This window comes from Eschrichtius robustus, chromosome 1 (genome assembly GCF_028021215.1).
Source record: "Eschrichtius robustus isolate mEscRob2 chromosome 1, mEscRob2.pri, whole genome shotgun sequence".
In the NCBI taxonomy this organism is placed as follows: Eukaryota; Metazoa; Chordata; class Mammalia; order Artiodactyla; family Eschrichtiidae; genus Eschrichtius; species Eschrichtius robustus.
In genome coordinates, this window is record NC_090824.1 from 88711094 (window position 1) to 88970544 (window position 259451).

Genomic DNA, 259451 nt, shown 5'->3' on the forward strand with positions numbered 1-259451 from the left:
TATTTATTTTTGGCTGCATTGGGTCTCTGTTGTTGTGCACGGGCTTTCTCCAGTTGCGGCGAGCGGGGGCTACTCTTCGTTGCGGCACGCAGGCTTATTGCAGTGGCTTCTCTTGTTGCAGAGCATGGGCTCTAGGCTTGCGGGCTTCAGTAGTTGTGGCACGCGGGCTCAGTAGTTGTGGCTCGTGGGCTCTAGAGCACAGGCTCAGTAGTTGTGGTGCACGGGCTTAGTTGCTCTGCGGCATGTGGGATCTTCCCGGATCAGGCATCGAACCCGTGTCCCCTGCATTGGCAGGCAGATTCTTAACTGCTGCACCACCAGGGAAGTCCCTTTGTATTTGTTTTTGTTTTTAGGAATACACATAAGAATATCTGCAAAGGACTTAAATATCTACAAAGGACTTATTAAATTTTTCCTAAGAATTTTATCGTTTTTGATGCTATCATGAATGCAGGGTTTTTTTCTTGTTTTCTTTTTTAATATTTATTTATTTGGTTGCGCTGGGTCTTAGTTGCGGCAGGCGGGCTCCTTAGTTGCGGTATTCAAACTCTTAGTTGCGGCGTGCATGTGGGATCTAGTTCCCTGTCCAGGGATCAAACCCAGGCCCCCTGCATTGGGAGCGTGGAGTCCCATCCACTGCACCACCAGGGAAGTCCCCCAACACAGTTGTTTTCTTAATTTCATTTTTGTTATTAGTATAGAGTATAAAGTTGATTTTTTGTATACTGATCTTGTATCTTACAACCCTGCTAAACATGTAAGTTCTAGTAGTTTGTTTTGTTTTTGTTTTTGCTGTGTCTGTGTGCGTCTGTGTTTTCCTTATGACTTTCTACAAAGGATCATGTCATCTGCCAAGGAAAGCAGTTTTATTTCTTCCAATCTGGATGCCTTTTGTTTATTTGCCTTTTCACACTGGCTACATCCTCCAGTACAATGTAGAGGTGGTGGGAGACTGCGTCCTTACCTTGTTTCTGATCTTAAAGGCAAAGTATTGTCTCACTATTAAATGTGATATTAGCTGTAGGTTTAGATGTCCTTTATCATAAGCTTCTGTAAAAATAAGATTCCTTGGCCTCATCTTTAGACTTAGGGAAGTGGCTCTCGGAGCGCTGCAGCCATAGGGAATCTGTACTTCTAGGAAGCAGCTCAGATGACAGCCTTGATGGTGTTTGAGGACCTATACTGCCCATCGCTTGTCGCGCGCCGTTAGTGGAGCTCCCAATTACACTCCCTGCCTTTCCTGGAAGAATCATTGAAGAAAGAATCTCAATACTCCTACAGTTGGGTGTGGTAAGCAACAAGATTGTCAGTTATAACAGTTTGACATTCTGCAGAATGGCCCTCAATGAAAAGTGACGAATCTGCTCTCGCGCATTGACCAGAACTATAAACAGCAGTCTGGCGTTTGGGCTCTTTAGTAGGAGTGGAAATGGGTCAAAGTCAAGAGGCAAACTTGAGCTATTAAATTTGTTGCCTAGGTGTCGTGTTATGCCCAGTATTAAAAGCTCCTAGGCCTTGAGAATGAAATTATTAGTTTAATCTATAGCTTAATCTAACGATGGCTTAAAACTGCCATGCGGCCTAGCCAGACTACCTAACCACGAAGTGACACTGCTTCTACGCGGAAATAATTTTACACCCCTAAGAAATGAATTACGAGAACATTTTTCCCTATTACCTCAACCGTGAGATCCAATCAGACGCAAAAACGGACCGAAAAAGTGATGCTGGCGCTATTGATTGACGTACATTCCAACCAACCTACAACGGAAGAAGAGCGCGCCTGCGCAAGACGTTATCCAATCCGTACTAGTGTTAGCGGAAGAGGCGGGGGTTGTGGAAACGGCCGCCGCAGGGTTGGCAGACTTGAGAAGGAGCAAAGATGGCGGAGTGAGGTGCGTCGAGGCCACCTGGCCTTTGGGCCAGGGGGAGGGCCGGCCCCCGGGCGCTCGAGTGCTTCTGCTGGCCCGTGCGAGGTAAGCCGAGAAGGCTAAGACAGGGGAACTAGCAGGAGGTGGCGCGGCCCAAGCCGTCCGAAGAACGGAGTGCGCGGAGCCCGCCAGCAGCTGGCACGGGTCTTGGCCAGGCGCGGGTTTCCTTCCGAGCGGCCCCAGGGCGGCAGCCCCGACTTTTGGGCGTGTGTTGCACCACTACTCAGACCCGACCTGCCACTGACCTTCTCAGTGCCTTGCCTTTGGCTGCCTTTGTGCTTTCGGCTTGTTGCCCGATGATTGCATCCACGCTTCTGTATATGTGGCATTCTCTGCGTCGGCCATCGGTTTATCTTTGAAGAATATCTTTGTTTTATTGATTTATTTATGCTCCTCGCCTCACGAACTTCGTGTCCACTGTTTTGCCTGAGGCTCGGGTCTCAATCGAGGCCTGTTGCGGCTCTGAGTATTTTGTGTCCCTGTCCTGTTGACCTTGAGATTTGGTGTAACAGGTTTCCCCCACTTCCTGGGATTTAATTTGAGTCTGTGTATCGTGTACATTCTCTTGCTTACCTTTATTATATGCATTCGTTCCTACTCCCACCTCTCAAACTTTTTTAAAATCTGCGAAAGCAGCTTTGTCCTTGTATGACCTGATAGTTGCCTAATGGCGCATTAATCTCTGCTGACTCTAGGTAGAAGTAACCGTAGTTTTCCAGAACTAAAGGAATCAGTGTACAATTTTTATTTATATATCTATTTATAGAGAGAATGAGAAAGAGTTTGGGGAATTATTATTATAAAGTAATTTGTGTAATGGGGTGGGGTTACAAAGTATACTACTGTCAGGCATTTGTATTCGGTTCTTGTGTAATTTTATGGGGTATCTTTTTTTGTAATTTGGGTTGTTATGACCCCTCATTCGGTCTTTCACTTAAATTGTGGGAAAGGTTTCTGAGTTGGTGAAGCCTGTTTAAAACTGGCACATTAGTTAGGCCCAGTTCGAGTGACATGTCCTAATACAAATGAATGTGTCTGGTATGCTTTTTGCTGGCCCTGGATTTAGCAGAGCTGAAAATACCAGGTAAAGAAATACTTCTAAATAAGACCTTTCTGTTGCTTTTGTCCAGAGTAGTTTTTTCATTTCATCTAGGAGAAGAAAGATACTGGGCAGAGGAAAGGAACAGAACATTCTTCCTTCCTGCCTCACAAGCAGGGGAGTGATCATTTATACTAAAGCAAAGGTCTTTTGCGGGAGAAGAGTGTCCATAGCATCATCAGATTCTCAAAGGGGACAGTGTTTAAAAACTCGAGAACCACTGCTCCAGGAGTTTTGACATCTTTGTAAAATTAATGCCAGTGCAGGTGGAGAGTGAATTCTTTTTGACTGTTCCTTCTGAATAGTTTTTGATAGTGATGTTTTTAAGACCAGTTTGGTTCATTTGAATAATTTTGCACATAAATGCATACAGCAAAAGTGAGGGCTGTATCCTTACTGTAATGTTCTTTTTATTTTTCCTTATCACAGGAAGAACATTTTCCTTGACTTGTAGGTGCTTTTATATTCATCTCGAAAAGAAAACAAAATTCTGAACTCAGGATTTGGCAAGTGAGTAATAGTGGCTAATGCTTTCAAATACTGTTTAAGCAGATTGGAAATAGCTAGATAGAAGTAGAACAAGAAATCATTAGCTTCAACAGAGGATGAACGTCAAAAGTGACTATAAGTTATTGGTGTAATCTCTCCCTGAAGGCACTAGGGAAGGATTTGTTCCACGCTTTTCTTCTAGCTTTGGGTAGTCCTTTGGCTTGTGGCAGCATAACTCCAGTCTTCACAAGGCATTCTCCCTGTGTGTGTCTATGTCCTAAATTCTCCCTTTTATAAGGACACCAGTCAGATTAGGGGCCCACTTGGCTCCAGTATGACCTCATCTTAATTAATTACATCTGCAGTGACTCTGTTTCTAAATAAGATCATATTTTGAGGTATTCATATGACAACATAGGAATTTGGGGAGGACACAGTTCAAATCATACTATCTACTTAGTCATATACCTTGATTGTATTATATGAAAAACATTCAATGTTGAACTGCTTTAAGGATTAAAATCTTGTATACCACTTGTATAAGGGACTTAGAGTAGTCAAAATCATAGAGACAGACAGTAGAATGGTGGTTGCCAGGGGCTGCAGGGAGGGGAAATGGAGGTTTATTATTTAATTGGTACAGAGTTTCAGATTTGTAATATGAAAAGAGTTCTGGAGATGGATGGTGGTGATGGTTGCACGATAATGTGAATGTACTTCTTACCACTGAACTGAACACTTAAAAGGGGTTAAGATGATAAATTGTATGTTGTGTGTATTTTACAATAAAAAAAATTGAAGAAAGATGAGTGAAAAACTCCAACTATATGTATTTCAATATTAAGAAAAGGAATAAGAAGAGGGAAAAAGGAATAAATACCCTTCAGCTGGTAGAGTCTTTATCATATGCTTTTAGAGCCAAGGCTTTGTTGCTTGGATTGTAACCTTAATTAAGTCCAGGCAGACTGTTAAATAACACAAATTCAACTGAGTAAATTTATTTATTTATTTATTTATTTAAATTGAAGTATAGTTGATTTACAATGTTGTGTTAATTTCTGCTGTACAGTAAAGTGACTCAGTTATACATATATCTATATTCTTTTTATATTCTTTTCCATTTTGGTTTATCCCAGGACATTGAATCCCAGGATATTGTATAGCGTGCTTTCATTTATGGGGAGGAAATAAATCCACTTAAGCACATCTATATTAGTATAGTCTATCCCACATCTGGGGGCAGAAACTATCCAGCAAACCCAGAATTTGCTTTTCTTTTTCTTTTTTTGGCCATGCGGCATGGGGGATCTTAGTTTCCTGACCAAGGATCGAGCCCATGCCCCCTGCATTGGGAGCACAGAGTCCCTGTGCTATACTGTAAGACCTTGTTGTCCATCCATTCTGTATGTAATAGTTTGCATCTACTAACCCAAACACCCAGTCCATCCATCCCTCCCCCACCCCCCGCCCCCTTGGCAACCACAAGTCTGTTCTCTATGTCTGTGAGTCTGTTTCTGCTTCTCAGGTTCATTTATGTCATATTTTAGATTCCACATACATATAAGTGATATTATATGGTGTTTGTCTTTCTCTTTCTGACTTAGTATGATAATCTCTAGTTGCATCCATGTTGCTGCAAATGGCATTATTTTGTTCTTTTTTATGGCTGAGTAGTATTCCATCGTATATATATGTACCACATCTTCTTTATCCACTCATCTGTTGATGGACATTTAGGTTGTTTCCATGTCTTGCTATTGTGAATAGTGCTGCTATGAACATAAGGGTGCAGGTGTCTTTTTGAATTATATCCACTGAGTAAATTTAAAGATCTGATTGCCTTCATTAAATGATTCATCAATCAGGTAGCCTCCCATCTAACAAATAGAAAGGAGCTCTGCTGAGCTGTAGAAAAGGAAAGAAAGGTGAAAAGGGGGCAGAAAAAGGAAATTATTAGCAAAGAATGTGTTATTTCAGGAAAGGTCATCCTCCTAAGAGGAATGGAAGGATTCTGCTGACCAGGTAATTCCAGACTGAGTGGTTAAAGGTTACATTTCTGGAGGAGATTGAACTGCAGTTAGGTTAGGTATTAAGTCTTGGTTAGGTGATGTGGGTTTAACACAAGGGACTCCATTTTGGGCCTGAGTAATAGAAACTTGACATTGGTATAGCACAATATTCCTAGCAATCTATCCATCTATGGGGAACTGATGTAAATAAATGTAGCTGCTTCTGTACTTACAAGGTAGCTTTAAATTCTGATACAGAATCATCTCTAATATACATGAAAGGGAAGAAAGCAAGGTGCAGAACAAGGTGTATAGTGTGCTTTCATTTATGGGGAGGAAATAAATCCACTTAAGCACATCTATATTTGTATAGTCTATCCCACATCTGGGGGCAGAAACTGTCCAACAAACCCAGCATTTGTTTTTCTTTTTCTTTTTTTGGCCATGCGGCATGGGGGATCTTAGTTTCCTGACCAAGGATCGAACCCATGCCCCCTGCATTGGGAGCACAGAGTCTTAACCACAGGACCGCCAGGGAAGTGCCAGCATTTGTTTGTTTGTTGTTGTTTTTTTTATAATTTTTTAAAAAATTAATTTATTTTTTATTTTTGGCTGAGTTGGGTCTTTGTTGCTGTGCGTGGGCTTTCTCTAGTTGCGGCGAGCGGGGGCTATTCTTCGTTGTGGTGCGCGGGCTTCTCATTGTGGTGGCTTCTCTTGTGGAGCCTGGGCTCTAGGCGTGTGGGCTTCAGTAGCTGTGGCTCACGGGCTCTAGAGTGCAGGGTCAGTAGTCATGGCGCACGGGCTTAGTTGCTCCGCGGCATATGGGATCTTCCCAGACCAGGGCTTGAACCCGTGTCCCCTGCATTGGCAGGCGGATTCTCAACCACTGCGCCACCAGGGAAACCCCCAGCATTTGTTTGTTTTGTGTTGTTTTTTTAAAATTTTATTTATTTATTTATTTTTGGCTGTGTTGGGTCTTCGTTTCTGTGCGAGGGCCTTCTCTAGTTGCGGCAAGTGGGGGCCACTCTTCTTCACAGTGCGCGGTCCTCTCACTATCGCGGCCTGTCTTGTTGCGGAGCACAGGCTCCAGATGCGCAGGCTCAGCAATTGTGGCTCATGGGCCTAGTCGCTCCGCGGCATGTGGGATCTTCCCAGACCAGGGCTCGAACCCGTGTCCCCTGCATTGGCAGGCAGATTCCCAACCACTGCGCCACCAGGGAAGCCCTGTTTTTAATAAGACACTTTAAAATTTAATTTGAATGACAGTGCTGTCCATTGTGTTTTATGAAATGTGTTCTGAATTTACATAGCAAAGTAAGAAAGTATTTAACTCCCATGGTATATCATTCTTCCTGTCCTTAAAGGAAGTGAAATGTTTGAGCTATTTATTGATGTGTAACAAATTACCTAAAATTTAGTGGATTAAAACAACAGTAAACATTTATTATCTTGCACAGTTTGTGTGGGTCAGGAGTTAGGGTTTCTGGTTTGGAGTCTCTTACAGGGTTACAGTCAAGATACTAGCTGGGGTGGCAGTCATCTGATTCCATGGTGACTCATTCACATGGCTAGCAAATTCATGCTGGTTGTGGAAAGCTTCATTCCTACCACTGTCAGCCTCTTCCAGGGCTGCTGGAGTGTCATGATACAGCAGCTGGCTTTTACCAGAACAGGCAATTCAGGAGAGCAAGGCAGAAGCCACAATCCCATCTATGACCTTGCCTCAAAAGTCACTCACTGTCACTTCCTCCTCATTCTGTTGGTCGTTGTTTAGACACCAACTAGCATACTGCAATACAATTCTGACACTAACCATCTGGAATTAACGCAGACCCCACAAGTCAAAAGGGCATGATCCCCCAAGAAGACTGCCCTCACTTTAGATGCCAGCAGCACTTTGGAGGATCCCCAGGCCACCTGCACTTCTGACCAACTGACTGCAGGTTCAAGGGTTCCCATGACTCTGTCTGAACCAATCTTAGGTTTCATATTTATTTATTTTTTCCTTCCTTCTGGCTGCTTTGGGTTTAGTTTATTCTTTTTCTAGTTCCTTAAGGTATAAAGTTAGGTTGTTGATTTGATATTCTTCTTCATTTTTAATTTAAGCATTTACAGCTGTATATTACTCTTAGCACTGCTTTTGCTGCATCCTGTGAGTTTTGGTATGCTGTGTTTTTGTTTTCATTTGTCTCAAGATATTTTCAAATTTCCCTTGTGATTTCTTCTTTGACCCATTGGTTGTTTAGGAGTGTGTTGTTTAATTTCCACTGGTTCATCTACTGTAAATTCCAACGATTTGTAGTCTCCCTCTAGGGACAAAGGCCAGTCAAATTTTTTATTATACAGTAGTCACATAGATGAACCCTGATTCATTTTTAGAAGGGATTATTAAAGGGTGTGAATACCAGGAGGCAGCAGTAAGGGGGGACCACCATAGAAGCTGACTACTACATAAAGTCATTTGACTCATATCTGGCTAGCCCAAGAGCTTCATTGAAAATTCCTATTTTCCCTTTTCATCCTCTCAATAAGTCAGATTTTCTAATATAAAGTTACATTTTTTGTATAATCAACGGCACTAAACAAGTGAGTTCAGAGACCCAGAAATGCATAGTAAGGCACCAGCTTTACAGGAATGTATTTGTAAGTTTTGTAGATCAGAGTGTATAGTTGTACTTTCTTCACCTAACTCTAGAACCTGTCTATTTAAATTTTAGCTCATGTTGGCTAAGTATATTTAAGAGCCCTGCTATTCAGTTATTCAACAAATTTTTATTAAGTGCTTATTATGGGTCACATGCTATGCTAGGTGCCTGGGATTCACCAGGGCACAAAACAGGTTCCTTCCTGGTGGAGGTTACATTTTAGACAGGACACATGAGAAATATAATAAGTATTGTACTTTATATAAGTACCTTATGTAGTGTTTCATGCATGGATTAAAAGGAAAAGTAGAAAAAGGTAAAGGGGAATGGTGGGGATACATCTGTGGATAGGATGGGGGGAACAATGTGATCTTAAATCAGGGCTCAGAGTAGGCCTCTTTGAGAAAATGACAGTTGAATAAAAACTTCAAGGTGAGGGGATTAGCTCTGTGGGTACCTGGTGAAAGAGTCTTCTCACAAAGAGAACAGCCAGTACACAGGCTATAAGGTAGCGTGTCTGACATTCCAGGAAGAGCAGAGTCCAGTATGGTTGGAGCCCATGATGAAGGGGGAGATAGAATTGGCATCAAAAGAGATACAGTGGGGATCTTATGTGGAATTTTGGGTAATGGTCAAAACTTTGGCTTTTATACTAAGCTACTATTCATTCAGTTTTCAAATGGGACCTACAGTTTGTGATTCAAACACGTGAGTTTAGAGTTGAATAGTCATGTTTGAGATGTGAAACTGGGTATTATGAAGAGAATACAAGCTTATGATGTTCTATCATTATTGCCTAATATTAAGATGTAGATTGGGGGATAAGGTTTATATATGATGAATGTATGCATTTTTATTAGTTGATATTGCTAAAGGAATTTGTCTTTAAAAGAGTCCAGACAGTTTCCCTATTAAGAAAAGGTGTGTTTTTGGGACTTCCCTGGTGGCGCAGTGGTTGAGAATCTGCCTGCCAATGCAGGGGACACGGTCGAGCCCTGGTCCAGGAAGATCCCACATGCCACAAAGCAACTAAGCCTGTGCACCACAACTACTGAGCCTGCGCTCTAGAGCCCATGAGCCACAACTACTGAAGCCCACGCGCCTAGAGCCCGTGCTCCACAACAAGAGGCCACTGCAATGAGAAGCCCGCGCACCACAACGAAGAGTAGCCCCCGCTCGCCGCAGCTAGAGAAAGCCTGTGCACAGCAGTGAATACCCAACGCAGCCATAAATGAGGGAATGAATGAATAAATAAATAAATTTAAAATATGGAACGCTTCACGAATTTATGTGTCATCCTTGCGCAGGGGCCATGCTAATCTTCTCTGTATCATTCCCAATTTTAGTATATGTGCTGCTGAAGCAAGCACAAGAAAAGGTGCATTTTTAAAATTGAAGTATAGTTAATTTACAATGTTGTGCTTCAGGTGTACAGCAGAGTGATTCAGTTTTATATATATATGTGTGTATATATATACATACACACATACATATGTATTCTTTTTCAGATTCTTTTCCATTATAGGTTATTCCAAGATATTGAGTATAGTTCCCTGTGCTATATGGTAGGTCTTTGTTTGCCTATTTTATACATAGTAGTGTGTATATGTTAATCCCAGACTCCTAATTTAGCCGCCATCCCCTTTGGTAACCATAAGTTTTTTATGTCTGTGAGTCTGTTTCTGTTTTGTAAATAAGTTCATTTGTATCATTTTTTCTTTAGGTTCCACATATAAATGATATCATATGGTATTTGTCCTTCTGTCCCTGACTTAACTTCACTTAATATGATAATTTCTACATCCATTCATGTTGCAGCAAATGACATTAAGGAAAAGGTGCTTTTTTTCTTTTTCTTTCTTTTTTTTGGGCCAAGCCGCATGGCATGCGGGATCTTAGCTCCCTGATCAGGGATCGAACCTGTGCCTCCTGCGCTGGGAGCACGGGGTCTTAACCACTGGACCTCCAGGGAAGTCCCAAAAAGGTGCATTTTTAAAAGACTTCTTTGGTACTTACTTGGTTTATATAGAATTCTTTCAGCATATTTATTTGTGGAAAGAACTAGCTTGTATCTTCTTTCCCCCTCAACATTACTGCCAGTTATCTGGCCATTAGAATTGAGCTACAGAACAGTCTAGTGGCTGGTGCAAGCTTTGAACTAGCCTGAGTAAGCTTATATAATGAAACAGCTCTGTTCTCCATAGGGTTCTAAAGGCCTGTATGTGGATATTCTCAGTTTTTTCTCTCACTTCCTCTGCTGCTTTTATAACAAATGCAAATTCTGTAGTTCTTTACCTTCTGAATTAATTTACATTTTCCTTTTGTAGGCTTTGAATCAGAACTGTCTCGTCTTCAACCAGAAGAGGTTATTCAAGCTCAGTTTGGAGTTGAGAGGTATTTTTGAATCTCTGTGACGTACTAAAAATGGAGGGCTAGGAAGACTAGTTAGCCAGTCACCATTGGCCATTTTTGTAAGCTTAAATAATTTATTTAAGCTTTTGGTATGTACCTGTGATTTATTTATTTATTATCATACATAAAATTTATCATTTTAACTATATTTAAATGTATAGTTTAGTGGCATTAAGTATATTCACATTGTTCTGCAACCATTACCACGATTTCCAGAACTTATTCATCATCCCAAACAAACTCAATACCCATTAAGCAGTAACTCTGCACTTCCCTGCCCCGCACCCCCCCCACCCCCTGCCCCAGTTCCTAGTTACCTCTATTCCACTTTCTTTCTCTGTGAATTTGCCTAGTCTAGTTACCTCATGTAAGAGGACTTACACAATATTTGTCCTTTTTTTGTCTGATTTACTTTTGCAGATATTTGCAATTTGACAAGTGTGATGTTTAACAGCAGTGAACTGCTAATGTTTTTACATGCTTGCATTTGGCGATCATGCTACAGTACATATTGTTTTACCTGTGTTTATAGTTCACAAAATTTTTATTGTTCACTCTTGGTATTAGGTAGTTGAAGATAATTCCGAGTCAGATGACACATATGGTTTTGAGTATTAAGTATTTAAGCATCAACTTTGGAGTACAGTACTGGTTTTATTTATTTATTTACTCTATAAATTTATTTATTTATTTATAAATTTATTTATTTATTTATTTATGGCTGTGTTGGGTCTTCGTTGCTGCACGCTGGCTTTCTCTAGGTGTGGCGAGCGGGGGCTACTCACTGCAGTGGCTTCTCTTGTTGTGGAGCATGGGCTCTAAGCATGCGGGCTTCAGTAGCTGTGGCACATGGGCTCAGTAGTTGTGGCTCATGGGCTCTAGAGCACAGGCTCTGTAGTTGTGGTGCACGGGCTTAGTTGCTCAATGGCACGTGGGATCTTCCCGGATGAGGGCTCGAACCCGTGTCCCCTGCATTGGCAGGTGGATTCTTAACCACTGCACCACCAGGGAAGTCCTGCAATACTGCTTTTAAACACAAATGTTTTATTTTTTTTAATTTTTAAATTTTTAAATATTTATTTATTTTTGACTGTGTTGGGTCTTTGTTGTTGCATGTGGGCTTTCTCTAGTTGTGGTGAGCAGGGGCTACTCTTTGTTGCAGTGCATGGGCTTCTCATTGCGGTGGCTTCTTTTGTTGCGGAGCACAGGCTCTAGGGGCATGGGCTTCAGTAGTTGTGGCACGTGGGCTCAGTAGTTGTGGCTCGCGGGCTTAGTTGCTCCGCGGCATGTGGGATCTTCCTGTACCAGGGCTCGAACCCATATCCTCTGCATTGGCAGGCAGATTCTTAACCACTGTGCCACCAGGGAAGTCCCAACATAAATGTTTTATATAGAATCATTTCATGGACTGTATGACTCCATTTGCATAAGAGGAAATTAACATGTGTATCTCATTTTATATAATGCAAGTTTTTATATAATTCTAGCTTTTTGTATCATACTTACATAAGTTTCCTGGCTACTGCTTCTGCTTTTCTTTCTTTCTTTTTATTTATTTATTTGTTAGTTTGTTCTTATTTATTATTTATTTATTTTTTTGGCTGCACCCTTATGCGTGTGGGATCTTAGTTCCCCGACTAGGGATCGAACCCGTGCCCCCTGCATTGAAAGGTGGAATCTTAACCACTAGACCACTGGGGAAGTCCCTGCTTCTGCTTTTCGTTCTTTCTTTCTTTCTTTTTTTTTTTAATAAATCTATTTTTTTTTAATTTTTGGCTGTGTTGGGTCTTCGTTGCTGCGCACGGGCTTTCTCTAGTTGCAGTGAGCAGGGGCTACTCTTCGTTGTAGTGCACGGGCTTCTCATTGCGGTGGCTTCTCTTGTGGAGCATGGGCTCTGGGTGCACAGGTTCAGTAGTTGTAGCTTGCGGGCTCTAGAGCTCAGGCTCAGTAGTTGTGGCGCACAGGCTTAGTTGCTCCACGGCATGTGGGGTCTTCCCGGACCAGGTCTTGAACCTGTGTCCCTTGCATTGGCAGGCGGATTCTGAACCACTGCGCCACCCGGGAAGCTCCCCTGCTTCTGCTTTTCCAGTGATAATACTGAATTTGGTGGTGTGGTTGGACATTTTCTTTTAAACAATATGTAATCCAAAAAAATTTTCTCTGTGTGTTTTAAATACTATTTTTAAAAAGTAAGCTCATATAGAAGTACCTATCTTAATCTTCCTGTTTTCAATTTATTTTGTATTTCCAGGTGTTTCTACGTTGTCTCCTGGAGTGGGGTTGTCCTGCTGCTTTTATCGGGCCACCTTCCCTATTCTTGAAATGTGGATATCTCTTCTCTACACTTTACCTCCATGATTTGGACTGGAAAAGGCTGCTTTTCTTTTTGTTCCACCTCTCAGATTCAAAGAAGAGAAGCCCCTGGGATGCAGTCATCCTGCTAACTTCTCTAGGAAGAAAGAAGCAACTGACATGCCTCTTCTGCTGCAATTTGCTTAATCACAAATAATTTTACAAGCTGAAAGCTGATATCATTTGAAACAGGTGCTTAGATGGCGATATTTGTGAATTCTTTACCTTTTGTTCCAGACAAGAAGACGAAATAGCAAGCATGCGTGACATCAGGGTGTTTTTTTTTTAACGTCTTCCAGTTTTAGCCACTGTTGTGATAAGCACAGTTGAGACCTGCAGCAGTAAATTCCAAATATGTGTTCTAATTTGAAGTGAAAGAGATGCTTAAAAAATTACATATATATCTAATACCTGACTCATCCTTTGGCATAGATTTACTGGATAAGAACAAAGGTCCAGTTTTGCAATAAAACCTTTGATGTGATAAAGAAGCATAAAGACAGGATATCACAAGGTTAGTTGCATATGTGAGTACATCATCACAACTCTATAAATACACATTTTTACATGTGTAAGTACACATTTTTGGATGATAAGAGGGATATTTCTCCTGGAGAAGGAAGCTGTGGTGGACTTCTTTCTCAGAAGTCTTTGGATATATGGTATTTTTTAATGTTTTTTCATTCTTCTAAGGAATAACCACATTGTGCAGATGCTAACCCTATGAATGCATGCTTGGGTTTAGTGAACGGTTGGTAAAAGGAAACTAAACAGTTTTGAGTCCAGGGATGGAACCCTCTTCACCACCCTAGGATGAGAAGCTACTGTATTACAAATTAGTTCATTCTTTTTCGTGCAGTCTTATTTATATAGCACTTGAGACTTGGTTTTACATGCTGCTAAGGCTGGAAGAAAAGTGGCAGAAGTGGTTTTTCTGTTCAGAATATCTAGGGATGGACCCTACAGTATGACCTGCCTTCACCTTTGGACATACAGGAGTGGAGAAAAAAATGTGGAAAGTTTCCATATTACTCCTTTCTCCTAAGAAAAAGAAGGAAAATGCTTTATGCAGCTCCATCTGACTTTATGGCGTTTCACATTCTATAGCTCTGTTTTTTGTAAAAGGTTAAGTAACTTTTTTCCTTTGATCCAAGATGGGTTCTTGGGTATTTGATTTATTTTTCTAGGCAATAGGTGTATGTTCGGCTGAAAAGGCTGGGACTGAGGTAACTTTCCCCAGTTGGAACCGAACTTTCTCATCAGAGAATGGGCCTCAGAAGAAATGTTCCCAGACTGTGGTTGGGTCAATGTAGATTTAGAAGAAATCCAGGGTCTGAAAAAACTCAAACAAGAAAAATAGTTCCAGTAAGAAATAATGAATTTCCTTTCTTTCTGTTAAAACTTAACAACTATCTGATGAACAGACTACAGGGTAAAGCCGTCCTTGCTTCCAAATCAACAGAGGACCATTGTATGAATTGCCAGGTGTTTACATAAGAAGAATGAAACCTTTATAAGTTTTTGTGAGTAGAGAAAGAATTTAAAGCTGGTTAGATGAAATTAAGAACGAATCATCTTAGATCATCTCTGTGATACAGGGAATGTTTGCCCAGGGCCATACATGTTGTGCTGTTGAAATCTTGGGGCAGATTTACCAGAATTTGAGAGTGATAGAAATAGCCAAAAATTGGAAATATTGAGCACTCTTAATGATTAGTTAAATTGGTTAACCAGTTTGAATTGGCATACGGAAGCGTTTTAGTAAAATAATTACATGATATAGATAAAATATAATTTCCTTTAATTGGGGGCAATTACTGAGTGGTAAAGCATAGTGTAAGTAACTTGGATAAAGGTAAGTTAAATTTTTCTCTTAAGTAACTTCTCAGCCACTTCCTGATGTTTTCTATCAGTATTTTGGAATTGATAAAGACAGAATGGAACCTACATACATGAGTCCCATTGGTATATTGGGAATATCATATCATGGAGAATTTGTATCTTCATTTGTCTGTTACCCATCCTCCCCATGTTTTTTTGGGCAACTTTTTGGGTAGGATTGTTTGGCAGGGGATAGAGACCCTCTACTGTCAGCACCAGTGAAACCATCTCTGGCCCACTTGTTTGAATAATTGTGTGTGTATCAGACTCATCTTCTCCAATTGCTTTACATATTTTCATTTCAAAGCTAAGAGAACCACTGTTTAATGCTTTCAAGTTGTTTCTGCATCTTCCATGATTTTCACCAGATGGCATTTAACAAAATGGGTATATTCCAGTTGTATTTGCCCAGTGTTTACTTAATACATCTACGTTGTTTTTCCTGGTCTATTTTGGTCCACTTCATGATGGCAAAAGCTATAATTTTAGTCAGGACTATGCCTCAGTCTGTAGCTGTGCCTGCTTCCTTTGCTCATCCATGTTAGCTGGCAGTTTTTCTTTTAAAAAGTTGAACAAAAATGGGATATGTGCAATAGAAATATATATATGTATATTTTAATACTTGTGGACAAATGTTACAAGTTGTTTAAGAACAACAAAATCACCAATGTCTTCCATTTTGAGACGTGTATAGTTTTGTAAGCATTAGTGCTTGGTAGCATATTGTAGTGCCATGTTAGGGGTTAGTGCATGAGCCTAGTAATAATTTAAACTTCAGGATGAATTATTGATAATAACTAATAGTGTAAAAAGAGTGGAAAATCTATACCTTTTCTTTTCTCATAAATATCTGAATCCGTGATATTCTCCCTGGGGAAAAGAGATTAAGGCCAAAAAGAAATGAATAGAAATATGGGGTCACAAGGTGAGATACTGTCTTTGAGGATTTTTAAGTTTTCCATGAGGTAGGAAACCAGTTGCCTTTGTGTGTTATGAAGCCTTATATCAAAATGAGGCCACATTTCATGATTCTGCTTTGCTCTCTTTGAGGTGAGACTGTTCTTACACTGCTTTCACATTGTATGTCTTGTAGGTTTATTGTTTTCCCACTCTTTTTGCATCAGATTATTTTACAGTTTGCATGTCTTACTGAGATGCTTTGTTAATTGCTCAAGTGAGTGCTTTTCTAATCTGAAGACCATTTATGTTTCCTATCTGCAGTATGCTACATGTTAACAGAAGAACACTGGTCAGTAGTTCAGAGTGTCCTAGATTAATTTCTCATGGGCTTTTCCTGTTTCCAAATTTGCTGAATTGTGTATTGATGAGATTCCAGACCTTTTCATGAGAATTGGCAATGTAGCTAAATGGAGGCTACCTAGGTTGCCATGTATTAATATTAACCCCTGCTTGGTTATAGTAAATTGCCTCAGACAGCTTTCACTCTTTTCTCTTTTCCTTGTAGAAATAAAAGTTGTTTTGTTCTGAAAGCATAGCTTTCTGTAGAAAAGAAATTCCTACCTCTAAAAGCTTTCTTGAGAACTTGGAAATGGCAGTTTTCTGGGGTGATTTTTAAATCTGAGTATTAGGAGAGTCCAGGATTTATTGCCACAGATTTCTATAGTTAGTATGATAGGAAATGCAAAACTTTTTTAATGTGGTGTGTCTTGTGTGCAGAAGCAGGCTTAAAGAAATTGACTCATGGGCAGCAAATCTCGAGGGACCCAGGTTTAGATTCTTATAGTATACTTAAAGTAGTTGTACTCTTGGTTCAAGTAGTTTAGCGCCTGGGAGAATCCACTTCTGAAAAACATTTAAACATTTAAAAAAATACCTCTGAAAAGGTAATGAATGCAAAATAGCACAGTATATAGGAAAGAGTATTTCCTATTGCAAAAAAAAAAAAAAAGCCATAAAACAAACATAATTTTCAAGAGGTAGAATTTCAGTAGCAATAACAGTTTTGCATGTATACTAAGTTGCGTTAGCAGGGTTGTACAGTAGAATACTACTTGAGTTTGAGGCTCTGTGATAACAGAATTCCATGAAAGGAAAAAGATGTAGGTAAAGAGTACATAAAAGGTACTTTTTAAAAAAAAAACTATGAATGTATATGAATATATCATTATGTGAGAAATAGCAACTTTTGTGCAAGTTAAAGGTTAAAGACCCTACTTGTTTGCTAGAGCAGAGGGTTAGAGCCATTTAATTTAAGCTTTTCTAATGCTTAACCTGGAAACAAACGTACTCCTACTGAGTGACCCCACTGAAGCTCATCGTGTGGGGATTTTGCTTATGATGTTTCTTTTAACAACAGGCATTTACAAAATGGCATCCTTTTTGCTTTGTCACCTCATCTTTCTCCATTAGTTTCCTGGGTACATTTTTTAAAGAGAGAGAAAAGTTTGTTGTGTGTGTATATTTAGAGTTTAAAAAAACAGACCAAGAACTTGGATAGCTGGCTTTTCCTCATGCCTGGTAGTGTAGGGGCGTTAGGATTTAAAGGTATGAAGCAAAAGGATTGAAGGGAATGGCCAAAGACAGTACACTGTCTAATGTAGATGTGCCAAGGCCTGTGACTGCTTATTTTAACAAGAACCCAGCAAACTAGTTTCTTGATCTGAAGAATCACACAGCTCTCACATCAGGATGTAATAGTGGAACAAGGGTGACTTCTTACTCCCTTTTACCTCATGTTCATCTTGGCCATTTAGCACCTTGAAGATCCCTGAAAAGATTGTGTCTGTGTTCCCTTGTTTTCCCAGGGGAAAAAACTGAAAGATGAGTGGATCTAAGAAAATAGTGCCTCTTGAATATTAAATTCTTAAATGGCAACTCCAAAGGATAGAGAGAAGGCTATATTAAATTGATTATAGCTCCTCTTTAAATGTCCTATGTCTTCAGTTTTGTGTTAGAGACATTGGAATAACCAAGCAATATTCAAACATCTGCACGATCATGAGGACACCACTGCATATTACAGTGATGTCAGTAACAGTTTAATTACTTAGAACAATTAAAGATTACCCTTAATAGCCACATTCATAGTTTTAAATGCTCAAATGTGCTACAAGTTTCTGTAGTCTCAAAGTATGGTTGAAACTTTTCAATGTTGTTTTGGTCTCATGTTTACTCTTTGTGTACCTGTGATATGCAAAATATGAAGAGACCCTTGGCCTCCAGGAGTTTACATTCTCATGGTGCTGCTGGTGCAAGCAAATTGCTTCTGGTTTATTCAGAACATTGCTTGGCTGTTAATTATACCATGTTTGGAAGGATTCCTTGGCCAACAGTTTTCAAAAGCAGAGGGCTATGCTAAACTTCAGGGCATTGATTTTTGAGTTTACATTGTATTAGCTCTGCTGTTCATGAACTCCTTTTCCCCAGGGAGCTGTGCAGGTAATGCTCATTAATGTGAATCAAACTATTCTGCCTAAGAGCATCTTCATCATCTCTATACCACCTATGCTCTTCTATGCCGTCACTGTCAGTAAATGGCCAAGAAAACTCACTGCTCCAGAGGACATCTCTCAGTACTCTGTTTCCCCAAATTTTTACATCATTCTCTACCCAAAAGGACCAGAATTTGCAATTAATCCATTTATAACTGAATAGTGGTCCTAATTTTAACCTTTTTGTGTGTGACTTTTGTACCTCTGTTCTGAAGCAGCATTGTGATAGATGCGGAGCACCTGCCTGCATTTCTAAGCAATCACTTTATTATTAACCCACATTTTCAGTTGAAACTTTGCATGTATCCTTGTAATTTCCCCTACTTCCTCTGAGTCAAGGGGTTTACTCTGCATGTTTATTAAAAGTGGGTCTGGATGGAAGTGCAAGCAATAGTGGCAGGCCCATAACTCTTATTTTAGAGTATAATATTCTAATGCATGGTTGAAAATGTCCAGTGTTATGTGGCTACTAGTAATTAGATATATGCATTTATTAACAATGAAGCAATATAGACTTAAACCACTAGCTTGAATTTATTGTTTGGATTATTAGTTTTCATTTTCTAAGATTATCTTACTTCCATTGAAAATGGAAGCTAGAAGATAAACAGGGGCAACCATAAGACATTCAAACTGTCAGGAATAGAGCATAACAGTGCTCACCCTCTGACCTCTTGCCTGGTTCCATTAGTCCCCAAGCATGTTTAAAAACAAAAGGCACAAACTAAGCATGTTCAAATAAATAAAGAAGCTGCTATGGCTATAATAATCAGAAAGGTGCAGAGTTTCAGAAGGAGTATGGAATACCAGTGTGGAAGATGTAGAGTAACTAGGGATGGGGTTTGTCTGATACAGTTTTATGTGGCTTAAGTTTGGATCTCTTAAGACTAGAATCTTGGAAGTGAATAGAGGCAACATGGACATATTTCAGATGTTCCAGGATTTTCAGGTAACTAGGTGACTTTTTGGATGGTACTGGTATTACGCAGCCATAAAAGATCCTTCCAGCAAAGGAGCCCATTCCATTTTATGGAAATAGTCCTTAAAATATAGACACATCTGTGGTTTGGTTTTTCTGTTGTTACTGTATTTAAGTTTTAAAAAAAATTTTTTTATAGCCGGAGTTTTATCCTTGATGTTTTGGTTAGACTTGATAATTTGTTGGCCTAAAGCTTTTGATGCCAGGTAGACGGGAGCAAGTTTTCCCGTTTTGAAAAAAAGAAGAACCTTGCTGTTTATTTTCTTACTTGATGCAGAAAATAGATCAATTCATTGTAATAGCTTAAAATTTTTTGAGATGATTCCTGACTTTGAAATAACCCATGTACATATGTACATGTGATCATGACAAATAATGTACAAATGTGATTCATTATATCTGAAAGAGACCTAAGTAGAAGAGAATTCAAGATTAGACTGGATGATTTTCACTAGGCCCCTTCCAGGTTTCATGTTCTATGACTGAAAAATAATTTTTCCAAAATTATTTCAACCTCATTTTAATCTTCGCTGTGGGATTTCACTCTGAATACCTTTAGGAATGTTTAAGTGGAATGGTAACTTTCCAGTAGTTCCTAATTGAATAACTTATAATCCTTTTACCCAATTCAGGAAGTGAAATGTCATATCCCATATGTAAAGTTTCTGTTTGGTACTTATCAATAACATGTCTGCCAAACAATGAAACCAGTAAAGATTTAAGGACAGTGTTTCTCTAATCTCTGTTCCTGTTATTTCCACTAGACCATATTAAAATGTTAATATTAGAATCCCAGGCATCACAGATTTCTCCAGGAACCCGTACTCCTAACAAGAACCTTAGATATCTTAAGGTTAGAATTTTCAAAAGATTTTGTCTCCCTTGGTGATGGTATGCCATGCCATAGATTAAAATATAATTTTCTCCCAGGGATAAATATTCTGGCAATACATTATCATCAGTCCGTAAGCAACAGTAATAGTCTTGGCGCTTACCTTAAAACCACCTGTCAGTCACTGGTAATTTAGAAGATTCATGTTAGAATAACCTTTGCATAGAGTTTTATTTCAGTAGCTTTTGTTTTTACTTGCTGTTCAGATCTTCATTGCCTCATTGGTATATAAGATAATGTTAAAAGAATTTCATTGAATGTTTGAAGTTTTACAAAAGGCAGCTTGCTTTCTAATCTATGCATCTTTGGGATTTTAGAAGAAATATTCTTTGCTGTAAAAAGGAACTGCTGTAAAAGTTGGAAACTCTGTGCCTGTGTACATACATATTTTGGCAATAAAGCAGCATGGGCTGAGAATGCACTGAAATTTCACTGTGTTGTTACTTGGAATGGGTAATTCTAATAATGCAGTAAATTATGGAGATGGAAGAAGGAGCCTATCCACAGACCTGTGCTTTAGGTAGGTGCCAGATGTCAAATAAAGAAGACAAAGGACCTGGGTTTCTTGATGCCAAGTTGTGGCAGTTTCTGTTGTCGTTCAAGGGAAAAACAGGCAACCATATGAATAAAGAGGCACCTTATTTAAACTATGCCCTTATGCCATCCTGTTTTACCTTTAGGGTCAACCTTATGCTAGGTCTAGGAGCAAATGTTTAGTTTCTGGTAAGGAAATAATGATACAATTATTGCCGATAATTAAGAAGCTTTTATATTTAATTTTAAAAAGTTAACTAAAGACATTTTAATGCTAATTAAGAAGAGATCCTCCTAGATTCAGGGGAAAGGAAAGGAGTTTTTTGTTTTAAGAAAGCTGTTACAAACTTCCTTGGGATTGGCTATTGTCAAATGAAGAACAAAAGCTATGTGGTTTTTGTGATGTGACAACTAATGTAATAGCTCCTTCCTTTGATTTATGAGACTTCATTTAACACGCACTGATGTACTCCACTCCCAGGTACTGTGCTAGATGCTGGAGTTATAAAAATTGAGATGGTTTCTGCCATTAATTAAGGAGCTCAAAAGTGTACAACTTGGGGACTTTCAATATGCAATTTTTTTGTTCTCATAAATACATGGAATTTTGAAAACACTTTTATTCAACATATATACAATGATAAATGATACCTAGCCTTAGAATCTGTTAATACCAGCCAGTCATTATTGATGTTATAGACTTCCAGAGGAGCTTTTATACCACTAAGGCCTTGTTTAAAAAAGTCAACCATTAGTATTAGTACAATTGGTACAAAGTTTATGGAAGGCATAATATCAAAATTGTAAATGCACATGCCCTTTGACTCTGTTCCACTTTAGGAATCACTCCTACAGAAATACCAGGACAGATACGCAAAGACATGACAAGGATCCAATAAAACAATGGTTAAATTCTGATGTGTTCATGATTGAATCATGTGCAGGTGTTAAGTAATTTGTGAGGCCTGGTATAGAAAGCTGTCTGTGACATGTATTATTTGAGAAGCAGGTTGCAGAATAATGTGAAAAATATAATTGCCTTTTATGTCTATGTGTCCACACGCATGAAGGTTATAATAGCTGGCATTTATTAAGCACTTAATATTAAGCATTACTCTTAATTACATTATATGTATTCATTAACTCATTTAATCCTCACTAGAGCCCTAGTTAATTTTTAATCCCTGTTTTACAAGAAGAGTTTAATTCTTCAAGTTCATGGCTAATAAGTAACCAAGCCACAATCTGAATCTAAATCATTTGGCTCCCAGCATGCTACATTGTGCCTCTCAGAAATGTAAGAAGTGTACTTTTACCCTTTTCCTTCGTCACACATCTATATCTGAATTTTTTTCTAGAGTAAACATGTAATTTGTATTTGAGAGAAAAAAAAAATATTTAAAACCAGCCAGCTTAATTTGACGTCAAGTTCAAGCATTTAATTTTCTATTGAAAGTCTACCAAAACAGCAAATCCAGAAAATAGCTACGTAAGAACAGCTTTTTAAAGAAAGGAAATACGTTGAGGCAGACATACCAATACACAATAAAAATCCCAGGATGATTCAATATAGTATTATGATTAGGTCTTATTCTTTAGGAGTAGAAAGAGCTTTTCTAGTACTGGTTGTTGCCAGAGGCTTCACCCTTACCTAACCAAATTTTGTAACTCAAAAGCATAAAGTGAGCCAGAATTTTCTCTCAAATAGTTTTAAAGGAAAATATCCTATATGCAGTCTAAAATGGAAAGGATCTGCTGCTATTAAATCTGCTAGCCACTGGGGACTCCCCCGGTGGTCCAGTGGTTAAGACTGCGCTTACAATATGGGGGGTGCGGGTTCGATCCCTGGTCAGGGAACTAAGATCCCACATGCTGCACAGCGCAGCAAAAAAAAAAAATCTGCTAGCCACATCGGAACCACATTAACTTCTCTGTGCACCACCACTTGGCTATCATCTCTTGACTGTGCTAGTGCCAGCCCCTCCTTAGTGGTCTGCTTGCCGCCCTCCCACCCATTCTCCATAGGACAACCCTAATGAGGTTCTGAAAACGAAAATTTGATCCTGTCATAGGCCTCCTTTAAAATTCTTCAAGGTTGTTGGGATAAAAACAAACATCCTTCGGAAGGCCGATAAGGCCTTGCATCCTCTGGTTTCTGGACACTGTGGTAACTCCTACAGGCCTTTTTAAGGGCCTCACAGGGCCTTTGTATAGACTGCTCTGTCCGTCAGCTTACTAAACGCCTACTCATCTTTCAGACCACTGCTGAAACATTACTTCCACAGAGAGGCCTTACCTGACCCCCAAACCAGGTCAGTTACTTGCTATATGTGCTTATATCTCTATGTCCCTTTTCTTCAGAACCCTTACTACAGTTGTAATTTTAAATGTCTTCATGTGGTTATTTGAGTGTCCATCTCTTGACTAGATTATAAACTGAGGATACAGAGTAGCTGTTTTCGCTTATCTTTCATCCCCAGCAGCTAGCATAATACTTCATAAATATTTATTAAATGAATAATATGATGAGCTACTGAGCCACAGTGCTACCTAAAGCAAAATATAAGAAAGCAGCATTTCGGTAAATGTTTGATGTTTTTACCATTCCTTTCATTATTATCCTGTTAAGCTCAGTTTACAACTGAAAAGGGAAAGATAAGTATATACTATGCAGTTAACTTACTGAACATAACCTACAGAAAATGTATGTACCCGTATTTCACATAAGAAAAAAATGATTTCTCAGTATTCATATGACAGTTGCTCCATGTAGGAATAATAGTCAACATAAGTACAACGCTATTTTCAGGCCAAACATGCATCTTTAGATCAGAGCACTCATGGGACATTGCCTCTTAATCCCTAAATTTGCAGTCAAAATGTTTTCCGAAATAAATACTATGAAATTGATAAGAAGCTAAAATAAATTCTTAAGACAAATAGCTATGAAACCTGGATAGAAGTCTCCTTAGTTTCTCATCTTCCAGAAACAGCTTCACAAATCACTTGGAAAATCAGTCTAGAGGTAAACAGAATAAACCACATTTCCCATCCATCCTTGAAACTGATCTTTCTTGAGAAGTGATCAAACAGCACCTGTTGTTGAAGACAGCAATAAGGCCTGAACATGATTCTCAAGCTTTGATTCTGGATCAGTTTGTTGGCTTGGACTGGTCAGGAGTCACTTCCTTCAGAATCTTCATGAGTGAATTTAAGCGAGTATGCGTTAACATTATCTTCTCTTTCAGCTGGGAAGAGAAATACATAGATTATCAGGGAATCTTAAACTTAACTCTCAATCTGCTGGTTCTAGAAGCCACTTCAGACTTAAGCTAGTGATTGGGAGCTGGCAAAACTGCAACGCATTTCAAAAGGACATCTGTTCTATTTCTGAAAGAACTTTATACAACAAACCTAGAGCACAATAAGGTGACAGATACAAAGTTTCATGTGGAAAAAGACCAGCCACTGCTGAGCATCACTGCTGCTAGTCTCCATCCTTCCTAGCCCTTATCACCAGTTTGGTGATAACTCCAAAACCTGGGGAGGAAGACAAGAATAAAGGGGGATAAGAAGGCTTGTGGAAACAGAAGCATTAATCAGTCTTTCCCTTTTTTTCCAGTGGCAAGAATTTTTTTTCTAATTCTTTGTTCACAGTAACAAATGTCTGTCTTTAATATTCTGCTAATCACCTTCAAAAGTAGCTCTGGTTGTCAGATTTAGAACAGATGTTTGTGGTAGCTAATTTTCAATAGTTTTTTCAGCTTAGAATAGCTATACCTAGAACCAAACTTAGTGGTGTTACTCAGCATACAACCTGTACTCAGACTCACAAAGTTATCATGGATAAGTCTTCTGTTGAAGTAAAAAAAAAGATATTTCTAACATAATTTGCATAGCACAAAATCTACTTTTTATGATCCAAGATACAAGAATACACAAAATTCATCAGGAAATTTTGCTTAAACAGGTCACTCTAGAGCCCATTAATCTTATTTGGGTGCTCTTGGACACAATGAATCATTTTTGTTACTTTCAAGATTTTTCTTCAGTCTTTAGCGCTCAACATTTTTACTGTGTATTGGGGCATAGTTCTGTCTGCATTTATCCTACCTGTGTTTGTTGAGGTTATAGACATGTAGATTGTCTTTTATCAGATTTGTCAAGTTTTCAACCATTATTTCCTTGAACATTTTTTCTACTTTCTCTTTCCTCTCCCTTTTGTAGTCCCATTACCAAAGCATATTTAGGTGTGCTTGATGGTGTCCAACAGGTCTCTTAGGCTCAGTTAATTTTTCTTCATTTTTTATTTTTTTCTTCTTCAGATTGCAAATCTCATCAATCTATCTCCAAGTTCGCAGATTCTTTGCCCAATTCAAATCTGCTGTTGAGCCTCTCTGGTGAATTTTTCAGTTCAGTTGTTGATGGTACTTTTTTTTTTAATTTTATTTTTTTATACAGCAGGTCCTTATTAGTCATTAATTTTATACACATCAGTGTATACATGTCAATCCCAATCTCCCAATTCATCACACCACCACCACCCCCCCCGCCACTTTCCCCCCTTGGTGTCCATACGTTTGTTCTCTTGTTGATTGTATTTCAACTCCAGGATTTCGATTTAGGTGTTGTTTGTTTTTTAAGCCCTTTTTTTAAAAATTTATTATTTTTTTTAAATCTTTGGCCACGTTGGGTTTTCGTTGCTGTGCACAGGCTTTTTCTAGTTGCGGCGAGTGGGGGCTACTCTTCGTTGCGGTGCGTGGGCTTCTCATTGCGGTGGCTTCTCTTGTTGTGGAGCACGGGCTCTAGGCGTGTGGGCTTCAGTAGTCGTGGCTCGCGGGCTCTAGAGCGCAGGCTCAATAGTTGTGGCACACGGGCTTAGTTGCTCCGCAGCATGTGGGATCTTCCCGGACTAGGGCTCGAACCCGTGTCCCCTGCATTGGCAGGCAGATTCTTAACCACTGCACCAATAGGGAAGCCCCTTTTGCACATACTTTTAATTGCTGCTTTGAAGGCTGTGTCTGCTAAGTCCCAACATCTGGGCCTTCTCAAACACAGTTTCTGATACCTGTATTTTATCCTGTGTATGGGTCATACTTTTCTTTGCATGTCTCCTAATTTTTATTGAAAACCAGACATTTTAGATAACATATTAAAGCAACTTGGGATATTAAACACCCCCATACCTCCACCCCACGTCCTGGCTTGTAGTGGTTATTTTTTATCTGTTGAGTAGTTGGCTTGACTATTTCATTGATGTCTATTTCCCTCACAGTGTGCAGCCTCTGATGTCACTCCTCGGAGGACACGGCCTTGGGCATGTGCAGTCACCCTGGGATGACAGTGGATTTAGCAGGGCCTTCTTTGACTCTCTTTCCCTGAGCTCTGTGTAAACTGGATGCCTTTGTTGATCACACCCAGCTATTAGCCTTCACTAATTTCTGGTTGACTGCTCTATTTTGACAGTGCCCTGGGACATAAATTGCTCCACAGTCTAATCCAATTAAAATCAGACCCAGGGCTTCCCTGGTGGCACAGTGGTTGAGAATCTGCCTGCCAATGCAGGGGACACGGGTTTGAGCCCTGGTCTGGGAAGATCCCACATGCCGCGGAGCAACTAGGCCCGTGAGCCACAACTACTGAGCCTGCGCGTCTGGAGCCTGTGCTCCGCAACAAGAGGCCGTGATAGTGAGAGGCCCGCGCACCGCGATGAAGAGTGGCCCCCACTTGCCGCAACTAGAGAAAGCCCTCGCACAGAAACGAAGACCCAACACAGCCAAAAAAAAAAAAAAAAATCAGACCCATTTATACAGGGGTAGTCTTTAAGGCCAGTCTTCTTTTGTTCCAACCCCAGGAGGGCTCTTATTTTAGCTGTCTGTTTCCCTGATTTTCTCTTATAAATTTCTAACTTGTCCATGGTTTAGCTTATTGTTCACATGGACTATCAGCTTCCTCTTAACTGCTCACCACCAAAATCTCCGTTGTTTTGGGTAGAATCCTTAGACTTGAATATCCCCACACCCTGTTCCAAATAAAGTTAGTTCCCTCGGGAAAGCTTCAGAGCTCTTTTTTTACAATCTACCTCTTAATATGGGCTCCCAAGCTGGGGTGGTTTAGTGTCTCTCAGAGTAACACCCCTGCTTTACCAGCAGGGTGCTGGGCAGAGGCAGTAGCTTCTGGTCTTCTCTGCTTGCATCTGTCAGCATGAAGCCTCTGCCCTACAAGCAAGCTGGGACAAAAGTGACTGGGTTCCTAGTACTCTTAGCCTATTGTGCCGGTGGTAGAACTTGCACGCTACAGATGGCTGTTCTTGCCTAGAATAGAGCTTCTGATGAGACATGCTGGTAGCCTGCCCCTCCTGGGAAGATACCACAGCCCTAAACTGAGAGCTGGGGGAAAAGGATCCCTGTGCTCTTGGCTGCATTTGCCCAGATGGAGCCTCCCTCCCTCTGAGCTGGAAGGGCAAGGGAGGGAGGGAGTAGGGCCACAGGTTTTCACTGCTCTTACCAAGGTTTAGTAGATTTTCTTCAATAAATATCATTTGCTTTAAGCCTTGAGGAAAATTTCCACAGACTTAAGATGGCTGTTTTCTTTATAATTTTCTTCGGTTATGGCTGTTTTGTTGGGGAGGGGTCCATGTAGCTCCTCGGGCCACCATTCTAGAAGTTATCTCCCATACGAGTTATTTCTAACCACAGTATTTACTGACCCTGCTCATCAACTTAGTTGCTCAGAGCAAGGGTAGGCAAACTATGGACTGCAGGATAGCCTGCTGCCCATTTGTTTTAATAATGTTTTATTGCTACAAAGCTATATCCATGTGTTTATATACCGTCTGTGGCTGCTTTTGCACTACAGTAGCAGAGGTGAACAGTAGAGACTGAATGGTCTAGCTTAAGACGTTTGTCGTCTGGTCCTTTACAGAAAAAGTTTGCCAATTCCTGGCTTAGAACATGGTTTCATGAGCTTAGTTAATTATGCAAAAAAAGAAAAAAAAAAATCACTGTTCCCCTGTCCTAAAAGTTACTTAAACTTTGAAAAGTAAATGCCCTGGTTACTAAATGTGTAATTACCAGGGAATAAACTATTAACAGTGCTAAAAACAAAACCAACAGTAAATTCTAAGGTTGTTCTTCCAACGCAGTAAAGTTATAGCCAAATTTCCACTCAGAATGAGCCAGCAAGCTACCGAAACAAAGTTGCTTTCTTCAACTCGAAACCATGAAACACTAGTAAAGCCCATTTAAGTAAGAATTCTTAATGATGGTTTCAGCGCTCTTTTTCCTCCAAGCTATCTAAGCACGAGGTGCTTGCAAAGAGGAAAGACCTATGAAGGATGACGGTGTCCATACCCAGCAGAGAGGAGGAATAGGAATGTGGAGCTCAGCAGCTCTCCACCTCCTCCTGAACCAGACTTGACAATATGGCTTTACTATTTTGCTTTGTGTCACAAATTCAATAAGGAATGCCAAACCAGGTATAAAGAATTACTGGCGTATTCACCATTTCACTGCCCCTAAATTCATGGGTACAGATTATTAGGAATTGTCTATATTAAAGAAAACACACAACCATCATGAAATTTTACCTCTGCAACCTTTTCTGGTAGAGGTACGTTGTGAATATCCATCTCAGATGCGTTTACTATGGCTTTTGTTTTTAAAAGGTAGCTAAATAGAAAATATAGAGAGAAAATATTAGTACCATACCACAGTTATAATTATCAAGGAACCAAACTTGCAATATCTCTCAAGCAAAGATTGCCTTCTTGCTGATTTCCATTTCAAGATTCATAATGTATTTTGTAGGAAAAACATTCTCAAGTCATCAGAGGGACTTCCCTGGTGGCACAGTGGTTAAGAATCCGCCTGCCAATGCAGGGGACACGGGTTCGATCCCTGGTCTGGGAAGATCCCACGTGCCACGGAGCAACTAAGCCTGTGCACCACAACTACTGAGCCTGCACTCTAGAGCCTGCGAGCCACAACTACTGAGCCCACGTGCCACAACTACTGAAGCCCGTGCACCTAGAGCCCGTGCTCCACAGCAAAGAGAAGCCATTGCAATGAGAAGCCCCCGCTGGCCGCAACTAGAGAAAGCCCGCACGCAGCAACGAAGACCCAACGCAGCCAAAGATAACGCAAAAAAATATATAATTTTTTACATATAAAAAAAGAAATAAGTCATCAGAGAGACCCTGTGCCTCATCTCACCCCTTGCCAGCCCAGAATACATGATTTAAAATTATCCTAGGACAAACTAAAGACAAAAAACCAGGGTCATATGAATAACTGTGATAAGTATAAGCCTTATACTCTACCAGTAGATGGTGTAGCACAGTTAGAAGAAAAGTAACCACAATTGTGACAAATACTGTTGGTTGCCTACCCCACAGCCATTCCTCAAGTTTTTGTTGCTAACAGAACCCAGATTTTGTTTAGGGCAGCAGTGTGTCCAGTCCTAAAAGATGAATCATAACTGTTCTGGGCCAACTGTGGCAATCTTATTCCCTACTGTCACATATTTGCTTTCCCAGCTTAAGGCAACCATGTGACATAGTTCTGCCAATGATAAGGAAAGTTTTGCTGATAAAAGGAGACCATTCCCTGTGTTCCCACACTTACCGTATCCTTTTCCTTTCAGTTTTGGATGCTACTATTTATGGATGTAATGCTTATACTTGCAGCATCCAAGAGGAAAAGGCCAAGAGAACCAGAGCTGACCCAGAGCCCTGTCATGGCTGAGCGACTAGAACAATCCTGGAGTGGCCAACTGCCCCACCCTGTACTTGTTAAAGCCACTCTTTGGTTTTCTGTAACTAGCAACCAAATTCATTCTGATACACACAGACATAGATTTATCATATTCCCAGACTCATGCTACCTATACTTTCCCTTTTTTTTTTAAATTTAATTTTATTTATTGACTGAGTTGGGTCTTCGTTGCTGCGTGCGGGGCTTTCTCTAGTTGTGGCGAGCGGGGACTACTCTTCATTGTGGCGCACGGGCTTCTCATTACAGTGGCTTCTCTTGTTGCTGAGCACAGGCTCTAGGTGCGTGGGCTTAGTTGCTCTGCGGCATGTGGGATCATCTCGGACCAGGGCTCAAACCTATGTCGCCCGCATTGGCAGGTGGATTCTTAACCACTGCACCACCAGGGAAGTTCCCTAATTTCTACTTAATCAGAAAGAACATACTGACCTTTGAGTCCAGCTCCTCATTTTGATTAAGAAATTACTTAAAAATCTCATAATGCTTTTCAAATTTATATTAAAAATCTTTGTTACTAAAAGCTTATTTCCCTAAGCAAAAACTCAATTACAGGTTGGCTGGAATAATTACTTAAAACTGTTTCTAAAAAAGATTCGAGGTTACGAATAGCACACATTTAGAGATACTTTTCCCTGTGTCTTTAAACTTAATTCTAAATAGAAATTATTTAAGAATAAACTAGAAATTGAAAGTAAAATATCAATCCATCTCAAGTACATATATCCTGTTGAAAATCAGCATTGAGGGACCTCCCTGGTGGTCCCCGGTTAAGACTCCACACTCCCAGTGCAGGGGGACCGGGGTTCGATCCCTGGTCAGGGAACTAGATCCCGCACGCCACAACCATCCACGCGTGTGCCGCAACTAAGACCAAGTTAAGCCAAATAAATAAATAAATAAATGTTAAAAAAAAAAGAAAATTGGCATTGAAGAACAAATAGTGTACCTAATGCGCACTGAACAACCTCATGGTAAAGGATGGGCTTTATTTTTAAGGTTGGTTGTTTGTTTTTGTGGAGTCTTAACCACTGGACCACCAGGGAAGTCCCCTATTTATAAGGTTTTTTTAAAAAAATATTTATTTATGTGGCTGTGTCGGGTCTTAGTTGCAACACGCGAGCTCTTTGTTGCAGCACGCAGGCTTCTCTCTAGTTGTGGCGCTTGGACTGCAGAGCGCATGGTCTCAGTAGTTGCGGCACACAGGCTTAGTTGCCCCATGGCATGTGGGATCTTAGTTCCCTGACCAGGGATCAAACCTGCGCCCCCTGCACTGGAAGGTGGATTCTTAACCACTGGACCACCAGGGAAGTCCCCCCTATTTATAAGTTTTATTGCTCTTGTCATCCATAGCTCAGCTAGAAACACCCATCTAAGCGCATTAAATGAGGAAAAGGAAACTTTCTGTTTTATGAATGGAAATTAAGCTTTGGAGTTAAGACATGGACTCAATTCTCAGCTCCTCCACATCTGCAAGCTCCAGTTTTCTTACATTAAGAACTCAGTAAGGGAAAAAAAAAAAAAAAAAAGAACTCAGTGAGGTAAGCATAGTACAATACCTGACACAAACTAGGTCATCAATGGCTGTTTTTGTTTCTAATAACCAAGAAAAGACATTGATGAATGTTTCAGTTTGTTGCAATAACAGAAAAGCTTAAGTAAAAAGTAAAATTTATATTTAGAAAGATAAGAAATATCCAAAGTAATTCATGAGAAGGAACAACCAATAGGGAACTTTTTCTGACTTTCTGAGGCCACATGGTCATTATTTTTTACTTTTCTTTGTGTATCTGCTTCATTCTTCTTTTCCTGTAGACAAAATTTCTCTGCATTTGCATGCACGACATAGAAAATATCTACCCTAAACCTAGAGCTTTCACTTCCCAACTTCAGCACCAGTTCCATCTACAGATGACCAGTGTCTCTGGGTCTTTATTTCAAATTCTTAGGGTAGAAAGCCTGATTGGCTTAGCTTAGGTCAGGTCTATTCCTGGTCCCATCACCTGGGAGTGGTATCACGAAGGATAACAAACATGGCCACAAAGTCCCACACTATGGGAGGGAGACAGGGGCTAGGCACAAACCCCAAAGGTGTCTACTACAGCATTATTTTGCAAAAACTTACCTTCCAAAAGTTCTTGGAATGAAAGAATATCCTCTCAGTTATTCCGTGGTATGATTATTAACACATGGTATGATTATGAGACATCTAAAATGATCATAATATTATAAGACTATGTTTTGGTCCCATTACCATCTTTTTTGTAAGAAACAGTACCTGGCTTTAGCATCTTCTCTGGTACAAACATTCTGCCTTTTCTGGAAGATGTTTTAAAATTTATTTGATAAAGAATATCTAAGTCTACTTACCACACCATTTTGTCAGTGGAAAGGCAGAAGTGACCTCTCAAGGCAGCCAGGGCAGCGTGAGTAGAATACAGATGGAAACCAATGGGAATCTCACAGGAACTACAGAATAAAAGGTTGTAAGTGCTGGGAGGAAAAAACAGGATATGGGTTAAGAAAGAAAATCAGAGAACAAATACAAAATAACTCATGTTATGGACTCATTCCTAAAAAATAGGCTATAATAGGAATGAGACTGAGGAAATGTCACATTCAAGAAAGGTTAACTCAGAGATTATAGATATCTATAATGTGGATTCTGGCCACAATAGCAATCATATGATATATAACTGTCATTTCACTGAAGTAATTTATATCTGAAAGCAGAAAAAGAGCTAACAAATCAGATTAACATTTAAACAGGGACTGCCCTGGTGGCGCAGTGGTTAAGAATCCACCTGCCAATGCAGGGGACACAGGTTCGAACCCTGGTCCGGGAAGATCCCACATGCCGCGGAGCAACTAAGCCCGTGCACAACTACTGAGCCTGCGCTCTAGAGCCCGTAAGCCACAACTACTGAGCTCGCGTGCCACAACTACTGAAGCCCGCGTGCCTACAGCCTGTGCTCCACAACAAAGAGAAGCCATCTCACTGAGAAGCCTGTGCATAGCAATGAAGGGTAGCCCCCGCTAGCCGCAACTAGAGAAAGCCCGCGGGCAGCAACGAAGACCCAACGCAGCCATAAATAAATAAATTTATTTTTTAAAAAAAACAAAAACACATTTAAACATATAAAACTACACATGACCATATAAATTAGCTACCAGTAAGCCAATTTCCAGTTAAAGTAAAATAATCAAATCGATTAGGGCTTACTAAGCAATTTATTAATAGAACTCAAATCAGGTTTTGTTTTGTTTTTTTTTTTTTTGCAGATATAACAAAAAATAAAAAATTACCCAGATAAAATGCAAAAGAAAGAAAATAAATCGTATTGTCCTAGCAAGCTATTTTATTTTCCTTTATCCTTTGAAAGATTACTGGATGAGGAATCAGGAAACATGGATTTTAGTTCTAGTTATACCATGTGGGTAAGTCGCTTACCTTATTTGCTGGTATATAAGACAAATCCAAATATTACAAAAAATATTTAAGAAAAAATTAACTGTTTCATCATTCATGTACTGAAAGCAATTTAGAGTGGTTTGGTAAGGGAAAAAAATTATCTGTATAAACATAATATACTATATGCAGTAAATGAGTACTAATAAAGTATAATAATTGCATGGCTAAAAATAAATAGATTCATGTCAATGGACACTAAAGACAAAGCAACAAAATATAAATTTACTGGTAAATGAAGTCCCACACCACACATGCAGTACTGTATTTTTGTGACTACGTTACCAAAAAGCAAGCCATGAAATAAAGTTGCATTTTTATTAATTCCTAAGTAGGAATTAATTATATCAAACAAACCACAGTACCTATAGACAAATGTCTGTAGAAACTAATAAATGGCACAGAGCTGGGACTTCCCTGGTGGCACAGTGGTTAAGAACCTGACTGCCAATGCAGGGGCACAGGTTCGTTCCCTGGTCCGGGAAGATCCCACATGCCGCGGAGCAACTAAGCCCATGCGCCACAACTACTGAGCCTGCACTCTAGAGCCCGCAAGCTACAACTACTGAACCCGCATGCCACAACTACTGAAGCCCGCACGCCTAGAGCCCATGCTCCACAACAAAAGAAGCCACCACAATGAGAAGCCCGTGCGCCGCAACAAAGAGTAGCCCCACTCGTTGCAACTAGAGAAAGCCCGCACGCAGCAACCAAGACCCAACGCAGACGATAAATAAATAATTAATTTTAAAAGTGTCTTTAAAAAAATAAATGGCACAGAGCAAAGTGTAAAGAGATCCCCAAATTATGCTTAGCATGTAACATATTACAAATATTTCATTGAATATTAGTCTGCTAATGGCCCAGGAATGAAGGTTTGCATCACACCAGGTAAAGAACTATGATCATCTGAGTGCCTGCTGAAGGCAAAAGGAATACAGAATGGGTAGTGGAAGAGGGTAGTTATAAATACCAGCTATGACCATGTGACCAGTTACAGGAATGTAATTGTCATGAATATCTCATTTTGTTATGAATAGGTTTACATGTATATGCGTGTTTATGTTTTCTTCCCTTTCTTTTCCCTTGTCATGTAACGTAAGATGTACTGACTTTTTATTATAGTATTTAAGTATTAATTTTACATCATAGTATTTAAGCTATGAGATATCAAGGAGAAAAGTAAGTATCACTTAAGGACTTTATCTCCTTTTCTGGAGGAGGGTTTAGTGCATTTTTAGTTGTATGCAAGATAGCTGTAACAGGTTAGGAAGAATTACGACCTTGTTATTGTCTTTATTTGGAGATTAAGTATGGGTTTAGGAGATGCATGTGGATGCCAGGTTAACACGTAATGATTAAATTTATGTGTCAGCTTGACTGAGCCAAACAGTGCCCAGTTATTTGGTCAAATGTTATTCTGAATGTGTTTATGAGTATGTTTTTGAATGAGAGTAATATCGGAATCAGTAGACTGAATAAAGCAGTTTGCCCTCCCTATCGTGGGTGACCCTCATCTAATCAGTTGAAGACCTGAATAGAACAAAAAGGCTGACCCTCTCATGTGAGTTGCAACACTGATCTTTTTTTCCTGCCTTTGAACTTGAACTGAAACGTTCAGCTCTTCCTGGGTCTGGAGCCTGTTGGCTTTTGTACTGGAACTTACACCTTTGGCTCATGGATCTCAGGCCTGTGGACTTGGACTAGAACTAAACCTCCGGCTCTCCTGTGTCTCCAGCTTATCAACCTTGTCTCTTGGGACTTCTCATCCTGCATAATCGAGTGAGCCAATTCCTGACAATAAATCTCTTCCTGCTGAGTCCCACGGCTCTCCTTATTCCAAACACATGGAACCTTCTGTCCAGTGTTTTATAAACCATCTAGATCTGTACTGTCTATTAAGAATGCAAGCCACATAAGTAATTTTACATCTTCTATTAGTTTAGCTTTAAAAAAAAAAAGTAAAAGAAACAGGTAAAATTAGTTTTAATATATTTTATGCTACCCAATATTCAAAAACATCATAATCAAGGGAATTCCCCGAGGGTCCAGTGGTTAAGACTGGGCACTTTCACTGCCCTGGACCTGGGTTCGATCCCTGGTCGGGGAACTAAGATTCCCACAAGCCGTGCATCGTGGCCAAAAACCAAAAAATCAAGAAAAAAACCCATGTAATCAGTACTTTTAAATTATTCAATGTTTTGGGCCAAGCTTTCAAAATCTGGTGTGTATTTTGCACTCACAGCATACTTCAATTCAGAATGGCCACCTTTTAAGTGCTCAATAGCCACCATGTGGCTAGTGGCTACAGTACTGGACAGCACAGGTCTAGCTAGATGTGCTTCCCTCTAAGAAGATATTCAGAGAGCTTCTGCCTCTGGCCCCAAATGAACCAGTTCCAAGCAGGTCATCACTCCTTCCCTCTCTGTTTCCTTTGGGTGGGAAGAGGACACTCCTGCAAGGATAGGGAGTGTCTTTCAGTTAGGAAAGAGGAGCTGCAGAACTCTTCCTGATTACTGAGTACAGCAACTAAGAATTCCTATTACATACTCTATTTAACCCTAAAATTGAACCAAACTGTGGTCAGAATGAATTGTCTTGCAGTTAAAACCAACACTGAAAATTGAGTAGCTTTGTACTACTGAATTCACTGAGTACTTTGTTGTCACTTGTAAATCACACTACAGTCAAGATGCAAAGTTTACCAGGCAATATTCAAGTAACTTTCCACCTGTGTTTTTCCCCGGTTTACAGCAGAATTAGTCCTGCCATAACTTATTACAAATTCCAGGTTAAATGAAAACTTGTAATTCCTAGTTATTGTCAAAGGATTGTAGTTTATGGTAAGTGATTCTCACTATACACTTAAAGGTAATTTTCTTCTTTTTCCCCTACTAGACATAACTTTCTTAAACTCACTTCACTTGCACAACCCACTAGGGAGATGTGGCCCTCAGAAAGGCCTTAAAACCTAAACGCAAATATCTTTTCCATTTCATTAATACATCAAGTTCGTACAAGACTCAATCAAGTAAAGGGAGCATCCTTCCAATACACTGTATGGATGGAACAGACTTTTATTCTAGTGCAAGATAGGAATAAACTGTTTTCTCCTCGTACAAGTCGGTTCCACGCTCCTCGGTCTCATTAAGTCAGGGAATGACTAGAGATCTGGAATTCTCAGTACGTACCTGCCTTTGAGCGAACCTTCAATGCCAACTAGGAAGGGAGCCTCCAAAACTACATTATTTGTGACTCCTAGGAAGACAAACACGGGTCAGAATGACTACCTGTGAGGCATTGAAAGGGAAAAACTCTCCCCTCCAGAAAGACTCATCATGGCCACAAAAATCATGAAAAGTGATTCGCCCCCGACCCCTGGCAAAGGAGTTAATTTCCTTCCAAATTTTCATCCCGCTTTCCTCCCAGCCGGCTCCCAGCCACCCAGTAAGAAAGCGGCAACGCTTCCCAGACGCCGTGCCCACTCACTGGAGAAGACCACGGCTCCAAGGGACCGCGACAGGTCCCAGGCGAGGTGCACAGAGTCAGCGAGCACGGCGTGGCACTGCGCACACTGGAACACAGCGCACCTCTCGGGCTGCAGCCACCATGGCAGCCGCGGGCCGGGTGACGGCTCCTCCGGCCCCAGCCCGGCGGGGCCGAGTGGCGAAGACCCTTTCACCACCTGCGTGTCCCACTCCATGGAAGTCGTAAGAGAAGGTTCATCAATCGCCTTCTTAGCGCCATCACAAAAGTCACCCCGCGGCTGCTTTGCAATTCGCGAGCGATGCCTCCGCGGCCGAGCCGCCATCTTCCTGCAGCTGGCGCCGCGGTTTCAAAGACGCACCAGGCCCCGCCCCAAGCTTGGTTCCTGGGTCCTCATTGGACAACGTGAGCCGGGTGGGGCTCTGCCGCGCACTCGTTGCCTGGACACGCCGTTTGGCGCCTTCGTGTTGGTGGGGGATGGTGAAGAACGTGCGTCTGGTGGAGGGGAACTCGGCCTTTCTATTGGTCAACACCAGGAGACCCCGCCTTTGAGGTATTTTTAACCAATGGAAGTGCAGCTTTCTCAATTTAAACTCTATAACATTCGGTTTGGTCAACGCTTAGAGTGGCGCCAGAGTTTTGAACGGCGCTTTTGGGAGTGGAGGGTCGATCCTCTGCGTGGTCGCCTGGATTGCAGTTCGCCATGACCGTCCCCTCCCTTGAGGAGCTGGACTCCTTCAAGTACAGTGACCTGCAGAACTTGGCCAAGAGTCTGGGCCTCCGGGCTAACCTGAGGGTACGGGGCAAGTGGCGGGTGGGGTAGGACGAGCGGCCTCTACGGGATGCGGTGGGAGGGGACCGAGCGGGAATTCCGAAGGCTGAGGCTGCTGTCCCGGCCCTGGGGCGGTAGATTTGGTTCACAGAAGGGTCCCACTAACTCTGCAAAACCGAGAGGGAGCCATAGTTTTCACCTTATGTTGAGGCTGACTTTCCTGGGGACTCACAAAGACCCCGACTCCAAAAGGGTTTGTTTGGTTTCGTCTTATTGGAAGTACTCTGTTATACTTACCAGGGCATCAGTTAGGAAACGCAGGCCCAGAGAGCTAAAGGAATGCTGCATCTAAATGCCGATTAATTGTTAGGCAGTCGCGGAAATAATTGCCTTGGCTTTTGGAAAACTCCAAACAGCTAACATTTCTGTAAATTGTAACAGCGCCCAAAATCTGCTTAAATGGGGGACCTGGAAGAAAGGATGACTTTTAGGGGACCTCCCCCGTGGATAAGTTTTTACAGCTCAGCCCTAATTTAGTCGGATCGTTCCTCTATTGATCACTATTGTGGTAGTGTTCTATTCAAAACCGGTGAGGTCTTTGAGACTTCAAAACGTTTGGGGGAAAATGCGGGGGTTCAATTCGGGATTGGGGTTCTATATATTTTATTTTCCCACATCATATTAACGTATACCCTGGAGATTTGTTCTGCAAGCTGTGGTATTTACAGGGAGTGAATACATAAATCAGTCCTCACAAATGTTTTTAAGTGGTTTAAACAAAGTAATCAGGGCCCATGCACCTGTTGGGGCTGAATGATAAAGGGCTATCTTTGGAGATATTTCTGGGCTATAGTATTTAATGGCTCCTCAATACTTCATAAACAAAATCTTAATTCCTTGATTTAAATCCGTTAAATTTTTTTTTGCAATCTGGCTGGAATCTTTTATCCAAGGCAACATCCAAACTGTACTGGTGCCTGAACACTTGGCACCTTTGTCCATCTTTCTGCCTTTGCTAATTTTAATCCTTTGGCCTCAAATCCCCTTCTCTCTCCCTCTTCTTTATCTGCATGAATAATTTGCAATTACTCGTCACAGTCCAACTGGAATGTCATCACTGACCTGGCACCTCGTCCCCTCCTCTTCATTCCCTTGGCCACAGGTCCACCACCCCAGTAATCCTAGGAACCCTCTGCGCCTTTAAGGCACTATAATTTCAAGTACTTTTTCTGAGCGCTTGCAGGCTTCCACCTGGCACTGTGGTTATTTGTGTAGATACGTTCTCTACTAAACGTTAAATTCCTTGAACAGGGATCTCATCCATCCACCTTGGAAGTCTTTACAGCACTAAGTGCAGTACATTCTATTTGGGAGGCGTTGGATACTTATTCAGAACTACTATTTACAACTGCTTCTTGGCAGCGCTGGAACAATGCACTAGAGGGTAGCTCCTTTGTGAAGAGTTACTATGGAGTTTTCCTACGTGAGTTCGGCACTCTGTCTAACATTAAGGCCCCACAACCTTTTGGATCTCTGAAGAGCTCTTGCAAGTTCGACCTTCTTCTGAAAGTCCCACCTATCATTGTGTCTTGAGGAACCTGATCTGGGGTAGCCATTTAATCACCTGCTTTCATATAAGTGGTGTAGTACAGTATTTTGTGTCACTACAGACCTCATTGCTTGCCTAGCATACAGCATCTGGTGCATAGTAGGTGTCAACAAATATCTGTTAGAGGTGCTGTTTCCCAGACAAATTTGACTATACGAGGCATTCTAATAACCAACCACAAAAAGACACCTTTGAGATGATGGGAGAAAATTAAACTTGGACTAGGTATTAAATTATATTAAGGTATTGTTAATTTTGTTGCATATGATGGTGGTATTGTGGTTATGCTTCTTTTTTTTTTTTTAAAGTCCTTACCTCTTAGCCAAATATTTACAGGTAAAATGTTATGATGCCTGGGATCTGCTATAACATACTCCAGGAAAAAGAGGGGGGACTAGATGAAGTAAGAATAGCACAATGTTGATAACTGTTGAAACTGGGTGATAGATACATGGGAGTTCATTGTACACATTTGAAATCTTCCATAATTAAAATGTTTTAAGTTACTTACAGTTGGTACAGCTTAAGAGCTCGTTAAATCAATTGCCTTTTTAAAATTCCAAGTGCATAGCAAAAAAAATTGAATAAATTGCTCTAAGAAATTATCAAGATTTGACTATTTAAAAAACTTAACAGAATAAGATTTAAATAAATTTCACCAGTATGATAACATTCAAAATAAATTTAGAAGAGAAAATATTAACTTTCTTTTGAGACACTACTCTTTTTTTAAAAAAAAATTTATTGAAGTATAGTTGATTTACAATGTTGTGTTAATTTCTGCTGTATAGCAAAGTGACTCAGTTATACATATATTCTTTTTCATATTCTTTTCCATTATAGTTTATCACAGGATACTGAGCATAATTCCCTGTGCTATACAGTAGGACCTTGTTGTTTATCCATTCTATATATAATAGTGAGACACTATTAATGGTAAGGCAGAATGAAGGAGTCAGTTACTAAGATTTATTGTACGGCCACGGTCCTTTTCTCACTCTTGCAAGCTTCAATTATAAAACTACCACTATTTCCACTTTCTTGCAGCTCCCTTCCCTCACCTGGCAAAACTCCACACCTGATTAAACAAGCTATGTGCTTAATCCTTGCCTGTACTAACTAGCTGACCGTGGCTGGAGAAAATCCCCTAACTTTTTTGACTGAACTTAATTTAAATGTGACCATAAACTTAATTTATGATTTATTTGATTCTCCTATACTTCCTTGGTAGTCATTAATTTTCCCATTATTGAGGACAGTTATTTCATATCTTCTCACCTCAGATTGGCACCCTTCCATCACTTGATGACTTTGCCTCATAGGCCATGGAAACATAGATGCAATTAAGCTGAGAATTACCTCATCTTTCTATCACCAGACCCACCTGTCCCCGTATCCTCTGCCTTCCACCTGTTATATGTTATGGTAAAAGGCTGTGCCTAAGGGCAGCCTTGCTGTTTGTGCTGGAGATCCCATTCCCCCCTCTGGGGCTACACTCCTGCAGTTATTCCTCTCCGCTGCATCAGTTTCTCTCACTCTGCTGGCTCATTTCCATAATGCGCCCGATCAAATCTTAATGTCATCCATCTTTTAAAAAAGAAACAAAACCCCGCTCCTGACCCACATCTTTTATCAACTGCCCAATTTCTCTGTTCTTTTCTACTGAAATTGATGTTTTTGAGGCCACCATGCCCTGCACCTTGCAAAGCTTGTGGTCCGTCTCTATCTATCTTCACCTGCCCATCAGCAGCATTTGGCGTGATTGAACCCTCCCTTCTGCTCAGACCACTTCCTTTTCTAGACTTCTTTGATATTTGGTTTTCTCCTGCCTTGCTAGCACTTCTTTCCAGTCTCCTTTGCTAGTTCTTCCTCTGCTAAATCTCTAAATGTGGCGTGTCCCAGGGTTCTCTCTTGGGCCTTCTTTTCTCTAAATGTGCTTCTCCCTTGGTGATCTGATTCATTCTCAGAACTTTAGATTCACCTGGAACTAATGACGCCCAAATCCATACCTTCAGTACGACCTCTCATCTGCTGACTTGTGCATTTAAGTGCATCGTAAACAGCATGATCATGTCAAAACAATGAAGATCTATTCCCCATGTCCGTAAATGATTGATTCCTCCCTTCACTGCCCACACCCATCCATCCTGGTGAGCTCTTCCTCCCAAGTATCAATACACCTGAAATCTGGCCTGTGTGCCGTCTCCAGTGCTGTAAACCTGGGCCATGACACCCTCCTTTCTTGACCACTGCTTCAGGCTGTCTGCTGGTCTCCCTGCCTCTACTCTTGCCTTAAAATAGTATTCTCTTGGTAGTTGGGTGATAGTTGAAACTTAGAATATGCCATTTTTCTGCTCAGTTCTCGTCAAATGATTTTCCTCACACCTAAAATAAAATCCAAACTTCTCCAAATGTAATGTGAGAATCTTGGGTTGATCCTGATTTGGAGGAAAAAAAAATTTTTTTAAGCTAAAACTGGAGGCAATTGAGGAAATTGGATTTTAGGCTATGTATCAGAGGATATTAGAAAATTATTACTTTTCCTAGGTAATGCATTAGAGATTATGTAGGAAAATATCCCCTTATTTTTAGGAGATGTGGCTGATGTATTTAGTGGTAGAGTATCATGATGTCTGGAACTTATTTGCAACCAGCTTGGCAAGAAATACATATGAATGAGAGAGAAAGCAAATATGAGACAATATTAAGGATTGCTGAATCTACGTGAGGAGTATCAGAGTGTTTACTAGACTATTTTGACTTTTCTATAGACTCGACATTTTTATAATAAAATTTTAGTTAGGAGGAAGAAATCTACACTGCGTGCTGTGGCCTGTAACCCTCTTCTTGACCCAGGTCACCTCTTTGGTCTCCCTGCCCTCCACTCGCCCCAGTGTTCACTGTGCTCCCCACACTGGCTTCTCTCTGTCCTTCAAATTCACCAACCCGTCTCTGGGCTTCGTGTTCCCTCTGCTGGGAATGCTCTTCCCCTGCACCTTCACCTACTGCCCCTCCCTCATTCACATCTCAGCTCAAAAGTCACCAACTCTGAGAGGCCTTTCCTGACCATCCTAACTCAGGTTGTCCTCCCCCGCCTCTGCCCTGAGCCTCCAGTTTTGTTTTTGCTTCATAGCACCTAATGTCATACCATTTATTTTTGCTTACTTGGTTAATAGGCTGTTTCCCCACTAGCCTACCTCTAGAGGTTCCTGGAGGGCAGAGACCTTGTCTGTTTTGCTCACCACTGTCTCCCCAGTGCCTGGAACAGCGTCCAGCACGATAAATGCTTGTGGAGGTGGTGCGTGAAAATGTGCTGATGCTCACATCGGCCCCTCCAGCTCAGCTCTCCCGAGCATCAGCCCCCATCATTCCTCCTGCTATACGCCCCCACCTGGCTCTGCCACAGGCCCCTCATTTCACCACTGTTGCATGTTTGAGGTTTTCATGGCATTTTAAGATGTTCTAGCAATCTGTACAACATAGAGCCTATGATTAACAATACTTTAAAATTTGCTAAGAGGTTAGATCTTATGTTAAAGGCTCTTACCACCAAAAGAAATCCCAAGGGGGCAGTAGGAAACTTGGAGGTGATACATTTATGGGAGTGATGATGGGTTCACAAGTGTATATTGAACTCCCAACATATCAATTTATATGTATTAAATATCGACAGCTGTTTGTATGTCAATCATACCTTTGTAAAGTGATTGAGGGAGAAGAAAAGTCAGAAGAACCAAGAATGCCTAAATTCTGCCCTGCCAATCACTCACTTCCCAGAGAAGACCCGAAGAGAGGTTCAAGGAACAACAGCAAGTAGAAAATAGGTCTCTCCTTTATTACTACTAGCCGGTGTGGTGCCTGATATCTTGATGCACAGTGTTCTGGTAAAACTCACAGCCTGAGCACAGCATCTCCTGTGCCCTGAAGCCCAAACCAAATCGGGATCTCTGCCATCTCACCTGAACACATGGCCGATGGTAAATGGTAGGAGCAGAGAAGAGACGAGCCTGGTGCCTGGGCCCCCCTTGAGAAGAAAATCTCTGGCTCTCAACTGCATGGCTGGTGGAAGAGGAGGGAATGAGAACCCAGCCATGAGCCTGAGCTTTTAAAGCACAGGAAAACATAACCCATCAGATTAGTATTCCTCTTTCAGGAAAGAACGGGAAGGGAAGTTCTCCTGTGGTGGAAGGAGGAGCTAGGAGTTCCCTTGCCCAGGGACCTGTAGCCATCCTCCTAAGGCGCGCCTTTGGCCTTCCCCATCTTAGGACCCCCCACGCCTCCACACATGCTTCACCAGCTGCCCAAGCCAGAAACCTAGGCATAATAAATTTCCCTGTTCCTCAACCCTCACGTTCACACTGATTCTACTTCCTAGGAAAGTTTTTAATTCATCCGTGTGTCCTCAGTCCTGTTCTAGCTCAGGCCAAAGTCATCTCTGGTTTCCTATAACAGCCTCCTGGCCCTTGCCCTGTCTTCCATCTTGCCCTCACCAAATGCATTCTGCACATTATACAGCCAGAGTAATCATCCTGAGTAATGCAAAACTGGTCACCCACTGCCCTGCTGCAAACTCTGCAGACTGCCTTTGCCCCGAGGGTAAAGTTCATACTCTTTAGAGGCTTAGTAGGCCTGGCAGGATCAGGCCCACTTTCCCAACATTCTCTCTCACCATCCCCTCCCAACAGCTCCCTGCTTCAGCCCACACTGAACTTTAGTTCTTCAAACTCCACACATTCTTACCTTCCTATGCTATTTCTTTACCCTTTTCCCTATGTCCCACTCTCTCCTATTTGTCCTTCAGCCTCAGCAGCTAGTGACTTCACATCTTTGTCTTAGGACTGGCGTGTCCACTTACCTACTGAAGTCTACCCTAGCGGTCCAGGCTTTGGTGGCCCAGCCCACCTGTGTTCTCACACGACACCTGAGATTCCTCATGTGGGCATTTACCCCACTGCGCTGTAATTGCCACTTTCCTCTCTGGCTTCTGCTGTGAAATCTGTGCGGACAGGGACCCCTTCTATCTTGGTTACCCTACTCCCAGCCAGCCCGGATGACATTTGATGAGTACAAGAACAGGAGAAAATGTTCAATGAATCTTTCGTGCTTATTTGATTTTTGGCTCTACTGATAAGGTCTTTAACTTTTCTGCAGGCAGACAAGTTGTTAAGAGCCTTAAAAACCCACCTTAAAAATGAAGCAAGAAAAGAAAATGAGAATCAGGTAAGTGACATTTTCATCACCTGTTAAATAGCAAAACAATCAGTTAATGAATGATAAACACAGTTGGTGATGACTTAAGACATGCTATTTGTTACCAAAGAGATTGTCATTGGTAATTGTAAATCCTTTCATAATTCTTATAAATGACAAAGCTGCCTCTGTAATCTATTGAATAAGATGTTCTCATACAAAGGCAAAGATTAATTACTAGTTGCCAGATGTATGCCAAATGGTGTGAGTAGGGAGGGAACTGGATTTGAGGTCAGAAAAACCCAGTTAAGTAGCAGCTCTGTCTTTTTTGTATGTGTGTGACCTTGGGAAACTCAAATCATTGATTCTTAGTTTCCTGGTCTTTGAAATGGAAATAACATCTTTTCTGCTGAATTGAGGGTTGTGAGAATCACATGAAGTAGGGACTGTGGAAGTGACTTGTGGGAAACTAAACCACTGCTGATGGGAGGGAGCGGTTGTCATGGCTGCTTCAGACCCACCCCAAAGAGTTCTGACAAGGCTCAACACCTAAATGATCAATGAATGCTTCATTCTTAACTTGAAATACAGGGAAATGTTGAAAGGCCTTAAGGAACTGGGCTTTGGAGGGCATCCGTTATATATCTTGAACTGAAGGTAAATATAAACATGAACTGAGCATCTGAATTCCTTCTCTCTGTCTTTATATATAGACTCCGTAATTCTCTGTATTCCAGGTTATAAACATTTAAAAACTTCCAATATTCAAAATTCTATTTGATTCCAGGTTTAATTAATATAAAATAGACAACAAAATTGATTTTGGATTCCTTTAAGTTTCTATATCAACTAAATCAATATAGATATTTTAATTAATTAAAAATTTTTTTCATGGTTAAGGGTACATGATCGTAGTGCCATCTGAAATCAGGATTTTACTTTGGGTAGTAATTGATGGGCTAAATTTAAAATGATCTATCATGTTTCAAATTTAGCATCTCAAGAGCCGTTCCATTTTGAAAAACTTTCACAAGAGCAGGATGATAATCAAAATTTGGTCAGCTATAGAATTCCTTAGTGGTGAATCTGTCAATAGTGAGCTTAGGTTGGTGGAAAGAACTGACATAGACAAAGAGTTTATCTAAAGCTGCAGGAGTCAGCACAGTCCAAATACATGGCAAAGAGATCAGTAATATTACCAAGGACAGACAGATGGGTAAGCTTCCAGACCTCCAAATCGTCACCTAGGGAAGTGCACAGCTGTGGGTCACATCTAAGTGAGCATGAACTTCTAGATGCCTTGTTCTCCCTCTGTAGATTAGCCGTTAACTATATGAGTTGGAGCAGCTCTGTATGTAGGTTAGTCTGACTGTGCTGAGGACTCTCAGAACCAGCTGTGCCACTTCAGTCTTGGGCTTATACAAGTCTTTACAGGTACATCATGGTGCGTTCAGGAATGAACATATCCTACCTGATCACTGCTGGCCTCCCAGACTAACATACCCTGGTTAAGGTGTGTGTGTGGGGTTAAAACAAGACATCTCTGGGAGTCGTGTTAGTAGGTTTCTAAACCAGTTATAGGACCTCTTCTGTACTGTGTTAATGGGGGTAAGGGGGCAATAAATACTTTTAAAGTGTGTCTGTACTCCAGCAATATGTGTAACCTGAGGGTTACACTTCTGTAGTGAGAACAGTTTCTTTTTCCTCTCTTCTTCTTCATGACTATCCAGGGAGTTGGAAAGTAGGATTCTGTGGGAAGCACGCAGTCTTAGCCAGAGGTAACTCCTGGAGGAGACAGTATGTCTCTCACAAAAAGCAAAGCCCTTACCCTTGACTTGGAATGCACTCTTTTTCCCAGGCCTGAGGAATGTAAAAGAGATTAGCAAAGCTATCTCAAGCCAGGAGACCTCAGGGAGCTGAGAGTCCTGGTTGTTCCTTATGGCTGGGGCTGTGTGTGAGCCTGGTTAAGGGAAGATAATATTCAAGGATAGTTGTTGTAAACTTGTTGACGTCCATGGTGGTGACTGAACTGAGACGATAAGCAATTCTATGGGTTCATTGTCTAATAAGGAGTTCCTCTTCTGTCTATATAAGATTCAGTAAATTCTAAATAAAGTGCCTTGCAACCATCAGTTGTCTTGGTCCTTCTGACCCCATACTGACGGTGCTATTCAGTCCCTTACCCCTCTCCGTTGGGACCTGGAAGACCCCCTGCGGTGGCTGGACCATCGCAGGATTCAGATAGCGTCTTTCTACTCTCACGTAAATATCCCTGCTCCTTTGAGTTCAGGCTCACCAGTTCTCATCTCTCATCTGTTGACTTCCTTGTTGCTTTCCAGTGTTCACTGTCTCATCATCTCCTGTCCTGACCTTACTTTGGGTGAATTCAAAGGTCCACCTGGATTTCCCTTACTACCCTTGCCTCCTTGTTCCTTAAGTCCTGTGACTTTCTTTTCCACTCTTCATTAGCCATCCCCTTCTTTGGGTATACCTTGGATCTTAGATCACTTAGAACTATTATTCTTCTGTAATATTTCACCTCCATCTAAAAGCCTTCCATTTTCTAAGCCTCCATATTCTTTTACAACCAAAACATTTATTTTATATTGTGGTTCTCAACCCAGGATGTGTGGGAGAGTCATTTGTGGAGCTTTTTAAAAACACTGATATTTAGGCCTCACCAAATCCCAGGCAACTAAATTAACTCTCAGAGGGTGGGGTCCAGTCACCATACTGAAATGGACTGAAAAGTCAGGATACAAAGCCCTCTTACCCACTACTTCCACATGCAGAGTACCAGATGTCTACTACCATCTAAAATGCTGGAAGTTTTCTCTGTAAGGAAGAAAATGACCCTAAAGGAAACATGATACAGAAAACAAATGAAAGCTTTAAACAATGTCTTACAATAACCTATTGAATTATCAACTCTTGGAATCAAGCTACACAGACGATTTAATTAAAGTTACATAAAAAGCTATAAATGTTAACAACTTAGAGAATAGATGACAGAAGTTGAGATAAGGACAGGAGGTGAAGGAAGGTATAAGGATGCTAATATCTGCAGTTTACAGGATATGTGTCTGCAGTCATGGAACAAGAAATAAAGGTTTAAGTATGTTTAAAGCTGCAAAGGTAATAGAGTGAGTAAGTGGTATAAGTCTATTAGGAAGAAGATGGGGAGATGAGAGTGGTGCAAATGAAGTAAATCTTAGTACATGAGGCACTGAAAATAGTTATTGAAAATACAAATGAATATCCCATCAGCAAATCATTAGTGATATGTAAGTAACCACTTAACATCAAACCCTAGAAATAGGAAGGGTAGGGCAGAGAATGAATTACTTTTCATTATACTCCCTTTAGTATTTTATTATTTTAACCATATGTATGTATTAGTTTATTTCAAAAAATTAGAATTTACGTTTAAAAAGCTACAAAAACAAATCAAGCCTCTCCTTTATTGTCTCTAGGTAGGATAACATGCTTAATGCCTTCCTCACACTCGGTGAGGATATAATTCACCTATTTTTCCCTAGTGCTTTTATAGTTTCATATTTTACATTTAAATCTTTAATCCATCCAGATTTCATTTTGGTGTGAGAAAATGATCAAGTTTCATTGCCCACCCCCTCACCAAAAACATGAAAAACATAGTCAATGTTTTCTCCGCATCATGTGTTGAATAATGAATCCAACCATCCCCCACTAATGTGATGTGCAACCATTGTCATACGATGCTTTCTTCTAGAAGCAGTTCTGTTCAGGACATTCTGGTACCTGTGCCATGCTGTTTTGTTGACGTAACTCTTTACTTCTAGTTTATGATAGTGCACATGCCCTTCTTCCCTTACTCCCTTTTGTTGACCTTTAACAAGTTACTTTGGGCTCTCTAAGCCTCAGTTTCCCTACCTGTGAACTGCAGATAATGTTAATCCTTGTCTCATAGGCTTTGAGGAATAAATGAGAGATAATCCATGTGAATACTTAGCCCAGTGCAGTTATGATATTAGCTGTAATTGTTGTTAATTATAGCATGCTGCCTAGCATATAGTGTATATTCAGTAAATTAACATACTTTTAATAATTTGTGGGAATTCCCTGGCACTTTCACTGCCATGGGCCTGGGTTCAGTACCTGTTCAGGGAACTAAGATCCCACAAACTATGTGGTGTGGCCCAAAAAATAATAATAATTGGGGCTTCCCTGGTGGCGCAGTGGTTGAGAGTCTGCCTGCCAATGCAGGGGACACGGGTTCCAGCCCTGGTCTGGGAGGATCCCACATGCCGCAGAGCAACTAAGCCCGTGAGCCACAATTGCTGAGCCTGCGTGTCTGGAGCCTGTGCTCCGCAACGGGAGAGGCCACGATAGTGAGAGGCCTGCGCACCGCGATGAAGAGTGGTCCCCACTTGCCGCAACTAGAGAAAGCCCTCACACAGAAACGAAGACCCAACACAGCCATAAATAAATAAAATTAAAAAAAAAATAATAATAATAATAATTGGCTTATTTATGCACACTAAGATACCTTTGAATGCTTTGCAAGCCTAGTTTTTTAGCTTGGGTTGTTAAGTGTGATTGTTTCTTTCTGAATACTCTATCATTCTTGTCCTTGCCTATAATTTAGTGCTGGAGGGTTTTAAAATTATCTCTTGCATATGTAATACATGTTTTTTATTCAGTTTAAATTCTGATTCTTCCTGAGCATTGTAACTCTATACATTGGACACGGTAGATTAATGTCTCTCTTTTTCAGGATGAAATTCAAACTTCTGCATCTTCTTGTGATGAGATTGAGGTACAGCTCAGCAGCCAGGAACAAGCTGAGAGGGAGCCAGTTGGCCATGTCACCAAAACAAGGAGAAGGCGCAGGACTGTCCGCAGGAGCCCTGACTCCCAGGTGAATAGAAATGTGCAAACTAAAAATAAGCTACCACCTGTGCCCAAACTGGTATATTATTAGGGAGCCTTCTCTTAATTCCCTTATGATATCGGGTGCTGGCAAACACTGCTGTGAGCTCCATGAAAGCGCAAACCCGAGTCTGGCCTCATCATCACGCCCTGGGCACTGGCACTCGGGAAGCACTTAGTAAGTATTAAGCACAAATTAAACGTTTGTTGAATAATATGAACATTCATTGAGTGTTTACTTAAGTGAGGTGTAGTAAGTAAAAAGGAAAGAGATACCAACATCAAATATGATTTTTTTTTTTTTTCCTCCTTCCTATATTGTCCTGGGCCTGGTGATCAGCTGAGCTTAGTCTTTGAACAGTGTGGTCATGTGATTCCGGGGGCTTCTCCCACTTGCTCTGAGAGGACTCTGATTTTATTATCCTTTCATTCAAATGTAACTTTTACAAGATGGTCCTAATTTTTATTTTCTAGCTTTGTGTAGTCCCTTAGTCATTAGCTTGTCTAGGTCTCTCAGTGTTAGTTTCTCCTCCCTAGGAGAGCAACCTCTGACATGTATGCCTTCCAGTGGTCCCTAGTCTCTACTATTCCCAGATACATGTTCTCATGACATTTGGTGAGGCAGAGAACCAAATCTGCCACTCAAAAAAGCTTAGTCTCCTACTTTTTTTTCTTTAATTCATTTTCCTCCTCAATTTGGTACCTGTCTTTGGAAGGCAGTGATTATTTTTTTCTTTCTTTATGTCTGACTATAAGCAATGTTTTTAATGATATGTTTTTAAATTGAGATATAATTCACATGTAACATCCTATCAGTTTCAGGTGTACAATGTAATGATTCAATATTTGTGGCGATCATGTCACAATATATATACAATAAGTCTAGTTAACACCTCACGTAGTTTTTTTCTTGTGATGAGAACTTTTCAGATCTAAGCAATTTTCAAGTGTGAGTCCTTCTTATTTGTTATTGAAATCATTTATTTTCTTTTAAAATTTGTAGCAGGATCATTCAGAGATAAAAGTATGTGATCCTACTGAATTCCAGAATCAAGAAAAGCATGAAAACCAGGCTCTCAGAACTGCTGTAGAAGCTCCTTCTCTACCAAACAAGAGTCAAGATGAGAATGCAGTGCCCTCAGGAAAAAGTGGAATAAATGGTATGCCAAGTAACTTTTTAAAAATCCAAAATTGCTAGGGTAACCATGTGCATTAGTTTCCTAGGACTGCCGTAACAAAGTGCCACAAACTGGGCAACTTAAAACAACAGAAATTTGGGAATTCCCTGGCAGTCCAGTGGTTAGGACTCGGCGCTTCACTGCTGGGACACGAGTTCAGTCCCTGGTCGGGGAACTAAGATCCTGAAAGCCGCATGGTGCCACCAAAAAACAAAACAAAACAAAAAAAAACCCCAAATTTATTCTCTCACAGTTCTGGAGGCTGGAGTCTAAAATCAGGGTGTCAGTAGGGCCATCTTCCTCCAAGATGCTGGGGAGAATCCTTCCTGGCCCCTTTGTACCTTCAGTGGTGGCTGTAGACCTTGGCTTGCAGCTAAATCTCTGCCTCCTTGTCATGTGGCAGTCTCTCTGTGTGTCTTTTTCTTTCCTTTTTTTTAAAAAAAATATTTACTTATTCATTCATTCATTCATTCATTTATTTATGGCTGCGTTGGGTCTTCATTGCTGTGCACGGGCTTTCTCTAGTTGCGGCGATCGGGGGCGACTCTTCCTTGCGGTGTGCGTGCTTCTCATTACGGTGGCTTCTCTTGCTGTGGAGCATGGCTCTGGGCCCATGGGCCTCAGTTGTTCTGGCATGTGGGCTCAGTAGTTGTGGCTCGTGGGTTCTAGAGTGGAGGCTCAGTAGTTGTGGCACACGGGCTTAGTTGCTCCGCAGCATGTGGAATCTTCCCAGACCAGGGCTCGAACCCGTGTCCCCTGCATTGGCAGGCAGGTTCTTAACCACTTCACCACCAGGGAAGTCCCTATTTATTTATTTATTTATTTGGCTGTGTCCAGTCTTAGTTGCGGCACGTGGGATCTTTGTTGCAGCGCGCGGGCTTCTTTCTGGTTGTGGTGCATAGGCTCTCTAGTTGTGGCACACGGGCTCTCTAGTTGTGGTGTGCGTGCTCTAGAGCTCATGGGCTCAGTAGTTGTGGCACACGGGCTTAGTTGCCCCACGGCATATGGGTTCTTAGTTCCCTGGCCAGGGATCAAACCCGAGTTCCCTGCATTGGAAGGCGGATTCTTAACCACTGGACCACCAGGGAAGTTCCTGTGTGTCCTTTTCTTTACATCCTTTTCTTAAAAGGACACCAGTTATATTGGATTAGGTCCATCCTAATGACCTTGGTTTAAGTTGATTACGTCTACAAAGACCCTTTCCAAATAAGGTCAGATCACAATTATTACAGGTTAAGACTTCATTCAGCGTTATCTCTTTTGGGGAAACAGTTCAACCCGTAACACCATTATGTAGAACTTCTAAGCGTTCAGCAATGAAAGCAAAAGTTAGAACCAAATACAGTAGGCCATCAGGTCACCTTTAATAACCGTGTAGAAAGCAGAATATGAGTGGTAGCTGGAAAGTTTAAGGCAGTTGATCTTAAGGCAGGATGAGGAGAGAGCCTGGCTCGTTCTGCCAATTAGCTCCTTCTGGCCTGCTCCAGAGACAGGTACAAAGACCTGTTAGCCCCTTCAAGTAGGACAGTTAAAAAGGATCTGCAGAGTCTGCCTTCCCAGGGGTGTGGCCATTTTATTATGATAAATGTATATTTTACTTAGTCTCTAACCTCCTAAAAACCTCTTTCCTAAACTTTCTCAACTAAAAATTTGTTTCAATAAGGCCAGAAAACTTCAGTTCCCCTATGCCTAACAGGACTTGGTGCTTTCTGATTTCATCCCTCAGGAAGCCTGCCAGTTGCAACAGTGTCTCAGTGTTCCTTTCCCCCAGCACATCTATCTGGGACCTGAGGCTTGCCTGAGGGGATTGGGAGAGAAGATGATCCACTCGTGTCCACCAAGCAGTTAAATGCAGAATTTCTAATGCTGAGCCCTCCCAGTTTCCCCAGAATTTTGAATGTCTTCTAAATCTAGAAAGTTAAAGAAGGTAGATGTTCTGATTTGTAGGTCTGAGGTGAGCCTGGAATTCTGCAGATTTAATAAGTACCCCAGGTAATTTTGATGCATATGCCTCATAAACCCATTTTGAAATCCTGAGATGAGGGGAATGTAAAGAAATATGACAGAGTCAGAAGTAGGGGTGGAATTTAAAATATCTATTATTCCACCAATTGTGTTGTCAAGAAGACTTACCTCTAGGACCCAGTTTTGAAGGCATGGGAAAAATGAGGGTGGACCGTTTAAGTCAGGTTTGTGCAATGAAACACACAGGCTGTTTGAAGGAGAAAAATCTGATCGTGTAGTTTCTGGTGAGAGGAATTTTTTAAACTTTATTTTGACATAATTCCAGACTTAAAGTTGTAAGAATAGTACCAAGAGTTCCTATATATCGTTCACCTAGATTTCTCAGATGTTAATATTTTGCCATATTTGCTTTATCCTCCTCTCTATTTATATTTATATACATATATACATACGTATATGTGTTATATACATTTTTTTCCTCAACTGTTTGAGAGTGTTTCAGATATGTGCCCCTTTACCCCTAAATATTTCTGTGTGTTTCTTAAAACATCAGGACTTTTTCTCACAAACGTACAGAGAGCAGAAAGTTCACTGATAGGGCTTCTTCATATTCCGCATTACAACTAACCTCTGAGAAACAACCACTTGTCAAGGTTTGGTATAGTATCAAAGAAGAATGTCCACAATTATCTGAAAAGGCTATTAAAATACTCTTCACTTTCAACCACATAGCTGTATATGGCAAAATTTGTTTTCATATATTACTTCAATCAAAACAATATATCACAACATATGTATACAGAAGAAGAAAAGAGAATCCAGCTGCCTTTTATTGTCAGATGTTAAAGAAATTGTAAAAAAAATAAAATAAAAACAAAAAACTCTCTACTCACTTTTTTGATTTAGAAATTTTAGCCATTTTTCATAAATTATTGATGTTAATGTATAATGGGTATATTTTTAGTGAATCAAATATTTTTAAATGTCTTAGTTTTAATATCTAATATGGCACATAGTGATATAATGTACATGAACAAAAATTCTTTGGGGTCCTCAGTAATTTTTGAGAGTACAAAGGGATCCTGAGGCTAGAAAGTGTGAGACCGGCTAACTAACCTGTAGACAGACCTTATCTAGATTTCATCCCAGCAATGTCCCTTAAAACAAAGGCAAATCTCGACTCATCCTTTGCATTTCATTGCCATGTCTCTTTTTTTTTTTTTAATAAATTAATTTATTTATATATTTTTTATTTTTGGCAGCATTGGGTCTTCATTGCTGCACACGGGCTTTCTCTAGTTGTGGCGAGCGGGGGCTACTCATTGTTGCAGTGCTCAGGCTTCTCATTGTGGTGGCTTCTCGTTGTGGAGCACAGGCTCTAGGCACATGGGCTTCAGTAGTTGTGCCATGCGGGCTCCATAGTTGCGGTGCGTGGGCTCAGTAGTTGTGGCTTATGGGCTCTAGAGCGCAGGCTCAGTAGTTGTGGCACACGTGGTTAGTTGCTTTGTGGCATGTGGGATCTTCCCAGACCAGGGCTCGAACCTGTGTCTCCTGCATTGGCAGGCAGATTCTTAACCAGTGCACCACCAGGGAAGTCTTGCCATGTCTCTTTAAGCTACTTTAATCTAGAACAGTTCCTCAGCCTTCCTTTGTCTTCTAGCGCATTGACCTTTTTAAAATACAGGCCAGTTTCTTGGGTCCTCTGACTTGGTTTGTCTAATGTTGCTGATGGTTAGATTCAGATCATGCACTATTGGCAGGAATCCTGCAAACTAGGGCTGTGTCCTCCTCATTCAGCACCCCAGAGGGCTCAGATGTTGGTTTGTCCTATGACTAGTCTTGTCAACTTGCATCACCTGGTTATGGTGGTGTCTGCTAGGTTGCTCCTTTGTAATAGTTACTATATTTCCATCTGTAATAAGTCTCTTGTGAGGAGTGACTGTGACTCTTTAAATATCCTATTTCATGGCCAAGGTCCAAGCAAAAGCCCTATAGCCCCTCTGCTCTATCCAATCATTCTTTTGCCTTGTTTTATGGATGCATTGGGAAACCTTAAGGATGAGTGACTTTATAAGTAGCATTTCTTGAAAACCCACTCGCACAGTTTTTAGTAGATTGCCTTAAGCTGAAAAAGATACTAGAATGTGGGAGATAAGTAGGGGGAAATAGCAACCCTTATATACATGATGGCTTTAACTGGATTTAAAGAACAAAAGCAAAACAAGTATAGGAGCAAAGGACCTGAGAAAATATAATAATAGCCAAAATGATAATAGTGTTTCTTAGGCTGGTGGGATTGTGTGACTTTTATCATCCACGTTAAAACAACTAGACATGTTCATAGCAAAAGTTCTGGAAAAGAGTTTTATAAACACACAGAAATTTAAAAACATCTATACAAGAAGCGTAAAATTTCTGTCTACTTGAAATACGAGCTAAAATTGTGGTGATGCTGTAACTAACGCTTTGTGCTCCTTGTGCCCTGTCTCCCGTACCTTGGCAGGGGCCTATCCCATGAATGTGCTCCACGTTAACTTACATTTCTTAATGGCAGTAATTTTTGGAAGTCTTTCATGAGTTCTGTGTCCTTGGATTCAGGTAATGAAGGTCCAAAGATACCTTCAGAAAGAAAGAAGTCTCTCTACACAGATGGGTTTTCCCAACGTGGAAAAAAAAAAAGAACTGCAAGCACTACTCCAAGTAAGTTTTGCACACAAAGAAACATAAAATGGTGGTTGGCCCCCTTCAGGCTGACGCTGGAGAGGCAGTGCACCGTGACAGCCGAAGGCTCAGACACTGGCATTGGGGTTTGCGCCCCCCCGTTCCCTCATTTTCTACCTGTGAGACCTCGGGAAACTTATTTATCCCCAATAAACCCATGTTCTTAGTTTAAAGTGGGAATAATTAAACTGCCTATTTCATCAGGTTAATATATGGATTAATTAAGACTGTTTTCCACTTCTGATTACCTAGCAGGGCAGCTAGTCTGCAGCAAGTATTCAAGAAATATCTGAGAATTAATGTGTATCAAGTACTTGGCACGATGTCTACCTTGTAAAAACTTATTATTATTTTTAGTAATAAGTCTAAGGGACTCCATTTCTGGACATGTAATTCTCTTTCTCTATTGCCTGGCACATAGAATGTTGATTGTGCTATATATTTAGAGTACTTAAAATGCTGCTTAGCATATATGAGAAATTCTAACACTTAATTATACTTAATAAGAATATAATTAGTTAGAATAGTACAGAGCAGGGGTCAGCAAACTATTGCCCATCTTGGCCTGTCTTACAGCCCTTGAGCTAAGAATTGTTTCTACAGTTGTAAAGGGTTGTATAAAAGAAAGAATATGAGACACAGACCACAGTGTATGTGACCGCCAAGCCTAAAATATTTACTGTCTGCCCATTTATAGAAAGTTTGCCAATCCTTTGCATAGAGCTTTCTTAGCATTATTAAATGTCAAATTTATGATTAAGTAAAGGCCATTTATTAATTGGTGAGGGGAGAGGACAAATCTGTTAATCTTTTCTTATCCTCTGGACTAAACCAAGATGTTAGTCAGCAGTGAAATGGACAATGGAGAGATAGATGGTCAGTGTTTGATAGTTTATAAGGTGAGTATGCTTTGCCCCTGACTTTCTAAAACCTAAATGTTTTGAAATTAAAATTTTAGCAAAGATGATGCTGAAGTTGAATGTCAGGGATGCCGAGACAAGAATAAGTGTTAACAGAAAAACATAGGGAAGGTGAATAAATGGATTTTGTCTTGTTGTTAATTGTCATATTTGGGGAAATATTCTAGATTTTAAGAAGCTTCATGAGGCTCGTTTTAAGGAAATGGAGTCCATTGATCAATATGTTGAGAGAAAAAAGAAACATTTTGAAGAACACAATTCATTTAATGAACTGAAGGTATGCTGATAAAATTATGTTCTTAATGGCACTAAGCTGTTTGATTTTAATGTTGATACTGTGTATATACCATGGTTAATACAATTAGCTATTATTCTACTAGTGAAATGGATTTGTTTCAGTCTAATGTATATTTATTATTTTAAATTTGTTTTTGAGAATTTTCACAACCCTCCAGATAAAACAGTGAATCTTCACTATGAAAAAGAATTCTGTAAAAAATAAAGTTAAAAAAAAAAAACATTAAAAAAATTTTTTTAATAAAAAATTTTAAAAAAGTAAACAGTAAAAAAAAAAGGGAAAAAAAGGAGGAACTCCAAAGTAGCAATAAGTTGTTCTGTTTTCCACATTCAGACACTGTGCCTATTACTTTTGTTGGGGAAGGACTGATATATGGCTGAAGCCATCTTTCCCTGTCTCTGACCTAAAGGGAAAATTAGTGACTAGCAGTTGCTAATTTAAAGGCTTCCTGTCATAACTGAGCTCCCTGGGTGGGGGGCCTTCAGGCCAGGTCCTACTGGACTCAAGCAGCTTCGAGTAAGAAAAGGTAAAGTCAACCCCGAGGCTGAGTTAGCAGCAGAGTAGTGAGTAAATAACATCCTAGGAAGTTGATGTTCCTGTCTTACATGGTATCTGGTGTTAAAGGGGTGCCACAAAGATGGATGGGAAACATTTTTGAATTTAATAATACATAATAACCTGCCTATTTCTCAAAGAATTTGAAGCAGTTTGTGGTATTACACACAACACAAAACAGTATAAAGCTGGTTTAAAAGGGGCAGAAAATGAGCACTGTTAACAGGTACAGTGACTAATATATCAGTCACTCAGTTGAGTTTTGAGTTTTCTGATATCAGTGCCAATGGGGAAATGCACTGGGTAATAAGTTCTAAATAATTAAAAACAAAAAACAAAAAAAACATACGGTTCTTAGAAGCTTAATCTTGGATAATAAATGTTCACTTGAACATTTATAAAACCACTGTCACCACAGTTGAAGACACTGTTATCAACCTTCTAGCAAACAGTCATGGCATTAAACATCTCCATTCCTTCATACTGATCTAACAACATGGGTGGACAATCCAGGGAAGAGATCTTCAGTATGTCCATAAGAAGACTCTTAAATATTAGCAAGGGCTAAGTATCACAACATTCACAGCTGAATATTGGGACAAGAGGCCCATCCCGGAGGAGCGGGGGAGGGTGTCCTGCGGATGCTTTACAGAAAGTAGACAGTTAGCTTCTTTTTCTGCATAGGCATGAGCTAGCTGCAAATATGCCTGTAAGGAGGGCCACTCGTTCTCCTTACCATGAAGCTGAGTCTACTTAAGTACTTGATTGAAAGTCAAGCTTTCTGTACTACATAATATGGATGAACTAATTTCCAGGTAAAAGTTAAGGGCAGAACAACTGCTTCAACCATAAACTTGAGTGTAGCCTTGAAGATGTGTTGAATAAATGAGTAGCTTACATTATTTTTTAGTTGATAGCCCCATCTGAATGAGTTTAGTTCTAAAATCCCACCCCAGCGCCACTGTTTAAGGAATTGGCCAATCAGATGGGTTATTTGGTATGATCTGTTTGGAGACTAGAGAATAAAAAACAATTACAGTGACTTCACCATAGCTAATATGGTTTTCTTGACGGTTGACTTGTTTGGGGATTGGTCATTTGGAGAATGATGGACAATAAGAAATGAGCAGAGATCTAGAGAGAATCATCCTGGCTGTGACCAATCTCTCCTTTCATGATTAGAGGATAGAAACCTGATTGAGTTAGTTGCCGAATGGCTCCCCTCTGCAATGATCTGAAACCTTGTGCCCCGAGTTGCCTGTTTACTTTGCTAACAGTAGGAATGACCAAATTTTTTTTATCTTTGACAGTATATGACAAAATCCCAATTGAATTTGCATTTCTCTGATCATTACATGTTACATGTTTATGTTACAAATCTTTATATGTGTTCATTGATGGTTTTTCTGTGAATTTGCTTTTTCTTGATTTTTGCTGATTTATGAGCCACTTATCTATATTAATGACATATATTATGTATTATATGTTCCAAGTACTTTCCCACAGTTTGTCTTAACGGTGTCTTACCTTGTGGAAGGTTTTATTGTTTTATCCAACTATCCAGCTTTTCCTTCTAAAACTGAGGGTTTTGTCTTGCTCTCCCTGTCCCAAGATCATAAAAATATGCTCTTGTATTTATTTTTACTGCTTTTATTATTTTTTCCTATGTTAAATCCTTAACCCAGATTTTTATTTTTATGTATGGTATGATTGAGCTCTTTGCTTTGTTAGAACAGGATTTTTTTTTTGCTAAAAGAAAGGAAGGAATTAATTAGATACACTGCAAACAAAATAAATTAGCGCCACTAGAGTCTGCGGCATAATATTCTACCTGAAAAGTCAGAAAGATTGGTATTCAGTGCGAGTAGAATCATTTAAACATAAGTTGCTCAAGCAAAGGTGTATAGTTGGTGGTTCTGTCACCAGGTGAACTGGAAAGTGGGAATTTTAGGGGAAAGACAGAAGAAGGCATAAAAGTTGTGGTTAAACATAACAGCATACTTAATACATCTAACCTTTCAGCTTATAGTAAAGATATGTATTTACCAAATATTTTGGTTTTAAATTTGTCTCACAACATGAGAATCTCTTCTGCTTGTATGTCGAAATGAGAAGTTAACATAATTCTCTAGTTTCTTGTATTATTTCATAGGATATAATCAGAATTTTTATGTCTTTTGGCTTTACACTGTCAATTTTAATAGTCCTATCTCTGCTGTCAGTTAGTGAAGTTAGATTTCTTCTGCTTGCAACAGAGCTTAGACTAATGATAGTAAAAACATTCAATCATTCTTTGTGCTTTGACAGTATCTAAAAAAAGATAACATAATCGGAACCCTTCCCTGCCATTTCAAAGAGAGCATTTCCCTTCCTCCCTTCTTTCTTTTCTTTAGGTTTTTTAAAAAGAACTTTAAAAAGCTATTGGGGAGCCAGGGGTGGGTAGGGGAGGAATTATTTGTAGATTCCATAAGCTTTTTACATAGTAGGTTTCTCTTTGAGTTTGTATTTAATAAACTGCATATCATGCTCTCAAAGGAACCATCTTTCCAAGAGAACCGATTTATCCTCCCTTTCTGGCCATGGGGGACTGTTTAGCCACCTGCTTTCTCTAGTTAGAAAATACCTGGGGACATGGTAGCTGGGAGAGGCTTTCTGTAACACGTTACTCAGCGCAACCAGAAGTTTCTCTTAAATCAGAGTCACCATAGCAACACAGGTGCAGGGAACTGCTCAGCCTGCCAGGCAGGTAGGGTAGGGTGAGGTAGTGCGGAAGGAAGGATGACAGGGTTAAAAGTGGCGATGAAACGGGATAAATGGGGGCACTCTACTGCACTTTGCCCAGACAATACTGTCTCAGAGGCCAGCTTTAATGTGGTGCGTTTCCCTTTCTTCAGAAGCAGCCCGGCACTAAGGGAGTGGCGGCAACTCCAGTTCCTCCCCGAGAAAGACTCTCTGTGGCTTGTACCCCCGCCAGCCAACGGGGCTCACAAGGCCGACCCCACGCAGGCCGTAGCACCTTGTGTGTGAAGAGGCTGGCCAAGCGCTCCGCGCTCTCAGCAACTAAGATGAATGTCAGGTAAAGAAGAGCTCCAAAATGGAACCAAGGGCGAGGGCTCAAAGCTTTACTGCTTCTAATACATTTCAGGTGGACTACAACAAATGTTTTAATGTTGATGAAAAAGGAGAAAGGATCGGAATAGAGAGAAAGATCAGCAAACGGTTTTTATTTATAAGTTACTTTTTTTCCCTTAAATTTGTGTTTGATTTTCTCATTTTGTCCAACTTCCCTAAGCTCGCGGTTGGTTTTTTTTAAACATTACCTTTGTATTCGTTTTTTTTTTTTTTTTAATTTATTTTTTGGCTGTGTTGGGTCTTCATTGCTGCACCCGGGCTTTCTCTAGTTACGGCGAGCGGGGGCTACTCTTCCTTGCGGTGCGCGGGCTTCTCATTGCGGTGCCTTCTCTTGTTGTGGAGCACGGGCTTTAGGTGCACGGGCTTCAGTAGTTGTGGCACACAGGCTCAGCAGTTGTGGCTTGCAGGCCCCATTGCACAGCCTCAGTAGCTGTGGCACACGGGCTTAGTTGCTCCACGGCATGTGGGATCGTCCCGGACCAGGGCTCGAACCCGTGTCCCCTGCATTGGCAGGTGGATTCTTAACCACTGCACCACCAGGGAAGTCCCCCTAAGCTCACATTTGATTCATAAGTAAAGATAGAAAATAAGATCTAGGGCTTCCCTGGTGGTGCAGTGGTTGAGAATCTGCCTGCCAATGCAGGGGACACGGGTTCGAGCCCTGGTCCGGGAAGATCCCACATGCCGCGGAGCAACTAAGCCCGTGAGCCACAACTACTGAGCCTGCGCTTCTGGAGCCTGTGCTCCGCAACGAGAGGCCGCGATAGTGAGAGGCCCGCGCACCGCGATGAAGAGTGGCCCCCGCTCGCCGCAACTAGAGAAAGCCCTCGCACATAAACGAAGACCCAACACAGCCAAAAATAAATAAATAAATAAATTTATTTTTTAAAAAAAGAAAATAAGATCTATATGGATGTTTTACCTTATTAATTTAATGAATGTCTGCAAAGATGTGTAAATAGAAAGTTTTCCGTTGACGTAAATATAAAGTTGAAGCTAAATTCCTAATTTCCCAATTGAGTGAGCTGAAGAAGTGACTCATCCTAAAGTATGAACATTGTAACCCACTGGGTAGTGCAGTAGCATAGCCATCTCATGCTCATTGATCCCTGTTTTCTTTGCTTGTGCCTTTCCTAACATCAGGTTAGCCCTCAACTGTGACTGTCCCCACAGATGAAGATCTTCAGGCTCCTTTCTCTTAATACCGAAATTTGATTCTCTCATTTTTTAAGGGCGTTTGCAGCATCTAACAGAACTGGTACATGGTGACACTTCCCCAACACATGCAATTATCTGACATAGTTTTTAAAAACTGAAAAATGCCCTTGAATTTGGAATTCTATTTATTGAGGTAGCCTGGAATATGAGGTACCTATACGTGGCAGTTCTGATTGTATTTATTAATAGTTAAGAACACCATGGTCAGGGGCTAGTCCTTGCTTCATGCAGGGTACAGAGCAGCCTGGAATTGGTAGCACTTTTCAGTGCTTGGTGATGGGTAGGTGGTTTTGTTTAGAAGCTTGACCCAAGTACTCATGTCTTATACTCCACTGTCCTATTTAGGTTTTCAGCTGCTACTAAAGATAATGAGCATAAGCGTTCACTGACCAAGACTCCAGCCAGAAAGTCTCCACATGTGACCACATCTGGGAGTACCCCAAAAGGCCAGGCTGTGCTCGGGACACACAAGTTAAAGATCACAAGGGCTGAATCTGCTGCTGGTAAAAAAAACAGAACAAAACAAAACAACCTCCCTCCCACCCCCCAAAGTTCTGGTTTATCTTTAAGCCATGTAGCTTCCTAATATGATTGTCTGTTTCTTTAAAGCCTCTCCATTATCTATAGAATCAAAAGCAAAAATTTCTCTAGCATATTTTTCATTTATACTGGCAAGGGAAGTGCCAGAGACACAGACAAAAAAACTGATATATCTTCCAGAGGACTCCATCCTAGTCCAAGACGAGCCCTGAAATGGTGACCCTCCCTGAAGAATATTCAGCCCCTTCTCAGGGATTAGGAGTAGGATTACAGTATTCATTACAGCCTCTGAATGGTTCTGCCAGACTCTGAAACTAACAGGACCCAGAGTTCATGGAATAAATGCCACACTATTGACTACTAGTAGATTGTATAAGCCAGAATAAGCCATATAGATAATCTTCTACACACTGTCTACTTAATCATCACCTACAAAGACCAAGTGGTTTTCAAAAGAACACTGCAATAACAGTGTGAAGGTTTAAAAGAGTATCACCAACAGGTTAAGGCCTGTATTAGAACTGAGTATATCAAAATTCTCTCAAGAGTCCTACTGAATGTCAGGCAAGAGCCTTGATTACACAGGAAGGACTGCCAGATTACCCGAGACTAGAGCAATCCAGCAGGAGTTTAAACAAAAGGGGAGTATTATTGTTGGTAATAATCAGCGTGGAGACTCTGAGGATTTTTTCATGCCTTTAACACCTAAATTAAAGATTGAATAGTGGGACTGACAACTAAATTTCAAGAGAGAGTACAGAGGTGGGATCAGAAAATTTATGATTCTTCCTCTAAATGACCTCTCTCATTCCTACCCACCCTTAATCGTTTGTATGTCAGCAAGGAAACATTCCACAGTAACATTCTAAATCACCCTGTAATAGGGGAAGAAAGGGGCTTGGGCAGAGAGCAGGGCTAAAAAATGAAGAGTGGACTTAGGCCTAAGATGTGACTGTGTCATTTTACATGGAGCAGGGGTCACTGAGCAGCACCCACCTGCCTAATACTGAGAAAGGACTCACAAATACTCACAGATAAGGACATGAGGCAGGAACTAATTGTTTGCCATATCCTGAGCTTTCTCCTCTAAGTAACTCAGGGGTGTGCCCAGTCGGAATGGGATAGTTTTCTTTCCCCGGTTATCAAATATGAATTTTATACAAAATGAAATCAAACTAGTTTTTTTCTTGTGATTTGCTTTATTCACTATGTTTCAAGAATCATATTAATAAATGAGCTAAAGTTCATTCATTTTCACCGTGTTTTTCAATTGTATGGATATATTTCAGCTTATCCATTTTACTGCTCATGGACCCCGTGGGTATTTCCAACTTTTGTTATTTTGTATAGTGTAGCTGTGACCATTCTGGAACATGTCTCCTGTCCATGTACACAGTTTCTCGAGAGTAGGACTGGGGCTGCTGGATAGTAGGGTAGACAGACACTTAAATTACTGGTTGAATTGTACTAGTTTATATTCTCATCAGCAGGGTGGGACAGTCCCATTGTTCCCCTCCCTCCCAACACTTGATAGCCAACACAGTGGAATGGCTTCAGCACAGGAGTTCTGTGCTTTTCTGGGTTGTTTCACTAGGTGGTCCTAGATCCTAGTTGCTTGTTCACATATACGGGCAAGTGCCAACATTTGACAATGGCCTGAATGCAGCCTGTGAGGGGAAAGGATTACAAAATGTGCCAGATATATGCTGCCCAACTGTAGCAAAAATGTGGCTTACCAAATTATACCATCCTGGTATATTTTTAATTTTGTTACAAAAATTCATATTCTTCGGTAACAGCCTTCATTAGTAACAACCAGAGCCATGGATCTTTTTATTTCTATGTGATTAGGTTCCTTGCAGGGCTTTATATCTGTTTGTGTTAATGAAAATGTTACTATTAACAAGATATAATTTTTTTAAAGGGTAGGGAATTCCCTGGTGGTCCAGTGGTTGGGACTCCACGCTTTCGCTGCAGGGGGTGCAGGTTACATCCCTGGTTGGGGAAATAAGATCCCGCATGCCACATGGCTCAGCCAAAAAAGAAAAACTAAATTAAAAAATAAATAAAAGGGTAAATATCAGGGAAGCAGCCTGAAAATTTACCCGATTTTTTTTTAAATTGAAATAAACTTGATTTACAATGTTGTGTCAGTTTCAGGTGTACAGCAAAGTGATTCAATTACACATATATATACATATGTATATATAAATGTATATATAATCTTTTGCAGATTCCTTTCCCTTATAGGTTATTACAAAATATTGAGTATAGTTCCCTGTGCTCTACAGTAGGTACTTTTTTTTGATTATCTATTTTATGTATAGTAGTGTGTATATGTTAATCCCAAACTCCTAATTTATCCCTCCCACCCAATTAATTCTTTTTTTTAAAAATATTTATTTACTTATTTGGTCTATGCGGCATGTGAACTCTTAGTTGTGGCATGCATGCGGGATCTAGTTCCCCAACCGGGGACTGAACCCGTGCCCCCTGCATTGGGAGCATGGCATCTTACCCACTGGACCACCAGGGAAGTCCCTCACCTGATTAATTCTTAAAACAGGATTCTAAACTCCAGCTGATCCTAGGAAATGTCACAATATTTAGACTCTTTGGGGAGCTGCTAACAGGGGAACAGCTCAGGGGTTAGTTTTCCTCAGTTATTCTTTTCTCCTCTTTTTTTTTTTTCCTTCCCCCCCACCCTGTATCCTCAAGTCCATTCTCTATGTCTGCATCTTTATTCCTGTCCTGCCCCTAGGTTTTTCAGAACCATTTTCTCCTCCTTTTTAACCCTATATCTGTTTCAGACTGTTCATATTGAATTCTATTTTTAAGATTGAATAAGTGATACTTAAACAGGTCTTTTTTTCTAATTAAGCCCTTGGATCTTGTTTGTTATTTTAGTTATTACCCCGTTCAATTTGACAACTGAGGCAGCGCAGACTCCGATCTCACATAGAAAACCAGTGTTTGATCTCAAAGCAAGTTTGTCTCGTCCCCTCAACTATGAGCCACACAAAGGTATGTGGGAATGTTTTGATGTACAAGATTTAAGATTGAACAATTCTGCATCTGAGGATGTGAAAAATTCTAGTGACTCAGTGGAAGCCATACTTGGCATAGAATTCCTGCCTCTGCCCCTGTATCCACGTGACCCATGATTTAAAAAGTGTCCATTAAACAAATACTAAAAAAAAAAACAAAACTAAATAATTGATTCACTTAACGTTTTTATTAAGCAAAGACAACTTCTAATCAGTGTTACTACAAAGTATTAATAAAACTTCAGCCAAAATCAAGAAACTTGGAGGTTAGGCTGTGGGTAAATGAATGTTTTCTTTATAGTTTTTAAAGGATCCCAAGCTAAGAACCACCGGTCAAACAATCTGGGACATTTATTGGCCAGATGTCGCTCTTGGGGATATATTAAAGTATCTTTACATCCATTTAAAACATCAGTACTTAATGTGATCTATCTGTCAGTGCTTCTGGAATTACTTTAAAACAAAACCTTCCTATAAGAATCATGTTATGTAAGTGTTTTATCTTTAAATTACTAATGTTAATGAAACAAATATAATGAAAATGTAAGTCTTTTTTTTATAAATTTATTTTTGGCTGCATTGGGTCTTCGTTGCTTCGCGTGGGCTTTCTCTAGTTGTGGTGAGCAACTACTCTTCGTTGCGGTGCGCAGGCTTCTCATTGTGGTGGCTTCTCTTGTTGTGGAGCATGGGCTCTAGGTGCACGTAGGCTCAGTAGTTGTGGCTCGCGGGCTCTAGAGCGCAGGCTCAGTAGTCGTGACACACGGGCTTAGTTGCTCCGCAGCATGTGGGATCTTCCCAGACCAGGGCTCGAACCCGTGTCCCCTACATTGGCAGGCGGATTCTTAACCACTGTGCCACCAGGGAAGCCCGAAAATGTAAGCCTTATTTAGAGGTAAGAGTCAAACTGAACCGTGGTTTAAGAAAACTTCTCCCACCCATTTTTCCTCCCCAAGTTTTCCCATCTGTGGCAATGGCACCCCTCTCCCGAGTGTCGGGGCAGTAGCCTAGGAGTCATCTTTGGTTCCTCACTCTCTCTCAGATCCCATATCCAGTCCATCGGCTAGTCCTTTCAACTCCATCTTTGGAATTGATCTTTAATCTGACTACTCTTCATCCCTCCACTGTGACTCCCTTTGGTCCAAGTCACATCATCTTACCTGGGCTTCTACAAAAGCCTCTTTGCCCCACTACAACTTTAAAAACAAATCAGAGCACATCACTGCGTGCTCAGAACCTCCTAAGGTTTCCTATCTCTCTCCCACCCTCATTTCATTGCCTCCTCCCTTCCCTGACTCTGTGCCAACCACACTGGTGTTTCAGCTCCTCAAACACTGAAACGCCATCCCCTCCTCCATGTCTTTGAACTTGTTATCCCTCTGCTCCACCTGGAACACTATTTCCACTGATCTTTGCACAGCTTGCTCCTTTTTTTTTTTTTTTTTTTTTTTTTTTGCTCCTTTGTTTTAATGGGGCATCCACTCAACTGTCAGCAACCGAGAAAGGTCTTCCCTGCCCACCCACCCACCCACACTCTTTATTCCTCACCTTGTTTTACATTTCTTCATAGCACATAGCACCACCTGGTGTTATCTTACTTGACTACTGTCTACCTCTACCACCGGAAATGTAACCCCAGGAGAGCAAGGATTTTTGACCACTTGGTTCACTGCTATGTCCCTAGCACCTAGAATAGTCCCTGGCACATACCAGGTACTCAAAAAGTATTTGTTATGGGAATGACTGATCACCACTTCTACTGATGGTAAAAAACCTGGTTGAGAGCTTCATCTGTGCTTGTAATTTTATATCCTAGACAAGTCACTTAATTCCTTTATGGAAGGGAAAATAAGTACTACTTCAGTGGTTACTGAAAGGATCAAATGATACGGCAGCTGTGAAAGTCCTTTTTATAAAATGGGAAACACTGCAAATGATAATCTTTGGTACTCAGAAGTAGGTCAAACTATACAAATAAACTAATATATAAACATCTGGAAATTTGGTCACAGTTCTAAAGCCAACAAAATATTCCCACTTGTTCCATTCCAAATACATTTTAATAGGTAATAATAATAAACTGCACAGATGAAATACTACTTTAATATTAAACATTCCTGTTGCAACGTTGGGATAAACTACTTAGTTGTTATGGCTTATTTTAATGTGCTATGTAATGGGATTCAGTATTAAGGGTTTTGTTTTTTTTTTTTTTTAAGATTTTTTTCTGGCTTTCCAAGGATTAAAAAGTAGAAGACACTTATTTTTAGAGGAAAAAAAATGTAATGTCTATCTGTGGAATATTAAATTGAAATTAATAGAATTATACTGGCAAATGTCTTTAAAAACAAAGTATGAATGTTGACAGCAAGCAGGTAGCCTCAGATGAAGAGAAAATTAGGAATATAAATACAAAAATCTTTCCATTTATTTATTTATGGCTGCATTAGGTCTTCATTGCTGCGCGTGGGCTTTCTCTAGTTGCGGTGAGCGGGGGCTACTCTTCATTGCGGTGTGTGGGCTTCTCATTGCGGTAGCTTCTCTTGTTGCGGAGCACGGGCTCTAGGAGCGCAGGCTTCAGTAGTTGTGGCACACGGGCTCAGTAGTTGTGGCTCGCGGGCACTAGAGTGCAGGCTCAGTAGTTGTGGCACATGGGCTTAGTTGCTCCGCGGCATGTGGGATCTTCCCAGGCCAGGGCTCGACCCATGTCCCCTGCATTGGCAGGCGGATTCTTAACCACTGCGCCACCAGGGAAGTCCCAAGAATCTTCTTAAATCTGTCTCCGTCTCTGTCCTAAACTAGGAAAACTGAAACCATGGGGACAATCTAAAGAAAACAGTTCTCTGAATGAACATATCAACAGAGTTAGCTTACACAAGAAAAGTTATAAACAACCTCATCTCCAGACCAGGTAAGTACATAATTATCCAGTTCTATAATTCTTTTAATTTTGAAAGACTGTATATAAAAGCAGAGTCTCTGAGGGATACAGTCACAGTAATAGTGGTGTTTAAGAAGAGGGTAGAAGTGGAATCATATACAGAACTTTCTAAAAGTACATGTGCCTAGGCAATACCAAAGTGGGTTCTAATTCAGTAGGTTTGAGATGGGACCCACGTATCTGCATTGTTTCCAAAGCTCTGCAGGTGATTCAGAAGAGGACCCGGATTCACAGCACTGCTCTTACATGACCTATCTGCCCAAACAATGCACCTGGATGTCCCTCCAGATACCAATCCAGGTGCCCAGGGCACCTAAGTATGCACATAAATTTCACACTCCCAGGGAAACCAGGCTTTCTAGGCTTCAGGGCTCTACACAGGGAGAAACCCCAGGATGATCCTTAGAGGCTTATTTCTGCATGAAAACCAAGTTAACGCCAGAGTCTGTCTTGGGCTGCAGCTGATCCTGGTTTGGCCGATTCCCTGTGTGACACCCTCCTGATACCGGGTTAACTACCATTTGACTTGCCAGCTACCACCAAGACCTTATTATTTGCTATTAAAATCATTATCATGATTCTGGGCCTTTTTTTTCTCTTAATTCCTTCCCCCTAAAATCATAGTGGTTTAAGTCAGAGACCCTGATTCCAATTTTAGCAATTTCATTAGACAATGTGATTTTGAGCTTGACCTTTGACTTCCACAGGTAGAGGTTTCTCATTTAAAACAAACGAAAAAAAACTACAGGGTTTGGATTCGATCTCCAAGGTGTCTTCTGCTTCCAATTCCATGCTTGATTTTAGAATGCTGCCTTAACAAAAAACAAAAAAAAACTCAAGTTCTAGCCTTTTAACACAACAGTGACGTACGTACAGGTGTGGCTTCCATCACACAGACCACTGGACAGAGCGCAGTGTCCTGTAAGAGTGTGTTTTACACAAGTGTGCTGGATGTCATTTTAAGTTTGGACATTAGTCTAACAACAGGTGCTTTAAAGTGGTCTGTTTGGAGCTTCACTAGAGCCTAACGTATACCTGTCCCTCCTTAGGGAGGAGCAACGGAAGAAACATGAGCAAGAACGAAAGGAGAAGAAAGCAAAGGTTCTGGGAGTGCGAAGGGGCCTCATTATGGCTGAACATTCATAATTTAATATCCTGTAAATATTCCTTTTCTCTGAACCCTCTTTTGTAAATATTTTTGTACTGTCCTCTCACTTTAGCCAAAAGACCTTTTTCTGCTCTTAACTTTGTTCATATATATGTAGTGTCTGTGGCTTCTTCACATGTTTTACCCCTGAAAAGACATTACTACCTTTAAAGCTCTCAAATTCTTTTGAAATAGTTTTTACCTAAGCCCCTGTACAACTAACTCAGTTTTCTAAAAAGACCCATCCTATAGATTCTTGACCTAGATTTTTAAGGTCAAGTTCCCTCTGCTGGCTCTAATAACAGAACTTCAGTCCTCTTCTAGGCAAAAGCACTTACCTGATGGTAGCTAATTATACTACAGACTTTAGTAGAAATTGAACAATAACAAGTTATGAATAGGGTAAGCTGTGAAAGGCCACCTCTTCATCCTCTAGAGAACCTAGTAGTCTTACCGAAACTGTGGGCCATATGGGTTTGTAAGGCATCAATATTTTATCTATGCGAAATGTTTCATTTAAGCTTCTGTGTACCTTTTTCAGATCACTTCATGTAATTGTCAATTACATATCTTTTTTTTTTTTTTCCTCAATGTATTAAAAATAAAACTCTACAGCTCATTCTAGCCTGGCTTATTTAGAAATATACAGGGTCATAGTGAAATTTGAGGATTGCTGCTTTAAGGATTACTATGCTCTGTCAAACTTATATATCTTACTCAATTTATGGAAAAGACTAGAGTTGCTTAGTATCATATCCATGTCTGTTGCACCCGAATGGAGCTTCTGAGTTTTGTACTGCTTAAAATTTTCATAAATAAAATTTTTTCTCATGGTGGTAGATTCATTCTTTGTAAATGTAATTGGTTTCTAAAATTTAGTTGACCAGCCAAGACTAACAAGAGTTGACTTGTACTCTTTGTGTATCCTTTCTTGACCTCCCACTCCCACTCCTAGAAGAATTGACTGTGTCCTTTTGTATTTTCACAGCACCTGTCACATTCTATTATACTTATTGTTATACGTATATGGGCCCATAGAACATGGCATACTCCTGGGTGCTTAATACACTCAGATTTTGCTATCAAGAGGCAGAGATCAGATCAATCAAGAAATCTGTGTCAAATACACTGCTACTGGGAAGGTGAAATGATATAACCACTTTGGAAAACAGTTTAGTAGTTTCTTTAAAAAATTTAAATGTACATCTACCATACGACCCAGCAATTCTCCTAAGAAATGAAAACATATGCCCACACCAAAACTTGTGTCTGCAAATATTTACAGCAGTATTATTCACAGTAGCCAAAAAGTGGAGAAAAATCCAGCTGTCCATCAATGGATGGATTTTAAAAATACGCACTAAAAAAATGAAATACTGATAAACACACTACAACATGGATGAACCTCAAAAACGTGCTAAGTGAAAAGAAGCAAGACACAAAAGATCATATATGATTCATTTATATGAAATATCCAGAGAAGATAAACCTATAGCAAAAGTAGATTAGTAATTGTGGGGCTGAGAGTGGGAATGAAGAGTAACTGCGAAGAGGCACTGAGGTTTCTTTCTAGGCTGACGGAAATTTTCTAGAATTAGTTTATTTAAAGACTGCAGAATTCTGGCTATATCATAGTTTCCTACTTCTTCCTCTAAGATGACAAGAATTGATCAGTTTAAACTGTGTTAATCAGGGTCTTATTTTTGGTATATGCAATCTCTAATACTTAAAACGACTGGGGAAGCCTTGGGGACATTAGTCTATAAAGTAAGAACTGGTAAGGGTCATGCATCTTTGGAGAACCAGCTATGCACGTGTTATGGACTGCATGCTTGTGTCCGTTCCCCCCCACCCCTCCGCCCAATTCATACACTGAAATCCTAATTGCAAATGTGACTTGGTACTTTGAGGTATACTTGGAGGCCTTTGGGAGGTAATTAGGTCAGGCAGGTGGCACCCTCATGATGGGGTTAGTGCTATTATATGAAGAGAAAGAGACTAGAACTTGTTCTCTCCATGTGAGGATACAGTAAGAAGGCAGCTGTCTACAAGCCAAGAAGCACTCACCAGACACCAGGTATCCTGGACTACCCAGCCTCCAGAACTGTGAGAAATACATATGTGTTTTGTTTAAGCCCCCTAGTCTATAGTAATTTGTTATAGCAGCTTGGGCAGACTAAAACAGGTATCTTTTCCCAGTGACTACTACAGCACCTTAATGTTCTTCAACAGTCTCCTATCCTGATGAGATTAGAAAACAGAAACAGAAGAAACCGATAAGGAATAGAATGGTAGAGGGCCATAAACAGTCACCTCAGAGACTCCCTGCTTTGGAAACCACCTACTCATATAGGAACTGTTGCTAATAGGAATCATTCTAACCAAAAACAGTTATTTACGTAGTACCTCTGCATCAGTACTTGATTCTTTAAGTTAAGGTACAGCTTAGATCCTGGTCCCGCTTAGCAGCAGCATTTAGCTATGTTTTAGGGAATACATACCAGCCATTGTTTGGATGCCATTAAAGAAGTACTTTATTTTTGTGTCATCATGGATTCTACTACCCTTAGTTTAGTAATACAGAAATACCACATGATCTCTATTTAAAAAGTCTTGGACTAAGCTCTGGAGAATTTTCATAGGCAAATTCTTCTGTGTGGGCTGGATCAGTAAATACTCCAATAAAATCTATTTCTAGGAAGAATGGGCCATCCACTTTATCAGCCAGGGTGAATCCGATAGAAGAGATCTAAGTTTAAAATAGAGAAATTGATCAAAATCTCATATGCTGATGTTGTTCCTGGAGTTTTAAAACTCCGTACTATCAGCCCTTAGCAAGTATACCATAGTTCTCATGTGCCATAGCCAATTATAAGAGGAAGTACAGGACTGACTGCTTTTCTTTCCACATTCTACTTCTCTCTTTAAAGTAGTGCCAGTTAAGACTAGTAAGTACAACATGGATGTCTAATGGAGGTTCCTAGAAGCTCTCCTGAACTCTAATACTCTTATTTTAAAGCTAAAATAAAATGTAGGCATGCTGAAAGGAGGACCATACTGAAATTCCTCCAGGATGGGGGTTTGGCTCACAGGATAGCTCTGAGTCAGCATCTGTCTAGGTATAATAGGAGTATACTTAAATAGGAATTTTCATCTTTCATTTGCCATCCTTCAAAAATGGACTGAACTCATCCTCACAGGAGTTCTGTTTCACTAAAGATAATATAGCTCCGAGTGAAAATACAGGAAAATGTTACCTTGTCAAGCAGAAGCTGGTACTGGGCATCCCGGATTCTTCCTCGATTAGAGAAGAAAAACTTGGAGAAAGGAATCTGAAAGAAGAAACCATTGACTTCAGAGCTGAAATGTAAGCAACGGAGGCATCTGTTTAGAACTGCAATGATAAAATAATAACGGTTTAAATTGAATTTTAAAATTATCTAATATGTGAAGTTATAACAAGTGGCTAGTCATTTGGATCACAGAAAAAAAAATTTTTTTTTAATGAAATAACCTAAGTACTAGAAGAAAACAGGTGAAAACCTTTCTAAGTCAGGAGTCCCAAAGGAAAAAATGACAGAGCACAGTTATAACCTTCTGATGGCAAAAACTAGTATCCTAAACACAAAACTTTTACAAATAACTAAGAAAAAGATTAAACAACCCAGTAGAAAAATGGGGATGGGAGAAATAGGCACATCTGTATACTGCTGGTAGGAGTGCAAATTAGTCCAACTCTTTTAGAGAGCAGCAGCTAGCAATTGTGGTAGGCAGGATTCTAAAATGACCCCCAAGATTTCCACCTAGTGCACACACACCTTCTTCCAGGTATTCAAACACACATCTCAGTGCTGCTGTGAAGGGACTCTCCCGAAGTCTGGTCCCAAATCAGTTGACCTTAATATAGGGAAGATTATCCTCTGTAGGTCTGACTTAATCACTTGAGCCCATAAAAGTGCCTGGTGAAAGAGGTCAGAAGAATGAGAGGGATTCAAAGGGGGAGGTCAGGGGGATTCTCCACTGCTGGCTTTGAAGATGGAGGGGAGCTAAATGGTAAGGAATGTGGACAGCTTCTAGGACCTGAGAGTGACTCCCAGCTGACAACCAGTAAAGAAACCAAGACATCATTACAATCACAGGAACTAAATCTGGCCAATAACCAGAGTGAGCTTGGCAGTGGATTCTTCCCCAGAGCCTCTGAAAAGAAGTACAGCCCAGCTGACACCTTGATTTCAGCCTTAGAAAGCCCTGAGCATCGAACCTGGCCACAGGGTGTCCCAAACTATGACTTACAGAATTGTGAGAAGTTTGTGGTAATTTTTTATGTAACGATAGGAAACTAACACAGCCATAACTTGAAATGCCATAACTTGACCTGCCAGTTTCACTTTTAGGAATTTATATTACAGATAAACTCTGACAAAGACATAAAGATACAGCTTTTTCTAATTAAAAAAAAAAAGGAAAAATAGGGGAATAGTTCAATAAATTATAGTGCAACCATACAACTGAATACTATGCAGCTATTTTTAAAAATGAAGTAGATCTATACATGATGCTGTGGGAAGACCTCCACAATGTATTATTAGTAAAAAAGTAAGAGATAAACAAAATCTATAGTATAAATATCATTTATGTTATTAAAAACAACTTTTTCTTGGCCACACTGCGTGGCTTGCAGGATGTTAGTTCCCCGACCAGGGATTGAACCTGGGCGCTGGCAGTGAAAGCCCCAAGTCCTAACCACTGGACCACCAGTGAATTTCCCCTAAAAACAAATTTTTTAAATGCCTAAAAAAAAACTAATAAAAAATTTACTATAGCAATTGGGAACAACCCAAGTATCTATCAATAAGGACTAGTTCAATCAACTATGAGATATCCATATAACAGAAAATACCAAACAAAATAACAAAGAATGAAGAATAATTCCATGTAGTGATATGGAAGCTCTCCAGGATCTAAATTTAAAAAATATAAACTGGCACAGAAGATGCATAAAGTATGCTATTTTTTTTTGAGTAAAAAAAGGGAGAAAGGGCTTCCCTGATGGCACAGTGGTTAAGAATCCGCCTGCCAATGCAGGGGACAGAGGTTCGTGCCCAGGTCCAGGAAGATCCCACATGCCGCAGAGCAACCAAGCCCATGCGCCACAACTACTGAGCCCGTGTGCCACACTACTGAGCCCGCGTGCCTAGAGCCCGTGCTCCGCAATGAGAAGCCCACGCACCACAATGAAGAGTAGCCCCCGCTCGCCGCCAAGTAGAGAAAGCCAGTGGGCAGCTACGAAGACCCAACAAAACCAAAAATAAATAAATAAATAAATAAATTTTTTTTTAAAAAAGGGAGAAAATAAGTGTATGTGTATATATACTTGCTTATATTTGCTTAAAAAAACTGTAAATCTATGGAAGAAACTAATAAATGTGGTTACGTATAGAGGGTAGGGGCAAAAAGGGTGGAGAGGGAACTGAGTGGGAGTGAGACTTTTTTGCACATTTTTATATTATTTTGATTTTTTTTTTTTTAAAGATTTGATGAAAGTTCATAATAATGCAGTTGACAAGAAAATTAGTTATTTCTGAGATATACATTTTAAAGTAATAACTAGGATTATTACTTATAACATTATACCAGAACATATAAGATTTTTAGAAATTTCATGTAATGTCTGAAACATTTATATTAACATATTTCCATACATATTTCCATACAAATACAAATATAAGATTTTTAGAAATTTCATGTAATGTCTGAAACATTTATATTAACATATTTCCATACAAATAACCCAATGAAAGTTTAGTATTAGTTGTTTTGTTTGTTTTTTTATACTGCAGGTTCTTATTAGGCATCAGTTTTATACACATCAGTGTATACATGTCAATCCCAATCGCCCAATTCATTTTTATATTATTTTGATTTTTGAGCCAAAAAATAAAAATGAGTTAAAAAAATAAAACGTACTGTTCAGATTATCACCAAAAACACTTGCTGACATAAAAACAAACTCAATTCAAAGCTCATTTAATAAAGCACCACTGCACAAGATCATGTTCCTCACACAGCAAATCCAAGTGCAGTCACATCCTCAGTTCACGGGCTCCCTTCATTTCTGTTACACAAACCTGGAAGGGACCCTGCACCCCCAGCCCTCAGCCCAGTCAGTTCCTCATTTTTGCATCCTGGTTGGGCACTTCATCTACCTCATTATTCAAAATATATTTTGGAAACGGAATCAATACTACCTGCTCGCCATTCAAGGAGCATGTGTCACCCACCCCACTGGCCTTTTGTCTTTTTGTCATGTAATTTGCTAAGGCCACTGTCCACACCAAGGGAATTTTTTAGCCTGGAAAAAAAATGAAGCTAAGAAGCATTAAATTGTACAGCTTGCATAAAAAGAAAAGGATACAGTTGTTTTCTCTCTACAAATGACAGAAAACTAGCATGCATAATTTTTCCATCATTTTCCTGTTTTCTTTCTATAATCAGTAAATATCTGAGCATCTCACTTCTATTTACTAAAGGAGGATTATTCATGAAGACATGGACAGCAATTAATAACATTTAATTTTTAAAAATCTCTTCCCTGGGACTTCCCTGGTGGCGCAGTGGTTAAGAATCTGCCTACCAATGCAGGGGACATGGGTTCCAGCCCTGGTCCAGGAAGATCCCACATGCCACCTAGCAACGAAGCCCATGCGCCACAACTACCACAACTACTGAGCCTGCGCTCTAGAGCCCGCAAGCCACAACTACTGAGGCCCACGTGCCTAGAGCCTGTGCTCCGCAACAAAAGAAGCCACCGCAATGAGAAGCCCGTGCACTGCAACGAAGAGTAGCCCCTGCTTGCCGCAACTAGAGAAAGCCCACGTGCAGCAACGAAGACCCAACACAGCCATAAATAAATAAATAAATTTATTAAAAAGATAAAAATAAAAATCTCTTCCCCAATACTTCCTTTAATAATTTAAAGAGAGACTTCCCTGGTGGCGCAGTGGTTACGAATCCGCCTGCCAATTCAGGGGACGCAGGTTCAATCCTTGGTCCGGGAAGATCCCACATGCCACGGAGCAGCCAAGCCTGTGCGCCACAACTACTGAGCCAGCGCGCTAGAGCCCGTGAGCCACAACTACTGAGACCACATGCCACAACTACTGAAGCCCACGTGCCTAGAGCCCACGCTCCACAGCAAGAGAAGCTACCGCAATGAGAAGCCCACGCACTGCAACAAAGAGTAGCCCCCGCTCGCCGCAACTAGAGAAAGCCTGCGTGCAGCAACAAAGACCCAACGCAGCCAAAAATAAAATTTTAAAGTAATAATAATAATAATAATTTAAAGAAAGGTGTTGCAAACAACTATTATTTCCAGCCAAAGATTAGAACTACATGTATTTTCAGGAAAGAAAGTAATAAGTAACTGTCAATGATTATACTGGAAAATAATTTGGCAATGTGCATCAAAGGCCTTAAAAATGTACATATCATTTATTCTAGGAATTTTATTTCCAGGAATACAACTAAGAAAATATTTAAGGATATTTACCTCAGAGTTTGGTATAAGAGTGAAAAACTCTGAAAACAATCTAAATGTACAACAATAGAGGATGGATTAAGTAAATTGTGTCTATTTACATAATATCATGCAGATATCAAAAATGATGTAGAAATATATTTCAACAGAAAGCTCTATATAAAATTCAGTTCAGTGAACAATGTATGTTATAAAATAGCACTGGCACAACACAATTCTTGTAAAAAAAAAAAAAGTGTAAATAGAAAAGTCTGAAGGTGCATACTAAAATAAAAATAGTATTTTACATCTGGGTAGTGGTACCACAAGATTTTTTTCCTTTTCTGCATTTTCTAAATTTTCTATAATGAGATACTTGTTTTGTTTAGTAATTTGTTATAAGTATTATTTATATACAAGTGTTACATACATAATAATTTTTTGGTTATACATCTGTATTAGTGTATAAATATGTATCTATTATATGCTAGGCACTGCACTGTTCTAGGTGCAGGGGAAACAGCTATGGAGGATACAGACAAAGTCCCTGCTCTCAGAACTTACAAAATTTATGTTCCAGAGGAGCCTGGTAGAGAGTAACAATAAACAAATAGACAAGTGAATGAAAAAGATAATTTTACTTAGTGATAAGTTCTATGAAAAAATTAAACAGGATGTTGTTATTGGGTGAGAAGGTGCAACTCTAGCTAGAAGGATCAGGAAAGGCCTCTCTGAGGTGGTTTCTGAGCTGAGAGGTAAATAATAGGAAAGAGGAAGCAGGTGAAGACGTCGGAGAAGAGCACGCCCACAGATACAGCATGAAATACAAAGGCTCTGAGACAGAAGTAGTTTGTTGAGTTTGACACACACAAAAGGGGCCAGCATGGAGGAGGGAGCGGGGAGGAAGACAGACTGAAGATGAAGACAGGGGTCTGCTACTGTAGGCCCCGTAGGCCATGTTAAAAGAGTTTGGACTGTATTCTAATAAGGGGAGACCACTGGAGGGTTTTAAGCATGTGAGTGATGTAATCTGAACTATGCTTTAGAAAGATCACTCTGGCTGCTGTGTGCAGAGTGGACTTTAGGAGGCAAGAAGACAAAGAAGGAAATCAATAAAGAAGCTCTTGCAGTAGTCCAAAGGCCTGGACTAGGGTGAGAGTGGAAGAGATGGCTAGAAATGGTCAGATTCTAGGTGTATTTTGAAAGGATAGGTGAGTGAGCGAATTCGTTAAAAGACTAGATGTGGTGTGGGGGAGAAAGGGATCCAGGATGAACCCTTAGGTTTAAGGATGAGCAAAATGGGGACTTTCTTTTGAATTTATGGATTAAAAACCTTCAGAAGGCAGAAGAAAGGAACGGGCACCTGATTTTGCCCTCACTCCCTGAATTTCCACTATTTTCCTCCTGATTAACATTTTTTACCTTCTAAAAGTTTTTTCTCCCTACAAAATAAGATTGCCTTATATTACCAAGAAATAAACAAAAATAAAAATGTTGATAACTGTAAAGTATGAAGTATTTATTCCTCTTAAGGGAGCCTTTCTGCTCAGCTAGGGACACTAGCTTAGTACAGTTGCCTGTAAGAGATGATATGGCCAGAACTTAAAAAGAAATACCTATAGTACTGATAATTGTGCACAGGGCAGAGATGGACCCATGACTCAGCATGCACCTGGCCACATCCTTATCAAAAATATTTACTGGTCAGTAAGCTAACATTTATATTAATGAAAGAAAAAGTCGGACTTCCCTGGTGGCACAGTGGTTAAGAATCCGCCTGCCAATGCAGGGGACACAGGTTTGATACCCAGTCCAGGAAGATTCCACATGCCGCAGAGCAACTAAGCCAGTGCGCCACAACTACTGAGCCTGTGCTCTAGGGCCCGCATGCTGCAACTACTGAGCCCACATGCTGCAACTACTGAGCCCACATGCTGCAACTACTGAAGCCCGCGTGCCTAGAGCCCATGCTCCGCCACAAGAGAAGGCACTGCAGTGAGAAGCCTGCGCATGGCAACAGAGTAACCCCTGCTCGCCACTAGAGAAAGCCCATGCGCAGTAACGAAGACCCAACACAGCCAAAAACTTAAAAAAGAAGAAGTCAATTATGTAAATCTTGCCCTTAGGTCCTCTTCCTTCTTTCCCTTCCCACACTGTCCAAGAGGAATTAATAAGAAAAAAAAACTACAATGTAACCATGATCTCATAAGACCTCATTTTCATAGACAGTAAAGACTTATGCTGTTACCTTGACCTCCTGCCAGTAGGGCCCCCCACGGGTGAACATGAAGTAACTGTACATCTGATCCTTCCTCTGGATTATATCCATGTCCTCCCTGATATTCACCATCCAAGGGCGACCATCTCCACGGACACGAAGATACAGAGTGTTGAACTGGGACCAATCATAAAACCTCTTCCTCTCAAAAGGGCCCTAAGGTACAGAAAGGAAAGTTAATTTCACCTCATTTTCCACTATTAGCGAAATGTGAGTCATCACCTTTTACAGCATCAAAAGGATCAACAAGCCATTTTTCTGCTTTTTTCTGCTTCCTACCACCGTAAGGAGGGAGATAAATCTGGTGATTCTTATTTTAGTACAAAATACTGACCTAGTTAAATGTTTCTAAGGTAATGTTCAAGACCTGATTGGCCCAGGACAGTGTTTACATGGGGTAGACACTCACTTGTGTCACTGAACGGAAATGAATTACTGTGTGTACTTTCTTTCCCAGGGCCTAGGGAGCAATGGCTTCTGACTGGGCCATTTTATGACAACTGCCTTCCCATAAATCAGAAAACTATGAAAGACTCCAAGTTTTAAAACTGGTATTTTTTTGACAACACCTACCATCCATTGAAAGTATACATTAATCACTCTGCATGCATAATTTAATCCTCACAACAGCCCTATGAGATAGGTACTATCATTGTACTCCATTTTATAGATGAAGAAACTGAGCACTCAACCAGTAAGTGGTAGGTCCAGTACTGTTTAACTCCAAAATCTATGTTCTTAACAACTACCTAAATTGTCTCTGAAAGTAGAACGTAGTGTTAATTTCCAAAGGTGTTTGTTTATAGCAATCTCAGAGCTAATCGGATTTCAAGAATACCAGTGCTCAGATATGAACTATTACTTACTAGTCATGTAATTTTAGACAAGCTACTAAATCTCCCCAAGCCTGTTTCCTCATCTGTAAAACGGGGATGGTTATACCTTACAGGATTGATGTGGGGAATAAAAGGGATAATGTATATAAAATAATTAGCACAAGGACTGGCAGGGTACACTTAATAAATGTTATCAACTACTTTCATTATTCCACAGTACATCATAGAATTATTTTCTACTGTGGACTGACCAAATCCATTCTGTGGATTTTCAGAGCCTGAAAAAAAAAAATCTTGTGCACATAGTTTATTACCTCTGAAAGAACATGTACCTTTCTTTTTCATCGTTATCTGGAGAGAGGGAGCCTAATACTATTCCTATCATTTGCCTTTCTCCTTAAAACACCATAACCAAGGGACTTCCCTGGTGGTCCAGTGGCTAAGACTCCGTGCTCCCAGTGCAGGGGGCCCAGGTTCGATCCCTGGTCGGGGAATTAGATCCCGCATGCAGCAACTAAGAGTTCACATACTGCAACTAAAGATCTCACATGCCGCAACAAAGATCCCGCTTGCTGCAACTAAGACCTGGCACAGCATGCATGCATGCATGCATGAATGAATGAATAAATAAGTAAATATTAAAAAAAAAAAAAAGGGCACCACAACCAAGCAAACACCCATGGGCTGTGGCCACGGCTGGGCACGGGAGCCTGTTCAGAGCAGCCCTGAAACAACATCTGATCAGCATTGCAAAAAGCAACAGGCTGGTGGCGAGACAAAGGAGCTGACCTAAGTAGCCTTGGAAAATGGTGGTCTGACTGGAAACCAAAAGGCTAAAGACAAAAGAAACTATACATAAACATTGTACTGTAGTTGGTAAAGTTGTTTCTCACAGGGTTATGGGTTAGAAATTCTGAAACTGCTTTTATTTATTTATTTATTTAATTTCCGGCTGTGTTGGGTCTTCATCGCTGTGCACGGGCTTTCTCTAGTTGCAGCGAGTGGGGGCTACTCTTCGTCACGGTGCACGGGCTTCTCATTGCGGTGGCTTCTCCTGTTGCAGAGCACAGGCTCTAGGCGTGCGGGCTTCAGTAGTTGTGGCACGTGGGCTCAGTAGTTGTGGCTCACAGGCTCTAGAGTGCAGGCTCAGTAGTTGTGGCGCACAGGCTTAGTAGTTGTGGCACACAGGCTTAGTAGTTGTGGCGCACAGGCTTAGTTGCTCCGCGGCATGTGGGATCTTCCCGAACTAGGGCTCGAACCCGTGTCCCCTGCATTGGCAGGCAGATTCTTAACCGCTGTGCCACCAGGGAAGCCCTGAAACTGCTTTACATGTACTCTTGGGTTGAATTAATAAGTAAATGTACAGTAAATGGTGGGAGACAGGTTTCACACCGTTACAGAAGTTATCAATAAACAAGAGGGAGGAAGCTAGAATAAATCATGTGGTACCGGATTAGAGTCAAAGCATCAGTATTAACTCATACTTAGCTTAATATAGATATAGAAATAGTTACAGATGTGTGTTTCCATGAGTTGGTATGCATACATATATTTCCTAGCTGTGTCCACTGAGAGGTCCTAGAAATAGTGTCAATCCAGAAGCAACAAGCATACTCAGCATCCAGATCTTGGTTTCCAACTCCATCTTCCAAAAAAAAAAAAAACCAGGGCTCCTTTGAGGAATGCCTAGTTCTAGGGTTGGAACAGAGGAAATACAAGATGAGCTTACAGCATCTCGTAGTGCCAAAGTGCTCAAAAACACAGAAGGATGGGGGCATGTCAAAGGGACACGGCCAACCTGAAAGAGCTCCCAGTGGACAAAGCTGGAACAATCTGAGCAACGAAATAAATAACATAGTATTGGATTATAACCCAAAGTGTGAGTCCATACTAAATGACTGAATAAATAAATGTGGGAGAAGAAACAAATCTTCCTTCCTGAAAAATCCAAATAATTTATGTAAATACTACCCCTTCCAGGAGCTAGAACTTAATCCCACACCCTACCCCATGCCTTGAATGCAGGGTACACTTAGTGACTTGTTTCCAAAGAACAGAATATGGAGGAAAAAAAAAAAAGTAACTTAACAATGGAGTAATCTGGCAAATACTACCTTGACCAGGTGATCAAGGTTAACACATCAGTGGTAAGTCATGCTACTAGCATGTAACCTAATATAATGAGAAGGGTACTTCAACTCTGTGCTATTCTTCCTAAAAACCCAGAAAACCCAAGTCTAACCAGGAGAAAAAAAAAATCAGAAAATCCCAAATTGAGGATCATTCTGCAAAATACCTGACCAGTATTTCTCAAATCCTCTTGAAAAATAAGGAAAGACTAAGTAACAGACTAAGGAGACATGACAACTGGATGTAATGTGATGTATCCTGGCTGGGATACTGAAACAGAAAAAAAGATATTATGGAAAAACTGGTGAAATCCAAATAGAGTCTGGAATTAGTTAACAGTAACGCAGCAATGTTGGTTTCTCAGTTGTGGCAAATGTACCAAGTGATGTAAGATGGTAACAACTGGAGAAGCTGGGTGAGGGACATACAGGAACTCTCAGTACCATCTCTGCAATTTTTCTGTAATACCAAAAATATTCTAAAATTTAAAAGTTTACTTTAAAAAAAAAAAAAGAAAACCCCGGATGACCCTACTTCCACTCTAAGGAACCCCTAGCCATTAGAGGGTCTACAGCCTATGTTAGAGGAGATGTAAATCTCCCCAGATCATCATTTAAATATCTAACTTCTCAGGGCTCCTCAAACCTACGTATGCCCCACTATGGCACCAAGTGATGCCCAGAAACATGTAGCCTCTCTTCAGGAACCACTTCCCCCCTTGTGCTTATGAAACTTTACACATGTGCCCAGTAGTTATTTAACCCCATACACAAGATGAGATGCCAGCTGTTTTCATTTACAGAAACAATAGTTGTCTGCTATAGTTCATGCTACAATGAAGTTCACCTCAGTTCACTAGAAACCTGCAGCTCCTGGGTCTCACGTACCCTTGGAATCTTGGATATCATTGCACAGTATCCACTTCGGTCACTCTCCCCGTCCTGGGGTGCCTCAGAGCTCAGAGTTCCATACAGCAGTGCACTTCGGTTACTCTTGCCCATTTTCAGGAACACTTCACTTCTGCCACCAATCGCCTTATCAGAAGTCACTATCCACTTATCCAAATCTTCTTTGCCACGGAACTGCCAGACAACCTTGGCTTGTTCCATCAAGACCTCATGCAGAGGGCGGCCTTCAGGCCCTATCCAATGATTCACAATATCATTCTTCAAACGCCTAAAATGGTCCTTTATTTCTTCTTTAATTGCTTTATCAAAACTAACTTCAGGCTTGTCCTCAGGAGAAGTTATATCCAAAGCAACTTCTCTCTGGTGATGTCCTTCCAAATTCCCTTCAGTCTTCCTCTGAGAAGAGGCTTTGCCAGGAGCAGCCGCTGGTTTCTCAAGACTACTGGAACAATAATCTGCAGAGCGAGTACCCAAAAATGGACAAGAGGCAACACTTGGCTTCAGGCATTTTCTGAGAATATAAGTGCCATTCAGCAATTTATGAACCAAAGCCATGATTAAAAGAAAGTCAAAATGTAAATTTTTCCCTGGCCTACTGGGAAAGAAACTTCAGCAAATAGCCCAATTCCACCTATAATAAAAGAGACAGTGAAGAGTTACCAGTATAGCCAATGAATGCATCATAATTTCAAATTCAACATGGATCATGTACTATGAAATTCATGAACTTATTTTCTAATTCTATGAACATTTACCCAGGGCCTACTATGAGCAGAAGAATGTTTACACTGTACATAATACATCCCACTGCCTTGTGAAAAAATGCCAAGATGAACAGAAACACAGGCCCCTTCATGGAGTTATTGATCAACCCCCAAATAATTCAAGTATGTGCTTCTAAAGGTTGTCAATTTTAAAGCAAATTTTTATGCTGGATTTTTAAAGAAACAATTGGTTCCTAAAATAAAATATTCAACTGTCAATAATTCACTCCAGGATCTAGGCTAACCAACATTTTAGCACTTCATCTATAAAAAGAAGAGACTACAGTTCGCATTGTATGTGGAGTCAGAAGGCCTGGACTTCATACCTAGAACTGTTTACCCTCAGGTAAAGCAGTTGATCTTTTGAGGCCTCCATTTCCTCGGGGGAATGGATGTGCTAACACCTCCCCTACCTACCTTAAGGGATTCTTCTATAGACCAGATGGAATAATGGCTATAAAAGGGTTCTCTGATCCAGTAAGTCTGACAAGATCCTCAAGATTCTTCGTGCCTAAGAAGCTCCTAGTCCAAGGCCCACACTTTGAGTAACAAGGCTTTGACTATCAGCCACTATCTGATCTCCTCAAAGACAGAACCTAAACAATAGTAGCAATGATACCATTACATTTAAATGCCATTCTTAGTATTTTCAAGTCACCCTGACAAATATTATCTCATTTAATCCACATAAGCCTCCTGTAAGACAAGTCAGGTAGTTATCTCCTTTCACAAGGAACTAGACACCAACAGGTGAAGTAACTTGTCTAAGATTACAATGCTAATCAGTATGGAAGCTAGCACTAGAACCCTGGCCTTAAATCCTTCCATTAGTTACTGCTGCCTCTCCGTATGTTAACCATTAGTAATATAACTTCTACAGCTCTACTGAAATAACAACTTTGCTCTTGCAGCAACATTTAATGACTGCTGGCAGGAAGTGCTGCAAGAACCAAGAAGGCTAAATAGTCCCCTCTCCTACTTATTCCAGCTACCACAAAAATGAAATAAAATATGGAATGCTGACTTCTTCATCTTTCTCTTTTGTCTTTCTCTCACCAGAGACCAGAAGAGAGAAAAATCAAAAATAAAAAATCACCCACTAGTCAGAACACAGTACTGAGTGAGAAACTAAATGGAATGCTGAAAACTTAAAAAAAAAACTTCAAAAATGCCCCAAATCCAACAATTCAGCTCAGTTGCCTAAGAGTCTACATCAAAATGGCACCCAGACCACTCTATCTACAACACAGGACCGGTCATCTTTCCAGACTGCCCCTCCTCCCTCACTCCCCTCATCAGGTGGCTCAACACCTTCTCTCTCCTAAATCACTGCACTCCAGGCTTGCACCCAGACCTCCACCTTATCCCACCACTCAGCATCTAGAGGGCCTAAAACACAAAACTGATTATTTATCTTCTCTGATTAAAGCTCTTCAGAGGCTCTCATGGTCTTCAGAATAAAACTCGACTTTCTCCATAGGGTCTATAAGACCCCTCCAGATCTGGCCTCTGCTCATCTCTCCAATCTCCCCTCTAATCACACCCTACTCTGCTCTAATCACAGAGAACACCTGTGGTCCAACAAGTGCCACCCAGTACCCCCTCTCTGGGCTTCATGCCTTGATAGATTGCTGCTCCTAGGCCAGAAATGCCCTCTACCGATTTCTGCTGGCTGATTTATCCTTTGGGACTCATCTTAGGCATCCGTTACCTCCTCCAAGAACCCTTAATTACTCAACTCCACTGAGACCTTTTGATGTGTTCTAGCTGCATCCTGGGCTTACAATTTCCCTGCTACAGTTTATTGACAGTTCCCTTGTCAGTCTCCCCCGCCAGACTGGAAGTGTCTTGAGGGGAGAGACTATCTTCATTGTGGTACTTCCAGCAACCAGGATGGTGCCAGACATGCAGGAGGCTTCTAATATTTGTTGAACAAATAATATCTCCACATTTCTCCACCACCACCACCACTGTCTTGGTTCAGGGTTTTATTGTTTCTTACCAGAACTACTGTAATTCCCCTAACAAAGGGCTTCTCAAATGTTAAAGTGCCTATGAATCATCTGGGAATTTTGTTAAAATGCAGATTCTGATTTAGTAGGTGTAGGATGGGGCCTGAGATTCTTTATGTCTAACGAGCCCCCAGGTGTTGCCCTTGGAGTTGGCGTCGGAGAACACACTTCAGGATTTACTAAAGTCCTAACTCATCTCTCTGACTCTGATCTCCTCCTCCTCTCCCAATCCAACCTTTGCCTGGCAACAAAGGGGATTTTTCTAAATATGATGGCACTCCCTTTATTCAGCAATTCCCTCCAGAAATTCAAACTCCTAAAATGGTACATAAGGCCCTCCAAAATGTGCCCAACTCCCTGGCCTAACTTCTCCTCACTTCCATGGGCAATAAATACCCTCAGCTCTATTAATTATACTAACTATAATCATGTCTGAACACACACACACAAAAACATTGCTCAAAACCCACAAAAGTGACCAAACATTCTACTATCCTGGCTAATATATGAGTGACTGCTGTGCCCTGACCAGTCATAGCATTAGCCTCACTCTAGATAGATAAGATTCTCTCCTAATTATAGAACTACCTCCACCTCCTCAATACTTTCCCCCAAATCACCTAACACAAACCTAAGTCCGACAATAAATCCCTTCTAACACTCTCTTACTGAGATGCCCCATGGTTTCCCATGGCATGTGTTCTCACTACAGGAGTAATAAGCCTAACTCGTTCAACTACAAGCATGTTCCTGGTGGCCTCTAATTGGAGGGCACTGACATTTCTCTTCCTCCATATTCTTACGAGAACCTATGCATACATCTCACAGCCCTTACAAACTACTAGAATCTTGCTTTTTTTTTCTGTCTACCTAACTAGCCTGACTTTAATCTTGGACTATGGCTTAAACATAACTGATGCACAATGTTTGCTAAAATAAATGAAAACCGTGTAAACAGTATGTTTTCACATGGACTAAAAAACAGAAGGGAACCAGGAAAAATAACAACAGTTGATCTCACGTCCTGGAATCATAGGTAACAGCTAAATTTCCCTCACTGACTTGTTTAAATGACTTTACCTCTGCATATGCAGGAATTTGGAAAATAAATGATAAGCCTATAAAATGTAATTTGTACAATCATAAACACGATTTTCGTTAACACCAGGCTTAGGCTACACTACTGAGTGGCAAATAAGGAGGAATCAAAATGCATATACACTAACACTACCAGTATAAAAACGTACGGACAAAAAGATTTGGGGGTAAAAAAGAAGAAAAAGGCTTAAAGTCGTGTGTAGGATGATGGGATTATGAGTAATATTATTCACCCTATTTTCCAACCCCTCAGTAGTGCTATCACTTCTCTAATAATATAACTTTAATTATAAGTGTTTTGTTTCATACTTTTACCAATAAAGTCAAAATCATTAACTGGATGATCCCGGGCGGAAGTTGGTGAGTTTTCAGGGCAACGTAACCCACGCAGCTAAGAGAGAGCAGTATTAGTGAAGATTGTACATCCAGAGCTTACTATGTGCCAGAAACTGTCCTGGGTGTATTTTCGTTAACTCCTCACAACAACCGAGAGAGAGGTACTATTATTATTCCACTTATTGAGCAAATTAAATTACCCCAGGTCATACAACTAGTAAGTGGCAAAACCAACCCTAGAGCCCCGGTGTTTAGTCGGGGAGCGGTCGGGACCATGCCACAGCCCCCTCACCTGCTACGGCCGTGTGGCCCTCACAAGCCTCGGACGCTCCAACTCCCGGCTGGCGTTCCCTGGCCTTCCCTGCCGACGCCTCAGAGTGACTACCGCCCGAGCCCGGCTTTTCCCGACCGAGTTCTCCACTTCTCCCCTGTAGGGCCGTCTGCTTTTCCAGGCCGGCGGGAAACCAAGCCTGATGACACGAGTTCCGGCCGGGTGCAGAGGCCGGGGAAGAGTAATGAGGCTCCCGGACCCCGGCGAACTGAGGTTTTTGGTCGACTAGCTTCCCAAAAGGCTCCCCCACCCCTACTCCCCCGATCTTTTCTGCCCTGTGTGAGAAAGTGGGGAGAATTTAGAGAAGCTTTTCGCCTGTCCTTCCTGCATCCCGCCTTCAGGCTGCAAACTACATCCCGTATCTTTCAAGTAGGACCCGGATATTGCTAACATCCTTCGCCCCCAGTGAGCCAGGGTCCACTCGTGCTCCATCCCCCCATAGCCGCCCAAGAGCTGTACACGGCCTCAGAGGACTGGTTCTGCTGGAATTGCCCCTGCGGAATCTTTGGAGACCCACCACAAACTTGGACAGCAAACCGTCCTACCCTCCCTTCCCCAATCCAGCCCCGTGGGGTCGCCCACTCCGCAGGGTTTCGATTGTATCTTGTGCACACCTCTGTTTGAGCACTTTCAACATTGTAACTTAATTATTGATTCACTTCTCACTTCCTCCGTCACGCTGTGAGCTTCTTGGGTCCAGAAGGTGCTCTTCTTCCTGTCCCCAGCACCTATCATAATGCTAGCAGGAATTAAGTGCTCAGCAGGAATTTGAATGAATTGTAACCGCTGGCACTTAACACCGTTCTCCAGGGTTCCAAGACCTCGCCAAATACAATTGCCTTTTCTACGTTTCCTCCATCATCCTTTTCCACACCATCACCTCTTCCTTCTTTAAATTCTGCTTTGACTTCACTAGACTCTACACTTGCCTGGTTCTCCTACCTCCTTGAACCTTTTCTAGCTCCCTACTTTACTGACTCTTCTTTCTCCTCCCACAACCTTAAATGCGGGTTGTCCCCAAAGCCCAGCAGCCTATGGCCTTCCTCTTTTCTAGCTTCAGATATGAGTTATCTGCAGACAATCGGATAATCTCTTCCCCTAAACACCAGCATATATTTCCAATTTCTTGATAGCAGTTTCAGTTGTGGGATATACCACTAGCATCTCAAATGTGATTTGTTTAAAACAGAACGTATCACATTTACCCATATTAACTCCTCTTCTCATCCTCGGTGTTTCTGTAAATGCCTACATCCTTCTAAGCTGAAGATTCTTGGCTATCCTTGGCTTCTCTCCTTGAAACCTCCTCTCACTGACCTTAAATCCTGTTTGTTTGTTTTGTTTTGTTGCCGTCTTTGATCTTTCACTCCTTCTTTCCAAATCAAGCAAAACCCCAGTAGTTATTGACCTATGAAATTTACAGTCAATCTGCTGACTGCCCTACTCTGGACACAACAGTTTGTCTATTTTCATTTAAAAATCACCCAGAGATAAACACAAAATTCCTTTGGCCTCCAGACGTGCCACTGCATCAATTCTAAACCCTCCATAATCTCCTAATCCATCTATACTACTCATACTTATCCTCAATTTCTCGTCTGTATGGCCAGGACACTCAAGATGGCTATTGCTCTCTGCACAGACCCTGCCACAAATCCCTACTTCACTCACATGACTATCCAATCCTCTTAAGTATAGGGTTAATTAGCCCCGGTAACTGATGAGCCCCACCTGACGTCAACTCCCCCCCACCCCCGTCAATGGTAGCCTCCTTCTCCCCCCAAGTATCAAAGATTGCTGCTGTGTTCTGTCTGCTGCTCTCGGTGGGGTGTCACTCCAGGACCTTTTGCTTCAGACCTCCTATCCAATAATCCCTTGATGTCTCTGTTGCTGTTTCCAGGCTCTTTCTTCTCTTTGGAGCTGGGCCTGTGGGGTGCAGCCCAACATCATCCCAGGTGTTACCTGCCTAAACCACACTCATTCCTCCTCATAATGGAGTTAATGTTTTCTCTGCTCAGTATTCCTCTTTTCCGCATCCCACACATTTGATCTCAAGTGTCTACATGACTTCCCCATCCCCACGCCCTGACTTCAGCTGACTGGTCCAGTGGTAGAAACCTGGTCAGTACTGGGCCAATTGGTTATTCCCAGGGACTTTCTGAACTAAAACTGGAAAAGAAAGCTTTTAACCCCTGGTGGTTCCGGTGGAGCTCCTGAGCAGCCTGCTGATATTGTGAAGAAAATTGGTTTATGGAAAGAGAAAATAAAATCAAGGTGCTAAGAGAGACAGAAATGGAAGGATAAAAGAAGATCCAGTCAGCACTTATATTGCTAGTTCTAGTTCCTGAGGCCCAGCTGCATGGTTGTTTAGTCTTTTCCTTAACTTCTAAGCACCAATACATTTTTTTACCTAAATTTATCTGAGTTGGGTTTCTATCACTTGCAGCCAATAGGTCTTAATTGATACATATGAATCCACCTATTAAGAACACACCTTAAATTCCATGTTCTCCTTAAAAACTTGCCCTAATGCCTCCATCTCAAAATGATTGCTCTCCTTCTAACATCCTATAATATTTATTCTTTATGCTGTAACACTGGCAATTACTTGTGTTCAAGTGAAAACTAGATCACAAACATGACTAAACTGCTTTTTCATTGTTTTATGTATACAAGACTTTTCAACAGAGAGTAAAACCCTTGAAGGTAGTGATTTTTGTCATATACTTTAAAATATATACGACAGTAACCTGCACAAATTTAGACAGAATGGGCACTGCCTCAAGAGGCCAAACAAAAGACAAATTTCATGAAAACCTTTTAGAAGGGCTGTAGTGACACAGTCAAGCAAAGAATATTGTAATAGGGCAAGAGGCAAATATGATTCAGCAATTTCACCTCTTGATGGAGTCCTTTCAGAGTTTAAGGAGGCAAAGGAAATAAATGATTTCAGAAAAGGAGATTACCTGGTGGGAGTTTGATGTCATCTGTAACCCCACAGATCCAGGGTTAGTTCCCTGCTTTGCTAATCCAGGAACTCTGTTTACTCAGAGGATTACTTCATGACAAGCAACTTCATAGGAGGAGAAATGACAAACCAGAATGTCCATTTATTAATTGACAACAGAAAATGGGTCTGATTTGAGACCCAAGACCATCTACCCAGGACAGTCCCTCCTGGTGGGGAAACCCACCCTCTAGGCCAGACATAGACCAGTGGGTGAGGAGGGTCACATAATTAGAAAGAGCTGGCAGTGCTCAAGCAAACTGTCCTTTAAACAACAGGTATTGTCTATTCTTCCTTTGGGGATATTTCTATCTGCTGTGCTGAGACCAGACATTTTATGACGCCACTTTAATCAGTATATAAACACAGACATGTTCTTTTTCTGTGGCTCTTGTCTTAGTTGACTCCAGGTAGGTAAACCCCAATCCATCCCCCACCAATATATGAGCAGCGACAATCCCTTCAGACTGAGGTGATTTTATCCTCCTTTACAATTACAATCACCATCCAGGTGGCTCTATCACTGTCCCTTCCTGACTTGGATTTGGGAAAGATCCGCTGTGTCTGCCACAGCATTACATACATATCTCCTCAACCTGAATTGCTTTTGCTTAAACCTAGGAGAAAATTTATTTTTCACTTGCCAGGGTGCAAGATTTGGACAGACTTAATAGCTTCAGTTTCTGATTGACATTTCCTAACTGGCAGTTGTTTTCTGGAGTTGAGCCCTAAGGGGGAAACTACTCATTGTTTCCTGATATTTGTTCTTCCTTTGTTTCAATGTAATAGAATATTTAGCTGGGCCCATAAATAAAGTTTACATTTCCCATTTGCAGCTACCAATGGAAGTGGGAATGTTATGTGATAGCGGCTGAGAGCTTTCCTTAAAAAAGTTGACAGGTGTCCTCTCCATCCTTCCCCTTTGCTTTCATATTACTGCTTAGAACCTGTCATGACAGAACCCCATCCTGGACCAGGAGGATGAGGGCAAGCTCCTGCAGAAGTAGCAGAAAGCTAGAAGGAGCCTGGGACCTTGAGGACTTTGTGAATCAGAGCAGCCCAAACAGCCCTGGATCGCCTACATCTGGACTCTTAACATGAAAAAGTAAGCTTTTTTTTTTTCCTATTAACACTGCTAATTAGGGTTTATCACCCACAGGTGACTCTAATCCTAAATAATGTATCCCACTTTGTACCACTATCTGTAAGTGTACAGCTTGACCAATTTTGGGTCATGTTTCTTTTTTAGTAAAAATAACACATCCAGATAACTAATAAGGACCTACTGTGTAGCACAGGGAACTCTACTCATTACTCTGGAATGGCCTATATAGGAAAAGAATCTTAAAAAGGGTGGATATATGTATCTGTATAATAGATTCACTTTGCTGTACACCTGAAACTAACACAACATTGTAAATCAATTATACCCCAATAAAGATGAAAAAAAAACCACACACACACATACCCCCAGGGACTTCCCTGGCCATCCAGTGGTTAGGACTCCACACTTCCATTGCAGGGGGCACAGGTTCCATCCTTCGTCAGGGAACTAAGATCTCGCACAAGAGTGCGGCCAACAACAACAAACAACAACGACAACACATCCAGGTAGACCCAACAGGAAAGATAGACAAATAGGCAGGGACTTCCTAAACTCACTGAACTTTCTGTGATGATGGAAATGTCCCCTATCAATGCTGTCCAACATGGTAGACCTCAACCACATGTGGCTGTTAAATACTTGAAATGAGGAATTGAATTTTTAGTTTTATTTATTTTAATTAAGTTTAAATAGACGCATGTGGCTAGTGGCTGAGATATGGGACAGTGTGGTCCTAGAAATGGTGCAAGAACCCTGAATTACTCCTGAATGGGTCAGCATGTGAAAGCCAGAGATTAATTAACATGATATGGGAAATATATAACTCAAGTATAAATTTTGTCACAGATTAAACCATCAGAAGAGTCAGGTAATACTGGCTCGGGTGGTTTCAACCAGTAGGGCATTATTCTGCACTTTCTCTCCCCCATCCCCTAAATGTGGGCTTCCTCAAGATTTAGTACTTAAGCTTTTTTTTTTTTAATAAATTTATTTATTTTTGGCTGTGTTGGGTCCTCATTGCTGCACGTGGGCTTTCTCTAGTTGCGGCGAGTGGGGGGCTACACTTCACTGAGGTGCGCAGGCTTCTTATTGTGGTGGCGTCTCTTGTTGCAGAGCACGGGCTCTAGGTGCACAGGTTTCAGTAGTTGTGGCACATGGGCTCAGTAGTTGTGGCTTGTGGGCTCTAGAGCGCAGGCTCAGTAGTTGTGGCGCACGGGCTTAGTTGCTCCGTGGCATGTGGGATCCTCCCGGACCAGGGCTTGAAACCATGTCCCCTGCATTGGCAGGCAGGTTCTCAACCACTGTGCCACCAGGGAAGCCCAAAAAGCTAGCTATTATTGTTGAACTCTGGGACAGTGCTCAACAAGTCCACAGTCTAGCGCATGGCATGGTGTCAAATAAAAAATGGCAGCACAGAGTGAGAGGAATTATAGCAGAGGGAGTTACTAGATACAGGGTGGCCCAAAGAAGGGTGTGATGGGCCAGGCACCGAACCTAACACTTCTGAGGCAATTTCTCTTTTAATTCTGACAACATCCTATGAAGTAGGTACTAATATTATGCCTATTTCACAGGCGAGAAAACTGAATCTAACAGATGTTAAGTAACTTGCTAGTCACAGGCTTGTCAAAGCTGGTGAAGTGGTGGAACTGGGATTCAAACTATGTTTGTTGGTTCTCTCCAGGATACATGCTCATTATCCACTACTCTGTATCATATCTGCTCATCTGAGTCAGGGAGTAGTTCCTAGAGGAAACTGAGCTGAGTACTAAAGGATAAAGCACTTAACAGACAGATGAGAAGGGAAAAGGCAATCCAGGTGAGGCAGCATGCATGCCCAAATGCACGGGGTTATGAAAGAGATCATGTATCTGAAAAAAAGAGTTCTGTTTGGCAGAATGCTGACAATTTCCAGGGACTAAATTCACACACAGAGTCAAGCCTAGGGCCAGACAGTTACCATATCATGTCTCTTACATCTTACCACAATCTTACAAGACAAATGTTATTTCCCTGATACCTCTGAAGATAACGAAGCTCAGAGAGGTTAGGTGACTTGAACAAGTTCACAGAAGCAGGGAAGTGGTAGAACTGGCCTCTGAATGTAGGTCCTATATCTCTATGCACTCCTTTGGATCATAGGGTATAGTGAGGGCAGAGGGAAAAGAAGCAATAGAGCAGTTTCTCAAGTATTTTTTTCACTGTGACCCACAGTAAGAAATGTAATTTATTATGACCCGATACATACATACATATTAATATGGTGGAATTTTCCAGGGCCCACCAACATCCAGTTCTTCTATCCCTCTGGGCATATTGGAGGATTATATTTCTCTGCCTCTTGGCAATTAGGCAGTCATATGACTACTTCTGGCTAATGAATTATGAGCAGAAGTGACATTTACCAATTTCTGGCCAAAACATTTCATTTCAGGTTCAAGACCATCCAATGTTCTCTTCCCCACCACAGTGATTGTGAAAGCATGTACTGAGCTGGATGTACCACAGAACTGAAACACCCTGCATTGCTCTTTTTTTGTTTTGTTTTTTTTTGACTGCACCGCGCAGCATGTGGGATCTTAGTTCCCCAACCAGGGATTGAACCTGTGACCCCTGCAGTGGAAGCATGGAGTCCTAACCACTGGACCGCCAGGGAATTCCCCACCCTGCATTGCTAATCCAACAAGAAGAGGACAGCTGCCCTAGAGCATTTCTGAGATTCACAGTAGACTTCACATAAGTGAAAAATAAGCTTTGCTGTGTTAAGCCACAGAGATTTGGGTGTTATTTGTTACTGCAGCAAAAGCTATCCTATCCTCACTTATGTAATATATAAATGAAACGTAATACTTGATTAATCTAAGTAATACACTCTCATAGTTTCAATTCTATATATTACACTTCTTTAAATGTTACATGTGACCCACTAAATTGATTTCATGACTTACAAACAGGTCACCACTCATAGTATGAAAAACATTTTTGAAGAGTGGTCTGGGCCAGACAGCATCACAAATCATATTTCACACCAAGCCCAAGAGTTTGAACTCTATCCTGTAGACAAAGGGGTGCTCATTGAAAGGAGAAATACAAATAAGATATGACTTTTAAAAATGTTCTCTAAGAACAAGTCATAATGGCTTTAAGAGATGGATGATGGTGTAGAGGCTGAGGAAAAGGTACGGAGACTAACGTTAACGTAAATCAGGGCGGTAGCAGTGGGCATGGATGAAGAAGACAGTGAGATGTACTAAGGAGGTAGAGTCAGAAGGCTTAGGAAGTGTTTGAGGGAGGTATGAGGAAAGATACCAGGAAGCAGTTTTGGATAACTGGGTGGACAGTGACCCCATCAATTAGTAGAGTGAGTAAAAGAGGAGGAACAGGTTTATAGATAAGGATAAGGAGGGTAGTTTACACACGTTAATCCGAGGCACTTGTGGGTCATCTGGTAGGGGGTGTGCAGTAAGCCTGTTGAAATATATGGAGACCTGGAGATCAGAATCAGCTGATTATACAGTCTTGGGAATTATATTAGCAGAGTGGAGTTCAAGCCTAAGTGAATACCCATTCATTCATTTGTTCATTTGTTTAGTATATTGTTTGAGTGCTAATATGTGCCAGACATCATGCTGGGCAATGGGCCAGATACAACAGAGTTTGCAGGTCGACAAGAGAAAAGGGCCTAAAATGGAAAACCAACACTTAAGGGACGAAGCCTGAGAAAGAGTGGTCAGAGAAGCAAGAGTAGAACCTAGACAAAGTGGCATCACATAAGCCAAGGGAGTCAAGAGAGGAGTCATCAATAGTGTCAAATGATGCAGAGAAGTCAGACAAGGTAAGAACCTAGAAGGAACAATGGATTTGGTAGTATTTAATGATGTGGGCATGGGGAGCAATTTATTTCCCAGGATCAGGGCTAAAGAATAGACAGAAGGGGACTTCCCTGGCGGTCCAGTGGTTAAGACTCTGATCTTCCAACAAAGGCGGCAGGGGTTTGATCCCTTGTCGGGGAACTAAGATCCTGCATGCCACACGGAGCGGCCTATATAAATAAATAAATAAATAGTCATCCCTGTAAATTTATTTTTTAAAAAAAGAATAGATGGAAGATGAGAGCATTCGACTATGACTGTGGCCTATATTTTCAGAAGCATGGCTCTTATAGTGAGTCTCTGTTATTGATTGCTAAGCAGCATTTTCTCTCCTTCCAGTACTTTGTCCCCAAATATTGTTTGGAAAACCACTCCTCCTCCATTCTCAGCCACATGATTTGGGTGGGATTAACTCCAAATCCGGCTCCAAGGGTTGCCCTAACTGGCTCAATCCAATCAGCACAGCCCGACCCTTGGTCCCAGGGATTGGTTCAGAAATTGACAACTAATCCAGTCAGTGCCAAGGAGTACTGTGGCCTTCTAGGAAGAAACAGCTTCCTCTCTATTCCCTGGAGGTTCCTCAGTGAGATCCTCTATCTTTCCCTGGGTAAGGTGGTGGGAGGATTTGAGCTATTTTGCAGCCATGAGGAGAGAACTTAAAACTGCCAGGGGTGAATGGGATGGGACACCAAGGATTAAAGTAGAGCGAAGAACACAAAGGGACTAGGCTCCTTCAGACATCATTTGAGCTACTGCATCAAGTGTTGCTTAAAGCCAGACATGCTTCTGGACTTTTCAGTCACATGTGCCAATAGATGCTTTTGTTTAAGCCAATGTGTGTTGAGTTTTCTGTCACTTGCAGCCAAAAGCATCCTAAGTGATGGGGTTGTGAGAAAGAAAATAGAACATAATTATAACTAGAGGAGACACAAGGTCAAAGAATTTTTACTTTTCAGACAAAAAGAGATGTGTTAAAAGGAAGGATCCAGCAGAAAAAGAGAGCTTGAAGACAAAGGAAAGGGCAATAATAAATAGAATAATGGTTCAGAGAAATAGAAGTAGCAGAATATAAGGCATAGGAGGAGATTTAGACAGAAGGGAATGCCCACCAGTACCTGGGACAAACTAGGCACTCAATATTTGTCAAGTGAGGATGTTAATCATTTGGAATCTTCCAAAAACTCCTACATATTGACGGACAACTTGTTTATATAAGTCTGCATTTTCTGCATTTAAATCTTCCTGAGTCATTGTCAGAGGGTCACTCTAACTTCAGCACATGATAATATGCATGTGCTGCTTATTTCAGGAAATATCAGGGATAAAAATAGTCCCTGATCCTGAACCCCTAATGTAATTTTTGGGCTTCCCTGTGTCGAGACCAGTGTTTTTCAAAATGAGACCATCCCGGGACTTTCCTGGTGGTCCAGTGACTAAGACTCCACGCTCCCAATGCAGGGGGCCCAGGTTCGATCCCTGGCAGGGAACTAGCTCGCACATGCTGCAACTAAAGATCCCGTGTGCCTCAACAAAGGTCCCGCATGCTGCAACTAAGACCCAGTGCAGCCAAATAAATAAATAAACAAACAAATAAATAAAATGAGACCATCCCATACTCTTGAGGAAATCACCATGGGTATCTGTTAAAAGTGCAAATTCCTTGGTCTCACCTACTGAAACAGACGCTGCATTTTAATAAGCTCCTAGTTACTTCTCAGTAAAGTTCAAGAACTGCTGTACTACATTGGAAGCAGGGATGGTGTCTTGTTCACCTTTGTTTCCTCAGAACCTGGTTCAGTGCCTGGCACAGAGCAGGTGCTCAATTGAATGTTTTTTGCTGTTGTTTTTGTTTCTGTTTCTGTTTTTAACTGAGCAGCTTCGGGATCTTAGTTCCCTGACCAGAAATTTAACCCACACCCCCTGCAGTGGAAGTGCAGAGTCCCAAACACTGGACTGCCAGCGAAGTCCCTTATAAAAGTAATTTTAAAGATATAAGGTTATCCCTGTGGCCGCATCTCTTTCACTTCCTGGCATTCTGACGTGCTTTTCTTGAGTGCTTTTTTGAGTACAGAGGCCACTTCAGGGTATGTGTGTATGAAGTGCACACAGCATCTGTTATGTGTGCTGAGGTAGGAAAAGGTTATGAACCATGGAGCTATACTGAGAGAGGCCAGAGAGAGGGCTGACTTTCAACATCTTAAAATCAATTCTCACTCACCAGGAGGGAACAATTAAATACAAAAAAACCCAGGTTTCCCATTTAATAAGTGTTCAACATGTACAGCATATACAACTTAGTCATGGAGCTCAGGCCTATGGGGATAGACATTACCTTGTAGTTACACGCAGCATTTTCTCAGACTCCTTTGTGCCACCTTGGCCTGGCAGTCAAGCCAGTCTAACGCTACTGGGAGAGGTCACGTTACAAGATAATACATGTTGCCCAATCCTGTTTTTGGGGTGTGTTTACATGTGCTCCCCCAAAGGTCTGGAACAATACACACCAAACTGGTCTTAAGAGTTAAGGAGAGGGGGCTTCCCTGGTGGCGCAGTGGTTAAGAATCTGCCTGCCAATGCAGGGGACAGGGGTTCGATCCCTGGTCCGGGAAGATATCACATACCACCGAGCAACTAAGGCCGTGCGCCACAACCACTGAGCCTGCACTCTAGAGCCCGTGAGCCACAACTACTGAAGCCCACGTGCCTAGAGCCCGTGCTTTGCAACAAGAGAAGCCACCGCAATGAGAAGCCTGCGCACTGCCATGAAGAGTAGCCCCCGCTCGCCGCAACTAGAGTAAAGCCTGTGAGCAGCAACGAAGACCGAACACAGCCAAAAATAAATAAATAAATAAATATTTTGAAAAAAAGAGTTAAGGAGAGGGACTTCCCTGGTGGTCCAGTGGCTAAGAATCTGCCTTCCAATGCAGGGGACGGAGGTTCGATCCCCGGTCAGGGAACTAAGATCCCACATGCTGTGGGGCAACTAAGCCTCACACCACAACTACTGAGCCCATGTGCTCTGGAGCCCATTCACCACAACTAGAGAGAAGCCCACGCACCACAACTAAGACCCAACACAGGCAAATCAATCAATCAACATTAAAATAAAAAAGAGTTAAGGAGAGAAGGAGAATGAGAATGAGGGCTACCTTTTTACTTTATACACCTCGGTATTTGGATTTCTTATTTACAACGGGCATATATTAATTTTGCACTTGAAAAATAAATTCAAAATATCTGAGAGTGACTGAAACACGCCCCACATTCCCCCCAACTAATTAAATTACACTTTACTCAAAGGATTAACTTAGAAATGTGTGTCACTCGGTGTTGCAAAAACAGTGTTTGAATGAATAAAGAGCCTCGAGGAGACACTGAAAGAAACCGTGGCTTTAAGCTCTGTCCTCAACACACCAGGGGTTTGCCTTCTTCCTTTCCTTTTGATTTCATCTATTCCTCTTTTTTTCCCTTCTCCCTTTCTCCCTTCTTCTCCTCCTTCTTCCTCTTCCAAAAAAAAAATAGCACCTGCATGAGAGCAGTCAGTAGGAAAATATGATTCTATTCACACATTGGGGCATTAGGGCATGATTTGGGGCTGAAAGAGAAAGTCATCCAGTCTAAGGCAAAGTAAGAAAAACAGGGAGAAAGAGGAAGGGCCATGCATGAAAAGCAAGGTGTTATGCTGAGGGAACACAGCTCAGAGTCCCCAGGCTGTCATCTCTCCTCTCTCCTTGAAGTCTGGCTGCTCAGTTCATCATTGAAAAGTGCTCAGGCTCTGGTGAACCAGTCCCTGCTAACCAAAGACAGAGAGAATGATTTATAAGATTGATCAACAGTTTATTATGAAAAGTATATTTGTCAAGAATATTTGTTTCAGCCAAATATACTTGAAAAGTATATTTGTCAAGAATATTTGTGTCTAAAAAGGAAAAGCCTTTTTAGATTAGGGGGCTGCTTGGAGTTCAGGGGCTTCAGAGCAGATGGATATGGAGGGTGTTAAGTGATATTTTCTCCAAACTGGGGAAATCTGGAATGTCACCCACTCTTGGACTCCCAGGAGAGTATGACGAGGCTGATGGACAGGGCATGCTAGCTGCTCAAGGCTCCTCCAGCCTACAGCACTGGAGACGTATTAGAAGACTCTCCTTTCCCTATCCCGCCTCTGGTTACTGTGTTTCTCCCTTCTTGCCCCGTCTTGACCACCTTTACTATCTTGCTCCTCCATATGTTTTACACTAAAATTATTTCCAGTGTGCTGGTCCCTTACTGCTTTGAGTAAACAAGCTGTAGGTGCTTGTCTACCAGACCAGGGAGAGGCACCAAATTACTGACGATGGTTAAGAGTGCTACTCTGGGGCTTCCCTGGTGGCACGGTGGTTAAGAATCTGCCTGCCAATGCAGGAGACATGGGTTCGAGCCCTGGTCCGGGAAGATCCCACATGCCGTGGAGCAACTAAGCCCATGTGCCACAACTACTGAAGCCCGCGTGCCTAGAGCCCGTGCTCCCAACAAGAGAAGCCACCACAATGAGAAGCCTGCACACCACAACGAAGAGCAGCCCCTGCTCACCGCAACTAGAGAAAAGCCCACGCGCATCAACGAAGACCCAACGCAGCCAAATATAAAATAAAAATAAAATAATTTTTTTAAAAAAAGAGTGCCACTCTGGGGTCAGACTGGCTCCATTATTTACCAACTATGTGACCTTGAGAAGCTCTCTGTGCCTCAGTTTCTGGATGGACACAGAGATATATCCTCCAGGAAAGAGGGATTTGCTGGCCCAAATGATGGCCTTTAGCTTTCAGATACTTCAGTATCTAGCTAAGCTGCAGAGAGACCCTTTCCCCAAGGTCATGGCCTTCCCATCTAATGAATACATCTAATGAATAATAGAGGAAGGGCATTATAAGTCTGGCCATTTCTGTCCCCAATGTGGGACATCCTCACCATCTATTTTAGCTTCAGAGTGCCTACATGATCAGTTCATATTGTTGTCAGGTATGCACCACAGTTCAATTTCTCCCCCTTTTCCTCCCTTCCATGGTTGTCAATCCCAGGAACACTCCCTAATAAACACTCTGTACACTAAACTGGGTCTCAGAGTCTGCCTCTTGGAGAACCCAAACTGCAACAGTTGGTGCTAGGAGAGGTCTGAAAAAGCAGGCAAAAAATTATGTTCAGAAGCTGGGTCACTCACCACACAGCTGGAAATGAAGATCTGATGGTCCAGTTGTTGAACATTTCATCGATGATGAATGGAGATAGTATGATGATAGAAGGGATGTATCAGGCATTTAAAAAATATGTGGCAGAGGGTTCACATCAGCTTCACACCCAGCCTGCCAAAACGAACCAAAAAGCTGCTCCAGGTTCCAGAAGCACCTTCCTCCCAGGGCTCCAGGGAGTTTGCCAACTGAGGCTGCCTCTCCTCCAATCTCCCCACCTGGCACTGCCGCGATTCAGAAGAAACAGGGATGCTTTTGGCTGCCCTGCCAGGCGCACACTGGCTGGAGGCTATCTGTATCTGCCCACATCTACCTGGGCAGAGCTTTTAAAGGTGCCAGAGCCTCCCCATAGTCCACTCTAGGCAGGGTCTCCCCCCACCTTCCCATAGTGCACATCTGAAGGTGCCCACACTTGGTGAGGGGCTGGAGGGGGGAGGGGGGAGGGGGGACCATCTGAACAGCAGCTGCCCACCCCCGAGTGCCTCTGTGTGGTCCGGCCCAGTGGCAACCCTGACCACCACCTGAGCACAGGTGCCCTCTTGGGACCACCCCCCTTATCTTTGTTTCTGTAAGAATAAACAAAAGCATTTAAATGTTTTACCTTCTTTTATGCATACAGACTCCAAAAACAAAAAGCAACACAAATTTTTATTTTTTGACTTAAAAGGTATAATGAAAAATTATGGGGAGAGTATTCATTATGGCAGGTGTCTATCTGTAAGAAAATATGTGTATATCTATATGTCATATATCTTGTTAGCAGGTTTATTTTTTGAATGAAAGGTAACAAAGAAATCGATCTGAAATATGTACCACGAGAAGTCCCATGTCCCGTCAAACTTGTCAGTATTTTATAAATAAACTTTTCTTTGGAAAAAAAATATGTGGGGGGGGGGGCATCAACATCCATTCATGATAAAAACTCTTACCAAAGTGGGTATTGAGGGAATATATCTCAACATAATAAAAGCTGTTTATGACAAACACACAGCCAACATAATATTCAATAGTGAAAAGCTGAAAGGCTTCTCACCAAAATCTGAAACAAGACAAGGATGCCCACTCTCATTACTTCTTTTCAGCATAGTATTGGAAGTCCTAGCCACAGCAATCAGACAAGAAAAAGAAATAAAATGTATCTAAATTGGAAAGGAAGAGGTAAAATTATATGCAGATGACATGATACTATATATAGAAAACCCTAAAGACTCCACACAAAAACTACTAGAACTGATAAACAAATCCAGCAAGGTAGTAAGATACAAGATTAACATCCTGAAATCCATTGCATTCCTTTACACTAACAATGAAATATCAGAAAGGGAAAGTAAGAAAAAAAAAAATCCCTTTTAAAATTGCATCAAAAGGGACTTCCCTGGTGGCACAGTGGTTAAGAATCCCCCTGCCAATGCAGGGGACATGGGTTCAATTCCCTGGTCTGGGAAGATCCCACATGCCATGGAGCAACTAAGCCCGTGTGCCACAACTACTGAGCCTGTGCTCTAGAGCCCATGAGCCACAACTACTGAGCCTCCATGCCACAACTACTGAAGCCCGTGTGCCTCGAGCCCATGCTCCACAACAAGAGAAGCCACCGCAGTGAGAAGCCCGTGCACCACAATGAAGAGTAGCCCCTGCTCGACACAACTAGAGGAAGCCTGCGTGCAGCAATGAAGACCCAATGTAGCCAAAAATAAATACATAGAGAAATGCAAATCAAAACTACAGTGAGGTATCACCTCTCACCGGTTAGAATGGCCATCATTAAAAAGTCTACAAATAATGGGGAATTCCCTTGCAGACTAGTGGTTGGGACTCGGTGCTCTCACTTCCGGGCCCCAGGTTCAAACCCTCGTCAGTGAACTAAGATTCTGCAAGCTGCGTGGCACAGCAAAAAAAAAAAAAAATTAAAAATTAAAAAAAATAACAGGGCTTCCCTGGTGGCGCAGTGGTTAGTAATCCGCCTGCCAATGCAGGAGACACAGGTTTGAGCCCTGGTCCAGGAGGATCCCACATGCTGTGGAGCAGCTAAACCCATGAGCCACAACTGCTGAGCCTGCACTCTAGAGCCCACGAGCCACAACTGCTGAGCCCTCATGCTGCAACTACTGAGGCCCGTGTGCCTAGAGCCCGTGCTCCGAAACACGAGAAGCCACTGCAATGGAAAGCCTGTGCACTGCAACGAAGAGTAGCCCCCACTCGCTGCAACTAGAGAAAGCCCACACACAGTAACAAAGACCCAACGCAGCCAAATATATATATATATTTTAAAAAATAACAAATAACAAATGCTGGAGAGGGGGGCAGAGAAAAGGGAACCCTCCTACACTGCTGGTGAGAATGTAAGTTGGTGCAACCACTATGAAGAACAGTCTGGAGGTTCCTCAACAAACTAAAAATATTGCCATATGATCCAGCAATCCCAATCCTGGGCATATATCTGGACAAAACTCTAATTTGAAAAGATACATGCACCCCTATGTTCACAGCAGCACTATTCACAATAGCCAAGACATGGAAACAACTTAAATGTCCATCAACAGATGAATGGATAAAGAAGATGTGGTATATGAATACAATGGAATATTACTCAGCCATAAAAAAGAATGAAATAATGCCATTTGCAGCAACATGGACCTAGAGATTATCACAGTAAGTGAAGTAAGTTTGAAAGAGAAAGACAAATACCATATGATATCACTTATATGTGGAATCTAAAATATGATACAATTGAACTTATTTACAAAACAGAAATAGACTCACAGACATAGAAAACAAACTTATGGTTACCAAAGAGGAAAGGGGGTGGGGGAGGGATAAATTAAGAGTTTGGGAGTAGCAGACACAAACTACTATATATCAAATAGATAAACAAGGTCCTACTGTATGGCACAGGGAACTATATTCAATATCCTTAATAAACTATAATGGAAAACAATATGAAAAAATATATAAAACTCAATCAGTTTGCTATATACCAGAAACTAACACAACATTATAAGTCAACTATATTTCAAAAAATATAAATGGGAGGCATAATAATTATAAGGATAGTGAAATTGGGTTCTGTTACTGAAAGCCAAGTGTGAAAGCCAGAGGGCCTCCTTAACAGTATATGAAGAGGTCTTCAACACCTGCAGTGGGATGGCAGGGAAAGCTGAGGTCCCAGATAATCATCAGAATAGTTTAAGCTCCAGTAAGGTTAAACTCCCAAGCAATGCAGGTCAGCTAAGGGCCCTAGTTAGGAAATAATGAGATCATGACACATGGAATGGGGATATCTGATTGATGCTCCTGAAGATCTTGAATTTCCAGATTCTCCTGAACCCTCCGAACCTAAAGAAATGGCCCACCATCCCACACTTTCCTCTTTCTTGTAGACAGTACAGAAGCCTGTACCCTGTAAGACTGCATGTACCCTCCTCGAAGTCTGCCTGTATCTCCCTCCTGGATACTCGGCCAATAACCAGGGTTAAAGCACCATATAACCTAGTAGAGGACATATTGGGACTGCTAAAGGAGGAAAGGGACTATACCCAAAGGAGCTGCAAGAACTAGCCAAGCATGTACGGGCAGGAACTGGGAGAGAAGCAAGGGACTGGATTCTGAGGGCGCTTGATCAGGCGACCAGGTTGTAAAATTGGGTTAGGGAGAGTTTATTGATTTGGGAGCACTCTCCTAAGATACAGAATTTATCACTCTGCCAAGGACCCCAGGAAATGGTACAAATTTGTTACTAGAATGGCTCTTAGAAGCACAGAAAACTTTACAGCCCACGTGAGGTAAAAAATGCCAGAGTTGCTAAGACAGATGGTGTAGGAGATTTTAAAAACTCAGAGAAGTCAGCATGAGGTGGATGTACTATACAAGGTCAGAAATCCCACAGACTGATTATTTTCTGTGGGAAGACCAAAGAGGATACTGCATTCACCAAGGCCATAAGGAATATGACGGTAAGAGGTGCACCAGCATCACTAAAAGTTCAGTGGTGGTTTTCCTATTTGGGCCAGGACTGAGTATGAGAGGCTGTTAGAAAACTGGGCTAACTAACAGCAAGGGGGCAATAGGGTCTTGAAACAAGAGGCCAGGTGGCAACACTTAACTGCCAGAAGCCAGGTAGATGCAATTATTATAATGAGTGGAAAGGTCAGAATGACAGCCACAGAAGCCTGAGCCTCAGAGAATTATGGAGATGTTTAAAGAGCAAAACAGATAGGCAGACAACAAGGGTACTCCTCAATTTTCAATCAGAAGAAATTAAGGTTGGGTGATCAGGGGGCTGAGGGCAGTTGCCCCAATGGAAAGTGATCATCCTTTGCCCACTTTCAGATCTGGGTCAATTTTCAGACCCTGAATTCATTAAGAGATGGTCAGGTCACCAAAAGGAGGACCCTGCAACACCATGGCAAATACACACAGTAATGATTTCCGCATCCTTCTCTCAAAGTTCACATACATATGTGTATTACTATTTCCAAATATATTTTTAGATATAGTTGTAAGGAACAGAATACAAGTTCATTTAAAATGGTTAATGAGGGCTTCCCTGGTAGCGCAGTGGCTGAGAATCTGCCTGCCAATGCGGGGGACACGGGTTCGAGCCCTGGCTGGGAGGGTCCCACATGCCGCGGAGCAGCTGGGCCCGTGAGCCACAACTGCTGAGCCTGTGCGTCTGGAGTCTGTGCTCTGCAACGGGAGAGGCCGCGATGGTGAGAGGCCTGCGCACCGCGATGAAGAGTGGCCCCCGCTCGCCGCAGCTGGAGAAAGCCCTCGCACAGAAACGAAGACCCAACACAGCCAAAAATAAATAAATAAATAAATAAATAAATTTTAAAAAAAGAAAAAAAAAAACTGGTATCAAAAATAGTTCCAAGTTAATAATAAAAAAAATAAGTCCTTAAATTTGTGTATAGAGCCTTACCATTCACAAAACACTTATAAAAAAACAAACAAACAAAAAAAAAACACAAAAAAAAAATAAAATAAAATGGTTAATGAATACATAGTAATTTTTTTGGCATATAAACAACAGAAATTTATTTCTCATAGTTTTGAAGGCTGGAAGTCTAAGATCAGGTTGCCAGCATGTTTGGGTTCTGGTGAAGACCCTCTTTGGGTGCAGACTGCTATCTTTTTGCAGTGTCCTCACATGGCAGAAGTGGTGAGAAAGCTCTCTGGGGTCTCTTTGATAGGGCACTAATCTCATTAATGAGGGTTCCACCCTTATAACCTAATCACTTCCCAAAGGCCCCACCTCTTAACACCATCACATTGGGGATTAGGAATGCATAGTAATTTTTGTCATTTTCCATTTTCTCAAAAACAACAGATGTTAAAAATATCTCTTTTGTCCTTTGAGGTGGTCTGCATGAAAAGGGATCCTCACAGCACTTTAAATGTGCATGCCTTTTGCAGTGTGTATGTGTGAATAAATGTAATCTCTTGAGAGCAGGGATCTTGTCTTGGTGACTTATTCATCTTATTCAGCATCTAGCTCAGTGCCTGAGCTCAGGCATATAGTAGGTGCTTGATAAATACATGTTGAACAAATATATACACATGCAAACAATTTTGTTTGTTTTGATAAAGAGTGGATGGATATCTTGGGATGGGAGAATTTTACATAGTTTTTTTTATTCCTTTATGTTCTGCCCTTAAATTTATTTATAATAAGTAGGAATCGTTTTTATAATTTAAAAATTATTCTATTCCCCCAAAAAACATTTTAAAATTATGAAAAATTCATACTCAGTGTAATAAGTTCACACAACACCGTGTACAAATTAAAAAATAAAAATCTCCCATCTCCAACACTCTTCCTCCAGCCCCTTCCCACTCTACTGTAATCTGCCTCTCCAATTGTAACAATGATACCTGACATTTACTGAGTGCTTACTCTTTACCAGGAAGTATTCTAAGCACTTTTTTTACCTGTGTTAACTAATTTATACCTTATTATAACCCAAAGAGGCAGATATTATCATTATCCTCATTTTACAAGGGGAAACTTTCACAGGTTGGGTTCCTTGGGAAGCCAACTCAAGAGGAAATTTAGAGTACAGAATGTTAATTCATTCATTTCAGTTTAGTCTCAGTATGGACTAACTCTAGTCCATGATGCATTAGAAGACCCCTTGCAGAAAGATCAAAATCAATAGATTTCACTCAAATAAAGAACCTATCTTTCTTCATTGCAGTCAGGGGTCACCGACTATATTATGACTTTCTTTTATTCACACATTTAGAGAGTGTCCTCAGAGAAGGGCACCAGCCTTTGGGGTAGCTAGAAGCAAGGGAGATGACCTGGTCATTTTGGGTCATCTTGGCCATGGGCTCAGTTCCAAGGGTATGCTGGGGGAGAGAAGTCTAGGGGACTTCTCTTAGGAAAAAATCTTTTGGAGTAAAGAGATAGTTGAGCCTTATTTGGGTTGTCTTCTCTACCTTAATCCTGAACCCTTTTCAAGCTAACTGGCAGCGAACTTGACATGTAGGTATGTGTTTAGTTCCAGGGATTTCTCTGTGTATGTTATATCTTCTTTTATTATTATTTTAAAGCATGCACATTTGTGATACAAATTTGCTGGAGAAAATAAAATATAGACAGTAAAGGGGAAAGGAAAAGGGAAACCAGACAGCAAGAACTCATCAGCCTGCCTCTGCCCAGTAACAGCTCAGGGAAGACTGAAGTCTAGCTCTCAAGTTCACTACCAGAAGAAAGAATTAATGGACTCCAAAAACTTTTGAGAGCAGTTTCAAATTATTATTGCTGACGCTCCCTACCTTATACTCCAAATCCCACAAAGAAATCACTTCTGAATTTGTTTTTATCAGCTGACCTCAACAGGCATAAAACTGAACTGATTTCCTGCACCCTCCAGTCTCCCCAGCCTCCTCTCCACTTGTGTTCCTTATCTCCATGAAGGACCCACCAGCTTCCTAAGCCAGAACCTGAGCATCATTTGTATTTGGAACGTCACCTTTTCCCTCTCCCAACTAATCTTCAAGTCCTGGTAATGCTACCTTCCAAATTATCCAGAATCCATCCACTTCTCTCCAATTCCACTGCTTCTTCCTTACTTGAGGGCATCATCATCTTTTGCCAAAATGCAATCAATAGCTTCTGTGGTTTCCCCGCCTTAGTCTCCCTCCTTTTTAATCCATTCGCCACACTGCAGCCAGAGTAATTTTTTAAAAACACGAATCTGATAATGCCGTTCTTCAGTTTAGAATCTTTCAATACCAAAGTTCACACTTCCTAAGAGTTTATTAGGTCTGAATCATTTGGCCGCTGGGTCCCTCCGCAGCCTCATCCCCACACACCATACCCTCTGTTCGGCCATAATGAACTTTCAGTTCCCTGAGCCCAACTTTTTCTATTATCGCTAGGTCTCTGACCAAGAGGTTCTTTGCTTGCAACACCCTTCCCGCTACTCTTTTTTTGGGTAAATCAGATGCATCCTCCACGTCCCAGCTCAGTTGTCACTCGCACAGCCCAGGTAGGAAGGCTTCACCCCACGACAGGTGCCCTCAGCGTGGTCCAGCTGATTTGTGTCTCCCAGGCGGACGGCCCTGACGGTGCCCTCGACACTCCATCAGTGTCGGACAGTTGAAAGGCTCCTTAGAGCGGACCCAGATGCTTGCCGCTCCAGCCCACGACAGGTAGGCAGCACATGAAGCTTCAGCCCCGCAGCAGAGACACACCCAAGTCTTCCAGCGGGCAGCGCCGGTTACGGAACGGCGGTTCAGAGCCCGGAACCCAACCCGGTGCCCCCGCCTCCCACGCTGCGTCGGGGGCGGGGAGGGGCGGGGCTCTGGGCGCCGGCGAACGGCGTGCGCCGAGCAGGGGGCGGGGCCAGGGGGCGGAGCGGAGCGCGCATGCGCGGTCGCCTTTGTGTGGGTCGAGCAGCGGCGGCGGCGGCGGCAGTGGCGGTCCCACTGGCAGGCGGGCAAGAGGGGAGTCCGGGCGGCGTCCGGCGTGGGAGCCGGGGGACCACGATGGTAAAGAAGCGGAAAGGCCGCGTTGTGATCGACTCAGACACGGAAGACAGCGGCAGCGACGAGAACCTGGATCAGGTGAGGGCAGGCCGCGGAGGCGCGGGCCAGCGGAGCGGGAGAGCTGAGTCCCGGCCACGGTAGTCGGGAGCCGGTCGGGCCCCGGGCCTCCTGGCTGGAGCGCCCGGCCTGCCTTGTGTCCTGAACGCCCGCTGCCGCCCCTTTCTGCTCTCCCCACAGTGCCCGCGGCCCGTGGAGTCTGGCCGGGGCCTGGAGACAGAGCCCCGAGGACTTGGCGCCTTGGGCGGGGAGGCGGGGCAGGGGCCAGGCTGGTGGGCCTCGGGCTCGGGGGACTGGAGGGGTCCTTGGTCTGCCAGGGCCAGATCGGGGCGGCAGGCTGCAGGTCAGGCGATCCGGGCACGGAGAGATAGGAAGTATCGCCCGCCAACCCGGGAGACTGGGAGGTTTTGGAGGAGGTGCAAGGGTGATCGTGGGGCGGTGGGGGGGAGGGAGGCCGAGAAGGTACAAGCTCTGGAAGATGAAGTTTTTCAGACAAGGGTGTGAACAGAGAGGAGGGGAACCTCTGTCGTGCTTGGCGAGGAATACGTAGCTGTGGGCACGAATCTATTTGGCAGCTAGGGTCGTTTGTGTTTGAGAAGGGTCTCTGTTGAGATGTCAGACCCAAGACAGCTCATGGGAGGAGGAAAGAGGGCATAAGTGGAGAAATATCTAGGGCGTCATGGAGAGAGTGTGGCGGGGCCTCTTGGCCCTTTTCATGCAGCATCCCAGAATTCTTTCTACTTGAAAGATGTACAAGAGACATTGAAACTAACTTTTGGTCTCACTGTCTTGGGGTTGCTTGAACTGTTATATACTCTAGAAAATACTGTAGGGAGGAAGCTGTCCTTTGTAGCAGTGCTCTAGTGATACCAGAAGATACAAAGAGGGTTTTTCCCCACATTTTGTGAACAAATGATATAAAGAAAGGATATACAAGAGATAATAGTTCTATAAGTTGAGTAGAGAGAGTACTGAACTTAGAATCTGGAATTTTTGAGTTCTAGGCTGGGCTATGCTGTTTTCTAACTATGTATCTTGGGCCATAACAGTAAAGTCTAGATAAAACATCAGCCTTGTGTATCTGATTGAGTTATTATAAAGGATTAAGTATTTGTAAGAATTAATGTTGGGGGCTTCCCTGGTGGCGCAGTGGTTAAGAATCCGCCTGCCAACGCAGGGGACAGGGGTTCAATCCCTGGTCCGGGAAAATCCCGCATGTCACCTAGCAACGAAGCCCATGCGCCACAACTAATGAGCCTGCGCTCTGGAGCCCGCGAGCCACAACTACTGAAGCCCGCGCGCCTAGAGCCCGTGCTCCGCAACAAGAGAAGCCACCGCAATGAGAAGCCCGCGCACCGTAACGAAGAATAGCCGCTGCTCGCCGGAACTAGAGAAAGCCCGCGCACAGCAACGAAGACCCAACACAGCCAAAAATCAATATATAAAATAAATAAATTTATTTTTTAAAAAAAGAATTAATGTTGGTACAAGCACTTAGAAACTAAAGCATTTCTATAAATTACTTCTTGGGAGTCCTTTGTATTAGGTCAGAGATCTCAGAAATTAAATATTAGGGCATGAAAGAGGAGGACTTTAAGAAAGAGGGACTGAAGATGTGTTGACGAAAAGAGGGCTGTTTTGAAAATGGTGTTATGGAGGTGGGAGGTGGGGAGTAGTGGGGCCTGTGGAGAAGTATCAAAGGGATAGACACCTTGTTATGGGATAGGAAGTAAAAGGTAAATTGAAAATGTTCTCACCCGAAAGACTCCTGAAATTTATGAAAATATTTTTTAAAATTGTTTTTTAAATTAATTTATTTATTATTTATTTTTGGCTGCGTTGGGTCTTTGTTGCTGTGCGCGGGCTTTTCTCTAGTTGCGGCGAGCGGAAGCTACTCTTTGTTGCGGTGCGTGGGTTTCTTATCACGGTGGCTTCTCTTTGTTGGGGAGCCCGGGCTCTAGGCATGCCGGCTTCAGTAGTTGTGGCTTGCGGGCTCTAGAGCGCAGGCTCAGTAGTTGTGGTGCATGGGCTGAGCTGCTCCGCAGCATGTGGGATCTTCCCAGAACAGGGCTGGAACCCGTGTCCCCTGCATTGGCAGGCAGATTCTTAACCACTGCACCACCAGGGAAGTCCTAAAAAATATATCCTTGACTGTAAAAGTTTGTTGATAATTTTAGACTGGCACTTAGGAGGATTAGAACTTTTTTTAAAAAACTATTTTCTAATCTAGAAATATAGATATTTCTGATGATAACATCAGCTACCATTTACATAGGGCCTGGGATGAACCAGTCACCTCAATTAAGTGCTTTATTTATATTGTCAGGTTTTCAAATTATGGTGAAGTTGGTACCATTTTCCCCATTTTATTTATTTATTTTTTAAATTTATTTTTGGCCGTGTTGGGTCTGTTGCTGCATGCGGGCTTTCTCTAGTTGCGGCGAGCAGGGGCTACTCTTCGTTGTGGTGCGTGGACTTCTCATTGCGATGGCTTCTCTTGTTGCAGAGCACGGGCTCTAGGCGCGCGGGCTTCAGTAGTTGCGGCACGTGGGCTCAGTAGTTGTGGCTGGCGGGCTCTAGAGCACAGGCTCAGTAGTTGTGGCACATGGGCTTAGTTGCTCTGCAGCATGTGGGATCTTCCCGGGCCAGGGATCAAACCCGTGTCCCCTGCATCCGCGGGCGGATTCTTTTTTTTTTTTTTTTTTTAATTAATTAATTTATTGGCTGCGTTGGGTCTTCGTTGCTGCGCGCGGGCTTTCTCTAGTTGTGGCGAGCGGGGGCTACTCTTCGTTGCGGTGCGCGGGCTTCTCATTGCAGTGGTTTCTCTTGTTGCGGAGCACGGGCTCTAGGCACGCAGGCTTCAGTAGTTGTGGCATGTGAGCTCAGTATTTGTGGCTTGCGGGCTCTAGAGCTAGGACTCAGTAGTTGTGGCACACGGGCTTAGTTGCTCCGCGGCATGTGGGATCTTCCCGGACCAGGGCTCGAACCCATGTCTCCTTCATCGGCAGGCGGATTCTTAACCACTGCGCCACCGGGGAAGCCCCTTCCCCATTTTAGATATGAGGAAAATGGAGGTTGAAGACGTAACTTATGTAAATTCACACAACTTGTTAGTGGCATTTCAACCCAAATCTGTACAACTACAAGGCCTATACTCTTTCCACTATACCAACTTAATCTGTTTTTAATGTTGCAAAATGAAAATGATGTGTCATAGCCATTTTCTGTGTTGCTAGAATTCATCTTTGTAAAGTATATTGAATAGTTTAGAGAAAATTGATATATCAGTTTAAAAAATTATTTGGGGGACTTCCTTGGTGAAGCACTCTTAAGTCACCTGTTCTGATGATGCATGAACTAAGCTGTAAATTATTCTGTCTTTGGTGATTTTCCACAGAAGTTTGACATATGAAATGAGTTGAGAGCTTCCTTTTGTAGTAGAGAGATTTTTCTGATCCACAGAAAGCTTTTCCAAAGTGGGAACTGGAGGGATTGCAACTTTAAACCAAACTTTATCTATTTGTAAAAAGAAACTAGCATAAAATTTGTAAGTAATACCTAATGCATTTTAACAGCAATTTCAACTTCCTTCTTTTCAACTACTCATTGGTGTTCTTTTATCAGATGGGAACCAGATCAAAATTCCCTTTTCCTGCGCATCCTAACAGGCACTAGTGCCTTCTCTATATGTTCAGCACTGTGCGAGGCTCTCAGAGGAATCAAAAAGATCTATGCTCTCTATAAGTTCTCCCAGAGATCTTTAGCAGAAGTTCAAAGTCAGCCTAGTTTTGGGGTCTTTAGGACTCCTCTGAACAAAATTAATGCATTCTGGGCCTTTCCTCACTAAGATGCCTTGGACTGCTCCATCTAGTTCTGGGTCTTGGTTGGGGGGTATAACATTGTATTTGCTGTCTAGTGGAAAAGAACAGACCATGACAAATCTCGGAGTGTCAAGTGTGAGAGTGGAGCACAGTTAATAAGGAGATCCTTTGTCTCTGAGTTTTCCAGGTGGGAATCTAAGCCATTATGTCAGAAATATTACCTCCAAATTAGTCCTTAGCCTTCTACGTTGGTTTTTCCTGGTGGTGAGAGGAGGAACATGTATGTCAGAAACTGCTTGGGTTGCTTGTTTAAGATGTACTTTGCAGGGGCTCCCATCCCAGACCTACTGAATCAGACTCTCTGGGGACTCTCTCCTCTGCATTTTTACCAGGTACAGCCCAGGTACTTATTTGTGTTAAACACTGAGACCACTGTCTGTATGCAAGTTAATCTTTTAGTAAGACACTGTAAGTAGTTTGGGAGAGAAATAGCTTCCTGTCTCAGCCATAGTGTGTGCACATACAACCAAAAGAACTTAACAGAGATGTTCAAAGTGGCAAAGCTGCTGGTTTTTCTAAATCCCTGAAGCTGTTTGAATTGTTGGGGTGATTTTTTTTTTTGAGGCCCGTTTCTTTTTTCCCTTCCTTCTTCTTGGTGGGAAGAGGTATGTAGTAACTGAATTGGAGTCCTTTAAAATTTGTTTTAACTTTCAAAGATTTTAAAAACTCAGACCTTTGAGAATTTGAAGGATTTATTTTAACATATGACCTGATAGTGACCTTATTTTTTTATGTTGGCCACACCGTTTCTTCAACATTTCAGAATTGCAAATCATGGAGATACTTGCTTTTGGTGCTTCTTGGAAAAAAATAACAGAATTTGAGCCAAACCTAGGCTTTTTTACCCCACCACGTACCTCCATGGAGATAACGTGTGCACTCTTTATGGAATAATATCTATGCAGTGGGTCCTATAACATGAAAAGCATCCAAGATAATAAAGGAATCAGAGTTGTCTATTCAGATCAATACAACTCAGTATTTATAAAAACTTTACTCTGCCGTTTCCAAGGAAAAAAAAGCTACATACTGGGATGCTTTATTTCATAATTTCCATCCTTATTTAAAATGGGGATTGTGTTGTCCTGTCCTCTTTTTCTCTGCTCGTTCTACTTGAAGTAACCATAAATTAAAAATTTTTTGAAACAATAGGCCCCTAAGTATTTTCTAGGAGTTATTTTTAGACATTATGTGTTAAAAATAGCATTGTTATAAAGTATCCTTCCATAAACCTTCCCCATAAAAGGTGGGAAATTTAAAAGTTGTGCTTCTCACCTAAGTGTCCATCGACAGATGAATGGATAAAGAAGATGTGGCACATATATACAATGGAATATTACTCGGCCATAAAAAGAAACGAAATTGAGTTATTTGTAGTGAGATGGATGGACCTAGAGACTGTCATCTAAAAAAAAAGGTTCTGAAGAACCTAGGGGCAGGACAGGAATAAAGACGCAGATGTAGAGAATGGACTTGAGGACACGGGGAGGGGGAAGGGTAAGTTGGGACGAAGGGAGAGAGTGGCATGAACATATATACACTACCAAATGTAAAATAGATAGCTAGTGGGAAGCAGCAGCATAGCACAGGGAGATCAGCTCGGTGCTTTGTGACCACCTAGAGGGGTGGGATACGGAGGGTGGGAGGGAGACGCAAGAGGGAGGAGATATGGGGATATATGTGTATGTATAGCTGATTCACTTTGTTATAAAGCAGAAACTAACACACCGTTATAGAGCAATTATACTCCAATAAAGATGTTAAAAAATAAATAAATAAATAAAAGTTGTGCTTCTCATTGATAAAGTCTTTTTACATTAGAGCAGAGTTTGAAGTCTAGGATGAACTTGTGAGAAGTGTTGGGGTTAACTTGTGAAGTTTTAAATTTGTGTCATAATGTTGCATCTAGCCTGATGTAACTCATCTGCCAATTTCACTTGATTTTCTTTTAGAAGTAGTGCAGGGAAAATTGAGTCCCACGGGAGCTTTAACAGAGAGGCTTTCAGGAAAAATTCATAACCTATCTTTCAACACTGGTTCTCTTGGTGTACTTATTTGCTCCCTAGACCGTTAAGTTCCCCAAGGGCAAAGATTGTTTTTTTGTTTTTTAAAATCTTTCAACAAATGTGTTAGACGGTGTGAGGCAATAGGGCTGTTGGGTGAACAAAATCGAAGCAGTTCCTACCTTCAAGGAGCTTAGGGGATAGGGGCAAAGGGAGGGACAGGGGCAGGCATTGCTCAGAGAGTCATTTCCTTACACTTGCGTTACAGGCTATGAAGGAAGAGCAAGGATGCTGTGAGAGTTTGACCAGGGACTCTATGATCGCCTGATGGGAGTGACATTTAAACTGAGATCTGGAATATGGGTTAGGGATAAGGAGATAGGAGACTGAAGAGTACAGGGACATGTGAGTGTTCATGGTTGAGGGGCCAAAATGTACAAAAGCGTTGAGGCAGGAAGGACCTAGCACCCTCATGAAACTGAAAGAAGCAGAGTGACGGGGACATCACTAGTTGGAGGGAGAGTGGTACAAATGAAGCTGCAGAAGTAGTCTGTTTGGACCCTTTGAGGATGGAAAAGCCAGTTTAGTGAATCACAACCAGTGTTAAAAATAAAAACGAAATTGAATCACATAGAAAAAAAAAATCATATGTCAGAGCTAGTAAAGATAAGTATTGTTTCATAAAACTTGTGTTTCACATATATGGATGTATGTATATACTGGGTCATAAGGTATAATTTATCTTTCTGTGGGCTGGGGTTAAAAAGATGTTTTAAGCCACTGGCAGGTCCAGGTTGGCAATAGTAAGGGCTGTGGACTTTATTCTGAGGGTAACGAGAAACCACTGAAGGATTTTAAGCTGAAAGAGGTGTTCCAACTTGTCTTTTGAAAAGTTTTCCCAGGCTGCTATGTGGAGAGTAATCTGGAGAAGGGACAATAGTTAGATGGCAGATAGAGGAGTCCAGGTGAGAGATGATGGAGAGCATAAGTTCCACTAGAATGGAAGCTCCAAGAGGGCAAGGCTGTTTGTTCAATGTAGTATCCCAGCATCTAGAACAGTGCCTGGCCTGCAGCATATACCTTGTCAGTATTTGTTGAATGAATGCCTGACTTGGACTGTTGTAGTTATAGAGACGACAGAAAGTGGATTAATTGGACATAATATTCATGCCATAAAACTGAGAGGATTTGATGACTGATTGGATGTTGGGGGTGAGGAAGAGGAGATTCTGGCATGAGATGGGGAACCCTGGAGGAAGATCAGGTTTAAAGGTGAAGAGCATGTGTTCAGTCTTGTATGTGTAGAGATTAAAGTTGTCTATGAGATACTCAAGTGGAGACATTTAAGTTCGTAGTTGAAAATAATGCCTGCTTGACACAGAGCAGACAATTAATAAATCTTTGTTGAATAAGCAAATGCTGCTTGGCATATCCACGGTAGAAAGTTAGATTCTAACTTTTCTGATTATAGTAGTATTACTTAGAGGTAAAGGGACACTGTCAGATTGGGAGTTCTTGCTTTAGCCCCTCTGCTGTAATACTGATACCTCTTCTATAAGGCATGGAAATGTGCATTAGTTACAAAGTGTATTAGAAGAGGGAACCAAATAGGAACAAGTAACAGTAGTAGAATTTTTAAAAAAATTTTAATGTACCTTTTATTTTGAATGTGTTGAAAACTGGTTTTATTTTATCAATTCTATGACATTGTGGGCATTTATATAACTCAGTATTTTATCTATAATTATAATCACTTTGCTAGAAATTGGAAAGGGAAGTTGCCACATTTCATGCCAGTCATGTGAAATGTAAAGGAATATTACACTGTCACTTTGGAATTACTACTTCAGAAGGGTTTTCATGTGTATGTTCATTGTTTTGGTTTGTGTTGGTTTTTTTTAGTGATAAAAATAGTACATGCTTGTTGAAACAGTTCCAGCAAAACAAAAATACCTCCCTGTTCCACAAACGTATATGCACGCAATGGCTCTGTTCCTTACTCCTGAAAAATAACCAGTGTCCACTGTTGGGATGATGTTCTTCAATCAACAATTTTGATATGAAAGAAAGAATAGAAAATAATGTCTCAGATTTAAACCTCTATGAATTACTACTCTTTTCTTAGCATCTCTCAAGTCCTCCCACTTCTCTCTGTCCCTGTGGCTTCTTACCTTGTCCAGGTCACCATCCACTCTGATGACCCTGTTGTGGACTCCTCTCTGCACTTCCTCCCTGGCCCTGTAGTCTGTTCCTCTGTCAGTCAGAGTGCTATTTTAAAAACCCTCAGGGGATGGTTACTTCCCTGCTTAAAACTATTTGATGGCTCCCCACTGCCTTCAAATAAAATTCATTTTCCTGATCCTGCTGTATAAACCTGGGAATGATGTGGTTTCTTCTTACCTTTAACCTGCCTCATTCCATCACCCCCCCCCCACCCCCTGTCCCCTTGCCTATGAAGCTCTAGTCACCCTGGTTCCCTTTTAGTTCTTTGGTTAAGCCAAGCTATTGCCAATTTCAGGGCCTTATCTATTCGTTATTTTTATATATAAATTTATTTATTTATGTATTTATTTTTGGCTGTGTTGGGTCTTTGTTGCTGCATGAGGGCTTTCTCTAGTTGCGGCGAGCGAGAGCTACTCTTCCTTGCGGTGCGTGGGCTTCTGATTGTGGTGGCTTCTCTTGTGGAGCATGAGCTCTAGGCGCGCGGGCTTCAGTAGCGGCATGCAGGATCAGTAGCTGTGGCTCACGGGCTCTAGAGCGCAGGCTCAGTAGTTGTGGCTCGCAGGCTTAGTTGCTCCACGGCATGTGGGATCTTCACGGACCAGGGATTGAACCCGTGTCTCCTGCATTGGCAGGCAGACTCTTAACCACTAGGGAAGTCCAGGGCCTTTATCTATTCTATCTGAAGACTTCTATCCAGAAGACTGCACCCCTGTGTCTTCCCCCCAAGTTTCTAGTCTCAGCCTAAATACCATTGCCTCAGAGAAGCCTTCCCCCAATCACCCTATTGCAGATAGGTTCCCCACTCACTTGATTCACTTCCTTCTTAGCACTTATCACTAGATATACTTGTTTCTTTACCTGTTTATTGTCTGTCTCCCTCACTTGATTTTATTTATTTATTTTTAAATTTTTATTGGAGTATAATTGATGTACAATGTGTTAGTTTCAGGTTAGTACAGCAAAGTGAATCAGTTATGCATACACCCCCTCACTTGATTTTAAATTCCGTGAGGTCAAGGACTATGTATCTCTTCTTCCTGACTGTCTACCCACAGCTTGGTATATAGTAGGTGCTGGTAGCAGGGGAACTATCTGTCCTGCTTGCCAGGAACTGAGTTTCCCAGAATTCGGGACTTTCAGTGCTAAAACCAGGACAGTCCTAAGCAAACCAAGATGTTTGGTCACCCTAGATGGTAGTAATCACTTGCATTAGTTGTATTTGTGGAATGAATACGTGAAAAAGAGCTCAGCATGCTAATTAGCTATAAAAAACCTCTGAGGTTTATCCATTTGGGCTTTTATTCTCCTTTTCTGGGGTGCAGAATCTGTATCCCACTTTTGTGTGATCATGGGAGGTTTGATTAAAGAGATGAGATTTAATTTCCTTTAAGTAAGTAATTTCCTTTAAATAAGTTGTTTTATTACAGATTGATCCCGACATGGCATTGCAAAAAGTACACTGTGAATGATGGGGTGGGGGAATTAAATCCTAAGGTTTATGAGTCTTCACATATTGATGGATTAGGATTCTAATTTTAACCAGAATAATACTATTTTAATAAATACTACCTTAGTGCAATTAGACTTGCTTTATTTTAGGATCTGTTTTGGCTGTCTAGTTTATTGTTAAATATGGTTTTCAAGCAATGTTAATGAAACTGCTCTAGAAGCCAGATGTGGCATCCTACACAGTCATACCTATAGTGTGTTGGGCATTGGCATTACTCTCAGCAGATCTTTAGTTCAGCTTAAGTTTGATAAACCATGTGGGCACCCCACACAGCCATTCCATCCTAGAGCAATGCTGAGATAAGTAGGGGAGGTTTTCACTAGATGTGATGAAATACAGGGAGGATGGTGAGAGAGAACCACTGGACACACAGAAATGTCATCTCAACCAGTGTGGCACAGTGAAGTGGGCTAGCAGGAGAGAGCTGCAGATGGACCTACCCCTGTGCATGAATCAGTTTTAGATTGGCTTTTTTGAGTATTGGTGTTGGATAAATCAGCCCCTACAGGTAACAAATCTTGATGATCTCTTCATGTGTGGAGTGTTGGCAAGACCTTTCTGTTGCACGTTAGTGTGTCCAGCTGTATTTATGAGCCCTCAGAATATAAAGGACTTGGGCTTCCCTGGTGGCACAGTGGTTAAGAATCCGCCTGCCAATGCAGGGGACACGGGTTCGAGCCCTGGTCCGGGAAGGTCCCACATGCCGTGGAGCAACTAAGCCCGTGCGCCATAGCTACTGAGGCTGTGCTCTAGAGCCCGCGAGCCACAACTACTGAAGCCCGCGTGCCTAGAGCCCATGCTGCGCAACAAGAGAAGCCACTGCAATGAGAAGCCTGTGCACCGCAAAGAAGAGCAGCCCCTGCTCGCTGCAGCTAGAGAAAGGTCACCGCAACAACGAAGACCCAATGCAGCCAAAAATAATAAATAAATAAAATAAATAAATTTATTTAGAAAAAAAAAAGAATATAAAGGACTTAACTGTGAAGAGTAGCCTTGCCATGAGTTCCCCCAGTAACTTCCTATACAATTCTCAGCTTGTGGAAAGGGTATTTTTCACACTTTTTAAGAAGAAGGAAGAAGGTCTTTGCTGTCTCTGTACTATTGTTAATATGGTATTTAATGTAGTAGAAGAAGAAGGACTGGGCCTATCAGATGCAGTTGTTTGCTGATGGAGAGACATTTGTTAGGTTTTTAGTATAGAGTGGAATCTCTTTAACAGGAAGATGATACTAACTCGTTAACACTTTAGTTACAGTAACTTTTTTTTTTTTTAATTTGATGGAGGTTTTATTAAATCTGTGAGAGCCCTAAGAAGACATTTTTTAAAAAATTTATTTATTTATTTTATTTTTGGCTGTGTTGGGTCTTCGTTTCTGTGCGAGGGCCTTCTCTAGTTGCGGCAAGCGGGGGCCACTCTTCATCGTGGTGCGGGAACCTCTCACTATCGCGGCCTCTCGTTGCAGAGCACAGGCTCCAGACGCGCAGGCTCAGTAGTTGTGGCTCATGGGCCCAGTTGCTCCGCCGCATGTGGGATCTTCCCAGACCAGGGCTCGAACCCGTGTCCCCTGCATTGGTAGGCAGATTTTCAACCACTGCGCCACCAGAGAAGCCCTAGTTACAGTAACTTTTAATGGATATCTACTGCTTGTAATATATCTACTGCTTGTTTCAGGAAAGGATTTGATTGCTAGCATATCCAAATCCCTGTTATAATGAGTTGGTATTAAAACAGAATTCTAGTGCATTTGTGAACCTCAAAGGGTCAGGAAGTACACTACTTACCAGAAGTCTTTCTAATTTTTATAAATTTGCATGAAGGTAATTGGAAAAGAGATAATAGTAAAGGCCATACACAAATTACCATATAACCCAGCAGTACCACTCCTAGGTATTTATCCAAGTGAAATAAAAACTAATGTTTACACAAAAACCTGTACATGAACAAATAATTGCCCCAAGATGGAAACAACCCAAATGTTTTTCAACTGGCAGATGGATAAAGTGTGGTGTATCCACACAATGGAATACTACTTTGCAATAAAAAGAAACAAACTGCTGATACCTGTCCAATCTAAATGCATTATACTAATTGAGGAAACCAGATTCAAAAGACTACACACTATATGATTCCATTTATGTGATATTTTACAATAGGCAGATCTGTAGGGACAGAAAACAGGTATGTGATTGCCAGGGGATGGAGGGACAGATATGAAGAGCACTTACTTCCTGAAAAGGCTTCAGATCATAAACACTCTACTTTTTCATACCAAAATGGTAACTCCTATTGACCAGTGCAAATTACAGCAAAATTTGGGGGGATGATGGAACTGTCCTATATCTTGATTGTGTGAGTGGTTCAACTGTATGTATTTGTCAAACTCATAGAACCATCCATAAGAAAAGATAAAAGGTACTGTATGTAAATTACACCCTCAAGTTTTTAAAAGACTGTAAACACACAAACATTGCTGTAATTTGCATTTGGTCAATAGGAGTTACCATTTTGGTGTGGAAAAAGTAGAGTGTTCTTATGATCTGAAGTCTTTTCAGGAAGTTAGTATGCTAGCTCTGTCTAAAGAAATGAGAAGAGTAACATTTCGTTACTGCTTATGAAGAAGAAAGAGGTGGTGTCAGCTGTTAATCTGAGAAGGTCATTTTCTCATTCTGGCCAAGGAGGGTATACTCCTAAAATAGAAAGAGACTGGAAGAAGAAAACATTTTATAGCAGTCTGTTTTTAAAAAATTTGTCTTGGCACTTAACCTATAATTGTGTAGCACCAACATCATCAAGGAATAATACCACTAGTATTTATTAGTTATATTTTTCTCTCTTTTGGCCCAAGGGGAAAACGTAAACCATGATTGAAATAGGAGCTAGGATTTTATCTGCCCTAGTTTGAATCCTGGTTCTCTCCTGTACTAGCCGTATTACCTTGGGTGAGTTACTTAACCTCTCCTGCTCCTTAGTTTCTCTATCTTTAAATGGGGAAGATAACGATACTTACCTTAAGGCGGTTGTGAAGATTAAATGTTAGATGCTTAGAAAAGTACCTGGCATCTAGTAAGTACAATATAATTTTGGGCTCGTATTGATATTAGCAGAATGCAAGAGAGTAAGTATCCTTTTTTTGTGTTTTTGAGTGACTGGACTGAGTGGGGAGAAGTAACAGGAGAGGGAAACCATGTGAGAGAGCAAATCCTGGTTGTAGCCATGTCTTACTAAATGGCGTATCTCTTCTCCTTTAAGCTCCCTTAAATCACCAGGACAAGGCAGAGGTGGTGAATGGGAATATTTGGGTTGTCAAATTAGGATTCCCATGTAGAGGCCAGCATACTTACTGCTTGACCCTGGGTTCAGCACCAGAAATATACTTTTTTTTTTTTTCCTGGTTTAGGCATCCAAAATAAAAAATGACCTCAGAAATTTTTAGTTTGTCAGCTTTTTCAGAACAGCCCCACAAATGCCAATTTTACCATGAATTATAGATAATAAGAGGGTGCTCAGAGTATTAGCTATACCAATAAGAACAGGGAGCAAATTACCTTTGTAGACATGGTTCTTATCGTATCAATTGCTGAGAATCAGTACTTCTGTAACTTACAGAGGAAATTCGGGGGTAGCCTCCAGTTTAGTTTTCTAGTCACTTTTCCATTTCAGACATACATTTCCCATTAAGAGTGAGGGAACAGATTTTTTTTTGGCCGTGCCGTGCAGCTTGTGGGATCCTCGACCAGGGATCAGGGACCAGGGATCGAACCCGGGCCCCCTACAGTGAAAGATCAGAGTCCTAACCACTGAACAGCCAGGGAATTCCCGGGACAGACTTTGAAAGCATTTCTTTAGCACTTAGGAGTGCTGGCAGTCGGTCTGTTCATGTGACCAAAGTTCCCATGATGTCCTTCGATTGAAACCACAAAGAAGTAGAAGAGATCTAGAGAAGGTGGGCATTTTATTATTTTTGGATATATTTTCTCTGTGAACAAAACTCACATGGCTACTTTTGCCCTCTCAGGAGCTCTTGTCCCTGGCAAAGCGGAAACGAAGTGACTCTGAAGAGAAGGAGCCGCCTGTTAGTCAGCCTGCAGCCTCCTCAGACTCGGAGACGTCTAACAGTGATGATGAGGTGGGTGTGGAGGGCTAGGCCTCTGGGACTAATGAGTGTTTGAGGGTCCTGAGTTGGTGACTCCTGGCAGCCTCTTTTCCTTAAACTGAGACCTTCCTGCCTAAGATCTGTGAGAACTTCTTGGGGAAAGAAAATTGTGTATGGAAAGCTCTCGCATTGTGATGTTCTTTGTACCGCTAGTTACCTAGTGGGTACCTCTGCAGTGCATTCGTGGCCATTTTTAGTCTTTTATTTTCAGCCCTTTTGCAGAGGGAGCACAAGTTGTTAGTCACCATCTCTTATTTTTTGTCACCTTTTTATTCCCACTTTTATGTTAGAAAAGAAAGTCTATCAGTAATGCCTGATAACGTATTAGTGGGAAATACTTTAGCAAGATAAGAAGCTTTCTTTGGGTAGATGGAATCAACATCCCTCAGAGTAGTGGCATTAGCTTTTAATGAGAAACATCCAGCTGTTCATTGTTTAAGCCAAGGTGACTTTCCCAAACTGCTGCCCACCACCAAACAAGACCCTGAAAGATCCAGAACTTTAATGGAAGAGAGAGATTAGGGGAAAGGTCTTTGAAGCACTCCTACATGTCCCTCATTTGATTTAAAATACTTTTTTTCCCTTAGTAATTTCCTGGGGGGAGGCCGGATATCATCTCTCTGTTTAATCTCTTACCCTGCAGTCTAGGAAAATATTTTTAACAGTGTGCTAACAGTATTTTGTTTTAAAGTTCCTCTAAAGTGAAAAATGTCTTTTATTATAATGAAATTTAGTTAACAACTAGAACAGTATTTACCAGTGCCCTGCATATGCAAATTAGGAACGATTGCATTCTGATTGACTGTACTGATATTCTCTTAATCTTAAATAATTCAACAGACCTAAAAGTGCTTTGATAGCAAGAGGTAGTGAATGTGCAAGTTTTCTTCTTTTGTTTCATTTATTTTTCATGGAGGTACTATAATCCCTCTAAAATTGATAAAGTAACCCCATCTGCTTAGAAAAACAGTGGATTCTATGAAGTAATTTGCTTTGTTTTGTTTTTCTATTTTAAAAAAATGCAAAGATAATACAGGAAAATCTTGAAATAATTCCCTTTCCCACTATTCCTACATCAACTCCTTTCATTTTCCATGTTTCAGAAGTCAGCTGCTGTGGGATATTAAGTTTGAATCTGTGTTGTGTTTGGAATACCCTGTAACATGTTTATTGTCTTTGTACTTCCTTGAGATACAATCAATAACTATCCTTTGAAGCATTTTGTTTTCCATATTCCTGTCATTAAATCACTCCTAAGTATGCAGTTGCTGTAGGGATTCCCTTCATCCTTTTGAGCTGCTTCTACCAGAAGGTCAACGTATGTATCAACTGCACAGCATTAGAGGAGCCCAAAACTTGTGCTAGGGTAGATCCAGCGTCCGTAAAAATATTTACAGCTTAGGATTCCCTTTGTCACTCGCAGCTACTTAACCAAGTCTGAGAGTCTTCACCTTAGAATGCTACCAGCTACTTATGTACTTATTGGAGAAAAAGCTGACAGGCAAGCTGTACCCTGTCTAGTGGGGATTGAGATTGAGAGTTTGCGTAACTTTCCCCCCAAGGTTCTTAGCTCTTGCTGCTGCCTCCAAGTCCCAGCCCCCTGGCCCACTGGCTTCTGGCAGCTCTACTCTAGTCCCTCCTCACCCTGCACTGGGAATAGCAGTCTCTATATCATGGCCATTCTGAAAAGAGCCTGTTTTTTGGTCTGCATTATCACTTTCTGGCCTACGCTACTAGCTTAAGCACAGAGCACCCCAAAGTTAGGGTAAATACTTCATTATTTTGGACAATTAAGAAAATCCTTTTTTTAAAAATCCTACCAACCACTAGAGAACTCAGTGGTATTGTAAACTCAGATTTATGGCTGCCATAGAGATATTTTAGAGTGGGTAGGGGACTTCTGAGAGATCCTTAGAACAGTGTTTGAGACAGAGGCTCTTGTTATTTTTCCTCTCTCATAATGAATATTCATACATCTTTGTAGGTGAAACCCATATACTGAAATAATTTGCTATGTTTTCTAGTTTCTGCTATGGCTTTAATATCCTTATTACCTACGAACTAACCTTTTAGAAATTTGGTTGTTAAAATGGCAGTTCTCAGTCAGATGGAGCCTGCTTGTACTAGAAGCTACTCTGGAGTTTTTTCAAATACACCTCCCAACCCTTTTCCCCTCCCACATGACTCTTGTTTATTGTCATTAATGATGATGAATACAGGTAGAAAGAAGTATGTTGTTCTCCTCAGATTTGCTAGGACAGAAAACTAGTCAGGAACAACTGATTTAGGAGGTTAATGGCTAGTTTGTTTTAAGGAGAGACATGTACTGACTTTAGAGCAAGAAGATACCTAGCTAATTGATGGGGGTGGGGAGGGGGACACAGAGAAGTTATGAAAGTTTCCTATCCAGAAAAAAGTGGGTACATTGGTTATTAAGTATAAGGCTCAATTAGGGGGAATTCCTTGGTGGTCCAGTGGTTAGGACTCTGCGCTTTCATTGCCAAGGGCCCCGGTTCAATCCTTGGTCAGGGAACTAACATCCACAAGCTGTGCGGCATGGCAAAAAAAAAACAGCTTCAATTAAGGAGAGAATAGTAGATATCCTGTGTATTATTTTTGATGAGTGAATTATTCTCAGTCATATCTTAGGCATGTGAGAAGTAGAACTCTTTCTGTAAGGTTTACATTGACCAAGCCTGGGAAATTGGAAAGCACACCTCAGTGGTAGGTTATAATGCTGTGGTGTGGCATTTTGGTGCTGTCACTTCCTGTCCCTGAAAGCATTTGGTAAGAGAAGCCACCACCAAGGGTGCAGACAGGAGTGGCCGGGAAGAAAAATAACAGGGTTAGGAGGAGGAGAGCTAGCAGTGCTCATTCATGAGATTTAAAGTTTAAAAAAAAATGGCCAAAACAAAAAAGTCCATTTGTTAGGAGGAACAGAGTCCTAAATCGGGTACTTCAGAGTCCTTTTTAGAAACATGGTGAATCTCGTGGAAACAGATAGCTGCACCTAGATAAGAAATAAGAATAAAGCCTAGATTTTCCCTTGTTACCAGTAAAAATCATGTTATCAATAGATACCAAGAAAACCCTTTATTTGTTGTTCAGAATTGAATATAACTACATTAGACAAAGTAAGGACACAGCTGAATGATGTTCTATTGCCCTGTGCCTGAGCGAGAATGATTATTTTAAAAAGCTTCACGTACAGTCCTGTTTTCAACATTTTTGAGAAATAAAAACATTTGGCCCAGCCCTGTAGTTCAGCACTTGTCACCTGTTTTTTCTTCCCCAGAACTTCCTGGATACATTTTATGCTCCAGCTTACTACCTCTTCAGAGACTCTGGCCTCTTCTTGCTTTTCCCCCCATTCCATTTTTTTCTACTTTCTTTCTTTCTGAAGCTTCTTCTCTTTCTCTCTTATCCCATTTAATCTTTTGAGCGCTCCCACTTTGATCTAGTTGCACTCCTATTCCCACTATGTTATCGCTTGCTGGCTCCAATATTTTTATTAATAGAACATTTTGAAAAAGGTACAACTTTTACTTAAAATTCATTTAGTAATAACTTTTCCAGGAAGTCGGCCTAGATACCCAAGAGCATTTTGTTGTTGCTTTACCATGCAGATAATACATAATCAGCACATACTGATAAAGGCCTTCACTGCTAAGCTAATATTTTCCTGTGTGTATATTCATTTAGTAAGGTTTTCATACACACAATACCTCTGGAAAAAGATGTTCCATATAGATGAAATATCCCAATACTAAAACTAAACTCTTGAAAGTTTAAAATATAAAACCACTATATTTGAAAAATTTTTTGATATTGTTATATATAGTTTTTTAAACTGATTTAGTCATGATTATGAATGACAGTTCTTATACTGTGAAATAATGACTTCCAAAATACCAAGCTCTGTGGTGCTGGTTTTTATCTTTCCTTTCTCCCCCAGTACCGAAGGTAAGCAGTGGCCATTGTTCTCATCTCCTAGTAATCTGCTCTACTTCCACCTTCCTGTGTCTCTGATCTGCTCCGGGGTTAGGAAACCAGGGGGCCCCATAGAGTTTAGGTTGGAATACTCTGCTTTGGTACTTGAATTTAACAATAGCTATTTGAATTTCTCATAAGCGTTTTTTTTTTTAAATAAGTTTATGTATGTATGTATTTATTTATTTATTTATGGCTGTGTTGGGTCTTTGTTGCTGCACGCGGGCATTCTCTAGTTGTGGCGAACGCGGGCTACTCTTCGTTGCGGTGCACGGGCTTCTCATTGCGGTGGCGTCTCTTGTTGAGGAGCACAGGCTCTAGGCGCCTGGGCTTCAGTAGTTGTGGCACACGGGCTTCAGTAGTTGTGGCTCGCGGGCTCAGTAGTTGTGGCTTGCAGGCTCTAGAGCACAGGCTTAGTAGTTGTGGCGCATGTGTTTAGTTCCTCCGTGGCATGTGGGATCTTCCTGGACCTGGGCTTCAACCCGTGTCCCCTGCATTGGCAGGCAGATTCTTAACCACTGCTCCACCAGGGAAGTCCCCCTCTTTTTTTTTTTTAGCATGCTTCTCAGTTCTTGGCTATGTAGAGTACCATCCAGTAGCACCTCATTTATCTAGATACCTAAAATCTCATCACAAGAAAAATAAAGTGATTTTCATGGACCACTTGCTTAAACTGTGTACAACAAATTCTGACACTTCCTACCAAACAGTGCAGTGGAGTACTGATTATATTTTACATTTTTTTGGTATCATTTGTTTCACTTTTGTTTTTATCTCCATAACCAGACTATAAGTTTTTGTGATTGAGTGTAGGGATTCTCTGTGTTTTCCAGTTAAATATAAGTGATTGCTTGATTATAAGATACAGTAGTGCCCTTTGTACTTTGTTTGATTAATTACAAATAATTAATTTCTTTTAAGGGAAAAGAAAACTTAGCTATTCCTCATTGTTCTTCAGGCTGACATTTGCATATACTCTTCAACTTTGCTGACCCTTTTCTATCTTCAGTATCTTCACAGGGAAAAAATACCTAAATCAGGAACCATGCCCTCTCCACACACCTCTTTGTTGGCCACTGTTAAGATCTAGAATAATGACTACCGAATCCTTTTGACAAACACTTCAATTTAGTGTAACACTCAGTTCATATAGAATCCTACAACTTTAAAACTCCAAGGGGTCGTAGAGATCATTTAGATTCCCTTATTTCAGATAAGAAAACAGGCTCCCAGATGTTCTGGTTTCCTTTTTCCATCATACAATAGCACCCTCCATTTATATAGAACTTCATGGTTTCTAATGTGCTCTTAGCGTCTTTTATTCTGTCTCCTTTGAGTCTCACACTACCCTGATAGGTGGTCAAGGTGGTATTATTATTCCTACTTTACAGATAAGGAAGCAGTCTCAGGTTGAGGGCTTGGGCCTTTATTCCAGTTCTTTTAACCTCTAGTCCCATAGTTTATCACTAGCCCAGCTGTTCTTCTTGAACCCTACTTACCTCAGAGTATTTCATTTCACTGTAAATTCGTTTCAGGAGTAACTGGGCTGCAATGGTTTCTGCTGTGGGTCCTGAGACCTAGAATATGATCTTCCTTGTCCATTAGCGATAACCTCTCTGAAATGTTGAAGTTTCTTTGCTTTTCTGCCTCCAGGATAAAAGTACTCAGCATGTCAATGGCACCCAAGTCCAAGGCAACCACTCCCCACCCCATGTTCCTTCCTGTCTTTCAGCTGAATGCCAGGAAGGTCAGCTGCTTCCCAGAGTAGGGACCTGCTTATAACAACCCTTACACTCTCAGTCTGGCACAGGGTTATGTAGTACTTTCTAACCCTCCTTGTATCATTAGATAATTGCCGTCCATTAGAGTATCAGTTACAGCAGTGAGAGTCAAAGTGCTAATCTCTTTTAATTTATTAGTTAAGAAGACATCTTCCTTCTAGTCACTGTTTTAGGTTTTCATCACTGCATTATACGTAATACTTTCCTGGTGTTTTGTGTGAGCCTGCATGCATGTAGAATGCTTGAGAAAAGCAGGGTGTCAGTGTGTATTAGAGTCCTGACTGACAGTGGACCCTTTCCCTTTCCCACATTGTTTTTAAGCAGCTCTCCTTGGGGGATGCTCTGGCCTCTGTACTCAGATGCAGATCAGCAGGCACTCATTTTCTCATTCTTGCCTTCTGTGTGGTGCATTTTAGAGCACTTTTAAGGTCACAACAGAGCTTGCCTTTCAGTGAAGCCATAGTTCCCAAAACATATTAAGAAAAGCCAGGTCATTTCTTCTACTCTCTGATGGATGGGGAAAGCCTGAGAGCATCTCTTTAATCCTGTACTGTACTCTTTAGACTCCATTTACTACCACACTCTGGCAATGAAAGAATAAGTTTTCCTTCTGTCTTGGAGTCAACAGAATAAGGCTTTTGCAGGAATAGGTGAGCAATCTCTGGGCTAATGGCTGGGTTAAGATATTTCTATGCCAGTTTTGCCTACCACAAGTCTTGACCATCTCCTTTATGGTTTATTAGATTCTGTGATCTTGAGAGAAGAGGTACTGGGCAAATATTTAAAATATGTGCTCAGACCAAAAAAACACTCAGGAGCCTCTGGTTTACAGGAGTAAATGTAAAGTATTACAAATACGATCTACTCTGCAGGAAAAAAAATCTTTTGGGAAATTATCAGTACCCATTTGAGTCTCTTTCTCTATATTAAATAGGAGTAATGAGACTGGTCCCCATATTTTAAGTGATTATTTTATTTCCCTAAAACCCTGTCATATATAGTGAGTTTGGTTGTTTGCCATTGGCGTGACAGACTCTATTGAGTTAGCCTCATGGGAGGTGAGGCACCTTTGTCATCTCATTTCTTTTGAAAATTGTGTTGGAAGGAAAAAGACCAAGGTTCCCTTCCCACACTCAGGTTCAGCCAGGCAAGCCCTTGTTAAATTGAAACATTTTATTTCTTCTATTTTAACTCTTATCTTTTCTCTCTCCCCTCCAGGGGATAAGCATCATAGGCTATAGATGACAGTTGCTAAGCTTAGGCAATGGCAGATTGCAGCAGATAGACAGTGGAAGGATAAGGAAACCAGATAGCTTTCTAGCACCTCCTGAATTGGATTCGCCTGTGTGACTTCACATTTAAGCCTTTTTTTTACTCTCATACACAATCCCCCTTTTCCCCCCCACCCTGGAAGTTCAGAATTTGGCTCTGTTGCAGGTGAGAAATCCAAATCTGTAGGTGAAAATAGATCTAGCCACTCTTAACACACATGTGACCCTGGTAGCTCACCCTTTATGCTCTCAGCCTTTTCATATTCCCATTAGGTAGAAGTACAAAGGGACTTCTTTGTACAGAGAAGGGATTTCTGTACAAAGAAGTACAAAACGATACCCTGTTTAGAAGAGATGGGTCATGCTCATTTTCATAACCAACCAATAAATTCTATTATGTGCATACTTGTGCTATTTCCTGTAAACAAAGCCAATGCAAAAGATGCTTTATACATTATTGCCTCTAGTAATATCTGTATTCTCAGCATAGGAAGTTGATATATTTTAGTGCAGTTAACTATGAAACTGAACACTTTGGCCTCTTTTGGATTCTTTCAAACTGACCTAAAAAGTATCTTTCTTGAATGATTAAGATTTCAAATGGTTGAAAAATCGCTTTTAGAAGAGAAGCATTAGGATTTCTTTCTAAATAGTGATCTAAGTGTTGAATTGTTAAAAGTTTGAGAAGTAAATTCACTTACAAAGAGAAGTGGCTGTTAATGTATATCACTTAATACATAAGTGGTATATTACTGAATATATCATTTATTCACTTAATATATCATTCTAGAACATGGAGCTGTTTTATTTTCACCTGTCCCTTCTTCCTAGCTCCTGAGTACAAAAATAAAGTGGCAATTAAAATAACTAAGAGTAAATTAAAATAAAAAATCAGAAGATTAAAATAGTGCCCTTTCACAATATTTTATCAACGTAAATTAACAGACTGTAGTTCTTAAAAGTAGCTCACCTGGAACATTTCTAAGTTGGAAACCTCATCAGAACTATCCCTCCACCCAACACCCCCAAAAAAACTCCAAAATAAATTTACTTCTGATCTTGGCTATTGTGAGGTAGGAAGTAGATTTATGATCACATTATAATATGATCACATTATAGAAGGAGCAAAGACTTGGTGCTTTTGTTAAATATTAGATGTAGAATTTTTATGTTAGGTGGTGCAGTGGTTGAGAGTCTGCCTGCCAATGCAGGGGACACGGGTTCGAGCCCTGGTCTGGGAAGATCCCACATGCCGCAGAGCAGCTGGGCCCGAGAGCCACAGTTGCTGAGCCTGCGCGTCTGGAGCCTGTGCTCCGCAACAAGTGAGGCCGCGGTGGTGAGAGGCCTGCGCACTGCGATGAAGAGTGGCCCCCGCTTGCCACAACTAGAGAAAGCCCTCACACAGAAACGAGGACCCAACACAGCCATAAATAAATAAATTAAAAGAAAAAAAAGAATTTTTATGTCAATACCAGATTTGTAATTCAATCTGTGATGATGGAAAGATGAATATTATTTTGATTTTTTATCCTCCCCCTCCTTGGTTGGTTGGTTTGTTTATTTAGTATTGTCTCAGTTTGTTTTACAATTTCCAGGTTTTTTTTTTCAATATTTATTGAAATATAGTTGATTTACAATGTTGTGTTAGTTTCAGGAGTACAGCAAAGTGATTCAGTGTTTTTATATGTACATTTTAAATAATTTAATTTTTTTTTTAAATAAATTTATTTATTCATTTATGGCTGCATTGGGTCTTCGTTGCTGCGCGGGCTTTCTCTAGTTGCGGCGAGAGGGGGCTACTCTTCGTTGCGGTGCATGTGCTTCTCATTGCGGTGGCTTCTCGCGGGCTCTAGAGCACAAGCTCAGCAGTTGTGGCGCACGGGCCTAGTTGCTCCGCAGCATGTGGGAATCTTCCCGGACCAGGGCTCAAACCCATGTCCCCTGCATTGGCAGGCTGATTCTTAACCACTGCGCCATCAGGGAAGTCCTGAATTTTACTTTATTTTATTTTATATATATATATTTTTTTAGATTCTTTTCCATTATAGGTTATTATTGAGTATAGTTACCTGTGCTATACAGTAAGCCCTTGCTAGTTATGAATATTATTTTTAGAGTACATAAAATAAAGTTTCTAAGTAAAGTATTTTTCACCTAAAGTATTTATCATTATCCTAAATTGACAAGTTAAAATATCAAAGGAGGCATGGTTTAATGTAACTAAATAGTCTCTGAGAATTTAAAAAATGATTTTATGGTCTTTCAGACTTATAATTAAAGTGCTTGATGAAGATGATTTTTTTGGCCTTGGAGTGATCAACTGTGTATTGCCTGCCTGTTATTTTGATAATACAAGTTGCAGGTTCCTTATATTTAGATGTATGGGATCTCCTATTGAAGATCCAATGTAAACATTATGTTGTAGTGTAATATATGCAGATTTTTAAAAATCTATATACATACATATATATATATATATATATATATATATATATATATATATTTAATGATCTATTATACTTTCTGACTCCTTGGAGTTGGTACCAGTGATACTACCATCCATGCCAAAGAGTGGCCTTCATCATTTTCTCCCTGTGTTTTCTGAAGTTTTCTCTTGCTAAAAAGCTTTATTCCCTGCTTTCCTGGGACCCACTCCAGAACTCAACCATGCACTGTGTACTGAAACCCAGACATACCAATCTCTAGCAATTGCTGACCTCTCTGCCACAGGAAACATTAGAAGCTGTTTCCTGTACCAACTGAGTTTTAGTTAACTCAGTTGACTTGCCATTAAGTTGATATATTTGCTTTTCTATTGATAAAAAGTATACTAATTAAATTTTATATTTATTATATCAGTTATCTACTGACATAAATTACAAACCAGAGGTTATGAAGTTTTAACAAAGGTTTCAAGATTCAATATCTTTCATCTTATAAAGTGTATTTGTTTCGTATCCAAAGCAGTAGAGACTTGTAATCATTTTGATGAATGTCAGAGACTCTTAACTCTTGAAACTTACAGCTTTTCTCAGTAAAATCCCTGGTTCAATTTTCCTTTTTCTTTTTTCCTTGTAGTGGACTTTTGGGAGCAATAAAAATAAGAAGAAAGGAAAAGCCAGAAAAATAGAGAAGAAAGGAACCATGAAGAAACAGGCCAATAAAACTGCTTCCTCAGGCAGTTCGGACAAAGACAGTTCAGCTGAGAGCTCAGCCCCTGAGGAAGGTGAGTCAAGTGGTGCAGACTTGGGAGTGAACTCTTATTTAGTAGAAGCTGCAGAGTCAGAAATGGAGGGAAAAGGTGCCTGCATTACAATTACAGCATGGTCTCTGCCTTTATTGCAGGGGTCTCTAATCTTTTCAGTGGTCATGGTCTGTTTAGAATCTGAATGAAGCAAGAAAAATACATGCATTCCAAAGCATTAGTGAGGCCCTTGAAACCCATCCAGGAAACCCATGAGGATTCCCTGCATTAGAGTCTCCATTCACCTTAACTTGAGTGCCTTCTCTTTCCTTTTTCTTGGTTATTCATAGGGGGAAAATCCTTGAACCAGATACAAAACTCAGTAAAAAATGTTGTTTCGAAATGAGAATTTTTACTAACACTAGTTTGAAAGTGAACTGGTTCCAGGACTAAAATGGTAAACTTTATATTTGTTTTGAGTAATAATGTTTATATACAAACTGGCTTGTACAGAATTGGCCTAACCTGCTTTTTAAGCACATGCCTGTGAATGTTAGCTCAAATTGAGTCAAGCACAAAATTGCTAGTTTAACTTAATAAATACTCAGTTACAATATGTAATGCTTTTTTCCATCACCCTTTGTCCTACCAAGATCCAATATCATTAGGAATTCACTAATCAATCTAATGACTTATTAAAACATTGATTTTTTTAAATGCCAACTAATAAATGTAGAAGAAAGTATAGTTAGACAATCACCATTTTCAACCATCATAGTAATAATTGATTTACTGAAGTGTTATCGATGAGTGTTAAAACCACTGGATGATAGTTTGTTGAGGAACAAGATGTTTACACAATCTCAAAGCATCTCCCTATACTTATTATGAAAATTGAATATGGACTATATGTCAGATAATGCTATTTCTTAAATGTTAAATTTCCTGAGTTTGATCATTGTATACGTGGTTATATAAGAGACTGTCCTTTTTACAAGAAGTATTTAGGGGTGAAAGGTCACAATCTCTGCAGCTTACTCTCAGTTCAGCAAAATAAATGATAAAAATATGTAAATTGTTTTATGTATGTAGACAGAAAGTGAATTGGCGATGTTAACAATGGGTGAACCTAAGTAACAGATGTACGGGAGTTGAATTATTCTTGCAAATTTTTTCTGTAGGTCTGTAATTTTTTCAAAATACAAAAGTCAAATTAAAAAGATCATGCTGGTTTCTTAATCCAGCCTAAGTTTCTGTAACCTGTGTTTGCATTTGCCAAAGGCAGACCAAGGGTTTTCCCAAGGGAGGTGAGATGCCCATGTTCCACTTCACCTAGAAGAGCCAAGGGGTAATGATTATCAACACTGTGGGGCCACCTGTGGCTCTGTCTTCTGCAGCATCACCTAACCTTGTGTTTGGTCCTTTGTTGCAGGTGAAGTGTCAGATTCTGACAGCAACAGCTCCTCCTCCAGTTCAGATTCAGACTCTTCCTCAGAAGATGAGGAATTCCATGATGGCTATGGAGAAGACCTCATGGGAGATGAGGAAGACAGGGCCCGTCTGGAACAGATGACAGAAAAGGAGAGAGAGCAAGAACTGTTCAACCGCATAGAGAAGAGGGAGGTGTTAAAAAAAAGGTAAAGTGGTAGTTCCTTAATGATAAAATAAAATAATAAAGTAATTTCCCAGAGTTCACATTTGGAGCCCTGTCTTCACAGGATTCAAGACTTGAAATTTCTCCTCATTATTTATGAGTTAGGAATCTGACTATCCTCCCAGCATGCTTTTTGTATTTTTTTTAAAACTCAAATGTTAAATTGCTTTTTGATATACAAAGCTGCTTCAGTATTTTGGATTACTTTTGCCATATTTAAATGGCAGAAGTTTTTCCTCATCTCCTAACAGAATTTCAAGGTGAAAATAAACTTGACTTTGTCTCAGGAGATAAAATAGTCCTCACAATTTGGATCCTTCCCTACCTACCTAATATTGCGAAAGAAACAGAAGCATTTTCCTTGGCAGCAGTTAGTCCCATTTTGTCTGGGAGCCTGTCTGTCCCTTCTGGAGACCATATTAAGTCTGGTGAGTTATCCTAGACAAGAATGTTTGGCTTTCAGTCAGCAGCAAGTAATAGACATTTGTTTTGAGTGTGAATGCTTCCACGGTTACCTGTATTGGAACAAACAGGACTTAAGAAACGACCACAGTTGCCAGATGGTTAAGAATGACTTCTGAAATTTGTATTTCTGAATTGTGGAGAGCATAACAAGAGGTTCTCATATAAGGGCAATAGGGCCCTATGATAAAATCACAAAGTAGCTCGAGAGTAGTGGGTGGCTGATCTCAAACTTGGGCTTTTTATTTTTCACCTTATATGAATGAGGCAGTTGACTGACTGATTCAGTGACTTTTTTAGTGATTGGAAGAATGTTTACAGTGATGATAATTAAGACAGAAGTTCAGAGCCATTCACAGAAAATGGAGGTTTTTGTAGTTCATTTGTTTAGCTACAAGGCAGTACAATATGGTAACTCAGAAACTTTCTACATCTTTTTAATGTAAACACCATCAGCATCCTGTTTTATAGCCAGCAACACCAGTAGTGAGGTATCATTTTTGGTTGTTAGATTCTTCACCTATTCTAGAGCTTCCTCTTTTTTTATTTAAATTTTTTTTTTTTAAAAGGTAAGTGCAGGCAGCATAAAGGTAGCTTGGTTGTGCAAAGAGCACTGACATTTTCCATCAGAAAGTCTAGGCTCGGGACTTCCCTGGTGGTCCAGCGGTTAAGGATCTGCCTTCCAATGCAGGGGATGCGGGTTCGATCCCTGGTCAGGGAACTAAGATCCCACGTGCCACAGGGCAACTAAGCCTGCACGCTCTAGAGCCTGCACCTGCAGCTATAGAGCCTGCTGCCACAGCTACTGAGCCCGTGTGCTCTGGAGCCCGTGCACCACAAGGAAACATCCCACATGCTACAACGAAGATCCCGTGTGCTGCAACTAAGACCCAATGCAGCCAAATAAATAAATATTTTTTTAAAAAAAGAAGAAGAAGAAAGAAAATCTAGGCTCAAGTCAGACTCACTGGCTAGGTTATCTGAATTAGTCACTTACCCTCCTCCTGCCTCAGCTTCCTCGTTGGGGATTGTTGTAAGTCCTCAGTAAGATAATACATATAAGAACATAATGTAAATATAAGCTGTTAACTTTTTTAAAATTGAAGTATAGTTGATGTACAATATTATATAAGTTACAGATGCATAATTTAGTGATTCACAGTTTTTAAAGGTTATACTCCACTTATAGTTATTATAAAATATTGACTATATTCCCTGTGTCATACAATATATTGCCCCTCCCTGCTTCCCTCTCCCCACTGGTAAGCACTCGTTTGCTCTCTATATCTATGAATCTGTTTTTTTGTTATATTCACTAGTTTGTTGTATTTTTTAGATTTCACATATAAGTGATAGCATACAGTATTTGTCTTTCTGTGTCTGACTTATTTCACTTAGCATAGTCTCCTCCGAGTTCATCCATGTTGTTGTAAATGGCAAAGTTTCATTCTTTTTTATGACTGAGTAGTATTCTATTGTATGTATATACACCACATCTTCTTTATCCATTCATTCCATATTTTGGCAATTGTAAATAATACTGCTATGAACATGGCGGTGTATGTATCTTTTCGAATTAGCATTTTTGTGTTTTTCAGGTATATACCCAGGAGTGGAATTGCTGGGTCACATGGTAGTTCTATTTTTAGGTTTTTCTTTTTTTTTTAAATATTTTAAAGAATATTTATTTATTATTATTTTTTTTTTTGGTTTTTTTTTTAACATCTTTATTGGAGTATAATTGCTTTACAATGGTGTGTTAGTTTCTGCTTTGTAACAAATTGAATCAGTTATACATATACATATGTCCCCATATCTCTTCCTTCTTGCATCTCCCTCCCTCCCACCCTCCCTATCCCACCCCTCTAGGTGGTCATAAAGCACTGAGCTGATCTCCCTGTGCTATGCGGCTGCTTCCCACTAGCTATCTATTTTACGTTTGGTAGTGTATATATGTCCATGCCACTCTCTCACTTTGTCCCAGCTTCCCGTTCCCCCTCCCCGTATCCTCAAGTCCATTCTCTAGTAGGTCTGCATCTTTATTCCCGTCTTGCCCCTAGGTTCTTCATGACCATTTTTTTTTTTTTTTTTAGATTCCATATATATGTGTTAGCATACGGTATTTGTTTTTCTCTTTCTGACTTACTTCACTCTGTATGACAGTCTCTAGGTCCATCCACCTCACTACAGATAACCCAGTTTCGTTCCTTTTTATGGCTGAGTAATATTCCATTGTATATGTGTGCCACATCTTCTTTATCCATTCATCTGTTGATGGACACTTAGGTTGCTTTCATGTCCTGGCTATTGTAAATAGAGCTGCAACGAACATTTTGGTACATGACTCTTTTTGAATTACGGTTTTCTCAGGGTATAAGCCCAGTAGTAGGATTGCTGGGTCGTATGGTAGTTCTATTTTTAGTTTTTTAAGGAACCTCCATACCGTTCTCCATAGTGGCTGTATCAATTTACATTCCCACCAAGAGTGCAAGAGGGTTCCCTTTTCTCCACATCCTCTCCAGCATTTATTGTTTGTAGATTTTTTGATCATGGCCATTCTGACTGGTGTGAGATGATATCTCATTGTAGTTTTGATTTGCATTTCTCTAATGGTTAATGATGTTGAGCATTCTTTCATGTGTCTGTTGGCAATCTGTATATCTTCTTTGGAGAAATGTCTATTTAGGTCTTCTGCCCATTTTTAGATTGAGTTGTTTGTTTTTTTGATATTGAGCTGCATGAGCTGGTTGTAAATTTTGGAGATTAATCCTTTGTCAGTTGCTTCATTTGCAAATATTTATTATTTATTTATTTATTTAGGCTGCACCGGGCCTTAGTTGCAGCATGCGGGGTTTAGTTGCAGCATGCGAACTCTTAGTTGTGGCATGCATGTGGGATCTAGTTCGCTGACCAGGAATTGAACCCAGGCCCCCTGCATTGGGAGCTCAGAGTCGTACCCACTGGACCACCAGGGAAGTCCCTATTCTTAGTTTTTTTAATTATTATTTATTTTATTTTATTTATTTTTGGCTGCGTCGGGTCTTAGTTGAGGCACGCTGGATCTTCCATTGTGGCGCGCGGACTCCTCTCTAGTTGTGGCGTGCAGGCTCCAGGGCATGTGGGCTCTGTAGTTTGCGGCACGCGGGGTCTAGTTGAGGCGTGCAGGCTCAGTAGTTGTGGCGTGCAAGCTTAGTTGCCCCGCGGCATGTAGGATCTTAGTTCCCTGACCAGGAATCGAACCTGCGTTCCCTGCATTGTAAGGCGGATTCTTTACCACTGGACCACCAGGGAAGTCTCTGTTTTTAGAGAAACCTCTGTACTCTTTTCCACAGTGGCTGCGCCAGTTAATTTTCTCCACATCCTCACCAACATTTGTTATTTGTGTTCTTTTTGATGATGGCCATTCTGACAGGTGTGAGGTAATATCTCATTGTGGTTTTGACTTGCATTTCCCTGATGATTAGCAATGTTGAGCATCTTTTCATGTGCCTGTGGGCCATCTGCATTTCCTCTTTGGAAAAATGTCTATTCAGGTCTTCTGCCCATTTTTTAATCAGGTTGTTTGTTTTTTTGATGTTGGGTTGTATGAGCTGTTTATATATATATATATATATTTTTTTTTTTTTTTTGATATTAACCGTGTATCGGTCATATCATTTGCAAATATTTTCTCCCATTCAGTAGGTTGTCTTTTTGTTTTGTTGATGGTTTCCTTTGCTATGCAAAAGCTTTTAAGTTTAATTAGGTCCCATTTGTTTATTTTTACTTTTATTTCCTTTGCTTTAGGAGACATCCAAAAAAAATACTGCTGCGATTTATGCCAAAGAGTATTCTGCCTGTGTTTTCCTCTAAGAGGTTTATGGTTTCTGGTCTTACATTTAGGTCTTTAATCCATTTTGAGTTTATTTTTGGATATGGTGTTAGAAAATGTTCTAATTTCATTCTTTTACATGTAGCTGTCCAGTTTTCTCAGCACCTCAGGTATTAACTTAAAAATAACTTTATTGAGATGTAGTTTACACACCATAGAATCTATCCATTGAAAGTGGTTGAAAGTGGTTCAGTGGTTTTTTATATATTCATAAAGTTGTGTAGCCATCACCACAATTAATTTCAGAACATTATCATCACCCCAGAAAAAAACCCTGTACTTATTGGTACTCAGTTCCCTCTACTGCCTCCTAGCCTTAGGAAGCCACTAACTTACTTTCTGTCTCTATAGATTTGCCTATTTCTGGGCATTTTATATAAATGGAATCATAAATATGTAGTCTTTTGTGCCTGGCTTCTTTCACTTAACATATATTTGAAGTTCATTCATGTAGCATGTATCAGTACTTCATTCCTTTTTATGGCTGAATAATATTCCATTATGTGTATAAACCACATTTTATTTATCTATTAATCTGTTTTGATATCTTTGCTGTTGTGAATAGTGCTACTATGAACATTCATGTACAAATATTTCAGTATCTATTTTCAATTCTTTTGGGTATATACATAGGAGTGGAATTGCTGAGTCATATGGTAATTTTATGTTTAACTTTTTGAGAAACCACCAAACTGTTTTCCATAGCAGCTGTACCATTTTACATTCCCACCAGCAATGTATAAGAGTTCCAGTTTGTCCACATCCTTGCCAACACTTGTTATTTTTTCTTTTTTTGATAATAGCTATCCTGGAGAATGTGAAGTGTCTTATTGTGGTTTTGATTTGCATTTTCCTGTTGACTAATGATGTTTAGAATCTTTTCAAATCCTTATTGGAGAAATGTCTGTTCAAGTGCTTTGCCCATTTTTTAATTGGGTTATTTGTCTTTTTGTTGTTGAGTTATAAGAGTTCTTTATATATTCTGGTTACTAGACCCTTATCAGATAACATGATTTGCAAATATTTTCTCCCATTCTGTAGGTTGTAAATTTCACTGTCAAGTATTGTTTAATGCACAAAATTTAAAAATTTTTATGCACAATAAATTTTTTATTTTCTTGCTGCAGCTTTTGGTATCTAAGAATCTTGCCAAATCCGCAATCATGAGTATTTACCCGTATGTTTTCTTGTAAGAGTTTTATAGTTGTAGGTCTTATGTTTAGATCATTGATCCATTTTTTAAAATTTTGTATTGGAGTACAGTTGATTTACAATGTTGTGTTAGTTTCAAGTGTACAGCAAAGTGATTCAGTTATACATGTACATATATCTATTCTTTTTCATATTCTTTTCCCATACAGGTTGTTACAGAGTATTGAGTAGAGTTCCTTGTACTATACAGTAGGCCCTTGTTGATTATCTATTTTATGTATAATAGTGTGTATATGTTAATCCCAACCTCCTAATTTATCTCTCTCCCCCTCATTGATCCATTTTGAGATCATTTTTTGTATATGGTGTGAGGTAAGAGTCCAACTTTATTCTTTGGCATATAGCTATCCAGTTGTCCCAGTACCACTTGTTGAAGAGACTGTTCTTTCCCCAGTCTTGGCACCATTGTTGAAATCAGTTGTTCATGGATATATGGATTTATTTGTTGACTGTATTCTGTTCCATTGATCATTATGTTTATGGTTATGCCAATACCATACTGTTTTGATTACTGTAGCTGTGTAGTCAGTTTTTAACTTGGGAAGTGTGAAGTGTTAGGAACCTTTGTTCTTCTTCAAAATTGTTTTGGCTATGTGGGGCCCTCTGCATTCCCATAGGAATTTTAGTATCAGCTTATCAATTTCTGCAACAGCAAAAGAAGCAGCTGGGATTTTTATAGGAATTGTGTTGAATCTGTTTATCAAATTTGGAAGTATTGCCATCTAATATTAAGTCTTTTAATCCATGAATGTGATATCTTTCTACTTACTTAGGTATTATTTAATTTCTTTCAACAATCCTTTAGTTTTGGGTGTAAAAGACTAGCACTCGTTTTGTTAAATTTATTACTAAATATTGTATTCTTTTGGATGCTACTGTAAATGGAATTGTTTTCTTTGTTTCGTTTTTGGATTATTCATTGCAAGTATATAGAAATACAGTTAATTTTTGTATATTGACCCTCTTAAGAACTAAGTAAAAACTTTCATAATTGGGGTTATTTTAGAATGTTATGAAAAGAGTTTAATATTTATTATATTCCTTTATTCCTTCCATAAAGTTCCTTAAATTCACACACAAAAAAGTAGTTTTGTTTCATAAAAGCCTGCTTTTTGTTACAGGGAGAGAGCCTAGATTGCATTTGTTTAAGAGAATAGCATATTTATTCACATGTTTGCTGGGGTGGAGCTGAGGGAGGCATTTTTCCTAATGAAGAAAGATGGAGAGTGGTGTTTTTAACATACAGCCTGTGTCTTGACCACCTTAAAAATGTGACAGTGGCTTTCTGTGGCTTCATTATGTTTCTAATGGGACACCATTGGAGCTGATCCAAGAATCAACTATTTTCTTCCATTATGTGAAGTTGAGGAAGAGCAGTGCGTTACCAACAGGATACAACAGTATCCTCAGTATTCTCTCATTTTAAGTCTATTCCACCTTAATGCTTTCAAGTACTTTTGGTGTATTTATATTCAATATTTCTAATGTACTTATAAGATACATTGGAGTTTCTTACAGGAAACCAAAACATTTATTAACTCCTCCCCAGCACTTACTTCCTTTCTCCTATCTAATAGAAATCAGTCTACAGATATTTCATTGCCACTTAAAAACCAAACAAATATATTTTAAATAGATTTGAAATCAGGAAAAAACTGAAAACAGCCAAAAAGAAAGAAAAGAAAGAAAAAAAGAAAAAGCAAGAAGAGGAGCAGGAAAAGAAGAAACTGACACAGATTCAAGAATCTCAGGTAGGAGATTCAATAGTCCTCGTTATCCAAAGAATAAAACCTCCATTTTGAGTGTGTATGTGTGTTTATATAAAAGATGGGTTTATATTAGTCAGCCTAGGTCAGTTAGTGCAAGACTATTTATGTACTGTCTTCATCTTATAGGTTTCATTAATCTCTGGACATATCATTTCACCATTAGCTGTGCTGTTTAACTCCATGGGAATTCTACTCAGGTCTGCATGTAAAAAGCAGCTCATTGGAGTGTGAGCACTCCTTAAGGGAAAGTTTGTAAACTTCCTGTCCCGGGTAGCTGAATTGGTTATGATGTTTACTCAGGTGTATGTCATCCTGGACTTGGTAATAAATGTAGCTGGGAAAATTAGTCATCTCTGCATTTATCACAAAAAGCTTTGTTGACAGTATTAACGTATATTAGCTGTGATCTAGGGAGTCCTTCCAGGAAGTGTTTATTCTTATACTTCTTAGGCTTTCTGTTTATTAGGCAGGTAAGACAGGGACTGACTTTACTCCTCTATCCTCTTTGTCCACAAGAGGATGCTCTCTCCTCTTAAGCAAATTTCAATTTCTGCAGCCAATATAGATTCACATTGGAGAACTGAATAATTTTTAGGTATAAAGAATATTATCATCAGCTGTTGGTAAAAAGAGCCATCCTACATATTTTTCCCTTCCCAGGTAACATCCCATAACAAGGAACGACGTTCCAAACGGGATGAGAAACTAGATAAGAAATCTCAAGCCATGGAGGAGCTGAAAGCAGAGCGAGAAAAACGGAAGAACAGAACAGGTAAGTGGGGAAAATGTGATGGCTACTTTGTGTCTTTGATCATATGATTTAACTTCCTGATGCCAATTTTAATTTTTCCCCCTTTTTAGCTCTCTAGTATAGGCAGTTCCAAACACATACAGAGAATAGTATAATGAAACTCCATGAACCCATCCTCCAACTTCAGCAGTCAACTCATAGCCAATCTTATTAAATCTGCACTGCCCTCTTCCTTTGGGTTATTTTGAAGTAAATCCCAGCATCATCATATTTCAACCATAAATATTTCAATATGTGTCTCTAAAAGATAAGGACTCCTATTTTAAACATAACTACAGTACCATTACTACACCTAAAAAATAGTAACAAATATTTTCTCCCAGTCTGTAGGTTGTCTTTTCATTTTATTTATGGTTTCCTTGGCTGTGCAAAAGCTTATAAGTCTGATTAGGTCCCATGTGTTTATTTTTGCTTTTATTTCTTCCCTGACCAGGGGAATGAGATCTTGCAAGCCCCACAGTCAAAAAAAAAAACCAACACAAAACACTTGTTATAGTTGTTTTTTGTGTGGTTGTGCCATCAAATGAGTACTTTGTTTTATTTTGCTTGTGATCTGTAGAGATGACTTGTTGTTCTGTTCTATGATTATACACGATGCAAGGTTCCAAAGTCAAATCTACTAAGCAAGGTATATTTAGAGAAATTTAGCATCTATAGCCTTCTCTTTCACCCCTTGCCTTCCTCCCATAGTAGACGACCACTTAAAAAAAATTTTTTTATATCCTTCCTTTTTATTTTTTAAACAAAAGGACACAGATTCACCTTCCATCTTAGATTGTTAGTGCATTATACACACTTCTCTCTACCTTGCTTTTTCACTTAACCATATATTCTAAAGATAACTCTGTAGTTTTTATGTTGAGCAATGGTTAGTAGACTACCTGTTTTTGTAAATAATTTTATTGGAATACAATGATGCCCATTTTTTCATAATTGTGACTACTTTCTGTCTACAGTAACAAAATTGAGTAGTTGATACAGTGACCATATAAAGCCTATCCTAAAAATATTTATGTGTTCATTTAAAACATTTTCTGACTCAGGATGCAGTGTAAGGCTCGGCTCTTTCCTTTTTTACAGCTGCAGCATAGTTCATTGGGTGGATGTGCTAGAGGTGATTCAGCCACTCCCCTTTGTAGACATTTGGGTTGTTTTCAGTCTCCTGCTATTACAAATAGTACTGTAAACTCAAAGTAAGTTTTTCCTGAAAGACTCTCTGAAGACATCTTAAGTTTTTCCCCAATTTTCCTGCCAGTCTTCAAGTGCCTTGAGAGAAATAAAAGACAACTGTCAGTAGAGTTGGTGACCCTTTTTGCCCACTTAGTGACAGTCTTCCAGCCCTTTTTTCTGTCTACTGCGGCTTGACATTTGGTGCGACTTAAACTTTCTGGTTAACGCACTTGTTAACACAAGTAATCACAAACCAGGCCAGAGAGGATGGAGCTGTCTATTGAGTCCTTTTCCATGTTCCAGTTCTTTTTCAGGGATGAGAGATGTTTCAGCTTCTTATTGAGAGAATCTAGGTAAACATTTCCTCTTTTTTTAAGCTGAGCTCCTCGCCAAGAAACAGCCATTAAAAACCAGTGAGGTGTACTCTGACGATGAGGAGGAGGAGGAAGATGACAAGTCCAGTGAAAAGTCAGACCGCTCGTCCCGAACATCGTCATCTGATGAAGAAGAGGAGTAAGCTGTGTACATTTTGGTCTAGTAGTCAGGATAGGTGGGTTCTTCGGGGAAAGGCTTAGTGTAGCTTCCAAATTTCCCCTGTTCGGGTGACGAACTTTGGTTTGGTTCCGTACCCTGAATTGCCGAGCTGGGTTCCCCAGCACATCAGCCCAAACATATACTTCTGCCATTGGCTCTTAGCCTGTACCCCTGAACATTTCATCAGGGCCAGGCGGTTAGGAGCTGCCTTCATGTCACCCTCAGATTGGCCAGGAGCTTCCATTAGTTTTCCTAGTCTGGTAGGTTATCTGGGATGGCAGCCTCATTTGAGACAGTTCACACTGCTGGTTAGGAATAGGATTCTATTCCCACTTTCCTGTTGCTTCATTTATTTCTCCTACTGTGTGAAATCACACATACTTCGGTTAAGTTTTAAGAAGTTGATATTATTTATTTACCTTGATCTGTTTTTATGATGCACATTTTTCCCAGTGTCCTTTGTTCCTCACAGGAAAGAAGAGATCCCTCCAAAATCACAACCGGTCTCCTTACCGGAGGAATTGAATCGGGTTCGATTATCACGGCATAAGCTGGAACGTTGGTGTCACATGCCCTTCTTTGCTAAAACTGTCACAGGATGTTTTGTACGGATTGGCATTGGAAACCACAACAGCAAACCAGTTTACCGGGTTAGTGTTTCTTTCCTTGGACAATTGTCCATGTTTTAAATATAATGATTCTTAGCTAGAAGTAGGAACTACTGAACAAATCTGTCACTTTTCCCATTTGATGAGAAAATAGACTCCAATTAAGATGCCCTTAGAACAGTGACAGTCTGAGCCAACCAGAGATCAATTGTGACCTGCTTGCTGCCAAGAGGAGTACTCGGAGCCCAAGGGTCTAGATTTAGAACAATTTTCTCTATCCTTCTTCCACGTAGATGTGAGAAGGCAGACACTTATGAAGTATTTTTCAAGAGTTATGTAATCTGGAAGATTTGTTCATTTGAAAAATAAATGAAAAATTTCCATGTTACATACTAAGTGACTTCTGCAACAGGGAGTTATATTGAGGTTTGTAAAATGACAAACAGGGACTTCCCTGGTGGCACAGTGGTTAAGAATCCGCCTGCCAGCACAGGGGACGCGGGTTCGAGCCCTGGTCCGGGAAGATTCCACATGCCGCGGAGCAACTAAGCCCGTGTGCTGCAACTACTGAGCTTGCACTCTAGAGCCTGCAAGCCACAACTACAGAAGCCCGTGCGCCTAGAGCCCGTGCTCCACTACAAGAGAAGCCACCGCAGTGAGAAGCCTGCACACCACAACGAAGAGTAGCCCCTGCTCTCCGCAACTAGAGAAAAGCCCATGCGCAGCAACGAAGACCCAATGCAGCCAAAAATTAATTAATTACTTTTTTTTAAAAAAAGAATCTGCCTGCCAATAGAGGGGACACAGGTTCGAGCCCTAGGCCGGGAAGATCCCACATGCTGCGGAGCAACTAAGCCTGTGCACCACCACAACTACTGAAGCCCGTGCTCCGCAACAAAGAGAAGCCATCACAGTGAGAAGCCCTCGCAACTCAACGAAGAGTAGCCCCCACTCGTTGCAACTAGGAAAAGACTGTGTGCAGCAACGAAGACCTGACGCAGCCAAAAATAAATAAATAATTTATTTTTTTAAAAAAAAACCCTCCAACCTAATAGAGATTATTTTGTGAGTTCCAGCTCTGCTTCTGTGGTCTAGATGACTAGAACATAGCTGTTTGATTTTTTTTCTTTTTGTTTTCGTTTGTTTTGTTCTGGGTTGTTTGGTTTTAACATGTGTTTACCTCCTTCTGTGAGGACCAGGGGCCATGCTATGTCCCAGAAACCTTGGCAACAGGAACAGACCTCATGGTCTTCACACTTGATTGATAAAACTAACCTCTGAAATCCAGGTGCACCCCTTAGTAAGGTAGAATTAAGTTGGAGGGGAAGCTTCCAATGCCCCACCAGGCTCACTGCCTCCTCGCCTGGCGCTTGCTTAACTCTGGGCACAGGTGCCTGGCCGTCTGAGTTCTAAGCCCGAGAAAGGTGCCCAGAACACCTGGCAGCTGTGGGCTTCTCTCAGTGCAGGGTCACTCATCTGCACTCATGCAGATGGAGCCAGAGGGTGGGGTGGAGAGCTCTGAAGGAGTCTGTTGTGATTGGTGTCTCTGTCATCCCTTAGGTTGCTGAGATCACGGGTGTAGTGGAAACCGCCAAAGTTTACCAGCTTGGTGGCACCAGAACAAACAAAGGGCTACAGCTACGGTAGGAGAGGTGCTTCCGTGGCAGCTTCTGCTCCCTCTGCACACAGGCACTGCCTGTTGGGGCTGTTATTCACTCCCAGTGTGATGTTTCTTGTTACAGTAATACTGTTTGTGTTATCCCCGCAGGGGACTTGGAGGGAAACTTGTATTCTGCCTTTGCCTATAGGGAAAGTAGGATATATCTCTCTCATAGGGGGAAGTCAGGGATATGGAGTGGTAGGACACATAGAAGGAAAATGTCAGATTGCGAGACCCCCCCTCCTCCCAGAATCCTTTAGGCATTCCTCAGTGAGCATGGTCAGGAGGCTTGCTTCTGGTCCTGGCTCCATCACTAACTAACTTGATCTTTCACAAGCCAGGTTACCTTTTTGGACTTGGTTTCTGCTTCAGTAACATGATATTGACTGAATGCTGGCTACATGCCACAGTTATAGGCATCAGGATAGAAGCGAGAACAACATACACACACAAATCCCTATCCTCTTGGAGCCTGAAAATTCTAAAGGCCCTATATGGGAAGGAATAGAAGTAGCTTGCCAGGTGACTGCAAATAGTGGGTCATAGACAAGGCTCTGCCATGGCCTTATTTGGCCTCTCTGGTCTCTCTGTTCCCTTCTCCCATTCCCATCATTTCTCCTGGGCTGTTTGAAAAGAGCCAGTTGGGGTGGGCAGCAGCCATGACGTGCCGAGAGTGACTATCTCTGGGAGGATGGCACTGACTCACGTGGCCAGCACAGGAGTCAGTAGAACGGCAGTGTTCTTTCTTTCTAGGAACAGAGCTTCCTTGTCATTCAGATATCTATGTAATATTTCATATTCTTGATGCCAGTTGACTGATGGATTTTATTGTAAATGGACTTTTGAAGTACTGGCCAAATCCACTTGTCTCCAGGGCTCACTTTGATTCTTAATCCCTGCTGCCCGTTAGAACAACCTGGGAGGGGTTTTTTGTGTGTGCAATTTCAGTGCCTGGTTCCTACTCCCAGAGATTCTGATTCAGTTGATCTAGAGTGGTGCTTTGGCACTAGAAGTTTTGTAAATATTCCTAGATGATTCTAAAGGGTAGCTAGGATGGAAACCCACAGAGACAGGTGGTGTACAGTCTGGTGGGGTTGCTCTTCTGGCGCTGCAGTCAACATACCCATTCCTGAAGCTGCTCTTTTTCGTGTAGGCACGGCAGTGACCAGCGAGTGTTCCGCCTAGAGTTTGTCTCAAACCAGGAGTTCACTGAAAGCGAATTCATGAAGTGGAAAGAAGCGGTAAGTGGAGAGACAGCACCTCCCTAGCAGTTGTTGATGAAAACACTGAGAGAGCCTCTTTGCAAAATAACCTTTTATCATGTTTTGGTCCAGATGTTCTCTGCTGGCATGCAGTTGCCCACTCTGGATGAAATCAATAAGAAGGAATTATCTATTAAAGAAGCTCTTAATTATAAATTCAATGACCAGGACATTGAAGAGGTAAGAAACCTGGTACCCCAGAGTCTGGAGGCTCATCAAGAACCAGTGTTAGAGAAGATCATGCCTTTCTTTTCTTTCCTGTATCTTGACATTTTTGGCCCTGCTACTGTTGCACGAGGAAGAGGGAATACTGATATCGCTACCTTATTATTTATAGTTCATCAAGATTTTCTCCATACATTCTCACTTGAAGTCATAGACTAAGGAAGTGTATTCAAGGTTCAGGGATCTGTATTCTTCTTCTAGGCTTGGTCCTTCAAGAGTTTTCTTTTTCCAAAACATTTTGGTAAAATTCTTTGATCTCTGTTCTCTTGGACAGTGGCTAGCCTGACAGTGCAAGGTCCTTGGACTGCTGCTGTTTATTGGTGCCTGTTTCTTCCCACTATCCCAGAAGAATCTCCATGACCCCGGAAGCAGCATAGTATCCCTTGGAATGAACTTGCTCTCTCTGTGGGGCATGGCACTGCTATAGGAAGAGCAGCCCCCGTTTAACTAGCTGCTTACCTCCAAAATGGGCTCACCTATCCTGCCTACAAAACTAGTTTAGAAATACCTCACTCTGGTATCTCCTCTCTGGTACAGATTGTAAAAGAGAAAGAAAGATTCAGGAAAGCTCCACCCAACTATGCCATGAAGAAAACGCAGCTCCTAAAGGAAAAGGTGAGGACTTGTGGTTGAACCTCTCTCCCTGTCCTGTAAGGAGATGCGGAAATCAAACTTGTTCACCATCTGTCAAGTTAGTAGTGGCAGGATTGGGAGAAAATGCTGGGCTCAAATGTAAGCAATCTTGGCATCTGGGCAGCATCCTTTGGCTGTTTTCCTGTCTATAAATTGAAACTGATCTTGCTTGTTCCATTTTCCTCATTTTCTGGTCACTTTAGTTCCATGTGTAATGAGATAGACCCCAGGGTAGTATCAGCACTGGGTCTGAACAGACGAATGATATTGCCAAGCCCAGCTGCGGTGGGTGGTTTTCCATTCTTCACATCAGGGTGGCGTGAGCCTTGTTAGGCTGAGTTAGCCATGTGGGGCCTGGGTTCTACGGTGTTTGTTTTCAGTACTCTTTCACGCCTCCTGTCATTTGTTCATCATGTGAGGTATCTTGCCTGTGCTGGAAGTAATGGGACACTTAATATAGAGCCAGTCATAGCCAAAATCTCACGTGTCTCTCTATGTGCAGGCCATGGCCGAGGACCTGGGGGATCAGGATAAGGCCAAACAAATCCAAGACCAGCTGAACGAGCTGGAGGAACGAGCAGAGGCCCTGGACCGCCAGCGGACCAAGAACATATCTGCTATCAGGTGTGTTACAGATCCTTGGTCCACAATTATCAGGCGAGCCTGTGGCCTTGTACGCACTGTGCTCCAGTGGCTCCACTTATCTCCAGGGTGAGGACTCAGTGGTCCCCTCCCTCCTTTCACAGCACACTGACTCATGCCTCTTACTCACCCCACAGTTACATCAACCAGCGGAACCGGGAGTGGAACATTGTGGAGTCTGAGAAGGCCCTTGTGGTGAGTAAGACAACTTTATCTGGATCACTGAAAATAATTTTAATTAATAAAACAATATGTAATCTTTTCTGTATCTTGCTTGAGTTTTTCTTTCAATTATTGAAGTAACGTGTACACTTAACACACACATAGTTCCTCTGTAGGCACACATACAACCACATTAGTTATTAATTTATAATAAAAAGCAGCAGTCTTCTGCCCTGTCTTACCCCTCCCCATCTTTAGATTCTACTCCATGCGTATTCATTTTTATCAATTTCCAGTCTTTTTCTTTTGGTTGTTGCCCCCGTAATCTGCTCTGGTGTCCTTAAAGGGAAAAGGATGATAGACAGCCTTTGACTTTTTTCAGGCCCTTGCAGACTGTTATTTATATGTAAGCTTATGATGAATGAGAGGCGGGGGGCAGGAGATACAGTTCTGTAATACATGCTCTCTGTTTCAGGCTGAAAGTCACAACATGAAAAACCAACAGATGGATCCTTTTACCCGGCGACAGTGTAAACCTACCATCGTTTCTAATGTGAGTGCCTAAAGAGAACGTTTTTAGTCAGGACCTAGATTTGGGGACAGAAAATGAATTCCATTAGGAGATTAATAAAGAAGTTAAAAATAATGTTGTCTTAGTGGGATTTGCTTGCCTCAAACTCTTGGGTCTGGATACTTCCTTTTTTTATCTTACTGTAGGACATACAGGTAGTGAAAACCTGGCATGGATTTGTAGAAACCTATGGACTAACCGCCTATGCCAGGGCAGGTTTACCAGTGCAGCAGAGGTGAGGAATGTGTAGGCTGAAGCGCCTAGCTAGGGCCCGTCTGGGCTGGGCTTCAAAGCTTTTAATTGCCCCTTTTTGCAGCCTGGAGGAAAACCCCACTGATCTGCTGATGGGCCCACTGTGGTGCCTGTGATGTTAGTGGTGGTAGGTGGGACAGAAGCTGGTGGTAGGACTGTGTGAGTGTTGAACGATCTCTAAAATAACTTGCATTCTCTCTCAGTCCAGAGACCCGGCTGTTCAAGCTGCCATATTGGCCCAGCTGAATGCAAAATACGGTTCTGGAGTGTTACCAGATGCTCCAAAGGAAATGAGCAAGGCAAGTATACTACCGGAGCTCGGCCGCTGGCCCGGACACCAGAGCAGGCACTTCCTGGGTCGGGTTTGATTGTCCCCACCTGGAGGAACATGGCCTCCCACTTGCAGTCCTTTCTCCATCCTCATTATTTACAAATGTGATAAACAACTACTGAATTCTGGTCAGATGACCTAAATTCTAAACCCAACACCACTACTTAATGAAGGCCTTGACTACGGCTTTAGGCAACTGACCTCTAGCCCTCTAATCCACATTTTCTCATATGTAAAGTGGGGGTAGTATTATATACCCTGCTTATTTAACTCATAGGACAATTAGAAGGAGTAGTTGACGTGTAAGGATGAGGCAGTTGTAAAAGTGAAAGCTCTTTGAGAACTAAAATGTTAAACCAAGAGAAACTGCCCGTTTAGAAGCCATTTTCTGCCTTTTCCTGAGGAGCCCAAACCGTTCCAGGAATTCCTAAAATCTTGGGTCCAAGGTGGCTTGTTGTCTTAAGCCCACCCTTTCTCCCTCACACCACAGACATGAGCCTTCCCTTCCCTCTCCTCTTTTAGGCTCAGAAAAGAAACCTCTTTGTGGCCTCTTCTGTCCTCCCTCTGAGAGAAGGAATCAGAAAAGGACCTTAGTAGGAAGATCTAATGAGCTTGAGCAGGAGCCTTTACCTTAGTGGTTGCTGCTTCTTGAAGTCCACTTGCATTTATGCTTTTGTAATTACTTTTTCTCTTCACATTGCAGGGTCAGGGAAAGGATAAAGATTTGAATTCTAAGTCAGCCAGTGACCTCTCAGAAGACTTGTTCAAAGTACATGATTTCGACGTGAAGATTGATTTACAAGTTCCCAGCTCAGGTAGGTGAAGGTGCAGATTGGTGATGAGCAAGGACCACGTGGCTCCATGGCTCTCAGCCAGCAAGGAGGCCTGATTTTAGGGAAGAAATGGGGGTGTCTGCTTACCAGTATTTATGGAGACCAGAGTAAGACAGGCTGCAGGTCTGTTTTGAGAGGGAACAGGGACAGTAAGGAAGGCTACCTGAAGGAGTGAAGCACGAGACCAAAGGACCTCAGATGTCGATTTGCCTCTTCTTTCCCATAGAGTCAAAGGCTTTGGCCATCACCTCCAAGGCTCCGCCAGCCAAGGATGGAGCTCCAAGGAGATCTCTGAACTTGGAAGACTACAAAAAACGACGAGGGCTTATTTGAGCGCACCCAGCCTGCTGCTTCTGACCCTGCATGCCCCATCACGGTGTCCCACCTTTCCTCTTTTCCTTTGATTTGCCCTCACTGGGCTGGAGCAGCAGTAGAACTGGGAAGAGACTCCAAACTGCCAGTCACCTGTAATATACACCATGTGCTGTATAGACTTCCCTTGTCTGCACCGTCTCCCACCAACCCCCCAGGCCCCACCCAGTGTGAACCTGGGCTCTCTTGGGCTTTGTCCATGTCTTTAGATTTGTGTTTGCCTTTTCTTTTTTTTAAAAAAAACCAGCACAGTTCATTGGCCACTCTGCACGCATTCAGTGTTACCGTGGAGCTGGGATTCTTGCTGGAGCCCCTGGCGGTGATAGCAGCAGCACTGGGCAGCCTCCTCTATGGACTGCCTCGGACCCAACCATTGAACATTTGGCACCTGACCCTGTGGAGGGAGTGGGGACTGGGCACCTGCAGTCCTCCTTCCTCTCTCCTCATCTTTCTCTTCTTCCCATCTCTGCGGAAGAAGGGTTTTCAAAATCAATTTAGTTTCCAAAAAGTGTACATTTGTGGGGAGGGAGGGGGTTCTATTTGAGAGAGAGTGTGTATGTGTGTATGTGTCTGTAAGTGTGTGGATTTTTTTATCATTTTTTAAAAATGCAGTACTCTTTGTATCAGTCTGTCATGGGTCTATAGCTGTTTCAGATTTTTTTCAGCTGTACTTGAGCATCTGAAACTGCAAGAAAGAAACTCATTAAATGTGATTCTTCTTACTAAACAGGCCTGACTGCTGTAGCTGTGTAACTTCCCCTCCCCCACCTCCTCTTCCCCATCACCTCCCCACCTTGGAGAAATCTCCCCAGTTTGGCCCCTACCCTGTCGGCTGTGTCCTGGCAGGTGGGAGGGAAGCCCACAGCCAGGTACCAGGGAGGGCAGTGCAGGTGTCTTGCTCAGCCCATGTGTACAGCCCACAGCTTCCTGGCTGAATGTAGAGTGTGTCTATTCCCCACCCCATGCACTTGTCTCTTCCTAGTGATTCTGTTTTGCCATTTCAGCAAGAATAATATTTTGTTCTGTTTTTTAAGAGAAAGTATTCAACATGAATGTGGAGAGAACGAACACAAAGATTTAGGTTGCAAATGTTACAAGCATGTGCAGTTTTGTGTGTGTGTATACATATATATATGGTAAGCATATATATTCTTGTGCAGCTAGGGTGAAGCCAGCAAAGAAGTATGTATGTCTTTATGAAATGTTTGCGAAGAGATAAGCTGACTGCTTGATAATCATTCTCAGGTGTAAAGCTCCAAGTGTAAATAAAAGTGGCATTTAACAGATCTTTTCAGAACAAAGTACAGCTGACTATATAAAACAAGAACTAAGATAAAGGAACAGCTGAGAGCTGCTGATTCCCACAAGAGGGAGAGGCATCTCAAAGCCCTGCTTTGTATTTCGTCACCCCACTTTCTATAAGAAAGTGGGATGATGGGAAATCATGGAGTTAAGTTGTTTTTAAACATAAAAATGAACTTGGTAACTCTTCCGGGTTTAGTAGAGCCTCAGTGTTGCTTTAACTTAGTTTATACTTTTTTTATTTAAGAAAAAGAAAAAAGCAGCAATCGATGGTTTTTAAAAAAGAATTGTGTCTGTAAAATTGATAAATATGACTGTAACACAGCTATGTGGTGGCTGTGACACAGTTTGGTTGGGCAAAGGAGTGGTGATGGACTCATTAAAATCATATATACTTGAATAGTCCATTGACCGAAACTCTTTATAGACTATTGTGTAAACGTGGAATCACAGACTGTTAAACATTGCCTGGACTCCAGCAGAGTCCTGGAAGCTGCTGGGACCTCTCCTGCAGTGACAAACTTGGACTTTTTTTTCTTTCTGGTTTTAAAAGACATGAAATTATAGAATCCATATAATTTGCTGGAGTCATTCTGATCCAACATGTAGATCTGTATTTAGTATCATTTGGATTTGGAGAAGTGTCGGTTACATTATGGCTGTGTAATAAAATTTTTATTAAAACTATATCACACTGTAGCCATTTTGCCACTACCTCCCCACATGCAGCTAATGGAACTTTCATTCTGAGACACCAAAACACAGCAGGGAGCAAAGCCAACCAAAGAAGACCGAATGTTAACTTGTCACCTGAGTAGCCTACTTGGTGATTGGAGTCAAGACTGAGGACTTGTCTGCAGTCTCAGCTGAGGCAGGGCCTCTGACCTGAGATCTGGTCCAGGCATTGGCTTTATCCCACCAGCTGGGCTTCTTGGTGGTTCAGGGTATTTCTTGTGCTGGGGAATCGCAGCAGCAGCCCACTGCTCCACCCCGACCCCACATGTGGTCTCAGTATTGAAGGGTGCGGCACCTAAGTCTGCTTTCTACATTTTTCACTTCCTTCCAAGAAGCAAAAAGGCCAATATCCATATGCCTAGCTCATGATGTATAGGTCTGTTTGTCTTGCTTCTGGCAGGTGCAGGGAAAGTCTACTGCCTGCAACTTCCCTTTGAAAAAAATGCTTTTTTCTTTGTTTCTGTGAAGTCCTGACCTGTCACTCAAACTGTACAGATACTTGTAAATAAACTTTATGCCCTGTTTTAACAAGGGAATCAGATTTAGTCCAAGGACTGCATCCTGAGTGGCAACTCTCAAAAGTCATGCTTTAAAAGTCCAAGAGAGTCTCTCTTTGACTTGGTTTCTCTCCTTCCCCTACTCTTAGCCCTTCACCCCCAAAGTGAAAGTGGCTGTTGTCAAGCCACCTGGTTCCCCAGAAGCCTCTCTGAGACAGTAGTCGTCTAGAGCCAAGGCAACCTCCAACTGGCCTGGTTTACTTCCTACTTTGGAAGATATAATATCACCAAGCTTTAACAGAACTAGGTGGGCCCCTGATACACTGCCTAACACTAGTGAGAGTCTGGTCCTTCCAGCTTTCAGTTGGCTAAGCCACAATTCCTCTGTTAACCTGTTTTCAGCCTGTCATGAGTGTGAAGGGGGAGCCCAGTGGCTGTGAGTGTGGCTATGGTGGAAATACTGATACCCTTCCCTCACGGCCCAAGCTGGGGAGATCTGTAAGGCTCACCACCAACACTGCATGAGGCTGTGTCTCAAACCTTTCTGACCATGTGTTAGCTAGGAAGCAAGATCCTGGATCAACTCTCCTTTAGAGATGGGAAGGTGGAGGTGACAATCACAATGGTACAAGGCCAGTCCAAGCCTGCCTTTGGTGTTGGGAGAGGTGTGTCCCTGGGGCTCACCCAGCAACTGCGTCTCATGAGGTTTTCTTAAACTCCCTATCACTCCAGCCGCCTGATTTTTGTTTATTTGTTTATTTATTTATTTATTTAATTTATTTTTGGCTGCGTTGGGTCTTCATTGCGGTGCGCGGGCTTCTCATCGCGGTGCCTTCTCTTGTCGCAGAGCACGGGCTCTAGGCGTGAGGGCTTCAATGGTTGTGGCTCGCGGGCTCTAGAGCGCAGGCTCAGTAGTTGCGGCACACGGGCTTAGCTGCTCCGCGGCATGTGGGATCTTCCCGGACCAGGACTCGAACCCATGTCCCCTGCATTGGCAGGCAGATTCTTAACCACTGCACCAGCAGGGAAGTCCCCAGCCGCCTGATTTTTGGAAGAAGTGGGCTCCCTGGGAGCCTAGGGAGCAGGGATTCTGAGCAGAGGACAGCCTAGTCCAGTTATCTCCCAGGGTTCCCTGCTGTGAGGCAGCCACTTCTGTGACTGCCTCAGGTGGAGGGGTGTAAAGGCGAGAGGGGTGCAGGGTCCATCGACTTTTTCTGGAGTTGGGGGAGCGAAGGAGCCGACTTTCCTTGGGTGTCCTGGGTAGTGGTGTCCAGGAATGGGGAAGCCACGGACCTCCAGCTCAGATTTTTTTTGCGTGACTTCCCTGACCAAAGGGGCAGCTGAACTGCCTTGGGGAGGAGAGTGTCAGAGGGTTGGAGGGAACAGCAGCACTAAGGCGGGGGGGGGGGGGTGGCCAGAGGGGCAGCCTGCCTTTTCTGTAAATTTCCCCAGGCCAGCCCCACTGCCAGAGTTTCTTGGCCCTGAATAGGGGCTTAGCCAGTGGAGCACAGGCACGTCTAGGGCTTCCAGACTGTGCCCTGGGCCGGAGGGAGGGCCTAAAAGCCACAAGGCAAACGAGCTCAGTGAAGGGTTCATATCCCAGCTCCACCACTTAACTACCTAGGGCTGAGCTGGTTAACTCTTCTGAGCCCAAGTTCCCCATCTTTAATAAAGATCTGTCAGGAGCCTGTTAACGTGTTCCTTTCCTCAATAAGGGTTCGATAAATGCTGTTGTCAGTGAGAGTAGAGGCCACTGGGCCTCGCAGGAGAGACTGTTGGGGCAGAGTGGCAGGGGTTGGGATGCAAGGGGCAGTGTGGTGAAATAGGGGTGGGAAGTCACAGGAGAACAGCCCGAGTGCTGGCAGAGGGCATGACTCGGCCCAGAGACTCCCGGCAGCCTCCACCTTGGGGGTCAAGAAACTCAGTCTCCACATCGAGGTTCCAGTGGGTGCTGGGGCTGGCCTGGAGAACCGTCCAGAAAAAGACAGCTGCCTTTTGGTCCAAACTTGCTGCTGCTATTCTCTCCAGCCCCCAACACACTCCCTCTTTACTGATGGTCAGTCTGAAAGCATCCTCCCACTCCCGACCCTCAGTGGCTCTGAAGGCCTCCACCTCGCCACTGCCCCAGCGGGCTCAGAAAGATTGTGAGGCCTGATCTCCCCACCACCACGGAGAGTAATCAAAACATTAAAAACAGTACCAAACCTGAAAATAAGTGTAAAGAAGTCCAGCCAAGTTCTGATCTGTTTCATAATGACTGACTACCTTGATAACTGTCTTCAGAATATCACTTTTTTTCTCTCTCTCTCTTTTAGCTGTTGATGACCCTGCTTTGCTAAGTTCATGTGGCGACCACATCTTGCTCAGCCATAAACACATTCACCTCTCCTGGAATGCACTGATCTATCTCCACCGATTTTTCCCTGGAGAACTCCTCTTCACACTTCAGTGCTCAAAGATCACCTCCTCCAGGAAGCCTTCCCTGATTGCCCCTTCCCACTCGGGTTTGGGAACACCTAGGCTTCCCCTAGGGCGGCACCCACCACGCTGTACTGTTGTTATTTGTGAGTCTCCACCCCCATCCTGGAAGCTGCTAGTATCCTCCTCCGCCTGGCACTTAGTTAACGCCCAATAAGCGTGGTGGAGGGAAGGGGGGCGGGGCAAGCCGACGTCCCTCCCGAGCCTATGCGTTCTGGGGCTTCTGATGCCACCTCTCCCCTCCATCGTGTTCCCAGACCGCAGCGGAAGCGGGAATGAGACCCGGCGGTGCGGACGCCGCTTGCAGTAGAAGCCCAAGCTGTCCGTCCTATGGGTTCGACCCGAGGCCTCGAGAATAGCAGCTGTGGCAGATGGGAGCTATCCCCTCACCCGGGGCCGGTGTGTCACGGCCCCGACCAGCCAACAGCCTCGGCCTCCGTTCGCCCACTGGAGTCCCAGCGAGCTTGGAGTCCGGGTCCGAGCGCCGCGCGGGGCAGAGACCCCGCCGCCTGCACGTGCGCGCGCTCGCGGCTCTGTGTGTGGACCCCTGCCGGGCGCGCGTCCCAGCGGCTTCCCACAGTTGGGAGCAGCGGCCTCAGCTCGCAGGCGCGCTCCTGGCGCGTGGCGTGGGGCGCCCCTGCGGCCAGTGCTGAGGCGGAGTGGGCATCTGCTCCACGGACCCGGGGCGTGCGCGTAGCTTCCCGGTGGCTCCTGGTTCCACCCAGCCACCGGAGGCTTTGTGGGCTCGGTCTCCGCGCACCCGGGGTGGAGGTCACGCTGGCAGGCAGAGATCACAAATGGAATTAGGGGATGCGGCCATCCCCCGCGGTTACAAGACTCCAGAGGTGCCCTGGTAGGGACGTGGGGGACGGAGGACGACTGCATCCCGAACGTTCTTAGAGCAATCGCCTCGACACTGGGGGCCGCGTCCCGCGTCCCTGACCTCAGACGCTACCAATCCCCTCTGCCTCCACTTGGCCACTGGGAGAGATTCTGCGGGTTCTGAGTTTTAGAGAGAGGGAGGAGGGAGAACCACAGGAACACAGGCTCCTGGGAGGGATGGGAAACCTTGTTTCTGAAGTGTGTCAGGAGAGAAAATGTTCTTATTGAACATACACAGGCGTGGTGACACATTTTGTTCGTTTTAGAGGAGAGTGATTCAGATGGTGGCGGGTCAGTGAACGCTGCTAGATCCCAAGTCCTGCTAAACTGTCAGAAGACATTCCCAGGATATTACCACAAATTCTATCAATTATGGAGTCAGAGATTGCGTGGGGAGGAGGAGAAACCCGGAGGCAAGGAAAAGGGTCTTGGGTTGTCAAATGAAGACAGCTGTTCACTTTTCTTTCCAGGAGGAAAGAGACCTCCAGTTCTTCCCCATCTGCATGTTTTCATTGGGCCCTGGCTCTGGGAAGCCCTCCAGCACTCTCTCTACCGTGCCCTGGGCAGAGAAGGGCAACAGACTGACCAGGGTTGGGGAATGGTTTGCATGAAGCAGCTGAACGACCAAGGTCTCACTGAAAGTCCCTTGGAAACAGTAAATACAGCCATTTATCATCCTGGGAGCTGTTTTCTGTTGGGTCCTTTCTCCCTTCCTTCCATCAGAAGACAATGTAAAATGATGTACCACCACTCCTGGTAAGGAGCTACTCATTGCTGTATCCCTTTCACCTAGCCTGGTTCATAGCAGCTGCTCAGTGGAAGTTTGTTTGCTCTGTAAATGATGAATGAGTCACAGGTATTGTCACAGAATATTGGAATCCTGGGGTCAGAAAATCCCTTGGAGGACACTAAACTAAGCACCACAGAGCATGTCTGGGAGTTGTTGACTAGAATGAAACCCTGTACCACCTGGTCTAAAGGAGCATATGCCGCCCCTCTGCCTCCCTAATGCGCGCGCGCGCGCGCACACACACACACACACACACCCACACACACACACACACCATAGAGGCTCAGCTCTCTCTGGAGAGGCTTTCAAATCCCCTCAAAACAACAGGTGGGGAACTTCCCTGGTGGTCCAGTGGGTAAGACTCCACGCTCCCAATGCAGGGGGCCTGGGCTCGATCCCTGGTCAGGGAACTAGATACTGCATGCCGCAACTAAGAGTCCGCATGCCGTAACTAAGAAGCCCAAGCCCGCATGCTGCAACTAAAGACCCCACATGCTGCAACAAAGACACGGCACAGCCAAAATAAATAAATAAATAACTATTTAAAAAAAAAACCAACAAAAAACAGGTGGCCCATTCATCCTCTCTCTCCTAGGTGAGACGCCCTGCCTCGGGGTCTTGGGAAGCAGAAACTGGCATAGAGATGGTGAGTAGTGACCTTGCTCCTGCCCCTGGGGCCACTGGTGCTGCCCTGTGGGTTGCGTAGAGGAGGAACAAAGGTAAATGAGGCAGGCTAGGGAATAAAACCAGAAGCACCTCACCTCACACACCCCGTTCTTTAGGCGCCCCCTTCCCCAGCTTTTGTGCCCCAGGATTGTTACCCCCAGGAGGGATGTAGCCCTCATGCCTGATAAGTCCTGAAGGACATGGAGAGGGGTGAAGACTCAGACACCCCAGGATGCAGGCCTCTAGGGTTCAGGAGGATCCCTGAACTGAGAGGCCACAAGAAGAAGAAAGATCAGTTCTCTCCTCAGACACATAGCTGACCTTGCGGATAAGACACAGGGACTCCCATGGCCCATCTCAGATCAGCCACCTAATGACCATCAAAACCGTGAAACATTCTTCTTTGCCCTCATACCTCCATTTTTTGCAGCACACAAGAGGCCATTCCTCCACCTAGGTAGTAGTCAGCCTGATTTTTCCACCCCCCTCTACTCACATCCATCTACTCAGCTTCAAGGACTGGAAAAACTGGGGCACAAAAACAGGATTTCAGGATTTGAAAGGTCATTCCTGGCTCACCTAAGAGGACATGAGAACCCTTTGACCTTGTCCCACAGCTATATTGGGACCCCTAAACCCTGCCCCCTTATGCTTTCTGCCTGTGGTAGGTGGAGGCAGACTGCCTTCACTGGATAAGGAACTAGGGACTGAACTACAAGTTGTTAATTTAAGAAACTGAGCATAGCACAGGAATAGTTAGGACACACTCTGGCTTTTCCACCAACTAGCTGTGTGGCCTTGCACAAGTGCCTTAACCTCCTTGGTTGAGTCACTTAACCCCTTTGTTACTTCTGCTGTACTGTGAGGATGATAGAGGCATCTAAAAGTACTTCCCACTCTAAAATCTATGAAATTAACTCTCATTTCAATATGCAGTTCCCAGGTTTGCCCTTATCTTCCCAGTGAGGAACACCTGGGCAGGTGTGGCAAAGACCTCTTCTTTGGTTGCTGGCCTTGGACAAGGGCCTAATACAAGAAGAAAAAGGAATTGCCCTGAGTTTTCTTGTGGCGGCCAGATTGACACCAGCTCCCAGCCTGCTCATGCCTCCAACATTGCCCATCCATTGACTGGCACACAGGTGTGGAGTACATGTGCCCTCCTCTTGCTTCTCTTCCCACCTTTCCAGTTCTGACAGGTCCTTGCTGACTCTCTCCACCCTGGATTTGCCCCCAGTCTCCTCTCTGAGGGCAGTACCTTCCCAGCTCCCACCATTAAGCAGGGTAGCTCTGAAGGAGGGAGAGAAGTGAGAGCAAGAGACATGGGTGTTTCTGGGCCTTCAAGCCCTTGAGTACACCCCTCACCCAAACACCCAGGCTCCTGCCGACCTCTGTGTCCCAGAGAAATAGCCATGTGTCTTCCCAGGTTCTCCACAGAGGACTTAAGTATTCAGACTCCTGTATTTCCTTCTTTCTCTCACTCCTTCATTCCTTCAGTTTCTCCTCCTTCCTCCCCCTCCCACTCTTTCCTCCACACTTTTACCTTCTTCATCAATTCCCCCCCAGGGATCTTCTCCTTTCTTCTTTGCTGAAGGCTCCCACTGTTTCTCTGAACCCTCCTTTTCTCTCCTCCTGGGCCATCCTTGAATTCTGGCTGAAGGGAGATAACGAAAGGAAAGCTCCTCCTTTTGGCCTTCATCAGCTCAGAGGCCATCCTTCTGAGGGCAGTCTCCCCAGAAGTCCCCCAATAATCCCTAGGCACCAGGCACCTGATGAGGGATTCTCACTCATGGCATTTGGGGGAAAACAGGACATGCTGTGAAATGCTGACTTCTACTCAAAGCAGCCTTTGCAGCTCAGCTGACAGCTAACACGCGAAGTGACCAAAGACCCGCCACTATGATGCCACTGCTGAGAACGTTGCAGTGTATGAGATCCTTCACCACCATTAGCACCCTCTTCCCAGTTTCACAGCCACGACTCAGGTGAGGTCAGGTGAGGTTTTCCTACATTTACAAGTAAGAAAATGGAACTTAGAAAGGGGAAGAGACTGCCTAAAATCACATCTGGGGTGTGGTGAACCTGAGGCTGGCTCTTTCTACCACTCACACTAAAATTATTCTAACGTTTTAGAGATATTGCATCTTTCATTTTATTCTCACATCAGTCCTGTGAGGTGAACAGCAACCCTGCCAAGGAGAATCAGCAGTTCGAAGGAGGTGAAATGACTTGCTTACAGCCCCACAGCAGAGTCCAAGCCCTGAACTCCAAAAGGCAAGGAGGAAGAAGGGCTCAGCCCTCGCCAGCCAGCAGCCAAGGATGCTGCCCAGGTCTCCGCCAGGAAAACCTGGAGAGATCCGGGTCCCGCCCCCTGACCTTGTACTCTGCCAGCCGGGAAGTGGGGAGCTGGAGGGGTAGCGAGGGGGAGAAGCCTCAGCTCGTTCCCAAGACAGAGTCCCCACTTGGGCACATGCCCTGGGGTGAGGCTTCTTTGGGAAGCCGAAGGCCTTGAACTCTGTGCCGAAGGGGCCCCGGGCGGAGAAAAGCCCTGGAGACCGGGAAGCCTTAGCCCAGGATGGGTGGAACGCGGAAAGGAGCCCGAGGGACTGGGTGCGAGAGCAAGAGCTGGATCAGCTCCTCCCCTGCGGGGTCGGGGCCCTTGGAGTTGCCAGGAGGAATCTCCCGGGGAGGCGGCACTGCGTGGGGCGGAGCAGCCCCTCCGGTCTTCTCGAGAGTGGGCACTGAGAGGCCGCGAGGGCCAGACCCGGGTTTTGTGTGTTTCCAGGAGGTCTGGGCTTCCCGGCCACCCGGAGGAGCAACAGGGAGCCTTCCCGTCCGGGCAGGAGCCCAAGGAGGCCCGCGCTTTCTCTGAAAGTGAAAGGAGTGGGCGGGGGGCGCGGCCGAGGCGGGGCCCAGGCGAGCGGCCGCGCAGGCTCCGCCTCGGGGCAGTCTCAAGCCTGGGGCGCCGAGCGGCTCCAGTACCCGCCGCGCCGCGGGCTGGTGGGCTCCCCGGCGGCTCTGTTGCTGGGAAATGACCCTGCCCGGGGGCCCGACGGGCATGGCGCGACCGGGAGGCGCGGGGCCCTGCAGCCCCGGGCTGGAGCGGGCCCCGCGCCGGAGTGTCGGGGAACTGCGCCTGCTTTTCGAGGCGCGCTGTGCCGCGGTCGCTGCCGCCGCCGCCGCAGGGGAGCCCCGGGCCCGCGGGGCCAAGCGGCGGGGGGGACAGATCCCCAACGGGCTTCCGCGGGCTCCCCCTGCCCCGGTGATCCCGCAGCTGACTGTGACGGCCGAGGAGCCGGACGTGCCCCCGACCAGCCCCGGGCCGCCCAAGCCGGAGGGTGGCTGGCTCCCGGCCGTGGGCTCGTCGCACCTGCAGCAGCCGCGCCGCCTCTCCACCTCGTCGCTCTCCTCCACTGGCTCCTCGTCGCTGCCCGAGGACTCGGAGGACGATCTTCTGAGCGACAGCGAGAGCCGGAGCCGCGGCAACGTGCAGCTGGAAACGAGCGAGGACGTGGGTCAGGTACTGGCCGCGGGGGCGGGGCCAGCGCGGGGCGCGGGGGCTGCGCGCGGGGACCTGCTTTGAGCTCTCTGCGGACCGACTCCTGCCCTAAGCTCCCTCCCCGGCGGGTGCTATTCTCACTCTTTAGGAGGGCATTTGGGTCTAAGGGAGGCGCCGGGCCGACCCCTCACCTTTACAGTGGTCACCCCGGTTCCACAGGCGAGTCGCGGCCCGGGCCCTGGGGCGTCTAAGAGAGTAAGGAGGAGTCTGCGACCGGCCACGGGGAGCGGGGAGGGGGCGGGGGGGGCAGCGTGACTTGCTGGCTGAGAGATGGTTGGAGGGATCGGAGGGGCTTAGCGTTGCCCCACGAACTCTCGGAGAGTGGGGTCAACGAGTCTCCCTCTCTGCCTCCCCCTCTCCCGCGCCGCGGCCCCACCCCCGCCGTTGCCACGGTTTCCCTCTCCTGAGTGGGAGTGGAGCCGCGCTCCAGGCTCTGCTCGCTAGCCGCCGCCGTCTGCTCCCGGCGCCCGCACCAGGCGTGGACGCAGGGAAGGGAGGGGCGCGGGACTGGGAGCTCTGGCAGGGGGCGGAACGCAGCCCTCCTCCGCTTTACTTCTCCTAATTCTGGCCCGGGAGAAGGTAAACTGAGGCCGAAAGGGTGGAACCAGCCTGCTGATCTCCGCCTCTGGTAACCTGGATGTTCCGGGGCCAGGTTTGACCCTCGGATAACCCAGGCTAGGGTGCGGTGAAGTCATTCCCGGTGCCTGCCCCTCCCGCTTGTGCCGCGCCCAGGATAGCCTTCTTGTCCCCCTGGTTTTAACCAAGGCCAAATACTTCAAATAACTATCCGCGGTCAACGCGAAGGAGTTGCTCTAGATCCACGTTATGCAAGTGTCCCTGGAGTGGAGGGAGAGGCGAAGGGCGCCCCGCAGGCTCTGGTGGCTCGGGGCCTGCCCAGAAGGGCGGTGAGAGCGGCTGACGCGCGCCGGGGTTGCCGGGGCCTGCTGAACCTGGGCTCCCCCCGCGCTCGGATTGGACGAGGCGGGGGAGTCACTGTAATGACTTGGCGTGGCTCCGTGACTCAGTTACCCCTGAGACTTACATTACCCAGAGGGCGGCGTGGTTTGTGACACAAGAGGAAGAAGGGAAGATTCTCATAGAGCAGGAACACACTCCGCCACCAGGTGTAGGGTGCGGGGAGTCCCTCTCTCCTCCCCCGGCGTAAGGGTACGCCTGATCCCCGATCATTCCTGGTGCAGCCCTGGCGCCTGAAAGGAGGCGGGTGCCGCCCAGTGGTTTCTAAGGCGGTGATGTGGGGCAGTGAGAGGACTCCTCCCTCCCCACCTCTGAAAACCCGGAGCAGTAGCTGTGGGCCCACCGCTCCCCCGCTCAAATCTCTGACAGCTGAGAGGCGGGCGCTGGAGGAAGGGAGCCACGAGGGAAGCCCCCAGCTTCGCTCTTCCTCGCAAAGGCGGAGGAGGTCCCGCGGCCCAGGACCGTGCACAACGTAGACAGGCCAGCCTGGGTCAAGACTCCGGGGACCAGTCTCAGCTATGCCTGGGCGTCTTCGGCCGGCCTCTCCCACTCTGGGCCTCGCTGTCACCCGGCGCGGCAGGACCTGGAGCAGATGGCCGTTGAGGGCCCTTCCAGCTCCAAGGCGGCGAGTCCCAGGCCTTCCCAACCCCCAGCACGCCGGGGCCTCCCCGAAGGCAAACAGCCGAGGCAGCGGCAGATAAGCCAGGGGCTGTTGACAGAGGCCGCCTGCGTCTGCGTGGAGGGCCGGGCTCGGACTTTGCCTCGCGGCCAGGCCGGGAGCGGCACAGTGCGCCCGCCCAGGCTGCCTTTAGGGCTTCCCCGGGTAGGAAGCAGAGCCCATCGGCTGGCTGACCGTGAAGGATGCACCTGGGAGAAGGGTGCTGAGGCAGTGCTCGGCAGCTCCCAGCTCGCCAGCCCCTTACAACTCAGGCCTGGGTGGACAACGGGAAGAGAGGGTAGCCTCTGCCCGGCTTGTACATCCTTCACTTCTCTTCCTAGGAGCCACGCACAGTCTTCCCAGAGCCTGGAGCTGGGCTCCCCGCAAGGTAGTTGGGACTGGGCAGCCTGCCTCCCTCCTGGGTCCTTTCCTACGGTAGAGGGAAGAGTCATGGGCAGGGAAAACCATACAGGCCAGGAGAGGAGTTGGGGCCCTATCCCCAAGGGTGGCTGGCATGACTGTATTCTTAGGCCTTGTCTGCCTCTTAAAACAATTTTGGGGTGTTGCTCTAGCAGAAGAGAGGGTGTTTGACTCTTGTTCGTTTGGTTCTCTTCTCTCAGTGCTCCAGGATGGGTAAGGAGACCTGGATTCGATCCTGTCCTGGACCCAGAACTCCCACACTTCACTTATCACTAATTATAGAGCAGAATTTAGGTTAACAGGCTTCCTTTTTAAAAAGCAAATACCCCTGGGAGGGTGAAGTCATGGGTCACTTATACCTTAGTGCAAATCATCTTATAAATTTAAACGGATTGTTCTCATCACCACCGCCACCAGGAGTGCTTATGTGATAGAGTATTGGGAACATGGCGAGGGGGTTGGGTGGTAGAGAGCTTTAGCCAGAGTCTGGATGGCTGGAGGTAGGGAGTAGAAGTCAGGAAGGATGGGGATGAATACCAAAGACGAAGCAAAGGATCTGTTCTGGCAGAAGATACACTGAATATCTGGTGTGATATGAGAAGGAGGCGTCCTCAGGGCTTCCAAATAGAGCTCAGACAAAGGAGGGTCTGAGGCTAGTATCCAGCTAAGCCCTGCCCAGAGAGAGATGCTCCCTGTCCAGCTCCATGAGTGAGGAATTATCAGAGGGTCCTCCTGTGACTTCATCAAAGACTCTTTCACATGGTCAGCTCTCCTGAGCTTTTTGTCCCAAGATGTCTGGGTAGCCTCTTGCTGTGAGTGGCTTTCCCAGACTTCTGTGGTGGAATAGACTGTGCCAAGAGGATGGAGTTTTAGCCCTCTTTTCAGCTAGATTTCACTCTGTAACACAATAAATCTGCTTTCTGATATTCATACAATAAAAGCCTTACCTGCTCAAAAATATATTCCCTGCTGTTGTTCGTCTGCCCAAATCCCCGCCCACCCACCAAAGACCGATTCTCCAAGAACCTTTTTGGATACGTGCATCTTTATATGCATTATGTTCCCTGGGGGAGGTAGCTCCCTAAGATGGAAGACGACAGAGTTCCATGATACTTGCATCAACTCCTTCCATGTTTGACCATATGCATTACTGGCAGAAGAACTAAATCCTGTCATTACCAACCAACCTCAAGAGGTGGCTGAGAGGGCTGAGATGGCATTACGGGTGTGAAAGCCCTTTGTAACCCACATGGCTGGAACCAGCCTTAGTCTCTGCTGCTCTTGGCTGATAATGATCCTCACAAAACTGGGGTGGGGAGAGTGGAGAGATGACCCCATGTTACCTCAGCTTTGGAGCAAGTCAGTGCTATGTTATCACACATCAATCAAGTGTCAGTAGCCCAGGACTGCAGCTGCTAAATCCTCTTCTACCAGGCACACCTTCCACCTTCCAGCCTCACTCACTGCTCCCACATGATCCCAGAAGAAAGGATGATGCCGTTCTCCCATCTCACCTAACCCAAGGCTGGTTCCGTCTTCTACTGTGGTGGCTACAGAACTAGATGTACCCTCTGATGAAGTCCATTCTGGTCCCAAGTTCTGCCAGTAAGTCCCTAAAGCTGCCCGAAGCCCCACCATTAAACCCGTCCCTTTGGATGAAGCAAAAGTGTCCAGCCAACAGAGAGGGGTCCGCAGACAGATCTCAGTGTTTCCTCAGTGATTAAAACATACCACCTTGTGGCTGTAAATTCCTGCCTCTTGTACAAAACTCTTTCTCCTGCAGGGTCCCCTTTGACCCCTAAAGGGAGTCTGGGTGGTAGCATGGATTTTGGAACCTGCTGGGGCAATTGATGCATGAGGAGGGGGTTGAACTGGAGCTTAAGGCAGAGACTGGGGGCTGGGAGCAGGGATGGAGGGGATGTTAACTCTCTGAACTTTGATTGCCTTCTGTAAAACGGCAATAATTACCACCTCATGCACTTGCTGTGCATGTGCAGCAGCATAATGAATCTCAAACTGAGTGTGGGGGAAGAGGGTATCGGATGGTGCCACTCAATACACACAGCACATACATCTTCCTGGAATTTTATTTGAGGATTCGGAGGTGGGAGAGTTTTATAATAAAACTTGGATTTATTATGCAGCATAATGCAAACCTTGTATGTATTAAAGAGTAAAAAAGGGAGTTTTGAAAGAGATGTCATGCTTCTAGTGGGCTGCTTCTGGCTACACCCCCAGATCCCTGGGGACTGGACAAGTGATCACACCCTAGTGTGCCATGTAGGGACTAAAGTAGGAAAACAGGAGCAACGCTGTCTGATGGAGATGAGAAGTGCCTGGCATGCAGTAGGCGGTCAGTAAATGGTGGCTCGTGTTATGGCAACAGCTAGGTCCAGAGGAAACAGGCTCACACAGATGAAACTCTCTCTTGGGTTCACTCAGCTAGAAAGTGACAGAGCCAGGACTGGAACCAACTCCAGACTCCCCATCCAGTGCTCTGTCACTAACTTCCATCTCCTCCCCATGGAAAGGGGTTTTATGGTCATCAGCCTCCCCTGCTTAGGCCAGCATGCCAGTTCTCCCTCTCCCTGTTAGAACACCCTCTGGTCAGGGAAGCTGGATTCCTGGGTTCCACCCTTGTGGAGGCACACATGTGTAACTCCTCTAAAAGGCAGGCACCCTGGGAGGAGGCAGCAGACACACTGTTTGGATGAGCAAACCTCTGCACTTCAGTGGGTAGACACAGGACTGATGAGTTTGGGGTGGGAGGAGGAAAGGTCCAGAGTATGAGATACTCTCAGGACTGGGTGAAGTCTAGACACAATGGTCAAGAGGCAAAAGGTACACCAAAATCTACATTTCCCTCCCAATTTCATCTAAGATGACAGACCCTCAGCTCTTTATTCCATTTTCAAAGCCCAGGTTTCTGGCTCCAGATCAGGACTAAGGGTGCCCTGGGCCTTGTCAACTGGCTAGGAGTGAGATGCATCCAGGGATAGCAAGAGGGCCTTGGGGAGCCCCAAGCCACTCTTTCTCCAGGCCCTACCAGGCTGGCCTCCCTGCCCTGGGCCTATGTAATGGTTTGTTTCCATGTTTGTCTTTCTCCTTAAATGAGAGGAACCAATGGTCCCAAGTAAATGAAACAATAATCCAGATTTGTCCAGCTACTGCTTCATGCCAAGGAATGGGTTGGGGGTGGGGGCATCTGTCACACTCAAGCCTCATTTACTACTCACAACAACCCAGCGAGAGTGGTTATTTCCCCATTTTACAGATGAAGAAACTGAGCTCAGAGGCTTCTCAGGCCCCAGAATATCCGGAGGCATTGGTAGAAATGCAAATTTTTGGTCCCACCCCAGACTGCTCAGAATTTCCCTGTGGTAGACCTGAAAATCTGCATTTTTTAAACAAGAGTGACCATCATGTGATTCTCATGCTCACAAAAGTCCTAAAACCTCGACAGAGCAGTTTAGTAACCTGTGCATGCAGCTTTGGAGCAGCAGAACTGGGGTGCAAACGTGAGCTTTCTGACGCCGAGCCCAGGGCTCTTTTCAGCACACTGAAGAGCTGGATGTCTGTCGCCTCCATGTGCTTGTCTCAGGGTCCGCCACACGGGCTCACAATAAACTTTCCCTGAGCGAATGAATGATTGACTCATCAGGCCCTAGCTGCTTATTGTAAGGTTGGGCGGGGCGACACCATGTTCCAGAGGAAAGAGGGCTTATGCAGACGCTAACTTACAGACCGGGACCGTGTCGCTTTCAGAAAAGCCACTGGCAGAAGATCCGGACCATGGTGAATCTGCCCGTCATGAGCCCTTTCAAGAAGCGCTACTCCTGGGTGCAGCTGGCGGGGCACACGGGTGAGCACGGGGCAGGCGCGGGGGAGGTGGGCGGAGGCGGGGAGGAAGGGACTAGGCAGCACTAACTAGCGCCTGCCCGCAGGGAGTTTCAAGGCGGCGGGCACCAGCGGGCTGATTCTGAAGCGTAGCTCAGAGCCCGAGCGCTACTGCCTGGCACGTCTCATGGCGGACGCGCTGCGCGGCTGCGTGCCCGCCTTCCACGGTGTGGTGGAGCGCGATGGCGAGAGCTACCTGCAGTTGCAGGACCTGCTCGACGGCTTCGATGGGCCCTGCGTACTTGACTGCAAGATGGGCGTCAGGTACGCGTGCCCTACCGGGCAGGTGGGAACCTGTAAAGGGCCCGGGGCGGGGACGAGCGCTCTACGCGTGCCCAAGGCCGTGCTTTACAGGGTCCGGGTGTGCGCCCGCTCAAGCCCCGCCGCTGCCTGCGCCTCCGTAGGACTTACCTGGAAGAGGAGCTGACCAAAGCCCGCGAGCGGCCCAAGCTGCGGAAGGACATGTACAAGAAGATGCTGGCCGTAGACCCTGCGGCACCCACCGAGGAGGAGCACGCGCAGCGCGCGGTCACTAAGCCGCGCTACATGCAGTGGCGAGAAGGCATCAGCTCCAGTACCACGCTCGGCTTCCGCATCGAGGGCATTAAGGTGAGCCACGCCCGCTTCGCTTTGCACCTCCCGGGCCCTTCCCCCACCCCACCACCCCCCGGCCCCACTCTGCGGTGTCTGTCCTCCATGTTGACCTCCCACCCCGACAGTCCCCGGAAAAGGCAACCTCTGGCGGCAGTCTCGCTGTCCCTGGCATTCAACGTCCCGGGAGGTACCGCTGCTCTGGCCTGATCCTCTCCTCTCGGGCGGGCACGGGGCCCCTGACAATTTCTGGCCACCTCTTACAGAAAGCCGACGGCTCCTGCAGCACAGACTTCAAGACCACGCGAAGCCGGGAGCAGGTGATTCGCGTCTTCGAGGAGTTTGTGCAAGGGGATGCCGAAGTGCTGGTGAGCGCGGGATCCCAGAACCCTGAGGTGTTGGGGAGCCTGATACCTAGGGGTGTCCCCAGGTCAGGTCAATTTATGTAGCACCCTACCCTATGTGACCCCCATCATAGCATTTATCGCATTGTGTTGTAATTGCTTTACATTCCTTCCCTTCTGGGCTGCGCGCCACGTGGGGGCCTGTGCCTTCCTCACCACGGTATTTGCCAAGCCAAGCATGCATCATGGCGCTCCTCATATTCGCAGAGTTTCCACTGGTATTTAGTTAATTTGTTCTCCTCTCCTACTCTACCCTCTCCAGAGGAGGTATCTGAACCGTCTGCAGCAGATCCGGGACACACTGGAGGTCTCTGAGTTCTTTAGGAAGCACGAGGTAAGAGGGGTGGGCTCAGGTACCGTGTCTGTGGTCTGTGAGGGAATAGGGTTGGAGGGCTTCTCCGGATTAGAGCTGTAGCCTGACGGTGTGGGACTCGGCAGGTGATCGGCAGCTCGCTCCTCTTCGTGCATGATCACTGCCACCGCGCCGGCGTATGGCTCATCGACTTCGGCAAGACCACGCCCCTCCCCGACGGCCAGACCCTGGACCACCGGCGGCCCTGGGAGGAGGGCAACCGAGAGGACGGCTACTTGCTGGGGCTGGACAATCTCATTGGCATCCTTGCCAGCCTGGCTGAGAGATGAGGCTGGGCCCCTGTCTCCGCGGACCGGAGGGTCTGACAGAAGGACCTGCGCCTGCATCCCCGCCATGCATGCAGGCAGAGACTGAAACCCCGCGGTGCGGGGCGGTTCATACGGTCCTATAGGGCCAGGTGCCGACCACTACGGGACACACTGCACGCGCAGGGCCTGGCCCCCATAAAAGCCCCAGTGTTCCCAGAGCCGATGACACTAATTGACCGGGCGAGGGAGGAGTAGAAGTGGGATGAGTGGCTTCTTCTTCAGCCCAGCTCTTCTGAGGGGGCTCCATACCTCTCCAGAGAAGCCAGATAACGAACTTTATTTCACAGGTACTAGATCTATTGGTCTGACCTCCCACACTACAATGGACTCCCTTTCCCAATAAAACTCAAAGACACCAGCTTTGACTCAGGCCTCATCCCCTCCCTCCTCTGGTCCCTTCTTTCTCAGTTCCCTGGCATCCCTCACATCCATTCAGATCACTGGAGGATATGAGAAGAGCTCTTTATTAGAGGTATCTGTAGTGTTGGGGGCTGCCCAGATGGAGGACGCTAGCGGGGTAAAGGCAATCTAGAGAAGGCTTCCTGCAGGAGGCAATTTCAATTCCCCACCTACACCTGGGAGTTGGGGGAGTATCCTCTGGTCCCAAATATCAAAGGCTGGGAGTGGCCAGACTCTTGCCCAGGAGGCCTGAGACTGGTTTCCAGGATGGAGGGTCCATGGTGCCAGGCCAGCCCTAAGACAGGCCCAGACATACAGCACAGACTGTGGGGGACAGAGGCTACTTGGAACATAAGCCACCTAGAAGCCTGGGGAGGAGTGCAGGGAGGAACTGCTACCCTCAGTGCCAGAGTCCTCACCCTCAGGGCCCTTTGGGACCCAGGAACCATAGGTGGGATTCCAAAGGTTCTGAGGTTGGAGACCCCTGGATTTGGAGGGCTTGAGGCCAGGGGCCAAGGAGGCTCCCTCCCCAGCTCTTCAAGCTCCCCGGACTTGGTTCTTGGGTCTGTGGACATCTTAGGCCCCCCAAAGATAGATAGGCTCCCCAGCCCCTTCCTCCTCCAGGATGGGTCCCAGTTCCACCGGAAGGGGTGAATTCAGCACATCAGGGTTCTGTAATGGGAGGGTAGGGGAGCAGGGGGCCACAGTGTTGTTTTATGGCTTCCCTCCTGACCCCCAAGTCCAGGGTGGTCGGCACAGGTCAGGGGGCACACCTGAGTGCGCTACTGAAGACCTCCAAGATGCTGGCAAAACTAGGGTGAAGTTCAAGCTGATGCTGCCAGCACTGGGTCATGATATGGTACCTGGGGAGAGGCAGGCGTTCATGCCAACCCATGGCTGTGAAAGACCTCCCTCCTGAGGCAGCACTCCATACTCACACAGGCCTTGGACAGCCCCTGAGAGGGTCCATCCATCCCCCTCAGATGACAAAGTCCAGCACCTCCTGATCGGTGGGCCAAGGGTAGGGCATGTAGTCCAGTGAGATCTTCCAGAGCAGCACTCCAAAAGACCTGCATCACAAGTGGGAGGAACTAAGTGAAGCCCATCAGGCACAGCTTCCCTTTCCCTCACATGAGGTGGCCCAAGGCAGGGGAGGGCGTGTTATCAACAGGAGTCTGTCTTGGATGTGAAGATGCCCTCCAGGAAGGCCTCTGGAGGCATCTACTTGACAGGCAGCAGAACTTGGCTCCCCTTGCCTTAATAACTGGCCCTACATGAGGGAGGAGAGGAGTGATGAATTGTTTAAATGGCCCAAAGGTGCTGGTAAACTCCCTTGGAGCATCAGCCTTCTCCACATCCCCAGGTCCTACACCTGTAGACAGTGCTTGTCATCCCGAAGTCCCCAGTCTTGGCCATTTGGCTGGGTCTGGTGCAGCTCGGCAGGCAGTTCCTGGCAGCAATGTCCCTGCAGAGTCAGGTAAAAAATTCACTGCCAGAACTGAGAAACTCCAGCCTTGATCTTTTCCTTAAAAGTTATGTGGAAGGGCTATTCCTTGGGGAAGGAGTTGGGCCCGGGGTCCCCAGAGCCAGGATCACTTCCAACCTGTGGATGAAGTGATTTTCCTCCAGGTAGTGGCAACCCTGGGCTATGTCCCAAGCCAGCTGGAGAAGGTCTTGCATGGCCAAAGGTGATGGCTGGCCCTGGGTCAGGCAGAAGGCGCATCAGACCATGCAGGTTTGGGGACACATGAACAGGGTCTTCAGAGGGGCCTGGAGGGCTGGCAGAAGGGTCTCATCAGCTGTGGCCACCTATGCCTCAGGAAACTCTTCATGTCCCCTCCAGACATCAACTCCAGCAGAATTAGGCCAGGGGCAGCCTGGATGCTAAGCCCCACGCAGCACAGTGTTCTGATGGCTGACCTTGTTGAGCCAGTGGTGCACATATCCCATCACCAGCAGGGAGAGAAACCATGCCCTAGGCTCCACAGACTGGAGTGAACCTCTGTGTCTCTAGAATTGCTACCTCTCAGCCCCAGGGTGAAGAGAGGCTATTTGTGCAGGCAGTTCTGGGTGCCTTCCTCCCATCTTCCACGCCTGCCCCTGGCCCCAGGTGTACCTGATGATAGTGTCTCCATGAGGAAATCCAGCTTGTCCTATTGAGAGCAGAGTTCTGGCAGAGTCTCGGGAGGAAGAGGGCAGAGCTCCTGAGCGCCCTGGACACTTCAGGAAGTCAGGTTGACCCTAGCTCCAGCTATTGTTCTTTCCTCCCTGGACCCTTCTTTCCTACTGTCAGCTGGAAGCCCCACCCCCTCCCACCTTGATAGTCACCTGCAGGGGGCTGGGGTCCCCAGGAAGGCCAATCACCAGTCCCTCATAGACCTCTCCAAAGGCACCATGGCCCAGGGCTCTGCAGGAAGACAGGTTGGAAGTGAGTGGGTGACTGGGTCTGGGGAGGGTCCTCGAGGGTCCCCCTTGTCCCCCTGATTGCCCTCCATACGCCCAGCTGGCCCTCTCTGAGGGTCTGAGCTCTCCGCATCATGGCATGTCCCCAAGTACAAACCCTGCAAGGGCGACGGTGACTAGGCCAGAGCCAGGGCAGAAGAGAGGGCAGGTGTGGGGTAAGGGGGTGGGGTGGGAGTCTGTGCTAAGGCTTCCCTTAGGTCCTTGCATACACCCTGGGGTGGAAGCAACCCTTGCTCCAAAGGAATCATATCCTAAGGTCCCTACCATCCCAGAACTGGGGATGACAGCTGACTTTGGACAGGTTACTTTCCCTTTAGGAGCTTCTCTGACCTTCATCTTCTCTACACAAGGGGTTTGGACGAGACGTTCTCTGGGATCCATAATTCACCACAACAGGGAGCAGGATGGAGGGTGGGGATTCAGAGTGCACAGGTTCTCAGAAGGAGGGGGAGGACGCAGCTGAGCAGAATGACATTTACTGGGAAACCTCCGTAAGCCCTGGGGGCAGAGGCCAGGACTGGGCCAAGCCCCACCTGGAAGTGGTAGGGGTTGGGGGTTGTCCTGATGGTGGAGGTGAGCTTGCTCAGCTGGAGCTCAGGGCCTGGCAGCCTCATCCACCACAGGCCCTGCCACTTCTTATGGTTCACTGAGGGCGGGAGGAAAAACAGCACACTCTCTACCTGGCCATCAGGCCCGCCCTGACTTGCCCCCTTCCCAGGACACCTCTCCAGATGCCCATTAAGATAAATGTTGTCCTCAGGCCTCCCCAGCTGCTTCTACTCTTAGAACCCCAGAGGAGTCCACCACAGCTCTGCTGGGAGTAGAGGTCTTGAAATCAGCCATGTCTGCCCCTGGGACCCCACAGAAGCCCATCAGTTCAGTGGAGAAGTCAGCCATGCTTGCTGGATGCTCCGTACCCAGAATCAGGACCCCACACACCATAGGGAGTCTCAGTGTCAAGATCAACATCACAGCCACCATCAGAATCAAAGGGTCTGAGGGGTGGGCAGGTCTAGAGAGAAAGACACATCTCCAGTGGGAAATGCCTCTCTGTCCCTCTACCCCAAGTTTTACCCATGCCTCAAGACTCAGCTCAAGTGTTAACTTTTCCATGATGCTTTCCCCACTTATCCTAAACGAATGCAGCCTCTCCCTCCTGAGAACCCCTAAAATACTTTACACCTCCCATGGCAATTGTCACTATGAGATATATCTAGATATAAATGTAGATGTATATCTAGAGATGGTGATAGATATCTCCCCTCACACACTAGACCACTAGACTATGTGCTCCTTGAAGGCAAAGATGCACCTCCAATCCCCTGCCCAACACCCAACATGGTACCTGGCACAAAGCAGGCATCCTTCCCGTGCCCTACTGCTCCCCCCAGCCCATGGCCCCAGGAGTCCAGACCTCGGACACAGGCAGGACATACCCATGCAGGTGATGTTATCTGCAGCCAGCTCCATGCCCTCTGGGCACGTGCATCTGGTCAACTGGAGCTCTGCCTGCCACTGGCAGATTTTCAAAGGCAGTGACCGCGATTGAGGTATAATCGAATCTCCACCTCTCCATGACCATAAGTAAAAGAACTCATATTGCAGGGTGAGCATGGGGGGCATACGTACTTTTTCCAGCCTCATGGTTAATTTTAGCCCTGGACTTTGGAACAAGGAGCAGTGCCAGGCATCTAGGGTGGGTGGGAGAGCTTGGGGGACTTCTGTCAAGCCTGTGTGCTTCCTCTTCTGGGATCCGTGAGCTTGCAGGTAGTTGAAGAGAATTCATAGCAAGAGATATTTGACAAGCAGACCAGAATGCCTCATACTGGCATTACAACTGACAGCCCAGTTCCCAAGTATTCCTGTGGTGTGCAAGAACAGGTAGTTCACAGTGCAGAGTTGGTGGCTCAGATGGGAGGGACTGAGGAAAAGGGCTAGGCTAGCTGAAAGGTGGGGGATAGGGGCCAACACCTGGCAGAGGCTGCAAGTAGAGCTCTCTGTTGGGGTGTATGAAGGATACCCCATCTTCCCCATCAGCCCAGAGGATGTCAGTCTCTGAGGCATCGCCCCCTGGAAATTGAAAGAGAGGGTTTGGCTACAAAATGGGGGATTAAGGGGCACACAGCTGCCTCACAGCTGGGAAGCTGGCTTATGAACAGTGGGGAAGCTGGAGTCTCCCAGTGGAAACCCCAGTGTGGCCTTCTCTACACTCACATTACAGTACAGGTGCTGCCAGCTTGCATGTGGGAGCTGAGGGGCCAGAGAAGTGGGAAAGGAGTAATCAGCTGGAATCTGAAGGCCTGGTTCACGATGGCTGGGATGGCTCCTTGTCTGCCTGAACCTCTCTAATCTCATGTCCTCAGCTATCAAATGGAAGAGGCCCAACCCACATATTCCACTTCTGTGATAATGGAGACGATGCGTATAAAGTACTTATGAACAGTACAGCCCAGACAGACACAAAGGCTCTGTTTCTTTATAGCAGTGGTTTCCAAACTCTGGAGTGTATTAGAATCACCTAGAGGACCGACTAAAACACAGATAGTGGGACCCTCCCCTAAAGTCTCTGATTCAGTAGGTTGAAGGGGGCTGAGAATTTGCATTTCTAACAACTTCTTAGGTGGTGCTGATGCTACTGGCTCAGGGACCACACTTTGAGAACTGCTGACTTAAACTATCCCTGCCTTTCTGCCTCCCTGCTCAGCCTGCTAACTCAGCCAGCTGTAAGTTCCTGGGACTGCTGCAGATCGAGGACGGGACTTGTGATGACAAAGGTCCTGGATGTAAAAGAAAATCGAGGGAGTCCTATCCGCACGTGTGATTTGCAACTTATCTGACCTCCTTTTCTAACAGCTATTCCTCTACCTACTCTGACCTGGAGCGTAGCTCCACACCTTTCCTAACTCAACTATCTCCCGAGGGACTAGGTCTGTTCTAAGGCTCTAACCTCACTTCACTCTTGGGGCTGCCCAGGTGCCCTCCCCAAAAGTTCACCTACCCGGGTGGCCGCCGCCGTCTCCCCAGCCAAGCGTAGCCCAGGCCTCCCTGCAGCCCTGGCCACTCTCCGCCCCCTCCCGCGGTGAGCGGCCGGCCGGCAGAGAGTGGGCCCGCGACGTCCAGCCGTCCCCTCCACCTGCAGAGAGACCGCGGGATGGCCGGCCGCGGGGAGGAGGAGCACGGCCTCCTCCCCGCCGCAGCCCGCGCCCTCATCCCCCGCCCCGCCTCTCCCGCTGCTTCCCGGCGCCGCCGAGCGGTTCTGCAGTTTTTCGGGGGTGGCCTGAGTCCGGCCTCGGTCCTGCCGCCTCAGGTACGCCCGACCGCCTCCTCCGGCCGCCACCAGCAGCGGCTCCAGCTCGCGGGCGCGCAGCTACGCGGCAGCAGCGTTCCGGGGCGCGCCCTCTAGCCGTCGAGCGACGACGACCCGGGCGCTGGGTGAGGGCCCTCGCCCCGGGGACTGGAGTAAGCGAAGGGGCTCCCAGCCAGGCCCAGGGCTCTGGGGACGCCAAGGAGCTCGTGTGCGTGCGCGCCCGCGGGAAGGTTTGCGACCTCAACGCTGAGCGCTGGAGGCGGGCACGGCCCGCGCCGAGGCAAGCAAGTACCCGAAAGACGGCGGCGGCAACCCCCATCCGCTCCGACTCCTGCCCAGCTCCGCGACCCCGGAACCCCTCTGATCCCCTCCGTCGCCGCGTGCTCCTCAGCGGCCGGAGACTCTCCGAGGCAGAACGAGCTGGCTCTCCTGGCTCCCTGGCGGGAGCCCGGGGCCGGAATCAGCGGGGGTCCGGGACCCTCCCCTCTCAGTGCTGAGGTCTTAACCCCAGGAGCGCCCTCTCCTTCCACCCAGACCTCGCCCTGGGGCGCTTGAGCCGTCCCCCTCTCACTGGCTCTGCTTACCCTCGGACAGGCGTCCTCTCCCTGCTGCCCTACGAGGATGTAAGGCAGCTCCCCGCGACCAAGGGGGGAAACGGCAGAGAGGAAGACTCCAGGCGCCGGTGACAGGTGGTTCTTGGCACCTTTGCCGCCTGCGGCTCCATAGGCTGAGATCCTGCGGAAAGCAGGCGCTGAGTCCCCGGCCCTTGACCATCGGTCCTCGGGCCGCCCGCCCAGGGCAGAGATTGCTGACAGAGGCAGCTTCAGAAGTTCTTATCTGAAGGACTTGGAGGACGTAGTCGATTTTGAAGGAATGGGGAGACTAGGTGTGCACACCATAAAATCAGATTTTACTTTTTTTTTTTTTTTTGGCCGCGTCGCGCGGCTTGTGGTTTCTTAGTTCCTCGATCTGGGATTGAACCCGGGCCCCCAGCAGTGGAAGCACAGAGTCCTAACCACTGGACCGGCAGGAAATTCCCTAGATTTTACACTTACTTCTCAAGGCTTAATGGAGATGGAGGGAAGCTCAAGCCACCCTTGGTGGCAGCCGCTGGTTAGGGACACTCCACTTGGCAGGAACAGGCTCCTGTGTACGGCTAATTTGGTGGCGACTATTGCCACCTTTCCCCGGGTTCCGCTGGAAGAAGGGACAAAGCCGCCCTGGCCGCTTGTCACTGCGGAATACCCCAAGACGCAAAATGGTGCGTACGCAGCCTTGGTTCCCCTGACCACAGAACCTCAGATTCGCAGGTCACCACCCTCGTCTATTCCTGCTCCGCACTTACAGATACTGGCCGGCGCCCCGCGCCCACCACAACTGCACGCCTTTCAGAGGCCCGGCGGCCCCACTGTCACCACCACACTGCTGCCGGTGTAGTCCCGGCCACACTGTGTGGGCCCGCGTCAGCTGCTGGCCCTGCAGGTAGAGAACAGCCAATGCCCCTCCGTGCCTGGGAACAGGGAGGGAGGAAAGGGTCAAGAGCACCTGCCCCGGCCTGAGGGTCTGCCATGGTGAGTGGAGAAGGGAGGAAGGAGCTAGGAGCTCACCTGGGGGAATCAGGGGAGAGGCTGGCTCAAAGCGGCTAGGCGGTGTGGTGATGTTCAGGTCCCAGGGGCTTGGAACTGGCAGGGGCAAGGGCGAGGATGGGGGAAAAGGTGCCTGGGACCCCAAGCTGGAGCAGAGAATGGCACCTGAAAGGTGACAGGGCAACAGCAGGGTTGGGAGAGGGCACAGAGGTTAACGGGATGGTAGATGAAGAGAAGGCTGCCCTAGCCTCTCACAGCCACACCCCTACCCCCACCCAGTCAGGGCACACCAGCACCTGGAAGCCGGCCCCAAGACAACTCTGGTCGACGAAGGCAGGGCTGGGGGAGGCGGGTGGAAAGGGTGGTGGTGCCCGCTTTTGTCTCTGCAAGTTTTTCCCCTGGAGAGCCCTTCCTAGTGGATGACTTGGCACCGAGCTGAGCTCGGTCCTGCAGGTTCCCCGTCTTTTCTCAACTTACCTTGGTGGTTCTGCCCCCAGGTGGTGCTGAGACCCTAGGGCCTGTCCCTCCTTCCCCAGCTGATATCTGGAACCTCAGATTCAGGCACCCCTGCAATTCTCTGCCTGCACTCCCCATACACTGACCCAGGAGCTTTGGCTGCAAGGGTTCGAGGCCTCTGCAGGAGCCACTTGGGACCCCTTCTGTCTCGACTGTGGTCCCCAAGCCTAGGAAGGTGCCTCTAACATGATGGTTCCCTGACTGCCAAAAGGCACTTACCCATGGCTCTGAGCCACTGCAGCAGCCGGCTGAGCGGACTGGCCCACTGCAGCCAGAGTTGCAGAGTCAGACCTTGCGACTTCAGCCCAGACTTCAGCCCAGACTGCCGCTTATAGGAGTGTCCAGTCGCTAGCTGGAGACCGCTGGGTCCTAAAGCCGGCCTGGCCACTCCCACCTCAGACCCCAGGATGTGAAGGATCTCAGGGTTCACCTCGTACAATTCCGTTGCCTGCGTCAACTCTGTGCACAACTTCTTACTGTGATTTTGGTGATTTGATGTCAGAAGACCAGAGTGCTAGTATTAGCATCCCTAGTCAATTGGTTTTGGTGAAGAAATCACAACAGCTCTGAGACAGTTTCTCTACCACCTGCAAAACCATAGGAAGGGAAGTTTCTCCGTAAACCACAAAGCACCCGACAACTGAGAGGGCCACACAGCCGTCAGGTGGTTTTGTGTCTTCCTCATTCTTTTGCTCAAAATACCAATTTTAGTGGCTGAGGCCTGCTTAATATAAAACACTGAAAAAAAGAAGTTATAGTAGTTAGCTACTTGGTAAAGTCTCTGAGTGTAGAGTGCTGGGTGTAGACACAACAGCGATTTTTTTAAAAGTTTGGTACCCATGCCTTATTTAAGTCTCACTATGAGGTCACAGAATTTACTTTGCAAGGTCCCTGTAAATCAATAGTTCCCCAAGTGCGGCTGGTTCTGGACGGCAGCAGTACCTGGGGACTGGCTAAATGCAAATTCTTGGGTTTCACCCTAGACCTACTGAATCAGAAACACTGGTGGTAGGGCCCGGTGATCTGTTTTAACTCACTGTCCAGGTGATTTTTTGCACGTAAGTTTGAGAGCTATTGCTGTTTTGCAGATACGGGAGTTGCTGAGTGAAGCGTATTGTATGATTCTGTGTTCAGCAGCTCCGTTTATGGCGAGTGGTTTCTTTACCTACTGACAGCACACTGCACTCACCCTGACCTATAAACACAATGATGGTAAGTAATTCCACACAGCAAATGACACTGTAAGAAAGCTTAGTGTTGGAATTCAGGCAAAAGAACCTAGAAACTACCAAAAGAAAGAAAGAAACCAATGAATCAGAGTTTATGCTTTGATCCACTCCTCCCCAGCCTTTGCCTATCACCAATAAAGTCCACAGTGGAAGGGGTGTTGTAGAACAGCACTATAGACAACGTTTTCACTCCACCTCCCCTCCCGGCCCCCGCCACAGTCCCACCACCAAATTCATACATTGAAACGGAATCCCCACATTGAGGGTATTTGGAGGTGGGGCCTTTGGGAAGTGATTAAGTCATGAGGGTTCCACCTTCATGGGTGAAATGGGATTAGCGCCCGTATAAAAAGAGGCCCCAGAGAACTCCCTTGCCTCTCCTGCCATGGGAGAGCTGCCTATGAACCAGGAAGCAGGCCTTCACCAGATACCAAATCTGCCAGCACCTTGATCTTGGACTTCCCAGTCTCTAGAACTGTGAGAAATAAATGTCTGTTGTTCAAAAGCCACCCAGCCTGTGGTATTCTGTTATAGCAACCCAAACAGATTTAAGATAGACAGCTACTGCACCAGTCTGATTTTTGGCTTCTTCTTGTCTCATGATCACAGTGGATGGAAATAGGGGACCATAAGGAGACAAGATGCTAACCTCATTTAGCACACCTACACTCCAAGTGGACTGCTGAGAGTCCTTCTAGAAGCACCCCCCATTCCCAAGAGCACTGCCCTGGCCTGGCTTCACTCCAGAACTGGGACCCACATTTTTGTTGTCCCAGATGTGGACTCAGTTTTCACCTCCCATTCATGATTCCTCCCCCGATGTCTCTCACAGTAGTCCTGCTTCCCCCAGAGATAACCCATTCCTCGATACCAATCCTGAACTAGTACATCTGAAATCAGTCCAAATCAAATTCCCAGAAGATAAAAAAATTCTTTATTTCAATGCTCAGCTCCAGTATTCATATACCCTGGCCTGGGGTGGGGAGAGGAAGAGGTATAGTTAGTTTGTCTTGTCCCCAAGAAGCGGTATATAGCTAAGTCACCCCTCACTCCCAGCACAGACCCTCAGAAGCCCCAGATCCTGAGCTCCAGATATCAGGACATAAGGGTAGGCTCACCAATCTCCAAAAAAGCTCAAAGAGCTTGCTCCTAGGAAGGCAAGCCTTCTGCTCTATTGTTTCCTGCACACTCTTAGGACATGAAGCCCTTCTCTCTGGCCAGGCATCTGTTGGTGAACCCCAATAGAATGTATCCATCTCTTCCTCTGCAGCAGCTACATATACTAGGTCTCTGAAACCCCATTTTGGAGCACCCCTGAGATCAGTTTCTGGAGGTACTGCTGACGCAGAGGGGGCAACTGGGGATACAGCTCAAAACCCTCTGGAAGGGCAGAATTAGGAAGCTTATAGTGGAGAAGGTGCTGCCGAAGACCCTGCAGAGAAGGAAGAAACTTTATGAAGTGGGTAGTGAGATCCTGTTGAGATCTCTGTTCCCCAAGACCCTCCATTCTCCCACCCTCCAAGATGTGCCCCGCCCTACCTCATCTGCCAGCAGCCAAGTTTTCTGCAACATGCTCCTGCGGGCAGCCTTTACCTCATCCTAGAGGCAGAAGAGGGAGAGGTGGCACCAGGCCACAGGCCTATCACTCGCCTGGCCTGGCCCTCACCTCCTCCCCAGCTGGCTCAGTTCAACTGCAGGTTCCTTCCCTCCCTCTGGAGATGGGGATGTAACTTACCAAGCTCTTTGGGTCCTGGCAGAAGATGAAGCTGTTGACATGAGCCACGGCCACAGCATAGAGCACAGGGCACCAGCGTGATTGGAGCGCACCAGTAACCAGAGCCCGGAAGTAGAGCTGAAGGAGGGCCAGGTTGTCTTCAGGAGGTGCTGTGTAGTTTTCCAGGGACACAGGCAACTGTGACAGGGGAAATGAGACAAGCTGAGGGTCAGGGTGGAATGTGTATCACTGGACAACAGGGTGGATGGTTGATGGTCACATGAAACAAATCATGAGGGCAGAGATCCGGTCCTAGACAGACATCCATCCCTGTCTATCACAAGGATCAAGGTTAAAGACTAAAGAGCTCAAAAGCAGCGGAAACTGGGGAACTGAGAAACAGCTGTGAATTTCTACTGCTACTACTACTTGCTTAATCTACTTAAAACTTTCAAAATGTGATGTTCAGCTGCTCAATTCTATTACCAAACCTTTCAAAAGTTTATGTTCTTTGGAATAGTAATTCTGTTTCTAAAAAAATTATTCTTAATTCCACACAGAAATGATTATGAGTTTATGTCCAATGGTGTTTATCACAGTGTTACTTAAAATAGCAAAAAATCAGAAACAACTTTCATGCCCACTAAGGGGTTCTGATAAAATAAACTGGGATGCACCTGCATGATGGATTATGATATAATAATAAAAACATTGATTTCTTAGATTATTTAATGATGTGAGAAATGCTTACTACCTAACATTCAATGAAGAAAACATTATGCAGTGATCCCAATTTTATAAAAATATATATGCACAGGGACTTCCCTGGCGATCCAGTGGTTAGGACTCGTGTTCCCAATGCAGTGGGCACGGGTTTGATCTCTGGTCAGGGAACTAAGATCCCACATGCTGCGAGGTGCAGCCAAAAAAAAAAGACGAAAAAAAGGTAAATCAAAATAATTACTACCGGGCAGTGGGATTATGGATAACTGTAAAGTTCTTTTTTTTCCCTTAATCTATTCTTTTTTTGGCCACACCACGTGGCATGTGGGATCTTCGTTCCCTGACCAGGGATTGAACCCGGGCCCTTGGCAGTGACAGCGTGCAGTCCTAACCACTGGACCCCCAAGGAATTCCCTGTAACGTTCTTTTTAATTCTTAAAAATATTTTATATTTTCTTTTTAGTTTTTTATACAAAATATACATTTATATCTTACATACGTATATTAAAATGTTTATATTTCAAGCTTACCAAAATAAGTTATAATGAAAATAAAAAAACAAATCTTAAAAAAAATTAGTAACTCTTTACAGCTTACAAGTTTAACTCCTTAGCCTGATATCTGAGGCCCTCTAAGACTTTATTAGCTTTGTTTCCAACAAGTTCCCAAGCTGATATCTGTCATAGACTCCTTCCTCTTCCCATCCTGTCATATTCCTTCCTGCCTCTGAGCTTTTGCTTATGCTGTTCCACTAGGTACATTCTATCTTTCTCCTTAACAATCCAAATTCTACCCAATTTTCCATGCCCAGATCAATCCCCACTTCTTCCACAAAGGCTTCTCCTCGTGGGAAGCCCACTTTGATCTTTCCCTTCTCTGAATCCTGACTTAACACCTAGAATCTGAATACCTGAGGACTATGTTGGTTTTAGTACATCTCTTATCTAGACTGTAGCACCTCATGAGCAAGGAGCCGTGCCTTTTTAATAATGAACACCTACTGTATGCCAGACACCACAGTAAGCCCTTTTCACGTATTCTCTTAATCTCCTCAAAGCCTCCAAGAGGTAAGATAAGGAACCTGAGGCCCACCAAAGCTCCCCGCGGCTCAGGACTGCCTCCAAGGCCCAGGACAGGATGCCCATGGTGGGCCCTGCTGGGCTGAGAAAGTACCTGGGTCAGAGGCAGGCCCAGAGCTCGCAAGGCTCCCACGTGCTCCCCAAAGAGGGCAAGGCGCAAGGTGACGCTGAACCGACGCTGCAGGGGGAGGAGAACCAGAGCCCCAAAGAGGTGGTCCCCAAAAGACACAGCCTCAAAATGCTCCAGGAAGTTGGCATAGAGATCCGGGAAAGACGTCAGGCCAGGAAGTGGGCAATCCAGGTTGAGGTTTGGTAGGACTTCAGGCTGGCAGAGCCGGGCCAGGAGGGCTGCCACCAGACGTTGTATTGGGGTCTCCCGGAACAATTCACTGTCCACCAAGAACACACACATGAGCCGTGCCAGGCGGGCAGCAGGAGGCACAGCCTGGAGGGCCTGGGGGCGCCAGCTCTCCAGGACTAGCACCCACTGCAGGGCCCGCATGGCTGTGCCCACAGTGTCAGCAGGAGGGAGCCCCGAGGGGCTGTCTGAGGCCCGGTGGTAGAGCTGAATCAATGGCAGGAAAGGCCAGTCAGTGGGCAGCAGGGGCTCCTTAGCCACAGGGAGCAGCAGGGCTGGGACTCGCTGGAGCTCCCCTCGGTGCAGGGCTTGAGAGGCTAGCAGGCTGGCCCGGGCCAGTGAGCAGTGGGTCAGGTAGCAGCTGCGGATGCTGGGGAGGTCCTGGCAGGCCTGAGCTAGCAGAGTCCCTCGCCCACACCCAAGGTCCCCGCCGCTCCCTAAGGACAGCCGGTCAGAGAAGTCGGCTGCCTCCGGACCCCCTGATGCTCTTTCCCTGTAACAGAACCCAAAAGCCAAAAATGAGGGCTAGAACCCACAAGTCCATGCCAGCTCTCCAGGGCTTCCCAGAGGCTCCTAGGTCCAATCCTGCTCCTCCCTGTTCCCCTAATAGCCTTCCATGTAATGTGTATAGCAGTTAAGAGGACGGGCACTAGAGCCAGTTACCTAGTTGCAAGTTTACAGAACTTCTCTGTGCCTCACTTTCCTCAGAGTAAAGTGGGGATAATAATGATAATAATACACATCTCATGGTACAGTAAAACAATTAAAATAGAGACAAACGGTTAAGGGAGTACCGGACAAGGAGTAAGCACTGGGTAACTGTTAGCTATTATAAGCGTACAGCTAGTTTATAACCATTTTTCAGCCATACAGTCACAGAAGTCTCATAATAATACTCTAGCATATTATCCTCATCCTCACTTTATTAATGAGGAAATGGAAACTCAGACAGGTTAAGCGTAATCCATGGAAGAAAGAGAATGAAACCCAGGTCTCCTGGCCCCAAATTCAGGGCTGCTCTGTCAACCACCTCAGCAGCCTCTCAAAGGGCTCAGTTGATGCCGCCAACCCTGGACTTACGGGAGGAACTCCAGCCGGAACACACAGCTCAGCAGTAGCTCATGGGCGAGGTGCTCGCTTCCGGGCAGCAGCCGGCTCAGCAGGGCCAAGGCCATGCTGTGATAGAGGGCAGCACTGGTGGCTGACACTGGCTGGAGTGTCGCCTGTGGACAGAAAAGGGGGGAAGGGGGAGGAGCAGGCAGAGGGGGTGAGGGGGGACAAAGCAAAGAGAAGTGAGGAAGAGAATATATGCTGATGGGCACAGGACCTGGGCATGTCTGCAGGCAAGTAGAACCGCATGGCCTGCCAGAAGCAGCACAAGCTCCAGAGAAGCAGGATGGGGATAATGGGGGGGGGGGGCAGTGGACAGAGGGATGGGGGTTGGGGGCACCCACCGCTCTCTGGGCCAGGGCGAGTGCCAGGTACTGCAGGTGATACTCATGGCGCAGGGCCCACGCGGAGAAGGGTGTGAGGTGTGGAGCAGCCACAGGAGCCACACATTGGAGGAAGTAGTTCTGCAGTCCTGGGGCAGCCAATATGGCAGCCAGCTGAGGAAAAGCAAGCTTCAGATTCACAAGGTGACTTTGATGCCCTCTAGGGCTCCCCAGCTGCCCCTTCCCCAGCTAAACTCAGAGAAATGGGTGCTGGCAGAAGAGGCCTCTCTTCCCCAAGGGGCGCCCTTCCCCTTTCTGACTCCTGCCATCTTGGTCCCCTGCCCCCCTAACCAGGCACCCAGCGCTCACCTGGCCACACAGCCCCTTGTGGATCCAACCCAGGGTGTTGAAAAGAGAGAGGAGGGCCGTGAGGAATGGGAAGGGGGAGGCTGAGCCAGCCAGACTGAGAGGAGGGTGGCCTCCTGCGCAGCCCAGTGACACGAGGCTGGAGAGAGCTTCAGGGGCCGGAGCACAGGACTGTGGGTTGCAGAGAGGGGAGCAGCACCTGGAAGCAGAATGGAGACACTGAGGGGGGCTCTGGCCTGACATGTGCTGGGCTGGAAACAGCTGCTTGTTGTGCGACCAAGGCTAGCGGAAACGTGGCCGTGCGGACAGTGCCCACGTTCCCTGGAGCCCCCAGTCGCTGCCTGCTAGGGATTCAGGTTTCCCTCAGGCTGGGGGGTTCCAGCTGGGATGGACCAAGGAGCCAGGCGCAGGAACCCCACAAGGAGCGAAACTGCTGCCTCCCCGCCCCACCGCCGGCTCCACAACCGCACGCAGTACACACCCCAGCGAACCCCACAGTCTGCCCAGAGCGGGCTGGCTCAGCAGCGGCAGCAGCAGCTCCTCCGACAGGCGCTCCGTGTCCTGAAGCCAATCCCCTGGGCACACGCCTGGCTGGAAGACCAAGACACTCACTGAGCTGATGGCCCAGGACCCCCCTTCTCCTGGACCCTGTGTACCCAGGCCAAGCCCATGACTCCAAGTGGCCAAGAGTCAGTGTTTAGAGGCTTCTGCCTTCTGCCCCTTCTAGAGGCAGAGAAGACCCTGAGGTTGCTCTGGCACCCACTGTCTAGGGTCTTGAGAGAGCATAAAGGCTCCAGGGAGGCTGAGCGGCTGTTTGGGGTTCTATGGTCCCTATCAACACGACTCCTTGGAAGCTCCACTGGACGTGGAGGTGGAAAGAGGAAGAAAGGTAGGAGGGAAAAGGCGGAAATGGGGAGGGAGGTACGGAGAGGTGGAGACAGAGGGAGAACGAGGTTGGAATGCTAAGGTGAAGGCAGGGCACCCAGGGCAGCGTGGAAGGCAGGCAGGCAACACTTACCTGCTGGCTCCAGGCCTGGTAGTAAGCGTCCAGGAAGAGCAGGCAGGCAGTGGGCACTGGGCCAAGGGCACTCCACATCTCAGGTCTGGGCAGCAACTTCAAGGTCTGTCTTAGACAAGGCTCCACGAGAGGCTGGAGCCCAGACACCTGCGTCCAAGTGACTGAGGAAGGAGTGGCCGACAGACTGGCTTCAGCAGAGTCACTACAGGAGAGCCACAGGGGGCCACAGTGAGGATCTGGCTGCCTGGACTCCCCTCTAAGCCCTGGCCACCCTCTCCCTGTGGAGGAGCACTCCCACCGGTCCCAGAGCTCCCAACAGGACGTCACCGCCAGCAGCTCAGGGCTAGAGCCTACCTTCTGGGCTCAGGGGTGGTGCTACCGGCTGCTAGGGTCAGCTGGGTGAGGACAGTGAGCAGTGAGGCTGTCCTCTGCAGAGCCAGGGGCTGAGGGGAGGGGCTGCTGAGCTCCTTCGGCACATCCTGCAGGGCTCGCGTCAGCACAGGGTACAGCTCCCTGGTAAGCGGGGAGAAGGACCACCCTTCAGTGTGAGAAGAGAGATGGAAACAGAAGACACAAAGCAAGGCTCGGCCCCGGGCATCTGCAGTCTGGCTGAGGAGGAGCAGGAGGGAGGCCCAGGGCTGGGGACTCTGGGAAGGTTTCAAGAAGGAAGGCTGGGGGCTGAAGGGAAGGAGGTAGCCCCTCAAGGCTTCCGCCACAAGATGGAATTTAAATCTGATTTCACCAAGATACCAAGCTGGGGTGCACAGAATGTGGTTAACCCAGCTTTGTTCCACTCTCCCCTGGCTACTGACTCCCAAGTTTTCTTCCTTTCTCCCAGAATCACCTCTTTCTCATACTCAGCCTCCCTCCGAGCTTGAACCTTGAGCAAGGCCAGAGTGCAGAGCTGGAGGGGTCTGTGAGGGAGCCTACCCTTGTCTCTCCTCACCTGTAAAGGTCACCGCCCTGGCCGTAGGAGGCTGCCACGGCCCACAGACGGAAGGCCTCAGTGCTCAGTGTCTCGGCTTCCTCTGGGGGCAAGGCCAGATCCTGAGGAGCCTCAGCTACAAAGCGGCACAGGCGACTCCGGAGATCAAAGCCACTCAGCTGGGGTTGGGCAGAGAGTCTGGGGATCAGGATCAGCTGGGAGCCCGAAGTTCCAAGCCTCAGGTTCTCTCACTACAGAAACTGGCTCAACTCATCCCTGCTGAGACCCCTCTGGTGCCAGAGGGTCATAGTTCTGGGCTAGGGTGAAACTATCTCATCCATCCCTCCCTTCCTCTCTCCTTCCCTCCTTCTTTTTAGCAAGCACTTGCTGGGCACCTTGGCTATGCCTATTTGTATGTGGCCCTTCTGGCCTGGGTCCAGGGAACAGGGAACCTTCCCTTCACATAATGAGAGCAGAGCAGGCCTACAGGATACACTAGGCTCCAGATGACTAGGTTCCTGCCTGAGGGTTTCTGTTCCATTTCTAGGCAACTGGAACAGATACAAAGAGAAAGATGGCATGACTGGGCCACCCAGAGTGCAGGGGCTATGCTTAGCCCCCAACCCAGCCCCGTCTCAAGCCCCCATCCCTTGCCCTGTGTTCTGCTTACCAGCCGGGCAGCAATATTCCTACCAGCCGAGGCCAGGACACGAAGAAGTTTCATGGCAGGAGCACAGGGCATTCTGTGTAGACTGAGGGTAGGCCTCACCCCCATAGGGGACCAGCTGGTGGGCAGGAACTCTTGAATCACAGTCTCTATCAGCCGAGGGCACTCTAGGACCTGTGCAGGCCAGGAGGAAAAGGGAGGTAGGGAGGCTGAGGGTCAAGACCAGGCCTAGCTAGGCTCTTTGCCCAGTCCCTGCCTCCTTCTCTTTCTCACCCTTGTGGCTGACTCCAGGGAATGCCGGGCCAGGCGGATGAGCACAGCCAGGATGTCAAGGACCACAGAAGGTCCTGGGCAGGTCACCTCCAGCAAGTAGCGTAGCCGAGGCAGCAGGTTGGTGGCCAGGAGCCCCTGAGGATCAGAGACACAAACCCACTACCAAATGCAACTGGGCCCCAGGCCTTGATGACCCCTCCTGCCCAACATGTGCTGGCCCTGGAGGTCATGGGACCAGTGCAGCTGCCCCAGCACTTTTACCTTGATGACGTCATGTCGGGCCAGGTCAGATGGAGGCCGGTTTCCTTCCTCCGGGCTCTTCCTTTTTGCCTTTTCTGCTGGGGGCCCTTCATCCTCATCCTCGTCCTCCTTGTCCTCCTGGCTGGGCATCAGAGGGAACACCAAAGCTCCATGGTACCAAGAGAAGGTGCTATCGAGGAGCTCCTGCCAGAGGAAAGAGTGTGAAGGTGGGAAGAGGAAGAGGGATCAGGCCAGAAAGCGGGTCCAGAAGTAGAGGGCAAAAGCCACGCACAAAGGACAGAGAGGCAAGGCTCCTAGGCTTTGGGGCCTATAGAAGGCGGTGACACAGCCACCCCATTCTGTGCCCTGCCTGGCAAAGCCTCATCAACGAGGGCAGGCCCAGCAGGAGGCATAGGGACCCTAATGCCTCGGAGCCTCATTCCTATGCCTGTTGTACCTCATCTCCAGGAGCCACCAGCAGAGCCCGAAGAGCCCGGACGGCAGCTGCGATGACCCCATCCACTCTGTCATCCAGAGAGAAGCGCAGCAGGAAGAGGAAACCAGCATCCAAAAGGAGGCGCAAGACACTGCCCACTAGCCGGTCCCCAAACTCGCCAGCCTGGGCCTTGAGGGCAGGAGGATAAAACCTTGCTGAATACGCTGAAGTTACAGAGTCTCTGTCCTAAACCCTTCACTTGTCCAGCTAGGATCCTGGGTATGTCCTGTTCTCAGTGTGACCCACAGACAGCTGGTGTATGGGCCAGTGAGTCAGAGTGAAACAGGCAGGAGGTGGGAAAGCCTAAGGGGAGGGGGGCGGGCAGGACGAGGCCAGCAGTCCACTCACCCTGCCGATGACCTGGGCCAACACATGCAGCGCTAGTGCTCTCTGCTGGGACACCTGGCTGCGCGTCAGGTGGAACAGCTCCTGAAGGGAGTACCCTGCTCTCTGGAACAGGGACAAGAAGTCAGAAGGAGCCAAGACACAGGGCAGCACCCACCAACAAATACGTGGCAACCCCTATCTGCCATGCACTGAGTCAGGTGTCAAGGTGAAGACAAAGAAAAGTAAGTGATGTCTCTTGCCTCTGCTCTCCGTGGAGCCTCAGACTGGTAAAGGAAGTAAGACTGGCACACAAGTAACCATAGCATAAGGCAGTTTGGGAGGAATGTAGTAATTGGTGTTTAATTTGCAACCAGAGAACAGGAGAGAGAGAGAAGGGGCACCTGGAAAAGTGATGTGGTCTCAGTGGGTGGGTAGAGCTCTGATGGCCTGGCATGGAGCAGAGGGGAAAGGCGTTCCCTGGAGCGGGCTTCAAGAACTGAGCCCTGGAGGTCCTTGAGCACAGCGGGTACGTGGGGAGGAGGCAACAGAATGTGCAGCAGAAGTGAGGGACGCAGAGCTGTGGGGTCAGCAGGGACAGATGGTGGAAGGCTGTTCTGTCGTGCTGAGGAGCCAAGACCTTATTCTGGGAGAATTCCCTGAGCTAGGAAACTTTCTGAGGCAAGGGACAGCCTGAGCTGGGCCAGGGGAAATCACTACGGCAGCCCCGTGGGGGAGCGAGCGAATGGCATGACGGAGTGAGCAGAACATGGCGACTGAACAGACCAGAGGGATCAAGGCTCTGATCGAGGAAGCACTGCGGGGAGGTGACAAACAGAATTGGCAAATTCTGGCGACTGACTGGAATGTGAGGGAACAAGGAGAAAGATTTCAAGCCTAACAACTGAAAGGACAGGGACTTCCCTGATGGTCCAGTGGTTAAGACTCTGCGCTCCCAATGCAGGGGGCCCGGGGTTCGATCCCTGGTCAGGGAACTAGATCCCCCATGCGGCAATGAAGATCCCGCATGCCACAAGGAAGACCCGGTGCAGCCAAACAAATAAACTAATACATAAATATTAAAAAAAAAAAAAAAAACTGAAAAGACAGCAAGGCCGTGAACTGGAATAGGGCGCACAGAAGGGCCAAGGCAGCTGAGCAGCGGTCCTTCTCCACATGGTTGTTAAAAGCACTTGCTGAGAGCTGCCCAGTACTCCCTGGACCCCATGCCTCACCTCCGCCTCCTCTCCGTGGTGGTGTAGGCCCAGATGGGTGGGAAGGTCCATGCTGGGGGCCAGCAGCTCTCCCTGAAGACTGAATCGGGCCTGCATCCTCTAATGGGTACAGAACGAGAACTATGGGCTGGGGGCACCAGCAACTTCCCCACACCCATTCCTCACCTGTAATCCCAGGCCTCTCAGGACGTAGGGCCTGACTCTACCTCTGACCAGAAGTGGGGCTCCTCTGGCCTTAGAGGCCAGGCAGGAGGAGGGGGGTGAGCACTAGGAGAGATGTTTCTCCAGCTTGGGGGAAGAGAAAAGCCTAAGTTCTGGGTGCAAGACAGCAGCCCCACTCACTGTCACCCCACCTTGCCCTTGTAGGCCAGCTGGCCCTCCTCACCTCCTGAGTCTGCTGCCGTCGGAGTGGAGGCAGGTCTTGGGTCCAATGGAGCTTCTCCAGCTCAACAGTGTCCATGTGCAGCCATTCTTTCTGGGGGGTCACGGGCAGTGCCAGAGCTGGGGAGATGGAAGCAGAGTAGTATTCCCTAAGGGGCTCAGCTCACTGATCCACTGGGGTCCCAGCCATCATCCAGAAGCTGCCACATCCACCTCTGCCCAAGGGTCTGGCAGCCTCTGCCTTCAGCTATGACTAATGGCACGGCCCAGGGGCTGGAATGCCTGATATGGCAGAACACACCCCGTCCTGGGCTCTAGCCCCTTTCTGACCCCAAAGATTTGTTGGGAGAGGAAAGAGGAAGTGGAGGAGATAAGGAAGAGAAGAGAGAGGAAGCAGAGGAGGAAGGGAGAACCACATACAGCAGGGAAACCACAGTTCTCCACTCTCTAGTACCGACCTTCTAAAGGAGCAGGGGAGTGGGGACAATGAGGAGGGGGCAGCTATACCTCAGCAGAGCAAGATACAGAAACACACACCTGCAATATCCTCCTCCTTCCTCACCCCACCCAACCCCCATCCAACATGCTCAACTGGCCTAGAGCTCATCCAGGGGCAGGAGGTTCCTGGCTCTCCTAATTCAATTCTTCTTTCGTTAATCACTAATAAAATCATCCAGTTCCTGGAAGATGAGTGCTCCCACTGGCCTCTCTGCTTCAGGTCTGGCATGTTCACAAGACCTGCGTCAGCCCCTTCCTCTCCCACCACCCTGCCATTATCCTCCCAACACTGAGAGCAGAGGCAGTAAGAACTGTGGGATGGATGGAGCCAGAGTTGGGGCAGCTACTGCAAAGGCAGGGGGCAGATGGTCTGGAGGGGGAGGGGGCCATTCAGCCATCACATTGTGCTGTCTCTTACCAGGGAAGGGGGAGAAGGAGCAGTAACAGGACAGGAAAACAGGAAGCACGTGCAGGAAGATATAAGCATCAGCAAATGAAGAATGATTTCAAGCCAATAATGAAGATTAACGTTAGACGTTCAAGGACAGAGAAGATTCTCTCTCTTCCCATCTGCCAGGCCTAGGAGAAGGAATACTTTCCTCTACTTTTGTTCCCCAGAAGTCCCCTCCTCCTCCAAACCTGGGGCTCCTGGCTCCAGCTCATCTTCCTGCCTGGGCTCACTGGCAGAAGTTGGCATGATGGGCTCCTCTCCAGTGACCTCAGCAGAGTGACCTCCTGGCCTCTGCTCCCCTGTGGCCTTCTCTTCTGCCTGCTCACAGGTGTGGCTGTGAGATCTCAAGAAGGCAACCAAGCTGGGATCTAGAAGAGAGCGTGTAGGGGAGAATGGGTAGGGGCAGATCCTCCCCAGCCTCTATACACCTGAAATCTGCTTAATACTGCCTGTCTGTGGGTGCCAAGGCTAAGACAAGCCACTTCCCAGCCCTGGCCTGAGTCCCCTGGGCTCTCTTGCAGCCTCGAAGACCCATAACTGTCACTGGGACCTGCCTGCCCACCTATCCCTCCACTCTTCACAGTCCCCTGGTCCAGGCCAGTCTGCCCATCCCTTTGCTTGGCTTCCGGTCAGAGGCCCAAAGTAAGTGGCTGTGGAATAAATGAATCAATGTTGACGAGGGCCAAAAAGAAGGCATTTAGGGGAATAGTTTCTCACTTTCAACTATTTTATTTATTTATTTATGCACAAATATTCACTAAAAACCTAATATATGGGGACTTCCCTGGTGGCGCAGTGGTTAAAAATCTACCTGCCAACGCAGGGGACACAGGTTCAAGCCCTGGTCTGGGAAGATCCCACATGCCGTGGAGCAACTAAGCCCGTGCGCCACAACTACTGAGCCTGTGCTCTAGAGCCCGCGAGCCACAACTACTGAGCCCGTGTGCCACAACTACTGAAGCCTGCGCGCCTAGAGCCCATGCTCTGCAATGAGAAGCCCGCGCACCACAACAAAGAGTGGTGCACCCACTCGCTGCAACTAGAGAACGCCTGTGTGCAACAATGAAGACCCAGAGCAGCAAAAAAAAACAAAAACAAAAACCCAAAACTAATATATTGTATGCTCTATATAAGTGCTAGATACATAGTTTGGAACAGATTGACTTGGCACTACTGTTTTGGTGAACAGAAACTAGGAGGGAGGTGTAGTATAGCACAGCATCACATAATAGAGTACCCTGTAGTTGTACTAGAGTACAGCCAAAATACAGTGTATACTACACTACAGTAGTACAGGATACATGGTATAATGGTTAAGAACACAGCCCATGAGACCAAGTAGACCTGGGTTTATATCTCATTGGTGTTCATTAACAGGATGTGGTACCAGGCTGTGTGACCTGAGGGAGAATTTCTTAAAGTTTTGAGCCTCAGTTTTTTTTATTTTTGTTTTTATCTTTTCATAAATAAATGAGGTTAGTACCACTGACCTCACAGGAACAGTTTGAGGACAAAATGAAATGTGTTAAAGTACTCTGCCTGGCACTCACAGTGAGCCTTCCTCAATAAATGACAGTCCCTTTCTAGCCCAGTCTTGGCAGGAAAGGCTGGTACCCGTACCAAGCTGAGCCAGTAACCGCTGCTGTTCCTGCAGGATCTCCTCCGGAGCCATGGCTTGCAGTCTCGCTACGTTCTCCTCATGGATGGTCTGGGCTTCCTGCTCAGCCTCCTGGCTCTTGAGCCCCTTCCCTGTAACCAGATGGGGTCCCTGGAAGCTGTAGCTGTTCCATGGAAGCTGGCTGCCCTGCTCCCTAGGTGTGAGTGCCTCACAGGCTGCAGCACCTGGAAGAAGGATACAATCAGTTTCATTGCCTCACCCTAACTGGGCCTTCTGTCCCTCTTCTCTAATCCCATTAGCTCTGGAGACAGATGGAAGCCTCAGAGTTTTCCCAGGCACAGAGTGCAGATGCCCCTGGGTTTGGCACAGGACTCCAGGGCACCCTGGGGCTGGGTTGGGGTGATGACCTCTCTACTCATTTTTCCCCTTGGACTTAGAAGTTTCCCTCAGAAACATCCCACTTTCTGACTCTTCTCTTGGATGTCTAGGCAGCCGTCTGCCTCCAGGGGCCTGCCCCCAGTTCTTCTGCTAGTAATTTGCATCATTAAAAGAATCTTGGCCTACATCTTTATTTTAGTCTCTACCAGACACTTCTATCCCCTTCCTTTCTCCTACAGTCAAGTAATGACCTGCCTTCTCCCTGCACCTAAGACCCAGATATGGACCCAAGCTGCCCATACTCAATACTCTAAGTGGAGATATGGGATGGCTCCTCTTTAGATGGCTCAAATGCACTTCAGATTTGAGGCAGGGAAGATGTATATCCAAAGATGACTCTACAAATGTGTATTACAAAAAGGCTGAGCCCAAACCTCTTCAAACCCTGCTCACCCTCTGGTGGGTCCAAAGTAGATGCAACTTCTCCAACTGGTGGGACCTTGGCTTCAGATGCTCTCCTTGCTGCAATTTCCTGGGCAAAGATACTTCTCTTACCAGATGTTGCTGGCTTCCCCTATGGGGCAAAAAGAAAACCCAGGTGACTGATGCTCATTACCCCATTCTCTTCTCAACCTCTTTATACCAAGGTCACTGGAACAAAGAGATACAAGAGACTTGCTTAATCTCCAAGGGTCACAACCCTAGTCCTCAGAAAAAGCAGGGCTCTATAGAAGCATAGGTTTTGAAGTATAACAGACTTGGGTTGGATTTCTGGCTCTTCTATCTATTAGATGTGTGGTGTTGCAAAAGTTATCAGTTTCCTTAACTGAAAAATAGAGATAATGATACCTATATTACATGGCTGTTATAAGGATTAAATGAAGTAATGCATATAAAGTGCTTAGTGTGGTGCTGTTTTAACAATGGAATTGCTTATCATTATTAAGATTATCTATCTGGGGAATATGCACTATGATGCTCACATGACTGTCCTCCCCTAAACACCATCTGAGGTCACCTCTGCGTACCTGTCTCCCCTGTGAGCGATGGAATACAGGAGGGAAAGCAACGCCACAGGGCACAGGCAGATCCACAGCCACTGAACTTGTATCTCGTTCCTGCAGCAACAAAGTACAAAGCAGTGAAGATACAGAGATTTCCCCAGGCTGGACCCTATCCTACTAGCCTCAGTTCTATATGACTAGAACCTCACCCTAGGGAGTCATGAACCCATCTTGCTTCTTAAGTCACAGTGATTCTAAACCAGCCCCCAACCTGACTGTAGGGGGATAAAGTCCCATCTTTCTGAATCACTCTCTGCTCAGTAAGGCTCCCCACCCACACTCAACATCCTTTCTGCCCTTGGATGCCTTGCCCCACTCAACCAGGGTGAGACGCACAATAATCTTAGTCAAGACAGCAGTGATGTGCTTATCATGCCTGTTCAGCCTCTCTTCAGGGTCCTCATGTTCAGGCAGGGGATGGCCGGGGCTGGGCCTGGCTCTCTTTGGGGGAGCAGGAACCAAAGCTGGGGGCAAATCTGGGAGATCTGAGAAAGAAAAAAACCCATATGTGAGGTTACTCATATCTTCCCAGGAAGAGACTGAGGGCTAGGGGAAAGCCGAAGAAAGAAAGGCAGTTGCTGTGCAGCGCTGGCTCAAGCTGTGTCACCTTGGGCAAGGTATTTAACCTCTTTGAGCCTCTGTTTCTTCATATGTAAAATGGGGCTGCAGCAACAGAGGTTACACAGTTCTGAAATAATGACGGGGAACCCAGCCACATCAGGAAGAGGGAGAGACCCTGAAGTTGTACCGCTCTCCTTTTCAACCTCATACCCACAGCCACTCACTGTCCAGCATCACCACATCCCGATGATCCTGCAGTGGAGGCCGGTCCGGGTTAGCATCACCAGCACTCCTACTTCCTTTCTTCACCAGTTGTACTGCTGGGGCTGCACCAGCTGCAAGAAACTGACTCTGGAAGTGCAGCAGGTCCACCTCGGACTCCCCTGGCTTTGGTCTCGACAGCATCTTGACACTCCAGCTGCCTCCCTAGTGGGACTCTTTCCAGCACTGCTTCAGTGTAGGGAATTCACTCTCATTCATCCCTAGAAGCAGTAAAGATGATGGGCCCTCTGCAACTGAACCCTGAGTCTCGTTTCTGTGCGTCAGAAAAGGCTCCTTTTCCCTGGGTTCGGTGGACTCATTCCTCCTCATTCATACCTTATTGCCGTTCCCTCCTTACTTAGATCTCCCTGATGTCAATAGCCCAGCAACAATATTTACTGCCACCTTAGATTGTTTACAGTCTGTGGATGATAAAAACTTTCAGGAACAACCATAGGGGACCTAAGGAAAATGTCATTAGGAGCCAGGCGGATAAATGTGTCATACCGGGGAGTGGTGATTCGGTATCAAACTGGTGGGAACATGCCTGGCCGAAAAGTATTCAAATTATTAAAAACCTTGGGCTATAAAAGATCAATATATAAAAATCATTTGTATTTCTATACACTATTAAAGAACAATCAGAAAACGAAATTAAGAAAACAATTCTATTTACAATAGCATCGAAAAGAATAAAATACTTAGGAATAAATTTCACCAAAGCATTTCAAGACTTATATTCTGTCGGGCCCCACAACGGCCCCTAAGGCTCTACGGTCGCGGGCGCTCCTGCGCCACCCGCGTCAACAAAGAGAAATCACGGAGTCTCAGCCTATGCTGCCCGCGGATGGAGGGCCGTGCCCAGGATCTCCGCACCGACGAGGCCGCGGCCGCTCCTGGCCAGATCAAAGACACTGGGGCCGACTCCGACAAAGAACTGGATACCCTGTACCAGAGGCCTCCGCCGGGATCTCCTGTAGTCCGTCCCGCTAGCCCAGCCACCTCCTTGGCCTAGGACCACCTGGACGCCGCCATCTTGCCCCGCTGGGGCCAGGCTTCCGCCGCTACCAGTTCTGAGCTTCCGCCCCGCAGCCCGGCCCCGCCTCTTCAAGTCCTGGCTCCGCCCACTCTTGGGAGGGGTTTGCCCTTTTGGTGTTCAGGACTCGTGAGCCTAAAGGTATTACGCTTGCCGCGTCCCACTGTAACGCGTAAGCTCTGGGCGGACACTCTGTACACATACAACACCCGTGACAGAGGCAAAGGGTTCCTCAGACGCCCTTCCGCACTCACCAGCCCGGATAACCACATCCTACACTCCCAAGCTAAGGGACAGCACATAGAAACCTGCATACACTCGACTGTGACCTCCCCAGTGTGATTATGGGCGAGCAAGAAAATAACCAGGAAAAAGGAAAGGTGAAGCCCAAGGAAAGAAACACTGCAGGGATGGTGATAGTGAGGAGAGGAGAAAACAGCCTCATTGCCTGCAAGGTGATTCACTTCATGAGCATCCTGCCTTTGTTCGTGCCAATGTCTCTTTTTCCTTCCATCCCACCCCAGTCTTTTTCTTCCTTTAAGGCCTGGTTGGAATCAGCTCTAAACTTTTGCCAGCTGGGCCTACTCACCGAACTTTCCTTGGAATCTTCCATCTGCACCACTTGTGTGCCATGTTGGGAACATACTGCCCACTATCAACTGACTCCAGTTACCTTTTCATAAGTACATACCCTGTTCCCTTGTATAGACTGTGAGTTCCTTGGGGGCATCAGCCTTCTTTTTTGCATCTGTAATGCTCAGCACCCAGCATATTGCCATGAACATAGGACCTTAGTAAATCTTTTCTTGATTGAAGGCCGTCTTAGGGCAGCCAATGTTAGTCCAGGAGTTCTCAAACTTTAGCAGGCATCAGAAACACCTGGAGGGCTTGTTAAACCAGATTTCTGGGCCTCACCTGAGTTTCTGATTCAGTAGGTCTCCAATAGGACCCAAGAATTTGCATTTCTAACAACTTTCTAAGTATTCTACAGAATCCTTCTTTAGTTCTCTTGGTTTCAAGTGCAGCAGTAAATTTCAGCTACTAGGATTTAGCCAACCTTGGGGGTCCAAATTGTACTGGCTGTTCAGAAGTTATGGTGAATGAGGGAGGGAGATTGGATCCAAAAATGCAGGAAGAATGAATGTAGAAAATCACTGTTTGCAACCACTAATCAAATAATCGCTCCAGACAATAATCATCAATAACTGATAAAGCTATTAGGTAAAAGGTTGATGAGAACTTTGTATGGATGGATCAGGTGGTCAACTTTTTAACCTACTGATGAATCTTAACATCACTAAAAGTGGGGCCACTGGACATAATGTGCCCCCTGATGGATGCCACTGAAAGTACAAAACATGTCCTAGGAAGCCTTCATGCCAAAAAATTGAAGCTGAATCTAGTCAGGCATCTAGATCTAACTATCATCTCTAACTACATTAAGAGATTATCAATTAAACATGTGGTCCTTGTTTGTATCCTGATTCAAACAAACTCATAAAATGACGTTTTTTGAGACTGTTTGGGAAAACTGAACACAAACTGAGTTTTATATGATATTAAGTATTTTTAAAAGATTTTATTGTGTATGGGGAGTTCCCTGGTGGTCTAGTGGTTAGAATTTGGTGCTTTCACTGTCACGGCCCAGGTTCAATCCCTGGTTGGGGAACTGAGATCCCGCAAGCCAAGTGGCACGGCCAAATAAATAAAATGTGTTTTTTAAAAAAATGGGGCTTCCCTGGTGGCGCAGCGGTTAAGAATCTGCCTGCCAATGCAGGGGACACGGATTCGAGCCCTGGTCTGGGAAGATCCCACATGCCACGGAGCAACAAAACCCGTGCGCCACAACTACTGGGCCTGCGCTCTAGAGCCCATGAGCCGCGAATACTGAAGCCCGCGTGCCTAGAGCCCATGCTCCGCAACAAGAGAAGCCACCGCAATGAGAAGCCCGCGCACCGCAACGAAGAGTAGCCCCCTCTCGCCCCAACTAGAGAAGAGCCTACGCGCAGCAACGAAGACCCAGCGCAGCCAAAAAAAAAAAATGTATTGTGTATGGATGTGGTTCTTTTTGAAAAATAAACTTTATTTTATTTTAAAAATTTATTTATTTATTTTTGGCTGCATTGGGTCTTCGTTGCTGCGTGTGGGCTTTCTCTAGTTGTGGCGAGCGGGGCTACTCTTCATTGAGGTGCAAGGGCTTCTCGTTGCGGTGGCTTCTCTTGTTGCAGAGCACGGGCTCTAGGCGCGCGGGCTTCAGTAGTCATGGCTCATGGGCTCTAGAGTGCAGGCTCAGTAGTTGTGGTGCATGGGCTTACTTGCTCCGCGGCATGTGGGATCTTCCCGGACCAGGGCTCGAACCCCTGTTCCCTGCATTGGCAGGAGGATTCTTAACCACTGCATCACCAGGGAAGTGCCAAATAAACTTTATTTTAGATTTACAGAAGAATTGCAAAGAAAGAAAGCTTCCATTTACCCCAAACACAGTTTCCCCTGTTATTAGCATCTAACATTAATATGGTACATTTGTTGGAATTGAAAAACCAATATTGACATACTGTTACTACTAAACTCCATACTTTTTTCAGATTTCCTCAAATTTTCCCTAAGGTCCTTTTCCTGTTCCATCCAGCATACCACATTACATTTAGTTATCATGACTCCCTAGGCTCCTTTGGCTGTGATAGCTTCGTAGACTTTTTTTATTTTGATGGCTTGGACAGTTTAGAGTAGTACTGGTAGGGTATTTTGTAGAATGTCCCTCCATTGGGATTTGTCTGATGAGTTTCTCATGATTAGACTGGGGTTATGGGTTTTAGGTCCTCCCCCTCCTTTTTTTTTTTTTAATATTTATTTATTTGGCTGCACTGAGTCTTAGTTGCAGCACGTGGGATCTTTGTTGCAGCATGCGGGATCTATTTCTCTGACCAGGGATTGAACCCGGGCCCCCTGCATTGGGAGTGTGGAGTCTTAACCACTGGACCACCAGGGAAGTTCCAGGTCCTCCTCCTCCTTGAGGCTGGAGTATCTACATAAATTATTTGTAATTCTGCATGGGAGATTTGTCTATGCTCTCCATGAATTAACTTATTAATTTATAATATACTTTTTAATTATTAGTAAATTATAACTTATTCACTCATATATATTTATATTTGACCCTTTGATAAACCCCGTCATTTTCTGTGTGTGTGTGGTGTTTTTTTTGGCCACACCACATGGCTTGTGGGATTTTGGTTCCCCCACCAGAGACTTGGCAGTGAGAGCAAGGAGTCCTAACCACTGGACCTCCGGTCCTAGAATCAACCATTTCTCCAAGGACCCTTGGTTCTTTTTATTGGAAAATGGTATTAGAAACCAAGATTTGGGTGCTAGGTATACTCATTGCTACTGGGGTGTCTTGGTTTTTGGCCCTCCTCAGCTGACAAAGGAAATATATGTGTATACTGTTATACATACACATATCTAATTATTTCTGTATGTAACCATCTGAATCTATATATGGATGAGGTTTTTTTAAGTCTGTTACAGATACACAGCATAATATTTACAGCTGAAATTAATTATATGGCTAAGATTTGCTTTTTTTTTTTTAAACATCTTTATTGAAGTATAATTGCCTTACAATGGTGTGTTAAAGATTTGCTTTTAAAAACTCCAGCAAAAGAACAAAAAAAAAAAAAATTGGGGATAATACAACACAACTGGCTAAGATAATCATTGAAGCAGAATGATGGGTACATTTGGGAGTCATTATACTCTTCTGTCTACTTGTGTGTATGTTTAAAATATTCCATAATAAAAAAGTGTTTAGAAAGTAGCCTAAATTGCCATGTTGCTATTAAAGTGGGTCAAAAAGAGCACTACAGACAGCCAGATATGTGGCATTCACACACAGATACATTTTTTTCTCTCAGGGCCATCCCTAGGTGAAATTTTGAAGAGGACAACTGTTTTTCTTCCACACGTTTGGACCCATCTGCTGTTTCAGAAACCCCAAGCTTATTGCTCTCTTCCTACTTCCTAAATCTGCTTTTGGGGAAAAACCTGATCATTTGAAAATCCCCCTTTCAGAGTGTGGTCTTTCCTAGGAACTTACTTTCTGCTTCATCATCAACTGGGCAAGGAGTGACGTTTCTGGCTTAGGGATTTCAGGCAAGGGGTGTTTGGCAGGTACAGCAATAGTCCCCAGCACCCCTGACATCACACCTGTAACGTAGTTTTGCTCCAAGCCCCAAAGTCACAGATTCCCTGCATTCTCTAAGGTGATGAGGAACACAGTCTGTGGTCTGCCCCATTCCTTAAAGGGAACTTCCCAACTCTTACCTCTTTAACCAGTAGTTGGGAAAGAATATAGCCTTGGTCACAGGGCCAGTGAGACTGCCATGACCCCATAACTCACGTTGGTTCCCCACCACTCCCTGAGGTGGGGACAGGAGGTGGAGTCCTAACTCTGAGAAAGCTGAAGCAGCTACTTCCTGAGACTGCTGGAAGTTGCCATCAAGGTGTTCTGCTGCTATGGGCAGGTGGTTCTTATTTCCAGTTTTGTCTTTGTCTTCTCTGGCTCCTTGGCCTCCTTGGACAGTCGTGGATTATAAAAGGCAGAGAGTGGGCAAATACTTATTTCACACGAGTAGGGTGATGCCAAGGCCCAACCTAGCTCCACCCACAATAAGGGGCTGCTGCTGGCCCTTCCTCTCCCCTGGGATAGATCATAACTGGCTCTGCTTCTGTTCTGAGGACAGGAACTCCTAGGACATCTGCTCATACATTAGGTCAAATACATTTCCTGTTGATTTGATTAGTTTCCTTCCAAGCAATGCATTTACAAAAGGAAGGGAGATTTTTGCAGGCATGTATTTGCAAAGGCAGCCAACCTCCTCCAGTCACACACACACATCTTCTCCCCATCCACCCACAAAGCGTCAGTCACATTTAGAGTTTGCACAAATGCACACCCTCCCTCATACATCACAATGCACACCCTCTCACCCACCTACACACCTCTTCCACAAAATCACACCTGCTCTCATACCCTTAAAGTATGTTCCTTTACTGTGCCCAGAGAGAGAGAGAAAGACGGGGGAGATGGGTAAGAAGAGTGGGTTGTGAGGGCTCAGGAAGGCAAGCACTCTGTGTAGGAGCTGGAAAGTCAGAAGACCAGGACCCCACAGTCCTCTCTACCCTGCAACTAGAAATACTAAGAATCGAGAGGGGTTCAGAAGCAGGGGTAGAGGAGGCAGGCACTCAGGGTGCCAGGCCCCACATGGACAATATGCTGCTCCAGGGTGAGAGTGATGTGCCTCAGCCCTGCAGCTGAGGTAGGAAGTTTGTCAAGGCTGTGAGTGGAGAATGCAGAGGTATTCATGATATGTTCCAGAAGCCCATTTTGCCTGGTAGCAAAGGATGGTCCTTGGGCTGGGATTCTCATCAGAGTTCAGGAAATGGGTTTGGGGGGGAGGGTTGGGATAAGGGGTGAAAAGGAAGTGAAACGCTGGGTTTGGACTCTGGGTTCAACACCTTCTAGGAGGGGTCTTTCCAGTGTCAGCCAGAGTCAACAATTTCCTTTCACTGGAAACTTGAAGTCCCCTCCAGAGAGGAGAGGTGGGGGAGAGGACCTTGAGAAATGACAAGTGCTCAAGTTCAGGGCTGCAGCAGCCGCACTGCCGCAGTAGCCATGGCCCCGGTGAATCTGGCTTCAGCCCCAGACTGTTGTCTGCCTGCCCTGATCCGACTCAGCCTGAGCTCAGACGCTGTGGATTCTGGAATGGAGCAAGGCTTTTCCTTTAGGAAAGAGTCCTGAAGCTGACCCACAGTGCCTCAGAAAATTGCCTGAGCTCTCAGTGAAACGGAGGCTCAGGCCCCTGCCATCCAACTCTGACAGCGCTTCTCCCTGTGATGCCGCCTGGGGGCACCCCCAGCTGGGTCTGAGGCTGCCGCCCCGCACTGCTACTGTTGTTATCATTAGCATAATTAATAAACAAGCACTGATGGGGCCAAGAGGAAGAAGAGGCAGGCCCCTGCTGCTCAGAAGGAGAATCCCTGAAAAGATCCAATGAGGCTTCAGGGAAGTGGAAGGTGGGTTGGAGGGGGCACTGAGTGGCTTGTCCCTCCTCCCCAACCAGGACTTCTGGGAAGGGCCCTTTGGAGTAGGCTCCTGGGGACAGTAAAGGCAAGGGAAAGAGGAGGGGAACATTTGGTAGACTGGATTTGGAACTAGCTCTTTCTCTGCCTGACAGGATGTCTGTGGGCACGGCAATCCCCTTGATTACTGGTTGTGGGGCAGGCCAAGCTCTGAGGCAATTATTCATTCATTTAACAGGCATCTGTCTACTTACTTATGGTGTGCCTACTGTGTGCAAGGTGGTCTACTAATAATAGCTAATGTTTATTGGATATTGTGAAGACACAGCCAACGTTCACACCACATCCTGGGGCATGGAGGCGAGAAGCAGCGGAAGCAACTAGGGAGGATGACAGCCCCAAAAGATATGGGCCATTGGGCTTTGACCTATGTAGTGTAGCAGTGGGGATAGCAGATAAAACCTGAGGATTACCAAGATCTCAGAAAACTCAAGATCCAAGGCCCAAGGTCTTGGAGATAAAGGGGTGGGAAATGGAGTATGAAGATGGGGAATTTGGGCGAAAGGCTCATGAAAGAGGCAGGAAGGTGTGCTAGTATATCCCGTGGCGGGAGCATTCAGTCACGACAATTTCAGGGGGCCTCATGGTTGGGAGTATCTAGGGGATACTTTCTGTGTTGAGAGGAGGGTGCTGGGTTCTCTGATCAGTCTGGACAAAAGTTGGGGTGTGGTAGAGGCTTCTAGCAAGGTTTGGAGGGAAGGATCTGGAGTGTTGGGTTTGAAAAGATGCTGGAGTCCTTAGGGAAAGGAGGGGCGCGGCTGGGGTGCCCGTGCAGGGGACCGAGCCAGATCCTCGGATCCGGCCTTGGGGTAGCTGGGGCAGGGGGTGACGGCCGGGGCTGCGGAGGTCTGCGAGGGGAGGTCGGCCGGAGGCCGGGCCGGCAGCGGCAGGGTTGGCGCTCGGAGCGAGCCGCCCGGGGCTCCGCGGGGGGGCGGTACGAGCTCCGGCTGCCGGCGGGCGGGCCGGGGAGGAGGCGGCGGCTCCGAGAAGAACATGAATCAGCGGCGGCGGCGGCGACGGCTGTGGAAGGAGCGCGGTGGCCCAAGAGCGGCCCCGGGACCCCGCGCGGCTGACGGCCGCCGCGGCGACTCGCAGCGGGTGCGGGTCTCGGAGTGCTGGCCGCAGCGCCGCCCCCCGGGCCGGCCCCCGCCCCTCCCTCGGCCCTCCTCCCTCCTCCTCCTCCTCCTCCTCCTCCTCCTCCTTCTCCGTCCTCCTCCTCCACTCTCTCCTCCACCTCCACTCCCTCCTCCCTGGTCGCTCGCGGGCCGGGCCCGGCATGGTGCGGGCTCGCCGCCGATGGCGCTGAGGCGGAGCATGGGGCGGTCGGGGCTCCCGCCGCTGCCGCTGCCGCTGCCGCCGCCGCCGCCGCCGCCACCGTCGCCGCTGCTGCTGCTGCTGGCGGGTCTGACCGCTCTGCTGCTCCCCGAGCCCGCGGCCGCAGGTAGGGGCTGGCCCGGGGGGCGGCGGAAAGCGGGGGGCTGCGGAAGGGCGAGGCCGGGGTCGGAGCCCGGGGACGGCAGCCGAGCGAGCCCCGGGCCTGGGCGGGCCGGAGAATTGGGCGGGGGGCTCCAAGCTGGAAGGCCGAGGCTCGGGCGGGGGGAGGGGGCTCAGCGGTGCGTTCGCCGCGGGATCTCGGGTCGCGGCCCCCACCCCCAACTTTCTCGCGTCCGGGCTCATCTGGCGGGGTTGTAAGGAGAGGAGCGGGGCTGCGGGCCGAGTGGTCAGCGGGGGGTGTTTGGGATTGGGGTTTCCCGCCTCGACGTTCCTAGCTGTTTGCTCTCCCCTCCCAGTCCTGGGGACCACATCTGCCCGCCCCACACACGAAGGTCCCACTCTGAAGCCACAGGGGCTGGGACTGAGCACCCACCGGCACCCCTACATTATGTAGGTACAGGGGCTTCGAGAGTGCCCAGTCACAGAAAACACCTGGGCGTACTCTAGTCCCGGTGCCTTCTCTGAGCTTCCTGAAACTGGGCGTGTTGGAGAGGATGGTCTGGGGCAGGGTTGCTGATCTTTGCTCAGCCTTGTGTTCCCACATAGCCATGAGGCATTTGCCAATGGCAGGAGTGCTTCTTGCAGCACCGGGATCCCCAAGTTCACACTACACACCCCTGGGACTGCTGGGCATGTGTGCGGTGTAAGGCTACCCCTCCTTGCCCTGTGACTGGTCCTGAGAGGGTGAAGGGAGTAGGAAGAGACACAGGGCAGAGCAGCAGCCACCCAGCAGGCACCTTCTTTTCAGACAGCACTCCCTGCCATATCAGCATCTCAGGGAAGGAAAGGGAAGGGAAAGAGTGACAAGTATGTCCAAGCAGAAGGGTGTATGGATCAGAGCGCTCAGGATTTGCCTAGCGTCACACAGCAAAGGGCAGGAAGAAGCAGAATTGGATTTCAGCTATGTTGATAGTTCACCTGCCGCTCTCTGAGGGTGTGTGTGTGTGTGTGTGTGTATGTGTTCAGAGGGTAGTGCCCCTGTTGGTGTGAGAGTAGCTCAGGGGTTTCGGGCTCCCTGTTCAGGGCCCCTCCCCTCCCTTCTACCTCCTACCTTCCTAGCGCCTGCCCCTGCACCCATTCAGGTATTAATAGAGCGGCCGGCTGCCAGGAAGGCTGCCATGTGTTTTCTGACGTGGTTTTGCAGCCATATGTTCTCCACTTCAGGGGAGCACCCCTTCCTTCCCTTCCTCACCCTCCTTACATTTGCCGGGGTAGGGTGCAGGGGGATGCCAGCAGCAGTGCAGGGCCTGGGCTGACACCTTGGGTGGCTGTTGCACTGACTGGGTGCAGCAGTGATTCCCAGGGCAGTACCTGCCCCAGGTGTATGAAAGCGCCCCACTGTTGCAGCCTGGCTTGCTTTCCTTTTGGTGGTTGGGCCTGACTTAACATTGCCCAGCAGGGAGGTACAGGGAAGAAGTCACTTCCTTATAGCTGGGAGGAACTTGGCAGTGGCAGAAATGGTGCCTGGAGAGCTTGTCATGCTCCTTCCCCCAGCCCGGGTCCAGGCTACCTTCCCTCCCACACTGTCCTGCCTCTGCTTCCTTGGCCATTGGCTGAGAATGAGCCCCCTGACACAGAAGTTAGGTTCTGGAATAGGATGGGGGATATTTCTAGAGACAGGGTCCCTCTCAAGCGGAATGACACATCCTCCTTCCCACCTCTCAGGCCTGAAGCTCATGGGAGCCCCAGTGAAGCTGACGGTGTCTCAGGGGCAGCCGGTGAAGCTCAACTGCAGCGTGGAGGGGATGGAGGAGCCTGAGATACAGTGGGTGAAGGACGGGGCTGTGGTCCAGAGCGTGGATCAGGTGTACATCCCAGTCAGTGAGCAGCACTGGATTGGCTTCCTCAGGTGCAGGACTATGGGGGAAGGTGTGGGATGCCAGCCTGGTGACACGTTGTGCTCTTTCCACACAACGTGTTTGGGAGCTGGGGGCAATGCTGATGCCCAGAGGTCTGTGGTTTTTTTATTCGGCAACCTGTGGAGACTTCCAGAAGTGGGGACAGGCTGAACCCATTGAATCTGCCCAGCAGAGCTGCCCCCCTTGACCCTGGGAGACCTGGTGTCCTGTTTCCACAGCCTGAAGTCAGTGGAGCGCTCTGATGCGGGCCGGTACTGGTGCCAGGTGGAGGATGGGGGCGAAACCGAGACCTCCCAGCCAGTGTGGCTCACGGTAGAAGGTGAGGAGGCAGAGCCACGTGGGCGTGTTGGCCTGGAGCAGATGCTGTCTGCTAGTGACCACCCTATGCCCAAGAAATCTCAGTGGAAGCTGGGCTGCCCCACTGCCCTCTGGGACCTGATTGCGCCAGACTCCAGGCCCGGCACAGCCATGGAAGACCATACCCACTGGAGTCTGGGTATTTGAGAGCCAAAGGGGCAACTAAGACCCATAATCTATGGGGTGCAGTCAAGTTTCAGTTGTCTGACAAACAAGACTCAAGCACCCATCTGGGGCTGGACCCTGTTCTGCCAAGTGGCCAGGCCAGGAGGGGGAGGGGTGGGGGAGGGGAGGAAGGATCCGCAGCTGCAGGAGCTCAAAGCTGTTCAACCCCGGAAAACAAAGTGACTAAGAAAGTAACAAAGGGCTCTGAATGGGATCTGGGGCCTGCCAGCAGAACTCTGCTAAAGCTCCCGCCCACTCCCCCTCCCTTACTGCCCCTCCCCCAGCTCCCCACCCTCTGCCTCTTCCCTTGCTGTGAGAAGGGCTGTTAGAGAAGGTCTGAAAAGGCAGAATCTGTCAGGCCCAAGGGTACAGCATAAAGGATATCCCTAAGGGGGCCAAAGCAGAGAAGCTTCCCCCCTCAAGCTAGATGCCTGTTCTGCAGTTGACCCAATCATAAGGGCCCGTGGGACCTTCCGCAGAGAGGGCTTCAGATGGTAGCAGGCTTGTGGCTTGGGCAGTCGGAAGCTGAGAGGTGGCAAGGCTCACTCCCCACCCGCCTTTTTCCCCCTAGGTGTGCCATTTTTCACTGTGGAGCCAAAAGATCTGGCAGTGCCACCCAATGCCCCTTTCCAACTGTTTTGTGAGGCCGTGGGTCCCCCAGAACCTGTTACCATTGTCTGGTGGAGAGGAGGCACGAAGGTTGGGGGACCTGCTCCCTCTCCTTCCATTTTAAATGTAACAGGTGAGCAGCCTCAGGAGGGGCTTTGAGCAGGGGTGGTGAGGCTGGCAGAGTTCAAATCTGCTTAAATCACCGAGCCCGCGGTCGTGAGTGTCCAGAGTGCCTGGGTACGTGAGCTGCACCCACCATTACTAAGCTCATTAGTCAGGTGTGCTAGGCTGGCCGGGTGGGCTGATTAGTGGTGATCCTGCTATGTGTGCCTAAGGAGATGCTGGAGCCTCTTTCCTTCGTTCACAGCAGTGTAGGCCGTGCACAGCTGGCCCTGGGAGATGAATGTGTGGGACCAGGGGCACCTATCCCCCCCAACCCTCCCAAGGGAAGAAGCCAGGAACCAGCCCATGCAGAGTTAAGAGGAGTGTCTGGCAGACTTGCCTAGAAGTAAAGAGTTTCAGGCTGCAGAGTGGGGGATGGCAGGGGGAAGGAAAATGGGGAGGGGGAAGCCAGCACAAAGATACAGGGGCCTCCTCTTCTAATGGCCTTTTCCAGAAATCTCCAAACGTTTCCCAAACAACTGTATCTGTCCATACCGCCACACAGTTAGACCAGAAGCAGCCACGCCTGCCCATCCACCTGGACCCCAGGATCCTCAGGCACATACCTTACACACTTGTGAGACTTGCTAATCTGTGAAACAAAGTTAATGTTTCTGGTCAAGGCTTGAACTGGCCGAAAAAGATGGGAGTCTGAGCTTAGTCTCATGTACTGTAAGGTGGGAGGGACGGACACTGATCTGCCAAGTCCCTTAGGAATACGCATCTTCAAAGGAGGTGGACTGCAGGATCTGATCCTGTTCAGGAGGCGCTGGGTTGGAGCAGATGAGAAGGGAGGTTGGATTCAGTTCTCTCCAGATGTGCGTGGTTGGGACCCTCAGGCAGCCAGCTTGAGGATAAGCACTCACTGAACTCCCACTCCACACAGCACACTGTGCTAGGCACCACGGGAGATCAAGGGAGTACAAAGGAAATAGAAGCCATCGGTCCAGCCCCCCAGGAATTAGTATAACTGGGGAGACAAGACACATGCATAAGGAGCAGAGAACTATTGAAAGGCAGCCACTCTGCAAATAGAACAATGATATGGCACAGAGCAAATAGAGAAGGGCCCTGGAATGTGCAATAAAGGAGTGACCAGAAAAGGGAGGCAGCTTTGTACTGTCCGCGGGAGATGGGATTGTGGTGGGAGGGGCAGTATAACATTTCTCAGGTGCTTTACTGTGTGCCGTGCACTTTACATATGTTGCATCAGTTGGTTCTCACAATTCTCCCATTTGGGAGATGAGAAAACAGAGCCCCAGCCCTGGGATTTATATCCAGGCCCACACTGTGGAACCTTTCCTTTGGCTGGATATTGTAGGATATTCAGACCCAGAGCCTGACTATCCCCAATCCCAGACTGAGTGGGACTTCATGCTGGGGGGTGGTGCTGACTGAGGTTTTCTGGCCCCAGGGGTGACCCAGAGCACCGTGTTCTCCTGTGAAGCCCACAACGTAAAAGGCCTGGCCTCTTCTCGCCCAGCCACTGTTCGTCTTCAAGGTAGGAGGACCCTGGGAGGTGAGGGGCGGTAAGGCAGGGGCGTTCTCAGCAGGCTGTGGGTGAAGTTAGAATCGTTTGGTGTTCCAGCTCGCCTGGGTCCTGCTGGGATCTGAGGGATGAGGGGTTAATTGGCATGGCTCCATTCCTAGTGGGAGCACCTGAGACCCTGCCATGGCTGAGATGAGAATAGAAACCTGACGTCACAGTAGATTTCCCATCAGGAAGCAGAGTCCTTGGGAGGGAAGGAGGGAGGGAGCCAGCAGGAGATGGTCAAGGCTCAGGCCCAATCTTGCTTCTGCCAGCCCCTGTCGAGGGAATGGGGGTGGGGAAAACAGCCTAGCAGGATGATAGAGAAGACCCAAAGGGCTGCTGTGCACAGCGGGCAGGGTGGAAAGGGGGAGAGAGCCGGTGTGTGCAGGAATGGGCTGTGGCTGCAGGGTCAGCTGCCTCTCACTGGTATCTCCCAAGGCCGAGGTGCCGTGCTCCCCCGCACACACACACACACATTATCTTACCCTATTCCTTGGTCAGACAGGGCCCCCGATTCAGGGAGCAGTAACCTCTCTCCACAGCCTAGGCACTCTCTCGGGTATGAGCAGCTGTTTGCTGCCAGTTGCTTGACTTGTGTATTACTGTGGTCCTGGGAGTGCTGAGTAGCCATCTTAAGTTTTTTGGCGGGGAAACCCTAGGGAGGAACTCAAGGCTCGACTCCCATGCTTTCTCCCTCTTTTTCTGTCCTTCCTGGGCACTGACTCTAAGTCCCCATCCACAGCACTGCCTGCAGCCCCCTTCAACATCACAGTGACGAAGCTCTCCAGCAGCAATGCTAGTGTGGCCTGGACGCCAGGTGCCGATGGCCAAGCCCTGCTCCAATCCTGTACGGTCCAGGTAGGCTGAGAGGGCGGACAGGCTCTCCTGGCTGTGCTCCTTCTGGCTGCCTCGGTGGCACTTTGTTGACAGTGGTATCACATTTACCTAGTCTTGCCCATGGGGCTTGGTCTCCAGCTCTATTCAGGTGACATTCCCTTACCAGAAACAGCCCTGGCCACTGCCCCTTATCATAGGGTGCTCTAGCAATCAAGTGACGGCAGATCGGCTCAACCCGTGCATTCTTCAGGCTGGAAAACAGATGACTAGAGCAGATTGGGGATACCTGGAAGAGTTTTTCTTATGTGGGTGAAAAACCAAACCTTTGACTGATCTGATACCTGCATTCTTGTGCCCCAACCTCTGACCCATGCCAAAGAGAACAGGGGGACCAGAAGAGGTCCTAGGCCCCAGAGAGTGGGAAAGCTGGGTAAGATGATACTAAAAATGAGGCAATTCAGGCTTGTTCATTTTTGTCTGTTCACTCAAAAGGTATTTAATGAGCACCTTTGACATGGTTCTAGGCAGTTCTCTTGGGCAACAAAGGCCCCTGCTCTCGGCTCCACCCTTTAGAGGACCCCACTCTGGCCCTCCTTTGGTTGCACCCCTTGCCCCTGGGCAGGGAATCCATAGGGCCAAGGGAACACGCCCATCCAGCTCACCAGGACACACCCCTCTCCCCTTAACCTGAGTCTGCTTCTGGGGCCTATATGGGCCTCTCCCTGGTCCATCCTCCCAAGGATGGATCATGCTAAGGTATGTGCACCTCTAAGCTCAAAGGGCAGTGGGTTTGCAGGCAGCACTGTCCACAGCCGTGCACGTGACGTCCCTCATGTTGCAGACCTTTGGCTGGAGGCTGGCTCTTCTTGTGCCACCACATTCTGGCTTGGGACTCCAAGGATTTGGAGAATTATAAATGCAAACCCGATCTTCCAGGTTGTTTTGTAGCTTTGTTTGTCAATACATTAAGATAGAAAATATTTTACTTAATAGTCTGTTCGCTGATTTTTAACGTTTAAATATTTAATCATATGGTACACTGGATCTCCATGTGTACTCTTGCCCTGGGTCCCCAGAATGTAAGGAGCAGGCCTGGTTCATGGTGCCCTTAGGCTCCCAGTTACTTTGCTCTGAGAGTTTGCATTGGCGTGTAAACAGTTACAAAGAGTGGTATCCACTCTAACATAATCATGCATCAAACACAAAGGGGCATGGGTTTTCTCGAGTATTTGAGAAAGGCTTTCACAGAGAGAGTGGTATTTGCGTTGAATCTTAAAGGATGAGTTGGACTTTCCTAGGAAGGTTATTCTCAGCAAAGGGAACAGCGTTTGCAAAGACATGGAGGCGTGGAACCTGGTGTGGTGGCGGGTGGGAAGGGGTGGGTTGCAAGTGTCTGCTGATAGACTTTTTTAATTGAAGTATAGTTGATTTACAATGTTGTGTTAATTTCTGCTGTATAGCAAAGTGACTCAGTTATATATATTTTTTCATATTTTCTATTATGATCTATCACAGGATGCTGAATATAGTTCTCTGTGCTATACAGTAGGATTTTGTTGTTTATCCATCCTATATAATACAAGTTTGCATCTGCTAATCCCAGACTCCCAATCCTTCCCTCCTCCTCTGCCCTCCCCCTTGGCAACCACAAGTCTGTTCTCTGTCTGTGAATCTGTTTATGTTTCGTAGGTATGTTCATTTATGTCATATTTTAGATTCCACATATAAATGATATCATATGGTATTTGTCTTTCTCTTCCTGACTTACTTCGTTTAGTATGATAATCTCTAGGTCCATCCATGTTGCTGCAAATGGCATTATTTCATTCTTTTTTATGGCTGAGTAATATTCCATTGTGTATATATGTACCACATCTTTTTTATCCATTCATCTGTCAGTGGACATTTAGGTTGTTTCCATGTCTTGGCTATTCTGCTGATAGACTTGAAGAGGCATTAACTCAAGTCCCCCAACCATCCCCCTACCTGTCCCATCTTGCATCTCATCTCACATGCCTAAGAAACCTCCCTGCCTTACATCATTAATTTCCTTTATTTTTTTAAAAAATTATTTATTTATTTTTGGCTGCACTGGGTCTTCGTTGCTGCGCGGGGGTTTTCTCTAGTTGTGGCGAGCGGGGGCTACTCTTTGTTGTGGTGCGCGGGCTTCTCATTGCGGTGGCTTGTCTTGTTGCAGAGCACGGACTCTAGGTGCGTGGGCTTCAGTAGTTGTGGCACGCGGGCTCAGTAGTGTGGCACGCGGGCTCTAGAGCACAGGCTCAGTAGTTGTGGCTCATGGGCTTAGCTGCTCCGTGGCATGTGGGATCTTCCCGGAGCAGGGCTTGAACCCGTGTCCCCTGCATTGGCAGGCGGATTCTTAACCACTGTGCCACCAGGGAAGCCCTAATTTTCTTTTTTAAAAATAAATTTTATTTATTTATTTTTGGCTGTGTTGGGTCTTCGTTGCTGTACGTGGGCTTTCTCCAGTTGTGGTGAGCAGGGGCTACTGTTCACTGCGGTGCGCAGGCTTCTCATTGTGGTGGCTTCTCTTGTTGTGGATCATGGGCTCTAGGGCATGCAGGCTCAGTAGTTGTGGCTCACGGGCTTAGTTGCTCTGCGGCATGTGGGATCTTCCCGGACCAGGGATCGAACCCGTGTCCCCTGCATTGGCAGGCAGATTCTTAACCACTGCGCCACCAGAGAAGTCCCACATAATTAATTTTCTGTTTTTCTGTAGGTGACTCAGGCCCCAGGAGGCTGGGAGGTCCTGGCTGTTGTGGTCCCTGTGCCACCTTTTACCTGCCTGCTCCGGGACCTGGCACCTGCCACCAACTATAGCCTCAGGGTTCGCTGTGCCAATGCCTTGGGGCCTTCTCCATATGCTGACTGGGTGCCCTTTCGGACAAAGGGTCTAGGTAAGGGACTTACAGAGCAGAGTACCTGGGCATGGATGAATGGGGCCGGGGGCTGGGGTAGTAGGGGTAGTGTTGGCTCCAGTTCTGAATGGCATTGACTGAGAGAGGGCTACCTGAGAGGGAGGATCATGCATCAGTCAGCAAACACTTTACTGAGGGCCTGCTGCTACCTGGAGATAAATCCAGTCCCCGTCCCATTCAGCTCTAGTTCTAGTGGGTGGGGCAGACAAGCAAAGTGGGAAAGATCAGATAATATGGTGGTGAAGAGTGCCCCAGGGTGCTCCAGGAATACCCCCATACAGAGATCTGAGGTCTGAGTGATAAGGAAAGAGCCATATTTGGGGGAAATCACTGCAGGAAGAAGGCACAAAGTACAATGACCCTATGGCACAAACTTGCTTGGAGTTCCTAGCAATTGCAAGGAGGCTGGCAGGGTTGTGAGAGGAGAGTGAAGGATGTTGCTGAGGCAGTAACCAAGGTGATGAAGAGCAATACCCTGCCTAACTGGGATGGTACGGGTCCTGCCATTGCCCACCCGTACTGCCCAGGACGATGGGTGAGAGCAGTCAGAACTGGGAAGCAGACTCTTCCCCCACGTGTTGTTCTCTGAGCTATTTGGTTCTTTGGAGTTGGTTCCAAAGGCCTGCATGGGATAGTGGTGGTGGGTAGGGCAGGGCTCTTAGCAACCTTCTTTTTTTGGGAACAGCCCCAGCCAGTGCTCCCCAGAACCTCCATGCCATCCACACAGACTCAGGCCTCATCCTGGAGTGGGAAGAAGTGATCCCTGAAGGTCCTTTAGAAGGCCCTCTGGGACCCTATAAACTGTCCTGGGTTCAAGACAACGGAACCCAGGTAAGGAAAGCTTCTGCTTACTACTAGAGTCGGCCCTCAGGGCTCTGAGGCCTTCTGAGCTTCAGAATGGCTGTCCTTGGTGAGCCTGGGGGCCTTGGTGGGCCTGTTTCCATCCCAGGGAGTCTACCCCTCCCATCCTCCCCTGCAGGCTGCACTCTTCATTGGATTATGTCTCCTGTTGAGATTGCCTCCAGTGTCCACTTTGAAAGGAAAGCAGGAAGAACATTCCTGCACAAACTGGGGGAGGACACAGATAAAGCCTTCTTATCCTCCCCCACCCCCCAGTTCCCGCCCATCCCCCACGTCTGCATTCTCAGACTGAGCCTTGTTTGTGTTCAGGAGAGGCCTCTGCAGCCTGTAGCAGGAATGTGATGACGCCCAGCAGGTTGTGTTCCTGCAGCCCCTGAACCCGCAGTGTCCCTAGCCTCCCATGTTCCTAGCGAGACCTTTTTCTGACTTCAGGCCCCAGCTGTAGGCCTTTTACTCAGGCTCAGTGTGCGATGGGGGTTTTTCCTGGCTGCAGGGTGAGCTGACAGTGGAGGGGACCAGGGCCAACCTGACGGGCTGGGATCCGCAGAAGGACCTGATTGTGCGTGTGTGTGTCTCCAGTGCAGTTGGCTGTGGGCCCTGGAGTCAGCCGCTGGTGGTCTCTTCTCATGACCATGCAGGTAAGACCTGCCAGACCTGTAAGGGGAAAGGGTCAGGGGATGGAGGCTTTCAAGGGCAACCTACACTGATGGGAGGAGGCTGGCAGTGCCTCCCCTCTTAATAGGCCCAAAGACTCAGAGTCAAGCACTTGAGGCCAGGGTTGTATCTCATTCTCCTCCCCCTGCCCTACAACTAGCATAGAAATCCCTGGTCGTGCTGTAGGTCCCAAGAGTCAGGGCCTGTCACTGACAGAGTAGGAACTCTTGGGTCTTCCTTTGGAGCCGCTTTCCAATCTGGACCCTTACTGAGTGAGAGGAGCCTCTTGACCAGGCCAGATGGCCATCACTGGAAAATTCTAAAGGTCCTCCTTGGAGTCAGGCTAGCTCGTGCTGCTTACTGCCCCTGTCTCCCACAGGCCAGCAGCGTGCTTCCCACAGCCGCACATCCTGGGTGCCTGTGGTCCTGGGTGTGCTGACAGCCCTGGTGACGGCTGCTGCCCTGGCCCTCATCCTGCTTCGAAAGAGACGGAAGGAGACACGGTTTGGGTAAGGGGGGACACAGAGGGAGAGGCAGGTGGTAACTGAAGACCTTGGAGCTGACTCCAAGTCCTGGGTTTCCCTTTAGGCAAGGCTTTGACACTGTCATGGCCCGGGGGGAGCCGGCAGTTCATTTCCGGGCAGCACGATCCTTCAATCGGGAAAGGCCCGAGCGCATCGAGGCCACACGTGAGTGAGTGGTGGGGAGCCATAGGAGGAAAAAATGGGCCATCGTGGACCCCTATCTGCATTCCTCTTACTAATTTGACCAATAGGTCTGAACCTTGATGAGTCCTAAGCACACCGTGGAAAAGACACAGACCTATCCTCATGGAAATCGCCGGCCCAGCTGTGGGAGAGCTCACCTAAGCTCATCTCTGCTTTGAGGGTGGAGTCTGGGGTGCAGGAGGCAGGCTGGGTTTTGGATCTGGAACCAGAGAGGTCCCTCCCCTTTCTCACCACCCGCCTCCCCACAGTGGACAGCTTGGGCATCAGTGATGAGCTGAAGGACAAACTGGAGGATGTGCTCATCCCAGAGCAGCAGTTCACCCTGGGCCGGATGTTGGGCAAAGGTGTGTGAGGCTGTGCAGGGATTGGCATGAGTTGCCATGTCCCGATGTGTTTGGTTGCTCCCGTCACTCTGAGGGTGTGGATTTAGGTCAGCTGCTATGAACAGCATATGCTTGTAGACTCCTGGGTTTGGGATGTTTGGGGGAATGGAGGCTGGGGACGAGGAGGGCTGAGGTGTTATCACACCCAGCCCAGCGTACTTTGCTTTGCTATGAACGAGGGAGCCTCTTTCAATGGCCCCAGAGTCTAATGATTCTGTGTCCCTATGAGGGGTCCCCTGGGAGGGCTCTGGGTTGGGGACAGGAGGCCAAGGGGACTTACCATCATTTGGATCGGTTCCTAGGAGAGTTTGGTTCAGTGAGGGAGGCCCAGTTGAAGCAGGAGGATGGCTCCTTTGTGAAAGTGGCTGTAAAGATGCTGAAAGGTGAGTGGAGAATAGTACTATAGTGGAGTGAGGGCGTCACTTGGGAGGGTGAAAGGGGTGGCTGATCCTGAAGCAGGCTCTGCTAGGCCCCTAGACTTTGCAAGACAAGTTAGCACTAAGTGGGATGCTGTCTGTACCATGTCAATAATTCACAGGCATAAACCCACACTCATTGGTGCCCCAGCCTTTGTCCCCTGCTGTCAGCAGTGACTGTCCTCTGGTTTCACTCGGGGTGATTAAAGCTGTGGTTGGTTGAGCCGTTTGACTCTCCAAACCAAAGGGAAGGCATGAGCGAGTGGAGAAATTGTTGGATAGCACCAGCCCGTGGGAGTTTCTCCTGCTCATGGCCGGACTGTTTCCTGGGCCCACTGGGGGCACATTTTCCTCATTCCCTCCCTCCTTTCCTCCCAGCTGACATAATTGCCTCAAGCGACATTGAAGAGTTCCTCAGGGAAGCGGCTTGCATGAAGGAGTTTGACCACCCACATGTGGCCAAGCTTGTTGGTGAGCTCCTTCTTGGGGGAGGTAAATGTAAAATAGGGCTAAAACTACGCTCCCCCAAGGTGCGAGGGCAGTCTGTGGGAGAGAAGTTCGGACTTCGCCTGGTGAGTAAGCAGACACCAAAAGAGCAAGGAGCGGCCTGGCTGAGATCTGATCAGGCTCTAGGTAAGGAGTTCAGTGTGCAGACCCTGTTCCATGAAGGCTGCTCATATAAACAGAGGAGGAGGAAGAGGAGACAGAAAAGATGCTCCAGAGACTGGGCGGGCAGCCAGAGTCCCTCCTGGGTAGTCACCAGGCCAGCGTGGAACTTAATGAGGAAAGAGGTAGCAGAAGCAGGGCTAGAGGTAGAACCCAGCAGGTGGGGTCTCATACAGATGCCCGAACTGTCCCTTGACCTTTATGTGCCCCACTGACTCTCCCTTGTCCCCAGGGGTGAGCCTCCGGAGCAGGGCCAAAGGCCGTCTCCCCATCCCCATGGTCATCCTGCCTTTCATGAAGCACGGGGACCTGCACGCCTTCCTGCTCGCCTCCCGGATTGGGGAGAACCCCTTTGTGAGTGCCTGGGGTGGGAGCAGCCAGGAGTTGGAAAGGGACAAAGACCCTGGGAGAGAGGTTGGCTTGGTGGATAGGGCCAATTGAGTTGGTTGGGAGAAGGTGGGCTCCAAGTTTGACTTTTTTTGCTAACAGGCTTCCTTCTCCTTCACAAATCCCTGCTGGGAATTTAGGCTGGGCAAGGCCCCTTCCTGAGCGAAGAGTCCCGTGGAGTCCCAGATTGGGGGAGTCTTGACTTTTGGGTGCTCTCCCTCAGATTTGCCAAAGCTTCCTTGCACTGGGAAGCCCCTTCATCCCCTTCCTTTCAGTGATTCTGAGGACAGTCTTTAGGCTTTCTGGCCAGGGAATCCCATTCATCCTGCCCTGGCTGGGTCTAGCCTGAGCTCGCCCTGTCTGCCCACCAGAACCTGCCCCTACAGACCCTGGTTCGGTTCATGGTGGACATTGCCTGTGGCATGGAGTACCTGAGCTCCCGGAACTTTATCCACCGAGACCTGGCTGCTCGGAACTGCATGTATGTGAATTCTGGAGGGCTCGGGGTTGGGAGGCAGGAAGCAGTGCCAGGAAGAGCTAGCTAACGGTCAGCTCCCACCTGGGACAGTATCTGCTACGTGAGGGGACGGCTTGAGAACAAAGATGCCCTGGATTTAGTAAGCCTGCCAGCCTGGCGGAAGGCTGACCCCATCCTCCGACACCCCTCACAGGCTGGCAGAAGACATGACGGTGTGCGTGGCTGACTTTGGACTCTCCCGGAAGATCTATAGTGGGGACTACTATCGTCAGGGCTGTGCCTCCAAACTGCCCGTCAAGTGGCTGGCCCTGGAGAGCCTGGCTGACAACTTGTATACTGTGCAGAGTGACGTGGTGAGCAGGGTGGCACAGTGAGATTTGACGGTAACACAGTAGTGTGGACTAGTGCGTGGGTGGACCTTTAGCGCTGCTCTCTGGGCTTTGGCTGCCCCATTATGAGGCCCCGGAACCCCAAAGATATGCTTGCCTCGGGACTCTGCCTGGCTCAGGAAGCCTACTGACATCTCGCCTCCAACCTCGATTCTGTCCCAGTGGGCCTTCGGGGTGACCATGTGGGAGATCATGACCCGTGGGCAGACGCCGTATGCTGGCATTGAGAACGCTGAGATTTACAACTACCTCATCGGCGGGAACCGCCTGAAACAGCCTCCGGAGTGTATGGAGGACGTGTGAGTGCCCCAGGAAGGGGATTCTGGGAGGAAACAGGTATTTGGGGTTTCAGCTCATGGCTGCCACAACAGCTGCTGGCCCATTGGGAGCTCCTATCCGCAACTGAACTTTTCTTTTTTTTCTTTTTTTTGTGGAAATGTCCTCGTCATTAGAGGGAAGTCTGACCTCTACCCCAAACTCCCTCTTCATCTACTGCTCCTATTTTCTTTCTCTCCCCCTTTACCATCCCGTGTTTCTTGCTCCAGCCTTTTCCTTTCACTCTGTTTTCTCCAGTTTCCAGGGAGAACCAGGAATCCCACCCAAGGGCAGAAGGTGCAGGGTTGAGCAACCGTGCAGGTTTCCCCGTCACCTCTTCCCCACCCCCACTCCTTCCCTGAGGCTGAGCTCTCCCTCCCCCTCAGGGAGTGCTGCACAGGGGCAGGAAAAAAACTGCAGCTCCATCACATTCCTTGCTCGACAGGGAGGGGGCGCTGGGGGCGGGAGGTTGGGTTCCTTTCTTGTCTTGGCCTCCTCTCTGAGGGAGTGGAGAGACCTAAGATAACAAACTGAGAGATCCTGGGAGAAGGGTACTGCCTCCTCTCCTTTCTGGAAGCCTGGAGCCCTTGGGAATGGGGCAGGGTGGTGATACACTCACTGCATAGGGGAGAGTCATGAGCCCCTTGTGACTAGAAGACAGTATCACTAACATTAGCTGGGTTCTTTACAGGCATTCTTTCAGGTAATCCTCCTCTAACTCTATGAGGAAAAGACTATTATTATTCCCATTTTGTAGATGAGGAACTAGGATTAAAGAGGTTAAGTAACATGACCCAGGTCACACAGCGATTAAGTGAATGGGTTGGGACTTGAATCTAGATCTGTGTGATTTTAGAATGTGCCTATTAACCATGAACCCGACTATGATTTGTCTATTCTAGTATTATTCTCCCACCCCATGCAAGCCAGAGTTTCCCTGGGCCTCCAGAGGACCTTTTCACTAGTACAAGTCCTAGTGAGGGAGGGAGTCCACAAACCTATTTCCTGCTCTGGGGTTGGACCTCCAGAGGTCCAAGAATGGAGACAGGCAGAGGAAAGCTCAGCCTGAATGGTGGGGTCCTCTTTCCCTAGGGCAATGGGTTTGAAGTGCCCTGAGGTTGGACTGTGGGAGAGAGGGCAATTTGAGTGCATGAACCAGGCCCTATGTCTCAGCAGAGCTCGGGGCATGTCAGGGGCAGGAAGGTCAGGTCTCCCAGTGGCTGTAGCCTGCCTGGGCCTCTGGAGCCACAGAGGTTCTGCTCGGCAGTGGGGACCAGGCCCTGGCTTAGTGTCATCTGGGGCTGGAGTTAGTGTTGTCAATAGAGGGTGGGCAGGCGCTGGCCTCCCACCAGGCAGCCTGGTGGACAGGCGCCAGTTGGCTCCCGGCACGGCCTTGACAGTGTATCCCAGCCTGGCCACATACCCATGGCCTGGACCATTCCCACGACCTATTCAGTGTCTTGCATGATTCCCCCCATCATTGGAGGCCCCTGTTAGGAGGGCTGGAGTTGGGGGAGTGTTTGGGGCTTTTTATCGTGGGCACAGGCAAGAAAGTCAGGCGTTTGCTATGACTAGATCTGGTCTCAACCCTTTCCTGTTATTTATTTACTTATTTTTCCTCAGCATGAGGCATTCCCTGGGAACGGGGATAAGACCTCAGGGAATCTGCAAAGCTCCTGAAATTGTACGTAAAAAGTGTCCCTGCCAGGGGAAAAGGGCTGGAAGCTTTTCTCAGATTCTCGAAGGTGAGAATCCTCATGAACAATGAGGATTTAAGACCCCCTGAACGGGTGAGGATTTAGGACAAAGGGTGGATTCCCAAATCCCCCCCGTAAAATAACCCTGACTCCAGGCTGTGTTCCACAAGACAGAAACACTCCTACTACCCCTTCCCAAAATAGCGTAAGAGGGACTCTGGACCCAACCCACCTAGCTTCATCACTTTCTACCTGTGTGACCTTAGTCAAGGTTCTTAACCTCTCTGTGCCTCAGTTTGAACATTGGTAAAATAGGGATCACTTATTTCACCGTATTGCGAGAATTAATAATAAATGTAAAATGCTTAGAAGAGTGCCAGATACATAGTAAGCCGTATACATTAGAGTGTTCAATTACATTTTATTTTCTTTTTCTTTCTTTTTTTAAAAAAATTTTTTTTTTATTTTTGGCTGCGCTGCTCGGATTGTGGGATCTCAATTCCCTGACCAGGGATTGAAGCGGGGCCACGGCAGCGAAAGCCCTGAATCCTAACCATTAGGCCACCAGAGAACTCCCTCAATCACATTTTTCTAAATCCTGGTTTCATATGATTAAAGGGCCTCTGCTTTTGAGAGAAGGACCCTCCTTCCCCTTTCTCTGGCTCCTCACGACCTCCCCTCACCCTTCTCTCTGCCCCAGGTATGAGCTCATGTACCAGTGCTGGAGCGCCGACCCCAAGCAGCGCCCGAGCTTCACATGTCTGCGAATGGAGCTGGAGAATGTCCTGGGCCGCCTGTCTGTGCTCTCCGCCAGCCAGGACCCCTTATATATCAACCTTGAGGGAGCCCAGGAGTCTGCCGAGGGAGGCAACCTGGAGCTGCCTGGCGGGGACCCGGCCAGCAGCGGGGCTGGGGATGGCAGTGGCCCGGGGGCCGTGGGGGGCACCCCCAGTGACTGTCGGTACATCCTCAGCCCCGGGGGGCTGGCTGAGCGGCCTGGGCAGGAGGAGCAGCAGCCAGACAGCCCCGTCAGTGAGTCCCAGAGGCTGCTGCTGCTGCAGCAAGGGCTACTACCCCACAGTAGCTGTTAGCCCACAGGCAGAGGGCATCTGGGGCCATGCGGCTGGCTCTGCTGGCCACTGTGCTGGCTGACTAAGCCCTGTCTGACCCCAGCCCAGGCAGCGAGGTGTGGAGGCTCCTGTGGTAGTCCTCCCAAGCTGTGCTGGAAGGCGGGACTGACCAAATCACCCAATCCCAGTTCTTCCTGCAACCACTCTGTGGCCGACCTGGCATCAGTTCAGGCCTTGGCTGGGTGGAGGTGGGCCAGGCCTGGTTGTCTAAACCCAGGCAGCTGGCAGAGGGGGTGGTTATGTTTCCATGGTTACCATGGGTGCGGAGAGGAGTTGGGCGAGGGTAGATCCAACCTTGTGGGCCCCTACTCTCCCAGCTGAGCTGCCCCTGCTGCTTTAGTGCATGCATTGAGGCGTCTCTGGCCTGGGGGCCCATCTGTGCCTGTGCTTGGGGTTTAAATGCCCAGGTTTGCCCCTCCTCCCAAAGAGATACCCTTGTATTATTCCCCTTTAGGTGAGAATTGGTAAGGGATTGGTACAGTCAGGTCCCAAGCCCTGTAGCCAGAGGCAGTGGGACACTCAGGGCTGAATCTTCGTCACCTTCCTGGTTACCCACCCTGTCTAGGCCAGGAGTAAAGTGCAGCTGACCAGGTCACAGCAAGGCATGCTGAATTACCCAGGCTACCATTTGCCTAGCTTCTAAAGGCAATGCACTGAGCCCAGCTAGAGGAAGGGGTGCTGTAAGGCTTGCCCAGGAAGGAGTGAGGCCAGAGAGGAGTCCAGGAGCCCCTCTTCGAGCCTTCCCGCAGTCTGTCTGAGCATGCTACCAAATCCCAAAATATCCTGACTAACAAAGGCAGCTGTGTCTGAGCCCAATCCTTCCACGCAGTGTCCTTTAGTCCCATCTTTCCCTCTAACTGGAGACCCTCTTCTGTCCCAAGTCTCCAGAGATGGAGAGAAAGTAGGCCTGATGGCTGGTGTGGCTGAGGGGAAGTTACTGGAGCCTGGACCCCAGCCCTGGGTGGGGGAGCCTCTGGGAGTGCATGGGGCAGGCCCTTGCTGTTAGGGACTTTTCCAAGCCGTTAGATGCTGTTTAAAAACAGAAATAAATTGAAGACTAAAGACCCAAGGCTTTGTCTCTTAAATGTTTACTTTTTTCCCAGATCACAAAAATGAAGTATCTCTGCATAGAGAAAAGTTTGGAAAGACATCTGCCAGAATGTTCACAGCTATTATCTTTACCTGATGTGATTAAGGGAACTTTTTTTCCTTTGTGTTTTCTAAGTTTTCTGCATTGAGCACAAAGTGCTTTTGTAATTACACAAGGTCCCAAAGAATCTTATAGTAAAAATAATACATAGTCATAGATGATTAGGAAAATGCAGAAAGTCATTTTAAAAATGTCAAATACCTGTAATCCTACCACCATTGACCTTTGGAAAATGCACGTGTTTTGAAAAAGTTCTTTATCTTGGAACAAAGTCAAAGAGACTACTTTGGCTGCCTCCTAACCCTGTATCAGACTCTCTATTGGGTGTGGAGACAGCTCTCACCTTCACAATGTTACCTGGAGCCAGGAAACTGGGAATAAGTGGGCAAAAAGAATGGTGAGCCTCTTGAGGGTTTGAAATGAGAGTATGAAGTTAGCTTTCAAGTATTTCCATCTGAAAACTTTAGAAGCTTTTAGAGCAAGCTTATGGGAACAAGACGCAGGAGGCATGAGAAACCACCACTCTCTGTGTCGAGGAGTGTGGGAAGACTGGGAGGGACACAGATATTGCCCTGCTGGCTGAGGGCAGTGGAATGGGGCGGGTTCTTCTGAAAGCAAATATCCTGAGAAACCTGTTGCTGGCACTCCAGATTCTCGTTCCCACGTGGATCATGAGACCTGAAGTAACTTCCAGGGAAGTGGCTTTCAGAATCTTTCCTGCTTGTGATTAGCTTTAACTGCAAGTAATCATTATTTGTGAGGTAGTGTTTGGGAATTATTGACTTGGAAGTCCTGTACTCTTAAATAATTATCTGCTATTTTTTCTTTTTTCTTTTTTTTTAATATTTATTTATTTATTTGGCTGCACCGGGTCTTAGTTGTGGCATGCAGTATCTTTGTTGCCACGTGCAGGATCTGCAGGATCTTCAGGATCTTTGTTGAGGCACGCGGGATCTTTTAGTCGCGGCATGTGGGATCTAGTTCCCTGACCAGGGATTGAACCCGTGCCCCCTGCATTGGGAACACAGAGTCTTAACCAGTGGACCACCAGGGAAGTCCCTAATTGTCTGCTCTTAATGGGCTCCTGCTATTATGTGCCAGGCATGGTGCCTAGTGCTTCAAGTATATTACCTCATTTAATACAGGGAATATTCCTATAAAGTGGGAATATAATTATCCTCCGAAAGGACAGAAATGCAGAGTAAGTAACTTGTCTAAGGTTATGTAGCTAATGAATTGTTGATCCAGGCTTGAAACCCACTAAGTAAGAGAGCAGAGCCTGTGCAACACTCCGACCACTCCAGAGAGCACCTTGAAGTTTCATTGTGAACATGTCATCTTTTGGGTGAATGCTTGTCAATAGTAGGCACCTTTAAAAATGCACAGGAGTTCCAATATGTGTGTGTGTGACAAAGTAATCTATTTAAATCGGAGATACCTATCAGTAATTAAATCGGTTTAAGTAATTTTTCAGCTCAGTCTCTTTTCCCCAAGCACATTGGACCTTGGCACCTCCAACAGTCAAGGGGCTTGAGGTAGGTGATAATAGTAGAATTTTTAAAAACTTTCTTATGGAAGTATAAAACACATACAAAAAAGTATACCAATCAGAAGTGTACAGTTCTTAAGAATTTTCACAAACAGATCCAAATAACCCAGTAACCAGGTCAAGAAACAGAATATTACCAGCACTCCAGAAGCAACTCTTGGGCCCTGCTCCATCTCTGCCCCCTCTCTCCTCTCCAGAGGTAACCTCTATCCTGACTTCAAACACCATGGATTGGTGTAGTTTGTTTTGAAGTTAATATAAATAGAATCATATAGGTTGGATTATTTTGTGTTTGCCTTCTTTCACTCAGCAATGTTTTCCAGAATCATCAAGCTGTTGTGAGACCCAAGTTCATGTGCCCAATGCACAGTGAGGCCAAACAAACCCAAATGAAGTTTGGAGCAGAGAAAGGTTTACTGCAAGGACCCACCAAGGAGAACAGGCAGCTCATGCTCAAAAAGGGCGAACTCCCCAATAGTTTTGGGGGAAGAATTTTGTTTGTTTGTTGTTTGTTTCTGTTTGTTTGTTTGGCTGTGCCCGCAAGGCTTGTGGGATCTTAGTTCCCCAACCAAGGATCAAACCCGTGCCCCCTGCAGTGGAAGCATGGAGTCCTAACCACTGGATTGCCAGGGAATTCCAAAGGGAAGAGTTTTTATAGACAGAATTTTTGGGGGAGGGCTGCAGGGTGTGTGACCTTCCTTTGATTGGTTGGTGGTGAGGTAACAGGGTGGTGTTCTGATTCTAACCAGTCTGGGTCCACGTGCTCTGCCTGAAGTTACTATCCTCCACACGGGTGGAGGCCTTAGTTCCTGTAGAAGGGCTCGGAGATTTGTATCAGTTATGTATATCCCTTGAGAAGGAGCCAGGTACCTGCCCCATTGTTTCTTGACTGCCTTTCTTTGTTTCTGCATTCCCTCATTCCCCTAATTAGTAACTGCTTGAATCTGCCCTTTGGAGTTCAGGGAAGGCTTAGGAGGCTGAAGCCTTTTTCCTGCAAACCAGAAATGGGGGACACAAAAAGTCTTTTGTACACAGGAGTGACCCCACAGGGTCCTGCTCGGTTTCAGAGCCACAACAATTTTGAGAGGTGGGGGTCAAAGAGAAGAGACGAGTAGAACAGTGTTTTTGTTTTGTTTTGTATTTCTTTGTTTTTTATTATGTCCTCTGGCTCAGTGCTCCTTGTTCCTCAAACAAGATGCCACAGTCAAATTACCTGAGAATCTTGTTGAAAATCAAGATTCTGATTCGGTAGGTGTGGGGTGGGACCTGAGATTCTGCGTTTCTAACAAGTTCCAAGGTGATACTGATGTTGCTGGCCTGAGGACCACACTTTGAGGTGCAAGCACTATGCTGCATCAATAATTTGAAAGTGTGCAGCAGTGTTTGAAAAATCATTCAATGACTGCAATATATAATTTCAGCATAATAACACTAATGGAAAAGATTGGAACATAATTTAATTTCTATGTCTTATAAAATTTGATTTCTTTTTCTTTATGTGTTTCTGATTGATACTTTTCTACTTTAAAAAAATTAATTTATCTTTTCAAATAGATGTCAAATATACATGGTTAAAAATTTTAACAGGTATACAAAGGTAGACAGTGAAAATAAGTTGCCTTGCTGCTGGCCCCTCAGTTCCTCTCTCCAGAGGTAAGCAGAGTTACTGATTAATTGTGAAATTTTCAAGGGATATTTTACCCATATACTTATTTTTCTTTTACACAAATAGTAGGTAATTGTACATGCCGTTATGCCTCTTGTTCTTTTTATTAACAGTATGTGTGTAAGTAAACAGCTAATGGTATGTATTCCGGATATTTTTCTAAGTTCTTTCGGTATTTTAATTCATTTAAACGTCACAACAACCCTGTGCAGTAGGTACAATTATTGTTTCAATTTTATAGATGTAATTCAAATCTAATATACCCTACAAGCCTCTACATTTGAAGGTTTTTCCCTAGCTGTACATATGTATCTGTTTCCCATACTTTGTTATTACAAAGAGTGCTACAATGAATTTTGGGGCCATATCGCTTCATACTTATGAATATAGCTATAGGAAAATTCCTAAAAGAGAAATTGCTGAGTCAAAGGAATGTGCGTTTAAAATTTTGGTCAGTATTGCCAAATTGCCTTCCATAGGCGAGTTTTGCATATCTGGTAAGTGAGAAAGGTATTTCATTGTAACTTTGGTTTGTATGTCTCATTATGAGTGAGGTATCTTTCCATATCTTTAAGAGCCATTTTGATTTTCTTTACTGTGAACTGTTTGTCATATAATTTTTTTTAATTAAAATTTTTTTACTGGAGTATAGTTGATTTACAATGTTGTGTTAGTTTCTGCTGTACAGCAAAGTGAGTCAGTTATGCATATACACATATCCACTCTTTTTTAGATTCTATTCCCATATAGGTCATTACAAAGTATTGAATTGAGTTCCCTGTGCTATACAGTAGCTTCTTATTAGTTATCTATTTTATATATAGTAGTGTGTATATGTCAATCCCAATCTCCCAATTTATCCCTCCCCCCGTCATGTACTTTTTTACCAAGTTGTTGGTCTCTTGTTACTAATTCATAAGTGCTCTTTTTTCTTTTTTGGCTGCACCGTACAGCTTGTGGGTTCTTAGTTCCCTGACCGGGGATTGAACCCGGGCCCTCCGCAATGAGAGCATGGAGTCCTAACCACTGGACTGCCAGGGAATTCCCCATAATTGCTCTTTTTTTAAATTGTAAATTTATTTATATTTTATTTATTTATTTTTGGCTGTGTTGGGTCTTCATTGCTGCACACGGGCTTTCTCTAGTTGTGGTGAGCGGGCGCTACTCTTCGTTGTGGTGCGCGGGCTTCTCATTGCAGTGGCTTGTCTTGTTGCAGAGCACGGGCTCTAGGCACGCGGGCTTCAGTAGTTGCGGCATGCAGGCTCAGTAGTTGTGGCACACAGGCTTAGTTGCTCCGCGGCATGTGGGATCTTCCCGGACCAGGGATCGAACCCGTGTCCCCTGCATTGGCAGGAGGATTCTCAACCACTGTGCCACCAGGGAAGTCCCTGCTCATTTTATATTAAGAAAATTACTCTTTTGGGGCTTCCTGGTGGCGCAGTGGTTGAGAATCCTCCTGCCAATGCAGGGGACACGGGTTCGATCCCTGGTCCGGGAAGATCCCACATGCCGCGGAGCAACTAAGCCTGTGCACCACAACTACTGAGCCTGTGCTCTAGAGCCCGTGAGCCACAACTACTGAGCCTGCGTGCCGCGACTACTGAAACCCACGCGCCTAGAGCCCGTGCTCCGCAATGAGAAGCCACCGCAATGACAAGCTCGCGCACTGCAACGAAGAGTAGCCCCGCTTGCCTCAACTAGAGAAAGCCCGTGCGCAGCAGCGAAGACCCAACACAGCCAAAAATAAATAAATAAAATAAATAAATTTTAAAAAAGAAAATTATTCTTTTGTCTGTGATACGTAGTGTATATGGTGTTTTTTATTGTTGTCGTTTGAATGTGTCTGTGTATGCATGTGTATGTGTGTGGCTTCTGGCTTTTGTGTTATACTACTTAGAAAGGACTTTCCTACTCCAAGATTATTTTTAAAAGCGTATGTTTTCTTCTAGTGCTTCTTTTTTTAAAAAATTTATTTATTTTATTTATCTTTGGCTGCGTTGGGTCTTCATAGCGGTGCGTGGGCTTCTCATTGCGGTGGCTTCTCTTGTTGCAGAGCACAGGCTCTAGGCGCACGGGATTCAGTAGTTGTAGCACACGGGCTTCAGTAGTTGTGGCTCACAGGCTCTAGAGCGCAGGTTCAGTAGCTGTGGCGCACAGGCTTAGTTGCTCCACGGCATGTGGTATCTTCCCAGACCAGGGCTCGAACCCGTGTCCCCTGCACTGGCAGGTGGATTCTTAAGCACTGCACCACCACGGAAGTCCCTCTTCTAGTGCTTCTAAAGTTTATTTTTCATTGTTTCGAGTCATCTAAAATATATTTTGGAATAGGAAGTGAGATATAGATCCAAATGAATTTTCTTCCAGATGGCTATTCATTGTCCCAAAATCACATATTGAACAATCTATGTTTTCTGAACATTTCTTGAATAATCTTCTCTGTATTTCTATGTATTACTTCCTTGGTCATATACTACATTCACAAATGTATTTGGGTTTATTTCTAGAATTTTTCTCCCATTTTCCAGTACCACCACTACAGTATTTGAATTACTGTAAGTGAGGAATGTAGTTTTCCTACATGTTCCTCTTACATTTTTTGCAATGTCCCCCCCAGGGTTTAAGGAACACCATCGTAGGGCATGGCATGCCTGCAGTCTAAGGAAGGAATGCAGGTCTCCCAAGGCTTTACAGAACAGTGATTTGTCCATGATGTCACCAAGCAAGGAAGAACTCAATCAGGATCAGAACCCAGGGATCTACCTAGTTTTTCCTTCTCGCCAGTGCCCCACTGTGGGAGGGGAGAGGTGGCAGAGAGGCTGGGTCAACTTTTCAGTCACCGTCCACAACTAACAAGTCTTTAAGTCCTGTTGATTTCAATCTCCTAGTTTCTTTTATTTATTTATTTATTTATTTATTTATTTTTGGCCAGGCTGGGAGGCACGTGGGATCTTAGTTTCCCAACCAGGGATCAAACCCGTGCCCCATGCAGTGGAAACGTGGAGTCCTAACCACTGGACCACCAGGGAATTCCCCTCCTAGTTTCTTTATAATGGGTCCTTCCTGCCATCAGCATCCTCAGACCTCCCCTGTCCCCCAGACTAATACAACAGCTCTGAAAGCTCCCTGACCTCTCCCAACCCCGACCAGATTATAAAGCCTCCTCCTCCAGCACCTGCGGAATTCGTCTTCAGGGCTCTCATTCCCCTTGTATATTATAATAATTAGTTGTGATTCCCCCCACCCCACCCTCAGTTTTGTGACCACAGGGACCTTGTCTGCTTTATTCATTACAGAACCTCCCCCCCAACACCACACACACATTTGTGCACAGTAGGCACTCAATAACTATTCATTAAATGATGTGGGAATAAGGGGAAAGGGAAATGTATATGTAACTGGAGGATTTGGTGGATGATAAAGTTATTAACCAGTGCCTAGGGCCGACACAGAGGGGAAAATTCTAACCTCAGGCTTTTTCTTTTTCTTTTTTTTTTGGGGCCATGCCAAGCTGCTTGTGGGATCTTAGCTCCCCTGCCAGAGACCAAACCTGCGCCCCCTGCATTGGAAGCATGGAGACATTTTTTTTTTTTTTAATTTTATTTATTTATTTATTTATTTTTAGCTGCGTTGGGTCTTTGTTGCCGAGCGCGGGCTTTCTCTAGTTGCGGCGAGCAGGGTTACTCTTTGCTGCCGTGCGCGGGCTTCTTATTGCTGTGGCTTCTCTTGTTGCGGAGCACGGCCTCTAGGCGCGCAGGCTTCAGTAGTTGTGGCGCTCGGGCTTAGTTGCTCCGCAGCATGTGGGATCTTCCCGGGCTAGGGCTCAAACCTGTGACCCCTGCATTGGCAGGCGGATTCTTAACCACTGCGCCACCAGGGAAGTCCCGGGAAGCGTGGAGCCTTAATCACTGGACCACCAGTGAAGTCCTAACCTCAGTTTTCTAAGAATGTAAAGACAGAATGTGAAAACAATATTTATTTCACAAGCCCTTTTGAGGATTAACTAAAACAGTATCTAAGTGCCTAGAAAAGTACCTGGCAATTGGCTGAAGTTCAGTTACTGTTAGGCACGACTTCTCTCTTTTCCCCCACAATCCTTCAGTTTTTCCCTGGGATAAAGCAAAGGAGAGAAGCTGTTTGGGCTCTGCCTAAGACACAGAGGTGGAGGAGGCCCCTGGATCGTTAAAAGGGAAGTAGGAATTTTACATTTCTATCCTTGAGAACCCAAAAGGCCCCCAGTCGGAGGGCTGTGCCTGAACTTTGAGCAAAGTTCACGCTATTGCCGCAGGCGCCTTTCTGCCCACCGGCTCCGACAAGGGGAGCGTCGGGAAGAGTAGGGGCCGGGGCCGGGCGGCTGTGCCCTTAGAGGCTCCAGCACGCGGGGCCGGGGCTAGACCGGCCTAACCGGCGGGCTCGGCTGGCCCACCAGGGAGCCGGGCCGCTCGCGGGGTCGCACGCAATTCGCTCTGCCCAAGCCCCGGCAGAGGCCTCTCGGCGGCCGGCAGGGAAAGGCTCCCGCAGGGCGGCGGGACACAAGCCCCTTTGTCCGCGGCCTGGAGGGGCCCCAGCTGCAGGCCCGGGAGCCGAGCGCGGCTGCGGTGGCCGGAGTGAGCGCTCCCCCGCCCGGAGGTCAACGGTTGGGTGCTCCCATCACGCAGAGAACATTGCACCGTCTCTGAAGGCCTGCGTCTGGCAGTAACATTTTTTGTTAAAGCTGTCTTAAGTTTGTCCTCTCCGGCGGTAAAATTTAACTCAACAAGGATTGACTTGGCCGCAAAGAATATAAGAGAACTGTGAGCGCAGTTCTTTTTCGCCCAAGAAGGTCGTGCTTTGGGAGACAAGGAAAGCGTTACGAAGTCGGTCGAGAAAGAGCTAAGGAGAGTGGGGACGCTAGGGCAGGGCAGAGGAGGAGAGAGCTAGGTGGGCGGAGCCATCCCAGCAGAGTGGAGGCCCAGGGTGTCCTCACCGGGTGGCTGGAGGTGTGGGGATGCCACACGGAAACAAGGTCTGCAAATGCTTACTGGGCAAAATGTAACTGGAGACTCCCAGGAGATTGCTAGAGCCTGTGGACAAGAAATACTGGCTGCCACTTCAGTAAACTACAAAGGTTGCCCACTATCAAGCCATTAGCCACTGGAGCCTCTGCTCCTAACCCCCAGGGTGCACCTGGAGGGGAATTCAGGAGGGAGAAAAACAAGGTGCTGGCCCTAGATAGTTAAGGTGCATATCAAAGGAATAATTTCAATGAGCCCAGATTCTTGCATCTTCCTGTACCTAGAAAAGTGCTAAAATCATTAACTTTAGAGGTCTGTTTTTTTGTGATTAGCAGTGATTTTTGATGTTCAGCTACTTGTAGTTTTTCAGCAAAGACTCCTATATATCGTGACTGCTCCCTTACGTCTTTGGTAAGTTCCTCAGAGCTATGTGAGAGGAGAGGCCGTCTCCCAGGCTATAGTCCACAGTAAAATCCCCGAATACAACATAACTTGCAACTCTTAGGTTGTGTGTTTTTTTTCTTTCGACAAGCCCCAAACCATAACCCAGTTCAACAAACAATTTTTCAATATAGTTTTAAAGATTGGTAGCAGTCTTTTATTAAAATGAAATGTTATATTATGTAAAACATATAACATGTAAAATGGATGAAAATAATAAATGTCATCCTCAAAACATTTAAATCTTCATTTGTTAGGAAATACTTTCTTGTTTGTGACCTAGAGGTACCTTGGTCCAACTACTGAAATTTACAAATGAGAAAAAAAGGAGAGCCAGAATCATTTGTTACTTGCTCAGAGTTTTATGGTAAATTACAGCATGTATTTCTACCAGCACTATCTCTCATTACTCTCAGTTGCAAACTTGGGATGAGAAAAGTGTTAAACCTTATGGAAATTGAGGTTTGCAATGCATCAGTAGTGTCTTCTAGAAATACATTGAATATTATTGGAACTGTGCTGCCTTCTTCTAATTCTATTATTTCTTTTAATCAGATCATGGGTCCTCTTTTGATAGCTGGAAACTATTTCAAACTATAATCATTGTTTCTAACACTCTGTTCAAGCATTTACTCCAGACTAGGCATTCTTCTTATACCTTTGTGAACTTTATTATTTTTAATCCTCAAACTATAATATGTCCTAGCTTATTTAATAAACACAACAGTTTGTTTTTTAAAGAGCTTTACATTATTAACATATTTAATATTCTTAACAATGGTTTGGTCTGGAGACTCTTATCCCCATTTTTCCCAATGAGGCACAGAAAAGTTAAGTAACTTTCACATGCCCTTGACCACAAATCTATGCTGTGAGAATTATCCCCATACTATCTATGAAGAAAATGAGGGCGAAAATAATCCCTCAATATTTTTTAAATTAGAAAATATTTCTAACACTCAGAAAAGTATTGAGACAAATACAAAGCTGGGTGTGTGTCCATCACCCAGCTCTAAAAGAAAATAAATCTCAAACTTTTTCCATATTTGACTTTTTTTTTAAAGAAATAAAACATTACAGATAGCGTTGAAGCCCTATCCCCACCCCCGTGTACTACTTCCTGATCCCATTCCCCTTTCTCCTTCCTCTCCCCAGATATCCGTTATTTGAAACTGGTACTGTATTTATCCTCCCCCCTGCATGTTTTATACTTTCATTACATTTACATATCCATTAACAAAATATAAGTACATACGATTTATTTTTTTAAGACATCCATTTTGATGTGTAGGTCTAGTTCAGTCATATAAACTGCTGTACATTTTTCCACTGTATGAACACAACACAATTCTTCCGTTCTCTATTGATGGACAATTAGTTTCTACAGTTTTGTATCAATAATTTGAACGTTGCAATGAACATTCTTTTCAAAATATTATTTTTAATTTTTAATTTTTTAAAATTCATTTTTACTGGAGTATGGTTGCTTTACAACGTTGTGTTAGTTTCTGCTGTACAGCAAAGTGAGTCAGTTATACATATACATATTTCCCCTCTTTTTTAGACTTCCTTCCCATTTAGGTCACCACAGAGCATTGAGTAGATTTCCCTGTACTATATAGTAGGTCCTCATTAGTTATCTGTTTTATACATAGCAGTGTATATGTGTCAATCCTAATGTCCCAATTCATCCCACCCCCCCTTCCCCCCTTGGTATCCATAAGTTTGTTCTCTACATCTGTGTCTGTATTTCTGCTTTGCAAATAAGTTCATCTGTACCATTTTTCTAGATTCCACATATAAACGATGTTATATGATATTTGTTTTCCTCTTTCTGAATTACTTCACTCTGTATGACAGTTTCTAGGTCTATCCATATCTCTTCAAATGGTATTATTTCGTTCCTTTTATGGCTGAGTAATATTCCATTGTATATATGTACCACATCTTTATCCATTCCTCTGTTGATGGACATTTAGGTTGCTTCCATGTCCTGGCTATTGTAAATAGTGCTGTGATGAACATCAGGGTGCATGTATCATTTTTTTAATATTTATTTTATTTGTTTATTTATTTTGGTTGTGCCAGGTCTTCGTTGCAGCATGCAGGATCTTTGTTGCAGCATGCGGAATCTTTAGTTGTGGCATGGGGCCCATAGTTGCATCATGCGGGCTCCTTGGTTGTGGCATGCGGGCTCTAGTTCCCTGACCAGGGATTGAACCTGGGCGCCCTGCATTGGGAGTGTGGAGTCTTACCCACTGGACTACCAGGGAAGTCCTGTATCTTTCTTTTTTTTTTTTTTTTTTTTAAAAGGAATTAAAAAAAAATTTTTTTTTCTTGTATTTATTTTTGGCTGTGTTGGGTCTTCGTTGCTGCGCGAGGGCTTCCTCTACTTGTGGCAAGCGGGGGCCACTCTTCATCGCGGCGCGTGGGCCTCTCACTGTCGCGGCCTCTCTTGTTGCGGAGCACAGGCTCCAGACGCGCAGGCTCAGTAGTTGTGGCTCACGGGCCCAGTTGCTCCGCGGCATGTGGGATCTTCCCAGACCAAGGCTCGAACCCGTGTCCCCTGCATTGGCAGGCAGGTTCTCAACCACTGCGCCACCAGGGAAGACCCCCGTATCTTTTTGAATTATGGTTTTCTCTGCAATGAACATTCTTGCTTAGGTCTGTCTCTTACATGCACAGGAAAATTTCAAGCTGGGTCTTAGGAATCTCCAACTCTGCTAGATATTGCCAAGCTCTCTCTCAAAGTGGCTGTAAAACTAACATTTTCCCCAGCAGTGACTGAGAGTTCCCATTGCTTCACATTCCCGATAGTACTTAAAAAAATTTTTTTAACAATCTGATGGGTGTAAAATGATATATCATTTTTTAAAAATAAATTTATTTATTTAATTTATTTATTTTATTTTTGGCTGTGTTGGGTCTTTGTTGCTGTGCGTGGGCTTTCTCTAGTTATGGCGAGCGGGGGCTACTCTTCATTTCAGTGTGCGTGCTTCTCATTGCAGTGGCTTCTCTTGTTGCAGAGCACAGACTCTAGGCGCGTGGGCTTCAGTAGTTGTGGCACACGGGCTCAGTAGTTGTGGCTCATGCGCTCTAGAGCGCAGGCTCAGTAGTTGTGGTGCACGGGCTTAGTTGCTCCACGGCATCTTCCCAGACCAGGGATCTTCCCGGACCAGGGCTCGAACCTGTGTCCCCTGCAATGGCAGGTGGATTCTGAATCACCGCGCCACCAGGGAAGCCCGATATCTCATTTTTGTTTTAATTTATATTTCATCAATTACTAGTGAGCATAATTTCAAATATTTATGGGACGCTGTGTTTTTCTTTAATTGTCTACAGCAAACTGTCTTTTCCTGGTTGCAACTTATCTTTTGTACAGAAGTTTGTCTGTTTTTGCACAGAAGTTTAAAATTTTAATCTAGTCAAATGTATTAATGTTTTACTTTATAGCTTTTTTTAAAGAGGATTTAAAAAAATTTTTTATTTTATTATTTGGCTGCGTCGGGTCTCAGTTGTGGCACGTGGGATCTTCGTTGTGGCATGCGGGATCTTTTGTTGTAGCGTGCAGGCTATTCATTGTGGCACGCGAGCTTCTCTAGTTGCTGCATGTGGGCTTCTCTATAGTTGTGGCGCACGGGCTCCAGAGTGCGTGGGCTCAGTAGTTGTGGTGTGTGGGCTCTCTAGTTGGGGCACACGGGCTCAGTAGTTACGGTGTGCTGGCTTAGTTGCCCCGCAGTATGTGGGATCTTAGTTCCCCGACCAGGGATTGCACCTGCATCCCCTGCTTTGGAAGGATGATTCTTAACCACTGGACGACCAGGGAAGTCCCAACTTTATATCTTTTTGTGACTTGTTTAAGAAATTATTTCCTACCCCCAAAGTTGTATAGATATTCTCCTACATATTCTTTGTAAAGTTTTAAAGATTTTCTTTTTAAATCAAGGTCTTTATCTGGAATTATATTTGTATATGGTATACGGTAATTTATTTTTTCCTCCTATGCCTATCTAATTATCTAGGCACCATTTATTGACCAGACAAGGACAGTTCAATTAAAAAAAAAAAAAAAGGACAAACCATAACTATAGCCTGGGGATGGGTCAGTAAAGAGAGTTGGAGAGAGCCCAGAAGAGGAGAAGTGGTTCCCAGGGCCCAATCAGGTCCAGTCTGGGCTCAGGTGCTCTGCCTAGATGGTGCTGCTGGCTGTGACCAATCCCAGGCATCAGAGGGGGATTTAGAAGAATCAGACTGGAGTTTCCCACCACTATGGCATTTCTGGCCCTTGCCAATCCCAGCCACTGGAGGAGGGCACATCACAGCATGGGACTCCCTGGCAGGTGCAGGGCCTGGGGCAGGGAGCTGCCTTGGCATGTCTAAGAGCAATATTAACATTATGACTTTTTCCAACCATTTTCCGTAGAGCTGATAGCTTCATAGGACTGTCTGCCAAGTTTTCACAGGGAAGAGTTTTTCCAGAAATTCTGACATGTCACCAAATATCCAGCCCACAAAATCTGTTTCTTTCTCATAGTCTGCCTTACCAGTAAGTCGAAACCCTGTATTTTAGGTTCTTGTTATGGTAGCAACTCCACTTCCATGTAGCAATTTTTATAATATTAGAATACAGGGTAAATTGATATAACAAAGAGAATACAAAACACAATGGCTCAAACAAAATAGTTTCTTTTGCTCTCATCCAACTATCTAGAGGTGAAAAGTCTAAGGCTAGTAGGTAGCTCTTTTCCAGAAGCTTATTTAGTGATCCCGGTTCCTTCCATCTCATTGTCCCACATTTTCCTAAGGGTTTGTCCTCTTACATAGAGTCAAAGCTGAGTTACTCACACACTACCTTCTAGCTGCCAGTCTTTATGTCTGTGTCTCTCGGTTTCTTTTTTTTTAGTTATCTGAAACTATTTTTTTGGTTGATTTCTCAGAAATAACTCATAGAACTCTCAGGATGAACAGTAGTCTCTGAGTGTTTGCAATATTCCTAACAGTTTCTCTACAGCCTTTATACTTGAAGATCAGTTTGGCTGGATACAAAATCTGTGTTCACATTTTCTGTCTTTGACTGTCTTAAATGTTACTCCATTGCTTTCTGGATAAAGCAAAACGATATAACAATACAATTTTTTTCTCTTGGTCTTTTTTTGCCTGATCCCACACAAGTCTTATAGCTGATAGGATTTATTCTTGCCTGCCTGAATTTGTGGGTTCAGAGGAATGCTTTGCCACCTAGGTTTGTGGAGATGTTATCCATGGGTCTTTGCTTTACTACCCCAGTGGCACTTTGCTGCTTTTGTAGTCTTCCTCCACTCCACTAATTTCGCCATATATTGTTTTCATTATCATCCAACCCTAAATCTTTTATTATTTATATAAAATATCCTTTATAACCCAAGTAAGCTATCTCTCTGGCAGCTGTCAGGAACTATGTTTGTCAGTCTCATTCCTCTAGTGGAGAAACTGTCCCAAGCCCTGGCTTCAAGCACTAAGCCTGACTCTAGCCCCTGACCCAGACTGGATCATTTTTTCCCCCAGGTGCCTGGCTGCCACCCCTGATTTCTACTAGGATTCTTGCAGCCTTGAGGCTTCAGTCCTGCTCCTGACTTTGTGTTTCTATTTAGTTCAGAGCCACAGAGATGATAATCTTATTTTTGAGCTCAGCACTATCATTTTGGTGTTTTCTTTTAATGTTTTATCTATCCCTGCTGTGTATTTTGAGCAGAGGGAGTGCCTAAAGAGTGAACTCACAGAGCCATCTTGACTCAAAGTATCTCAAAAAACAGTTTTGAATGCACAATGCACAATGAACTGACAAGGCACTACGAGGTTACAAAAATAAGTAAGAAGGGCTCCCACTCTCAGAGAGATTAGAATCTAGTGAAAGAAGGTGATCTGTAACATACCACCATAAGAAAGACTGAAAACCACTCTGTTGGAAATGGTCAGTAGAGCTATGTCACCCACAAGAAGAGGCAAGGACTTGTGAGTGAAGGGGACAAGGAAGGCTTCTCAGAGGAAGTACCTTTGAAATGGATCCTTTAGGGATGTTGTAATGGGAGTGTACATGTTGGTTCGGTGACCTCATCCTTAGAACTGGGGCACAGGGTGCCTTGGTGGAGTGTGGCAGATGTGCTGAAAGAAGATCCTGGAAGTTAGTGCACAGGCCATGGAGTTCACACGGACTCAGCTCCAATCACGGTTTTGCTGTTGCCTAGAGGCATGAGCCTGGGCCATTCACTTTATCTCTCTGAGCTATAGAAAGGGAATAGAGTGTCCCCTGCCTCACAGGGCTGTTGTGAGGATAATTGGTGGTAATATATATATAAAGTCATAGTAAACTCTCAAAAAGTGGTAGCCACAGCTATTAGGTTATGGGGGGCCTTGAATGTCAAGCTTCAACTTTTTAAAAGCTTTGTTGAGTTATGATTTACAATAACAAACCGAGCATTTTGACTGCCACTCACTGGTCCTACTTCTGCTCTCTGGAGCAGCCTCTGGAATATTACTCAGACTGCGCTAGCCTCTGTGGTAGGCAGAGTAATGGCTCCTCAAAAATGTCTATTTCTTAATCCCAAGAACCTGTGAATATGCTAGCTTGCATGGCAAAGGGGAATTCAGGTTGCAGATGGGATTAAGGTTGCTAATCAACTGACCTGGAGATGGGGATATTATCCTGGATTATCTGTCAGGCTCAGTGTGATCAAGAGAGTCCTTATGAGTGGAAGAGGGAGGCAGAAGGGGGAAAATCAGAGATGGTGTGAGAAGGACTCCTTGTCCATTGCTGGACATGGCTTTGAAGATGAAAGGGGCCATGAGCCAAGGAATGTGGGCAGCCTCTAGAAACTGGAAAAAACAGAAATTGGATTCCCTTCTGGAGCCTCCAGGAAAACAGCCCGGCCAACACCTTGATTTTAGCCCAGTGAGACCTACTTTGAACTTCTGACATCCAGAACCATAAGATAACAAATGTATGTTGTTTTAAACCACTAAATTTGCTCTAATTTGTTACAGCAGAAATAGAGAGCTAATACAGTCTTGAATAAATACTTGTTGACTAACTGAATTAATAAATCAAGAACAAGTCTACTACCTTTTTCATATAATAATCCTTCTCATTTTGGAGGACAGAAGATTTAGTTTGGATGTTATCTCCCTGTAAGGTTCTTACATCTTAACATGAAATTCCTGGGGTGGTGCTAAAGTGATTTTGAGGTTGACTGAAGAGTGCTATAGACTGAAGGTTTGTATCCCCCCAAAATTCATACGTTGAAATCCCCAGTGTGAGGTACTGGAAGGTGTGTTCTTTGGGAAGTGATTTGGTCATGAGAGTGGAACCCTTGTGAACAAGATTAGTGCCCTTATAAAAGAGACCCTAGAGAGCTCCCTTGATCCTTCTTCCATGTGAGGATGCAGGAAGAAGACAGCTGTCTGTGAACCAAGAAGTGAGCCCTCACCAGATACCAAATCTGCTGGCGCTTTGATCTTGGTCTCCCAACCTCCAGAATTGCGAGAAATAAATTTCTGTTGTGTATAAGCCACCCAGTCTATGATACTCCGTTAGAGCAGCCCGAGTGGATTAAGACAAAGAGTTTGAGATCATTCCAGATTGGATGCACCATTGATATGGTAATTTTTTAAACTACATTCCTTTTGCTACCACTCTAGGTGGACCAGCAGAAGGCACGCTGACCCCCACAAATCAGCAGCCTTTCTTTCTTTTCCCTCCAGGTGACTTCTAGAGCAGCGGTTCTCAGAGAGGCAGAGAGAGGAACATACCAGAGTCAGTTGGGAAACTTTACAAACTATAAACGCCCACAACACCTTCCTTTCTTGCCTACCCAGGGGAATCTGCTATGCTTTTTCCCCACCCTCCAGCCCCTTGAGAATCATTGTCTTAAAGCAAATGCTATGTGAGCGGAAGGGAGAAGTATACACATGGGGGATACACAAAGGGGATTCTTCTGAATTAAAAGAGATCTCATTCCCACTTAGAGCTTGTTCTAACTCTTATCCTTTGACTATGTTCAAGGTGTTGACCTTTTTCCATGGACAGAGCTTTCCCAGAGCATGCAGAAGCCCCAGAAAGACTGAGTTTCTTCCCTTCTGTTTTTTCTGTGTCACCTCCAGTCCTGGGAAGACCAGGTTCTACTACTGGGGTTGCCAGGATCAGGACTTCCTTTCCTGGACCCTGTATGTAACTCCTCTGGCTTGAAATATTCTGTCTTCAGCCCCTCCAGTAGATCCTAGTTCTGTTTAAACAAAAACAAAAACAAAAACAGAAACCAAACAACCTCCAAATCTCTAGATGATCTTTAGGTTTCTTCTTAGCTCTGTGATTTTGGGTTTGTGCTGCCTCCACCATGTTCTCCAGCCAAATTCCTAGAGTAATTCCGTGGATGAAGAAGTCATTTCTCTACTGGATTGTTCTAACCCAATCTGCAGCTTATTTTCTCCAGAAAGTCCTGCTGTCAGGATGGCTGCCATTTTGCCCATGCCCTGACTATGTAATTTGCCTTTAGGGATCCCAGATTCTTCTACTCTCATTATCAGTTGGGTAAGAAAACTTTTCTCCCCATTTGTCTTTTAGATTCTCTTTCTCTCAAATGCTCTGGCACTTCTTTTTATTTTTATTTTTTTTAATTTATTTATTTTTATTTATTTATTTTTGGCTGTGTTGGGTCTTCATTTCTGTGCGCGGGCTTTCTCTAGTTGTGCAAGCGGGGGCTACTCTTTGTTGCGGTGCGCGGGCTTCTCATTGTGGTGGCTTCTCGTTGCGGAGCACAGGCTCTAGGCACGCAGGCTTCAGTAGTTGTGGCACGTGGGCTCAGTAGTTGTGGCTCACGGGCTCTAGAGTGCAGGTTCAGTAGTTATGGCGCATGGGCTTAGTTGTTCCGCGGCATGTGGGATCTTCCCGGACTGGGGCTCGAACCCGTGTCCCCTGCATTGGCAGGCGGATTCTTAACCACTGCGCCACCAAGGAAGCCCAACTCTGGCACTTCTTCTGCTCCAACCCTCAGACTCAGGGCTGGCTTATGGCTCCCGCTCCTGCTCCTGCTCGTTCACTGCTGCAACCCCTTTTCTTAGCCACAAATGTCCACTCAGATTGCGGTGAGGAAGGGGAAAATGGGCTCCATAAAGGACACATTGTTACCTTTTATAATGCTATTTATTTATTTATTTATTTGGCTGCGTCGGGTCTTAGTTGTGGCACGCAGGATCTTTAGTTGCAGCATGCGGGATCTAGTTCCCTGACCAGGGATCGAACCCCAGCCCCCTGCACTGAGGGTGCAGAGTCTTAGCCACTGGACCACCAGGGAAGTCCCTATAATACTATTTTAAAACAAAAGTTAAAGCAGAATATAATCGGCTCCCAGCACCAGCAGGAGCACCTTTCTCCACAGGGAGAGGATGTCTGCATGTGCTCATGTCCGTTGTGCTAGACTCAGGACAGCATTTTGGCGCCATGCAGGATTACAAATGTGTGGATGATGTGTTCAGCCCAATGCTATCCCTCCCTGAGGTCCTGGGGTGTAGAGGAGCTTCCCCTGAAACTTATGTCTTTCCGGCAGGAAGCTTCTGGTCTGTCCCCTTCCCCACTCCAAGGAGTGGCTTATGTCTCTCCCAGTCTTCAGGCCCGCCCTCATGTTCCTTCCATCAGCACCATCTGAGGCAGCTCCTGACTATGCCCCGGGTTTCAGGACCCTTGGGTGAGACCATATGGGACTCCCTGTAGATTTAGGTCACATTCCACCTATCAGAGGTCCCAGATTCAACCTGATTCCAGAGTCCATAAACAGCAATTCAACATTTCTAGGGGCTTAAAATCAATTCTGCCATTTTATCGTTGGGCCAGAGATTTTTCTAGGACCATCTGGACTCCCTGGAGTTGCTGCCAGTAGGACAGCAGGGAAACTCCAGAGCAGCCCTGGCTGACTGGCCCTAGGATATCAGCTTGGTTTCCTGTGATGTCTTCCACTCACCAGGTCAGTCAACTGTAGCCTGTTCCTTGTGTTTCACAGAGTCCTTACGGTGGAGCTGTTTGGTTTCTCCAGGAGCACAGGAGGAAAACAGTGAGGAGGAGTGGGGAGGGAAAGACTCATGCGAAATAGGGAGAGGAAGTGAGTGATTCTGAGGAAGGAGAAAAAGGCAAACAGCAACAGCAGCAGCCGCAGGAGCAGAAAAAATTGGGAGTGTGAGGGTGGGAGGGAAAGACAGAAAGGCAGGGTTCTGTTCAAGATAATATTAACCCGAACTCCTGGTTAACAGTTTTTAGTGACTCATTAAATATGCATAAGAAAGTAAAGAGGGAAGCTTGCAGTTTTAATTAAAGATAAAGCCAGTGTTTCCACAGCCCCCATCCCTGGGAAGAGCTGTGGGCTAACTTCCCAGGTTTCCTGTGCAGCATTGTCTGGGAGTTCACAGTCTGGGGACTAGTAGAGCTGAGTGGCTTTGCTGCGCTCCCCTGCCCCCAAACTGTCAGAGGGTCCCCTACATCATAGGGTTTGAGATGACAGAAGATCTTTGAAGGCAGTTCACTTTATCTCTTTCTTTCTTTCTTGAGTTTTCCATCCTTTTATTCTGCTTTGTTTTCTCTTTTGTCCTGCTTGACCCTGGATGAGTCACTAAACCTTTCAGAATCTTCTGCATCTATAAAATGGAGATAAGAACACTTTCTCTGGCCTTTTCACTAGAATGCTGTGGAGATCAGCTCTCATTTATAAAAGGGCTTTGTATATTGCAAATGACAACACAAGTGTTAATTGTGATGGCTGTAACCTAGGATGGAATTGCTTTCCCCAACACACAAGCTTTCCATCCCTCAGTATGACTGTTAGAAAGGGTGCTATTAGTACGATTTCAGAACTTCCCTGTACCCTAGGCCAGCAGGAAATGTTAATGAGAACTTGGAAAACAACTGCTGGATCACTGGGATCAACATGAAGTCTGTCTTTTCAGTGGGTCTTGTTTTCTGCTCTATGGGCAGTGATCCGCCTCCAGTATTCAAAACTCACGGTTTTGCTCTCCCTTCATTCAGTTACGCCAGTATTCTAGGACCAAGTTCCCTAAGAGCTATGGATGCAGGCTCTGCATGTCCATTTAGAATAAGTCTACTTGGGCCCAGAACACCTGGACCCCATGTAAGTACTGAGTGTGTGTGTGTGTGTGTGTGTGTGTGTGTGTGTGTGTGTGCGCGTGCGCACTGGTAGGGGGATGAACTTGAAAATGCTATAAGAATAAATAATGGATGGGACTTCCCTAGCCGTCCAGTGGTTAAGACTTCGCCTTCCAGTGTAGCGGGTGCAGGTTCTATCCTGGTCAGGTAGCTAAGATCCCATATGCCTCACAGCCAAAAAAACCAAAACATAAAACGGAAGCAATATTGTAACAAATTCAATAAAGGCTTTAAAAATGGTCCACATCAAAAAAATCTTTTTTTAAAAAAAATAATGGAGTAGCAAGGAGGGCCTTCTGTGTAATTATGGTGAGATAACTCTAAACCAATAGGAGAGGGGAACGGGAGAGATGACTAAGAGAAAATAAGAGCCGATCTCTGGTAGAGACATAAGGATCGGAATCTATGTAGCTAAGCAGTGACTAAGAGGGTATGAAATGCGACATAAAACTCTCAAGAGGGGGTTTTAGCCTGTCCAAGGAGCAAAAGGAATGGGGGAAAGACAGATTTTTAGAATCTGTGGGTATCTTCTTGCTCCGCTAGGAGAGGCAGGATCTTCGTGGGGCTTCAGGACTATATAAAATCTTCTCGAAAAGACTCGCAGATAGCTTAAGGTCAGGTGGCATGATCACAAATTATCCTCAATCTGTGACTTACTTGCACGTGTGGATGCATAACATCTAGCTCTGATTCGAAAGGGTAATTAGAAGACGATCTTCTGTTATAAGACACTGCTTGCTTATGTGTGAGGAGCCCCAGGGACTGTGGCTGGATAACAATTGTTAGCTATTAATGCAATGGCTTTGACAGCCTAAACTCAAGTCGGCTGTAGTACAGGTGCGGCTGATCTTTCCTGAGCCTTTAAACAGTGCAGTTAGAAAACCTGTAGCCTTCTCTTCCAGGAAAGGACTAGATGTTGCTATTCATCACTCCGCTTATGTCTGTCCACAAAGAATGAAGAAGCAGGTCAGAGCTTACCCATCAGTCCTTCTGAACTGACCTGCACTGGAGGTCTCTCAATTGCCACAATTTAGCTCTCTTTACACCTCACTACAAGGAATCAGTCTTCCCTCCACATCCACCAGGAGGAAGCAGAGAGCAGACCCGCCTGGGTGATGGCAGGGGCAGCCTTGCTTCACAGGGGATTGTAAAACTCCCCCCACTTCCTTCCTCAGACAGCAAAGGCAGAGGTTAGTGAGCATCAAGTTTGTTTCCCAGAGTGGGGTGGAGGGAAATGCGGGAAGGGAGACAGCATATCAAAATGCACTTCCAAAACGAAAATCATTACTGTGGCACATGGTGCTACTGAGGGAGAGGTGATGACAGCCTCCTCCCATTTCAGGAACAGTTCCCAGAGTTGTCTGTAGGCGGATTCACATGACACATTCTTAAACCCAGTTCCATTCTGCGCTGTGTTTGCTCCTTGTTCACATCTCAGGAACAATGGATCTCTCCATCTTTGCATCTGAGTTTGATTCCCAATTGGTTGTCTAGTTAATATCCAGGCTGCCTTGCTTATATGCATTTGTGCCAGTATTTATCCTTTTGAGTCATGAAACCTCATCAGTCCAGCTCTACTTGTGCATGGGAGCTGGAATACTGACTTGTGTGAATGTCGATACTTCAAGAGAATTATAGTTAGGAAGTGGGGTGTTCTTCACAATGTGAAAAAATACTAATACATATTGCTGGAGGAAATAATATCAGTGATGCAAATTTGCCTGGAAACTATTCTAAATCCAATTTGCCTTTCTGTGACATTTTTGACTGATGTCTCTATACTGAGGAGGTTTCTGGCTTTTTAGTGCTGCTGCTTTTCTGTTCTCACTCCTCTAAGAATCTTTGCCAACATACCACTGACATTTGAGGAAGAGAGTAGAGACAATTTGGCTTCTTGTGAATTCTTCTGTTTCCTTGGTGACGTAAATAATTATGGAACATATAAAAAGTTTTTATCAAGTTCAAATTTGGTTTTGAAAAAGCAGATTTGTTACCTGTGGTAAGGGCTACAGGAACAATCTCAGCAAGAAATTTTCTGTTCCTTTTTCACTCACTTTAAGTTAGAAAATCTTTCTTGAATCATAGGGCCTACTGAGATGCCAACTTAATGCCAATATAAAGTATGCACTTTATAGGTTCAGTAAAGCTGCCCAGGGGTGTGGTTGGCTTCGGGCCAAGTCTCTGACAGAATAATTCTCTGCCATCTTCGGCTTTACCAGGAGAATCCTGTCCAATGGGCAGACCCAGAGCCCAGGACCTTGAAAGGAGGGGCTGAATCACCTAAAACTGAGTGAAGAATTAATCATATCTCAATTGTGGAGTCTTCAAGTGGAGAGGTTGTCTCTGTGGGGGAGAGATGGGACTGCTGCTCTGGAAGAGGTCTAACTTTTTTTTTAGAAGAACATTTTTCTTTTTTTATTTAATTTAATTTATTTATTTTTGGCTGCGTTGGGTCTTCGTTGCTGTGCATGGGCTTTCTCTAGTTGCGACGAGCGGGGGCTACTCTTTGTTGTGGTGTGTGGGCTTCTCATTGCGGTGGCTTCTCTTGTTGCAGAGCACAGGCTCTAGGTGCGCGGGCTTCAGTAGTTGTGGCACATGGGCTCAGTAGTTGTGGTTCTCAGGAGCTAGAGCACAGGCTCAGTAGTTGTGGTGCACGGGATTAGCTGCTCCGCGGCATGTGGTATCTTCCCGGACCAGGGATCGAACCCATGTGCCCTGCATTGGCAGGCGGATTCTTAACCACTGCGCCACCAGGGAAGTCCCCGAAGAAGTCTAGCTTGAATCGCATTCTCAGTAGCATACTTTTCACTTTGACTCTTTTAAACTTTCCTAATGTACTTCAGGTCCCCAGTTTCCCTTTTTCCTTTCTTTTCTACCACTTCCTCCTTTAATCTTGGCAAATCACCTCACTCCCTTCCTACGTCACAGGTAGAAATATAAGTTCTATCGTCTATTACCTGCGGGAACTTATTGAAGTTATTTCACTCCTCAGTGACTCTGCTTCCTTCACTGCAAAATGGGAATAACCACAGTACCTATCTTATGAAGTGGTTGTGAGGATTAAATGAGTTAATATATGAGTTGTTTAGGCCACTACCATGGTGAATGCTTAGTAAATATTAGCTCTTAATATTACTGAGAACACAGAGGCCAATGACATCCTCCATTATCCAAACTCCTCTTCACCTAAAAAAAAATCTGTCACTATCCATCACTGCCTTCCTCAGAGTAAAAGACTGTCTTATTTTCTTTTTTTTTTCAATTAATTAATTTATTTATTTTTGGCTGCGTTGGGTCTTCGTTGCTGCGCATGGGCTTTTCTCTAATTGTGGCGAGCAGGGGGCTACTCTTTGTTGCGGTGCGAGGGCTTCTCATTGCGGTGGCTTCTCTTGTTGCAGAGCACGGGCTCTAGGTGCACGGACTTTAGTGGTTGTGGCTCATGGGCTCTAGAGCGCAGGCTCAGTAGTTGTGGCGCACGGGATTAGCTGCTCCACGGCATGTGGGATCTTCCCGGACCAGGGTTCGAACCCGTGTCCCCTGCATTGGCAGGCGGATTCTCAACCACTGCGCCACCAGGGAAGCCCCTGTCTTATTTTCTAAGTCTGTGCTCTCCACCTGTGTCTTGATTCCATCCTCTCCCATCTCCTCAAGGGAACTTGTTGAATGAATTATTTTCTCCCTCATAGTTTAAATTGATTCCTTTTTCCTGGCTCCCGTTTCTCATTCTCAAACACACTCAGGTCTCTCCTATTTTGAAAAAGGCCTCCATATGACCCCCGTCTCTTTAAGCTACTGTCCCATTTTCCTCCTCCTTTCACTGCCAAATACTGTGTGCTTCCATGTCTTTGTGACTCACTCTCTCATTATTCCTCTGCCATCTGGCTCTCTCCCCCACCCCCACTCTCACATGGCTGTGTCTGTGGTCATCCAGCTCCAAATTCAAAGGACTTTTCTTGATTTCTGTCCTTTTTAGCCTCTTGGCAATGGTCAGTATTGCTGACTGTCATCTGCTCTGTGGAATCTTCTCTTGTCTTGGCCTGAGTGCAAGTCTGTTGTGCTGCTGCTTCTCCTTCCCTGTGGCTTCTTTTTTTTTTTTATAAATTTATTTATTTATTTATTTATTTATTTATTTTTGGCTGTGCTGGGTCTTCGTTTCTGTGCAAGGGCTTTCTCCAGCTGCAGCGAGCGGGGGCCACTCTTCATCGCGGTGCGCGGGCCTCTCACTGTCACGGCCTCTCATGTTGCGGAGCACAGGCTCCAGATGCGCAGGCTCAGTAGTTGTGGCTCACGGGCCCAGTTGCTCCGCGGCATGTGGGATCTTCCCAGACCAGGGCTCGAACCCGTGTCCCCTGCATTGGCAGGCAGATTCTCAACCACTGCGCCACCAGGGAAGCCCCCCTGTGGCTTCTTTGTCCAACACCCGTACAGGTTCCATTTCTTTCTTTCTACTCCTCGGTTGTGGGCGTGGAGGGAGGTTCACCGTGCAAGCTCTTGATCTGTCTCTCTACTCTTACTCTTTGATATCCTTTGGGTCTCTGACCTTACCATTATTTCTCTAAGTGTGGCTCCTGCATCGTTCTTTGTACTCATCTCTTCATCCTCACTCATGCATCATGCTTGCTCTCATTCTGTGTTTTGGCTGGCCTTCTTTTAGTTTCTTGAGGGTGCTATGGCCTGTCTGACATAGGCTTTTTGTTACTGGTGTTGCTTAACTTGCATTCATCTTCATCCTTTTTTTCTTTTTTAAAATCCTCATCATTATTGTAATTTTTTCTATTTTAAAAATTGAGAGGGAACTTCCCTGGTGGCACAGTGGTTAAGAATCTGCCTGCCAATGCAGGGGACACGGGTTCGAGCCCTGGTCCGGGAAGATCCCACATGCCGCAGAGCAACTAAGCCTGTGCACCACAACTACTGAGCCTGCGCTCTAGAGCCCGCGAGCCACAACTACTGAGCCCATGTGCCGCAACTACGGAAGCCCGTGCGCCTGGAGCCCGTGCTCCACAACAAGAGGAGCCACCACAACGAGAAGCCCGTGCACCACAATGAAGAGTGACCCCTGCTCACTGCAACTAGAGAAAGCCACGTGCAGCAACAAAGAACCAAAGCAGCCAAAAGTAAATAAATAAATTTATTAAAAAAAAAAAATTGAGAGCGCTTCCCTGGTGGCGCAGTGGTTAAGAATCTGCCTGCCAATGCAGGGGTCACGGGTTCAAGCCCTGGTCCGGGAAGATCCCACATGCTGCGGAGCAACTAAGCCCGTGCACCACAGCTACTGAGCCTGTGCTCTAGAGCCCGCGAGCCACAACTACTGAACCCATGTGCCACAACTACTGAAGCCCTCGTGCCTAGAGCCCATGCTCCGCAACAAGAGAAGCCAGCGCAATGAGAAGCCAGAGCACCACAATGAAGAGTAGCCCCTGCTCGCCGCAACTAGAGAAAGCCCACACACAGCAACAAAGACCCAATGCAGCCAAAAATTAAAAAAAAAAAAAAATTGAGGTATAACTCAGATACCACGAAATTCATCCTTTTAAAGTATACAATTCAGTGGGCTTTAGTATATTCACAAAGTTGTGCAACAATTACCACTATCTCATTCCAGAACATTTTCATCAATCACCTCAAAAAGAAACTCTATACCCATTAGCAGGCACTCCCTTTCCCCCCTTACCCCCATTGGCCCCTGGCAACCACTAATCTACTTTCTGTCTCTATGTTGTAGGCTTTTGCACATGCTGGTCATTTTGCTTAGAACCTTTCCCCCACCTCATCCCCTAGTCGGCTTCTATTCTTCCTCAGCTATCAGTGCCAATATCCTTGAGCTGGTCAATTCCTACTACATGCTTTCATTAAGAATATGTACCTCTTTGGCAGCATTTATGATGAATTGCAATTTTATATTTATTTATGGAATTCTTTGATTTATGTTGTCACCTCAATAAGTCTCATGAGGGCAATATATATATATATATATATTTTTTTTTTACACACACATATGTATATACACATACACACATATATATATTTACATGTATAGTATATATATACTATATATATAAAAATTATATATATATATATATATATTTTTTTTTTTTTGTGGGGAGGCATTTATAAATGCACAAAATTCTACATCTCCATTTATAGCAGTTTCACTTGAATGTAATAGTATGACACCCAACTAAGACAAAATGCGTATTTTTCTCCCCAAACCAACCCCTCCTTCATACTTCCCCACTTGATGATGCTTCCTCATTCTCTTGGGCACACAAGCTCAGTTTCTTGAAGATATTTGATTCCTTTCTGTCTCTTGTCTTCAACGTTCAGTGCTCTTCAGATCCTCAAGTCCAGTGGATTCTTTTGAAAGTCCTTGCAGTCCAGCCTTTAGTACAGTGTCCTTAACGCTCAGCAAACATTTCCGGATAATGAAGAACATTTGGAACTATCTGTAGTGAAGAAAATGGTTGCAGCCATGATGTTGGGTGAGCCTTTAAAGACTGCCAAAGAGGAGAGAGAGAGAGGAGAAGGAGGAGAGAGGGAGATGAAAGCAGATAGTGGAGGAAGCAGTGGATGGAGACTCTCCTATACCACACAGGGCTGGTGAAAAGCAGTAAGGTAATAAGAGAAGCAAAAGGAGACCCTGGCTAATGGACCATAATCCATTCACCATTTCTGAGTATCTGTTACCTGCCTGGCACTTAGATTATGGTGATTCAAAGATGAATCAGAAGTTGTCTCTTTCCTGAAGGAAGTCAGGGTCTGGTGCAGGAGAGAAACATTTATGTAAACAAAAATTTACAATATAATGTGATAAGTTTTATAATAAGACTATTCACAAAGTGTTCTGCGAGCAAGAGGAGGTGGTGACTAAGACTGTCTCAGCACAGGGGTGGGTAAAGGTGGGTGGGCGTCACAGGATGACTGGGACTTCAGCAGCCTGAAATCAGGAAGAGTGACATGCCAGGAAACAGAACGACTTCAAGAGGCCTGGGCTCATGTGGAACTGCGAATCACGTTGTTTAGCTTTAGTGTAAAGGGTGGGAAGGGAATATCCTGGGAATTCAGCCTGGGGCTACTTTGTGAGGAGTCTCCCAGCAAGCCGAGAATTTTATTTTCTAGTTAATAGAGAGTCTTCAAAGTTTTTTTTTTTCCCTTTTCTTTTTTGGCTGCACTACATGAGGCTTACGGGATCTTAGTGCTCTGACCAGGGATTGAACCCGTGCCCTCAGCAGTGAAAGTGAAGAATTCACAGAATTACCCGAAGTTTTATTCTTTTTAATAAATTTATTTATTTTTTTTTATTTTTGGCTGCGTTGGGTCTTCATTGTTGCGTGCAGGCTTTTTCTAGTTGCGGCGAGAGGGGGCTACTCTTCGTTGCAGTGCGCAGGCTTCTCATTGTGGTGGCTTCTCTTGTTGCGGAGCACGAGCCCTAGGCTTGCGGGCTTCAGTAGTTGCAGCATGCGGGCTCAGTAGTTGTGGCTCACAGGCTCTAGAGCACAGGCTCAGTAGTTGTGGCACACAGGCTTAGTTGCTCCATGGCATGTGGGATCTTCCCGGACCAGGATCGAACCTGCGTCCCCTGCATTGGCAGGCAGATTCTTAACCACTGTGCCACCAGGGAAGTTCCTTTCTTTCTTTCTTTCTTTTTTTTTTTTAAAGCAACTTCATTTGGTATAGTTTACTTACATTCTAATATATAGATTTTAAGTCTATGGTTCAAAGAGTTTTATTTATTTATTTATTTTTATTTTTTATTTTTGGTTGCATTGGGTCTTTGTTGCTGTGCGCAGGCTTTCTCTAGTTGTGTCGAGCGGGGGCTACTCTTTGTTGAGGTGTGCAGGCTTCTCACTGTGGTGGCTTCTCTTGTTGCAGAGCACGGGCTCTAGGTGTGCGGGCTCAGTAGTTGCGGCACATGGGCCCTAGAGCCCACGGGCTTCAGTAGTTGCAGTGCATGGGCTCAGTAGTTGCGGCTTACGGGCTCTAGGGCACGCGGGCTTCAGTAGTTGTGGCGCATGGGCTTAGTTGCTCCCCAGCATGTGGGATCTTCCCGGACCAGGGATCGAAACCATGCCACATGCACTAGCTAGCCGATTCTTTTTTTTTTTGTTAATATATTTATTTATTTATTTATTTATGGCTGCATTGAGTCTTTGTTGCTGCGCACGGGCTTTCTCTAGTTGCAACAAGTAGGGGCTAACGGGCTTTCTCTAGTTGCAGCAAGCAGGGGCTACTCTTTGTTGAGGTGCGCGGGCTTTTCATTTCAGTGGCTTCTCTTTGTTGCAGAGCATGGGCTTCAGTAGTTGTGGCATGTGGGCTTCAGTAGCTGTGGCATATGGGCTCAGTAGTTGTGGCTCGAGGGCTCTAGAGCGCAGGCTCAATGGTTGTGGCTTAGTTGCTCCACGGCATGTGGGATCTTCCCGGGCCAGAGATCAAACCTGTGTCCCCTGCATTGGTAGGCAGATTCTTAACCACTGCACCACCAGGGAAGTCCCTCTTCTGCCCATTTTTGATTGGGTTGTTTGGTTTTTTGATATTGAGTTGTACAAGCTGTTTATATATTTTGGATATTGCCACTTGTCGGTCATATCATTTGTAAATATTTTCTCTCATTCCATAGGTTGTCTTTTCATTTTGCTGATGGTATCCTTTGCTGTGCAAAAGCATTTAAGTTTAATTAGGTCCCATTTTTTTAAGATACAGAACATTGCCACCACCCCTGAAATCCCTCTTGTGCCCTTTGCAATTGGTCTCTCTTCCCCGAGGCAACTACTGATATGATTTTTATTACCACATGTTTTGGTTATTTCAATAAATAAACACGCCCAAACCTAGTGACTTAAAACAACAAAAATCATTTATTTGCTCATGATACTGCAACTGGTCAGGGTTTAGTGGAATCATTTTGTCTCTGTTCTCTGTGGCATCAGCCAGCTGAGACAGCTTGACTGCAACTGGAGAATCCACTTCCAAGATGACTCACTTGCATGGCTGGCAATTTGGGATTGGCTTTTGGCTGTGATCTCAGCTAGGACTGCCAGTTATGGATCTCGTTTTTCTTCCACATGGCTGTTTGGGCTTCCTCACAGCATGGCTTCCAAGAAGGAGGAAGTGTAAGCTGCCAGTCCTTTTAAAGACTAAACTCTAAACTGGCACAGCATCACTTCTGCTCTATTCTATATGTCAAAGCGATCACAAGGCCAGCCTAAATTCAAAGGAGAAATAAAGCCCACCACTCAGTGTGGGTAGAGACAAAGAATTTGGGCCATCTTTATTCTACCACGTTGTACATTAGTTTTGTTAGTTCTAGAATGTCATATAAATGGAATCATATAGTGTGTATAATTATATGTATGGCTTCTTTTGCACATGTGTTCTGAGATTCATCTATGTTTTTACATATATCAGTGGTTCATTCCTTTTTATTGTTGAGTAATAGTCCAATGATAATCAATTTTTTAATCCATTTATCTGTTGATGGACATTTGTGTTGTTTCCAGTTTTTGATGATTATGAATAAAGCTGTTATAAAAATTCTTATACAACACTTTTTTTGTAGCTATATGTTTGCATTTCTCTTGAGTAAATGCCTAGAAATTTGAATTTCTGGGTCATAGGATAGATATGTGTTACAATTTATAAGAAATTGTCAAACTACTTCCAAAGGATTGTACCATTTTTCACTTCCAGCAGAAATGTATGAGAGTTCTACTTGCCCCAAATCTAGCCAACATTTTTTATTGTCAGTGTTTTTAATTTTAGATATTCTGGAAGGCATGAAGTGTTACCTCATTGTGGTTTTAATTTGTATTTCCCTAATAATTAAGTATTGTGCATCTTTTCATATGCTTATTAGCCATTTGTAGCTGTTCTTTCTTAAGTGTCATTTCAAGTCTTTTGCCCATTTAAAAAATTTTGGGTTGCTGTCTCGTTATTATTGAATTATAGGAGTTCTTTATATATTCCAGATATTTGTCCTTTGTCAGATACACACATTATTACTACACATTAATAGATTGGAAGACAATATTATTAAGATATTAATTATTCACAAATTAATTTATAGAGTTAATGTAATTCTAATTAAAATACCAGCAGGTTTTTCATAGAAACTGACAAGCTGATTCTAAAATTTATATGAAAATACAAAGGGCTTAGAATAGTCAAAACAATTTTGAAAGAGATGTAGTTGAAGGACTTATACCACCTGACCTCAAGACTTGCTATAGAGCTACAGAAATCAAGGCAACATGGCATTAGTATATGGACAAATAAATAGGTCAGTTGAACAGAATAGAGCCTAGAAATAGACCCAAACATATACAGCAAATTGATTTTTGAAAAAGGATGTTGTAGCAGGCAGCCTCTAAGATGTCCCACAATGATTCCTCTCTCCTGGTATTCACACCCTTATGTATTCTCCTCCCCTCGAATGTGGACTGACAGAAATGATAGGATGTTACTTCTGGGGTGAGGCTTACAGAATACTATGGCTTACATCTTGGGGGCACTCTTTCTTGGATGGCTTGCTATTGGTAAAGAGCTAGTTGTCACGTTGTAAGGCAGCCCTGTGGAGAGGCCCATGTGTCAAGGGACCAAGGTCAGCCAAGAACCACATGAGCGAGCTTGGAAGCAGACTCCCCTCCCCTCAAATCAAGCCTTTGGATGAGACTGAAGCCCTGGCCAACAGCATGACTGCAAACTCGTGAGAAACCTTATTCCAGGGCATCCATATAAAATGTGCCCAGGTTCCTTAACCATAGAAACTATGAGGTAATAAATATTGCAGTTTAAAGCTGCAGCATGCTGGAGAAGGTGTGGAGAAAAGGGAACCCTCTTGCACTCTTGGTGGGAATGTAAATTGATACAGCCACTATGGAGAACAGTATGGAGGTTCCTTAAAAAACTAAAAATAGAACTACCATACGACCCAGCAATCCCACTACTGGGCATATACCCTAAGAAAACCATAATTCAAAAATAGTCATGTACCACAATGTTCATTGAAGCTCTATTTACAATAGCCAGGACATGGAAGCCACCTAAGTGTCCATCAACAGATGAATGGATAAAGAAGATGTGGTACATATATACAATGGAATATTATGCAGCCATAAAAAGAAATGAAATTGAGTTACTTGTAGTGAGGTGGATGGACCTAGAGACTGTCATACAGGGTGAAGTAAGTCAGAAAGAGAAAAACAAATACCATATGCTAACACATATATATGGAATCTAAAAAAAAAAAAAAAGTTTCTGAAGAACCTAGGGGCAGGACAGGAATAAAGATGCAGACGTAGAGAATGGACTTGAGGACATGCGGAAGGGGAAGGGTAAGCTGGGACGAAGTGAGAGAGTGGCATGGACATATATACACTACCAAATGTAAAATAGATAGCTAGTGGGAAGCAGCCACATAGCACAGGGAGATCAGCTTGGTGCTTTGTGACCTCCTAGAGGGGTGGGATAGGGAGGATGGGAGGGAGATGCAAGAGGGAGGAGATATGGGGATATATGTATATGTGTAGCTGATTCATTTTGTTATAAAGCAGAAACTAACACACCATTGTAAAGCAATTATACTCCAATAAAGATGTTAAAAAAAATAATAAAGCTGCATAGCCAAAAAAAAAAAAAAAAAGCAGCTAAGTTGCGAAGTTTGGGAGTAAAATGTTATACAGTGATAGATAACTAATGTAGGTGCCAAGGTAATTTGAAGGAGAAAAAACAGTCTTTAACAAATAGTGTTGGATAAATTTAATATCCTTATGGAAAAAAGTGAACCTCAACCCCTACCTCACACCATACGCTGTTTTGTTTTGTTTTTTTTTTAACTTTTATTTATTTATTTATTTGGCTGCACTGGGTCTTAGTTGCGGCATGCAGGATCTTTGTTGCTGCGTGCGGGATCTTTGTTGCCACATGCGGATTCTTTAGTTGTGGCATGCAAACTTTTAGTTGCAGCATGTGGCATCTAGTTCCCTGATAAGCATAAGTCCTTCAACTATATCTTTTTCAAAATTGTTTTGACTATTGTAAGTCCTTAGGACTATTCTAAGTCCTAAGCCTGGACTGAATCCCGGCCCCCTGCATTGGGAGCACAGTGTCTTAGCCACTGGACCACTAGGGAAGTCCCCATAAACTGGTATTAATTTGAGGTAGATATTAGACTAAAATGTAAAAGCTAAAACTGTAAAACTTCTTCCCAAAACACAGGACAATCTTAATAAATTGGGGTGGGCAAAGAGCATTTGGACAAGATACAATAGTGCTAACCATAAAAAAAAAGTTTGATAAGTTGGACTTTATCAATGTTTTTTAAGTGGAGGCATTGTATGATGATCTGTGCTTCAGAAAAGTAAGATAAATGAGAGAGTGGTGTGGAGAACTGTCTCTCTATCTGTTTTTCTCTCTCTCTCTCTCACAAAAATACTCAGAACTAGTAACCGTTAGAAGTAGCCAAGTCCAATAAAGTTGAAATGGTAAATAAATATCAGAAATGTTAGTCTTAACTTACATATTCATTCATTATTTCATTCAGTCAACAGATATCTGCTGTCTTTTAAAAAAAATTGTTGTAAAATATATATAACATAAAATTTACAATCTTAACCTTTTTTTAAAAAAATTTTTGGCTGCGTTGGGTCTTGGCTGCTGCGTGTGGGCTTTCTCTAGTTGCGGCGAGTGGGGGCTACTCTTTGTTGTGGTGCGTGGGCTTCTCATTGTGGTGGCTTCTCTTGTTGCGGAGCACGGGCTCTAGGTGCGAGGGCTTCACGCAGGCTCAGTAGTTGTGGCTTGTGGGCTCTAGAGCGCAGGCTCAGTAGTTGTGGCGCATGGACTTAGTTGCTCCGTGGCACATGGGATCTTCCCGGACCAGGGCTTGAACCCGTGTCCCCTGCATTGCCAGTTTGATTCTTAACCACTGCACCACCAGGGAAGTCCCAATCTTAAACATTTTTAAGTGTACAGTTCAGTAGTGTTAAGCACATTCATATTGTTGTGCAAGCTCCAGAGCTCTTTGTCTTGCAAAACTGTAACACTATACCCTTTAAACAATTTCCCATCTCCCCTTCCCTCCAACCCCTGGAAACCACCATTCTACTTTCTGTCTCTATGAATTTGACTACTCTAGATACCTCATATAAGTGGAAACATAAAGTATCTGTCTTCTTGTGACTGGCTTTTTTTCATGTAGCATAATATCCTCAACATTCATGCATGTTGTAGCATGTGTCAGATTTTCCATCATTTTTTAAGGCTGAATAATATTCCACTGTATGTATATATCACATTTTGCTTGTCCATTCATCTGTCCATGGGCACTTGGGTTGTTTCGACCTCTTGGCTATTCTAAATAGTGCTGCTATGAACATGGGTGTATAAATATCTCTTCAAGACCCTACTTTCAATTCTTTTGAATTGCTGGATTACATGGTAATATATTTTTAGTTTTTTTAGGAACTGCCATACTAATTTCTATAGTGGCTGCACCATTTAAAACCACCAACAACACACGAGTTCCAATTTTTCCACATCCTTGCCAACACTTGTTATTTTCTGTTTTGTTTTTGTTTTTTAAGTAGTAGCCATCGTAAGAGGTGTGAAGTGGTATCCCATTGTGGGTTTTATTTATTTATTTATTTAATTTATTTGGTTGCACTGGGTCTCAGTTGCAGCAGGCAGCTTCCTTCTAGTTACAGCTCGCAGGCTCCTTATTTGCGGCATGTATGTGGGATCTAGTTCCCCGGCCAGGGATTGAACCCAGGCCCCCTGCATTGGGAGCGCAGAGTCTCAACCACTGCGCCACCAGGGAACTCCCTCTCGTTGTGGTTTTAACTTGCAGTTCTCTAAAGATTAGTCATGGTGAGCATATTTTCATGTGCTAATTGGTCATCTGTACATCTTTGGAGAAATATCTATTCAAATCCTTTACCTATTTTTAAATTGAGGTTTTTTGGTTTTGTTTTGTTTTGTTGTTGTTGCGTTGTAGGAGTTCTTTATATATTCTGGATATTAAAAGATATACAGTTTGCAAATATTTTCTCCCTGTCTTTTATGTGCCAGATACTGTTCCAGACATTGAGAATAGAGAGGAGGGCTCTACTCTTATGAAGTTTACATTCTCTTGGGTAGAGGCAGGAGGGAAACAATAAATCAAATAAGTAAGGTAATGAGAAGCCCCATAAAGGAAATAAAACAGGGTGATAAAATACAGGTGACTGGTAGATGGAGGGAGTCTACTTTAGATAAGGTAGTCAGTTAAGACCTTTCTTTTAGAGAGTGACATTAGAGCTGATGAGAACCATTCAGAAGGCTCCATCCACATGGATTTCATCCCAGGCTGAAGGCACAATCATCTTGAAGGACATAAAGTGGGTGTGATAATAATGATCAAGAGTGCATAAACCACAAAATCATAAGTAGGCAAGGGCCAGATCCATTAGGGTTCATAGGCCAATGTAAAGAATGTGGATTTTACCTTAAGTGCATTATGAAACATTGGTCGGTTTCAAGCAGAGGATCATAATATCTCACTAATATTTTTAAAAGATCGCTTTGGCTGGTCTATGAAGAATGGATCATATAGTGAGGGGAGATGAAAAGCATGGTTCTAATGAATGTTCTTTCTTCAGGCTCTTCTTTTACATCACCCTCAGGCAGTTGTCCCCTCATGCTGCTAGAGTCTTCTACTCTGTTTCTAAATTCGTATCACATGGTGGACATTGGCAATTGAAGTCTTCCTTAACAAAATGGAATTTGGTCACCTGTAGTAATTTCCTCCATTTCTGTATAATTCAATGTGGCTATATTATGTGTGGTAACTGATCATCCCAAATCTCAGTGTCTGAAAACTACATAAGTTATTTTTTGCTCATGCTACATATTCACTGTTAGTTGGTTAGGGGTCTCTGCTCTTGTCATCCCTATTATGGGATCAAGGCTGACAGAGTGACCACCAGTTGGAACATTGCTAGTAGCTGTGGCAGAAGGAAAGAGAAAATGGCTGAATTGCATGCTGGCATTTAAAGCTTCTTCTGAGAAGTGATACATGTCACTTCCACTCACATTTCATTGCCAAAGCAAGTCATGTAGTCATTCCTAACTTTATAGGAGCAAGGAAGAGCAATTATATTGATATCATGTTCCTGGAAGTTGGGAGAACCAGAAATATTTGAGAATAGTGTAAGTGTGAACAACTACTTCCAAGATCACTACTAATACTTTTTGGCACTCAGTAAAATATCTCTTCAAAACTTCTAGTAAATAGATATATTAAAAAATTATTTCACTCATCCTTACTAAGAGCATTCACTGTGTAGGACATTATAGATTTATTTTATTATTTATTTATTTGGCTGCGTTGGGTCTTCATTGCTGTGCGCGGGCTTTCTCTAGTTGCGGTGAGCGGGGGCTACTCTTTGTTGTGGTGCGAGGGCTTCTCATTGCGGTGGCTTCTCTTGTTGTGGAGCACAGGCTCTAGGCGCGCAGGCTTCAGTGGTTGTGGCTGGCGGGCTCTAGAGTGCAGGCTTCAGTAGTTGTGGCTCGCGGGCTCTAGAGCGCAGGCTCAGTAGCTGTGGCGCACAGGCTTAGTTGCTCCGCGACATGTGGGATCTTCCCGGAACAGGGCTCGAAGCCTTGTCCCCTGCACTGGCAGGCAGATTCTTAACCACTGCGCCACCAGGGAAGCCCTGTGTAGGGCATTATAAACCTTTTACTAGTCTATTGTAAAACAATATAGATGACACGTTTTGTATTCTGAAATCAAATTTAACAGGCTATTATCATTATAATGAAATATTCATATGCTTGTATTTGTAGGGTCTCTTAGAGATAAGGGTCGAACTAATGCAGTGGTTGAAGAAATGGAAAGTAGGGGGTGACCTTAAAAAAATGTTAAGGTGTTTGAAGCAATATAACTTTATGACTAAAAAAGTGGAAAACAGATGAGAAGGACCAGGGAGGATAGGGAGGTTTCCTACACTGGGAGGCTTATTGGAATGGTGGTGTCATTGCCCATTTAAGGGAATGCAGTAGTAGCTGGTGTGTGGCCTGAAGGGACAATTAGTTTGACTTTTGAAATGCTGAATTTCAGATGTCTACGGGAAGCTCTGCTCTAGGTAAACTGCCCTTTGCTAGGAATGGATAAAGGCAGGAGAGGAGACTGGGAAGGGAGAGTCTAAAACATTGTGTTACGTAAGTGAAGGGAGAGTGAGTTTTTTTTTTTTTAAATCATTTTTTTCTTCTTTTTCAAATTTATTTATTTAATTTATTTATTTTTGGCTGCGTCGGGTCTTCGTTGCTGTGCATGGGCTTTCTCTAGTTGTGGCGAGCGGGGACTACTCTTCGTTGTGGTGCCGGCTTCTCATTGCGGTGGGTTCTCTTGCTACGGAGCAGAGGCTCTAGGTGTGCGGGCTTCAGTAGTTGCAGCGTGCGGGCTCAGTAGTTGTGGCTCGCGGGCTCTAGAGCACATGCTCAGTAGTTGTGGCGCACGGGCTTAGTTGCTCCGCGACATGTGGGATCTTCCCGGAACAGGGATCGAACCCATGTCCCCTGCATTGGCAGGCAGATTCTTAACCCCTGCACCACCAGGGAAGTCCAACTCTGAGGTATTTAAATGTAAACAATTTTTAACCTTCTTCAAGTGCAGGCACACGTGCCCCCTCCACCCTCTAAGCATCTCTGTATTATCATTATTTTACTTAAATAATGTCTACAGTTCAGCACATTAACATGATATGTTAAGATGAAAAAAAACCCTTGAAATGAAGGTGAGAGATAATGTAACAATATGTACCAAGAGATGGGCAACAGAAACGAAGGAATCTAAAAAAGATCTGCAGTGTAAGAATCTGTTAGTGTGCCTCTAGCACTGTCTAGGGGAGAAACAGACTAGTGGAGAAAAAAGGATTCAAGAATATGTTGTATTGGACAGAATACAGGATGCTGGTTAAAATACAACCTTTACCACTAACTAGTAGTCACATCTATATAGTGCCTCCTATTCACCAGGGACTGTGACAGGTGTTCTAAGTACTTTTATCTTGGAATCATTATGAAAATCCAAAAGCTAGGTTTGTTGGCCCCAAACTGAAGTTAAAGGAATTGAGGATTAAAATGTTAAAAAACCTGTTCAAGGTCAAAGTACAGAAAGTGGAGAATTGCAAGTTCACCCAGATGGGTCTTATTTCAAAGCCAAGGCTCTTTCCACTATAGCCAATAGACCCCAACCTAGTTGTGCATCACAATTGCCTGGAGAACATCAAAACACGTTTTCCAGTTTCTCACTAAAGATTGTCTCAGAAGATAGTAATATTAGTATAGTACTTTTCTCTCAGGGTTGTTGTTAGGATTAAATGCAATAAAGTATATTGGTCTGTTTGATAAACTTCAAGTTTAACATAGTCTTCTAATTTAATGATTTTATTATACGTGATTGTCTAGTTCCCTTTCTTTTGATTTTATGGTCAGAAAATAATTTTCTGATAAGTAATTAGGCTTAAAGTGCCTTGAAACCAGAAAAGGGTGCCCAGAACGATGTATTTGGGCTTGATAACCACATTATAAATTAACACATTTAATTTCTAGCTTATAAATAGCATTCGTGTGAGTCTGACCAGCGCTAGTCAAATTCCCCCAGTTTAATCATCCCTTTGTTAACAGAAAAAACAAAGTTTTGAAATCGGCAAAGCTGAGGAATGGAGTTAGAGCAGAACAGATAGTTTTAATTGGGAGTAGAATATCAGGTTTTTGTCCTGGAGGTCGGTTTTGTGACTACGTTACAAAATTAACTCATTCTAATGCAAGACCACCTTTTCTCAGCGTTAGTAGATGATGTTTTTCTTGGTTCCAACACATCATTGCTAGATTACGTTGAACCAGAAATGTAGTAGGGCTACAACTCCTGTCCCTTTAAAACGCCTCCTCCTCTTCTCACCTCCACTTTCCCCAACAATAGCAGTATGTTTATCAAGAAAGGTCCGGTCTTCTATCCCCAAACAAATTCTAAAGGATTATTTCTACTTGCGAGTAGGGTTTGTAGTAAGTTGTATTTAAATTAGCATTCTTTCCCCCACCACGAACTTCTGATAGTTTGCTTGTAGGCAAAGAC

The 259451-nt window shown here is 44.8% G+C and overlaps 8 protein-coding genes, 1 long non-coding RNA gene and 1 other non-coding gene across 13 annotated transcripts; 5 read left to right on the forward strand and 5 right to left on the reverse strand.

Annotated features, from left to right (window-relative positions):
- The first annotated feature begins 1826 nt into the window (after positions 1–1826).
- Positions 1827–20562, forward strand: LOC137768229 (uncharacterized). Its single transcript, XR_011074735.1, has 4 exons — positions 1827–1976; positions 3460–3540; positions 10501–10567; positions 12837–20562. It is a non-coding gene; the product is annotated as an uncharacterized lncRNA (long non-coding RNA).
- LOC137754631 (U6 spliceosomal RNA) lies at positions 9436–9543 on the reverse strand. Its single transcript, XR_011071905.1, has one exon. It is a non-coding gene; the product is annotated as a U6 spliceosomal RNA (small nuclear RNA).
- Positions 20563–21330: 768 nt separating the features above from the next.
- Positions 21331–36740, reverse strand: OIP5 (Opa interacting protein 5). 2 transcript variants are annotated; one of them, XM_068535612.1, is made up of 5 exons: positions 36402–36740; positions 36104–36170; positions 31814–31936; positions 28264–28345; positions 21331–23923 (listed from the first exon to the last, which is right to left on the reverse strand). In XM_068535612.1, the coding sequence occupies exons 1-5, from the start codon at positions 36721–36723 to the stop codon at positions 23828–23830; spliced, it is 690 nt and encodes a 229-aa protein (XP_068391713.1). In that variant the 5' UTR covers positions 36724–36740; the 3' UTR covers positions 21331–23827. The 2 variants fall into 2 exon arrangements, with proteins under 2 accessions (XP_068391713.1, XP_068391721.1); XM_068535620.1 differs by lacking the exon at positions 21331–23923 and adding an exon at positions 24144–24215.
- Positions 36741–37016: 276 nt separating this feature from the next.
- Positions 37017–69372, forward strand: NUSAP1 (nucleolar and spindle associated protein 1). 2 transcript variants are annotated; one of them, XM_068549631.1, is made up of 11 exons: positions 37017–37194; positions 43931–43999; positions 48726–48869; positions 49884–50040; positions 54622–54723; positions 55832–55941; positions 59412–59593; positions 61213–61370; positions 64315–64431; positions 67254–67362; positions 68442–69372. In XM_068549631.1, exons 1-11 carry the CDS (start codon positions 37102–37104, stop codon positions 68536–68538), a joined length of 1338 nt encoding a protein of 445 aa, XP_068405732.1. In that variant the 5' UTR covers positions 37017–37101; the 3' UTR covers positions 68539–69372. The 2 variants fall into 2 exon arrangements, with proteins under 2 accessions (XP_068405732.1, XP_068405742.1); XM_068549641.1 differs by having other exon boundaries at positions 49929–50040.
- A 1658-nt stretch (positions 69373–71030) lies between these two features.
- On the reverse strand, positions 71031–86842 carry NDUFAF1 (NADH:ubiquinone oxidoreductase complex assembly factor 1). Its single transcript, XM_068535634.1, has 5 exons — positions 86710–86842; positions 82187–82838; positions 78304–78489; positions 71797–71871; positions 71031–71288 (listed from the first exon to the last, which is right to left on the reverse strand). The coding sequence occupies exons 2-5, from the start codon at positions 82760–82762 to the stop codon at positions 71139–71141; spliced, it is 987 nt and encodes a 328-aa protein (XP_068391735.1). The 5' UTR covers positions 82763–82838; positions 86710–86842; the 3' UTR covers positions 71031–71138.
- Positions 86843–107832: 20990 nt separating this feature from the next.
- Positions 107833–153029, forward strand: RTF1 (RTF1 homolog, Paf1/RNA polymerase II complex component). Its single transcript, XM_068549657.1, has 18 exons — positions 107833–108030; positions 121643–121753; positions 131901–132048; positions 133439–133643; positions 140842–140956; positions 141635–141746; positions 143333–143468; positions 143962–144139; positions 145658–145740; positions 146911–146998; positions 147092–147199; positions 147782–147859; positions 148380–148501; positions 148657–148714; positions 149157–149234; positions 149708–149803; positions 150539–150650; positions 150895–153029. The coding sequence occupies exons 1-18, from the start codon at positions 107833–107835 to the stop codon at positions 150999–151001; spliced, it is 2133 nt and encodes a 710-aa protein (XP_068405758.1). The 3' UTR covers positions 151002–153029.
- An 8389-nt stretch (positions 153030–161418) lies between these two features.
- On the forward strand, positions 161419–169601 carry ITPKA (inositol-trisphosphate 3-kinase A). Its single transcript, XM_068535646.1, has 7 exons — positions 161419–161907; positions 167765–167861; positions 167944–168160; positions 168301–168505; positions 168754–168855; positions 169154–169225; positions 169330–169601. Exons 1-7 carry the CDS (start codon positions 161419–161421, stop codon positions 169531–169533), a joined length of 1386 nt encoding a protein of 461 aa, XP_068391747.1. The 3' UTR covers positions 169534–169601.
- Positions 169602–170305: 704 nt separating this feature from the next.
- Positions 170306–178066, reverse strand: LTK (leukocyte receptor tyrosine kinase). Its single transcript, XM_068538426.1, is given in 26 exon segments — positions 170306–170476; positions 170478–170574; positions 170577–170643; positions 170765–170834; positions 170910–171042; positions 171141–171241; positions 171344–171436; positions 171575–171676; positions 171772–171886; positions 172064–172151; positions 172288–172400; positions 172915–172952; positions 172954–173080; positions 173352–173446; positions 173867–173966; positions 173969–174027; positions 174411–174504; positions 175433–175567; positions 175633–175801; positions 176034–176052; positions 176054–176178; positions 176326–176476; positions 177087–177150; positions 177153–177251; positions 177349–177492; positions 178063–178066. Coding segments are annotated over 26 exon segments (2547 nt in total). The 3' UTR covers positions 170306–170331.
- A 1917-nt stretch (positions 178067–179983) lies between these two features.
- Positions 179984–196193, reverse strand: RPAP1 (RNA polymerase II associated protein 1). 2 transcript variants are annotated; one of them, XM_068549679.1, is made up of 25 exons: positions 196088–196193; positions 195099–195356; positions 194650–194798; positions 194278–194367; positions 193703–193823; positions 192874–193095; positions 191442–191621; positions 190309–190424; positions 189924–190022; positions 188713–188814; positions 188326–188493; positions 187890–188072; positions 187629–187763; positions 187359–187529; positions 186710–186867; positions 186118–186276; positions 185764–185965; positions 185227–185336; positions 184749–184944; positions 184401–184553; positions 184027–184169; positions 182683–183439; positions 180808–180984; positions 180612–180671; positions 179984–180504 (listed from the first exon to the last, which is right to left on the reverse strand). In XM_068549679.1, exons 2-25 carry the CDS (start codon positions 195277–195279, stop codon positions 180355–180357), a joined length of 4182 nt encoding a protein of 1393 aa, XP_068405780.1. In that variant the 5' UTR covers positions 195280–195356; positions 196088–196193; the 3' UTR covers positions 179984–180354. The 2 variants fall into 2 exon arrangements, with proteins under 2 accessions (XP_068405780.1, XP_068405772.1); XM_068549671.1 differs by having other exon boundaries at positions 196012–196193.
- A 9289-nt stretch (positions 196194–205482) lies between these two features.
- TYRO3 (TYRO3 protein tyrosine kinase) lies at positions 205483–221389 on the forward strand. The gene is made up of 18 exons (XM_068549693.1): positions 205483–205655; positions 205884–205984; positions 206759–206929; positions 208373–208459; positions 209232–209347; positions 212064–212241; positions 212948–213093; positions 213617–213761; positions 214157–214286; positions 214366–214466; positions 214754–214849; positions 215191–215271; positions 215683–215775; positions 216203–216324; positions 216729–216838; positions 217029–217188; positions 217387–217523; positions 219937–221389. The coding sequence occupies exons 1-18, from the start codon at positions 205483–205485 to the stop codon at positions 220325–220327; spliced, it is 2538 nt and encodes an 845-aa protein (XP_068405794.1). The 3' UTR covers positions 220328–221389.
- Positions 221390–259451: the final 38062 nt, after the last annotated feature.

What these genes read in the sequence shown, in the direction of transcription:
- OIP5 (XM_068535612.1), bottom strand. Translation starts at nt 36,723, where the DNA reads ATGGCGGCTCGGCCGCGGAGGCATCGCTCGCGAATTGCAAAGCAGCCG. An exon ending in TGGAGCCGTGGTCTTCTCCA is followed by an intron (nt 36,171 to 36,401) that starts GTGAGTGGGCAC and finishes TTGTCTTCCTAG; the next exon opens with GAGTCACAAATAATGTAGTT. An exon ending in TACCAGAAAAGGTTGCAGAG is followed by an intron (nt 23,924 to 28,263) that starts GTAAAATTTCAT and finishes TTCTCTTCCCAG; the next exon opens with CTGAAAGAGAAGATAATGTT.
- NUSAP1 (XM_068549631.1), top strand. Translation starts at nt 37,102, where the DNA reads ATGACCGTCCCCTCCCTTGAGGAGCTGGACTCCTTCAAGTACAGTGAC. An exon ending in ATTCATTTAATGAACTGAAG is followed by an intron (nt 55,942 to 59,411) that starts GTATGCTGATAA and finishes CCCTTTCTTCAG; the next exon opens with AAGCAGCCCGGCACTAAGGG. An exon ending in AAGGGCTGAATCTGCTGCTG is followed by an intron (nt 61,371 to 64,314) that starts GTAAAAAAAACA and finishes TTGTTATTTTAG; the next exon opens with TTATTACCCCGTTCAATTTG.
- NDUFAF1 (XM_068535634.1), bottom strand. Translation starts at nt 82,762, where the DNA reads ATGGCTTTGGTTCATAAATTGCTGAATGGCACTTATATTCTCAGAAAA. An exon ending in TGATATCCAAGATTCCAAGG is followed by an intron (nt 78,490 to 82,186) that starts GTACGTGAGACC and finishes TCTGTACCTTAG; the next exon opens with GGCCCTTTTGAGAGGAAGAG. An exon ending in ACCAGCTTCTGCTTGACAAG is followed by an intron (nt 71,289 to 71,796) that starts GTAACATTTTCC and finishes TTTTAAACTTAG; the next exon opens with ATCTCTTCTATCGGATTCAC.
- RTF1 (XM_068549657.1), top strand. Translation starts at nt 107,833, where the DNA reads ATGCGCGGTCGCCTTTGTGTGGGTCGAGCAGCGGCGGCGGCGGCGGCA. An exon ending in CGTCTAACAGTGATGATGAG is followed by an intron (nt 121,754 to 131,900) that starts GTGGGTGTGGAG and finishes TTTTCCTTGTAG; the next exon opens with TGGACTTTTGGGAGCAATAA. An exon ending in CTCCAAAGGAAATGAGCAAG is followed by an intron (nt 149,804 to 150,538) that starts GCAAGTATACTA and finishes TTCACATTGCAG; the next exon opens with GGTCAGGGAAAGGATAAAGA.
- ITPKA (XM_068535646.1), top strand. Translation starts at nt 161,419, where the DNA reads ATGACCCTGCCCGGGGGCCCGACGGGCATGGCGCGACCGGGAGGCGCG. An exon ending in AAGGGGATGCCGAAGTGCTG is followed by an intron (nt 168,856 to 169,153) that starts GTGAGCGCGGGA and finishes TACCCTCTCCAG; the next exon opens with AGGAGGTATCTGAACCGTCT. An exon ending in AGTTCTTTAGGAAGCACGAG is followed by an intron (nt 169,226 to 169,329) that starts GTAAGAGGGGTG and finishes GGGACTCGGCAG; the next exon opens with GTGATCGGCAGCTCGCTCCT.
- RPAP1 (XM_068549679.1), bottom strand. Translation starts at nt 195,279, where the DNA reads ATGCTGTCGAGACCAAAGCCAGGGGAGTCCGAGGTGGACCTGCTGCAC. An exon ending in GCGGTTACTGGCTCAGCTTG is followed by an intron (nt 191,622 to 192,873) that starts GTACGGGTACCA and finishes GCTCTCTTCTAG; the next exon opens with ATCCCAGCTTGGTTGCCTTC. An exon ending in TGGGCCTGCCTCTGACCCAG is followed by an intron (nt 180,985 to 182,682) that starts GTACTTTCTCAG and finishes CCCCTGTCACAG; the next exon opens with TTGCCTGTGTCCCTGGAAAA.
- TYRO3 (XM_068549693.1), top strand. Translation starts at nt 205,483, where the DNA reads ATGGGAGCCCCAGTGAAGCTGACGGTGTCTCAGGGGCAGCCGGTGAAG. An exon ending in GGGCCGGATGTTGGGCAAAG is followed by an intron (nt 214,850 to 215,190) that starts GTGTGTGAGGCT and finishes ATCGGTTCCTAG; the next exon opens with GAGAGTTTGGTTCAGTGAGG. An exon ending in ATACTGTGCAGAGTGACGTG is followed by an intron (nt 217,189 to 217,386) that starts GTGAGCAGGGTG and finishes ATTCTGTCCCAG; the next exon opens with TGGGCCTTCGGGGTGACCAT.